The sequence below is a fragment of the Camarhynchus parvulus genome, chromosome 23, assembly GCF_901933205.1.
Source record: "Camarhynchus parvulus chromosome 23, STF_HiC, whole genome shotgun sequence".
NCBI lineage: Eukaryota > Metazoa > Chordata > Aves > Passeriformes > Thraupidae > Camarhynchus > Camarhynchus parvulus.
Genome location: NC_044593.1, coordinates 3316561 through 3571663, shown reverse-complemented (window position 1 = coordinate 3571663; position 255103 = coordinate 3316561). Strand labels below are relative to the sequence as shown.

General features: G+C 47.6%; 1 protein-coding gene across 2 annotated transcripts; it reads left to right on the top strand.

Annotated features, from left to right (window-relative positions):
• The first annotated feature begins 110018 nt into the window (after window positions 1-110018).
• GRIK3 (glutamate ionotropic receptor kainate type subunit 3) lies at window positions 110019-234598 on the top strand. 2 transcript variants are annotated; one of them, XM_030964669.1, is made up of 16 exons: window positions 110019-110184; window positions 179725-179901; window positions 180650-180907; window positions 182344-182525; window positions 187351-187404; window positions 192532-192705; window positions 195079-195222; window positions 197525-197632; window positions 201246-201359; window positions 203878-204081; window positions 213677-213900; window positions 219761-219879; window positions 222289-222506; window positions 229560-229782; window positions 230769-231019; window positions 232781-234598. In XM_030964669.1, exons 1-16 carry the CDS (start codon window positions 110070-110072, stop codon window positions 233264-233266), a joined length of 3051 nt encoding a protein of 1016 aa, XP_030820529.1. In that variant the 5' UTR covers window positions 110019-110069; the 3' UTR covers window positions 233267-234598. The 2 variants fall into 2 exon arrangements, with proteins under 2 accessions (XP_030820529.1, XP_030820530.1); XM_030964670.1 differs by lacking the exon at window positions 232781-234598 and adding an exon at window positions 232299-232751.
• The last annotated feature ends 20505 nt before the right edge of the window (window positions 234599-255103 follow it).

Genomic DNA, 255103 nt, shown 5'->3' with positions numbered 1-255103 from the left:
GCCTTGTGCCAGTTCCTTGGGAGGTGATGCCAGCTCTTTGCAACTCCTGCTAACCTGCCACAACCAGGAGCCCTGTCAGGAAAGTGGCCCTGGACCTGGCTGCTTCCCTATGGAAGCTCAAGGCAGCTAACTCACTTCTAAAAAAGGGCTAATTAAATCTCATTTATAAAAGCCTATGTGGGACCGTTATGTTAATTAAAGACAACTTAAATGGCCTTATTTAGCAGCATTTGGGAGTAAATTAAACTGAATTAAGGCCACTTTAATTCTGAATGAGAATTTTATGCAGAATTTTAATGTTCTACTTTAGAATTAGTTAATTCAATTTAATTTTCTTAAGAATCCTGTATAGACAAACCCTGAGAAATGAGTGATCTACTAAGGCACCTGCTCCAAGCTGAGCTCATTCCTCAGCTTCTCAGGGAGCTGACAGGGCTGGGACTGGCTGCCTTGGGATCTGTGTGTTTCCAACAGCTTTGGTGTCCTCAATGCATTGCTCATCTGTGGAGTGGCCTGATGGCTGATCTCACTGCACTCACCGACGGGTTCTTCTAGTGATGAACTGAATTCTCCCATCACCTGCAACTGAAGAGGCTCACAGAGCTGCCTCTGGGTTTGTTTTACAGCAAGCAGTATAATTTATTACAGAGGACTCAGCACATTCTGGAAAGAAAGGGAAAACAAATGATGATTTAATCCCTTTCTTTGGAAGAGGGTTATCATGCCTCACGAGGACAGCTGAGCAGTAATGCTGGAAGCAAAGCTGAGCAACATCCCTTTATGGTTGTTTTTACAGTGCAGCCACTCAGGTTCATGGAGATGCCACTTGAGAGATCTGCTGCTCTGACTGGCCTTGATGAACAAGGGTCTGGTGGCAGAACCATCACAGGTTGCTGCAGGGAAAGCTGCCAGCTGAGCAAAGCCAGGCTGGACACATGCCCAGTGCCATGAGGCACTGAGGGAAGATTCCTCCCATTCTTGTGTTGGGCAAGAGCTCCTGGCCTCCAGACCCTGGTGCTGTGTGCTGTAGTGATTCCAGAGGAGAAACAAAGCTCAGCTCTTCTCAGAAAAAAGGAAAATGTAGGAAGGGAGGAGTAGAGGAGGAGCTTATCAAGAGTGTGCAGAACTCACATTTGGAGCCTGTATACCTGCAGTCTTTGTCACATTGCTTGTGGTCCTCCCAGTGCTGCCTTCACCCACAAGTATGGGATTCCTATGCAGCTGCAGATAAGCAGATGGATTTTTCTCTGAAACATTCTATTTTGAACTTATTCCATGGGCTTTAAGGAGATCCTTGTAAGCACTCTGCAGAGTAACTACTCCCCGAGTAGCTCGAGGGCTCCTTGCAGAGCAGGCATGTTTCTGAGCTCTGGAAGAGAGTACAAGCTCCCCAGGGACCATACCAAGGAAATTTATTTGGCTGTCACTGTGTGCCTGACTAGACACAGCCTTAGGTACTCCTCTGAGTAAGCAGCCTTGATCTCTACCTTTGGTCTTAGTGATTGATGGCATTAAGTTATAGGATGAGCCTATCTCCTCAATGACAGATGGATTGGGCACACCCTGACAATTTTTTCTCATGCACTTTTGTCAAGGAAAAGAGCTGTCCTTTGACAGCCTTTTGGGCTATAAATCTGTCATTAATGAGGGCTGGAGTGACAGAGGCAGAAAAGCCTTACCATCACCTGGGCTTTCAGCTGAAAGCAGTTCCTTGACACCCCTGTGCCAAAGCCAGGGGGAACAGTCCCACTGTCCCTGCCCAGGCTGCATCAGGGGTTCAATATCTGGTGATATTTTCCCTTTGTGATCACCTCATCCCACAGCATCGTGCCCAGCAGCAGCACCCAGAGCATCCACACTCCAGCAGCACCCTCTCCATTCTGAAGCAGCACTCCTGGCTCACCAGGCAACCTCAGCTTTCCAGCAGCTAGATCAAGAGCAGAGAGAAGCAACAAATTCAAGTAAAAAATAATTGGGGAAAACCGAGCGATTGCGCAAGGGGCTGTGACAGCAGCATTTACTGTTTTGCTCAGCTCTTCCCAGCTGCGGCCTCTCTGCCAGAAAATGTCAGTGGTCCCCTTGTCCAGAAATATCCCTGCCTGCTCAGCCCCAGGTTAGTTTGCATGCAGTGTCTGCAGCTCTGGATTTGCTGTACTCTGACATGCCTGGGAGCATTCGCGACTTCAGAACTAAAAGAATAATAAAAGTTGAACAAACACTTCATGGTATTAACATAAGATGTTTAAATAGACAGTCACAGAATATTTTATCTCACCCAGACCGATGTGAAGAGCAGAAGATTTATGCCTATTGCTAAGCAAATACCTCCTAAGAAGTCACATCCATCTGGGAAGCGGTTTTTTTCCTAAGGAATGGAAAAGCAGAGCAGCAGTGGGCTGTGGGGTCATGGGGGCCGTGGGGTCATGGGGGCTGTGGGGTCATGGGGGCTATGTGGTCATGGGGGCCGTGTGGCTATGAGGTCTGTGTACTTATTGGGGCCATGTGGTCATGGGGACCATGGGGTTATGAGGTCTGTGTACTTATGGGGGCCATGTGGTCATGGGGACCATGGGGTCATGAGGTCTGTGTGGTTATGAGGTCCGTGGGGTCATGGGGTCCGTGTGCCCGTGGGAGCCGTGCCGCTGCCCGCCGGCCTGCGCAATGTGGGGCAGCGTCCCGCGGGACGAGACGGATGTGTGTCAGCGGGACACACAGACACATAGACTAACAGCCGCAGCCCCGCCCGCCGCTGCCGTGATGTCAGCGCCAGCGGCCGGTGCGCTGTGACTCGGGGGTGACAGGCAGGGGCCAGGAGGTGCTTCCCACCTGCTCCGGCTCCACCTGTGAAGGTGCTAGCCTGTCCACGGAGCAGGGCAAAGGTTCGCAGCCGGGCAGCGGGGCTGAGCCGTGCGGGCAGCGGGCTGAGCCGTGCCAGGCTGAGCCGTGCCGGGCTGAGCCGTGCCGGGCAGCGGGGCTGAGCCGTGCCGGGCTGAGCCGTGCCGGGCAGAGCCGTGCCGGGCAGCGGGGCTGAGCCGTGCGGATCGGACGGAGCAGCCCTCGCTGCAGTTGTGTCCCCGCGCAGCCCAGCGAGCAGCCCCGGCCTCCCCTCCTGCTCCGGGAACACCCAGCGGAGTGAGGCAACACCGTGCTTTCGCTCCCTTGGCTGGGGATTTCCCCGCTGCGAGGCGTGTGGAGCTCCTGTGGGGCTGCAGCAGAGCCGGAGCTGTGGGTTTGTTTTTTGTTTGTGCGCCGGCCGGGCCGCAGGAGCTGCCCTGGCACAGCGCGGAACTCAGGATGCTGCGGCTGGAGCCTGGAGCCACTGCCACCCCCAGCCAAAATCCCGGTCCCCCTGCTGTGCCACGGGAGAGCCCAGCCCGGCCCCAGCCTGTCTTTCCACTTTTACACAACCGTGTGCAGGAGTGATGCATTTATTGCAAAACAGCTTCTGGAGCGGAGGCTCGAGAGACACAATATTCAGTGTGTGGGATCTGAGGTCTGTTTGTCAGACAGTTTCAGTTAAGACCTTGCCAGTCTTAACATCCTCCCAAGCCCACACACCTGATTCACAGCTGACATCAAGAAAAGGGGCAAAGAAGGGATTGCAAGTTTGTTTTCCTCTTTGGGACAACTACCCCTTTTCCCAAGAATCAGATTTGCTTTCTCAGCCTTCCACCTAGAGGCCTAAGCGAGGCTTTACAGCTTAGTCTAAATGTTCAGATTTATTGTCTCAGCTTTGTGGAAAGAGCATTTGGGATGAGAATGATGATGAGATGCAGAAAGCAGTTGAAAGCAGCAATTAATGATTGGCCAAGGCTGGTTAATGCCTCTTCCAGTTCTGCTGACAAACCCAAGTTCTTTGCTGGGCTTGTCTGTCCAATCTGATGTGCAGAAATGAAAACTTGTCCTTAGGTTTATAATCTTAAATTCTCTCTACAGTAACTACACCAAATTCTGATTGCTCAGAGCAGGAGGTGGACCTGGTGTGCCTCACCCCTGTCCCTGTTTGCAATCCTGCAATCTTTACAAACCAAGAAGAGCAGCACCTCCTTCTCTTCCTCCCTGCTCCATGCAGTGTTTCTGTGAGGGTGGAAAGTTGCCCATTTTGGTAGAAAACAATTGCATTTTGGTAGAAAATATGTTTTCATGAAAACAGGAGGCTGGCTTTTGCTTTAACAGACACATTAATGTACTGATGTAATTAAGGGAAAAACCTGTACATGCAGTAGCTCCCTAGGAACCATGAACAGCACTGGCCCTCTTCTGACTCCTCAGGAGGTGCTGTGCCTCACCAGCAGCCTCAGTTTCTGGGTTTTGATGTTATCACATGTTTCAGGCTGCTGCAGAATCTCCACAGTCCTGCAAGAGGGTCTGCAGAGCTGCCCAGAGAGGAATGCTGTGGGGATGGGGAGTCTGAAATTTCCAAAGAAATGTCTTTGACTCTTCCTGAAGGGAGAGGTTGAGCACATTGCAGTGCTGGTGGGCTGGCTCACTGCTCTGAGCATCACCAGCCCAATGAAAGACTCCTGAGCAATAAATACTGATCCATTTAACATGACTATAAAAAATCCATGCCAATAACCTGTTGTACCTTAAGGTATTTAAACAATTCTCTATCTTTTTGTAGTTCTCTGTAATAATAATTAAATGACCTTTAAAATGGCAGCGGGTGGAAAAATTGTGCAAAGCTGAATAGCAATTCAGCAACTGCTGAAGACGATTGAAAATCAAGTAGAAAAAACTCACTTTGATGTAAAGGGAAGTGAAGCAATCAAGTCTGAAGCTGGAAGTTTGTTCTTCATTTGTGCTGATTTACAAATCCCATTGGGCAGAATAAATACGGGAACACTGAGCACCCAAGGGATCAGTGAACACCTCCCTGGGCACAGGAGCTTCCAGTGGCCTCAGCTCCCCTCGTGCTCAGTGGTCACATCCGCCCCAGAGCAGGGGACAGCAGAGTGGTGGCAACAAATTTGCTGTGCCACGACCAGCAGCTGTTGAAGCTGCCGAGGGTGATGCCTGGTGAAGGCTGAGAGGCTAGAAAGAGTTAAAGAATAAAGCAGAGATTTATTAAAAGGTCTCAATGGATGCACCTTGGGCAGCAAAAGAGCCCAGCCAGGGCTGCACCCAAGATGAACCAAAATGGTCCCAAAATGGACACCTGGTCACGGGGTCTCTCACGTTTATGAGTTCTCCTCCATTTGCATCTTGGAGTTAATTGTCCAATTACAGCTTTAGCCCATGCAGTCCCATCCTGCTTGTTTTTCTCTCTTCAGCCCACGTTGTTTGTGCTCTTGGGCCTGAGATTTGGATCATTTGGCCTTGATCCCCAGCTGGAGAAGGAATTGTTTTGTCTCCCTACTCTGTGAAGAAATCTTACCATCCTTTAATATGAAGCTCAGAAGTACACACTAAAGCAGCACAGAATCTGAAAAATATAAAGCTAAAACTTAAGCATTAAGGGCTTTGGTCCTTCTGACGATCCCTCACCAGGAGCTGGTTATATCCCCTGTGTGTGCACACACAGAAGGCCTGAAACATGAGGCTGGAGAGGAAGGAGCTGCTCCCTCTTCCCCATACCCACTTGCCAGGCATCAGAAGGCCCCTCTGCCCTTGGTGCTTTGATGGTTTCAGTTTGCCAGCCATCAACAGGGCTGGGGACACACAGGTTAGGGACACACAGGTTGGGGCCACCCAGCTGGGAGGCTCCTGCGTGCCTCATTGCAGATACCAGGGGGCAAACAGAGGGATCAGAAGCACTGGTGGGTGACAGAGGGGACAGAAACACTCGCAGGTGACAGAGGCCAGGCCAGGCAGAGCCTGCAGCATCCTGGGAGAGGAGCTATTGCTGCACTGCTGCTGGCACAGCCTCCTTCGTGGTATCGCCACTTCGCAGCCTTGCGCTGCATTTGATCCCTACAATACATGGGATTTATCTCTCTCACTTTCATGTGCCTTTAAGGAAACACCACTCTTTATCTAATTTCGGCTGCTTTTTTATCATCACAAAGAGTTTTTAATGAAATGAGAAAGCGTCTGTTTCTGTGGGCCGACGTGGCGTGGGTAATTTCAATATAAAACAAACAAGGCGGCTTTCAAAATTAAAATTTTATGTGTGGCATTTTCTCATTTAACGGAATGCACAAAGACGGGCAAAACCAATTAACGGGAGGTTGAGACTCAGCAACTGGCAAAATTAAACAACAGGACTCTGCAAATGGAATGATTTGTTCAAAGAAAGCTGGAGAAGGGGATGGAGAGGAGGGTGGAAGCAAGGCTGTGATCAAAAATCCACCACCTCTTAAAAATAAATGCAGACAAACCTGCTTGTTAACTCCAGAGCCCCACAGGCCAGGTGGGAATATTGGGGAATGACATAGTCTGGGAATGCCAGCTTTTGGGGAGAGCTGGGGATGTCCCAGGCCAGGGCTTGGATGCTGTGAGTGGCAGGAGAAGTTGGCTCCCAAAATGTACCTGCCCCAAAGCAGCAGCTTGTGTCGGGTGCAGGGCTGCTCTAACACCCTTCAGGAGGGGACTGCTTCCATCCCCAGATTGGCCTCTGCTTCCAAATCCCCTCCCACCAAGGAAAACATCTGTTCCAGGAGAAGTTAAGCTGGAGACAAGAAGGAAAGCAGGAAGGAGAGGCTGGAGGTGTCTGAGCAGGAGCAGAGGCAGGCTCTGCCCCCTGTGCTGCTCCTGCACAGGGCTGTGATCACAGGAACACCGTGGGGGCTCCAGATGAACCATCTTAGAGGAAGAGTGGAATTAGGGCTAATCACTTGCTATCAACCATCAACCAGGGCTGTGCCTGCAGAGTTCAGGATTTACAGTCCCTGGGAACCAACCTGAGCTGGGCTCTGATTGCTGCAATCACTGCAAAATGGGGCTGGGGCTTATTTGCCTGTTTAGCTCATAATTTGTGGTGTTGAAGTGCTGAATTCTTTAAGGTGAGAAGGTGTCAGGACCATATTTAAGAGGGAATTTAGGCCTGCTGCACCAGAGCAAGGCTGAGTCCTGCCTCATCATGCAAGTGAGTCAAGATTTCTCTCAGGTGTGCTGCCCTTTGCTGGAGCCCCAGAGATCACAGTGGGAGAGTCTGTCTGCCTGGTGAATGAAATGTGGAGCAGCATTATTCCCTTTGCTTCCCGCTCTGCTTTCCACAGAGATGGAGAAGGCAAAAGTCACTTGCCAAGGAGGGGCAGCAGCCATCCAGCCCTTGCACGTGGCTGCTCAGCTACAAGTCTTAAAAGATGTTCTGGTTTGGAAAGACAGGTGTCAGCTAAGGAAGGCAGGAGCTTCTCTTGAAATGGAAAATGTAACCCCCCTCCCTCCCAACTGCTATACATTTTAAATTAAGGGGCTCTCAGGCAAAAAATATGGGAGCAGGAATAACAGTTCCTTATTAGGGAAGAAAATAAAAAGATAAAATAAACAATGCAGTGAACTAAACCAACACTGGCAGAGTCAGAACCCAAGCTGACACCCTGTGGGTCAGGGTGCTGGCAGCAGTCCCATTGGAATTGTGGCTCAGCCCTCCTGCAGTGCCAGGGGTGGTTCTGCTGGAGCAGGGATCCTGGAGAAAGGTGCAGTCTCTGCCTCTGGAGATCCAGGGGAAGAGGCAGCTGCTGTTCCTCTGGGCAATCCAGTGCAGAAGCCGTGCTGGTGTTCCAGAATCTCCAGATTCTATCCGGGTAGGAATGCTTGGCTCCTCCCTCTGGGCTCCCATCTCCCAATGGCATGCTGTAGTTCTTATCAGCCATGCAGGGACATTCAATGGCTGTTATCAGCAGGTGTCTCCCCAGTTGTCGAAGAGATAAGGCAAACTGCCCACTGAACAGAAGACACCTGCCATACAGATGGCAAATAGAACACATCTTGCCTTGCAATCTGGGACAAAAGAAGATGCAATTCTTGGGGGGAAGAGGTTGGGAAGGGATGTGCTGAACACCCGTAGCAGCCCGGGCAGAAAGAGATGGTGCACTTTGCACCCGCTGACATAGCAGACAGAGCTAATGTGGCACTATTTCAGCCCAGTGCTGTTTGTGGCTGACAGTCTGGAGGTGCCAGATGGAAGGAGGGGGCCCTAAGCCCAGATCTGGAGAGGGACACCAACTTGGAACCAGCAGGACTCACCCAGTGCCTCTGGCAGCCACAGGTCCAGCCTGCCCGTGGGAGCACTGGAGATTGACACAGGGCTCCCTGGGGCATGGGCATGGAGCAGGAAGCTTCTGTGTCTGGGAAATGAAACTTCACTGAGAGGAAAAAAGCAGGGCTGTGGAAAGAGAGGAGCAAGCTGCCAAAGCAGGTAATCCATCTCCGGAGCGGCTGTGTCAGGATGATTCATGCCTTCCAATTTACTCCCAGCTCAAATCTGGAGTAAATCAGCCCAGGCTGCTCCCGTCCCGTGCCAGGACACGGTGTCAGTGTGGGGAACATCCCACCCTGCCCATCCATCCCCCTGGGCTCACAGTGTCAGTGTGGGGAACATCCCACCCTGTTGGGGAAGATGAAACAGGAAAGCCTTATCAATATGATTGCCTGGCAAAAGATTTTGAGAATATGGAAACTATAAGTGAGATTGAACTGAAAGCAAGCTTGGAGATCCCTCAGTTACTGAACAACTGGAAAACAATGGCATGGCCAGCTGAACGTGATCTCCTTTTGATGGAACAACACCCTCTGCTTGCAGACAGGCCCAAGGCTCAGAGCAGACCCTGCTGGCTTGGCAGAAGGGGCCCAAAGAGGAGTTTTTAGGGTTTAAAATGTAACCCAGTGTGGGAATGTAATGATTCTTATAGGCTGTATGTAAATGCTGTTGGATTTGTATCTTGTACTAGATTGGTTAGTGAGAATTAGAATATTCAGCACAGAAGATGATTTATGGTATTGTAATAGGAAACTCACTCTCTTATTCTCTCTCCCCCTCTCCTCTCTCAGCCTGCTCTGAGCTGTGGCTGGCAGCTCCCAGCAGGGCCCTGCACCCAGACCCTTTGCAATAAACCACAAGTTCCCAGCCCTGGCTTCAGAGATCTCTGGTCTCCATCTGTCCTGACCATGCTACCCCCCGATGCTCCTACACCATCCCACCCTGCCCATCCATCCCTCTGGGCTCACTGCTCCCAGCTCTACAAAGTGTCCTTTGCAATTAGAGCCAAACTGTTTGCTTCTTGATAGGTGGCAGGAGGAGAGGAGGCACTCTGGGAAGCAGGATGGGATGTGAAAAGGGATGATGAGAATGGATTTTTTTTTTAATATGTTGCTCAGTTACTTTCCTGCAGCAAGTCCTTCCACAGGAGAATAGCTCAGGAAGAAGGTTATCAATATTAGTTCCCACCTGTAATAAGAAAGTTGTCCAAAGTCTTAATTACCTTTTAAAACCTTAATTACCAGGGCCCCAGCACAGCCCCTGGACAGACAGGAGTATTGTAAAAGCAGGGAGCCCCCAGCGTCTGGGAAATGACTGGCGTCTGACTCCACAGCTTTGGAATGCTCAACACTCACTTTATTAAAACTGTATTATATTGCATTATACTATATTAAAGACAAATACATTATATACTACATAGTACTCACTTCTAGCTTCTAACACTACTGAAAAACTCGTGACTGACTGCCCGAGAGTCCTGACCCACACACGTGGATCCAGTTGGTCACCTGGGGTAAACAATCTCTATTAATTAATTAAATTAATACATTCCACACGGGCACAAACACAGGAGCAGCAAATGGGATAAGAATTGTTTTGATCTCTGTGCTTGTCCAGGACAAAACCTGAGAGAGAGAGAGAATTGTGTCTCTCTCTGTTCAGAGAATGTGAATGCCACACAGGAGGAGCTGTGGGAACACGGATCCTGGCTCTTCCTTGCATGGCACTCCACACTTCATTACAGCTGATTTGGGGCACTGAGGGAAGGCAGGATTGGAGGTGTCTCAGCAGGCTGTGTCCCCACAAGCTGCTCCTGCCACCCGTGGATCCTCTGGAGGCACTGGACAAAGCAGGTTGTGTGGTGGGCTGACTGCTGGCCAAAGGCCAGTGTCCTCACAAAAATGATTTACTCATCTTCCTCTGCTACAGCTGGAGCAGAGGAGGGGAAAAACTAGTTAAAATGAAGCTCATGGGGTTGAGATAAGGATTAGGAGAAAATGCTTTAGGGACAGAGCAGGCTCAAAACTTTAAAGGGTATAAAGAAAACTTTATTAACAGAATGAAAAGAAGAATGATGAGAACTAAATAAACTTTTAGAACACCTTTCTCTCCCCAGCCTTTCTTTCCTTTCCACCAACAACATAAAGAGACAAAACCTGGGATTATCAGTTTACCCTTCTAAAAAAGAATCTTTCTCCAGTTCATTTCATGTCCTGCAGCCTGGGGGGCTCAGCCATGGGGCTGGGGGGGATGTGGGTCATGAACAGCTCTGGCTGCAGCCCTGGGAGCAGTGACACAGCTCTGAGCCTGCTAATGAGCCAGAGACATTTTGGGCACTAATTCACTTTATGATGAGAGTGCTGCTGCTACTCAGATTAAGTATTTATCTACTTGTTTAATGCAAATCAATAACTGAATAACTGTTTGATGGGGCGGTGGCATTTGTGGAACTCCACAGTCATTAGAAATCGTGTTTTAATGCCTTTCTAATGAGCAACACCAGCTCCTCAGCACTCAGGCTGTGCCCTGAGAGCAGTGAACCCAAACACACTATCCTCAGGAGTTTTCCTTGGTGTTCAATACACTCCTGCCTTCCAGTCCTCTCCTTTCCCTGTGTCAGAGCAGCCAAAGGGCTGGAAGAGCTGGCAGCAAAGCCAAGCCCTGGTGGGGTCTCAGCCCAGTATTGACATGGGCTGGGAGCTGCTTTGACTTGTCCTCTACCAGTTCTGCTCTTTGCAGGAGCTGTAAAATTTATCCCTTAGAATCTTTCATTTTGCTTCAATTGTTTTGGGCCAACGAGTTTGAAAATTCTTGGACAATGGGACCTGGCTGTCTGGGTGAGGCAGGACTCTGCAGAGCTCAGCTCTGTGTTGTAGGCAAGGCCAGCATCCGGGTAGGAAAAGAGCCTGGGAGTTTAATATCCAGCCAGGGGAAGGACCTCAGAGTGCCATCTCAGCCCTCTCCCTGCTCCAGGCCCTGCCCAGTTGGCTCTGAAGGACATTTTTGGGTAGTTCCTGAAAGGATCAGTGAAGGAGATGTTTTAGCAGCTCTCAGGCAGCTCATCCTGCAGACATGGCTCTGGAGCTGTGCCTCCAAAGTGTCCTAGAAAGGCTCCCCAGAAGAACCAACTTCCAGTTGGGCTGGACTTTATGTATTCCAGCCATGTTTAATTTGCTGAATATTTCATGTTGCTGTTTTTGGTAGCTCTTCAAACTCCTCAAAAGTGAGAAGACAAAGTTTTCCATCTATTATCGTGGGCCATTTTGCATCTGTTACCCCATGGCTGCAGTCCCAGTGCTGGAGGCACCATATGGCTCACATTGTTATTAGACACAACACACACAAGGAGCAGCAGGACTGAAAAAATGGTCTGGAATTAAAATTCACCTTATTGCTAACTGCAGAGTAATGACTAAGCCAGAGGGACCAGGTATGAGTGCAGCGGGCAGAGGGTGTTTGTTTCTCTGCTGAAGGAGCCCTCAAGTATTTTGATCTTGTGTCTGATTTAAAAACACAGGAGTTGTGCCACTCGTGGTGCAGCACAGTGCTGCCTCATGCAGCTAATGAGAGTGGCACAAATACCAGAGTGCTGAAACAGGCCCTAAATACTACTTGCATTTTCCATGATACAGGAAATAAGAGTGTCCCTGAAGTGAGCTCCTTCTGGGAAGCACTGACACAGTGGAAATAATCTGCTCGTGCAGCAAACCTGCAATTAGAGAGGTACCTGGGTGAGTTGCCTGTCATCCCCAGCAGAATATGCCAGGTTGAGCTGCTCCTCATCCTCAGCAGAACATGCCAGGTTGAGCAGCTCTTCATCCTCAGCAGGATGTGCTGGGGTGAGCTGCTCCTCATCCTCAGCAGAACATGTTGGGGTGAGCTGCTCCTCATCCCCAGCAGAACATGCCAGGTTGAGCAGCTCTTCATCCTCAGCAGGATGTGCTGGGGTGAGCTGCTCCTTATCCTCAGCAGAATGTATCAGGGTGAGAAGTTCTTCATCCCCAACAGGATGTGTTGGGGTGAGCTGCTCCTCATCCCCAGTAGAACAGTTTGGGGTGAGCTGCTCCTCATCCTCAGCAGAACATTTTGGGGTGAGCTCTCCTCATCCCCAGTAGAACATTTTGGGGTGAGCTGCTCCTCATCCCCAGCAGAACAAGCCTCAGACTGGTGTAATGGAACAGAAACAGAACCTCCCATGTTCCACCTCTGATTCCACCAGCAGCTGCTCTGCACCGGGGATGGATGGGTGCTCCTCCACCTCTGCACGGGGATGGATGGGTGCTCCTCCACCTCTGCACTGGGGAGGGATGGGTGTTCCTCCACCTCTGCACTGGGGAGGGACGGGTGTTCCTCCATCTCTGCACTGGGGATGGATGGGTGCTCCTCCATCTCTGCAGTGAGGAGATGGGCAGTGGCACGGCTCAGGAACACCCTGCAGCCCAGAGCTCTCTGCTCAGAGGTAACCCAGCCCCGCCCAGCCTGTCCCTGCTCGCTTCTGTGCCCAGGACATGGTTCTGGGGGCTGTGCTGGAGCCCTGAGCAGGCTGGGCTTTCACAGCCATACAGCAGCAGTTGGAGGATGCTTCCCACTAATGAGATCTCTGAGGGTTCTGCCTTCACCCTTGTCTCTCCTCCTATTTGCAGTGGCAGCAGGGCTGGCACTGCCATCAGCATCTCCTGCTACCATGCAGCTCCCAGCTGCTTGTGGGGGGAATGTGCTATGGAATTTGCTCTGAAAACCAAAATTCAGCATTAAAGGGTCTGTCTCCTTTGAAGCTGAAGCTAAGAGAAGGTTAAAATCATGGCAGTTTGGATGGGAGCACATGAGAGCAAACTCCTGAGGTGTGCTCCCACCCACAGTGGGCCAAGTGGATCCCAGGGTCTCGTGGATCTTGTGATGGTCCCCAAGTCCCAGCAGCTCTCTATGGCACTGAGGGACCTCCGGGTGTCCTTGTCTGTCAGGTTCCAGCAGGGCAGGACAGGGCTTGACTTGGATTTCAGCTGTGGTTTCCTGCACTCCATTTCATCCCTCTGCATGGAGCTTTTCTTGAAGACTCACAGCCTTCTTTGATCTCACACTATTGGTGTAAATATTGCATGATCCTGCCTCAGCCTCCAGGAAACCCAGATGTTCAATTGATCCGATCTTAACATCGTGTTCAGGAACCCTGAAAAGCACATGAAATAATAAACTTGTTCCAGCATGACGTTTCTCTGTTCAGGATCTAATTCGGGCTTTATTCATTCCTCCTGACAGCTATTGCAGGAGGCAGAGCAGGTAAATAAAGTAGCTGTGGGCTGGATCTGCATGAGCTGAATGCAACAGGTCACACACAATTAATATTCAAATCAGCCTGGTACAGAGGAGTAAAACCCCCAGCTGGCCGCTCGCTGGGTGGAAAGCTGAGTAAGGCTGAGCCCAAGTTTTCCTAGAGTTCCTCATGCTGTTGTTTAGATAAGTTTAAATGAGCTGTGATTAAGCTAATTTCAAGCTAATTAACTCAGAAAGATATTCTCCACTTTTTAAGATTCTAAGTGGTTGTTCATTAGGAGCGAGGGAACGGGGGGAAGCTGCGTCACTGCAGCCGAGGAGCTGAATGCAGCACGAGCAGAGTCATTACTGAAATATGAATATTTGTCATCTCATTAAACGGCATAATTAACGATCTCGGGTTTCTGTGGTTGAGATGACCCCGAGGTATTAGAAAGTCTCTTTTTCCCCAGCCCTGTGACCAAAGAAGAAGTCGAGATTTGTTGGTTCTGCTTTTCAAGGTTGTTTATTTTTCCTTATTTATAACATTCTTTCTCTGACCTGCTGAGGTGTAAGAGCCTGAATGAGAGATGTGGGATTCCAGGCAGCTCTCCAAAATGCAGTTTATTGTATCCAAGATATTACAGCAGTCCAGGGTCGTGGGTGACAGAGCTGTGCCCACAGCTGTCAGCTCCAGCTGCAGGCAGGCCTGGAGACCCTTTGGTTTAGGTTACAAATGCATTCTATACTTTTCTTCTGGTTACATTGCATTCTATACTTTTCTTTACTTAGCATCTTAATACAGTAGAACCAATCTATACCTTAACTTTTATCTATAGCCTATCATAACTACTATAATTACCATATTCATGTTGCTGTTCTCCAATCACTAAAAGTTAGTACATTACAGTTTAAGCTAGAAGTTGGTTTTCAGTTTTCTTGGAGTGGAAAATTCTGAGATCTTTTTTCTGCTTGCAACTTTGCTGACTTGTTTGCCTGTGCTCTATTTCTGCTTGGTAAAAACATCTCTTGTTTGGGCTGGGTTTATCCTTTGCTCTGTCATAAACCCCCCTTCTAACTAACACCCCCTTTGCCTCCTTGGTTATCCAGTAAGACTGGCTCAGCAATTCTTTTCTTCTATATCAAAACTTAATTCCATCTCTATTCCTTCATCAGACTCTACATTTAAAAATCTTTCTGCTAAGCACACATATCTGTGAGACTTTCTTGTCAAACTTTCATCCTTCCCAACACTGAGATCTGTCCAGCAGGTCAGTCCCTGCCCTTGGGGTGGTGTCAGCTTTTTACACTAAGAACCATGTGTACTTTATTTACAATAATTTTTCAATACCTATCATTTATGTTAGACAGTCTGTCTCTAAACCAATCCAGAAGTGCCACCATCACAGCAGAAGATGGAGGACAAGAAGAAAGACAAGACACACCCAGATTCCTCCATCTTGCCTCTTGAACCCCCATTCTAAATCCCCAAAATTCTACTTTTTCACCCTGTGACAAATTCACTGTCATTCTACTCAAACTCTTGTGGCTTCACACAAAGTTGGTAATTGTTTCCAAGGGCTAAAATCAAAGGCACAGGTGTTTGTGACTCTGTGCCAAGGTCTCTGAACCCCTTGCCAGGGTCTGGAGTCACCCAGGGCAGCCAGAGGAGTAGCATGGGTCCTGACAAATGGGCTGTAAGGGTACTGCTGCTGCGGGGATGTGTGCCCATGTGCAGGGAGGTGTGGGGCATGGGGCATTCCTGCCCTGCCCTCCTGGCACGGGGCTGGTGCTGCCACACACACCTGGGCTCAGCCCTGCTGCTCTCTGGGGACCAGGTGGCACTTGGGTGTGACCGTGCTCACGGGGGTCTGAGGATGAGGGAAGAGACGAGGATCTGACTCCATGTTTCAGAAGGCTTGATTTATTATTTTATTATATATATTATATTAAAACTATACTAAAAGAATAGAAGAAAGGATTTCATCAGAAGGCTGGCTAAGAATAGAACAGGAAGGAATGATAACAAAGGTTTGTGGCTTGGACTCTCTGTCTGAGCCAGCTGGACTGTGATTGGCCATTAATTAGAAACAATTAACATGGGCTAATCAAAGATCTACCTGTTGCATTCCACAGCAGCAGATAATCCATGTTTACATTTTGTTCCTGAGGCTTCTCAGCTTCTCAGGAGGAAAAATCCTGAGGAAAGGATTTTTCGTAAAAGATGTCTGCGACACCTGGGGACCCCTTGGTCCCCCCAGAACACAGCCTGGAACCTGTTGCTGCTGGTTTGTGCTCAGTGTTCCGGGTCATGCACTCCCCTCACCAGTCTGCTCCAAAACCACAATGGAAAACCCACCCCAGCCCTGCTCCTGGAACACCCCAATGCAGCTGCAGCCCAGGGTGATGAAAAATGGATGAAAACAAGACTGGGAGGAGAAGTGCTGGGTCAGCCTGGGGAGACAGCTCTGTGTGCCTGTGAGCATGAGCCTGGCTGTGCTGCTGCTGGATCTAATGGCTTTTGCAGTTCAGTTTCTGGCTCACTGGAGCATCACCTGATTGAAGGCCCAGAGGAAGGGCTGGGCCATGCCCACACTGCCACAGCCCTTGGTTCAGGCTGAGTGAGCACTCAGCAGTGCTGTGGCTGCCTCCAGGTCTGCAGCAGTGTCAGAACCCAGGAAATTCCTCTGGCTGCCCTGGAGGACTGGAACCCCTGCCCAGGGGGCTCAGAGACCTCGGCACAGAGCCCAAGACCCCTGTGCCTTTGATTTAGCCCTTGGAAAAAACAATTACCAACCTGGTATGAAGAATTACAAGCCATGAAAGTTTAAGTAGAATGACAGTGAATTTATCACAGGGTGAAAAATAGATTTTTGGGGTTTTTAGAATGGGTGTTCAGGGGGCAAAATGGAGGAATCTGGGTGTGTCCAGCCTTTCTCCTTCTTCTTCTTGGCCTCCATCTTCTGCTGTGGTGGTGGCACTTTTGGATTGGTTTAGAGTAGAAGCTCACTGTCTAACATAGGTGATAGGTATTGGGAAGTTATTGTAAACATTGTACATGTAGTTTTTTGTATAAAAAGATAACACTGCCCCAGGGCAGGCAGAGTGCCTCTGTCTGTCCTGCTGAGCGGACCTTGGCAGGACAGAAGAAAGAATTTCATAGAAAAGAAACAATAAACAACCTTGAGAATGAGAACTGAAGAGTTCTGCCTCCTTCTTCGACTGCCAGGCTGGGAAAAGACACTTTCTAACACATCTTGGGGTCACTCTGAGCAGCTAGAGAAGCCCCGAGACAGCAGCTGCCTGCTTGGAAAAGCCTTTCAGGGAATGTGGGCTGCAGGGACCCCCTGAACCCTCCTGGTGCCCCTCTGGCATTGCCAAATCCCCCTTGGGCTGGCAGAGGAGCTCTGGCTGTGCCAGGCCCGCCCTGCTCCCCTGCACAGAGGCTGAGGCACAGCCACGTGCTGGCAGGAGCATTTCATGAGTGGCAGAAGATGCTCAAGTAGGTGGTGAGCCCTGCTTGAAAAGCCCACAAAGCCACAACACAGAGCAGCACGACATGAGCAGCGTATCATCACAGCTCCTGAGTTTTCCTTTCCTGCCCAGGTCATTCTGCATTGAACGGAAAGCAGAGAGCTCTTTATCCTCACGTCCTTCTCTCCACAGCTCTTGTTCTGTCAAGTGAAAAACCTGAAAAATCCTCGAGCAGGTCACGAAATGCAGTTACAAAGGAGTGAGAGGAGTTAGATTGAAGGATTGATCCCAGCAGCAAAGCCATTTCCCTCCATTGTGCACATATAAATGAGCCTGGATTGGCTGTTGAGCATTGAGCTGCACCACAGATGGCTCTAGGCACAGGGAGGGGCACTCTGTGCAGTGTTCCCAGGATGCTCCCAGGAGCCAGACCTGTCCTCTGCATGCTCCTCTCCTGTTGGGATCTCTGCTGCTCACAGTGACCCTGAGATGTGTTAGAAAGTCTCTTTTCCCAGCCTGGAGGTTGAAGAAGGAGTCAGGGCTCTTCAGTTCTCAGTCTCAAGGTTGTTTATTGTTCCTTATCTATAAAAAATTTTCTCCTGTCCTGCCAAGGTCCATCCAGCAGGACAGTTCCAGGCACTCTGCCTGCCCCCAGGGCAGTGTTATGTCTTTATACTAAAATCTACGTGTACAATATTTACAATAACTTCCCAATACCTATCACCTATGTTAGACAGTGAGCTTCTACTCTAAACCAATCTAAAAGTGCCACCATCACAGCAGAAGATGGAGGCCAAGAAGAAGAAGGAGAAGAATGACAGGACATGCCCAGATTCCTCCACCTTGCCCCCTGAACCCCCATGCTAAAAACCCCAAAATTCTACATTTTCACCCTGTGATAGTGATTAATTCACTATCATTCTATTCAAACTCTTGTGGCTTGTAACTCCTCACACAAAGCTGGTAATTGTTTCCAGCCCTTGGGGTGGTGTTAGTTTTTTATGCTATGAACTACGTGTACAATATTTACAATAATTTTCCAACACCTATCACCTATGTTAGACAGTGAGCTTCTACTCTAAACCAGTTCAAAAGTGCCACCATCACAGCAGAAGATGGAGGCCAAGAAGAAGAAGGAGAAAGGCTGGACACACCCAGATTCCTCCATTTTGCCTTCTGAACTCCCATACCAAAACCCCCAAAATCTACTTTTCCACCCCGTGATAACTTCACTATTATCCTACTAAACTGTTGTGGCTGCTGATCTTCATACAAGGTTGGTAATCTGCTCCATGGGTCGTAATCAAACCCACAGGTGTTCTGGGCTCTGTGCCAGGGTCTCTGAGCTCCCTGGCAGGGGTTTTGGCAGCTCAGGACAGCCAGAGGGATGTGCTGGGTCCTGACACTCTCCCACCCCCTGAGAAGGGCCAGAAGGACCAAGCTGCTCCTGGCAGGACCAGGGTGGCTCAGTTTTGGTTTTCCCACTGCCCAGGTCCTTCCAGCACCCCTCAGGGATTTACTGGAATTTCACACTCATCAGTTTCAAAAATAATTTCTGAAATTTCCACTGCTCTTGGAGCTGTAATAATTCATCCCCCAGGAGCAGGGGAGCAGATCCACCATCCCCAGCAGCAGCTCCCTCATCTCCTGTCTTCAGACTGTTTCTTTTTAATAGATAGAAATATAACTAACACCCCCCAGAGCCTGCTGCCCCTTTTCTGTCCCTGCCAGGGAGATGGGAGCTCATCCAATGAGAACTCTGAGCAGGATTCCTCCTCCCTCACCTCTGGCACTCACTGCTGCAGGGATACAGCTCCCATGCCCAGGCTGTTAAGCTCAGCTTAAACACACCAGTGTAGCAAAAGGTGTCTTGAAAGGGATGAGAAATCAATGCTAAAATCTATTTTGCCTAATAACCAATGATCTTTCCTAGCAAGAGAAGACCCTGTTTGGAGCACACAGCAACATGAGCTGCTCCTCTCCAGCCTGGCTCTCAAATCTGGAGCTGCTGCGTTTGTGCAGCACAGCCCAGGGCAGGGGCTGTGCCATCAGCTCTGCTCGCAGGGCTCTGGAGCTTGATGCTAATTTGAGGTAATGAATTTAACTTTAAAAAGTCATAATCTGCAGTTCTGCAGCCTCTCGTCTGTGGCTTCGAAGATTTGCAGAAGGTTCAGTGCAAACTAATTCCTTGTGAGAGCTTGTTCTTGTGATTAGTAGCGATGAAGGGAAATGCCACCTGATTATTTCATAACCCTCAGAAATGCAAAGAGATTTTTCTTCCCCCATTTGTAACCCTGCCTGCTTTAAAGGGAAGCTGCAGCAAAATTGTGGGAATTTTGCTGGAGACTGAATTTCCAGCAAAAGAAGAATTGTGGGGGAAAAAACTCCTTTTTTTTCCCAGAAAAAAAAATGTGGGGGAAGAGCAGGAAATCCATCCCAGTTTTGTGTCTGGCATTGAGCTCCAGCATCCCTTGCCCGAGTAGTGTTGCCCTGCACCTCTGCCTTGGGCTGAGGCAATGGCTCTGCTGGGATTATCTGGAAATAATGGCATTATCTGGGAATAATGGCATTATTTGGGATCCTGGTGCCACTAGAATGTCCCTGCTGAGCCCTACCATGGCCCTTGCAAGTCCAAGGTAAAAAAGTCAAGCTCAAAACCCAGTAACTCAAAAGCTTAAAATGAAATAAGTGCCTGGTTGGGCAGAGATGAGGTTTGTTTGTTTATTAGTGGCATTTCCTGAGGGGCTCTTTGGCACCCTGTGAAGTGCAAAGGTCTGGCACTCCAGACCTGGGAGAAGCTGCTCTTCATCTGAATGTAATTCATAATCATCGTGGCAACATATGGCAAGTGACATTTCAAAGCATCTAAATCTCACCAAGGCACAGGTAAGGCTTCCTAATGTAAGATATCCAGCCTGGTGCCATAGAAAATGTGAGAAAGACAGAAAACCCAGCACTGACTGTGCTGGGAGTTAGAAGAGAGTCCCTGGAAAATGACTCAGTTGATGATATCAAAGTTCACAAATTTAAGTGTCTGAGAGTGCACTTTCCTGACAGCCGAACATTTCCTCCAACTCTCATCATCTTGTAACAAATTAAAGGCAAACAGGAATTCATCAAAGGGAACAGTCTCAATTGTTATAGCAAATTGACTTTAGATTATTGCTGGAGATGGAGTGAGAACAGGGCAGCAGCTCCCTGGGCAGGGTGTGAGCAAGGGGACATTGACCCCAGGGGAGGGGTGGCTTCAGACACCCATGGCTGGGTCAGAGCCACTGCTTGGACATCTCTGGGTGAATTTCCAGCTCCCCTCATCCCCCCTGAGACAGCTGTGACCCTCTTCTGGTTTCTGAGACAGCTGTGACCCTTTTCTGGTCCCTGAGGCAGGGAGCAGGGACAGAGCCATGCCAGCAGATTCCTCCCCACCACACTCATCCTCACTGAGGAGCACCAGCACCTGCGTGGGCAGGACATCACCAGCATGTCCCAGGGTGGCAGAGTTGCTGTGAGCTCCTGCTCCAGGACCCCCTGTGAGAAGAACAGCAGATTTGTCTTTCCAAACCAGCTGTGGGTCTGCTGGTAGATAAAACCAGCACTGGGAGATAAAAGAAACAATGGGAAGGATTCCACTGATTGGTGAATGGAAAAAGATATTTGATTTTACGAATAAACTTTAGGTTTGGTGATAAATGAAATTAGACATCGAGAGATGAAAGAAACAATGGGGAAGAAAAACCCCTAAATTCCGTAAGAATTAAAAATTCAAATGGAAGGTTGTACATTAGAGGGGAATCTTTGGGATCAGGTGTTCTGGGAAGTCTGAACCTCTCAAGTACCTCAGAAATGGGGAAAGAGAGAAGGGAAATGCAGCTGGGAAATTGGGATAAAAAGGAGGCTGTGTCCTCCAAAAATCTGAGAGATCCCAGGGGAATGCCCCATGGCCTCTCCCTTTATTAGGATAAAGTTCCCGGACTCCTCTGTCTCCTTTTTGGACATAAACCTCTGCTGTTTGTGGAGTAATTTTCCTAACACCTGTGAGGTGTCTGTCTGTCTGCCTGCCTGCCTGTGCAGCTCTGGGGAGTTCTCCTCATCTCCACTCCAGCTTCAGTTTGTTAATGTGGCTCAGCAAATAAATAGTGACTTGTGGGTTTTCACCATTATAAACCAGCCAAGATAAGAGTGGGTGAAAAATGACAGATGAGCGGAAACAAATCATCCAGAATCATGAAAAGATACCAGAGGGGGGGGAAAAAAAAAGGTTTTTACTGTGATTGTGCAGAAAAATCAATAAAGCCCCACTACAAGGCAGTGCTGCAGATAACAAGCAGATGATATCAGTTTTCATGGAACATATTGTTCAGCAGGCAGAAAGCTCTCGGAGGCTGTAATGGTGCATCATAAAGTTTAAGTTAGTGTTGTTGGTGAGGAGATTTAAATAAAACCTAAATGCTGACATTTTGATGGTTATTATTTATTCAATAGCCTGAGATGTCAAACCTTGTTGTCTTCAGTTTTCTAAGGAAGAGAAGCTCCAGAGAGAGCGGGGCTGGAGTGACGGATAGCCATCACATCCCACACCTCAGCACAATCCCAGGTGGATATTCTGCCAGAAACAGGCTTGAGGGCAGCCACAGACGCACTCTGCCTTTGGCAGAGAAAATTCCTAGAGCAGGAATACCTGTGTGTGCCCTCAGACATGCAACCTGCCTGGCCAGGAGCTCCCCAGGAGCATCCCTGGGGCGGGCAGGGCGCCAGCAGTGGGTGCTCCCTGCCTGCACCAGAGCAGCCCAGGCTTCCCCAGAAATCCATCCTGTACTGTTGGAATGCTGGGGGACACAAGATAGATGATGGACTTAGGGCCTGGTTAATAGAAGAGATTTGATAGCAGGATGCTTTGGCAAAAGCAAACAGAGCTTTGAAAATTAGACCTGGATTGCAAGGCGATGAAATCAAACAGGTTTACTGGAAAAAGAAAATCCCAATAAACTCTGCAAGCAAGAGATGTTGTTATATGCATAAGTTTGTGTATGTGATTTTAACATAATCATCATAGTACACATTAGTAATCTCCCTAAAATAGTGTATATTATATATATATTATATAAGTGTTTGTATCCCACAATAAAATAGAATATAATATAACCTATAACATATAACATATAACATATAATATATAATATATAATATATTATATATTATATATTATATATTATATAATATATAATATATAACATGTAATATATAACAGATAATATATAACATATAACATATAACATATAATATATAATGTATATTATATATTATATAATATATAGTATATAGTATATAGTATATAATATATAAATTATTATATATTATATTATATAAGCATTTGTATCCCACAATCAAATGGAATTCTGATCACCAAGTCAGTCTCCCTATCTCTTTCCATCACCAACACTGTGCCCACCTGGGGAGCCCATGGGCACCAACAGAACATTCTGATGAGTGCAGGGTCACCCTGCAAAGCAAGGGATCAATGCCATGCCAGTGACAGGGGAGGAATGAGACAACCCTGAGCAGCCAACCTGCACCCACACCTTGGTCACTGTCACATTTTCTGAAAAATCCTCTTTGCCAGGATTTCTTCTCCTGGGAAGCTGAGAAGCCTCAGAGAAAAATAAAAATAATAATTATCTGATTGCTTCTCCTGTGTTTTGCTGCTTTGGAATGTGGTTTGGAGATTGTTTATCCAACATGTGAATTGTTTTTACTTAATGGCCAATCACCATCATCTGTGTTGGACTCTGGCAAGAGTCATGAGTTTTTCATTATTATCTTTGTTAAGCCTTCTGTCTGTATCCTTCCTCTATTCTTTAGTATAGTTTTAGTATAATTAATATAACATAATATAACATATCATAAAATAATAAATTAGCCTTCTAAGAACACGGAGTCAGATTCTCAATTCCTCCTTCATCCTGGGGACCCCAAAAATACCCCACACCTTGGTCACTGGGTCAACAGGGGAAATGTTATTGGGGTTTAAAGTGAATAAAGCCTTGCTCTGCCGTGGAAATGCTGTTGTTCACTCTCCACGGGGTGTTCCTGCAGCCGTTGCAGAGTGCTCACTCTTCTGCTAATTGCAAAGCTAATTGTTCTTACTGCAGAAGCCATTACAGCGTGTCGTTATACTGCAGTTAACGAGATGTTTGGATTAAATGGCTCACTAAAAGTCAATAAAAAGAAATTTGCTTGACTATTCCTTTAATTTTTCAGATGCAGTGTTAATTCACTGTTAATTCTCCCCAAAGGCTTGGATTCATTAAACTGCTTAACACAGGACTAATAAATGCATATATATTGTGCAAAGGCATTAAGGCAGAACCTCAGAGCAGGGAGCAGGGGTTCAGAACCCCTCAACAGGAGACCAGAACCCCAAAACAGGGAGCACAGGGGATCAGAAGCCCAGAACAAGGAGCAGAACCCCAAAACAAGGAGCACAAGGGATCAGAACCCCCAAACAGAGATCAGAACCCCAGAACAAGGATGAGAACCCCAAAGCAGGGATCAGAACCCCAGAACGGGGATCAGAACCTCAGAGTACGGATCACAATCCCAGAAAAAGGATCAAAACCCCAAAGCAGGGATCAGAACCCCAGAACAAGGGATAAGATCCCCAGAACAAGGATCAGAACCACAGACTAGGGAGCACAGGGGATCAGAACTCCAGAACAAGGATCAGAACCCCAGAGCAGGGATCAGAACCCCAGAGAGGGAGCACAAGGCATCAGGAGGACGTTGCACAGTGCAGATGTCAGATGGACACACAGCCACCCCCAGAATGACCCCAGTGACAGCATCAGGCAGCTCCTGTCCCCTGGCAGGGCAGGGCAGGGCAGTGTCACACTCTGCACTGCAGCTGGGGAAAGGATGGCCTGGATGAAAACATCCCTAAATGATGGAGGAGGGATTGCAGGGGGAGAGGGAGCACCAGCCCCACCAGGAGTCACTGTGAAGGGCACCTGGGGACAAGAGGAGGTCACAGTGCAGTGGGAATCTCCATCCCTGCACACCTTGGAGCCACATGGCAGCTCAGTGGCTGCTCACCTGGCCTGGGTCTGTGGCAGGCACTGTCATCACCATTTATCTGGCTTTACTTGAGTTTTCCTGCAATTCCTGCCAGCAGGTTTGTCAGCCTTTTGGGACACAACAAAGTGCATCAGGAGCAACGTGAATATATCTCTCCAAAATGAGATAAAAGAGCTCACAGCACTTTTAGAAAGGATCCCAAGCATCTGAATTCTGAGCAGAGAGATCTCATTTCAGCTGCAATGAACTATAAAGGAGGAATAAATGCCTTTTATAATGGCTTGGCTTGCAGAAACCCATCCTCCTTCGTTTGTCTCATGGCTGTGTGTGTTCCATGGGGTGCTGCCCTTCGGTTTCCTGCTGCTGGAACAGAGCTGGAGCCATTCAGAGAACAGCCAGACACTGCTCTAGCCTCGAGGAGGTTCAGGCCAGGTGGACAGGGCTGGGTGAGAGTTTTCTGCACAAGAAGTATTTTCAAGGGCAAATGCAAAACAATCTGGTGAACACTGAGAAAATTTTACATTGAGTGAATGTCTAAAGGAAATCCTTTAGTCTCACTTCTTGCTTTGCCTGGCACAGGCTCCTGACACGCTGCCAAGCAAGATATGACAGAGAATTATGCCTTTAACTAGGAAACAGAGGAGGGAGAAGCTGAAAAGCAGAATAAAGGGGCAGCCACACTCCTATTGCCTGACACTGGGCTGTTCCCAATGGCTCGATCAGCTACCCCAAAGTTGAAGATTGCAATGCAAGATGTTTTCTATTACCATCTGTATGGCAGATGACCTTTGTCAAGTGGGCAGTTTGCCTTATCTCTTTCTTTGAGTCACCACATTCACACCTCCCTCCAGGGAGACACCTGCTGATAACAGCCATTGAATGTCCCTGCATGGCTGATAAGAACTACAGCATCCCATTGGGAGATGGGAGCCCAGAGGGAGGAGCCAAGCATTCCTACCCGGATAGAATCTGGAGATTCTGCAACACCAGCACGGCTTCTGCACTGGATTGCCCAGAGGAACAGCAGCTGCCTCTTCCCCTGGATCTCCAGAGGCAGAGACTGCACCTTTCTCCAGGATCCCTGCTCCAGCAGAACCACCCCTGGCACTGCAGGAGGGCTGAGCCACAATTCCAATGGGACTGCTGCCAGCACCCTGACCCACAGGGTGTCAGCTTGGGTTCTGACTCTGCCAGTGTTGGTTTAGTTCACTGCATTGTGTATTTTATCCTTTTATTTTCTTCCCTAATAAAGAACTGTTATTCCTGCTCCATATTTTTTGCCTGAGAGCCCCTTAATTTAAAATGTATAGCAATTCAGAGGGGTGGGGAGGGTTTACATTCTCCATTTCAGGGGAGGCTCCTGCCTTCCTTAGTAGACACCTGTCTTTCCAAACCAAGACACCCAAGCACACAGAGAGATGGGAGGACCTCTGGTGTCACTGATTCTGTTTCCAAAAAGGTGTTAGTGCTGTTTTTAAGTCACTTAAAAACACACCAGCCACATGCCAGCCTTCCCACAGCTCAGTCACCAGGGCTGCACAGGCTGTGAGTGTCCCATGTGCGGGCACTGTCACTGTCACTGTCACTGTGACTTTCACTGTCACTGTGGGGTGCCCCCAGCTCCCACCACTGCCCTGACCCTCCTTGGGGTGTTCTGGCCCCCTTATTTCCTGCTGTCCTTGTGCAGATGTGCTCCTCAGAAATAATGACCCATAGCTCAGTGCCAGCCAGGGCCACTGCAAAGCTTCAAAGGGAGCAGGGGAATGGAGAAGATGACAGGAATGATGAAAGGCACAGCCCAAAATGGGGTTTAACAAGAGTTCAGAGTCATTATCCAGATCACAGCATCTCCTCAGAGCTGGGTGCCAGGTCAGGAATTCCCTTATGGAGAGACCCAAACAAGGCTGGCAGGTGAGGGAGCTACAAAGCCCCAAAGCCCCCCGCCAGAGGGTCTCTGCCATGCCATTCACACTCCCCACATCATCCATCCTTATCACACTGCCAAGAAAGAGGTTCCTGTTCCCTGGGACTCATCCTCAGTCTCATTAAGAGCAGGGCTGGATTACTAAATTTTTAACCAGGGGAAGCTCCCATGTCCATTACTGCTTTCCTCCCATGTTTATTAAAGCAATAACTTTGTTTTTAAAAGAGACATGGTTCCCCTGAGCTCTCTCACGCTTTGGTGTCCTAATTAAAAATATAAATTAGAGATTGAGCAGGTCTCGTGCTTCAAAGGAACGTAAATTGGGTGGCTTGAAGTGCTGGGGAAAGTCTGGGTACAAAACACTGAGGTGGCTCTGCAGATGTCTCGGGGCTTTAGCTGCTCAGAGTGACCCCAAGATGTGTTAGAAATTCTCTTTTCCCAGCCTGGTGCTTGAAGAAGGAGCAGAACTCTTCAGTTCTCGGTCTCAAGGTTGTTTATTGTTTCTTTTCTATAAAATTCTTTCTCCTGTCCAGCTGAGGTCTGTCCAGCAGGTCAGATAGAGGCACTCTGGTGTTATCTTTTTATACTAAAAACTACATGTACAATATTTACAATAACTTCCCAATACCTATCACCTATGTTAGACAGTGAGCTTCTACTCTAAACCAATCCAAAAGTGCCACCATCACAGCAGAACATGGAGGCCAAGAAGAAGAAGAAGGAGAAAGGCTGGACATGCCCAGATTCCTCCATCTTGCTCCCTGAACCCCCCTTCTAAAGACCCAAAAAATCTATTTTCCACCCCGTGACAAACTAATTATTATTCTTCTTATACCTTTGTGGCTTGCCGATCCTCATATAAAGTTGGTAATCTGCTCCACGGGTCATAATCAAAGTCACAGGGGTCTTGGGCTCTGTGCCAGGGTCTCTGAGCCCCCTGGCAGGGGTCCTGGCAATTCAGGACAGCCAGAGGGATGTCCTGAATTCCAACACAGATGATGGTGCCTGAGCTGAGAGGAGGAGGAAGATGGAGGTGAGGGCCGCATTCACAGCCCTGGGCACTTTGGGGAAGTTCTGATTAAAATTTCATCACCTCTTCCTTCTGCGGAGCAGAGGGGCCCTGCAGGCTCTGTCAGCTGGAGCTGGCCCTGCCCCAGAGCCCTGGAGGAGCAGCTGCTCCTGTGGCACCAGCCCCACGTCCTTCCATGCTCCACAGCCCTGCCTTGGAGTTTTTCATCCCAAACCTGAGGGACAAGGAGGAATCTGGGGTGCAGATGGGGCAGGGGTTAACAAGGTGTTAACCCCTGCTTGGGGTTTTGCCTGAATCAATCTTACACCTTCTACAAGTCCAGAAAAACAAAATTCAGTTTGGCCACAAGCACTGAATTCTGGAGGTTTGACACAGAGCTGGATTTTTTCTTAGGTTCCCAGGTACATTTTTATCTGCGCACTCACACATATCCACACACACACACATGTGCACAAGGACCCCTCCACATCTACAGCTGCATTGTGAGTGCCCCAACGAAGGAGGACTCCATTGATATCAGAAGGCTAATTAATTATTATTTATTATTTATGGCATATTTTTATATTTATAATATAGAATACATTTATATTCCATATTTATATATTAATATATATTATATTAACATCTATATCAATAAATTATTTTAATTTTCCTATTACAATATTTATATTTATATCTATAACTATATTTATAGTTGTTATAATTATAGTTATATTTACATTTATATTTATATTCATGTTATTATATTATTTAATAATATAATTAATATATAATACAATGATATCTTATATAATCTATAGAATATATTTATAATAATTCAATTTTATTATCTATATTATTATATTTATATATTTATATAATAGAATGATATATTATACAACACTGTATTATATTTATATTTTATATTTATCATTTATAATTATATATTTATATTTTACATTTATAGTATATTATATAGTTATAGTTTAATTATTTAAGCATAATTATTTATTATACTCTATTATTCGATACATCTAAAACTGAACCTGCCACCACTCAACCCTGCACACAACTGCTCACACTGCCCAGAATCTCGTGACTGTCCTGACACTCACACACTCTTGGCCCTGATAGACCAAGGAACCAAAACTCCATCACTCTGGGTAAACAACCTCCACAGTGCATTCTACTTTGGCACAAACACGGGCACAGCAAATGATAAGAATTGTGTTTTCTTTCTCTGAGAGGTTCAGAGAATGTGAATCCCAGAAATATTCCTGGGAAGATTTGTGCCTTGCTTTTCTCTGTGGAGAGAAATGTGGTGCTACAGGCTGGCAGAGTCCCTGCACACATCCATGTGCACATGAACCCTGCACATCCCTGCCCTGGCAGCCCCCCCAGCCCCCCCAGGCCAGCAGCTCATCCATAACCATCACACACATCCCCCTTCAGCCGAGAGATGTGGCCGGACTTTGCTCTGTTATCTTTCCGTTTCCATGGCAATAAAAGTAGCTCCTGATAATGGCTATTTCCTAAGAACTCTCAGGGTTTGGTAATTTTAGCAGCATTACAGCACAGACTTCAAATGGTCAGAGTCACTCAGGGTCGCTCTGCCTTGGGCTTTGAATGGTGAGGGGATGTGAGCAGGTCCTGGAATCCAGGGGAGGTTTTTCTGGTTATCCTTAACTTATTCCTTGTATGCCTGTTCCCAAAAGATCCACAGGACTCTGTCCAGCCCCAGGCAGGTTTTGGGACTGGTGCTGTTTGTGGTGTTGGTGTGACTGCAGGAAGCTGTCAGCTCACCCATCACCTGAACCTGCCTCACAAACAGCAGCTGAATTAACGATTGCCATAAAAAAGAAACGGTGCCCCATATTCCCCAAACGCTGTGGTGCAGGTGGGTACAAGTAATGCCCAGTTAATGGACCAGAGGATGAATTCCAGCTCTGCCTGGATCACCCAAATGACCATTGATTCCATGGCCGCTCCTTGCTCCTCTGAGCCACACCTTTCTCCCCATCAGCCGCTGCCTGGGTGCCTGTGCAGACACCTGACCTGATTTTTGGCTGTGCTGCTGCAGGAGCTCTTTGGCAGCCCTGGGATTCTCAGGGGAAAACACAGGACCAGCATCCTGCTCCTTCCCTGGGCTGTGCCTCACCCACCCTCTCCTGAGGCTTCACTGCAGAGACCCCCAGACCCCAAGGAAATGTTGCTAGCAGGAAGAAACATTCAATTTTCCCCACATTTCCAGTGCCTAGTTATAAGATTTAGAGGCAGTTCTGTTCCTGGAGTGTGCTGTGGCACTGATGCCTCAGGATTTTACCTTTTCTATTTTTCATCTATTTGTAATCCTTCAGTTCTTTAGTGTAGAACTCCGAACTCCACACACAGTGTGAACTGCTGCTTTCCCATTTTGGGCAGACACAACAATTCCTCTCCAGGCCTGGCAATCAAGGACACCTCACTGCCTCAGGCCCTGAGAGATGGAAACAAAAGTGAGTTGGGGGGCAGCAAACTTGGGGTCAGTGACTTCATTAGCTGAAGCTGTAATTGGAAGATGAACCCCCAAAATGCAAATGGCCCAAACTTATAAAAGTGTGAAAACCTGTGACCCATTGTCCATTTTGGGGTGTAACCCCTGGGGGGCTTTGTCTGCCCAAAATGTACCTGAAGGCCTTCAATAAATATAACTGCTTTTTATTCTCTTAATTTTGTCTGGTCTTTATTTTTAGGCAGCCCAGAAAAGGCATCAGCACAGCCTCACTCTTCCCTGGGGACGGCCTGGGGACCTCACCCAGGTGGCACTTCCTGACCCACCTGGCAGTGATTTAATCTCCAGATCTGCTGAGCATCCTCCTGACCTGCAGAATCACCTGAGCATCCACCTGACCTGCAGAATCACATCCCTCCTGCTCTCGAGAAGCCAAGCTTTAATATGAAGTGCGAAACTTCTAATTTAGTGTCACATCAAATAATAACTGGCGTGTTCAAACTGTTGCTTGTATTAGTCAAACAATCACAGATCAGAGCCAAAGGCTGCTCCTCTCTCTCCTTTACCACTGACTTGCAATTAATATTTATAAAGCAGGAGGGATTTTTCTTTAAAAGGGAATTTGCAGCTGTCCTTTGGATTCTCAGACACAGGCTGCAGAATTTATAGGCTTTCCTTCACCTTCAATCTAAGAGAACAAAGCTTTTCATATTTATAATTTTAGTCTGTAGGGACAGAAGGGAAGCCAAGCATGGTGAGGGATGGCAGAGAGAGCTGGGATGGGGAGGGGGAAGGCACTGGCAGCAATGGGCAGCTGGTGAATACCAGCAATCATGGGCTCAGCTTCACACAGCACACTGGAAATGCCCCTGGATTTGAGGAGTGGAAAATGAACTTTTGGAGTTATTTATTAAAAAAAACCAACCAAAAATATCCCCCTTTGGTGAAAATGTTCGTAATTTCCCATTGTGAAATCATTCCAATTTATTCACAATATTCCTGAATATCTCATTGTGAAACTGAAATTAAAATATCCCAATAGACTCTGGCAGAAAACTTTGCATAAGCGTGATAGGATTTTCCCACAGTAATAAGTCCCCAAGGAAAAATACATCAGAGAAGAAAATGTTTCAAAATAACTGTTCCCAATTAAAACTTCACCAGGATTTACACTCCCCAAGTTTTCTTTTTTCCCAGCATGATAAGCATAAAAATGACACACACCCAGTCCAACATCAATTTCTCCCAAAAATGACAGAGCAGGAGCCACACACCACATTCTGTGTGAGACACAGAGCTGGAATGACCAAACTCCCTCCTGCCATTCCCCACTTCATTATTCCCTTGCATTTTGGAGTTAATATCAATAAAACATACATTAGAATTGCAGAAATCATGGAAATGTCAAACATCTCTCACTCGCTTTGGTGAGAACTTTGCTAAGTACCAAATGCAAATGTGCAGCTGGTGCCTCTGACATTTTGGTTCCTTTGCTGGCACAGGCTAATCAATTCAGTTTCTAATTTTAATTTTATCAGCAGCAAATCTGTTGGATTTTTCAGGCTCTGATGTAGGCCAAGTCACTTCTAATCAAATTACCTGGGCTCTGATAGGCTTTGCCTGCACTCTGGGCAGCACCGGGATCACAGTCCCAGGTCCTGATTCCACTCCTGGTCCTGCTCCTCTTGATGAGGAGGCACAAATTGACCCTTTCATCACAAAATTACACAGTTTTTATATCCCAGATCAAGCCCAGCTTTGCAGGACTGTGCTGGAGGTGAAGGACCTGATCCCCACCTGCAGATAACCATGGAGAGCAGGGAGGGAGGAGGGAGGGGTGGCAGAATCACCAGGTTGGAAAAGACCTCCAAGATCATCAAGTCCAACCTTCAACAAACAGCCCAGTGTCACTAAACCAAGTGCCACATCTGGTCACCTTTTGAATGCTTCACAGAATCACAGAATTCCCAGAATCACAGAATCACTGGGTTGGAAGAGACCTTCAAGATCATCAAGTCCAACCCAGCCCCAACCCCTCAACTCAACCCTGGCACCCAGTGCCACATCCAGGCTTTGTTAAACACACCCAGGGATGGTGATTCCACCACCTCCCCAGGCAGAACATTCCAGAACTTTATCACTCTTTCTGTAAAAAACTTTTTCCTGATATTGAACCCAGATTTCTCTTGGGGCAGCTTGAAGCTGTGTGCTCTGGTTCTGTCAGTGCCTGGAGAAAGAGCCCAGCGCCAGCTGAGCTCAGTCACCTTTCAGGAGCTGTGGAGAGTGATGAGGGCAGCCCTGAGTCTTCTCCAGGCTGAGCATCCCCAGCTTTAGGGGTGGAGAGGGAGCAGAGGAGTTCCCTCCTCACACACCCAGCCCCTACCCCAGCCCCAGCCCTTGCTGTCACCCATGCTGTGACCTCAGCCCTTTCTGAGGTGTCCCCACCTTGGGGACAGCCCCCCACACCCCACTGTCCCAGGAAAGGGCCCTGGCCATGTCCTCTCCCTGGTCCCTTCCCACCATGACCCACAGCATGGAAAATGAAGCTCCATTTTCTGCTGGAAAGGGGAAAGTGGCTCCCACCCTGTGCCGCTGAGCAGTGTCAGGCACTTGCTGATGGGGAAAGTTTCTTTCCGACACAAAATGAATGAGCTCTCAGACCTGCTCAAATGGAGAACAGAACTGGAAACAAGGTTCCTTTTGGTGTCTCCTCATCTGTAATTCAGCTGCTGGTTTTAAAAACCATCCTGTGATATCCAGGCTGAATTTGTGTTTAATGCCATTTTAATTTGTTAAGATTTTTAAAATTTTCTCCTGCCTTCTTCTGACACAGGGTGTCATTAGTGCAGCAATTAACCAACCTGGTGACCAAACATAAATGATGAGCAGTCACTACATCCCAGTTTTCCAGTTCCACCAGCCACAGCCATGGCACACACACACAACTCTGTGCCTGACTGGCAAGCTGGGGTGAATCACAGCTAAGGCTCCATTTTGCTTAAAGAGCCCTTAAACACACACTTAAATATCAATATGAGCACTTAAAAGAGGTGTTTCCTTGAAAAATAATACTGTATTTTCAGAGCAGGGATGGCAGCCAGGACAGACAGACAGGGTCAGAGCTCTGGCATAAGAGAAGCAGCCCAGAGCACATCCTCCCACTGCTCCAAGGTTGTAGCTGCTCCACCATTATCTGCAGCCTGTAGTGATCTCCAATCTTTATACTTTAATCTGTAAAACAGACAAAGAGCTTTTCCAGCCTTTCATGTGCTGAATGACAGGCCTCGCTCTCTCCCCAGCATTTCCTCTGACTCACTCATTACAGGCTATTTTAGAATGTGCTAATGACAAAAAAATACATTTTGATCTTTACTCTTGTGAGTAAATAGAAACACTCTCCTTTGGGGTATTTGAAAAGGATTTCTTCTCTTCCCACCCCATGTCCAAGGGGTCCCTATGTTCTAATTTGCAAAAGGCCTTTAAGTTTTTACACAGAAATAAGCAGGACTCACCCAAGTCCTTTAACAAAACTTTATTGTTCATGCAATAAGTTTTCACTCCAACTAGGATCAGGGACACAAGCCAAGCAAGAGAACCAAATCACTGATTCTATCACCATGCAAGGAATTTTTTGCCCTGAAGACTTGGTCAGGATTCAGAGGAAGAAGCTGACACTGACCAGCCAGAATCCTGTGTTTGAATGGAATTTATGCATCATGTATGAGGTGCATGAATGTGCAACAGGTTATTGTTTTTAAGGGTTAATCCTCTGTTAACATGGGTCCTTTTTCAGGTTTATTTTGCCCAGAAAAGGAACCCAGACTGTCCATAACTCTTTGTTTTTATTGTTTCATATCATCCTAAATCCTAATTGTCCAAATTTTTATTACTCTAATTATATTGTTGGAATGTTGGGGGACATAAAACAGATGATGGACTTAGGGCCTGGTTAACATAAGAGATTTGATAGCAGGATGCCTTGGCAAAGGCAAACAGAACTTTGAAAATTAGACCTGGATTGCAAGAAGATGAAATCAAACAGGTTTACTGGAAAAAGAAAATCCCATTAAACTCTGCAAGTAAGAGATGTTGTTATTTGCATAGGTTTGTGTATGTGATTTTAACCTAATCATTGTAGTACACATTACTAGTCTCCCTAAAATAGTGTATAAGTGTTTGTATCCCACAAGAAAATCAGATTCTGATCACCAAGTCAGTCTCCCTGGCTCTCTCCATCGCCGACATTACATTGCTATTTTCATAACCATTTTATTACTATCAAACTTTTAACATTTTAAAAACAACTGATTGGCGTTTTTCACACTGTGCAAGCAGAGCAGAGCAGGAGCTGCTGCAGGGGCAGCTCCAGGGAGCAGAACCTGCCCAGCACAAGTTTCTCTCTCCAGGCTGGTTCCTGCTCCCCACTCTGCTCCCTCCAGGACAGCAGCTGCTGCTGGTTTTGCTTCATCCACAGATCCTGCTGGGCCTCCCACACATTCCTTATTATTCTGCCCAACATCTGTTCACAATTTGTTTCTAATTCCTCGCTCTGCTCCTCCTTGCCTGACTCTGGATGTGGAGTTAAATTCTTGTGCAGAGCTGGGGCCTGAGGAACTGGAGAGCACACCCACTCCATCCCCTGTGCCCAGCAGGTGGGGTTTTTAGAAGGTGAATCCTGCAGCATGTGGTGTTTGTGAGGTGAGAGATGAGAATCTGACTCCATGCTCTCAGAAGGCATGTAATATAATATAATGTAATGTAATGTAATGTAATGTAATGTAATGTAATATAATATATAACATAACATAATATATATAAAACTATACTAAAGAAAGAGAAGGATACATCAGAAGGCTTAACAAGAATGATGATGAAAACTCCTGACTCCTCAGAGCCTCAACACAGCTGGCTGTGATTGGCCATTAATGAAAAACAATTGACATGCTGGATAAACGATCTCCAGACCACATTCCAAAGCAGCAAAACATGGAGAAGCTGAGACTTTGCATCTTCCCAGAAGAAGAAATCCTGGTGAAGGGATTTTTCAGAAAATATGACAGTGGGTGGCAGCAGTACTGGTGCCCTGTGAGCCACCAGGGCACCTGGATGGGATGGCAGATTGTCACTATAGGACACGAAACAACACGACATGCACACACAGCTCTTCCAATTTGAAAACAGAATTTTTAATTTCTGACTCCAACATTTATAGATTTCCAAAAGTGACAGTGGATTGGAGGGTGAAAGTGCCACCTCTCCAATGACACTGGACAAACCGACAGTCCATCAAAGTTCTCCTCCTCCATGAAAGAATGCAAACCAACAAGTTATTTACATAAAGTGTGTGAGAAAGTTCGTTACAAGAATGTAAACATCAGAAGGCTTAGAAAAACTTAAAAAATCAGGGTGACAGCAGCTCCCTCAGCAGCCCAGCATTAAATGCCTATCCCAGGCCAGCTGCTGTGTGGCTGGCCCATATCAGTGGGCATTAAACAACCTTAAAATCAACTTCTCAAAGGACAAAGCCAGCGCTGAGCTGTTCTGCACATGCACAGGTGCAAGTGAGAGCCAAGCACTGCCCCGGGTTTGCAGAATGCTTTGGATCCTCTGGAGCAAAAGGAGATACAAACTCCTGGGTGGGTGCCAGGTGGTAATGGTGAGCAGATGGCAGCAAGGCTGCTGAGAGAGGATGGGTTTATTTACTTGCTTATTCATTTCTAGACCATATTTTGGGGAAAGAAAATGAACGTGACTTTGTACATCTGCGCCCAGAGAGGAGAGGCAGGGGCATAGGCCAGGCCTGACAGGCCTCTCCCTCCCTGCTCTCCATGGTATCTGCAGGTGTAGGAGGGACAGGGATGGGGTCCTTCACCTCCTGCAAAGCTGGGCCTGATCTGAGTGCAGAGCTGGGATATGAAAACTAACAATGAGCACATCAGAATTACAGCAACACCCACTGACAGGGGCTGCTTGCCCGCAGCTCTGTGCCACCAGTCCCAGAGATGTTCCTGGCCCCTGTGAGGAATCAGGAATCCCTCTCCAGCAGCCTGTTCACCCCTCACTGTCCCTGGCTGACAATCTTTCCATACAAGTGCTCAGAATGAGGATCCTGCTCTCTGCCAGCTTCACATCCCTCATGAGATCCTTCCCTCTCACTCCATAACTCCTGTCTGCCTCTAAAGTGTCCCCATGACAGGACATCCTGTCCCACCCCCAAGTGCTTTAAATGTCACCTCCAATGCTGGAGTATTGCTAAAAGAGCAGAGAGGCCTGGTGAAGGAGCCCCTGAACTGGGGTGGGGAAGAAGCATGGTGTAGGAACATTGAGGGGAAGGATGGTCAGGATGGACAGAGACGAGAGATTTTTGAAGCCAGGGCTTGGAACTTGTGGTTTATTGCACAGGGCCTGGGTGCAGGGCCCTGCTGGGAGCTGCCAGCCACAGCTCAGAGCAGGCTGAGAGAGGAGAGGGGGAGAGAGAGTAAAAGAGGATGAGAGAGCGAGGTTCCCATTATAATACAATAAATCATCTTCTGTGTTGAATATTCTGATTCTCACTAACCAATCTAGTCCAAGATACAAATCCTACAGCATTTCCATACAGCCTATAAGAATCATTACATTCCCACACTGGGTTACATTTTAAACCCTAAAAACTCCTCTTTGGGCCCCTTCTGCCAAGCCAGCAGGGTCTGCTCTGAGCCTTGGGCCTGTCTGCAAGCAGAGGGTGTTGTTTGATCCAAAGGGGATCACCTTCAGCTGGCCATGCCATTGTTTTCCAGTTGTTCAGTAACTGAGGGATCTCAAAGCTTGCTTTCATTTCAATCTCGCTTAGAGTTTCCATATTCTCAAAATCTTTTGCCAGGCAATCATATTTATAAGGCTTTCCTGTTTCATCTTCCCCAACAGCACAGAGCCTGGCACATCCTCAACACCCCTGGCTGGGGATCCAACCCCACCACGCTGGGCCAGGCACTGTGCACTGGCTGAGCCACCCTCTCCTCCCAGAGCCATACCTGGCTCCCACCCTGCTCCCACTGTACATTTTCCCCCTTCTTGATGAAAAGAAGATCTTTTCTGATTGAACTAATTATGCTGATTGAATTTCCTCCCTCTCTGTGTCTCTGAGTGTGAAAGGTTTCCTTAATTTGATGGGGGTAATTGTTATGCACACACTGTCAGATGTTAATGCAATTCTGTGATTGACAGGTAATCAGTGCATCAGCTGTACAAAAAGAGTGAATAAGTCTGTAATTTTATTTCCCCTGACTCCACTGTGTGGGATGGCAGGAAAATCTAAATTAGCAATCAGGGAAGGCAATCCTGCTGCAGCACGGGCTGCTGCAGCCCGGGGGATGGCTGGGGCTGGCATTGCAAGGGCTCCCCTGGCTCTGAGGGACTCAGCTGCAAACACCTGTGGCTGCTGAGCCTCCTGTGGCTGCTGAACATCCCATCCTGTGGCTGCTGAGCCTCCCTCCTGTGGCTGCTTCACATGGGCTCGTTGTGCTCCTTTGAGAGCAACAAGGCTGGCGAGGGGCTTGGAACACAAGCCCTATTAGGAACGTTTGAGGGAACTGGGGTTGTTTAGCCTGGAGAAGAAGAGGTTTGGAGGTGCCCTTATTGCTCTCTGTAACTTCCTGAAGGGAGGCTGTAGACAGGTGGAGTCGTTCTCTGACAGAACCAGAGGACACAGTCTCAAGCTACATCAGGAAAGGTACAGGTTGGATATTAGGAAAAAGTTTTTCACTGGAAGGATAATAAAGTACTGGAATGCTCTTCCCAGGGAGGTCGTGGAATCACCATCTCTGGATGTGTTTAAAAAAGACTGGCCGTGGCACTTGGTGCTATGGTCTAGTTGAGGTGTTAGGGCATAGGTTGGACTCAGCGATCTCAGAGGTCTCTTCCAACCTCATTATTCTGGGATTCAGTGATTCTGGGATTCAGTGATTCTGGGATTTGGGCTCTGGAGCTGCTCCCAGGCAGTGTCTGCACAGAATGCGCTTCTGACAGAGAGAGGCAGAATTTCCTCAGAAACCTCAGTGCTCGAGTTCCTCCGAGGAACCCTGAGCCCTGCAGAGTCCCTGGGCTTTGCTGGGGGAGAATCTCTGGGGCAAGAGCTCTCAGTGCCACAGCTACCTGCAGAGAGAGCCAGGCAGAGGGGAGAATTCTGTCCAGGTGTCCCCTGTGCGGAAGGGAAGGGAAGGGAAGGGAAGGCAGCAGCTCGGAGATTGTCACTTTGCAGCTTCCATGGGGCTGGCAGAGCTGAGTGACAGCGGGAGAAGGAGCCCAGCGCTCCTGACAGCACTGCCCGATCCATTTACTACTCACTGTCAGCTGCTGATGAGCCCCAGACAGGCAGGAGGGAGCAACGCCAAGAAATTCCTCCAGAACATTTCCAGAAGCCTTCTTACATCCCTTCTTTCCTTTCTTTAGTGAGACCCTGATGTAATTTGTTGCTCATTTAATGTGGCAGGGTATCACTGCACAGCAGCTCTGAGGACACACGTGTGCACACAGTGATTTGCTCTCTCTCAGCTCTGTCAGTGTCTGCACACTCTGGGCTCAGCCAGCACAGCACCAGGACCTGGCACAGCTGGGGGACAGAAATGCCAACTGAGAAAACCATTCCCAAAGGGGATGCCTCTGTTGCGGTGTTGTGAGGGTCCCCAGGACGAGGTGAGAGATGAGAATTTGGCTCCAAGTTCTCAGAAGGCTCATATATTCTATTCTATTCTATTCTATTCTATTCTATTCTATTCTATTCTATTCTATTCTATTCTATTCTATTCTATTCTATTCTATTCTATTCTATTCTGAAACTATACTAAAGAAAGAGAAAGACTACATCAGAAGCCTGGACAAGAATGAGTAATAAAAACCCATGACAGGCTCAGAGTCTGACACAGCTGGCTGTGATTGGCCATGAATTAAAAACAATTCACATGCTGGGTAAACAATTCTTCAAATCACATTCCAAAGCAGCAAAAAATGGAGAAGTTGAAGCTTCTCATCTTGCCAGGAGAAGAAATCCTGGTGATGGGATTTTTCAGAAAATTCCACAGTGACATGCCCCCTCCCTGCTGTCCCCGAGAGCTGGCATTGGTTCCCAGGAGGGGACACAGTCTGGGATAAACCATTTGGGGAAAATAAGGGGATACAAAAGACAAAACTATCATAAAGCTTAAAAATTACAACGCTGGTGGGTGACACAAAGCCTGTGCCCCTGCTGCTGGGCTGGCCATCCCCCCTGGCACTCACCACCTCCAGAGAAAAAGGAGAAGGGGCTGTCCCTGCTCAGTATAAAACAGGGCTGGGGGCTTGGGGACCCCCAGCTCAGGAGGGGATGGATGGATGGATGGATGGATGGTGGCAGACAGCAGGAAAAGGGAGAGGCAGCAGGACCCTGAGCAGCAGCAGCATTAACATAAAAAAGGGTCAAATCCCTCGTATGAAGAGCTGGGAGTGAATAGCTACATTTACCATTAGTAAGATTTATCTGAAATACTTAAAATCCCTTTTGGAAGGATTTTAGTCTTTAGGAGGCTGGTTGTCTCCCTCAGAGCGTGCATAAACCAGGCTATTCATGGGGAAAAAAAAAAATCCGTGCTGATTGGGATGCTGAGCGCTGCCCTGCACTTCAATGGGATTGAGCAGGGGATGAGCAGCGAGGAGCTCTGCCCATCACACAGATGATACGGGAGACTCAAGGAGCTTAGTGGTTCTTAGGGAAAGAAACAGGGTGTGAGAGGAGAAGATTAGAGCAGGACCTCTCTGTAGTCAATAAACCCCAAGGAAAAGCAGAGAGAGAGAGCTGGCAGAGCTCCGTGTGTGCTGTGGAACATATAAAGCACCATCTCCAGCTAAAAGGATGTCTGACATCAGAGAAAATTAGGCAGATTTTTTTTTTACCCAGCGTAAGTCACATGCAAAATAAATTGCAAAGGGCGGCAGCAGGAGCAGCTGGTAAAGACAGATTAAAAATCAGATTCAGACAAGCATCTCCAGGCAAAAGAGATATTTAGGATTAGGCTGCTAATTTGTAATCACAGATGGGGACGGGGCTGTGCTGTCAGGCTGGAGGAGGAGCACAGGCACCGTGGATGGAGCCAGGAGTGGGGATTGTGCCGGGAGGAAAATGCCCAATGCATCCAGTGGGAGAATTCCCATGCCTGGGAGAGGGAAAATTCCCATGCCTGGGAGAAGGAAAATTCCCATGCCCAGGAGAAGGAGAATTCCCACGTTTGGGTGAAGGAAAATTCCCATGCCCAGGAGAAGGAGAATTCCCACGTCCAGGCAAAGGAGAATTCCCATGCCCTGGGGAAGGAGAATTCCCACGTTTGGGTGAAGGGGGTTGTTTTGGGAGGAGCAGAAGCAGTGCCCGGAGTGCAGCCCTGGAGCAGGAGCCTGTGGCACTGTCTGTGCTGCCTGTGCCAGCAGAACTGTAGGTGGCAATCGCATCTTGCCACGGGAGGAGGAGAAAGCTCCGTCCGCAGGCTCTGCCCGAGGACTGGGGATGGGGCTGCACAGAGCCCCCTTTCCCTTGCTCACATCTGTTAGGAAAATTAATCCATAAACAGCAGAGGTTTATGGCCAAAAAGAAGACAGAGGAGTCCTGGAACTTTATCCCAATAAAGGGAGAGGCCATGGGGCATTCCCCTGGGATCTCTCCACTTTTTGGAGGACACAGCCTCCTTTTTATCCCAATTTCCCAGCTGCATTTCCCTTCTCTCTTTCCCCATTCCTGAGGTACTTGAGAGGTTCAGACTTCCCAGAACAACTGATCCCAAAGACTTCCCTCTAATGTACAACCCTCCCTTTGAATTTTTAATTCTTACAGAATTTAGGGGTTTTTATTCCCCATTGTTTCTTTCACCTTTCAAGGTCCAGTTTAATTTATCACCCAACCTACAGTTTACTTGTAAAAGCAAATATATTTTTCCATTCATCAATCAGTGGAATCCTTCCCATTATTTCTTTTATCTCCCAGTGCTGATTTTCTCTACCAGCAGACCCAGAGCTGGTTAGGAAATGTGCTGAGGCAGCCCCAGGGACGGCTGCAGCACCGTTAGGGGCTGTGTGACACCCACACCCCATCCATGGGGACAGTGTGACACCCCCAGCCCTCCTGGCGCTCTCTGTGCTGGAAGTGGAGACCCCACACCCGCTGTTCAGCCCTGTGTGAGCAGCCAAGGCAGGTGAGAGCTGCCAGATGAATCCTTTTGTGGATTTAAACAGCCTCACAGCTCTCCAGGACATGGACAAGAGCCTCGGGTGAGAGTCAAGAGTCATCCAGATGGTTTTCTCTGCCCTGCAGCACCTCCTGTCCTTTCCCTACCTCTCTCCCAGCCTTCTCCGAGCTGACTGCCTGGGGCTGATGGTTTCACTGCAGGCTGCTGCTCTCTGCTTTCCATTCCCACAGCAGGATTTTCACAGAACTTCCAGAATCACTGAGTTGGGAGAGATCTTCAAGATCATCGAGTCCAGCCCAGCCCCAACACCTCAACTCAACCCTGGCACCCAGTGCCACATCCAGGCTTTGTTAAACACCCCCAGGGATGGGCACTCCACCACCTCCCTGGGCAGAACATTCCAGAACTTTATCACTCTTTCCATAAAAATCCTTTTCCTGATATCCAACTTGTATTTCCCTTGGTGCAGCTCGAGGCTGTGTGCTCTGGGTCTGTCAGTGCCTGGAGACAGAGCCCAGCCCCAGCTGAGCACAGGCACCTTTCAGGGGCTGCAGAGAGTGATGGGGGCAGCTCTGAGTCTCCTTTTCTCCAGGCTGAGCACCCCCAGCTCCCTCAGGGGTTCCTCACAGGGTTTGTGTTCCCAGCCCCTCTCCTGCCTCGTTGTCTCTGGATGCTCTCAAGCATCTCAACATCCTTCCCAAACTGAGGGGGCAGAACTGGACACAGGAATTTTGTCTCCTTTGCCTTCCCCAGACGTCTCCATCCTGCCCAGGAGCAAGGGGCTGGCGTGGCTGATGCTGGGGACAGCTCTGAGCCTGGGTATAGTTCTGAGCATCCTTCCCAGGCAGGGCATTGCTATGCCAATAAAAATCCAGCAAAAGAAGCAGGACTGAAGGCACTCTCTCTTCTCCAATCCCCACCTGACCTCTCCCTTCCAGGGCAGGGTCTGGGGGCAGCAAGGAACCACCATCATTGAATTCATGATCTTCTCCCCATGGTTTCTGTGGGTCAGTGCTGTAGCAGCACCGCTGTGGCTCCCATTGGGGAATTCTGGGTCAGAACCTACAGAATGTGGAGCTGCTGAAAACAGAAATTCCTGGAAGCTGCCCCTTTCTTCAAAATATTTAGAATTTTTGTCAAAAAAAGGCTGACAACACCCAAACTGACTCTCTTGGACTGGCTTCTCATGCTCTGCAGTTTTCAGCCAACATTTTTCAGTGGGTTTTGGCAGAAAATCTTTGGGTTTTGACAGTTGTTCTTTTCTCAATGACAAGCTGACATCTTCCACTACATTTTTTTTAGAATATCTGAGTTTTGGTTGTTGGAATTTGACTCAAAAAGAAAAGAAACTGATTTTCACAAACTCTCCAGTAATAAAAGTGAAATTATCAGTGCTCAGGACGATCTGATGTGATGGGAGCTGCTGGGAGAGCTCAGGAAGGAGAATGGGGGACAGAGTGTGACCTTCCCATTCTTCACAGCCAGGAGCACCAGATTTACTTGTGGCATTTCAAACACTTGTGCCACCATTGCCTTCTGCCTCCAGGGCTGCAAATTCATTCACTCCTGCCAAGGCCTGGAAAGAAGTGAGCAGCTCACTCAGAGCTCTCAGTTCATGCCCCAGCATTGGGGTCTCCTCTAGTCCAGAGCATCACTGAGCTTCTCCTCACACTGACCATAAATTGAGGAGGTGTCAGACATCACCTGATAAAAACAGACTTATTCCCCCAGAGCACTCCTGGGAAAAGCCCTAAATGCCTGTGGGAACACAGGCCACACAGGGAATATTTCTCTGTCTGCTCTGGGGTGCCCTGACCCCCAGGGCAGCACTGACTGTGACCCTCATTCATGGAGAAAGTTTCCTAAACTCCAGAATAGACTGGAATCCACTAGGGTGTGAAATAGATTATAGAGAGTGGTGTAGGTCTATCACTTGGTGGGAAATTTAGGTTTTGGGATTTTTAGTAGGTTGTGGATGGCGGCAAGATGGAGGGCACAGGGTGTCATCCTGGGTTTCCTCTTCATGCTTCTTCTTCCTTCTTCTCCATGGGTTTGGGTGGCATTTTGTAATTGGGCAGAAAAGTCCTCATTGGGGGCTCTTTGGCATCAGTTATTGGGTTAAAAGGGAAAATAGTCCAGGTGTCAGTTCTTAATTGGACAGTTTAGTCTTAAAAGACCTTGTAACCAGAGATTGTTGGCCATTTTGTGCCTTCTAATGAAAAGCTGCCAAACTCACAGTAGTAAGACTGTTTTACTGATAAGAAATAACAAACACCTGAGTCCCAACATGAACTACTGTAGATACAGAGAAACCCACAACTGGCACCCCCACAATGCCCCTTCTCTGGACACATTAAAGCATCCAGCTTGTCCCTGTCACCTGCCAGGACTCCACATTCCCTGAGCTCCAACTCCTGCCTGACCTGCCATCCTCAGCAGAGGGAGGAGGATGAGCCCAGCTGGGAGGGCCTTGACTGTCACCCTGTGAATCATCAGCATTAATGTGGCCCTGACATGGCTCTTTACAATTTACTGCATGTGATGGACTCGGGGAACGTCGTTGTTTTAATTACAGCCAGGCAAGATTGGTTATGCAAGGCAATAAATCACTTGGCTGCACTGATTAAACAGGAGTAATATTTTGAATAAGTGACTGTCTCAGGAATGATCATCACAGTATTACATTATCATTCTCCCCTGCATGTATATTGCAAACAAAATTAAATGGAGATGTCAAGTTGCACAGAGACTAGACACTAATTAATGTAAATGCTGTGAGGCCTTTTCCCCTTTCTCCAGAGGTGAGACTCTGGAGCAATGACCACTACAAGTGGCTTTTTCCACCTGTTCTTTGGATTTAACACTCACCTGCCAGTGAGGCCAGCAGCTCCTGGGCAGCACTGCAAAACAAGTGGGCAGATGGAAGGAGGATTGGAGAAAATGCTCACATCAGGCAGAAGAGAGAGATGTCCTTAGAGCAGATGAATGTTCTGCCAGGGAAGGTGTTGAAGATTGCAATGCAAGATGTTTTCTATTACCATCTGTATGGCCGATGACCTTTGTCAGGTGGGCAGTTTGCCTTATCTCTGTCTTTGAGTGACTGCGTTCACACCTCCCTGGGTCGGGGAGGGGGACATTGCTGATAACAGCTATTGAATGTCACTGCATGGCTGATAAGAGCTACAGCATCCCATTGGGAGATGCGAGCCCAGAGGGAGGAGCCAAGCATTCCTACCCGGATATAATCCAGAAGACTTTGAGACACCAGCACGGCTTCTCCACTGGATTCCCCAGAGGAACAGCAGCTGCCTCTTCTTCCACTGGATCTTCAGAGGAAGAATACATCCTTTTCTACAGGATCCCCTTGCTCCAACAGAACCACCCCTGATACTTCAGAGGACTGCAGCCACATTTCCAACTGGACTGCCACCACCACCCTGACCCACAGGGTGTCAGCTTGGGTTCTGACTCTGGCACTGTTGGTTTAGTTCACTGCATTGTTTATTTTATCCTTTTTTTTTTATTTTCCCTATTAAAGAACTGTTATTTCCTGCTCCCATATTTTTGCCTGAGAGCCCCTTAATTTAAAATTTATAGCAATTCAGAGGGGTGGGGAGGGTTTACATTCTCCATTTCAGGGGAGGCTCCTGCCTTCCTTAACAGACTCCTGTCTTTCCAAACCAAGACAGAAGGGAAGTGCTCTTCATGGCTGGGAGAGGAACCCAGCCCAGCCCAACCTCAAATCTTGGCTTCAGTCCCCCAGACAAGGGCCACATCCTCACAGACACTGTGTGTGATGAACCACATTCTAAACGAGGTGAGAGACACGATCCAGTGATCCTCCCCTGTCCTGAGCTCTGAAATGATGAATTGTGCCAGACATTCCAGGCGAGCGTTATTTATTTGATCTGATTTTTACGGAGAATTAATTTTTCTGAAAGTACCTACTGGTACCTTGAAGAAACATTGGCATGTTCATTAGATTTATAGCTTCTTCCTGGGTAATGACTAATACATGAAGAGCCTGAGCCTGGTCCCTGCAAGGCAGGCAGAGTCTCGTGGGAGGGATACACCAAGTGAGAGAAAAGCCTGTGTTAGACTGACTTCTCTCAAAATAACCATAATGGTGTGTCTTAGCTGGTTGCCAGAAGAGAGACAAGCGACTATCATCAAGGTGAAATACTTTCTGATGAGCATCTTTCATGCTGCACAGCCTCAGCCAGGTGCAGGAAAGCTTCCAGCTGACCCGAGGTTAAATCTCACATCAAACAGCGAGCTCATCAGCCTGCTCCTGCTCCTCCAAAGGAGCTGGAACAAGCTGTGGGGCTGGCCTGACTCCAGCAGCTTGGCAGCTCTGACCTGCCCCCTTGGCAGCCCTGCTGTGCCCCCAGAGCTGGCAGTGTCCTGCCCTCCTGGACCATGGTGTGTCCTGGCAGGGCTGAGCCACCAGTGGCGCCCCCTCCAGACTCACATCCCGTCACCACCTGCACTAAATTGATTTTTTAGCACCAGGCAGATGGGTGTTAAAAGTCAGGAGTGCAATTTAGGGGGTTTGCAGCAGCCTGGTTCCTTTATCTATTTTTTATTGCTCCAGCTTTTTGAGTCCCAGCTGACACATGCAGTAGTCGGGGCTGTTATCAGTTCCTGCTGCCTGCTGATGATTCCCATACCCCAAACCTTCATGGGGGATTTAGGAACACATGAGTGGGTCTGCTCTGCCTTGCTTCACCTCTGTTATCCTCAGCGTCATCAACATCCACAGGCACAAATCTCCCAGGATCTCCCTGCTGTCCCCATCTCTCCTGCCAGAGCCAGACCCCAGACACTGCACATTCCTCATGCTGCAAGAATGGGGTTTGGTTTGCCCTGAGGGAGCCCTGGCTGAGCTGGGGCAGACCTCTTCTGCTTGGCATCAAATGGCATCATCAATGAAAGGAGAATTTTGACTTCTAATTTGCCCAGAAATTGCTCTTTGCAATGACTGATGCCCCACGGACTAGCAGCAACAGGGCTGAGCTGCTCCTGCAGAGCAGGGCAGCAGTGCCAAACTGCAGGTGAAAAACACTTCTCCTGCATCACAGTGATTAAAATATGGTGAATTTTTAAGGTAATTCCAGTGTCATTCATGCTGACTTCAGACCATGTCTCATTTTCCTTGCAGCAGTATTCAGACAGATCTCCAGTGTGCTACACACTGAGATTTTAGCATTCATTTCCATCAATTTCTCTCTCTTTTCTTTTGCCTTGTGGGGCTCAGAAAGGGTCAGGAATGTCTGTTCTGTGTCACAGGCTGCATTGCACACCACCATAGCCGCTCCACCAGCACAAACTCCTGGATTCCATTTCCCTGGGAAATGTGTCCATGGGTCAGGCTGGGGCTGCTGCAGCACTGGGGGGGTCACTGGGGGACTCTTGCACCATAATCTGTGCCCAAATTTAGTCCCTGCCTGCCACAGGGTCACCCAGGGAGGGACATCCTCAGTGAGGAGCCTGACATGCTGTGCTGACCTGGGGAGCAGGCAGGTTAAACAGCTGGTGTTGGTCAGATCCATTGGGATGCTGGAGGACACAGGGGGGCAGAGGGGAGGGTTAAACCAGCCTGACAGCCAGCCCTGGCTCTGCATTTCCTCCTGGCAGAAGATGCAGCAGCTTTAAAACCCAAAGTGGGACATTAAATAATTCCCAGAGCACGCAGCAGTGCAGGGAGACCTCTTGGAAGGACAGAGGAAAGGAGGCCATTCATAAAATGAGCACTCACAGCCCTCATCAGGCAGGCAGGGGGATACAGGGACAGTGTCCCCACATTGCTGGAGCCAGACATGGCGCTGAACCTGATGCCTTAGCATTTTAACTTTTATATTTTTCATATATTTGTAATCCTGCAGTTCTTTAGTGTATAACTCCAAACTCCACACGCAGTGTGAGCTGCTGCTTTCCCATTTTGGGCAGACACAACAATTCCTCTCCAGGCCTGGCAATCATGGACACCTCACTGCCTCAGGCCCTGAGAGACAGAAATAAAAATGTGAGTTGGGGGGAGCAAATTTGGGGTCAATGGCTTCATTAGCTGAAGTTGTAATTGGAAGATGAACCCCCAAAATGCAAATGGCCCAAACTTATAAAAGTGTGAAAACCTGTGACCCATTGTCCATTTTGGGTGCAGCCCCTGGAGGGCTTTGTCTACCCAAAATGTATCTGAATGCCTTCAATAAATAGAACTGCTTTTTATTCTCTTAATTTTGTCTGGCCTCTGTTTTTAGCTAGTCCCAAAAAAGCATCAAACCTGCTGAAGGTCTGCCCTGCAGGGACCACCCCAGCAGCCCTTCCCAGGAATTGCTGCCTCCATTCCTTTGGTCCTGCCTCCTCTCTGGCAGGGCTTGCCCTACAGACCCTCATTCTCACCTTAATTGGCTTTTGGGGCTTATTCCCAATTATGGGAGGGAGATCAGACTGTGTACCCCCCTTCCTCCTCCCCCCTTTCTCTCCATCTCCAGCCTCAGCTCTGCAGGGGTTAAAATACAGATATTGCCTTTCTGCTCAGTGAACCAAGTGATAGGATTGCAGTTAATGGTAATTTGAACATGTTTGGTCAACTAGAAATACATAACTAGATTGAAACATGAAAATGCCCTACGAATTTATACAACTGATGCATTTGAATGCGCTCAGCTGTTAACTTCATTGCAAGAAGGATGGGAGAAATAATTTGCAACAACCCACACGTTTTTTATTGAACCTTTGCAAATAGGAATAATGTATCAAACATATCTCTGTGTCTGCCTCACACCTACAGACAGCAGCACTGCTCAGGTATGAGTCAGCTGCAGTGCCTGGGATCTGATGGCAGGGGTTTGCAGATACAAAAGATTTCTCTCTCATCTGACCTTGTTCCTTTGATAGCCAGAGCTCTCCCAGCAGTTGTGGGCACACAGACAGCCTCTGCTTCCCCTCCCTCCCGCCTAAGCCAGGCATCTCACTCTCAAGTTTAACTTTGAGCTGCTCAGTGACCACCAGGCCACCCTGCTCTGCCATTCTGTCACTCAGAGAAGGCTCCGCCGGTGTCACGACCACCTGAAGAACAAAGGATCTCAAACCTCCTCCCCACTTGTACCTGCCAGCAATCCCAGCTGGATACACTCCCCTTTTTTACTAAGAAATGCATCAAAGAAATGTGAGCCATGGCTGCCTATTCCTCAGCCTCCAAGGAAGGAGGTGGGAGTAGCTCTAGCTGGAATCCCACATGGAAATTCATCCCTGTGCACAGCTGGAGGCACTGGCTGGGATGTTTCTGCCAGGAGCTGCTCCTGGAATGGTTTTTCAGACCTCCCATCCCATCCCCCATCCCATCCCATCCCATCCCATCCCATCCCATCCCATCCCATCCCATCCCATCCCATCCCATCCCATCCCATCCCATCCCATCCTCTTGTTCCCTGCTGGGTCTTTTCCCTGCCTGTTGTCACATGTCCTGGGAGGGAGATGGAGCTTTGGATTGTCCATCAGAGCAGCCCTCACCAGTGGGTCCAAGAAAGAAAAAGAGGATGGAGCTGGGGCATTTGGTGGGGCTGGGGCTCAGCATCCCCCTTGCTCATCAGCTTCAGAGGCTGCAGCTCAAAGAGTTGACAATAAATCCTCCAGCTTTCCTTATTTCAACTTCACCATTTTCTCCTCTCATCTCGTTAGAGGGTGTAATTTCTGTTGTGTGTGTCCATTTACCAGCCATTATATCCTAAATGAAAGAAGAGATGAAACATATTCTCTATTTAAAGCTTCCAAAATAGGCCTGATTAATATGTCCAATTGATTGTTCAGCTGTTCTACTTGTTAATCTGCAAAAACTAATTAGACAAGTGGGAAACCAAAATACTGGGTCGTTTCCATTGTGTGCTAATGAATGTTCTTCGGTTTAGCAAATGTTTTGTTTCTACCATGGAAAAAGAATAACACTGGAGATGGATCTGACTGCCATAGTGGGAAAGCTGCACCACCAGTCAGATCCATAATTGATATGTCTGACTAGGCTGGCCTACAAAAAAATAGATATTGCCTCTCTAGGAAGCCTGTGTTTGGGGCCAGACTGCAGACAAGCTTTCTGGGTTAAATCTATTAAAAAAATATGGCTCTTTAATCAGATTGCCAGGCTCACAGCCCTTCCTGCCCTCTCACATCCTCACCCCAGCTAACAAACCCTTTTTGCCCTAAAGATGCCCTTCTGAAGGAGTCCTAGAGGGACTTCAGGTATTCTGGAAAGATCCTCTCCTTTCCTCTAGAATTCTCTCAAAGATTGCTGCTTTCAATTCCCCATGTGCAATTTGCTGCTGAATAAGTGAATTTGCTCTTGGTGTTGCAATTTGGAGTGTCTGCACATTGCATCCTTAATTGTTCCAATTACTAACGAGGCTGCTGGGAGCCATGTGAGCTCAGGTTCTTTGCTACCTTAAAATGGGCACCTAAAAAGCAGGGACACTAAAAATGGATAATTCAGGTCAGAATGAGAAGCAGGGAAAGGATGTGGGGAGGAATCTGTCTGCAACCCAGCAGCCAGGAGAAGCCAGGAGCTCATCTCCAAGTTTCAGCAAGCCGAGGAGAGGTAGTTGAGATGCAAATGTATGCACTTTGTAAATAACCCTTTTACTGCAGGTTAAAAGGCAGTTTCTGGGATTACATACGGAGGAGAGACAATTAGAGCAACTCCCAGCCTGTAGCTTGCCTCAGATCAGCGCTTGTGGCTCAGCTGAGCAGAGTAAAGAGCCCTGATCAGCTTGATCCTCTCCTGTTTGATCTGGAACTTACACAATGAATATCTAATGCCTGCCTGCTCAGTACCCAGCACTCCTTAAACTGAATAACTGATTCCATTAAGAGGGCATTAGCTCTGTACGCTCATAATTAATCTCCTCGAGAGAACTAATAGTTCAAAAGACTCGCATGGAGTAAGGACATTTTACATGGCACAGCTCGTTTTTCCCTAATTGATTAATTTAAAGCCATCTCTAGAGCCACGTTCTGTGGCACAGAACCTCTTGTTCTTTGCCCACTGCCCGGCCAGGGAAGGCCCTGGCACAGCTGGCAGCCTGCAGGTCCCATCTCCCTGGGGCTGGGTGTGGTGGTGTTCACAGGGGTCCCAGGACCAGGGAAGAGAGGAGGATCTGACTCCGTGTTTCAGAAGGCTTGATTTATTATTTTATGAGATATATATATTATATAAAAACTATACTAAAAGAATGGAAGAAAGGATTTCATCTGAAGGCTAACGTCGTAGACATCTTTTATGGAAAATCCTTTCCTTAGGATTTTTCCTTCTGAGAAGCTGAGAGGCCTCAGGAACAAAATGTAAACAATGATTATCTGCTGCTGTGGAATGCAACAGATGGATCTGTGATTGGCCCATGTTGGATGTTTCTAATTAATGGCCAATCACAGCCCAGCTGGCTCAGACTCTGTCCGAGACACAAGCCTTTGTTATCATTCTTTCCTATTCTATTCTTAGCCAGCCTTCTGATGAAATCCTTTCTTCTATTCTTTTAGTATAGTTTTAATGTAATATATATCATGAAATAATAAATCAAGCCTTCTGAAACACGGAGTCAAATCCTCGTCTCTTCCCTCATCCTAAGACCCCTGTGAACGCCATCACAGGCTAGCAAGCAAGAAGAAGAATGGGATGAATAACAAATTCTGTGTCTGACCAGAGAAAGACACATTTGGACTGTGATTGGCCATTAATTAGAAACAACCACACGAGACCAATCACAGATGCACCTGTTGCATTCCACAGCAGCAGATAACCATTGTTTACATTTTGTTCCTGAGGCCTCTCAGCTTCTCAGGAGAAAAAATCCTGAGGAAAGGATTTTTCAGAAAATTTCATGGCTACAGCTGGGGATTGCCAGGGACACTGCAGGGGTGCTGCTGGGATGCTGCAGGGATTCAGGCTGCCCAGGCAGGTGCTGCTCTCGTGTTCTGCTCTGTTTTGGGTCAGGGAACCCAGCCCTGCCTCAGTTTGGTCATTTGCCAGCTGTGTGAGGAGTGAAGCACATCAGGCAGGGGCTTTTCCAGGTGTTGATCCCAACATGCTTCGCTGGATCAGTAAATAGAAAGTGTGCTCAGGGAAAAATGGCCTTTTAGAACTGGCAAAACGCTGTGGCTGCTGCTGAGAAACTGCCCAGTGCATGTGGGGCAGCAGGCATGACACACAACCAACCACAAGAACCATCAGCTATACTGAAAACCAGGGTGTTTGCAGCTGGAACCAAACATTCCTGCGGCCTTCAGGAGGGCTCACGGCACTGGGTGTTGCTATCAGGTTATTTAATTAACTTATAATCTGAATTAAGCAAGGAGTTGTTTTTCCCAATAGTGCAGCCACAGAACAGTTGAAAACAACAAACCCAGGCCTTGAGACAGGACTTTGATGATTAGGAGATGATGACAAGGTGTTGTAGCAGGATCTGCTGGATCCTGAGGGGATCAGACACTGCAAAACAGCTCCAAAACAGGCTGGCTAAAAGCATCAGCTGCACTGGCTCTTGGATCCAGTGGGAATAGTGATGGAGTGCCCTTCACAAGACCCTGTGGACTTGCAGAGTGCCAAAACTCCTGCTGCACCTGCCCAACCTACCCCGCGCCTGCTCCAATTCCTGCCACCTCTCCCAAGGTTTTACATACAGGTTTACCAAGATTTTACACATAGGGCACTTGAAGAAAAGTTTGAGCCTGATGGAAAAGTAAGATTTGCCTTTGGAGGCACAGGGGCTGCCCGGCTGCAGTGCTGGTGCTGTTTATGCCTCGTTGGTTGTTGCATCTCTGGCAGAGCTCCATGTGCTGGTGTCAGAGCTGGGGTTTAGTTCCAAGCTGAGCTGTTTTCACTGTGTGCCCTGCTCTGAGGCCCATGCACTCCCCAATTGGGCTGTTCCCACCCCAGGCAGGATTGGCATTGTTGTTGCCATCAGCCCAGTCTGTGTGCCAAGCCCTGTAGGAAAATCTCCATCACACCTGAAATGGTGCCACAGGAACAGGAGCACCAACATCACAGAAAGGCAGAGGTACAGGAAAACTCCCTTCTCATAAATAAGAAGTGTTTAGTTTGAAACCAAATCATTAATTTTTCTCAAAACCAGGTACCAGCTGACCACCCCAAATTTCCAGTAGTACCCAAAGAAAAGACACTCTCCAAAAGCTGCTGCAAATGCTACATAATGATCTCCTGTTATTTAATTCCCTGAGAGCTTTGATAGCTTTCCATAAGTCAAGGTTTATTTGCCTCCCCTTGAATGTCACGCATAATTCTTGTGGAAATGTTTATTTGCCTAATGCAACTTTTAGTGTCCAGGTTATTTATTCCTTCCATTTGTCAGCTAAAAGAAAGCCCCCCTTAGCCTCCAGCCTGATTACTTACAGTAATGCCGTGGCTCAGGCTCTTTCATCTTCTCACTGTGACTGAAATGCATTTACAGCTGAATGGATTATCACCAAAAAAATCTAATTTTAAAAAGTATACTACATTTTAATACACTTTGCATTGCACATAAGTAATCTGGGAGTTAAAAGCTAATCAGAAACGTCTATTTTGTTAACTGCGAGGATTAACCAATAAAGGGGCCGTGTGTGGGGAATTTCAGAATGAGGAAACTGCTGGGTTTTCTTTTTGTTATTTATGAGACAAGTCCCCACGAGGCCTCGCTCATCACACCTCCCTGTGGATGTGCAGGTGCACAGACAGTGTGGCCCCACGTTCATCCAGGAGCCAAAAGCTGCTTCACAACCTGACATCTTTCCCAATATCCCAACATCCCAACATCATTCCCAACATCCCAACATTCCAACATCCCAATGTCTTTCCCAACATCTTCCCCAACATCTCAACATCTCAGCATCCCAATATCACAACATCCCAATATCCTAACATTCCAACATCCCAACATCCCTAAATACCAACATCCCAACATCCTGACCTGCCATTCCCAGGGCTGCTCCTGCCACCTCCTGGGGCTTTCCACCAAAAGTGCAAAGGCCATTTCCAAGTGGGAGCAGCTTGTCCCTCTCTCCTTGTCCTTCCCACAGCCCCAGACTGGTGGGTCCATCCCAGCCCGTGTTCTGCAGTGTTTTCCCATTCACAGAATCTCTGAGGCTGGAAGAGCTCTCCAAGACCATTGAGTCCAAGCTTTGACCAAACCCCACCTTGTCAACCAGCCCAGAGCACTGGGTGCCATGTCCAGCTGTTCCTTGGACACCTCCAAGGACAGGGACTCCAAACCTCCCTGAGCAGCCCCTTCCAGTGCCTCACCACCATTTCCATGAAAAAATTCCTCCTGATGTCCAACCTGAACATCCCCTGGAGCAGCTTGAGGCTGTTTCCTCACATCCTCTTGCTGGTTGCCTGGGAGGAGACTCAACCCCACCTGGCTACAATCTCTTGTCTAAATCTGGAGGGTTAAACCCCTCACCAGAGGTGCCCTTGGGGCTCCACAGGCACTCCCTGTCCCTTGGGAACACACAACCCACCCTGCCCAGGAGCCCACTCACTCATTGGCCTCCAGAACACAGAGCTGGAAAGAAAAAAAATGAAAAATAATCCTGCTAGAAGAAATTACTGTATGTCAAAAATAATACTTTGCCCCCGGACTTTCTGCTCCCACTGAAAATGAATCATCTTCTGGCATTAAGCAGCCACAGCTTTGTTATTAACAATCAATACCATTACAATACACCTAAAACTTGACTAAATGCAATTATGGCACATCAAAGAATGTTACAGCTTAAGGGGCTTCAAAGACTTCTCAGCAAGGATCCTGAATTCCTGGCTTTGGCTCCCTGCGCCCAGATGGAGGGAGAAGTCACCTTCACCAGTGGGCAGTAATGCTTGGTGATGCTCAGTGACAGCATCCAGGGGCACCAGGGGGATGGAGGGGGTCACAGGAGCCAAAGAACCATCTCATGGTGTCTCATGGCCTGGGGAGATTCATTTAGAGTCCAACGCTGTGAAATTAACTCAGTGCAAAACAACAATCAGCATAACAAGACCTCCTGGGATTCATTAAAAAGGAGCCTGGCACAAGAAATTATGAAGTCTCACAGGCTGGGTTGGTTGTGGCCTCACTGGACACAGAGAGGGTGATTTGGGATTGGGAATGATCTGTCTGTGGGATTGTTTTGATGTGCTGTTTGTGGTGCATTAAAAACTGCAACTTAGTGCTCAGTGTGAGGATGAATTGGGCTCTGCTCACAAGCTGTCACCTGTGCTGGGAGGTGTGAAAAAATTATGAGCTGCATTGTGTGGGAACTACAAGTAGTGCTTACTGCCAGGAATAAACACAGACATTTGAGCTGGGGAGTTGAAATTAAGTTGTACACAAAACGCAGATTTATTTGGTGGGTTTGCAGGAATTGGCAGCTTGTACAGTTTCACCCATGGAAATCAAGGCTCCTGCCCATCATTCATAAAAATAATCACATCTATTACCTGCCTTGCCTGCAGCTCCAGGTATTTGTACATCCAAACCTGTCTGCCCCTTCCTGAGCTGGATTTAAAAGCCCAGAGGGCAGAGCCAGCACAGTGGTTCAGTGGCCACTGTGCCCTTCATTCCTTTTCTCTCCCAAGTAAGTGAACTCTGAACTCAGTTTGACCATCCATTTATATTTACAAAAATTTAGATGTTATTTTAGAAAACAGAAGGATGTTGCTATTACACTTAGCATTTCTTAAATTAAACTTTATATGAAAATGTATGCTACTATAGAAGTATCATGATGGCTCCATTTTTGAGGGCTGAACATAAGAAAAGATGAAGTATTTGAAATGCATTTCATAACCATTGCCAGATCTCTGGTAGCTTCCTCAGGTGAATGGTTCATGCCACTGTTTCTATAGTCTCTCATATCAGCATTGGGTTGGATTTTCTGGAATGGTTAGAATTCACCATGTTGTGCACTTTGCTCTGCAGCTTTGGTGTTTTGTTACAGCCCAAGTTCCTGGACACCCTCAATAAGAATGCCAGTGCAAAGGAGGAGTGAACCCAAACTGTGTGGGTTTAACATCCCTGAGCACTGTGAGCAGTGGGAGGTGTTGTGTGTCTGTGTGTCTGCTGGATCCCTGCATGGACAGACTCAGGGCTGCTGCCTCCAGGTGATGTCCTTGGAACAATTTCAGGCTGGCAGGTCCACCCTGCTCAGCACCCTCAGCCCCTCCAGCCCAACCCAAGGAGCAGCTGGGCTCCTTCCTCCTCCTCCTCCTCCTCCTGCTGCTGCTGCCCCATCACCTGCAGCTGCAAGCAGAGCAGTTCATGTTCTGTTTGTTGCCTGTGCTCTTAATGCAACAGCACAGAGGGAGAGATGTTTCCTATTTTTAGCCTTGTGGGGAGTGTTTTCTTCTAGATGAGCTGTCACAGCACCTCCTGCTCACACCAGGCACACCTGGGCACACACAGAGCGAGAGGAGGGCTCAGCTGGCCCAATGAACCCTCTGGCAGAGAGGGGCCAGCTCACACCAGCTGCAGCTCGTGGCTGTGATGCCATTCCCACTGCTGGGAAGAGCTGTTTCTGCAGGGAAAGAAAAGACAGAAGCAACATCTGAAACCTCTGAAGACTGGCTAGTCTTTCTGCAGAAGCCTGCAATTCTCCCTTCCAGCTGCCTGCTTTTCCCCAGGAAGAACAGGAACAATTTTCACCTGAGCACTGTTTTTGCCACGTCCAGGCTGACCCTGAGAGTCTGTCATCCTCAGCAGAGCTGTGCCTGCAGCACCAGGACACCTCTGTGCCTGCCCTGGGTCCTCCTACCACGATGACATCCTGGGGAGACCAAGCAGAGCCTTTGGTGGTGTCATCTTATTGCAGGGGGTCCATGCTGTTGCCTCCTTATCACAAAAGTTTCACACCTTCTTGGTGTTTCTTGTGGGCAGCTCCTCAGAGCACTGACTCCTTCTTCTTCACAAAATAACCCACTGACTCCAGTTCCCTTCTCAACCTGCCAGCAATCCCTGCCCCACATCCATCCATCCATCCATCCATCCATCCATCCATCCATCCATCCATCCATCCATCCATCCATCCATCCATCCATCCATCCATCCATCCCAGCTGTGGTCTGTTCAAGTCAGGCCTGTTCCTAAGCTTTGCTAATTGGCCCAGCTGCAACTCCTCAGGGGTAAGATTACTTTCTACACCATCTTCATTTTCTTCTATTCTATCCCCCTACACTTTGGTACCACACCCCAGTGTCACTGCTCCTGTCACCCTGGGGTGGTTACAGCACAACCCCCAGCAGCCTGGGGAAATGCAGAGGGGGGCCATGGGCACCTCGAGGCTCTGATCACAGAATCACAAGGTTGGAAGAGACCTTCAGGATCATCGAGTCTAACCCAGCTCCAACCCCTCAACTAAACCCTGGCACCCAGTGCCACATCCAGGCTTTGTTAAACACACCCCGGGATGGGGACTCCACCACCACCCCGGGCAGAGCATTCCAGAACTTTTCCTGGCAGTGCTGTGTTCCCCACTCACACTGGGGTGGCCAGCAGGCTCCTTGGGTGATGGCCATGGCAGCTTCTGGGAGCCTTAGCTTATGGACCTGATCCCTGGCAGAAAATTCAGATTTTTCCAGTCAGCTTTAGACCTGAGAGCAGTTATCTGGTGTGACTCAGCAGCACCAGCAGGGCTCTCCTTGCCTGCCTTGCCAAAGTCTGTGATTATGAGCAGTCAAATGGTCCTTTGGAAGGACCTGCCCCTTCTAACTGACATTTAATTGATGTTGCAGCTGGAGGAGGAAGGTCACAGCGCCGAGGGTTTCCAGGATCTCTTCCTTCTATTAATTCATTACTGTAGGTAGTGTCAGGAAAATTAATCCATAAACATCAGAGGTTTATGGCCAAAAAGGAGACAGAGGAGTCCTGGAACTCTATTCCAATAAAAGGAGAGGCCATGGGGCATTTCCCAAGGGATCTCTCAAATTTTTTCAGGACACAGCCTCCTTTTTATCCCAGTTTCCCATCCACGTTTCCCGTCTCTCTTTCCCCATTGCTGAGGTACTTGAGAGGTTCAGACTTCCCAGAATGCCCGATCCCAAAGATTTCCCTCTATATATATATATATATATAACCCTCCCTTTTAATTTTTAATTCCTATGGAATTTAGGGTTTTCCCCATTGTTTCTTTCATCTTTCAATGTCCAATTTCATTTATCAGCAAACCTACAGTTTATTTGTAAAAGCAAATATCTTTTTCCATTTATCAATCAGTGGAATCCTTCCCATTGTTTCTTTTCTCTCTCAGTGCTGGTTTTATCCACCAGCAGACCCACAGCTGGTTTGGAAAGACAAATCCCTCATTCCTTTCAGTAGCAGGAATCTCAGTGTGCTCCAGAAAATCCCACTCAGGTCCCTGCACCAGAGCTGCCCATGCCTGAGGAGAATCTGCTGGTAACTCACTTCACATTTGCATTCCCTGAAATTCTGGGAGTGAATCCAGCAAGGATGGGTCCAGAGCAGCACGGATGTCTCTGCTGCTTCTCATTGAAAGCACAGGGAGGAGAACCCACTTGTAAAAATCTCATTATTTTGATTTAAAATATTCCATTGCAGCTGGTCGGTCATAAAGGAATGTGTAGAATCATTTTGAAAATCAGAGTTGCTTTTTTTTCATGCCACAAACATGCAGGGAACACAATGTGAACGTCCTGGGTTTACTGTAATAGGGAAATTGCTGAAATCAATCAACCAGTGGGATGTACAAGATCCAGGAGGGACCTGCAGGTTGCCTAATGGGAAGCATTAGTATTTTAAAAATAACTGTTAAAAAATGCACTAACTCCAGCATTAAAATTGCTCCTATTAACACACATCGTGCTGGCACATTTTAACATGGATTGTTTGCCTTGTGAAACCCTCTTGAGCCCAGAGCTTGCACTGCTGGGGGGTTTGCTGTGATTGGGATCCGGGAAGAGCCAGGGAGGGAAGTTTCTGGCATCCAGACACTTTGAAAACTGTTGTCTTTTTTGGGCTTACCTAAAAACAGAGGTCAGACAGAATTAAAAGAATAAAAGAGAATATATTTATTGAAGGGCTTTCAGGTAAATTAAGGGCAGATGAAGCCTCCCCAAGGGCCTACACCCAAGATGGACAATGGTCATGAATTTTTCAGACAGATATAAATTTGGTTTATTTACATATCAGGGGTTAATTCTCCAATTACAGCTTCAGGTAATGAAGTCACATACCATCAGTTTGCTCCCTCCAATTCATTTTTGTTTGTACTTTTAGAGTCCTGAGGCTCTAGGGCATCCTTGGATCTCAGACCTGGAGGAATTGTTTTGTCTGACTAAAATGTGAAGAGAGTAGCTAACACTCTATATTGGGTTTAGAGCCGTACTCTAAAGCAGTAGAGTATATCTATATTTATATTAAAAATATATATTTTATATAATTTTATATTATATATATAATAATCTAAAATATTATAAGAGTATTATATATATGTTATATATAATATATATTTATATATAATATATATTTAATATTGAAAAACAAAAAATAAATAAAATAGAGTCTTTTATATATATATATATATATATGTATATATATATATATATATAAAAATTTTTTTAATATTGAAAAATAGAAAAGCTAAAATCCTAAGGCATCAAAATCACAAGATAGAGCAGGGCTCTGGGAGCCAGCTGCCCAAAGAAGAACCTGGCCAGAACCATTGTCCCCTGCTGTCCCCAGGTCCCCCAGGTGGGACGAGCCAGCTCACCCCCGCCTCAGCTATTTTAAAGCACAGACCTGCAAACAAGGGGAAGAAGGATTTGCAGAGGGGCTAGTGTGTAATTAAACTTTAAACATTCAAAACTAAAATTATATCTTCCTTTATTGAAAACAGGCATTTAAGAGCTCACAGTCCTGGAAGCATTGCAAGGCTAATGGCAGCCACTCATTAGAGCAGACAAAGGAAGCGCGGGCTCTAATTTGTCTTTAGGCAACTGTCTTGGGCTTGAAGGCCGTGGGGATGGGGAGGAATGCTTCTGAAGTAATGAAAAAATTAAGGGGCTTCTAAAATTAAGCAAAATTATTTTACTTCTGATGCAGGAGGTTGATCTAAATATAAACAGAAAGAAAGAAAACTCTCTGCTACTTATATAAAGTGTTAGGGAAAAAAACCTTATGAACTGGTCTTTCCACTGTTTTCTGATTTTTATTAAATAATTCTATCAAATAACTAAATTGATCAAAATTGTCTCTCTCGGTTTTTATTAATTTGCCATTAGTATTTTATTTCAAACCTATATTTTTGACCATTTACCTGTTATCTAAACATCCCAGTGAAATGACATCACTTGGCAGTACATTTAAATAACCTTCCTAAGAATATTCAGGCTGTAGTTTTCCATTGATTCTAAAGGTAAAACAGAAGCCCATATCCTCATCTCACCCTACCCTATCCCATCCCATCCCATCCCATCCCATCCCATCCCATCCCATCCCATCCCATCCCATCCCATCCCATCCCATCCCATCCCAATTATCATCTCAAAGCATTCACCTTTTAAGACTTAATGTTGGGCCTCAAGAGAGGCCATTGAAATCTAAGGATCATTTAATAGGATTTTGGATTACTGACACCCAACACGTTCAGAGTCTGCAAAATGCTTTGTGGGAGGAGACCCCATCAGATGCTCCAGGAGCATCTCACAGCCCAGAGGAAGAGCAGAACTTTTCAACACTTTCCCTGCTTGTTCCTGCCACTGCCAGCACGGAGTGGTGTGGGAATGTTCCTCACTCAGGGTCACCAATGTGGGATTTTTCTTCACTTGGGGTCACCGAATGTGGTGGTGGTGTTCACAGGGGTCCCAGGACGACAGAAGAGATGAGAATCTTGACTCCATGTTTCAGGAGGCTGATTTATTATTTTATGATATATATTATATTAAAATAAAATGATATATTAAAACCATACTAAAATAATAGAAGAAAGGATTTCATCAGAAGGTTTGCAAGGAATAGAAAGGAATGAATGATAATAAAATCTTGTGACTGCTCACAGCCTCGACACAGGTGGCTGCCATTGGTCGTCAAGTAAAAACAATTTCACATGCTGGGTAAACAATTCTCCAAATCACATTCCAAAGCAGCAAAACATGGAGAAGCTGAAACTTCCCAGCTTCTCAGGACAAAAGATCCTAATGAAAGGATTTTTCATAAAATATGTCTGTGACAGAGTGGCAGTGAGCTTCCTCCTCCCCTCCCTGAGCATCCCCTCCCTGAGCATCCCCCTCCTTGGGCTGTGGGACCCCTGTCTGTGCCCTGTCTGTCACCAGGAGACAGAATTTACTCTTCACCCCCTGAGGAATGAAGCAATCTTCAGGGCTGGAATGGTCTTTATGGATTTTCCTTTTCCTTTGGCGAAGATTACCCGCTCGGTGTTCAGGAGCTGCACACAAAAGCCTTAACAACGCCTATTGTTGGGGAGAAAAGCATCCCCCATCCAGCTCCCATGGCTTCATCGAGCCCTTTGAAACCCTGATTGTGCTCCAGCACAATGAGAGAACATGATGATGAGAGACTCCGGGGAGGAATCCAGGTGAGCTTTGCATCAGGACGGGAATAAAGGATTATTTGCCTGACAAAGCAGCAAGCTGCTCTCTCTCTGCGGGCACTTTCCAGGGTGCAAATACCCAGGTCCAGAAGCAATTTCTCCTCCAGCCAGTTCCCTTTCACTTGAGGTATGGACAAAGAGAGCCTATACAGATATGTGTCTGAAATCACCAAACCTTGGCTTTTGGGGCTCTGGGAAACACCTTGGCTGGAATTTCTGTCAATTGCTGTGAAGGATTTCCCTGTTTCAAATGCATCAATATCCAGCTGCCTCCTTTCAGTGCAGCCTTTACACCCATCTCATTCTTTATTTAGTGACTTACTTCTCTATAATAGCACATTGCATTCCCATTAATGCCGAGTTAATTCCTCACCATTGGTATCCAGAGATTTAATGATCACTTACTTGCTTTAAAATAGTTATTTTTATTGTCAGTCAGGCAAATGGATAACGAGAGACTCAGTGAATTGATTTCTGTAGCTCACAGGCTGGCTGTGAGATGATCACCTCCCCAGCACCTCCCTGTGAACTCAGCTGATCAGAAAATTTTCTTTTTCGAAAATTTTCTTTGTTTTCTTTTTTCGAGGCATTGGAGCTGGGCAAAACCCATGCCTGCCTCCTCTGCCTCAAAAACTTTGTGGTTTCTTTGAAAAATATCTGTGGTCTTGGTAAATGTGCCCACACAAAGTGTGACAGATGAGCAATGCCGTGGTTGACTCTCACAATTAAAAGGCAAATATCATGTATATGTGTTAGGAGAAGTTGTATAGATTTATAGTTGTGTTTTACCCCCTTGTGCTGATATCAGGGCTGCCCTGCGTTTGGGACATTGGGAGGGTTGGCTCATTACCATGGCAACAGCTGAGCCCAATCAAGATTTTAAAAATTGATCTCCACCACTGGGCAGGGAGGAGTGGATGGACAGAACTTTGGGAGGGCCTAAAGGGTTAAAAGATAAAACCACCATGGTGTGGGTGAGCACATGGTGGGGAAAATTGTCTGCTCCTAGTAATATTTTCTCTATTCAGTCTTCTGCTGTATATTTTTGAAAAGGTTTTAAAAAACCTTTTACATTTTTTTGGAAGTGAGGATCATTTCTCACAAACCAAATCAGTCTTCAGGCCCATGTGCTCCCAAATAGCCACTCCAGTCCCTCTGGGTGCTGGGCCCCTGTGAAAAATGCATATTTTATGATTGGCTTTTGACAAATATTAAAATGAATATTATATGTGTTATGTTAGAAAGTTAAGCTGTATTCATTTTTTTAGTATTGTGTTAAATATAGTTTTAGGTTATAACATAATGTTAAAATAGAAACTATGCTATGTAAGATACTTTTTAAAAGAAGCATTTGCACTGAGATAGCAGCTACGGGACACCTGAATCTTTCAGAGGAAGAGAATTTATTGCTCCATTATCAGAAGAAACGAACTTCTTCCCTCACTCAGCCCTGAAGATGCTCTCAGGATTCAGAGGAAGAAGTTGACACTGACCAGCCAGAATCCTGTGTTTGAATGGAATTTATGCATCATGTATGAGATGTATGAATATACAACAGGTTATTGCTTTTAAGGGTTAATCCTCTGTTAACGTGGGTCCTTTTTCGGGCTTATTTTGGTCAGAAAAGGAACCCAGACTGTCCATAACTCTTTGTTTCTATTGTCTCATATTGTCCTAAATCCAAAATGTCCAAATTATTACTACTCTAATTATATTGCTATTTTTATAACCATTTTATTATCATTAAACTTCTAGCATTTTAAAAACAAATGACTGGCGTTTTTCACAGCCTCCAAGGCCAAAGTTTTCTGCAGTCAGACCACGGCAGGAACAAAGCAGCTGAAGCTGGAGCTTAATGAACACCCGGGCTCTGCGTGAGGATCATTCACTGAGTGCTCAGCTCAACCTGCGCTCTGGGAAATTAGCCACAGATTTCATTTTCTCAGGGAATGTCGATTCAAATCTTGTGCCTGTTTCTGAGAAACAGTTTCATCTCCCACAATGCCACTTAGAAGAAGCAGGAGAACATTATTCCTTGAAAGCAGATGACAGGTCTCTCCGTGTGGCTCATGTTAACAGCACGGGAGAGCGCTGCCCTGGGGATCCATCCCAACCCTGTGGGGAGCTGCTAAACAGCTGCTGCCTGGGATTTGCATGCCTCATCCTGCCTTTCTTGCACCCCTCAGCATAGCCAGGCACCCCACCGTGTCCTTCACCCTCTGTGTCCTTCACCCTCTGTGCCCTTCACCCTTTTGTGCCCTTCATCTCTCTGTGCCCTTCACCCTCCCTGCCCTTCACCCATCTGTGTCCTTCATCTTTCCATGCCCTTCATCCCTCCCTGCCCTTCACCCCACTGTGCCCTTCACCCTTTGTGCCCTTCACCCTTCATGCCCTTGAGAGGAACAGCAGATTTGTCTCTACAAACCAGCTCTGCGTCTGCTGGTAGATAAAACCAGCCCTGGGAGATAAAAGAGACCATGGGAGGGATTCCACTGATTGATGAATGGAAGAAGGTATTTGCTTTTACAAATAAAATTCAGGTTCGCTGGTAAATGAAACTGGAAGTTGAAAGATGAAAGAAACAATGGGAAAGAAAAAAAAACATAGGAATTAAAAATAAAAGGGAGGGGTTGTACATTAGAGGGAATTTTGGGATCAGGTGTTCTGGGAAGTCTGAACCTCTCCCTCAGCCAATGGGGAAAGAGAGAAGGGAAATGCAGCTGGGAAATTGGGATAAAAGGAGGCTGCATCCTCCAAAAACTGGAGAGACCCCAGGGGAATGCCCCATGGCCTCTCCCTTTATTGGAATAAAGTTCCAGGACTCCTCTGTCTCATTTTTGGACATAAACCTCTGGTGCTTGTGGAGTAATTTTCCTAACACCCTTCACCCTCCATGCCCTTCACCCTGAAAGGAATGAGGGTATTATCTTTACAAACAAACCGTGGGTAGATAAAACCAGCACTGTGAGATAAAAGAAACAATGGGAAGGATTCCACTGATTGATGAACAGAATGAGAGGGATTTGTCTCTACACATCTACTGTAGGTCTGCTGATAAATAAAACTGGATACTGAAAGATGAAAAAAAACAACGAGAAGAACCATAAATACCATAGGAATTCCACTGATTGACACAAGGAACAGAAAAAGGGGGGTATACATTAGAAGAGGGTCTGTATTAGGGGAAGTTTGTCTCTTTGGGGAAGTTTGTACCTCTGAAGTACCTCAGCCTGTGGGGAAAGAGACAGGGAAATGCAGCTGGGAAATTGGGATAAAAAGGAGGCTGCATCCTCTAACAACTTGAGAGACCCCAGGGAAATGCCTCATGGCCTCTGCCTTGATTGGAATAAAGTTCCAGGACTCCTCTGTCTCGTTTTTAGACACAAACCTCTGGTGTTTGTGGATTAATTTTCCTGAACAACCCCTCCATGCCCAGCAGCACCATCCCACACATCCCCAGCTCCTCTGCTAAACACTTCCAACCTGTTCCAACCCCAACACCCTTCAACCCCAACACCCTTCAACCCCCCCTCTTTAACAAGAGAGATTTCTCTGCAGAAAGCCTGGCAGCCCCTTTATCCCAGCCCAAAAGGGTGAGGAATCACTGACCCTGAGAGCAAAATGTTTAGAATCATTCATGACTGCTCTGGTGGCAGCCAATTACACGCAAATTTCTGCTCGGTGATTAATTTAATCTCAGAAAATGCCTCCACTACTCACTTTGGGGGAGCTGATGAAATAAGAGAATTAGGTTCTTTTCTGAGTTACGTTCTTGAAAAGCAAAATTTGGCTCAAAATGAAAGTTTAATTTAATTACAAGATTAAACTCTCTTGTACTGGAAGATGCAGGGCTTCCTTTAAAGTGTCAGGAGAGCAGCCATGGCAGAGAAACAGCCCCGTGGATCCTGAGCTGCCAGTCCCAGAACCTAACCCACAATGGCAACTGCTAAATAAAATGAAAACCTTGCTCCTGCTCTTTACTCATCAGCTCAATGTGACTGAACAAAGGAGTCAATTACCTGCTCCTTCAGAGAAGTCTCTGTGGAGGAAAACTTTAATTTGCTGGATAAACTACACCTTGCATATTGCTGATCTTTTAAATACTGGTTTGGAGGTTCCTTTGGTATTTCTGAGGATGGAGAGCACACCTCAACACAGAGCCCTGCCAGAAATTGGGTGAGGACACCAGAATCAGGTCATGGGTTCCTGTCACTCGTGTCCTCTGTGGCCGCTTAGAGATTTGAATTTCTTTAAGGCACTCAGGCTCCTCCTTTTCACATCAACCAGCCAGATAATGTGATGGATTTCACTGCTCCACAGGCCAAGCAAGCTCTGCTTCTTCCCAAAATGCCTCAGAGCTACATAAAACCATCATCAAAAAAAGGTAAAAAACAGTCACAAACAGTTATTTATCGACTTATAGTTTAAGAAAATGTTGTTTCCTCTCACTACCAGAATAGTATGAGATGCAGGCTCTAATGCTATTGCTCCCACTCTTCAATCAATAACTTCCACAATAACTCAGCCTCACTCACCCCAGCCCACGTTTCCAGCCTCATTTCTCAGTGCTTTTGACGAGCCCTGGAGAATAAAAGGATGTGGAATTACAGCGACCGTATTACACACAAGTGATGTGAAAAATGCCTCAGCCCCTGGCACCCAGCTGCTCCCACGGTCGATAAATTCAGCACTTCTGAATTTGAGGGTGAATTTCTGAATCTGAATTTCTGAATCTGGTTTCTGCTTCTTGCCAGGGCCACATCACACCTGGAAGGCACCATTTCCTTCCTCAGAGCAGGTGTGTGGTGGGAGGGGATGGTTAAGGGTGCCAGGAGAGCCCACAGGGCTGGGCTGGTGATGAGGGTCATCATCTCTGAATGCCAGCCATGCTCCTGATTTCCTTCTCTGTTCTGTTTTCGACCTCTTCACCATCATATTTTCTGAAAAATCCCCTTGTTCGGGATTCTTCTCCTGGGAAGCTGAGAAGCCTCAGAGAAAAAGGAAAACAATATGATCTCATTTGCTTCTCCTGTATTTTGCTGCTTTGGAATGTGTTTGGACATTGTTTACCAACAGGTGGTTGTTTCATTGGCTTCATGTGAATTGTTTTGACTTAATGACCAATCATGGTCAGGCTGTGTTGGGACTCTGGAAGGAGTCACGATTTTTCATTATTATCTTTTAGCCTTCTGTCTGAATCCTTTCTCTATTCTATAGTATAGCATTCTTTTCTACAATATAAATCATAAAATAATAAATTAACTTTCCAAGAACATGGAGTCAGATTCATCATTTCCTCCCTTCGATGGGGGTCTCAGAAAATACCACACTTCACATTACATCAGGTCCTTGGCTCACATTTACAGTTCTGCAGTGTCCCATCCCATCACACCCTCATTTAATTTGATATTCTGAGGTGATAAGAGTTGGGATTCACTAATTCCTCAGATAACCAAGAGGCTGGCAAGGAGAAATTCCCCTCCTGCTGCATTGCTCATTTTTGGAGTTCTGTCAGGAAAATGCGAAAGCCTGTAATTATTAAGTTATTCCAATAATTTAGATTTTCTAAAACACTTAACACTGATTCTGGAAGATCTCAACCATCTCTCAGGCTCAGACCTCATTGTATCCTCTGACCAAAATCCATCATGACCTGAGCATCACTGCCCTGGATTTGGCTTAACAAAAGCTACATCCTCTCCTCTATGAATGTCATTAATTATGGGAAAAAAAGCACCTCAGCTTGGGATAAAATAAATATGTGAATAAAAGACAGATCTAATAAACCTGGACAGAATTTATGATTTTTTCAGCCATCGCTTTGCCAGAGATAATGTTGCACAGTAAAGCTGATTTGCTGGATGAGAACCATATAATTTATCCTGTCAGGGAACATAAGAAATCTTGTCTATGAAGGGGATGACTGATGGGCTCATGGAAACTGGCAGGGAAGCAAATAAAATAATTTTGTCTGCTAAAAATATCTAATTATCATGTCCTTGTTTATGACAACGCACGCGGGTGAGGACTGTGTCAATACCTATAACAGAGATTTCTGCTTTATGCTGAAACTTTCTTTTCATTTCAAACTTTGAGCATTTCTAAAGCTAATAATTACAGCTGTTAGCTCTTTGCACTGATGTAAGAGCTTATCCCCAAGAAAAAGCTCTGATACCTGAGCTGACACCACTTCCCTCTGCCAGGTCTGCTGGGAATTTTCTGTGTGAAAAAGCACAAGTTCAGGTCATCTGAAACCAATCAAACCCCCATGAAACAGCCTGGGGCTGGGCTGGGTGGTTCTGTCACAGACAGACACGGCTGTTTGGGGGTGTTTGGCCATTCCCATCCCACATCTCAGCAGCTCCCAAAGGCTTTGCCATTTTGGCTGCTGGTTCTGCTCCCCTGGTGGGAGCCACAGCACTGCCAGGAATCCAAGGTCCCTTGGGAGGGTGAGGATGTGACCTCTGCCAAGGCCACAGTGTCCCTGAGCTCCAGGGTGTCCCTGCTCCCTCTCCAGGCTGTGCCAGGAGAGTTGTGAGCCAGAGGGAGAGGAGAAGGAAACTGAAACAGAGAGGTGGAAAAGAGGATGACTTGATGAGAAGAGCTGTAAAAATAATTTTTTTTGGAATTCTGTGAAGAGAAATAGAAAATATGTCTTAAAAGCCACTGGAGCTGAGAGCTGAAAAGGTCAGAGGTTTGCCTTTGCTTTGATGGAAGCTCTGATAATTGCTGTTTAACAGGGTTCACTGGTGAGGAATGGTTTCAGTGGCAGGGCTCATTCCTCCCTGGGAAGTGCAGGCCTGGCTTAATCACACCTTATTCTGCAAAAAATTCCACTTCACTGGAGCATGTGTGGAAAGGGCTTTGGTTTGAATGAGGATTGATGTCAGTCCTGCAGAGCAGGGCACCTAACCAGCCACAAACCAAGGCCTTTGTACGCAAACTGTCCCCAGCTGTGCTAAACAGCAGTGCTTGACCAGGCTGATGATTCTGCAATAATCTCAGGGAAAGGGCTGAGCTCCTCTGCCCAGCAGAGATTCACTGCCAGGTGGTGAAGCTTGCCTGAAGCTGGAGCCTGATGTGGGGGCTAATTGCCATAATAATGTCTGACAATAATAAATAATAAATAATAAATAATAAATAATAAATAATAAATAATAAATAATAAACAGGGACAACAGAAACTGAAATAACATAACCTATAAATAATAAAAAATAATAAACGGGGACAACAGAACCTGTACAAGTCCTTCAATAGATGCGTATTTATTCAACAGTGGGTATTTATTAAAGGCCTTTTGACACCTTGGGCAGTCAGAAGCTCTGAGAGGGGCTACACCCGAGTTGGACAATGGTCATGAGTTTTTCAGACAATTATAAGCTTTGTTCATTTACATATCAGGGGTTAATTACAGCTTCAGGTAATAAAGTCAATTACTTCCAGTTTGCTCCCCTCAATTCACTTTTGTTTATACTTTTGTTTTATATATTTTTATATATATATATAAAATATAATTATATATAATAATATATATAATATTATATAATATAATAATTATGTATAAAAATATATTTTTGTTTATACTTTTTATATACTGAGGCAGAGAGTGTCCTTGGTTCTCAGGCCTGGAAGGATTGTTCTGGCTGACCAAAATGTGAAGAGAGCTTACTGACACTCTACATGGAGTTCAGTTATACACTGATGCAGTACAGGATCTGAGAAATATAAAATCTAAAATCCTAAGGCATCACAGCCCTGGGCTGGGACCATGGGAACACACAGGCAGGGAGAGGGAGCCCACGCTGGCACTGGCCCAGAGCAGGTGCTCTGCTGGGCAGGGCAGGGCTGGTGGCTGTCCCCAGAGTCCTCCCTGCCAGCACTGTGAGGAGCTGTGGCACTGTTTTCGGAAGGTACAGTTATTTTGGCATCTATTTTCTCTGCATTCCCTCTGTTACTCTCACATCCAGGCAGGGAATGACGCGGAGGAGCTGTGCTGCCCTCACCCAGATGTCCTGATGCAGGGTGAAACACCACAGGTGCTGTGAGGTAAAATGCCAGAAGAGAAACTGAAAATAATAAACAGGTACAACAGAACCTGTGCAGAAATAGGTACAACAGAACAGTACAATATAATAAACGGGTGCAATAAATAAAGAGGATTAAATCCAAGCAAAATCAGGTGGCATTTATGTCGAGCATCTTCTTTGCAGATTACTCATGTAGAAAATGTGCCCACATCAGCACAGACCTCAGTTTGGCTCCAAGATTAGATAATACTCAGGCAAACAACTCTCATAATTCTGTGTTATGTGCTATCCTGTTGGCTTCCAGAGACACTTCTGCACACAGCTGCATGCAAGGACACAGAAATAACTGTGTCCCCCCAGGTGGAGTCTGGGGTGGGCAGGAGCAGAGCAGGCACACCACAGGTGTGGACATGACCCAGCCCCAGGAGGGAAGGAGATCTCAATAAAATAATAACCAGAGGTTATTTTATTCTGGAGAACACTCATTAGGGTTCAGCTTGTGCTAATTAGTGGAGCATCACTTTCTAGTTTGGTAATGTCACCTCCCATGGCAGCACCACCCATCCTGTCAGTGCTGCCCACTGGGCTCAGAGCCACCCTGCTCAGCTCAGGGGATGGACATTCCCAGGAGAGCAGCCTTTCCTCACATGGCTGCAGAGTTTAGCAAGGCCAGGGCCTCATCAATGTCCTCAAGCACCACCAAGATGCTGAAAATCTGGACCCTGTATGAGCAGAAACATCCTCACATCATCACTGTCTGGCTTGCAGCAAGACAGTCTAGGCTATTCTTCTTGGGAACCTCTTTGGAAAGTCTACTTTGTGGTGATAAGGCTAAAACTGCTTTATTTCTCCCTCTCCCTGCTGGTTTTGGCTCACACCCTGTGTGGTTCTTTGTGTCATTTTTATAGTGATTTCTAACAGCCTCAGTGGAGGGAGTGTGATTTACTGCCAGAGGCAGGCTGGCTTTTGTCAGAGCTGAAGTGGAAATGTTCCCGTTGTTGAGACTTGATGGCACTTAGCTAAATAAAATCATGTGGGAAACGAGGAAAACACAGATATTGTCTTTGTATTAAACAATTATTTCTTCCTCAGAACACCGTTGGTAGTCAGCATTTCCATCCTCCTGCAGTGGCTGCTGTGTGTTCAGAGCCTCTGCTGAGGACGCACCACCCCTGCTAAACCACAGACATGCCCTGGCTGGACATCCCTGGGTGATTCCAGACAAGTTCTGATGCCCAGCCCCTGCCTGCTGTGGGGGTCCCACCCTGCCTGGCCCCCCAGGAGCTCAGCAGGGCAGCAGGACCATGGCCAGGCCCCAACCTGGCCTTTGCTTCCACAGGCCCAGAGCAGGAGGGGCTCTGGGGGTGATTGTGTTGATGCCTTAAGATTTTATCTCTTATATTTTTCATCTGTTTGTAATCCTGCAGTTCTTTAGTGTAGAACTCCAAACTCCACACACAGTGTGAGCAGCTGCTTTCCCATTTTGGGCAGACACAACAATTCCTCTCCAGGCCTGGCAATCAAAGACACCTCACTGCCTTAGGCAGGCCCTGAGAGATGGAAACAAAAGTGAGTTGGGGGGCATCAAACTTGGGGTAAACGACTTCATTACCTGAAGCTGTAATTGGAATTAATTAACCCCAAATATGCAAATGGCCCAAACTTATAAATGTGTGAAAACCTGTGACCCATTGTCCATTTTGGGTGTAGCCACTTTGGGGGGGCTTTGTCTGCCCTAAATGTACCTGAAGGCCCTTCAATAAATATATACTTTTTTATACCTTTTTTTCTCTTAATTTTTTCTGGTCTCTGTTTTTAGGCAGAGACACAGGCACCGGTGCCCCCCTTTTTGCACAGCCTGGGATGCTCCAGCTGACCCAGGCACTCACCCAGGACCCACCAGCCCATCCGCTCTGGAACACAGCACTGGCTGGAGCCAGATACCCAGGACAAGAAGAAAGAAAATCCAATTAAAGCTCCACTTTTAGATGGACACTGACTCAGAGTTTCATAAATAAAAGCTCCATTTCTTCCTCCTGACCTGGCCACGGGCCCCAGCTTAGCCATGACCCCCCAAGGCAGAGGCAAAGACTCTTCTTCCTTTTACCTGTGCTGGGCTGTCAATCTCCCCCTCATTAAAGCTGGAGCTCTATGTCAAAGGTGGCAGCTCCCTGCTACTAAATTCCACCCCTCAGAGCACATCTTCCCCACTCTGGTGCTCCGTGTTCGTTAAGGTTCATTTTCAAAGTGGCTGCAGCCCGTGCTCTCAGAGAGTGCAAATGCCAAACTTTGCAAGAGATGAGGGGAAGATGGGGGAGATACCACCATCATACCCTCTTTAAAAATTGATAAAAATAAGATTAACAGATGCCTCTGGCTGTGAGGCTCCATCGCTGGAGCATCGTGCCTGTGCTCAGCACATCTCCATGGCAACTCGCATATGTGGCCTGAATAGGAGTGTCAGGAAATTCGGGGTTCTCCTGGACTTTCAGGGGGGTTTGGTTTGCTCAGAGCTTGCCTCCACAGCTGTGGGGGTAGGGAAGGTGGGCAGGGGAGCGGTGTGGGGCCTGTGGGTTTCCAACACCACTGTTTCTGTTGGAATTGCCCAAGTAAATCAGATTTGCAGGTTGGGAAGCAGGGAGGTGTGTTAGGGACCAGACTGGCTTAGTGGGTGGGATGGGGCAGGCACGAGCAGCATCGTGTCAAATCCCAGACAGAGACTCCAATTCAGGGCTGGGTAAATGGGAAGATGGTCTGAAGGAGCCAGGGAGTCCCATCCCTCCAGGCTCTGCTGCAGTGCCAGGAGTCATGGAAGGAATAGGTTGAATATTAAGAAGAAATTTTCACAGAAAGAATAATAAAGTACTGGGATGCTCTTCCCGGGGAGAATCACCATCTCTGGATGTGTTTAAAAAAAGACTGGGCATGGCACTTGGTGCTATAGTCTAGTTGAGGTGTTAGGGCATGGGTTGGACTCGATGATCTTAGAGGTCTCTTCCAACCTCATCATTCTGTGATTCTGTGAGTTTGCAGGGGTGCGGGTGCACCAAGGGCCCTCCTCCCTCCCACCTTCATCCCCCAACACACCCCACCACAGCCTGGCTGAGTGCTGCTCTCCACCTGCACGCAGCACAGCATGGGCCCAGATGGGTGGAAATATTCCATTTGATGCTCCACATCCCCTTTTCAACGTTTCATCTCCCTCCCTCCCTCCTGCTGCTCCCTGCAATTGGACCAGTCCCCCACTATTGTATTTGTGGGGGGGCCCAATGAAGGGAGGAATGATGAATCTGACTCCATGTTCTCAGAAGGCTAATTTATTATTTTATGATACTATACTATATTAAAGAATACTAAACTATGCTATACTAAAGAATGCTGAAAAGATAATAATGAAAATTCCTGACTCTGGCCAGAGTCTGACACAGCTTGGCCCTGATTGGCCAAAGAACCAAAACAACTCACAGCACAATCCAACGGAACAATCACCTGTGGGTAAACAATCTCCAAACACATTCCACATGAGCACAACACAGGAGAAGCAAGTGAGCTAAGAATTGTTTTCCTTTTTCTGAGGCTTCTCAGCTTCCCAGAAGAAAATGCCTGGGTGAAGGGATTTTTCAGACAATGTGAATGCCACATTTACCTTCCTCCTGAGGATGACTCTGGTTCAGCTCAGCAGGCGCTAAGGAGCTCAGAGCCCTCCAATCACCCCTGAGAGCTCAGACACTGACAGGGACCAAAGCGGAGCGAGTCAAGCTAATTCTGTTACAGAGAACAGCATTGATTTGTTGTCTCAAAACATTTGTTACCTGAACAGCATTTCCAGCTGAAAGGGGAGGAGGGAAAAGCCCTGCTGAAGTGAAGAGTTTTTGCAAATTAGCCAAACTTTGGTTTACAGCTGAGAACATGCTCTCCAGCAGGGAGAGACAGAATCTGCTGATGTTGGTGCATATTCCCCTGATAATAAGACAGCTTTTGGGGAGGATGAGCACAGCAAACCCAGAGTTCTCACACCAGGGGGTGTTTTCTCTTCTCTCTTTACACAGCCTGTCCCTCCAGGCTTTGCTGATGCCCCTGTGCTGGCACTGGCCATCCCAGCAGCACTGGAAGGATTCCCTGGATGCCCTCTCCCCTTCCTACAGCATCCACAGGCACTGACAGCACAGCAAACTCCTTTTTTTCAAGCTCAGGAGGCTGTCCCAGGGGCTGGGGAGGGTGCAGAGCCCACTGCAGGGCATGGGCTGTGAGAGCCTCCCTGGGAGAATGGGGAAGTGCTTCCCCCTCCCAGCCCCGTGGTCCCCTCTGCGCTGCAGAGAAGTTACTTTTGATTTTAAGTTACATTTATTTGAATGGAAAATCCTCAGCTTAAATTGCAGCAGGTTTTGTGATATTTAATATCCAAAGCTGGGAAAGGTCATGTCTGTCTGAAAATAAAATGAGGTTTAATCTGGAGATTGTGTGTGGCAGGTTTTTTATGAAAATTTGGTTTAGAAATAGATCTTAAATCCATAAGGTCACTGAGAGGAAGGTTTTTCTTTCTCAAAGACTTATCACTCCCATATCTCAGAGGAGCAAAGGATAATTCAAAGAGGAAAACAAAATCCTGTGACTTCCCTTCTCTTTATTTCTGCACCTGCACCCGGAACGCTTCCTTCTACATCCATTTGTCATACTCCTCCTCTTCTGTTTATTTGAATACTTATGTTTAGGGTGTGCAAAATATGGTATTTTGGATTTGTCAGTACCTTCACATTGAGTTCACAACAGCACATACACAAAGCAACCTTAAGAGGACCCAAAGAGGTTTTTTCCAAAACCCCAAATGCTAAACTACATTTTTTATCCTCACTACTACCCTCAACACTCCTGTCCCTCTCCAGAGGATCCATGTCCATAAATCCCATGCTCTGGACATGGCCATGGCATGGACATCCCTGCACAGCTCTGCTGCCAGCTCCAGGCCCCTCTGCCTGCACTTGAGCTGAATTCTCCTCAAACTCTCCTTCCCTCACAGACTAATGGAGAGTTCTCTGTATTTAACCACTGATGTTCTCAGCAGCAGAACCAGGATCACACATAACATGAGGTTACATCACAGGACAGCGTGAGGGCTCCCTGATGCCTTAGAATTTTAGCTTTTATATTTTTCAAATCCTGTTCTGCATTAGTGCATAAGTCTAAACTCTATATAAAAGTGTTAGTTATTGTCTATTTATTTTGGTCAGTTATTTTGGTCAGACAAAAGAATCCTTCCAGACCTGAGATCCAAGGACACCTCACAGCCTCGGGCCCCAAAAATTACAGACAAAAATTAATTGGGGGGAGCAAACTGGGGATATTTGACTTCATGACCTGAAGCTGTAATTGGAGGATTAACCCCTAATATGTAAATGGACCAAACTTTTATCTGTATGAAAAACTCATGACCATCTTCCATTTTGGGTGTAGCTCCTTGAGAAGCTTAACATACCTGAAGGCCCTTCAATAAATACATCTGCTTTTATTCTTTTACCTTTGTCTGGCTTCTGTTTCTAGGTAAGCCCCAAAAAGGCACCGCAGCACCCAGAGCAGCAGACAGAGCACAGCTGGATGGTGGGACCACCACTGTGGCCAGCATCCCCCAAAAGACAGGGGCTGTCCCCAGGCCACTCCTGGAGATCACCTCCCTGGGCTCTGCTGAGCCTTTGGTTGTCTCAGTTTTTCTGTGCTCGTGCAGTCCCAACCAATCAAAAGCATTGGGAGGGAAGCTTTGTGTCACTGTCACATTTTCTGGAAAAATCACTTTGCCCAGGATTCTTCTCCTGGGAAGGTAAGAAACCTCAGAGAAAAGGAAAACAATATTATCTCATTTGCTTCTCCTGTGTTTTGCTGCCTTGGAATGTGGTTGGAGATTTTTTATCCACAGGTGGGTGTTTGATTGGTTTCAAGTGAATTGTTTTGTCTCTTTGACCAATCAGTGCCAAGCTGTGTCAGGGCTCTGGAAGGAGTCCCAAGTTTTCATTATTATGGTTTTAGTCTTCTGTAAGTGTCCTTTCTGCATCTTTGAGTATAGTTTAGCATAGTATTCTTTAATATAATATCATAAAATAATAAATTAACCTTCTGAGAACATGGAGTCAGATTCATCTTTCCTGGGAACCCCACAAATACAATAGCCCTGCTCTGCCGAAACTGGTGTTTGGGCAGCACAAATTTGGGGCTGCAGCCTCTCCTTTCCAGCAGAGCATCCCCCGAGATGCCCCAGCCCTTCAGCTGCTCCCAAAGCTGAGCAGTTTACCAAACCTTTTACTGGTGTTCCTGTCGCTCTGTTTGATCTCGTTAAGAATCAAAGCAGGCAATTACATCCCTAATCTTGTTCTGTGAAACTGTAGCTACAGATAAAAACCACCATGAGTAACACACAGCAGAGCACGAACACAAACAAGAGAGTAAAAAATGACAACTGATCTTTGATGCTTGACTTAAGGCTCCTAGAAAGGAGCTTCAGAACTCCCAGGAACTTCAGATCCCTCTAAGACAGCTCGAGTGCAAGCTGCAAACTCGGGCTTTTTTCTGGCACTTGTGTACCAAGAACAGAAAGTATCAGCAAGGCCTGAAGATAAGGTTTTCTTCTAATTCTGGATACACTTACTAAGGCAAGTAGAGATCTGTGAGATTTCAGGGCCCAAAGGGAAAGGAAAACAGAAGAAAAGCAAAAGCTAGGAAAGGAATTCCAGCTTCATCAGTACAGGGAAGGGATGAAGCTCAAGGAGTTATGTCATTTGCTTTGCTGAAAAAACGTTGTTCTCACCTTGGGAGAAATCCTGCACACTGAAAGCTTTGTCTGGGATTTAAAAATCTCACTTTAGAATTACAAGGTCTATCCCAATCCCACAGCAGAACTTGTTTGGCATGAGTGTTGCTCTTTGGGGCTTGTGTGCAGTCCCTCCTGACGCAGCCCTGTGGGAACCCAGGTGAGCAGCCCCAGTGAAATTTACTTTTCACTAAGCACCTGAATCCTTGCAAAAATATCTGCTGTAAAACAAGAATTACTGCAAAACAGGAATTGATGTTCCAGGTGATTGCAGTGTCTTGGAGCTCTGATGGGCAGGGCAGCACTGCATGGGGGGATTTTGTAAATGCAGGTCCACCAGTGAGGGGAGAGGATGATGCATCTGACTCCATCTCATCAGGAGGCTAATTTATTACTTTATTATACTGTATTATATTAAAGAATACTATTCTATACTTAAGAATACAGAAATGATACTTACTGAATGCTAAAATGATAATAATGAAAACTCATGACTCTTTCCAGGATTTTAGCTTTTCTTTTTTTCATGTGTTTGTAATCCTGTAATTCTTTAGTGTGTAACTCCAAACTCCATACACAGTGTGAGCTGCTGCTTTCCCATTTTGGTCAGACCCAACAGCTTGGCCCTAATTGGCCACTGAGTCAAAACAACTCACAGCAGAATCCAATGAAACAATCACCTGTGGGTAAACAATCTCCAAACGCATTCCAAAGGAGCAAAACACAGGAGAAGCAAATGAGATAAGAATTGTTTTCCTTTTAAAACACATTCCACATGAGCACAACACAGGAGAAGTAAATGAGATAAGAATTGTTTTCCTTTTCTCTGTGGCTTCTCAGCTTCCCAGGAGAAAACCCTGGGCAAAGGAATTTTTTCAGAGAATGTGAATGCCACAGGGGGACACCAAACCAACCCTGTGCACCCTTCTGGGTGGCCTCAGCTGTCCCTGTCCCTGCTGGGCTGACAGAGCAGGAAGAAAGCCACAGTTTGACTCTTACAGTGGGGAAAGGTGGGAACACGTGTCCCCTTGAAAACAACAAATGCAGATAGCTTAAACTGCATTCCTGTTCTCAAGGGATCATGCATAATTCAGTGATAAGGGAGGCTGCACAGACACTTCAAACCAAATGTGCTCAGCCCTCAGATACTAGAAATCACCCAGGGGATGCTCCCTTGCAAGGAAGCCTTTGCCATGGGGAGCTGAGGCCATCAGCACGTGGACCAGGACCAGGGAAAGCCTTGTACACCTGAAAGGCTTCAGAACCTCCTCCGTCAGCTCCCTGTGGCTGTCGGGACTCAGGTCTGGCAGCATCACATGCAGCTCAGCTACTGCAACCCCATCCCCAGCTCTGGAGCACCCATCCAAGGACCCTCTTGACCCACCCAGCCCTTTGCCACCCCCAGGACCCCTCTCCTCCTGCCACTGCTGGATCCTGGGGCAGAAGAAGGACAGGGGGAGGACCCCGTCACAGGGCTGAGCCCAGCAGGCCAGGGAAGCATTAAAATCGGCATTTGGAGAGGAAATGTGACACCTGGTTATTACACGACCTAATGGAATCAGCCAAGTGGTAAATGTAGCTTTTAAATAGGTTTTGTGCTCCCCATTAGCTGCTGTGATGCTGATTAGTTCTGACGGGGAAAGGGCTGGGCTGCAGCTTTCCCACTGAGGCTGCTCCCCTGCCTGGGGCTGGGGAGGCTGCGGGACCACCAAGGAGGTGAGCAGGACCCACCTGCAGCATCCCGCACCCACCCACGTGTGAGAAATGATACCCACTGTCAAAAATGTAAAAGGTTTATTAAAACCTTATCAAAAATACAGCAGAAGACTGAATGGAGAAAATATTACAGCAACAGGAGCAGAGGATTTTCCCCACCATGTGCTCACCCACACAATGGAGGTTTCACCTTTTAACCCTACAGCCCCTCCCAAAGTTCTGTCCATCCACTCCTTCTCTGTCCAGTGGTGGAGATCACTATTTAAAATCTTGATTGGAGGCCAACTGTTGTAATGAGTGACCCTCCCAAATGTCCCAAACCCAGGGCACCCCTGATAACAACATAAGGGGGTAAAACATAACTATAAATCTATAGAACTTCTCTTAACTTGATATTCGTTATATATATATATATATATATATATATATATATATATATATATATATATATATACACAGGATATTTGCCTTTTAATTGTGACAGTCAGCCATGGCATTGCTCATCTGTCACAGATGGAACCCCAGCAGCTCCAGCACCTGCCTGCCCAGCTGCTGACCATGGGGGCTGGCACCAGCACCCCACATTTAGCCAGAGGTTTTGGTGCCCTCAGGAATCCCTTTTAGTGCCCTCAGCCACTAAAAGGGAGCAGTAGCAAACAGCAGGCACAATTCAGGGGGAATTTCTGGGCTGGTGTCATTTCAGTTAAGGGAAGGCACCTGCCAGGGAACAGCAAACACCCAGCACCAGCTCTGGAGGCTCCAGCCACCCACTACAAGTGATTAGTCTCAAATCAGGAGTCTGTTTCATGTAAAGAGCTAAATATTATTTCTTAGTGTTTACAAAACACAAACAGGTGGGAAGGAACACAGGGCAGCAAGTGCTGGGCAGCCTGAGAGAGCCTGTCTGTCCCCACAGCCCTCCTGGGCAGTCCTGCTCCTCACTCCTATCCTGGGAATGATCCCTCAGGATTTCAACTTTTATATTTTTCATATATTTGTGATCGTGTAATTCTTTAGTGTGTAACTCCAAACTCCACACACAGTGTGAGCTGCTGCTTCCCCATTTTGGGCAGACACATCAATTCCTCTCCAGGCCTGGCAATCAAGGACACCTCACTGCCTCAGGCCCCAGAGATGGAAACGAAAGTGAGTTGGGGGAGCAAACTTGGGGTCAATGACTTCATTACCTGAAGCTGTAATTGGAAGATGAACCCTCAATATGCAAATGGCCCAAACTCATAAAAGTGTGAAAACCTGTGACCCATTGTCCATTTTGGGTGTAGCCCTTATGGAGAAAAAAGGCAAAAAAATAATCATGTTAATTGGAATTTGGAAAGGGTTTTACTATCATGCATTTAAAATCCAAACTACCAGATTTCCAATCCCAAACTGGTTCCATTTGCTTTGGCCCAAACCTTGTTTTTAAGAAAAGTGTTTAACGAAAGTGTTAAAGGAAACATCACATTGGAGTATTTTAAAATTCTGCAGTGAAGATGTTCAAAATGAAAAAAACATTTTGATTCAACTTGTCTGACTTCCAGGCTCAGGATAAATCTTTACTTTCCATTTCCAGTGCAGGGGCAGGTTTGTCCCTTCCCTGGAAAGGAGAATCCTCAAATGACAACAACAGCAAGATTGTTATTTCCTTTACTCCATAAACAATCCTTTGCTTCCCAGTAAGATTACACCAACCCCAGTATTTTAATTGTGATATAAGATCGTTCAAAATAACAATAAAAATTCATGGATTTATTTCCTTTTAAAATGAGAACATTTATTCAGAGTGAGTAAAAGCCCCCTTTGCCTAGCAGGGGGCTGAGCACAGAAATTGCTTTTTTAGGAGAGTAACTCCCGCTCTTTATGCAAACACTGATGTATGGCTGAGGCTCTGGGTATTTCCATTGCCTGTTTATGAACTTAAAAGCCTAAAATCTTCCTGTTCAATCCAGTCCAAGGCATTGCCCTAGAGGTAGGAACAGGGTTCTTAACTGGTTACTAAACCAGAGAAGCAATTCCAGCAATGGCATGAGAGAGCCCAGCCTGCAGTGCCAGATGTGCACACAAACCCCTCAGTTCCAGCTGTGCACACACCCCTCAGTTCCAGCTGTGCACATACCCTCAATGCCAGATGTGCACATACCCTCAATGCCAGATGTGCACACATCAGCCTTCAGATATGCCCAGCTGTGAACACACTGCCCTCAGCGCCAGCTGTGCACACACCAGTTCTCAGTGCCAGATGTGCCCAAACACCCTCACCCACCCCATGCCAGATGTGCACACCCCAGGTGCCCCAAGTTCCCTGGGAACCTCTGGCTGGACTGCAGGAAATATCAAACAGCCTGTGGGTTTTAGTCCCACTGTCTCTCTAAACCACCTCTAGCAAAGCTCTGCAAGCAATAACCCCCAAATCCAACAGATGTGCTGCACATTTTAACCCCTATTACACAGAACAGAAAATAACACATGGTATTTCTTCAACATGCATTTATTCCAAATTCATTTTTTTTATCTCAAAATTTATTTATTTCTTTTCAGATTTATTCCTGAGCATCTAGACTCTCTGTGCTGACACAGGACCCTCTTCACTTCTACTTTAAATGTCACTTAGCTGCTGTGCTGGAGTTTCAAGTGTTCCCTCTAATTTATGGTGTTTGTGCACAATAATTGTTATTCCTACTGCACTTAGCAACACCCTTTGAGAATGAAGGAACACAGGTCACTGTGTACTCACCAGAATAAGTTTTTACACAGGAATATTTGAGTGCCAGTTGCTAAAACCCAGCCTAAATGTGCCAACACAGCAAACTCTGAGCAGAGCTTAAAGAATCTGGAAATGCAACATTGCTGAAGGAAGCCTGGCTTTAGCTGAACAGCTCTGTTCCTTCTAGCTGCTTCTAGAAAAGTGAATTTTAAAGTGATTATTCCAGCAGCTTGTAGCACAAAAGAAATCAGAAGGACTATTCCAGGCAGTGTGGCAGCCAGGAAACAACAGCATCCTGGGGAACAAACCCAAATCTCCTTCGCAGGTGCGAGCAGGATTGCCTGAAGGGTTTCACACAATCAATAAAATTTCACTGCAGATGGGTCCAAGCTGGAGCCTCCTTTTCTCCACTCTGAGTGAGTTCAGGTGATATTTCCTGTGGAGGTTCTCACCAGGGCCCTGTTACTGGGGATCCCAGCTGCTGCCCAGCCTCCCCTGCTCCATCCTCCTGCTCTCACTCTGCCTTGGTGAGGTTTTCAAACTGTCCCTTGAAAATCAAACACTGCCAGGGCAGTGACACTGGAGGCAGAGGTGTATTTGTGATGGTTTGTTGGAGTCTGAAGTGCAGGGAACTCTCAGAACTTTGGGGCTGGAAGCCAAAGCTTAGAATTAAACCCAGGATTTGATCTGAGACCTTGGAAAAGGCTCCCAAACTTACGTGCTAGAAACGAGAATGTGGATTTATAGTTTAAAGCAAAGACAGGTGAAGTTAAGAAGAAGGAGGTTTAGCGTTTTGGAATTTGGGATATGGAAAAAATAAAAGTAGTTACGGAGGTAAACAAGAAAATTAGAATGTAGTACTGTAGGTTTGTGTGTCATAACATGATTGGCTAAGAAAGCTCACACTGTAGCATGGGTCCATAAGATGAAATATTTAAGGATTGGGTCAAAACCATAAATATCCTTGTTGGCAGTGTTTTACTGGTCAATAAATCCTTAGAAGGTCTTGTAACTAAGGGTGTTGTGACCTTCTGAAGCATGCATGCCACAGGCTGGTTCTGCTCTTCTGGAGGGATCTGCTCCTCCACTGTGTTGCCCCTGGCTCCTCTCCTTCTAGGACAAAACAGACAATTTGGGGTCAAAGAGCTCTGCCTTAGAACCAAGCCTGTGGCTCCATCCAGCTGCCAAACCCCAAGGTTTTCTCCAGATAAAACCACCAGCCAACACTACTCTGACAAATCCTCTTTTTCCCAATATGTTTATGTTTACCACAAACTGCCCAATTTTCTTTAATGTGGCAGCAGTCACCCTGATTTTGGCTGAGACTTCATGCTCTTAAAATCTGGAATCAGAAAGTTCTGGTTCCCAGAGCAACCACAGATAGCAATTATCCTGGTTCTGGAAATTTCTAGAATAGAAAGAATATTTGCTTTCTGCAGTCCTCTGTTAAGTGCACAGCAAAGGATATGTCCGTGTGCATCAAAATGAATTTATTTTTCTTTTGCTCTGTTTGTAGCTCTGTTTACACCTTAGAAATCTTTTCTATATCAACATTTTTGGACAGTTTTTTATACTTGCTACAGAGCACAGAACCTCCTAATTCACGCTTAATTTATTTCCACTTAGCTCTAGTCATTGCAACAAACACAATTCTTTGCACTTTCTGCAGCACGTTTTCCCTCTGTACATCACATATAATGAATATCACCACAATAAAATTCATAGTTTGTGACACTCCTGATTAATACCAGCTTTTCACGAGGAAGAAAGATTACTGCAGCCATTATGAATTTATACAGATCTTGCTTTTTCTATTAGAAGACACACAGTGATGCAGGCTGCTTCCAGAAAGGGAAAACCCTTTCCTGCCTCTGATGGAACAAAGACAGAAACCCAGAGCACAAGTGTGGTGTTGTGAGGTCCCCAGGATGAGGTGAGAGATGAGAATTTGACTCCATGTTCTCAGAAGGCTGATATTATATTTAATCATATCATATCATATCATATTATATTCTAAAGAATAGAGAAAAGATACATCAGAAGGCTAGAAAAGAATGAATAACAAAAACCCATGACGGACTCAGAGAGTCCAACACAGCTGGCTGTGATTGGTTATTAATTAAAAACAATTCACATGTTTGGATAAACAATTTCCAGACCACATTCTAGAGGAGCAAAACATAGAGAAGTTGAGGCTTCTCATCTTGCCAGGAGAAGAAATCCTGGTGAAGGGATTTTTCAGAAAATATCACAGTGACACACAAGGCCACATTTGCCCCTACCCATGCAGCTGGACAAGTGGCCATGGGTATTTTCAGCAGATTAACACAATTTAAATACCATGATCTCAACAAAGAAAGAAAAGAAGAGCAGTGTAGTGTTTCTGTCAGGATTTTTAAGGACTTGCACATCTCCCTGAATTCCCCCCAGAACATTACTATGATTAACAGGCCACTGGCTTGCTAGGGGTTTAGTGGTTTATTTTTTCTTTAATTAGCCAACCAATCCTAATGAATCAGTCGTTCTTTATCTGCAGCGCCTGATCTCCTGAGTGCAGAGCAGGAAGTGCTGAGCAGACACCAAACTGCTCCCTGGCTCCTTTGGGGAGATGCTCTTGCCCCTGGAGCACTTCAGCGATGCCCAGAGACCTCCCTGTCACCTCCATTCCTGCAGTTACACACTCCTCTGGGCTGCAAATTGCTTTTGGTTCCTCCCTCCCTGGCCTGCAGCACTGTTCAAATTCCAAGGAAAATGACAAAGATTGAAGCCTGATTTCCAATCTACTTTTGCTTTACGTTTGCTGCCAGCCCTGTGCCAGCAGCCCCTGCTACAGCTGCTGCGTCCATTGGGGTCTGAACATCCCTGGTTGCGCCTTCCCAACCCCAGAGCTGCTCCTCCCTGAAGCCTGGTGGGAGAAAAGGGATAATTTCTGCCTCCCACACAGCAGGCAGCCTACATCTAGTGAGTATCAGTGTTGCAAACTGTCCTGATCTCTTCAGTGCCTTCATGATGTACTCGGCCCTCTCAGAGACAAGATGCAGCACTTGATTTAAATTTTTGCTGTCAGATCTGATTAAAAATTAAGTTGAACACAGTTGTAGGGAAACAAAATTAGCATTCTTTTTGAGTAGCACCGTGTAATTTAATGCAACAACTCATACAATTGAGTCATGCAACTACTAATATATGTCTAGACGATCCAAAGGTTGGGAGCAGGCAGGGACATGGTGCTGGTTGAAGGAGCTCAGGCAGAGGTACAGGCAGGAGCAAAGGAGCATTTCACCACTCCAAACAGAGGAAAATAAACAGAATATTGAAATTCTACAGGGTGGAGTTTCAAGAAGGGAACTCTAACTGGGCACTCCCTCCTTGCAAGACAGATGGAAATTTCTATCCTTACTTTCGGTTTAGGATTTTTTGGAGAATGGTCTCAGAATCTGTGTTGGAAAGGAGATTTGGATTTTACTGTTTGTTTTCAGCACAGCTCAGCCCTGTGGTGCCAGCCAGCCCCCAACCCTGCCACCCCTGCCAGAGTCAGGAGAACCTGCTGCACACCTCATTTAACAACTCATTCCTGAGCTCCTGCTGGAATCTCAGCTCCCATAGCCAAGAAACGGCCAAGAGGAGCCATGATCCAGGTGAAGAGAGGGGAGGAACAGCCCATTTTCTGCCCAAGGCCATCTAGCTGCAGGGGCTGCACTGACCTACCTAAGGGCTGGTCCCCACTCTGCACCCAGGACCCTGCAGGGGTGACCCTACACTGATCCCACAGCTGTTAGAGGTTACACAGACAGTGCCCAAAGCCACACAGGGCAGTGATGGAGCCAGAGGATGAGCTCAATACCCTTTGTCCCAACACCATAAACATAAAATCTCTGCAGTTTCACAGGAAGACATAGTTACAGACATCCATTGAGAAGCACATCCCCTCTCCAGAGGCTGAGCAGCTCGGGACAGTTTTCATTTCTTTGCAGCTTTCCCACTGAATGGAGACAGCTCTGACACTGGGATTTCAATTCAAGGGCCATTTAGGATTGAAAAATAGAGACAGGTTTATATACAAAATGGGAGCATTTCACAAAAACTCTGTCTCCTGCTCACTCTCTGAGAATTATTGTCCCTTATTATCCAGCAACAAAGGGAGGATTCGCTGCCTTGCCAAGGTGAGCACAATCAGTCCTCCTGTCATTCTGCAAAATGGAAAAGGAAAATAACATTGACCTGAAACCTGAGCAGCAGGGCTGAGCATGCCATGAAGCTCTGGAACCCTTTGGTGTGCTGCTCCCTGTGCCTCCTTGGGCAGAATTGAGCAGGGAGTGCACAGTGAGCTCGGGGTGTGAGGCTCACACAGGCAGGACAGGATGAGTCACTCTGTGACAGGGACTCTGCTCTATGCGGCAGCAATTTTTTGCCATTAGCAGAGTTCTGTGAGTGCCATTCAAGCTGCCCATCATTCCTGCAGGTATTTTTGGCTCTGAGAGTGCTGAGGTTCATTGTGTAACCCACTCATCCCCCCAGCTCCATGGCTATTTATACCCCTGTCCTCACAGGGCTGGCTCTGCAGCCAGCTGAGGGCTCAGCAGCTGCTGGTCAGCAGGATGCCCCTTCTTGCTGCCTTCTGCTCACCTTCACACACTTCTTATAAAGCAGCTTAACATCAGAAATTCAGAGCCAAGCTCTGGGGCAGGCAGCCTTGCTTTGATCCAGCTGGAGGAGAGAGACAGAGGTGCAGGAATGGATTTGGGAGTGATTGATCTCCCTGTCCTGTTCCCTCCTGGCAGGAGCTGTCAGTCCAGCCTGCCTCCTTTCCCCTGCCAGATGCAGAAGGGAAGGAAATTCTTCCCTTGGGGAAGTTTCAGGTTGTGCCCTGCTGCCCCATCCATTTCTGCCCCACCAGAAGGAGCCAGGTCCTGCCCCAGCAGCCTCGTGGGGCTGGGACAGTGAGTCCAAAATGCTCCTGGGTGAAACATTCACATTTTCTGGAAAAATCCCCTTGCCCAGGATTTGTCTCCTGGGAAGCTGAGAAGCCTCAGAGAAAAGGAAAACAATATTATCTGATTTGCTTCTGCTGTGTTTTGCTCCTTTGGAATGTGGTTGGAGATTGTTTACCAACAAATGATTGTTTCATTGGGTTCTGCTCTGAGTTGTTTTCACTCATTGGACAATCAGTGCCAAGCTGTGTCAGGACTCTGGAGAGAGTCACAAGTTTTCATTATTTTTAGCCTTCTGTAAGTATCCTTTCTGTATTCTTTACTATAGCTTAGTATAGCATTCTTTAATATAATATGGTATCATAAAATAATAAATTAGCCTTCTGAGAACATGGAGTCAGATTCATCATTCCTTCCTTCTTGTGGGGGAAACATAAATACAGTACCTGGGCATGGACACACCTTAGGGAGATGAACACAGGGGTTACACCTGCACAGCTGGAGACTCTGCTCTGAGCAATGGGGATGTCACTGATGGATGCCTTAGGGTTTTAGCCTTTATATTTTTCAAATCCTTTATATTTTTCAAATTTATATTTTCCAAATTTATATTTTCAATACTGCATTAGTGTGTAAATCTAAACTCCATATAGAAGTGTTAGCTACTGTCTTCACATTGAGGTCAGACAATACAATCCTTCCAGACCTGAGATCCAAGGACATCTCACAGCCTCAGGCCCCAAAAGTACAAACAAAAGAGAATTGTGGGGAGAGGAGCATGCTTGGGAATATGACTTCATTACCTGAAGCTGTAATTAAGGATTAACCCCTGAAATGTAAATGGACCAAACTTATATCTGTCTGAAAAACTCTTTGACCGTTGTCCATCTCTGGAATGCTTTGACAGCCCAGGGTGTATCTATTGAAGGCCTTTAATAAATCCCCACTTTATTCTCCTCACTCTGGCTAGCCCCTGCTCTAGGGAGCCACTCCAAGGCATCATCCCCAGTTTCTCTGCAGCCACAGGGCTGAACGAGGATCACTCTGATGGGACTGAGGGCTGAGCACAGCCCCTCTCCCTCCCTGTGCACAGAGCTCCAGGGAGGAAACAGCCACAGGCAGCACCAGGGAGCAGCTGTTTGGTGCTCAAGCACCCATCTCACACAGTAGAGATGGTGATTTCTGTGCAGGTGTGTTTTTATGTGCGTCACAAACATCCTCCTGCCTCTACTGAAGGGCACTGTGAGTTCCTGTGCACTAATGCACCAAGCAGAAATGAACCAGATCTGGAATCATGACCCAAAGCTCAGCACAACATCCTGCACTGTCTCAGGACCACTCCACAGCAGAACAGGCACAGAGATGGTAAAACTGCAAATTCCTCCCCATGCAGCAGCCACACAGGGCTTTTAGGTCTGTTTTCCATCCAAGTGGATCTAACAAACACACCTGGAGCTCCCTGGCAAACCCTGCTGTGGGCCACCCCTGCAGCGGCTGCTCCCAGAGCAGCTCCACAAGTGCCATGGCCAGAGGAGCAGCTCAGGGAGGCACCAGCAGCCCTGGGAGGAGCAGACACTCGATATCCTGCTGCAAACAGGCAGCCAGCAGAGCTGCAAGACTCTCTAAGTGCCTTATTAGGCTTTATTAATTCTTCTCTAGGAAGTGCTGCCAAGAGAGGTGTTGGGCAATTATCTGCAGACAGAGCTGCCACCAGGAATCAGCACCTGCAGAGAGCCCTGTGGAAGGAGCCCTGGTCCCTGTGGAAACGTTCAGTCAGGAGAATTTACAGTGAGTGAAGGGAAACTGGGGAGGATTGCAGCACAAAGCAGCCAGGGCTCTGTGCCCCCAGGGGGGGATTACCTGACCCCCACTCCACCAACAGCCCCCAGCCCCAGAGACTGCACCCCTGTGTGCTGGAGCTGAGCACAAAATGGGAATTATGATGCTTCACCCCTAAGCCTGTAAAAACAAAGAAATTTTGTCTCTTCATGCCCTACAGCTGAGGTTTCAATGGGCATTTCTGCCAAACGAGGCTGAGGTGGGACACAGACCTGCTAGCTGGTCACCTGCTAAAGAAAACACCTCCCTCTGCATGCCTTCTACCTGTCAGCTCCAATTCTGACCCAGCTGCTCCCCTAATGCACAGGCTGCAGGGTTTTGGGATGAGAGGTGGCAGGTTCTGTCTCCTGAAGCCTGGAGGATAATTTGGCTAGACTGGCCCCTCGAGACCCATCTCTGTCTGGACCCAAAAAGCAGCACCTGAGCAGGACTGGCCCCTTCAATGCTGCAGGCACAGCCAGCAGCTCCCTGCCAGCCTTTCCAACACTGGAAATTGCCTCCAATGGCCCCCACAGGCTGTGAGGAGCAGGGATGCTCAGGGGCCATGAGCGGCAGAACCTCATGCCAGGGGCCGCAGCCCATCCCAGCCCCAGCAGCAGCCTCACCTCAACCTGAGAATTCCCTTTGTGCGAACCTGAGGAGCAGAACAGCTCATCCCACTGTGACAGGCATTATTCATTCATTGCTTAGCAGAGATATTCAAATTCCTCATCCCTAAAATTAAAGCCTGGCTCTTTGAATCCTGCTCAAGGTGTCTCACCCCGTCTCCCTTCCCTCCCTGTGGTTCTCAGCTCCAGGATTCACACACTCTGCACAGTTTTGCCTTAGGTCTTTAACAAGAGGAGTTTTGCCACTGCTTATTATCACTAAAATTATGTGTCACCTTGGGTTTTCCTCGCTCCCTTTAGCGCATTCCGCTGCTGTCTCCTCCATCTATAAAAGGAAACTTTATGGCTCTTTGCTCTCTGCTTCTTAAAAATTGCATGCAAAAAAGAAAAATCTCTCTCTCTTTTTATTTTTTTGTTGTTGTTAATATGCAGAAATAGTTTGTGTTGCACATTCACTGCACAGTGACCTTCTGGCAGAGCTGCACAACTGATGTGAACAAGGTTTTACAGTGGCAAGAGAAATATTGGGGAAAATGTAGATTCTGCGCTGACTTCTCTCACCTCTGGGGTTTTTCTCCACTGCCTCATAAACAAAGGTTTTGTTGACCTGTAACACTCTCCATCCTGACCTCCTTTTAATGCCTCAACCCCAAAATTAGACATGTTTGTCTGCAGCTGGTGTGGGAGAGGGATCCCAGAGGTACCTGCTGAGCTCTATGAGGATACAGGAATGTTACCAGATAAGGAAATTTAAGCCCAAATTCCTTAACAGTTTTTCAGCGAAGAGTCTCATCCCACAGGACTGTTGAATTAACCTGTCTGACATTCCTTTTCTCTACTGGGACAAGAAAAGCCACTAAATCACAGCCCTGCTATTCCTTAAATCCAAGGCACAATCCAGGAAGAAAACCTGGATAAATCATAAATTTATAAAGCATAAATCCCAAACCAAGGAGGGAATGCAGAGAATCCCAGCCTCCATAACCAATACAAAATTAATTTTTTTGTTCTACTTGTTGGCTGCTCTGTCAAACCCTGAGGCACACAGCTTTGAATGATGCAACAAGGACTCTCCAAAGACTCCTCCAGCATTTCCTTGTCTCTCATCATTAGTACCATTTTCACAACTTTAACAAAAAAAAATTAAAGATTGAGGTAAACTGAGTCCTATCATTCCTGCTTGCAACAACAGCAGAAGTGGATGTATGGAGAAAAACTAAAAGGATGTATGTGCAGAGGGACATTTCCCACTCTCTGTACTTCCAGCTCTGGTAAAATCTTCCTGATTTTCTGCCACCCCAGGACATCCCCCATGCCCTCCCTTCCCATTCCTGGTTCTCCACAGCATCCAGTACCAAAGCCCTCCATGCTCTGAAAACAAACATTTCCCTCTGTTTAACAGCTCCACGTGGGAGAACACCAAATGCAAATCCTCTGCACAGAATATTGCTGCTCCCCCTCTCCTTCCCAGAGGCAACATTCAGGTCTGTGTGACCTCAGGGGGTACCCCCAGCCCTTACAGGCTCTCCAAAATCCACCCTCAGATTCCCAGGCTGGTTCCAGGCAGGATCCCTTTAAACTATTCTCCTGTGGATCCTTTCATCCTGAGAGAACACAGTTGCCTTCCCCTGGAGTAACTGGGATACTTTTGAAGTTGTTTTGCCAGCATCCAGCTCGAGCTGGGCTGGGTTTTAATGACATCGCCACACTCCTCTTCCACAGCTACAAAGATTGTTTTGATACTTCAAGAATATTTGACTTGCTAGTCAAAATAAAGTACTAGAAATTGAATAAAAACTACCCTTGAATACAGAAATCACTTATTAACATGAACTTGTTCTGTAGGATAGGATCTGGCCTGACTTCCCAATTAGCTCTGACACCGGAGTCTGCTGTTGGAGCCAACTGTGCGAGACACGGGGCTATTAATTAACTGCTGCACTTTCCCTCAGCTTTTGTCAGCTCCTAAATTGATTTTTCCCTAAGTGACAGGGTGCGTGTCTAGAGCAAGGGCACAAGGAGCTCTTCCTCACTCTGGAGCTGAGCACATCCCCAGGGAGCAGAGTTATCCCAGGGCAGGGCTGGCACCCCCTGCCCAAGCTCAGCTCCCACTCAGGGCTCTTGGGAGTTACCTGAATACAAAGCCCACAGAGCTGGTATCAAACACATTTTCCAAATAAAAAGAGGCACAAGGGTGCAGCACCTTGATCCCACAGACTTCCAGCTGTTTCAACAGGCACCAAAAAACTGGAGAACAGAGAACACCCCATCCCTACTGCAGCTCCACACTGCCAAGCCAGCCTGTCTCATGCTATTTTTTATTATTACTATTATTGCTGAGATGCAGATGAATTAGTTCTCTCGGGGCTTTGCACAATTTTTTATTTTGCTAAGCTGCATTTTCTTTTCCAGAAACCTTATTTTGATGTAAATCTTGTAAACAGGGGACTGGTTCGTTCAAATGCTGAGCACAAAAGCTCTTCCAAAGGAGTAGATCAAAAGTCTGCAGTTGGCTTAATGAAAGACAGACTGACAATTAGGCTGGGCAGAACTGCATGGATGGGGGGAAAAGGCAGATTTAAGGGTTTAGTAATTGCCTGAGAGCACATGGAAGGAGAGATGCAGAGCAGTGAGAAGGGGTGGGGAGGATGAACCTTTCTGCATTTTTGCTGCTCTGAATGCCCTCATTGTAAAACGTCCATTGTTAAGGCTCATACAAAACAGTTGTGCACATGCTAAGTGCTGAGGCAGATAGAAAATTGAACAAAACTGGAAATATTGAACCATTTAGAAAAAATTGTTCAATATTTAAAGTGTTTTCTTTCAATCAGGGGTACCCATTGTGCTTTCTTTTCAAGCTGTTGCCATTCCTGAAATGACTACCAGGGGATAATTGTGGTACTTTTCACAAATGAAGCAGAGACAACACAAGAAAAGCAGCAGAGCTGTCAATATCATGGCCAGAACACACAGCTATTGTCATGCCCTGACACCAAAGGCATCGATCCTCCCTCTACTGCCACTAACAGCAGGAAAGAGAAAGTGTGGAAAGATGAGGAGGGCTCATTCTGGGAGAGGCTGGGCTGCCTGCGTGGCTGAGGGGCAAGAGAATGCTCTTGGCTGGGCTTGGATTGGTCCTGAAAGTTCCTTTTGCTTTGTTTTGAAGAATTCTGCCATACAGATGGGATAAAACAAAATTGGTGGATAAAACCAGAGTGCAGGTGGAGCCCAGTTCATCGTCACTGGAGCCCATCCTGGAGAAACTTGGAAATGAATTAGTGCTGTCCCAATGTTGCACAGCTACTGTGGCCTGGAGGAGGTTTCTGAGGTGGAACCAGACTCAGCAGCACCACGACTGTGTTCCAGGAGCTCCTGAAACAAGAAAGATGGCCATGATATTAGAACCAAAAGTAGATTAAGTGCAGGAAAAGAGACGCCAGATCACGTCAGTTTTACAGAAGCGTTCACTCCCTTTTGAGCCTGAGTAATTTGCAAAGAATTAAAGGCCTGATGAGACAAAATGGACTTTTAAAGATGCCTGGCACACTGCAAATGAGCTTTGCTGGTGGTTGTGTGGAAGGCTCATTTGCACCCAGTGTGAGTAAATAAAAAGTTTTGGATGAAAACAGGCAGGGAGGGTGAAGCTGGATGGCCCCTGGGCAGCAGGGATGTGACCACACACCCCACTTGCCACAGACATGGCTGGGGCCTCTTGATGCCTTAGCCTTTATATCTTTTAAATCCTTACTGCATTAGTGCATAACTCTAAACTCCATATAAAGTGTTAGCTACTGTCTTCACATTCTGTCAGACAGAACAATTCCCCCAGGCCTGAGATCCAAGGACACCCTACAGCCTCATGCCCCAAAAAGGATAAAGAAAAGTGAATTGGGGGGTGAGGGGGAACTGAGGATATGTGACTTCATTACCTGAGGCTGTAATTGGAGGATTGTATTTGGAACTGGAGGATTAACCCCTGATATGTAACCAAACTTATTTCTGTCTGAAAAACTCATGACCCATTGGTTGTAGCATCCACATTCTCTGAAAAAATCCCTTTGCCCAGGAGTTTTCTCCTGGGAAGCTGAGAAGCCACAGAGAAAAGGAAAACAGATTCTTATCTCGTTTGCTTCTCCTGTGTTGTGCTCACGTGGAATGTGTTTGGAGATTGTTTACCCACAGGTGGTTGTTTCATTGGATTCTGCTGTGAGTTGTTTTCACTCTTTTGCCAATCAGGGCCAAGCTGTGTCAGGACTCTGGAAAGAGTCACGAGTTTTCATTATTCTCTTTTTAGCCTTCTGTAAGTATCCTTTCTGTATTTTTTAGTATAGTATAGTTTAGTATTATTTAATATAATATAGTATAATGAAATAATAAATTAGCCTTCTGAGAACATGGAGTCAGATTCATCATTCCTGCCTTCGTCTGGGGGCAACCCAAATACAACAGTTGGTCATTTTGGGTGCAGCCTCTGGGAGGCTTTGGTTGCCCAAGGTGTATCTATTGAAGGCCTTTAATAAATCCCCACTTTATCCTCTTAACTCTGTCTAACTCTGTTCTAGGGAGCCCCTCCAAGGCATCCTCACTGTGACTGGATGATCCCTCCAGTCCCTTCCAACCCAAACCATCCCGTGCCTCTTCAACCCCCAGAGCTCACACAGGGACAGCCACGAGCAGCACAGGCTGGAAAAAACCAAACAACAAAAAACTAAAAACCAAAATCCCCCAAAAGTTTTATCTGCAAGCAGGGCCCAGCACATCCTGCACGTAAAGCTCTGCAAGCTCATCTCTGGATAAAGTCAAAGAGTTAATGTGGAAGGGAAAAAAGATCCTGCGTTGACTTTTATCTAATCTTAGCTGGACACAGCAGATTATGCAGAACACTACAGAAAGCAGCATAAGCATTTCCTTTGGTACTTGAAATTATTCATATTATCTTAAAAATAAATCATGCCTATTGCCCCTTTGAAGTTCTGTCACTATTTTTAATCGTGGAGCTGGGGCTTGGCTTTTGAGGTGAATTTGTCAGTAATTTATGCTAATAGATTTCTGTGCTGATGCTGTGTGCATCTCTGGATCTGTGGAGATGCCAGAGCCACGATAACCATGGGAACATCAGCACATCTGCACCAGCCTGAGATGGTGAGCAGAGCCTTGCTGCTGCCATGCTCTGAGTCCTGTCCCCCACACAAGCTGCTCCAGCTCACACACGCCCTTCCTAGAGCCACTAACATTGCACAAATGCACAAAAATCTGAGATTTGTAGTTTTTCTGGACATGTCTTTTCTTCCTGGGCTCTTGATAAGAGTCTCACATCTTTAATTTTTTGGTTTTTAGCTGTAAATGCAACAGCTTTCATTGTCAATTGAATGTCACTGGCAGCAAACACGGATTTTTCACCTCTCATAATGCCCTGGCACGAGGCTGTGGCACATTCAGGGATCATTTCATCAGATGCATAACACACTAATCTGCTCAACTCCAATTATTTAGCCATATGATCTGTGTAAATCCGACCAGCTTGCAGCAGCTTCAGGCCTTGATGTGTTTGTGAGTAATGTTGATCCTGTGATTAATTTTGGCAGTTTTAAACCTTCACCATTAACATGAGGGTGTGAATAACCAGCCCCTACAAAGCAGTGCTCTTGCAGAAGCTGATGCTCCAAGGGCTGAGCTGAAGCACATCTGGTATTCCAGGAAATCAGAAACACACAGATGTTATTTTAGATCTGGAATTTGACACCCCCAGCCAGACTCTGCCAAGGACAGGCTGTGGACATGGCACCAGGTAATGATCATCCTGGCCCAAAAATATGTTTTTGATAGCCAGCACAATGGCAGATGCAAGTGACTCCCCTCAAGCAGAGCCACATCACCCTCCAGGTGATGCCAGGAGAGGAAAACAATATCTGTTTTCACATCATATTGCCATTGGCAGCAGGGAAGTATTTTAAAGGATAAACATAAACACTTCCAGTGTGACTCTGAGCTAACTGGTTGCTTTGGTTTATCTCAAACACCAGTGCTGTGCATGGCTCTCCAGCCTCATTGCAGGAAGCTCAAAAAGGGAAAATGCTCAGCCACAGGTACCTGGGCAGACCCCACTCGGCCTCCCCCTCCTCACAGCCAGCACAAAACATCCTCACTGAGCCGCCTTAATGTAGAATTATGTGGAATGAATCCCCTCAGAATACCTCACCTGTGAAGGGTGATTACAGCTCATTTTCATGTAAGGAGGACCTTAAATAACACCAGGTCTTCCAGGCTTTGCCTGTGCCTCCGAGGAGGAGGGATGGATGTGTAACCTTCATGGATGAGGGGCCGTGTATTTATTGTGGGGGAATGGAAGAGCAAATGGATCTGTTTGGAAGGAAGCAGGGGACCTGAATCCCACACACACTGTGGATGCAGTGACACAATATTTTGGTACTGGAGAGGGAATGCCTCTGTCTGCCTTGGGAAGGGGCCCTGGTCTGCTGAGGACTCACAAACCCCCATGGAACCAACACCTAAGAGTCACAGAAAGGGCACTTTCACCTTAAAGCCTGACAGTCATTTAGAAACTAGACATCTGAACTCTCTGTTTGCAAATACAGGCCTAATATTTCATAAATAAATGGTTTAATGGCAGCACCTTTACAGCAGGGGAAGGGCAATGAGGAGGAACTGGTGATAATCCCAATATTTGGCAGAGGAGCAGAAATGAACTGCAGAGCTGGCAGCAGCACATCCTCCCTATCTGCCAGGAATCAGTAGTCTCTGGACTGGAAGCTTTCTGTTGGACTCTGAATTTAATTTTTTACCCTTCTCTACAAGATCAGTGAAATATCCACTTTCAAGGCACCTTGTGTCCTATGGCACCAATTTTCCCCAAGTTCTAGTTCAGGTCGTGTTCCTTCAAATCTCTCCTACAGCAACAGAGATGTGAAAGAGAGAGGAAAAGCATTCATAAATCCTCCATTAATAACCAATACCAAATTCTACTAGAATTTGCTCAAAAGGAAAGAGAATCAATTGCTGTCTGTTCTCGCTTCTTTAAGGCAGCCTTATATTGTTTCTAACGAAACAAAAATCAATATGAAATTCTTCTTATGGTTCATTTTTTAAAGCTCAATACCAGCTGGGTAATTTGGCTGACAATTATGAATGATCTGTTGTGTCACCAGCCCGGGCTCTGCAGCCCAGCCTGCAATCATGTGTTATTGCTTGCAGGTACATCTCTCACTATTGGTTTGCTCTCCACTCTTCTGCAATGATCATTCAGAAATAAAGGGAATTTGCTAATCAATCCCATTGACTTGAAAGCAACAGTTATTAATGCCTTCAGTTTGTTGCTGGCTTCTAAACTTTTCGAATCCATTAGCTACCAGCCCCCATTGATTACAAACACACCCCCACACTGCATTGGCTTTCCAAGAAAAAAACAAAAAAGCAAACCAGAGCTTTTTGTGTCCCTTTCCACTGGAGGCACAGCGTGGTGGGAAGCCAGCACGAGATGAGCAGGTAATTTCACCACAATGACTTCCCTTTGTGAGTAAAAGTGACAAAGCTATTTTTGAAGTGCCTCATTAAAGATGACTTCATTTCATTTCCAAACAATGCATTGTTCTCTCTCTCCCCTCGTGCCTGCGCTTCCCCAGACCCACACGCTCGGATCCTCACACAGCTCCTTTCTCCTCAAGGTTTCCAGAACCACCTGTTGGGCTCCTGTTGCTGATTCCCCAACTTCTGGGACTTTGGGACTCTGGCCGGGCCCTCCCCTGTTGGGGGAGACCCTCCTGGAGCAGTTTTGTGTCAGGAAAGAGAGACACACTGCATCTTTTCTGTCTTTAGGTTCTGGTTTGTCAGAAGCCAGGACATGTCTCTGGCTGTCTTGGATGGCGCAAGCGCCTGCCCAGGGCGCTCAGAGACCTTGGCACAGAGCCCAAGACTCACCTGTGGCTTTGATTTTGACCCATGGAGCAAATTACCACCTCTATATGAAGAATTACATGTGTGGAACAGGGGTTTGATGCCTGCCACTCTTAAAAGATGCTTTTGCTGTGATTTTGCGCATTTTTTTACCCTGATTATTTTCCTGTGATTTTGCCCTATTTTTCCCTGATTATTTTTTTCCCCCTAACAGGAAAATTACATTTAAGTGTAATGCTTTTCCTGTGATTTTGCCCCATTTACACCCTGATTTTTTTCCCCCTTAACAGGAAAATTACATTTAAATGGCCAGGTCTGAATTTAGAGAGAACACTGTCAGCACAGAGCTATGGGATAGACTTACCAGCCTCTGCTCTGAAGTAGGTCACAGCAACTGTCACAGAATCCCTTCAAACCCATTTAAAATCCAATAAGTCTAAGGAAAAAGACCCGTGGAAATGTATCTAATTTGCAAATCACATTGGCTGGGCTCAATTCTGCAAATCATTTAAACATGTTCTTAACTCGACACTAATGAATCAGCTTAGAGAAGTCAAAGATACTTGAAGATCAGATCTGAAGTGCTCAGCATTTTGCACCATCGCATCCCACAAGAGGCAATGTTACTGCAGCAGACATTGGTGGCAGTCACACCAGTCACACTGTGCAGGGGAGCCCCACACTCCCCCAGACGTTTCAACCTTGAGCCATTTCAAGTTTTACCAGGAGATAATTAAAAAATAAAAAATTTAAGTCTCCGAACAGGAAACTTTGCCATTTTTCAAGTGCAATTTACAAGATGCTGAAAGGGATCACTGTGTTTCATTTTGTGAGGAAGGAAAAAACACCAAAACCACTTTATAATTCTCTGGCATTCAGATGCCCTAAATATATCCAGCCCTGCCAGGGAAATCTCATGCTTAGAGCAAGTCTAACATTAGCTGCTCCTCCTTTCAACTGAAAATATTCCTAAAAACATCTGATGGATCCTAAGAGGATCATTCATTGTGCCCCAAAGGCTGCACTGAAGCAGCCCAGAGAGGGGGTGGGATGGGATCAGCACTGAGGAAAGGTGAACCTGCATCCAGCTCCCACAGCACCATGCCCAAAGGCAGGAGAATGCATCCCTTCCATTCCCTCTGATTTGCAGCACAGCACCCCAGGGATGTGCCTCCCATGGGCTGGGTTTCCTCCTTTTTTTGGGGCGTACAAAAAGAGATGAGATTTGGAGAACAAGAGGTGGTGGCTTGGACAAGACAGAGGGGAACTTTGATAGAGGGGACTTTGCTTAAGTGCTTTGTAATTTCCAATAATTGCCAAAAAGTGGGAGGTGGTGCCTTGGCCTCTGTGCTTTGCCAGGTGGAAAAAATAAATTCTTGATGTGGATAAGGGAGGATGAGCAGAGCCCTGGGGGCTGCCTGCAGGCACCTGTGCACTGAGAGGAGCCTCAGCCAGCAGCAGCATGAACAAGGAGATTTCTGCAAGTTCCAGGAAGCCTGAAGGATTCCTCACTGAGACAGGACATGGAAAACCATGGCCCTAAGGAGAAGAAGAGCATGGATGGTGGGGGAGAAAGCTCCTGCAGAACCCAACCAATGCACTTTTTGTCACCCTGGCACCCACAGAAGACCCAAGGGTGTGCAGTGAGTCCTGCCCTGAGCCTGCTCCAACAGCAGAGAGGATGAACTGCTTAGAAAAGTAACTCAGCCCTTCTTGGGAGAGGGGAAACGAGCATCAGTGCTTTTCCTTATTAATGGCTTGTGATCTGGAGCATGTGATGTGTGCATGCAATGGTGGGCTGGAGAAGGGATGAGAGAGAGGAATTCCCTGAAGCCATTTCTGCTTATCCTCATTCTTGCTTTTGGAGCATCCTCAGGGATTGCCCTTCTCACAGAGGAGTAACTTTGGAGGAGAAAGAAGGTGACACAGTCTCAAGGAGCTTATTTACAAGTGTTCTTTCCTAAAGATCAATGTGTTGAGCCTGGTGAAGAACGATTTCAATTTTGCCTTGAAAACTTGGATCAAACCCTGCTGACGGTGCAAACTTCCCTGCCATCCAGAGATTAAACTTGTTCTGCTTGTTTTTAATGGGGGCCTGAGTGCTTTGCTTGCCAGAGGCTCTCAGCACCGTGCTCCCTCTTGGAGCAGAGTCTGAGAGCACCCTGCAGAAATAATCCAGTTGTGGCTGCTCAGGAGGCGCCTGATGCATCAGCACCGAGCTGGACCCGGGAGCTCCCCACAGGACACAACTGCAAAGCCTTCAGAAAGCTGGGAAAACTCCAATTCCTATAAATTTAAAGGGCTCTCTCTCTCCTTTTTGGACATAAACCTCTGATGTTTGTGGATTAACTTTCCTGACAGGGGTAAGATGTGCTTCCCAAGCCTGTCCCCAGTGCAGACCAGTCTGTTTGGCATTGCACGGGGCTCTTACCTGGGAACAGGAATATGTGCAAACTGTGTGCAAAGACAAGACAAAAAAAATACAGCAGTCAAACAAATTTGATTTAATTCTGGATCACTACAGGCTCTTATGACCTTGAATAACAGGCAGTGATTGAGAGTGTGATGGCAGAGCGAGGACACAAGTGTCCTGTGCAGAGCCTGGGTTTACAAGAGGTCTATATTCAAACATCCAAAGCAATTTATAGCCAGAGGTACCCTTGGCACACAGCATCTCCTGGGAGCTGACTGTCTGGCTGAGGCTGATCACCCTTGACTTCACCTAGAGCTGCTCACTCCCTGAGCCAGCAATCAATCCTGCAGGCTGCTGGCCCCTGAGGCTGCTGGTTGGGACTGAGCACTCAGGAAAAGCAAGGGGCTGCTGCTGGAGTGAATTCCTGCCTCACCTCAGGCCATTGAACCTGCCTTGTAAGGAATGTGCACTCAGGAAGAGCAAGGGGCTGCTACTGGGGTGAATTCCTGCCTCACCTGGTGCCACTGCACCCGCCCTGTGAGGTCCATCTCCCACCAGGGTGAGAGGAATGAGGGATTTGTCTTTACAAACCAGCTGTGGGTCTGCTGGTAGATAAAAGCAGCACTGAGAGATAAAAGAAACCATGGGAAAGGCTGGTCCTACATGATGGTGATGCCTTTTTGGGACAACCTATAAACAGAGGCCAGACAAAATTAAGAGAATAAAAAGCAGTTCTATTTATTGGAGAGCCTTCAGGCACATTTTGGGCAAAACCCCCCAGGGGCTGCATCCAAAATATCCAAAATGGACAATGGGTCACAGGTTTTCACACTTTTATAAGTTTGGGCCATTTGCGTACTGGGGGTTCATCTTCCAATTACAGTTTCAGCTAATGAAGTCATTGACCCCAAGTTTGCTGCCCTCAACTCACTTTTGTTTCCACCTCTCAGGGCCTGAGGCAGAGAGGTCTGCACCTCACTGAGACAGTGAGATCTGCTGTACCAGAGTGCAGCACGTTTTTAAAAAAATGGTTTCTTTTCCATCTCTTGGAATTAATTTTCTCTGTTTTCCTACCACCATTAAAATGCCAAATAAACATCAGATTAAAAAAAATTAAAAGCAGCATTTCTTTCTTCCTCTGAATAGTAATACACACTCTCTAGGCCTTGCTTGCCAGGCCTGGAGAGGAATCGTTGTGTCTGCCCAAAATGGGACAGCAGCAGCTCACACTGTGTGTGGAGTTTGGAGTTATACACTAAAGAATTACAGGATTACAACTATATGAAAAATATAAAAGCTAAAATAAAAATATAAAAAATATAAATTATATAAAATATAAAAATATAAAAGCTGAAATCCTGAGGCATCACGGGGAGCCCTGGAGCCCCCCCAAGCCAAGGCTCCTGCCCCTTCTGAGTCCCTCCCCACCACCCTGAGCATGGGGTGTGCTGCTCTCTCTGTGCCTGCTCTTCATTTAGCCTCTGAAGTGCAAAGCCTTATTAAACTCATCCTCAGTCACTTCAGAGTGGCAGCTGAGGCTGCCACGCTCCGCCAACCGCTGATTTATTAGTCAGTTCTGCAAGACTTTAATCTACTCGCAGGGTTTTTCCTTCTCTTTTCCCAATTCATAAATGGGTATCTTTATATTTAATCTCTAGTCAAACTACTCTGTACTTGACCTTTAAACTGCTACATGAGGGTGTGTAATTGCCTCTCTCCAGGCCACATCTGCCCGCTGGAAGTGGCTGAGCCCCAGGAGGGCAGAGCTGGGATATTTTGCTCGCCCCCACTTTCAGGCTGTGGCTCACTGAAATATTATATGATGATTGTGATGGCTTTCCTGGAAAGAGATGTATTTGCTTCCAGTCAGTGAAGAAAAGCATCTGACTCCCCTGGTGGGATGTAGAAATAAGTGTTAACGGATCTATTACATGTGATTTTGCCTTTCATTTATTAAAAAACAGCCACTCAGCCCAGTCCAGCATCAGCCTCCCCCCATCCTGGGCAGAGTGGGCATCACACCCCCAGCTGAGTCTTGGATACGATTAAATGCTTTGGGGGATAAAAAATATAAAATTAAAATGGTGCAGAACACATAATTTTGGCAAGACCTTACTCTCCCATTCCCCCAGGGAATGTTTATAAACCAAAAATAGTTATGCAAAATTATGCAATTTTTGTTTTGTTTTATACTATAAAAAGCCAACACAAAGTGCTTCTCTGTGTACAAATACTTTAAATATCAGATGCTTACTGGACACAGTTCTGGCTTTCCCTTTACATTTGGAAAAAGCAAACGCTTCCCATGGAAAAATTATGGAAATAAACCAGGAAGGGAGGCTCGTTATTTTTCCAAGGGATTTTCACACCAAGTTTCAATATGCAAGTCACGCTCCCACCATGGAGGACTGTGCACAGATACAATCTAGTGAAGATTTTGTGTACACTGTGTAAAATAAAGCCACTTCAGCTTCATTTTGCTTGTGCTAAGAGCTGCTTAAATGTATTATTCTCCTGCCTCATCACCAAGCAGAAACAACGCACAGAAACAGCAGCAAAATTAAATTAAGGGATTTAGCTCCAATTTAGAGCCACGAGAAGAAAATGTCCTGTATGAGGCACCTCCAGAGCCTCTGCTGGGGGATCTTGGAGCCCTGCATCTGCTGCACTGCCATAAGGAACCGTCTGGAAATGGTTTCCAAAAAAAGCCACCCACAGCTTGGCCTGAGGCACATCATCTTCCATCCTCCTCCACGGGGATGTCAGCAGCTGCCCAAGGTGCTCAGTGGCACCAGCTGGAGGGAAAGGTGTCTCCCAGCAGCAGCAGCAGCAGCCATGCCCAGCATCACTGCTGGGATTTGGGAGAAGCAGAAAAAAACCCCAGAAAACCAGAGTGCAGCACGTTTTTAAAAACCCGGTTTGTTTTCCGTCTCTTGAAATTAATTTTCTCTGTTTTCTTACCACCATTAAAATGCCAAATAAACATCAGATTTAAAAAAAAAAATTATATAAAAAGCAGTATTTCTTTCTTCCTGTGAATAGTAATACACACTGGAAGCCTCCCACACTCCCCTTTCAATCTACAAATCCCCACGTGCTGTACAATCTCCTTCCCAAGGGAAAGAACCTGGACCCATTCATTGCTTGCAAAGCTGAAAAGTGCCAAAATTAACCCAGACACTGGCAACTGGGAATAAAAGGGATTGAACTGGTACAATGGTCTGGTTTAGGGTGTCTCACAGCAGCTTAAAACAAGGCCACTGGAAATCCTGCTCCAGAGGGTCTTGTCTTGGTTTGGAAAGAGTGGAGTCTGCTAAGGAAGGCAGGAGCCTCCCCTGAAATGGAAAATGTAAACTCCCTCCCTCCAAATTGTTATAGATTTTAAGTTAAGGAGCTCTCAGGCAAAAATATGGGAGCAGGAAATAACAGTTCTTTATTAAGGAAGAAAATAAAAGGATAAAATAAAACTAAACCAACACTGGCAGAGTCAGAACCCAAGCTGACACCCTGTGGGTCAGGGTGCTGGCAGCAGTCCCATTGGAATTGTGGCTCAGCCCTCCTGCAGTGCCAGGGGTGGTTCTGCTGGAGCAGGGATCCTGGAGAAAGGTGCAGTCTCTGCCTCTGGAGATCCAGGGCAAGAGGCAGCTGCTGTTCCTCTGGGCAATCCAGTGCAGGAGCCGTGCTGGTGTTCCAGAATCTCCAGATTCTATCCGGGTAGGAATGCTTGGCTCCTCCCTCTGGGCTCCCATCTCCCAATGGGATGCTGTAGTTCTTATCAGCCATGCAGGGACATTCAATGGCTGTTATCAGCAGGTGTCCCCTCCCGAGGGAGGAGTGGGTGTGATCACTCAGAGAGAGAGATAAGGAAAACTGCCCACTTGACAAAAGACAACTGCCATACAGATGGGAATGGAATACAATGTGCTTGGCAATCCAGGACAGCTCCTAAGATCCCCATGATCTGAGCTGGGAGGCAGGAGCTGGTGGTGGTGGCTGATGGAGTGGTTCTCCCTCCATTGCTTTCACTGGACACAAACAGGCCTTGAGAAACCAAACATTTGTATTTGAGGGGGGTTTTCTGCACTACCCCCAGCCCTGCTGCCTGTCAGATCTGTGGGTGCTGGGCTTGGCACTGCCCACTGCAGCAGGACACAGCCAGGAGCAGGCAGGACACTGGGAATTCTTATTTCATTATCCAGGCAGGACATGGGGAAAAGTGGGCTCTGCAATTCTTACAAAGACTGGGGTTTGAGGCTGAAACTGTGGGAGATGCTCGGGGTGCTTGCAGGTAACCACAAGGAGTTTGGCTGAGAGGTGAACACAAGGATCATCCCAGCCCCTGAGCCACCTCAGGGCAGGATCTGGCACCCCCTGTGCCCTCTCAGAGCCCTGCCCAAAGGTGGGATCCCTCCACAGCTCAGGGTCAGCTCGTTTTCCTCTGTCAGGCATGTAATTTGTGCCTCCACACACTAAACACTCCTCATTTAACATTTCACAGCATCTCCTGTGGGCAGCACCCCCTGCCATGGGAGAACTGCTCCCTCCAGCCCCCCTCTCCCTTCCCAGGGCAGGGATCCCCTTGTGCCCACACATCAGGCCAGATTCTGTTCCCAGTGGGTACAGCCAGATCCACCCACAGCTTCTCACCCAACATTTACACTTCCTCTGGACGTGCTGGAACAACCAAGAAATTTGCTGTGAATTGGAAATGGGCCGGAATTTGCAGGGATTGGGCAAAACAACTGGCTGCAGCTGGCCAAATTAATTCCCAGCCTAATTCCACTGAAGTGGAATTTATCAGGCATTTGAAATAACGTGATCTTTTCTTGCCCTTTGCATGTGTAGAAGGAAAAGGAAAATAAAAAAATAAAGGTATTAACAACTCATTTCCAATCTTTGCATGGGTAATTAGCCATGTGGGGAGCAAAGAGCCCTGTGCACTCCCCAGGCTGGCAGGTGCCCAACCGTCTGCTGTGCCAGTTGGTACCTTTGTTCAGGAGAAAAAGGAGCTGCCCTGGCTGGGTCTGTACAATGGGCACGTGCTGGGGCTGGCAGGTCACAAACAGGTCACGTGAGAGTGGAGCAGAATGCCATGGAGCATACCAAGTTTCTTTGTAAACCGGTTCCATGCAAAGATAATAGCGAGCAGAGGCTAATGCTGCAGTCTCTAATTTTCTTGTCTGACTAAGCAGGCATAATTTACACCCATCAGTTGCAAATGGCTTCTCCCACCAATCCTAAAGATAGAGGACTTTTTTTTTTTAAGGGTAAAAAAAAAAAAGAAAAAAAAGATGATTTCCTACCTCTGCAGAAAGAGGATGAAAAACACATGCAAGGGCTGTCTGACACAAATATGTATTTTCACTCAGCTAGTTCAAAGAGATCATCTCGCAGCCCAGAAACAGGAGACCTTGATGGAACCAACTGGCCAAAACAGCTTCTTCTGTCAGATATGAGCACAGGGGGTGATAAAGACAATAATTTGAACTGGTCTTACTTAGTCATTTGCTCCCTGTTGCCCTTTTCAGCCCGTTTGACACGCTGCAATTGTACACATTCAGCTGCTGCTGCACGGGGCTGACAATCAGCCGGGATGCACGTGGCTCCATTCCACAAGCCCCGGGGGATCTGTCACCTCTCAGGTGCCAGGACAGCTCTGTCCCTGCTCACAGCCTCCACATCACATCCAGAAAGGCCAGGCAGGTCTCTGCACCCTCCCTTGTTCGCCTTCCTGGGGTGGCTCTGTCCATTGGGAAGTGTCTGGTCCTGACTCCCAGGGCACCAAGATGCCCTCAAAGGCAGGGGCTGAGCAAAGGGGCCCTGCCAAGGGTGCCCAGGGAGTGTTGGGCTGCACAGGGTCCATGCAAGAGCATGGGTGGAGCTGCCCCAGCACCAGAGCCAGGGTGGCTGAACCATCTCCAAAACTCCCACCTCCTCATGCCACCCATGGGTGCCACAGTCCCACTGTGCCCTGATAGGTGCGGCATCCCTGGTGCAGAGACCCTGCAGGGCACCCTCAGACAGGGCAAACTGCAGCAAAACTGATTAAAAATAATTAGATTCACACCCTTTTTATGGTGCCACAGCCCCACTGTGCCCTGCCAGGTGGGAGCAGCCAGATCCTCAGGGTCTGGCATCCCTGGTGCAGAGACTCTGCTGGGTCTGTGCCAGGTGTGTGACACTCTGAGCCTGCAGGGCACCCTGGCACAGGGCAAACTGCAGCAAAACTGATTAAAAATAATAACAAGAATCACACTCTTTGTTATTGTCTCATTCAAAGAGGCTCCATTAGCCTCAGCTACACCAGCTTGAGGCAGGAAAGTCTGGGAAATCTCTGTGGCCGTTGTTTGAAGGGTCATTGTGCACTCCCAGCACAGGAGGGAGGAGGGGAGGAGGGAAGGAAGGAAGGAAGGAAGGAAGGAAGGAAGAAGGAAGGAAGGAAGGAAGGAAGGAAGGAAGGAAGGAAGGAAGGAAGGAAGGAAGGAAGGAAGGAAGGAAGGAAGGAAGGAAGGAAGGAAGCTGCTGACGCTGGGAGCTGGCCGGTCCCTCTCCCGCTGCTGCGGGGTGGGTTGGCACGGCGGGGGTGATGCCAATCGCATCAGAGAGCACCGAGAACCTTTTGATCTGCTCAGGCACCACGCGGGGCTCTGATCCGAGCTCAGCAGCCAGCCCAGCCAAGGAGGGAGCGCAGCCCTTGCTCCCAGCCCCTTCCCACCCTCCCGGCTCCTGCGGGGCGTCACTGCTCTGGGTTTGACAGGAGCTCGCGTTCTCCCAGCGCGTTCTCCTGACTTTCACAATAATGTATTCAGCAGAACTGGATACATTTCAAACCAGCTATTATACCGCGGTATGTTCCAACACAAATATATGCAGCGTAGCGAAGCAACAATTCTGTGAGCACCGCACAGGCTGCAGGAACCCCACACTGCCTGCCCCGGACAGAGCAGCCACACCTTCACCGCGGGAATTGATTGGAGAATAAACCTCGGAAAAACCTAAACGGGAAACTGTAGCATTTGCAGGGAATCCCAACGAGGGGAGAGAATGATGAGGAGGACCCCATTGATATTGATATTGATATATATAGAAAGATATAGATATATAGAAGGTGAATTAATTATTTTATTTTATTATATTACATTACATCTAAACTGAATCTGCTGAGCACTCAACTCCACACGCAACTGCACAGAACTGCACCCCAACTCGTGACTTTGGGTAAACAATCTCCATATTGCATTCTACTTTTGCACAAACACAGGCACAGCAAATGATAAGAATTGTGTTTTTGTTCTCTGAGGTTCAGAGAACGCGAAACCCAGAAATGTTCTTGGGAAGAATTGTGCCTTGCTTTTCTCTGTGGAGAGAAATGTGGGGCTACAGGAGAGCAGGCCTCTTTGGGATCAGCTGCCCAGCAGCACAGCACAGGATTTGGCAGCACTTCCCTCTGCCCTGGCCCCACCTGCCTCCATCCCAAGCACATAAACCATGCTCACAAAACAAACACAATGCCTCTCCCTTCCAGATGCATCGCCGAGTAGAGAGTGGGAATTTTCCCTCTTCCCTCCGCCCCACAACAAGCCAAATGTAACACAAATCGCAGTGAGTTTGTGGGGGGGGAAGGCGGATGGCTGGGGTTTGCTTTTGCTGGAGCTGCTGGAGCGTGGGTGGAAGCATCACCTCATCCTGGCTGCTGGCATGGAGTTAAACCTCTCCTAAAAGAGGCACCAAGGCACAGAGTTAAAGCCTGGACCAGAAGAGGCACAGAGGCACCGAGGCACAGAGTTAAAGCCTCTCCTAAAAGAGTCACCGAGGCACGGAGTTGAAGCCTGTCCCAGAAGAGGCACTGAGGCATGGAGTTAAACCTCTCCCAAAAGAGGCACAGAGTTAAAGCCTCTCCCAAAAGAGGCACCAAGGAATGGATTGAAGCCTCTCCTAAAAGAGGCACCGAGACACGGAGTTAAAACCTCTCCCAAAAGAGGCAGAGGTATGGAGTTAAAGCCTCTCCCAGAAGAGGCACAGAGTTAAAGCCTCTTCTAAAAGAGGCACCAAGGAAGGGAGTTAAACCTCTCCTAAAAGAGGCACAGAAGCACAGAGTTCAACCTCTCCCAGAAGAGGCACAGAGTTAAAACCTCTCCCAGAAGAGGCACAGAGTTAAAGCCTCTCCCAAAAGAGGCACCAAGGCATGGAGTTAAACCTCTTCCAAAAGAGACACCGACGTACAGAGTTAAAGCCTGGACCAGAAGAGGCACAGAGTTAAAACCTCTCCTAAAAGAGGCACTGAGGCACAGAGTTAAATCTCTCCCAGAAGAGGCACCGAGCAGACCCAAACTCCTCTGGCAAAGACAGCCTCAGCATTCCTCAGTGCCAGCACAGCTCCTGATGGTTACACCTGAGAGGAATAGTGGATTTGTCTTTCCAAACCAGCTGTGGGTCTGCTGGTAGGTAAAACCAGCACTGGGAGATAAAAGAAACCATGGGAAGGATTCCACTGATTGCTGAATGGAAAAAGATATTTGATTTTACAAATAAACTGTAGGTTTGGTGAGAAATGAAATTGGACATTGAAAGATGAAAGAAACAATGGGGAAGAAAAACCTCTAAATTCTTTAAGAATTAAAAATTAAAAAGGAGGGTTGTACATTAGAGGGGAATCTCTGGGATCAGGTGTTCTGGGAAGTCTGAACCTCTCAAGTACCTCAGAAATGGGGAAAGAGAGAAGAGAAATGCAGCTGGGAAATTGGGATAAAAAGGAGGCTGCATTCTCCAAAAACTGGAGAGGTCCCAGGGGAATGCCCCATGGCCTCTGCCTTGATTGGAATAAAGTTCCAGGACTCCTCTGTCTCCTGTTTGGACATAAACCTCTGGTGCTTGTGGGTTAATTTTCCTAACACACCCAAAGGAATCCTCCTTTCGGTATCTAAACTTGCCATTAAAACCTCCAAATCTGCTGTGGCACAGCTGCAGGAGCCAGGATTAACCAGAGTGTTGGAGTGCGGGGTGAGAGCGGGGAGGAAGGACGGAAAGGAGGGATGCTTCATAATGGATCTGCGAACCGCAGGCTTCAATTCAATTTAGCAAGGCATCAATCAAGCTGCGGGTGTCACAGCGAAGGGCCGGAGCCGGGACGGTTTCAGTAGAGGGCACTCAAGTCCCAGAAATCCGCATTTCCCAGGTACATTCCCTCTCGGATGTTTTAGGAGCCGACTTCGGCACATGAATCTCGGTAATGCGAGCACTGAGCCTCATAACTCAGATTGATTGTGGTTCTATTAGAGCTGATGCATATAAATCTAAACAAAACACATGTGGATGGAGCTAATTCCAACGAACCAGTTTAGATACCATTACAGAAATAAAGAGAAGCCTCTTTTTCTTCATTAGTATTGAAAAATGCTATAGCTATAGAAATGCTTATGTCTCTTTCTGCCAGGTTCATAGTTCTGCCGCTGCTCTAAAGCATTAGTCTGATTTGAAAATGACTTTCTTCAATCAGCATTTTCCTCTAGATATTAATAACCTCAACACTATTTCCCACTTTTGCAAGTGGTTCCCTTTCATACTCAAAAATAAGAAGTCTTAAATCAGTGTCTTGAGAACACCCATAAACCAACAGCTTTATTTGTAGGTGAGAGGGCTGAATTTTTGTGTATATAAAACCCCCATAAGATGTACACAAATTTGTGGAAATCTGACCTGTGTAATACCTGGATCTCTAAATACCACACATATTCATAATAAAAACAGCAGCAGGAAAAAAATAACATCTAAATATCTTCTCAACAAACTCAAAATAACCAATCGACCTCTCCTCAGTGGTACACTATGTTCACAAGTTATAAATACACCAGAGTTTGCATTAATTGATACACTCTTAAATGATGAATTACCACATTAAAGCTATTTTCACAGCACTTATGAACTGGGCAAATATCTTGTATTTTTAGCATTGCTGTAACAAGTCAGCCAAAGCCAAAGCCCTTCTGCTACCTTTGATCGTCCTCAAGGCACGGCCAAAGATTCCTGAGGAAAATCCTGACTCAGCTGGGTGTAAATCCTGTTCCCCAGGCCAGCATCCCACTGGGCAGCACTCACCTGTGCAGCAGCGCCCAGCCAGAGCTCTGGGCCCAGGAGGAGCTCTATCAACATTCCAGATTCTTCCTTCTTCTGTTCAGCCATCCTGCCTGGGCTGTAATTGTCCTTCACAGCCTGGCTCTGGCTCCAGGGGAAATCTGGCCTGGCAGTTGAAGGTCACTGCTCACTGGTTGGAGCTCAGGCAGCCCCTCCATGGGCACCAGAGAAATTGTGTCTTTGTATGGGGAAAAAAAAAAAAACCCAAGCAGTGATTGTGCAACACCTGAGAGAAGTTTCCCAAGTGCCCTCTTTGTAATCCTGTCACAGAGCAGCCCTGGGTGCTGCCCAGAGAGAGAATTGCCAAGGCACACAAGAGGGACGGGCTGGGGACAGCGTGGGAGTAAAAAGGGAGGGACACACAGCCATGGTGGGATGGGGACAGTGTGGGAATAAAAAGGCGGGGAAACACAGCCATGGTGGGATGGGGACAGGGTGGGGATATGGGAATACAAAGGGAAGGTGACACAGCCATGGTGGGATGGGGACAGTGTGGGGACACAAAGGAAAGGTGACACAGCCATGTGGGCTGCTCTGCTGAACACCTCAGGTTGCTTTGGGAAGGAGAAGCCATGAAAGCCCACGAGCAGCCCTGGAGTGCTCCTCTGCCTGTGCCCAAGCTCGATGATGTGGCAATTTCTGGTACAGGATTATTTCAGTCCTGCCCTTTCTGACCTACACACAGGAGATGAGGACTGTCCGTGACCTCTACACACCCATCTGTCACTAATCAAATAATTTAATACAAAATAAACTATTTGTGCTGGCTCTGCAGTAGGATCCAGAGGCTGAAGCTGAGGCTGGAGTATTATCAGTGCCTGGTACTGACAGAAAGGCAGGAAGCAGCATCCCAAACTAACAGAATATTTCCTCCCAGCTACAGTTTAATTTAAACACTCCACAAAATCAAACCTCTGCTCCGTGTGCTGGAGTCTGCAAAGAGCAAAGAACAGCCACAGCCGAAACAGCCCTTTTTACCTGCTCCCTCCCAACAGCTTTGTGGGGCTTTTTTATCTGCAGGTGCAAAGAGTCACCAGGTTGTGACATTTAATTTTATAACAAGTTCACAGAAACAGCTGTCCTTCACTTAAGCAGTATTTAAAGAAATTTTCTTCTATGCCCTTTTGCTAAATCTTATCCATGCTGGATGTCAGGAGGGATAAAAATATCCTTAACACGAGCCACTCTTTTCTGTAACCAATTTGGCACAGGCAGGAAGGTTCGGGCTGGGAGCTGGAGCCTCGGCCCTGCCCACAATCAACACCAACAACCCCTCCTCCGAGCCTGGAGGGGCTGAGCAGCCCCTCTGCCTCTCTGCCTCGGGGCTCAGGAAGGAGTGAGACGTTCCCTCCTCCACGACACGGGGCTGAGACCCCAGCTGCACCTTCCCATCGCACCGGGGCGGCACCGCAGCATCTCTGCGAGGGGCTGGTCCTGCCCTGGCCGTGTAGCCCGAGATTTTTCCAGTTTTTCCGTATGATTCCGTGCTGATGACTGCTGTCACACTCCCTGGCCGATCCCCCACTGCTGCTGTCCCATCAGCCAGAGCCCAGACACCGCTGCAATGGGGAATCCCCCGCGTGTCCACCTCCCCGCAGCGGTCCCGCAGAGGTGACAGCCAGCAACTTCTCTTTGAGTTGTAGATCAATAATGGCTTGCATTATTGCAGTGGTCCTCCTCCAGTCCACACAGCCCGGCTCCCGAAGCCTCCTCCGGGATGGGGTTCTGGAGATCAGCGTTTCAGCATGCCGACCCTGCTGCTGGGGAAAGCGATGGGCAAGGAAAATTAAAAAGATGAGCAGATACAGAGTAATAGTATGTTTGTAAGAAAATTAAAGATTTGCTCTTCAGCTGTTCCAGGCTGGAGTGAGCAGACAGCTGGCAAATGGGAACGATTGGAAATGATGGAATAGATCAAATTATTTAAATGAAAAAAAAAAAAAAAAAAAAAAGAAATTCACCCTAGCCTGGCCCAGCACGTTGACAAAGCAGCTCCCGGTCCGCGGCACGGGCAGCCCTTTGTCTCTGTCACCGAGGTCATTAAACTCCGGGCGCTCCGACCGCTGCTGCAGCGACCCCGGCCCCGGCCAACCCCGGGATGCCGCCCCCAGCCCCAAACCCCCCTGCCCGGCCTTTCCCGGCTCCCACCGGCGGGGACACCGCGACCCCGGGGGCATAAGGGACACCCGAGGGCTTGGGGGACACCGCGACCCCGCGATCTGCGGGACAGGGCTCTGCCGGGGCCAGAGGGAACAGAGGCGCTGCCGGGACCCCCGCGACCCCTTCGCCATCGCCCCCCGCCCCGCGGTGCCCTCCGAGGGTCCCCTTGGCATCCCGACCCGGGGGAGCGGGCGGGTGCCGGGTGTCAGCGGCGTGTCAGTGTCGGGGTGTGTGTCTGTCGGGGTGTGTGTCGGGGGGTGTGTCGGGGGGTGTGTGTCGGGGGTGTGAGTGTGTCGGGGGTGTGAGTGTGTCGGGGGGTGTGAGTGTGTCGGTGTGTGCACGCTCCACTCCGGGGCTTTGCGCGAGCCGCGCATCAGCGGTAGGAGGGGACAGAGCCGCTCCTGGGGCGCACCGGCAGCCCCGGCTCCGCAGGTGCCGCCCGACCGGCACCGGCACCGGCACCGCACGGCTCGGTCCGGAACAGCCCGGCTCGGCTCGGCTCGGCTCGGCAGGGCGCGGAAGGGAGCGGCCGGAGCTGTGGCTGCCGCGGGACGGGCCGGCGCGGCCGCTCTAAGATGTGCCATGAGCCGCCCGGCCCCGGCGCCGAGCGGCCGCTCCTGAGCCCCGGGCAGCAGCCGCCGCCCCCGTCCCCGCTGCCCCTGGGGCCGTAGGGCCGAGCCGGCCCGCGCCCTCCCCAACGATGCCCCATCTCTGGCCGGCGCTTCGCCGCGTCCTCTGGGAATACTGGGCAGCGCTCCTGGTCGGCGGCTTCTGGGGACAGAGCTCGCACGGGATGCCGCATGTCATCCGGATCGGTAAGGGCTGGCGGCGGCCGCGGGAGAACTTCGGGGCCGGGCGGAGAGCGCGCTGCCCGGGGGATGCGGTACCCGGGGCTGCGGGATGCGCTGTCCGGTGCCGGGGCGGAGGTTCCCCGGGTGAAGGATGCGCTGTCCGGTGCCGGGGCGGAGGTTCCCCGGGTGAAGGATGCGCTGTCTGGGGCTGGGGACGCGCTGCCGGGTGCCGGGGCGGAAGGTGCCGGCGGCGCGGCGAGGCGGGGGCTGTGTCCCGGAACGGAGCGGGCAGCGCTCCCGGTGCGAGCAGCCGCCCCGGGCGAGGTGCGATGGGGGTGCCGGGCACCTTGCGAAGAGGAGGGGAGAGTGCTGTCCCTCTGCCCCTTTCCCCGGGGAAAGGGAACGCTTTGCTCCGGAGAGGAGGAATGCTTTGCCTCTGGAGAGGGAGGCTGCTGAGCCCGCAAAGACAGGGGATGCCGAGCACCCAGAGAGGGGGGATGCTGATTCCCTGGAGAAGGAGGATTTTTGCTCACACAGATGGGGGATGCCGAGCCCCCGGAGAGGGGGATGCGGAGCTTGTGACGAGGAGGGCTGCGGTACCCGGAGCGAGGAAAGCTGTTGAGCCTGCGGCAATAGGGTGCTGTGCAGGGGTGCTTTGACCCAGGGCTGGATGTGCCCAGAACGAGGGACAGACAGCCCGGAGGGGCCCGCGGCAGCGAGTCCCGCTGCCTGGAGGATGCCAGTGGGCTGGCTCCGCTGCAGCTGCTGCTGAGGACCAGGCGTGTTTCATTAAATTGCTGAGGTTCTGGGGAAAATTAATTTTTAATAATGTTACATAAAGTAATTGCAAGGATAACATCCTGGGAATGAGTCTGCGATCTTTCTTTTTCTAATTAAACGAGATACTTGTTTTAATCATGTCATGTAAAGAACGGTGCTGATTTCTGTTACATCCCATGCACTTTGCCATTAGTACATATTCCCGGGGATTTGCTGTCTGCCCACTAAAAATTACAAGGACAGGTTTACCTGCCTTTTGACAGTTCAAATTCTAACTCAGAGAAACCAGTGAAAACTGAATAGATTTGTGAATAATTTTAACTGGGAAAAAAAAAAAGGGTCTTACTTAAGCCAGTGCAACTGCACAGCAGCAATGTGAAAGCCAGAAAGAGAAAAATACTGCTCCTGAGGGACAGGTGCTTTTTGAAGTGAAACACTGTCACCTCCAGCACGGCTTGAAGTGGTTGCATGGCCCAGATCGTCTCATGGACAAGGACTTGATTCCTGCAGGGTGAGCATCTGGTCTCCCCCAGACTTCCATGAGTGGGGTGCTCCAGGCAGATGTTATCCCGTGCACATTGTAGTGCCAGGAATATCGGTGGAAAAGGTTAATGGATCTGCCTCCGGGCCTGGGGCCCTGGCGGCTGCTGAACTTTCACCAGAGCCAAGCTGTTTAGTATGCTCAGCCTCCTCCTGGAACAGCTGGAAATGTTTTGTGCCACACAAACCCCCTCCCAGGAACGCTCCGTAGCTGCTGACAGGGCTCTGCCAGTCCCACTGCAGGAGCGGGGAGGAGGCGTCCTGCTGTGAGACCCCCCCTCCTGTGTCACCAGCCTGTCCCCACCGCCAGCCCCGCAGTGCTGGGGTGTTGGAGTTTCCCTCCCCGGCAGGTCCCAGGGCTCTGATCGCCTTTGGGACCGACAGCCGTGTGCGGGGGGGCTGTGGCAGCTGGGCTGCCGGGCTGGCAGCTCCTCCTGCTTCGGGCTTGGCAGCAGCGGGGCTGATTCTTGGTGGCCAGAGCCGGCTGCTGCCAGGCTGGAGCTCCGAGGAGGAGGCCAGGGGCGGTTGCAGATGTGGCAGATGCTCGTGGGGAAACGGGCTGGGGCCGCTGGGGCTGGCGGCTGCTGAGACTCCGGGGAACACTCGCCTGGCTCATGGGGGATATTCAGGATACTCAGGAGTATCCCTGGGGGCTCTGTGGAGATGTTTAGTCTCGACTCTCAGTGCCTCAGTTGTCCTGAAAATGGGTTTTCCAGCCTCAAAGCAATTGCACAAAAGGACAGAGGAGATTTCAATGCAGAGACTGCCTGCCAGCCCTCCACGAAAGCACTTGGGTCTGCTGCAGCTCTGCTCCCCTTCACCGGGCAGGCAGGGAGGGATGGAGGAGGTAGGGAGGGATGGAGGAGGCAGGGAGGGATGGATAGAGGTAGGGAGGGAGAGATGGAGGAGGCAGGGAGGGATGGAGGAGGCAGGGAGGGAGGGATGGAGGCAGGGAGGGAGGGATGGAGCAGGCGGGCAGGAACGGAGGAAGCGTTGCCCACTGCAGGAGCACAGCTGTGCCACTGCCAGCACTGCCGTGCCTTCCACAGGAGCGGTCTGGCTTTACCTGCTGAGAAATCCCACTACAGTCAGCCCCTCATCGAGCCACCTTCTTGATCACTAAAGTAAGAAACTTAAAAGATCGGGAAAAAGCTTTAATCGGGGCTGCAGGGAGATCTGTGTTTACCCTCTCTCTCAGCTAAAACTGGCATCATTCTGTGACCTCTTTTTCAGCCCACTGGAAAACTGCAGCTTCTTGCCCTGCATCACTTTGTGCAAAGATGCCCTGGCTTTCAAGTAATTATTTTAATTATTAGGTTATGCCAAGAAGCGCAGAGCACTTAAGTAACTATTGGTTTAGCACTGAAAATCAAACCAGAGAAAAAGCAGGTAACTTCTCAAAGCTCTCTCTTTTTTCCTTGTGAAGCTGACTATTAAAATAAATACAGGGAGAGATATCTAAGAAAGGGAAGAAAAAGCCAAAAGCACTCTTTCTCTCACGAGTAAAATATAAATATTTAATCTACACATCTAAACATAATCTATACATGCACATGTACAAAGAAAATCCGTGCCTTGTTACGATGGGTTTTTAAAGCAGGAGTTTGTATCTGAAGCTTCTTCAACAGCTGCTCGGTTATTACGCAATCTGTTAAATATTTGAAAATGCCGTATCAGAAAACACCACCCGAGCGCTCAATTCAGCTCCGAGGTGCCCTGGAGCAGAGGCAGAGGAGGGTGCTGGTGAGAGGAGCTGCCCGTGCTCGCCCCGCTGGGGGATCCTGCGCTCTGCCCGCCCTCACTGCGGCTGAGCCGGGCACTCCACACCTGGCACCAGGAGCCGCTGAGCGTTTGCACTGTCGCAGCTAAGGGAGTGCCAGGCGGTGCTTATGGGACCGTGCAGAGCCCGTTTGTCTAACCCAGCACTCGGATTAAAAAGCAGTTGTAGCACCCTTCAGCGCACAGACAGAGGCTGATGCCATTTTGCAGAGCTGATGGCACCGTCCCTAACAAAGCAGGGCGGGATGGCTGGGATGGGTGGAGCAGGACTGGCGGCTCCAGCAGACCCATTTTGTTGCTGAAACATCATGAGGGGTTCCTCTGAGTGATGCTTTTGAGTGATGATGTGTTTGTGAGACACAGTGCGGATCGGATGCCAATGGGTTGAGATCAGTAAATTGTAAAGAACAGACCCCTGGCACTGGGCAAGTAGCAGGAGCTGGATCTGGGGGGTTCCTGAGTGGGTTTGCACTCAGGATTTGGATTTGGAGGGGTCCTGAGTGGGTTTGCATTCAGGAGCTGGGTTTGGGGGGTATCCTGAGTGGGTTTGCACTCAGGAACTGGGTTTGGGGTGTCCTGAGTGGGTTTGCACTCAGGATTTGGATTTGGGGGGTCCTGAGTGGGTTTGCACTCAGGATTTGGATTTGGGGTGTCCTGAGCAGGTTTGCACTCAGGAACTGGGTTTGGGGGGTGTCCTGAGTGGGTTTGCAGTCAGGAACTGGGTTTGGGGGGTATCCTGAGTGGGTTTGCACTCAGGTGCTGCTGAGGAGGTGACACCACTCTGTCCTGCTGCCATCATTGCCCCTGGCCGCCCCACTCCTGCCAGGAGTGCCCCTGATGTGCCCCATGTGTGGGCAAGGGGAAGGATCCCACTCTTCCCTTGGGTCACTCCAGCCCCAGCTGTGTGCCCCTCTGCAGGAGGAGTGTGCCAGGCCAGGAAATGGGTTCATTTTCCTTGCTGTATTTTAAAAGGCATCACCTCCACGTCTGGATCCTCACTTTTCTACCAGGATTTTACTGAGGTTCTGTTCCTGCTGATATTTGTGGCAATAATCCCACCTCAAGCATGTCTGACAGTCCCACTCCTGTATCTCTGAGCAGGATCAGTCTCCAGCAAAGCTTTTAAACAAACAACCCTGCGTGAGGAATTTATCGGATTTTATTTCTTGTAGTGTCTTTCGAAGCCGTGTTTGTATAGAGAAGGGGTCAGAGCATTGATTGTTTGTATGATTTGCAAGTAACACAGAAAATACAATCAAATTGGAATCCGTGTGAGAAAAATATCATTGATTATTTTACACAAATACACAGAAAACAAATTCTGTGGATAATTATGCTGCTCTGTGTGATTGGCTTTTCTGAGGCTTATTATGCCTGTCAGGAATTTTATTTTGAAACCACCTTCCCACACTCTGCAAATGAAGTTGTATTTTTAAAAATAAAGCAGAAACAGGCTTTTCCAGGCTGAAAAGGCAGCACCCAAGGGCTGGGAGCTGCACATCCACAGGGGACATGAATGCTGGAGTGGGAATCCTCAGCAAGGCAGCTCCAGGGTTTTTCTACCTAGTGACCAGAGTAGCCAGAATTCTTTGGGGAGGCTGGCAGGGGATGGCAGCAGGGTGGTTTTAAATCACTTATTGCCTTTGTAGCTTCTGCTGCATTCCCTTGGGCATTTCTGTGACCGTGCACCCACTGCTCAAGCATTTCATGGTTGATAAAGTTATTTCAGGTCATGAGACGCTTTGTGTGTCAGATAACACATTCTGGTAATTTCAGCAGGATAGGAGGGCGGCAGTGTAAATTGTTTGGTGGTAAATGAATTCTGAATACATTTGAATAACAATGTTAACTCTTTATCGCAGAATAGTCTAATTATTTGATCTTGGCATTCTCTCGAGAACTTCATACAGGAAATTAAGATCAAACCACACAGCAGAAAAGAATAGACCCTCATTTATCACGAGGCAGGAGAGACACCAGAGCAGACAGCTCCGTGCTGGGCTGCTGCCCCCAGGGCACTTGGGCACCCTCGGGATGGGGGCAGCAGGGGCTGGGCACGGCTTGAGGGGTGAGGGAGCCTTGGGGGGCTGGGTGTGTGTGGAGAGAGGTGGCTGCACATCTCCTGACACCGGGACACTGTGAGACACACCGGCACACCCTGACACATACCAGGACACACTGACACTCACCAGGACACACTGACACACACTGGGACACACAGACACACTCACCAGGACACCCTGACACACTCTGGGACACACAGACACAGTGATGCACACTGGGACACACAGACACTCACCAGGACACCCTGACACACACTGGGACACACAGACACTCACCAGGACACACTGACACTCACCAGGACACACTGACACACACTGGGACACACTGACACTCACCAGGACACCCTGACACACACTGGGACACACACACTGGACACCCAGGACACACTGGGACACCCTGACACACCAGGACACACTGACACACACTGGGACACCCTGACACACACCTAGGACACCCTGACACACACCAGGACACACTGACACACCCTGGGACACACTGACACACTGGGACATGCTGACATACGCTGGGACACTGTGTCACACGTGCCTGCGGCACCTCCTCTCGTGCTGCAGTGTCACGCCTGGTTTTACCCCCAGCAGGTGCAAATCCCCCTCTCTGACCCGAATCTCTGCATCTGGTGTGTTTTTATTCATGAAGCCAAGCAGAGGCTGATGTTGTGAGGAGGTTCCTGTAAACCCTGCCCGGAGCGACACTGAACTCATTCTGTCCCCGGCAGAGCTGGCTCCCTTTTCCCCGGGCAACGAGGCTCTCCTTGGGTACAGAGCAGCACTTGCAGGGAATCAGCGCTCCCGACTGACCCCCAGCCTCCCCGCCTGTCGCGATATGCGCTGGCGCCCAGCCGGGCCCCGCATCGGCAGAGGGCAGTGCCCCGCCGCGGCTCCCGCACCTTCCTGCGGAGCAGCGCGGATCCACAGCGCTCACACCGAGCTGTGCCGGCTGAGATACGGTGCTGGAGATGCTGAGGTCTCCTGCCGGGCAGAGCGGATCTCCAGCGCTCACACCGAGCTGTGCCGATGGAGATGCTGGAGATGCTGGAGATGCTGGAGATGCTGGAGATGCTGGAATCTCCTCTCGGAGCAGTGGGGATCTCCAGCGCTCGCACAGAGCTGTGACAGAAGAGATGCTGGAGATGCTGGAGTCTCTCCTCCCAAAACAACACAGATCTCCAGCTCTCACACGGAGTTTTGGCAGCAGAGATGCTGGAGTCTCTCCTCCCGGGGCAGAGCAGATCTCCAGCGCTGGCACCGAGCTGCTGGAGATGTTGGAGCCTCTCCTCCCGGGGCAGAGCGAATCTCCAGCGCTCGAACCGAGTTGTGCCAGCTGAGATTATGGAGATGCTGGAGTCTCTCCTCCCAAAACAGCCCGAATCTCCAGCTCTCACACGGAGCTGTGCCAGTAGAGCTGCTGGCGACGCTGGAGTCTCTCGTGGAGGAGACCCGCCCGGCGCGGTGTTTGTAGCCAGCATTAAGCCTCCTAATCCGGTGTAATGTTTGTCTCCACCAGTTTCGCAATCTCCTTCGCCTCCTCTCGGCTGCAGCTTCACCGCGATGCTGTCTGGGCTGTTCCCTGTGCACAGCAGAGTCTCTGGGAAAGGCAGATAGCGAGTTGAAAGCACCGGAGCCACGGAGGGGGGATAGAGGCAAATGTTGAGAGGAGCTGAGGGCTGAAGGAGAGGATAAGAACTGCTCTACGGCAGGAACAGGAGTGCTGTGCCCCTTGGAGAATCCAGCTCGGTTTGCCAGGCAGGGATTGTCGCAGTGTGGGCCGGTGCAGAGGGGATTTCAATGGGATGGGGGTTCATGCATTGATACATCGATTCGTGTTATTGACAGTGAAACCAGGGATGATGTGCTGCTATTTACCACTTGTGATAAAGACTAAAACAGATGCAGGTCCTTAGCACAAGCGAGAGCTCTTAAAGCAGGTGGAGGGCTCAGCTCATTGCTTTGTCATTGCTCCTGCACCAGCTTTTCTTTGTGCTTGCATTTGTTAACCCTTTCTGCCTCCTCTCACCCCCCTTTGCTGTGCTGCCCCCAGGGAAGCCACTGCTCAGGTTTGCACTGTGAGACTCTCACCTCGCCAGCATTACCTGGCTCCTTGTGCTTTAAACCTGCAGCGAGACTCTGAGCATGAACACACAAATACGGATGTGACTGCTCTGTTATTTCTGGCAGGGAAGATCATCAGCACAACGTGGTTCAGCTGCAAACGGCTGAGGAGAGCGTGGGGTACCCCTGCGTCAGAGGCAACCCCAGAGCTGCTCTGAGCTTCCCCCACGCTGCTCAGCTCTGCAGCACTGGCAGGAGGAGAGGAGAGCAGACACCAGCCTTGGGCACCACACAGTATCTCTATTATTTAATACTTCAGTCTAGGGACCTTGTTAGACTTCGGCTTTTTTGCTGTGTCCCAGCCAACAAGCTGCACTCCCCCGTGTGGGGTCAGATTCAGAGAATAAAAATCAGTATTGGGAAGTAATAAGGGAACAACTGGCACATTCTGTATCAGCTTGTTGTGCCTGGGACATTCAGCACAGCAGTGTGACCTGGAAAGCAGCAGGAAGGACTGGGCTTCCAAAGGCATGGACCCTGTGGGGGACGTTTGGAGAAGTTTTTAGGCACAGATAAACCAGCTAATACCAAAGGCACAAAACAGAGACTTAAAATTACATAAGTGTTCAGAAAAATTCGTGAATTTGGGCCTCGCACTTTGCTCATTGCTCTGGAATTGGGCACTGGGGATCCCCTCTAAGGGGTACCCAGCTCCCCTGGGACTGGAGCGCTCAGTGTTACTCAGGCTTCTGAGACAAAGTCCAGTTTCTCCTTGGCACCTGCAAGCAGCAGCTTGGGTGGAAATGGTGGTTCCTGCCTCTAGTAAGGACTGGGATGAGGCCACTGCCTGCCCTGACAGGGGCCACTGGGCACTCATTATCTGGTAATGGCATCTGATGGCATGTCCCTTGTTCCCTCTGGGGACTTGGGGGTGAACAGACCAGATCTCTGAACTCACCAGCTCCCAGGTGAGTAAGAAGGTGCGTCATTCCTGAAATAACAGAGCTGGTTCTGCAGAGCCCAAACTCGATTAGAGCCGTGGATGTGTATGGGGAGAGAGCCGGCGGCGCCGTGGGCGGCTCCCCCTACTCTAATGAATAGACGGCTGTCAGCTCGCACTCTTCTCCCAGGATGAAGCAGTAAATAAAATCTGGTATAACCCACAAATTTAGCTGAGTTACGGCTGTCTGTGGGGACTGAGGTGTTAGACTTGTTGGTTAGTTTTGCAGTGAATTCAAAGCGCTCTGAGGGAAGTCACCGCAGTGATTTGAAATTCCACCCCCTGTGAGACACCGTGCCTGCCTGGGCTGACGGGGATTTTTCCTGCCTGCAGCAGAAGTTTTGTGCTGGAAACAGGGTGGATTCTGTTCTGAATGGAACAAAATGCCACAACACCTGCTCTGCAGAGGAGACAAGGCTGGATGTCAGAATCTCAGAATGCTTTGGGTTGGAAGGGACGTGAAAACTCAGCTCATTCCACCCCCCTTGCCATGGCAGGACACCTTCCACCGTCCCAGGTTGCTCCAAGTCCTGTCCAACCTGGCCCTGGACAATTCCAGGGATGGGGCTGATGTACCCCTGGGGCTCTGTCACTATAGGACACGAAATAACACAACGTGCACACACTGTTGTTCTTAAGGTAAAAAGGGGAAGTTTATTTTCTGACTCCAACATTTATAGATTTCCAAAAGTGACAGGATTGAGGGTGACAGTGCCACGTCTCCAATGACACTGGACAAACCAACAGTCCATCAAATTTCTCTTCCTCCATAAAAAAATGCAAAACAATAAGTTATTTACAGAAAGCGTGTGAGAAAGTTCATTACAAGAATGTAAACATCAGAAGGCTTGGAAAATCTTAAAAAATCAGGGCAACAGGGCTCTGTCAGATCACCCTGCCCGCTGCTGGCACCAAGAACAGCCCCTCAGCCATGCCAGGGAGGTTCCCTCCCTGCAGAGCCTTGGGACAGACACCAGTCCTTTAGCACTGCAGAACTCTGAGATGATATTCTTCTATCAGATGTGCAGCAAAAAGTACATCATGATTAGCCTTAAAAGCTTAAGCTTTTTCTTTGCCCATGCGAGACAGATTTATAATATTTCCCCTTTCTTCTTTAACACAGGATTCTTAGTGCAGACAGTGATTTATTGAACAATCAATTTCCTTATCTACGTAACACATTCAGGTGATCCATCAACGCCAGATAATCAATCCAGCTCGGGATTTTAAGTGTATATATGTATACTTGTATATATATTTTCCTCCTGTACTGTTGTCAGGCCGAATAATGTCTCCCTTTCTTTGCTCCTTTCCTTTCCCAGTGACTTCTGTTTATGGTGTGTAAAAGAAACCCCCCGACGTTATATTACACCTTGTAAGTTTTACAGTACTTGAGAGGTTTATGTGCTATGAATGTAAAGGGCAATGCAATAACGCAAAGGGCAGCGAGACATTTTTAAGCACAGAAGGATATACACAGAGCTGAGGAGATAAATCTGGGTGGATAATCGTCCCACTGTGTCTCTCCTATTTATGAGAGGAAAAGACATTCGCTGCAAATCATGCTTCAGGTCACTCGTGCTCTGGTCTCTGCTCTGCATTATTGGCTGCTTTAACTGCTCTTAATCTGCTTTGGGGTCTCTGTGCTGGTTTGGAGCAGTGTCCTGGCCCAGCAGAGGGGGCTCAGCCCAGGTGGGGTGTGATTCCCCCGTGGCTGGGGGGGGTACATTGGTGCTGTGCAGCTCAAGGACTGGAGTGAAAAACGCCAATCACTTGTTTTAAAATTAAAAAAAAAATTAATAGTAGTAAAATGGTTATAAAAATAGTAGTACACACACACACATATATTAAAAATATAAAAATAAATTTATATCGAAAATATATTATATAAATATATAATATATATTATATAAATAAATATATATATTATGTATATAAAAGTTAGAGCAATAAGAATTTGGACAATCAGAGTTAGGACAATAAAGGACAATAAAAAAGCAAATAATTTCGAACCTTTGGATGCTTTCCTCAAAAAAGCATGTCTGCTAACAAAGGATTAACCCTTAAAAGCAACAGCCTGTTGCATATTCATATATCTCATCCATGATGCAAACATTCCTTTCAAACTAGGGATTTTTCTGTTTATTGTCAGCTTCTCCCCCTTCATCTTGTAAATCATGGTTTGCCTCCATGGGGGCTGAAAGGAGGCAGGAGGAGCCTGGTTCTTCTCACAATATTTCTTCTCTTTGGGATTTTAATGTCTTGTCACTGTTATCTCTGTGCAAAGAATTTCTTGATAATCTTATCCATTCCTTGAGCTAGTTAGAAAAGTATCTTACATCACATAGTTTCTATTTTAATATTATTTTGTAGCCTAAAACTATATTTAACACACTGCTTAAAAGGATTAATACAGCATAACTTTCTAACATAACACATATAATATTAATTTTAATATTTGTGAAAAGCCAATAATAAAATAGGCATTTTTCACAACTGGGGTCCGTGGAATTTGATGTGTCTGCCCTCTGTGAGTTGGGAAAGGGAAGGAACTGTAGGAGGGAATAAGAGGAGTCACAGCTGCCAAATCTGGAGCTTATGGGTGGTTGAGCTGGGAAAGAGGAGCTTGGGTTCAGCCTCCCACAGTCTGGGTGTTCGCTGCTGGGGTTTGGGCTGGCAGAAAACTGTTCTGAGAACAGGTCTGGGAACTTCAGCTGACTCTGTTCCTGCAGGAGAGGAACTTCTCCTCGGGGGAATTCAGATTTCTGAAACAATCAAGCCATGAATCCCTCTCAAATGTGAATATTCAGAATTCAGCATTTGCAATTAGCAGCAGAATTGGACACAAAACGCCATTACTTTCAGAGGTCAAGATAAGCTGTACACAAAGGTCACTGTTCCGTGTGCTTCATTCAAAATCCAATTTGGTTTTTGGGTTTAGGATGGCAGAAATGCTGATGATTTTGCTATTGCCACATGTTAGGTACTTTCTGTGCAGGAAAAGATTTTGCCTTTATTACTTTCAGTTTTAACTGTCTGGCGCAGAGATGGGATTTTCCTGATTTGAACCATCTCATCAAAAATTGAGAACTTAACTGAGACTGAAAACCTTGTGGTGTGGCAGGGCCCCATGGAGCTCCCAGGAGCAAAGCTGGTGGCTGCTGTCCTGCTTCCCATGCTGACAGCAGCTCTCCAGAATGTCCCTGGGATGGGAGGAAAGGAGAAGGAGCTGCAGGAGAATCCTCTGAATCCGCGTCCCTCCCATCCAAGCAGTTCTGCAGAGCCCAGCACCTCCTGCAGCTCCAGGTGCTGTTTCTTTCAGCAGCAATGCCATTACCATTTTAAGCTGAACCAGGGACCTGTAAAAAGGGTGTTCTTGGTTTAAATCTCTGGTCTATAAAATCTTAAGGACCTGCTCTTTCTTTATAGGGAAAGAAAACCATTTTCTTCCTCATTTTATGCACTTTTCTTCCTGCGAATTTTTATTTCTGCAGAAGCAGTTTTTGTCATCTTTGCTTAGACAAAATTCAAAGCAAGACCCTGGATGTTTTGCTTCAGGGTGGCATCTCAGCTTGGCTCATAATATTTGAATGGAAATAGGATCTGCAGTTTTCTTTCCTATTCATCTACATCACAGCAAAAGGCTTGTCCAGAACGGGTGCTGCAAAATCTTAGATGAAGCAGATAATACTTTTTAAAATGGAGGGCTTGTCCCTGCAGAGTTTATCAAATTTCCTTTAGGTTAAAGTTACAAATGAGGTGTTGAATACAAGAAATGCTCAGTTCTTTGAGCAGCTACCTTCTACCCTGTGGTGTATTCCAACAGCCAGAACTGACTTTAGATGTGTGCCCATCTATTTATAAAGGATCAGTAAATAAAATAGTGAGAACCATTTTTACTTAATTTTCTTAGACATTAATGCAGTGGTTTCTATTTGGTTTTTCTGTAGATGAAGTATCATCTACGAAATGTGGCAATTTCAGTTGCTGCTTCCATTTCCTCCTGCTGAAGGGAGAGCAATGGCACAGAGCACCCAAAATCCAGCCTGAGCTGCAGATCCCTCTCTTTACACTTTGGATTTGCATTTACTTTAGATTTTTTCTGAGGCAATTCCCACTTAATTGACTGTCACTCCCTTTCCTTCTCTCTCCTACTCCAAGGATCACGCACAGGCTTGGTGCCCCTGGCACAGCCACTCCCTCTGTGACTTTTCATCTCAGCTGCTGAACTCCCCTCCTCATCCCCAGGCCTCAAAAGTGGAGGGAAGAGATGAGCACAGCTGAAATCCTGAACAAGCTGTACTTCCTGGTATTTTAAGAAAATGCTGAATTTTAAGAAAATTCCGAGTTTCCTCAGCAGCTGGATGAGATTTTTCACTTGGGAACAGGACCCCCAGAATGTTCCTGGCTTCCTAAAGATGCTGTGAGGTGCCAGCAGCCTGGGTGACAGCACTGGTGACACTCTGAGCACCCACACTGACCCCACCACTATGTGCACATGATTTAAAGGGAAGCTTCCCCCCAGCCTGGTGACCACGGATATTTAATGCTGGCCCAGGCATCTCTATATTTTGTGTTATAGGTCTCTATATTCTGTGTTATTAAGGTCATTCTATGTGGTTACACGACTCTTTGTGCTCTGTGAGGGTTTGTGGGGAAACCAATTTCCATATGAATTATGGAAGTTGATACCAACAGGGCTGTAATTCGTAAATTGTTCTGACAGCAACATTTTGTAACAGAACACAGAGAAACCAGGGTAATAAAACTTGCCATTAAGGGAGTGGACTTGTGAGTCCTAGAAAGAAATCTTGTCCGAGGATTATTTATGATCATCGCACACCAAAATGTGTTTTTGCATTTTTATTGCTGGCAAATTACTTGTAAACCCACCAGGGAGCTAATGATTTTTCCTCTGAGGCCATGCAACTTCGTTTTGGTTTATATATATATCCATTTCTGCCACCAGTTAAGCTGTCACTTTTGATTTAGATTAACAATAATTATTTCAAAATAGCTCAGGTGTTAAAGGGTTAACTGTCCTTTGACTCCAGCTGACAAAATCCACAGGACAGTGATTCCAAAGGAGAAGGGAGGTGCCTGGGCAGGTTTTCCCTGGATCACTGGAAAGGTGCTAACCACCTCTAATGGGGAGCACGGATTATTTATGTTCTTCTGCTGCTTCTCATTAATTTTTCAGAGCACTTGCTTGAAGAGTTCCGACTTCTCTGCTCCTTCATTAGTGTTACCTGTTCAGCAGCGTGCAGCAGGGGAGGTTACACTTCTGAAAGGAGATTTCTGCTTTACAGGGGGAGAACAGCAGCAGGAAGCTCTGGACAAGGAGCTGGGAGCAGGGACAAGGTTTTAGAGAGGTTTTAGAGAGGTTTTAGAGAGGTTTTAACCTCCGCAGCAGAGCTGGCTGGTGCAGGGACTCAGTGGCCTGAGCCTGCCCAGTGGCCCATGTGAAAAATGCCAGTCACTTGTTTTTAGAATTTTAAAAGTTTAATAAAATGGTTTATAAAATGCTTATAAAAATTCTAATATAATTAGAGTAATAAAAATTTTGAACAATTTGGATTAGGACAGTATGAAACAATAGCAACAAAGAGTTATGGACAGTCCAGGTACCTTTTCTGGGCAAAATAAGCCTGAAAAATGACCCACGTTAACAGAGGATTAACCCTTAAAAACAATAACCTGTTGCATATTCATACACCTCATACATGATGCATAAATTCCATTCAAACACAGGATTCTGTCTGGTCAGCGTCAACTTCTTCCTCTGAATCCTGATGCCTCTTCAGGGTTGAGCAAGGCAGGAAGAACCCGATAAGAGGGTAATAAATTCTCTTTCTCTGAAAGATTCAGGTGTCCTGTGGCTGCTGTCTCGCTGTGAGTCCTTTCTTCTAAAAAAGTGTCCTACATAGCATAGATTCTATCATAACATTTTGTTATAACCTAAAACTGTATTTAACACACTATGTAAGAAAATTAATACAGCATGCTTCCTAACACAACACTTATAATATTCATTTGAATATTTGTGAAAAGTCAGTCATAAAATACTCATTTTTCACACTCCCATCACCCAGGGCTGGTTGCCTCTGCTGAGCCACCCTGGAGCCCTCCAGGGCAGTGCAGCTGTCCCAGCCCCAGCACACGGTGGCTTTTCAGCATCACTGATGTTGGAATTCAGGACATCCCTCTGGCTGTCCTGGAGTGCCAGGACCCTGCCAGGGGGCTCAGAGACCCTGGCACAGAGCCCAGAATGCCCCTGTGACTTTGATTATGACCCGTGGAGCAAATTACCAACCTTATATGAGGATCTGTAAGCCACAACAAATTAAGTAGAATGATAGTGAATTTATCACAGGGTGAAAAATAGATTTTTGGGGTTTTTAGAATGGGGGTTCAGGGAGCAAGATGGAGGAATCTGGGCATGTCCAGCCTTTCTCCTTCTTCTTCTTGGCCTCCATCTTCTGCTGTGATGGTGGCACTTTTGGATTGGTTTAGAGTAGAAGCTCACTGTCTAACATAGGTGATAGGTATTGGGAAGTTATTGTAAATATTGTACATGTAGTTTTTAGTATAAAAAGATAACACTGCCCTGAGTGTGGCCAGAGTGCCTCTGTCTGTCCTGCTGAGCAGACCTTGGCCGGACAGGAGAAAGAATTTTATAGATAAGAAACAATAAACGACCTTGAGACTGAGAACTGAAGAGCTCTGACTCCTTCTTTGAGTGCCAGGCTGGGAAAAGAGAATTTCTAACCCATCTCGGGGTCACTGTGAGCAGCAGAGACACTGAGGGGTCCCTGTGCAGCCATCGCTGCTCCTGCTCCCTCCCTGACAGCCAGGCTGAGTTCAGCTGTGCCCCCCCATTGTGTCCTGTCCCCCAAATGCCACCAGGGCCTCTGTGTCACTTCACAGGACAGCAGCTTTTACCCTTTTCCTCCTAGGGATGCTCCAGTCACTCACAACAGGAACACCCCAGCTACAGGGAGCAGCAGGGAGCTCAAGATCAGCCTTACAAAGGTTAAGGGAGCACTAAATAATTCCTGGCTGTGGCTCCCGGGGTGATGACACCTCCTTTTTTGTGATGTGCAACCTTGGGCAGACTTTCCTGGAGCTGCCCCCAGGGATCACTCAGTGCTGCCCACCCACTGCTGTCAGTCCAGCTGGCATCCCCTGGGCACAAGTAGCAAATGGATGGAGATGTTTGTTAGATTTTTGAGGGTCATGGGACATTTGTGCATTCATTACCAAAGTCACTAATGACTAATTGCATTTTTGATCGTAACAGAGAGTTTTGTTAGAGCCACGTTTCCTTTATGGATTTTCAAAGCCTTATTTTTAGAGGAATCGTTTTTGATCTGTTGTTGGCTCCTCTTCTGCTCCATTACAGACTCCCTGCATGGCTTTGAACAAATGGCTTTGCTCTTCTTTTCCTTAATTCTGTACTTGTAAAATAGGGCTGAGCACACTAGCAGCTCCTCTGGGTGGTGGGGATGGGAAGGGTTTAGAGCCTGCAGATGTCAGTAGCTGAGCTTGCCACACCCAGCAGGATCTTTGAGGCAGAACAAACAGATATGAGCGGGCACAGCCCTATTACCAGTGAAATGCTGAGATTATAACCCAGGACTCTCTGACTGCAGCGATTCTGGGGGAAAAAAAAAAGAGAGTATCCTAAATACACTTAACTGCTTATTTAATGTAGATTTTAAAAGTTATTTATCGAAATTTAGCAACTGTTTACTCAATCCAGTACTGGAAAGCCTTTAAAACATACTCTTAATAATCCCTTTGTATTTAACTAATGTACAATAGCGTGTGCTATTACATTGCAATTACATCCTATTTGAGACACTTAATTAAAAGGGAGGCTGTAATGAGCTCCCAATTGTTTGGCTCCTCAGCCAGACCCACACGATGGAGGATTCTGCCTGTCAGTGGCGCCAGGCTCATCCTGGAATGACACAGTGGCAGCGTGGAGCTGCTGCATGTGAGCCTGGGGCTGTGTGGGGCTGGTCCATTTGAGGTTGGGTTTGTGTGGGCCTGGTCCATTTGGGGCTGGTCTATTTGGGGCTGGTTCTGTGTGGGGCTGTGTCTGTGTAGGGCTGGGTCCATTTGGGCCTGGTCCATTTGGGCCTGGTCCATTTGGGGCTGGTCTGTTTGAGGCTGGTTCTGTGTGGGGCTGGATCCATTTGAGGTTGGTCCATTTGGGGCTGGTCCATTTGGGGCTGGGTTTGTGTGGGCCTGGTCCATTTGGGCCTGGTCTATTGGGGCTGGTCCATTTGGGGCTGGGTCTGTGTAGGGCTGGGTCCATTTGGGACCTGTGTGGAGCTGGTTCCATGTGGAGCTGTGTCCATATGGGGCTGCTCCATGTGGGGCTGGGTTTTTGTGGGGCTGGATCAGCAGGGTCATGACCCCACAGGGCTCTCAGGCTGTTGGGGATCTCTCCCACTCCATATGGGATGGCTTCATTCTCCTCCTCCTCTCTGGGAGAGAGGCTGGACCATGGACACTTCATGATTCTGGACTCCAGAGCTCCCCAGGGCTGGAATGTCCCAGCACAAGGGTGCTCTTCAGAGGCAGCTGCCCATCCCAGCAGCTCTGGCTTCATCACTGCCAAGGGAACCAGCAGCAGGCCCTGCCCTGCAGGAGCCACCTCCAGCTTTGGCCACGAGTTCTGATGTGGAAGGGCAGCAAATTCTGATGTGGAATGGCAACCTTGGAAGGTGCACCAAGGCCAGAAAGCTGCGTGGTGTTCATGGGAACCTTGGGAACCCTGCTGGGTGCCTGAGCATCGCACGGTCTGCCCTGCTCTGCCCTGGCCTCTCCACAGCTGGGAATCATAAACTGGCACACAGTGCCATGCTGGGACACAAATCAAGTGCCATGCTGGGAATCACAAATCTGGCATACAGTGCCATGCTGGGAATCACAAATCACAGTGCCATGCTGGGAATCACAAATCTGGCACACAGTGCCAGGCACACAGTGCTGGAATCATAAATGTGGCACACAGTGCCATGCTGGTGTGGTCACCCTGCCCCGTGCCAGGCTGGCTCTGTGCAAGAGCTCTCAGACGTCTGTCTGCAGCCAGCTGCTTGCCATCCCACCAAGTGCCTGCTCTGCTTCTCTCAAATAAAAAAAATATAATAATCCAAGCCCCCTTTAATTCAAGGCTGTTTGAAATCAGAAGTGACAGCAGCTTTGCGCTCGCTCCATGGCGGGATGTGAAGATAATTTGTATAAGTGATTCTTTTGCTTTTAATTTATCAGCCTGAGATTCCAAACTGAGGAACACAGGGACCCCACGAGGCATGCCTGAATCTTTCAGGAGTGGAGCTTGTTTATTCAAGTGCTTAAATATAGCTCTTAATAGTGTGGCTGATCCTGCAGTGCAGTGCAAGGAAGGCAGGACAGGAGATCCTTCTGCTCCCTGGGTCACTGTCCAGGCCCCAGGGGGAACCAAACCCTTCTCCTGCAGAGAATTGATATAGAACAAGGAGAGAGGGATCTGTGTGCAGCAGCTCTTTGGGTTTTGTAGGGGATTTTTAGGCCAGCCCAGGTTTATGAGCTGCCCATGAACCCAGTGCACAGCATCCCATAAAAGTCCTGCTTCCCCCTCTTGTTGGATTAAGGTTTTTGTTTTTTTTTAATTTAGAGATGGGGTAATTGAGAGGTGTTTTTCACCTCTCTACATTCTCCACAAATCCATTTCCCACACCCCCTCAGCTCTGCAGTTTTATTTTGTTTGCAGTCTAAATCTAATCAGAGGATGAAGGGGAAGGTTTTGGCAGGGAATGGTCCCAGTCCTAGGCGTGGTGACTGATGCAGCCACAAGTCAGAAATCCGGGATAGCAGCCCTTCCCTCCCAGGCATGGGCCAGAGAAGGCTGGTCCTGGCATTTCGGTTAGGAAAGGAAGGATGCTTCAAAGTGAAAGGGAAACAGAAACCTCCAGGTGTTTTTTGTTGTTCCAACTGTTCTAAAATGATGTTTAGATTTCACGTATCAGTAATTACATACACTTGGGTGGTATTTAATGCCAGCCACTGATGGATGCTCTATAATCCTATAGAGAGAGAACACGTTTGTTTTCTGAGGCTAACTGCACACAATCTGTTATTGTGTGATGTTGAATACTTTGAGGGTTGGTGCCTTTCAGTGTTGAGCATAAAAGCCAGGCCTCCCTGACAATAACCCCCATTAATCAGGCCTCCCCAGTCCACAAGCCTTGGAGACTGCCACGTCCTCTTTGTACACCAAAGCTTGCCAGGATTCCAGAGTGAAAAACCTCCCACCGATCTCCCGCTCTTTCATTTCTTCTCTTTTTTTTTTTGTGGTTTAAACAGGAAAATAGCCTCCCAGTACAGCTCCTACTGCTTTAGCTGCATCTCCACACGTTTCTTTTAAAATAACTGACAGCTTATGGTGGGAAGGAGAAGCAGCTGCAACTTGTTGGGAGCGGGGGAACTTCACTTCCAGAGGATTCAGCTCCTTTTGTTTTCCACAAGAGCTGTTGAGTGCTCAGAGCTTTAAAAAATAAGGCCACTCATTCAGGCTCCTGCAATGTGGATTCAGGGCAGAGGTGTTTGCAGGCTCTCTAAAGAGCTGGAAGCAGGAATGAAGATCCCCCAGAGCCCCACAGGCTGCTGTGCTTGGCTATGCTTCCACGAACTCCCATGGGAAATGAAATTTTGGTGCTCCAGCTCAAGTTTTCATCCCTGTTGGAGTCCTCAGCCGTGCTGTTTGATATGTCCCAAACTCCCCAGCTGCTCTGAGTGGATGGGAATGACAGAAGGAGAGGACACAGCCTTGAGCTGCACCATGGGAAGTTTAGGTGAGATGTTAGAAAGAAATTCTTCACTGAAAGAGTGGTTGGGAAATGGAATTGTCTGCCCAGGGAGGGGTGGAATCACCATCCCTGGAGGTGTTTAAAAACAGATGGAGGTGGCACTCAGTGCCAGGGTTTAGCTGATGGGGAGGTCTTAGGGCATGGGTTGGGTTGGGTGATACTAAAGATATTTTCCAACCTAGTTTATTCTGTGATTCTGTGATTCAGGACCACCCCAAAGTGAGCCTGCTTTTCCTGAGGTGCTGAAGCATGCCAGGGCTTCCAGAGAGGAATCACTTCAGGGCAGGGCTGGGCTGGGGCAGCACTGCAGGGAATGGGAATTATGGGCAAGAAAAGCATGGCCATGGGGCTGGGGAAGGAGGTGTGTGTCACCTGGCTCAGGAAGGGGATTGAAGGAGAGCAGAGGGTGCTCCAAACACCATCTTCTTCCTCTTGGGCAGCTCTAGTGGTGATGTGCAGGGTTCCAGCTTGGCCAGTCCAGCACGGCTGAGCCACTGTGGCCAAATTCCCTCAGGGCAGGGAGGCCAAGGGTTTGTGGTGGTCCTTGGGGAAAAGGACCCTCCACAATGGCCAAGGGTTTGTGGTGGTGGATCACAACCAGTTTTGAAAAGACCCTCCACAATGGCCAAGAGTTTGTGGTGCTTACTGGGGAGAACGACCCTCCACAATGGCCATGGGTTTGTGGTGCTCCTTGAGGAGAAGGACCCTCCACAATGGCCATGGGTTTGTGGTGCTCCTTGGGGAGAAGGACCCTCCACAATGGCCATGGGTTTGTGGTGCTCCTTGGGAAGAAGGAACCTCCACAATGGTTTAAAACACGTTGGAAAAAGCCAGAACATGCAAGAAAAGCCATCCAAACCTAGACTGCAGCTGGACACTGGTGCTGAGCAGTTTGTAACCTTGACCTCACCCAAGCTGTATTTTCCTCCTGAAGTCAGTCCCTGCCTGTCCTTGAGGGGCAGTTTCTCAATGGAGAAAAGACTCCTCGGAGCAGCCAGCCAAAATAAACCTAATTGTTGCATTGTGTCTGAGCAACTCTGAAAGTTGCCAGTAACAGCTATCTCAGACCATCACAATCAACATAATTTTGGTCTTAATTGCTAAGTATTGCTGTAGAAAGACTGGTTGTCTTTCTGCTCCAAGTCCTCACAGTTGCTCTCCCAGGTTTCAAGATGCAGTGAAAGTTTTTGGGTTGGTTTTTCTTTCTTTTTTTTTTTTTTTCACACTACGTTTCAAATGCTTCATTGTCAAACTGGTTAAAAGGCCTTATTTATAAAACGTGTGCGTCTCTTTCAGCTTAACTGAAAAGGCATTAAAATAACTGCAGCTGTGGAAAGAATAATTACAGCGAGATTTTGTCAAGGACTCTCTTGTCTGATGTTGCCATCTGTGACATGGTGAATGCAAAGATCATTTGAAACATAGGCAGTTAATGTAGAGAATAATTTCAGAGCTTTCGATATTTATGGTAAATTATTTAAGTTTATTGTTTGGTTTTATGGCCTCATTATTCTGTGTGGTAAGGATCTCTGCTTTTCGTGTTGTTCTGCACTTCGATTTCCACTTTGTGAAGGAAAAGAACCCTGCAGTAAAAGTGACACTTCGCACATTTCAGAAATGTTTCAAGGAGACATCATACTAATCAGATTATTTTCATGCACCTCAATATCATCCCTGATGCCTTTTAAAAAAAATCTGCAGAGAAAGATCTTCTTCTTGACCAGGTGTTAATAGTCAGTCCTTCAGGCATGGGCAGTGACAGGGGCTGGTAAACATTACAGACTTGCATTAATTTGCTCTTGTCTCTTAGAATATTGTTTCTGAGACTCCCTCTGAGAGGACATTGCTGCATTATTTCCTTCAACAACCCCTGACTGGCCAAATTAGGAACAGACTGTCGCACTGGAAATGAGTAATTGGCTGCCAGAGACACAGAAAAGGGGACTTGGCTTCCCCCAGCCTGGCTGCTCTGTACAGGGGCTGGTGCTGGAGCCAAATTCGTGTGCTAATTAATCAAATGAGGGCATGGCCAGGCTGTGGGCAGCTCCTGTGTGGGCACTGCCAGGCTCCCCATGCTCCTCCTGTGTTTGAGGATCCCCAGGACAAGGGAAGAGATGAGAATCTTGACTCCATGTTTCAGAAGGCTGAGTTATTATTTTATGATGTATATTATATTAAAAGAAAATGCTATACTAAAATTACACTAAAGAAAGAGAAAAGACTCTTCAGGAAGCTAGAAAGGAATGATAATAAAATCTTTTGTCTGACCAGAGAGTCCGACACAGCTGGAATGGGATTGGTCATCAAGTAAAAACAACCACATGAGACCAATCAAAGATGCACCTGCCACATTCCACAGCAGCAGATAATTATTGTTTACATTTCATTTCTGAGGCTTCTCAGGAGAAAAATCCTAGTAAAGGTATTTTTCAGAAAATATGTCAGTGACACTCCTGCTCAAGCTGGGGCGTGTCCCATGTCACCTGTGTGTCCCATGTCACCTGTGTGTCCCATGTCACCTGCACGTCCTGCCCCACAGCAAATGGGGACAGCACCCATGAGAGTGTTCCCCTCATGTGCCCAGAGTGCAGCTCCTGCACTCTGAGCAAGGTGTGAGCAGGGAGGGTGACCCCAGGAGGAGACTGATGGGGTGAGGGTTGAGGCCTTGTAGAGCTACCTAAAAACAGAGGCCAGACAAAATTAAGGCAATAAAAAGCAGTTATATTTATTGAAGGGCATTCAGGGACATTTAGGGCAGACAAAACCCCCCCAGGGGCTACACCCAAAATGGACAATGGATCACAGATTTTCACACTTTTATAAGTTTGGTCCATTCGCATATTGGGGGTTCATCTTCCAATTTCAGCTTCAGGTAATTTACCCTCATTTACCCCAAGTTTGCTGCCCCCAACTCACTTTTGCTTCCATCTCTCAGGGCCTGAGGCAGTGAGGTGTCCTTGATGGCCAGGCCTGGAGAGGAACTGTTGTGTCTGCCCAAAATGGGAAAGCAGCAGCTCACACTGTGTGTGGAGTTTGGAGTTCTACACTAAAGAATTACAGGATTACAAATGTATGAAAAATACAAAAGTTAAAAATAAAAAGTTTTTTACTGAAATCCTAAGGTATTAGGGTCACCCTGGGTACAGCACCCAGTTCCTTGCTGTGGCTTCTTACTGCAAACCTTCCCCCAGCCTTTCTGTGTAGTGCAGGGGATGGTGCTGCTCACAGAAAATGAGGTTTGCTCCTTCTGGGGAATTTCATGTGGCTCCATCTGAAAAGCATCCATCAGCACTTTTCCTGGAGGTGCTGCACAGCACATCCTCAGCAGCACTGTGAAGCACAGCAAGTGCCTCCTCCAGCAGCTTTCCCTGCTCCTGCAGCACTTCCACAAGCCCAGGGATAGCTGAGACAGCCCAGCAGAAGTATTTTGTCTGATGTGAACTGTGACCGTGCTCACAGGGGTCCGAGGATGACGGAAGAGACAAGGATCTGACTCCATGTTTCAGAAGACTTGATTTATTATTTTATTATATATATTACATTAAAACTATAGTAAAAGAAAAGAAGAAAGGATTTCATCAGAAGGTGGGCTAAGAATAGAAAAAGAAGGAATGAATAACAAAGGCTTGTGGCTCGGACTCTCTGTCCAAGCCAGCTGATTGTGATTGGCCATTAATTAGAAACAGCCACATGAGACCAATCACAGATCCACCTGTTCCATTCCACAGCAGCAGATAATCAATGTTTATATTTTGTTCCTAGGCCTCTCAGCTTCTCAGGAGGAAAAATCCTAAGGAAAGGATTTTTCATAAAAGATGTCTGTGACAATGAACTTTTCAGTGGAATTGGGATTGTCTTTCCAACAGCTGAGGGCTGCAGGTCTGCTGTGTGCTGGCAGTTCTGGGCAGCTGCTTTGGAGAACTTGGGAGGGATCAGGAGCCACCTGTGTGCCCCTGCACAAGAGTCTCTTCCCACCAGCCAGCCTTCTGTGCGTGCCCTCTGCAGCTGCTCAGCATCTGGATCTCTGTCTGGCTCTGTCCATGCTAGGGAGGTGGTGGCAGCACAGCCTGAGCCCCCAGAACTGCTCCAGCTTCTCCTCCATGGGTCACTGGGCAGGGCACAGCTGCTCCAGCCAGGAGCTCTGCCCTGCAGACACGTGTTTGTCTCCAGGAGAGGGTTGTGGGCAGCTCTGGAAACGTGAAATGCTGCAGGAGGTGGGAGGGGAGGGTCAGGAGCCTGCAGTGAGCAGATGTGCAGCAAGCTGGGCATGGTGCAGCCAGCAGGGCAGCAGCACATGGTCACAAGGGCCAAGCTGGCTCTGTCCAGCTCCTGCACGTAGGAGACAAGGTCAGAACCTTTCCCACGTCCTCCTTTTGCACCCTGAGCTGTGTTTACAGCCACTGTCTCAGCCCACGAGGTAGCACTGGCTGGTTTTGGCACCATGCTGTTGGAAAGAGGCAAAGCCTCTCCCAGGATCCTGGAGCCCCGTGGGTCTGTGCCAGCAGCACCCACTCCCTTTGGCCATACATTTCTTTTCTCTGTGCATAAAGGCACAGAGGGCAGAGGTGGCAAATCCAGTTTGCCACAGCCCCAAATGCTGTGGGGTTACAAGGGGAACTAAACTGGGAACAAATGTGAGGGTCAGGGATAAGTAGAGAAGAAACCAGGTAACATTTATTTTCCTATCTATAATCCAGCCCTGGGGCAATTCCCTGTTTGCCCTCAGCCATCCAGGGGCACAGGAATCCCTCAGGAGCTTCTCCTGAGCCTCACTTCCCACCTCAGGCTGTACAGGAGGCTTTGCCACATTTAGCTCAGTCTTTCACATTTCTGTACCTAAAATTAGACCCTGTGCTCCATCCCTGCACTCCCGGAGTTCCCAGCTCCAGGGAGGTCGATGTGCAAACGTCTGCAAGCACATGAAGAAATATTTAAAGAACAACATTTGCAGACCCCTGGAAGCCAGACAGTGCCAGGTGTTCCTTTATTTAGAGGAAAAGTAAGTTTGTGTACGCAGGTGGTTTATGCTAGTTAGTAAATTTTGGTAATTTGTCTGTCCCTGGTAAACTTGCTTTGCAAAACAATGCAGCTCATTTTGGGAACAAATGAAGCAAATGGATTCAGAGCTGTGCAGCTGATGAAACACAGGCAGGACAAAGCAGTTCCCCACTAGGGACTTTCCCTCTGAGCAGTGATGGTTTCTAAGCAGTAGCATGTCAGAGAGTGAGAGCTCCCTGTCCCCAGGTGGAGCAGGAACCTGGTCCTGCAGGGCTCTCACCAGGCTGGGGGCTGCCAAAAAACACCAGTGGGAGCCAAAAAACACCCGTGGGGACAGGAAAACACTGGAGCTCCAAGACAGCCTCAGGCACTGACAGCAGGAGCATCATCTTTGGTGTAGGAGCACTGGGGGGTAGGACGGTCAGGACGAATAGAGATGAGAGATCTCTGCAGCCAGGGCTGGGAATTTGTGGTTCATTGCAAAGGGCCTGGGTGCAGGGCCCTGCTGGGAGCTGCCAGCCACAGCTCAGAGCAGGCTGAGAGAAGAGAGGGGGAGAGAGGGTGAGAGGGTAAGAGCGTAAGAGAGCGAGGTTCCCCTTACAATACCATAAATCTTCTTCTGTGCTGAATATTCTGATTCTCACTAACCAATCTAGTACAAGATACAAATCCTACAGCATTTACATACAGCCTATAAGAATCATTACATTACCACACTGGGTTACATTTTAAACCCTAAAAACTCCTCTTTGGGCCCTTCTGCCAAGCCAGCAGGGTCTGCTCTGAGCCTTGGGCCTGTCTGCAAGCAGAGGGTGTTGTTTGATCAAAAGGGGATCACCTTCAGCTGGCCATGCCATTGTTTTCCAGTTGTTCAGTAACTGAGGGATCTCAAAGCTTGCTTTCATTTCAATCTCACTTAGAGTTTCTATATTCTCAAACTCTTTTGCCAGACAATCATATTTATAAGGCTTTCCTGTTTCATCTTCCCCAACACTTTGGGATTCCTGATTCCTCAGAGACTGACTGTTTCAGTGGTAGGAATGTAAAGGCCCCAGAAATCTGGGGCTGCTGGCCCAGTAACCACCAAAATCAGGCAGGAGAAACCCTGCACTTGCTTGTAAGCAAAGAGTCCTCGTGCTCTTTGGTTTCTTTTCCTCTGGCTCTCATACTTGTTAACTCAAATTAACATTCATAATGCAGAAGCCATTGGAACATGCCTTCCAGACTCACAGATATCCCTGTTACGGTCAGGATTAATTGCAAGGGATAATTAGAGTATTAAATGAAATAATTATAACATTATGACTCTAATAACCAAATTCATGGATATTAGCTCCCGAGAAAAGACAAATAGAGGAACCCGAGAAGTTTTGATGGATGCCTCTAGCTGCATTTTTTTACTTTGCATTTTTGATTTATTTAAAACTCCCAAACATCTTCCACACTGAGGCAACTTCCCATAATCTGAAAGGGGGAGGTAGAGTTGGAGCCATGGGGCTGGTGGCAAGAGGGGCTCCTGCAGAATATCCACAATATACTCCTGCAGAATATCCACAATATATCCTCCTGCAGAATATCCACAATATCCTCCTGCAGAATATCCACAATATATTCCTGCAGAATATCCACAATATATTCCTGCAGAATATCCACAATATACGCCTGCAGAATACCCACAATATCCTCCTGCAGAATATCCAAAATATACGCCTGCAGAATATCCACAATATCCTCCTGCAGAATACCCACAATATCCTCCTGCAGAATACCCACAATATCCTCCTGCAGAATATCCTCCTTTGCAGCTGCAGAAGGTTGAGCACCCCAGGACTGGGGAGTGGGGAGCACCCTGACTGCCCCTGCACCAAAAAGCCCAAAATTCTACTTTTTCACCCTGTGACAAATTCGCTATCATTCTACTCAAACTCTTGTGGCTTGTAACTCTTCACACAAAGTTGGTAATTGTTTTCCATGGGTTAAAATTGAAGGCACAGGTGTTTTTGACTCCATGCCAAGGTCTCTGAGCCCCTTGCCAGGGCTGGGCATCCTGCAGGGGAGATAGAGCTGCTGTAATGGTGGAGCTGATACCTACAGAGTGATTTGTTGGTGTGGCAGTGCCAGTGCTCCTGCTCTGCCTTCTGGGGCCACCACCTCCTGCCAGCTAGGAGATGCCTGGCAGGTCTGGCTGCAGCCAGGTCTGAGCCCAGCCAGCTCAGCTCTGTGGGACACCAGGCTCTGGCAGCACCTCCCAGCCCCAGGCAGCACCTCCTCTGAGAAAATGGAGATTTCCTCTGCCTCAAGGATGTGATTATTGTATCTGACAGAGCCCTGAGTGCAGCCAGGCTTAGCTTGTCCTGCAGGACAGCTGCTGCTCTCCAGGGATGCAAACCCTGGTGGTCAGGGCTCCTTGGAGCCCAGGAGCTTTCTGTGGCACTAATGTATGCTCAGTCTCTCTCCTATATTCTGTGTCGTGCTACGGAGGAATAAATGAATTCATTAAAGAATTATGCAATTGCAAATGTTTAAAAATACCAAGTACGTACATTTCTGGGAGCCTACACAGCCCTGTGAGGGGCTGGATGGGGATTGGCACATGTTCCCAAGGAAGGGAACAGGGAAAGTGCTGCTGGGAATGCAGGCTCTGCTGCTCAGTGCTCTGCACACACTCAGCACAGGCAGGGCACTAAAAATGCAATGAAATCTAAAATACACAGACTAAGCAATTTCATCTTTCCAACAAGCAATATTAATTCTAGATAATAAATTGGGATTTTTTCATATGATCCCTGGATGATTTAGAGTACAGCCAGATTTATATTAATATTGAATATTTCCTCTCTCAGGCAACAAAAGAGAGAGTTCTCTTTGGTACCTGGGAGCACTTCCCACGATCTGGGGAAGAAATCTCAGTGTGAACTACTAATATGCCACACTCCATATATAACCTGGTATCTGCACTTGCAGTCTAGATATTCTAGTCAAAGTTTTAGTGTCAAAACTCAGTTCCAAAAAGAGACAAGAGTTGGGGAGCAGTTCCACATCTGAGCATGCTGTAAATGCCATGGGCCACACACCCCATGTCCTGCACACTGTGGCTCAGTGCACACCCCTGCAACAGCCTCAGCTTTGGAGTGAGTCCCTGCCTGAAGAATACATTACACCACTTTAATTCCAGAATTTCTTCATAATATTAAATGATAAGAATTTAATTTTTTTTTTGCAGAGTTCTGACAAAGCAGTCAAAATCCAGTTGCAAATGCTCTGCTGTTTATTGATAGCTCCATAATACAGGCGAGGTAGGATGCCAGACAGCTGCATTTCCTGGCATTTAAAAAGAATTCACTGTAATGTATTGTAATGCATTAGCATAATAATTGGTAAGCATTCGCAGATGAATAGTTTACTGACTGATAGATTTTGTACAGAAACTGTGAAGGTTACATGGAGGGTGAAAACATTTCACTGTGTCAATGAACATACTTAATTTTTCTGGAAGTGCTATTTAAATTGGGCGGCGCCGGGACATTAGCATAACAAAGACACAAGGCGAGTTTGTGCCGTGATAGGGAACATTGCCCTGCCGGGCTCCGGCAGGTGACCCGTGAAAGGTGGGGCTGGGAGCGCTCCCAGACCGGCCACGGGACGGGCACAGCCCCCGGCTGGAGCTGCGGCTCCTGCCGGCCCTGCTCTTCTGCCTCCCGACCCTGAGCGGCTCCTCTCCTGTCCCTGCCCTTGTCCTCCCTTCCCTGCCCCTGTCCCTCCTGTCCCTGCCCTTGTCCCTCTTTCCTGCCCTTCTTCCTCCTATCCCTGCCCCTCTGCCTCCTGTCGCAGCCCTTCCCTCTCCCTTCCCTGCCATTCTCCCTCCTGTACTTGACTTGTTCCTCCTGTCCTTGCTCTTCTCCCTCCCTTCCCTGCCCTTGTCCCTCCCCTGCCCTTGTCCCTCCTGAACCAGCCCTTTCCCTACCTTTCCTGTCCTTGTCCCTCCTGTCCTTGCTCTTCTCTCTCCTGTTCCAGCCCTTCTCCCTCCCTTCCCTGCCCTTTTCCCTCCTGTCCCAGCCCTTGTCCCTCCTGCCCCATCCCTTGTCCCTCCTGCCCCATCCCTTGTCCCTCCTGTCCCTGCCCTTGTCCCTCTCTTCCCTGCACTTCTCTCCTGTCCCAGCCCTTCTCCCTCCTGTCCCAGCTCCCCCTGCCTGCTCTGCCCTCCCAGGTGACAGAGTTTGGATCCTCTGGTTCACTCCAAATCTGATGAGCAGCAACTGAAGGAGCTGGGGGGGCTCAGCCTGGAGAAAAGGAGGCTCAGGGGGGACCTTGTGGCTCTCTAAAACTCCCTGGCAAGAGAGTGGGGACCGGTGGGATCAGCCTCCTCTCCAGGGATCAAGGGACAAGACAAGTGGAAAGGGCCTCAAGCTGCTCCAGGGCAGAGTCAGGTTGGGCATCAGGAAGAATTTCTTCATGGAAAGAGGGATCAAGCATTGGAAGGGGCTGCCCAGGGAGGTTTGGAGTCCCCATCCCTGGAGGTGTCCAAGGAATGGCTGGAGGTGGCACTGAGTGCTCTGGGCTCGGTGACACGGTGGGGAGTGGTCACAGGTTGGACTCAAAGTTCTTGGAGAGCTTTTCCAGGCTCAGTGTCTCTGGGATTCTGTACTGGTACCTGTCAGGGGGCTGGGCAGTGTTCTGGGCTTGGTGACAACCCACGGTCCTGACCTTGGGGCTGACCACAGCTCCTGTCCCGTGTCCCCAGAGCCACCAGCACTGTGTCCTCCAGAGCTGAGCTGTGGAGCTCCAGAGCAGCTGCAGCACCAAGCTGAGCAGGGGAAAGGGGCAGCACCAGCAGGGTTTGGGCTCAGGGCAACAGGGAAGATGCAGAGAAGCAGCTTTTAAATACACATGAAGTGCCAGGGGTGTGTGTCTGGGATGTTCCTGTCAGGGCACAGGGACAGGGACCTGCTAATGGACAAAACCTCATCTCTGACTGGGACATCTTGAAAACCTTGCACCAACTCCCAAGCTTCCTCTGGGTCTTCTGAGGTCTTGGGCATGAACAGACATCACCTAGGTCCCCTGGAGAAATGCACATTTCTGAATAATTCACAGGCTTTGGCTGCCGCCTCAGTCTCCTCCCTGTTGTACCACGGGCTATCACAGTGACAACTCTGCAATTACCTCAGAGAAAACCAAAAAGCCACTTGGAAGGGACACAGCTGAGGGGGTTTTGGACAGAAAGTTTATAGAAAGCATTTAAAATCAGATTTTCACTTGCCATTATATATGTTAATCTTACTGTCATCTAGAATAAACTGGGGAAAACAGATGTGAGGAGGAATGAGATATTCCAGCATGGGAGAAGACGAAGATTTCATCTCCACTGGCACCAGGTGGTAGGAAATCAGACACACAGACAGATCTTACCTGCTGGAGATCCCAAACTGTTTTATCCCACAGTTAATGCTCATCTCCAGAGCAGGAATATGGGATTTTCTTAAAAAGGAGCTTTTTGTCCAGGCGATAAACCCACAAAATCTTCTTCATCATATCCATCTGACCTGTAGTTTCTACGAGAAACAAACAGATTTTAAGTGTTTTGGGATTTCATCTGAAAGCCTTGTGGACAGATACAGTTGCACAGGTACATCATGAACTGTGGTACAGTTAAATTAAATTCTTCCAGAAATGATGGAAGGATGAATCAAACCTTATTTATAGGGATCTTTTATCTTAACATTTGTGGCTTTCATTTTTCCTGCCTGGGAAGTTCCTGTGGCATAAGGGGGGAAGATGCAAACAGGATTTGTACTTCAACATTTGTCATCAACAAGACGCCCTTCTGTAGATTTTTAAAACCACCCTAAAACATGAAACACATGGGATATAAATAATGGATTAAGAAAATCTTGCTAGAGGTAAGAATATGTAATTGCTGGAAGAGGTTCCTCATTTAAGAGCAGGAATATTTAGGATTTTGGGGAAAGAAAATCCCTGATGAGGAGTCCACAAATAGCTGCATCCCAACCAGACCCTTCAATGCCTTCCCTCAAAAATGTCACATTAAACAATTAAACAACTCTTCCTCCTGGTATTTTAACTGTGAATCTTCTTCTTGATGAGCTGTACACAAACATGACCCGCTTGACTCCCTGAGTCTGACTGGAAACAAGGAAATGGAAATGCAGTTTATAGTAACAGATTTCTTCTGACTTTACAGCTGCAATGTGTTTCATTAACACTTCGGCAGCAATTTGCACTATTAGGGACACATTTGCTTCCAGTAAGAGGAGAGAAAATGTACCAGTGTGGAGTGTAAGGATGGTGTCAGCATCCAGTGCCTCCCAGCAGGCCTGGGGATGGAGATCTCTTGGTCCCTCTGATGCCTTTACCTTTAATATTTTCCATATATTTGTAGTTCTTTAGTGTATAACTCCAAACTCCACACACAATGTGAGCTGCTGCTTTCCCAGTTTGGGCAGACACAACAATTCCTCTCCAGGCCTGACAATCAAAGACACCTCACTGCCTCAGGCCTTGAAAAAATGTAAAACAAAATTGAGTTGGGGGGAGCAAACTTGGGGTAAATGACTTCATTAGCTGAAGCTGTAATTGGAATTAATTAACCCTCAATATGCAAACGGACCAAAGTTATAAAAGTGTGAAAACCTGTGGCCCATTGTCCATTTTGGGTGTAGCCCCTGTCCTAAACGTACATGAAGGCCCTTCAATAAATAGAACTTCTTTTTATTGCCTTAATTTTGCCTGGCCTGTGTTTTTAGGTAGCCCAATAAATTATCACCAAACAGGGCAAGAACCCCACAAAACAGGCTGGACACATCCAGGCCTGGTGTGGGATGGAGGTGGCAGTGGCTCCCTCAGCACAGAGTTATTCTCAGGCAGCATTTCTAGAGGCACGTCAGTAATTACTCTGAGGGGAAATAAAATTGTTCTCATTCTTTCTCCCCACATTTCCTGTGTGTGGAGTATAACACATTCCTTCGTGTTTCTTAGTAATTCCACTACATTTTTGATGTGAGGGAAGAAAATACCTTCCCCAGAGCACTCCAGAGGAGCCTTGCTCTGAATCACATCTCTCACAAGAACCAACACTCTTGTGCTCCACCAAGGCAGAACCAGAGGAACTTCAGGTTCCTTGTGCTCAGTAAAGATTTCCCAGGAGCTCAAAAATCAGTGGAAACAGGGTCAGGAATTTTGGACTGTTTGGGTTTTTTGGGCTTTTGGTGTTGCTGCCTCAGCCCTGGCCCTGCCTGCAGCGTTAAGTGATGCAAAATAAATCATTATACCTAATGCTGCACATCACATTTTAAAAGAAAGGGCATAATATTGTGAGATGATTTGTAACAGAAACAATCCCTTATTCCTGGATAAAACATCCAGTGAAGGGATGAAATTCACTCACCAGGAAGGGAAATGATGGAGGCAACTGGAGCTCTTCCAGTCTGGGTTTGCCGGGGACAACTGGGGCAGGAGGTCTTGCAGCTTGAGAACATAAAATGGCATTTTTTAGCTGAGGACTGGCTTTGGAAAAGGGCTGGATGGCAAATGGAAAAGGAACAAAAGCATGTGGCCAAAGGGATCTCAGGGTGGCTCAGGATTTGTTAAGGGACTGCAACTTCAGAGGGAAAAACACATCCTGACACCAAAACGCTCATTAAATTTTACTTCTGGTTCTTTAAAGGAAATCTATTATTTATTTCTGTTCAGATATATTTAATAATTAGCTGAAGAGAAAGCTAGCAGCAGATGGAGACATTCCTGGGGACAATTTGAGTGCTGAATGTTTCATGATGTACAAATGGAACTCGCAGCCCTTTGCTTCAGACAGAAGGGGATTTGCAGAAAATGTGGGAGGTGGCAATATTTTTTTTAAATGCTGTTTGTTTAGCAAATAAATTTTTACTTTATTAAAAACACAAATTTTGAAGTCATCCTGGGGAGTGTGTTAAAATCCATGTTAACATCTTCATGTTTTGCACCAGATGAAAGCAGATCATTCCCATGAATGGAAATGATGCTAATCCCTGGGTAATGCAGACAAAATCCTGAGTGCAGCTGTGAGTGGGTTTGCCTATGACAGCAGCACTTCCTCCTCGCAGGAAATCCCTGCAATTTCAGGAGAGTTGGCACTTCTGCTAATTTTAAACATGAATATTTTGCATTCAGATGAAGACCCCTGGTGGGGTGGCCTTTGCTCCAGGCTGGACTCATCATTCCTGCACAGAAAATATGATTCCAAGGATTTTTTATTACAGGGTAGACCTTGCACAATCAAGTCTCAATAATGATGTATGAAGGGTCCCCAAACATGGAAAAAAACCCACTATTTTCAGTCCATTGCTTCAGTTACTGGGGAATGATGTGAAGAGGGAGCTCAGCCTCCTGCAAACTCCCCTCTGTATTTTTCATGAAAAGGTGCTTTCTCCCTTGAAATTTAACAGACTTTTCAACCTCCCCTGTAGCATTAAAAATCCCCTCAAATGTGAATTTTTAAAGTTTGAATTTCAAACATACTTTGCCAAACCCACTGATGGTCTGTAGGTGCAGAGGGCACAAACACTCCTTGGGCTCTGAGCCCTCCCAGAGGTGCCACAGCTGGGAGAGGAGAGCAGGTCTGGGAGTCCTGGGGTTCCAGTAGGAACTTCTGGTGCTGGGAGCACCAATGCCTTAAGATTTTAGACTTTCTATTTTTCAAATCCTGTTCTGCATCAGTGCATTAACTCTAAACTCCATATAAAGTGTAGTTAATTGTCTTCACATTTTGGTCAGACAAAACAATCCCTCCAGGCCTGAGATCCAAGGACGCCCTACAGCCTCAGGCCCCGAAAATTATAAACAAAAGTGAATTGGGGGGAGCAAATTGGGGATATTTGACTTCATTACCTTAAGCTGTAATTGGAGAATTAACCCCTTATATGTAAATGGACCAAACTTATAACTATCTGAAAAACTCATGACCATTGTCCAGCTTGGGTGTAGCCCCTTGGGGAGGCTTTGTCTGCCCTTAATGTACCTGAAAGCCCTTCAATAAATATATAAATATAGAAATATATAGAAATATATATTTATATATAAATATAGAAATATATAAATAATAAATTATAAGTATATAAGTATATATATAAAATTATATATAAAAATATATATACACAAATATGCAATTATACAAATATACGCATTTACAATTACACGAATATACAAACATAAATATATAAATTATAAAATATAAATACACAAAGACACAAACATAAAAATATAGAGTGTAAAAATGTAAAATTTTATAAATATATAAAATATAAATAAATAAACAAATAATTTTATTTATATATATATATATATATAAATATATATATATAATTAATACATAAATATATCTGCTTTCACTCTTTTTACTTTGTCTGGCCTCTGATTCCAAGTAAGCCCCAAAAAGGCATCAGCACCATCCTTTCCCCAGCATGTGGCAGTGCTGGCAGCCCTGCCCAGGGCACAGCAGTGCCACATCCCCTGGCTGGGAATGAGTTAGTGCCCTCAGCCCTGAGAACATCCCAGAATGTGCACTCTGGGCAGTGGTACGGATGCTGGATGCTCTGCACAGCACACTTGGCTGCCCCCATATATACTGGGTAATAAATGCCCCCTTGGTAGGAGAAGATGGTATTTCATTGCAAAAGTAAAAAATAATAACGAGGGAAAGTGCTATCTCAGCTCGCTGCATAAACAGCTCAAATAAGCAATATGCAGGCATATCATTTGGAACCCAGATTAATAATTTCTGTTCTGAGTGGTGGTAGCTGCCCTGATTTATTGTGGTGATGGTGTTACGGCCTCAGACTTTATTGTCCTTTAAATTATACTGCAGTCTATACAGGAGGCAGACAGGGATCTAAATCAAGTGTTATTGCCTGTAAATTTGGAAACAAATAGTAGTTTTCCCCCCTTTAAATCACTGAGTTTGTGTGTTTTATAAGGTGAACGTTACGACTTTTTATGGGACTGAAGTTTTGGTTTCCTCACCTCTCTCTCCCAGGGCACAGAGCCCATCCCAGCCCTGGGGGATTCACAGCCTTGTGGCTCTGCCTCCTGTCCATTTCCCTGCACAGCTCTGAGAGGGGCTGAGATCTGCACTGTCAGGGCACCAGTTATTGATATTTGTTTTCTGAGGGGCTTCCTGGATGGAGGAAACCCTCCTGTAGCAGTTCTGTGCCAGGAAAAAAGAGAAACATGGGATTTTTTCAGTCTTCAGGTTCTTGTTTATTATCTTATCTAAAGTCTTGCACGTTGTCCACACCAGGCTCAGAGCGCTGGAAAAGCACCATAAAATGGCCAACAATCTCTTGTTATAAGGTGTTTTAAGACTAAACTATCCAATTAAGAACTGACACCCATGGCAGAGCCACCACAGAGATGTCCTCTCAGGTTTCTGTGGTTGAGATGACCCCGAGGTATCAGAAAGTCTCTTTTTTCCCAGCCCCATGACCGAAGATGTCAAGATTCGTTGGTTCTGCTTTTCAAGGTTGTTTATTTTCCCTTATCTATAACATTCTGTCTCTGACCTGCTGAGATCTGTCCAGCAGGTCAGTTTGTGGCACAGTCCCTGCCCTTGGGGTGATGTCAGCTTTTTATACTAAAAACTACCTGTACTTTTTTTACAATAATTTTCCAATACCTATCACCTATGTTAGACAGTCTGTCTCTACTCTAAACCAATCCAGAAGTGCCACCATCAGAGCAGAAGATGGAGGCCAAGAAGAAGAAGGACAGGACACACCCAGATTCCTCCATCTTGCCTCTTGAACCCCCATTCTAAATCCCCAAAATTCTACTTTTTCGCCCTGTGACAAATTCACTGTCATTCTACTCAAACTCTTGTGGCTTGTAAATCTTCACACAAAGTTGGTAATTGTTTCCATGGGTTAAAATTGAAGGCACAGGTGTTTGTGACTCTGTGCCAAGGTGTCTGAGCCCCCTGCCAGGGTCTGGAATCACCCAGGGCAGCCAGAGGAATGTCCTGGGTCCTGACAATGTCCCTGCCTTCAGCACCAGGGACAGTGAGAGGCTCTGACAACAAAAGGACCCTGTCCCGGGGGGCCTCTACAAACCCACGGATGTGAGGAGCTTCTGGGGCTGTAAATAGCTGACAGAGAGAAAGGAGAGACAGGGAAGGAGAGGGAGGGTGGGAGCCTTGTGATGCAGATGGAGGGAAGAGTGGCTGGAGCGTGGTTACCAAGGGACAGCATATGGCACGTTACAAACCCCTCCTTCTCTCCCAAAGCACAGCATTCCAGCTCTCAGCTGAGCACTGAGGGAGCTGGGCAGATCCCTCCTTACTCACACAGGGACTGAGGGCCCTCTGCTCTGTCCTGTGTGGCAGGAACCTTGGACAGTGACAGGGACAGGCAGGGCAGGGACACTCAGAGTCCCCAGCCTGTGGTTGGAGCCATGGGCAGAGGATTCAGAGCATTTTCATACATCAGTTCTGGCTGTGATGCTGCTTGCAGACCTGGTGATGATGTATTTGCCTGCCCTCCTCTCAGGCAAGAAGAAAAATGGGGTAGGCAAAATGTTTCTGTATCTGTAGGCTTGGAACAAATCACTTTTATGTTAGCAGAGGAGCTGTAACCATTAGGGAATCCTGGTGGAATCCTGAAAGAGCTAAAGAAAACCTTCCTGAGCTCCTGTGATACCTCAGTGGAGATGCTGGGAGTGACCATGGGCTGGCCCCAGTGCTGGGGACCCTGTGGGGTCCTGTAAGGTCCCTGCTGGGCAGGAGATGAGAGGAGGATCCTCCCTTTCCCCTTTCCCAGTGCTCTGGTTTCATTAACAAACAGATTTGTGGTAATGCCTCTCCTCTTCAGCATAGCACAAGCAAAAGCTCTGCATGTAAATAAACATGAGGAAAGCCTTTGCCATCACATCTGCATATTTTAGTCGAGCAAAGGTCTGAGTTACACAGGGAATGAAATGGCCTTAAACTGCAAAATCCCACTCAGTGACCATTCCTAATCTCTTCGGTGCTCAGTGCCCTCATGGAGGAGAAACTGTACCTTAACATGTAAAGTTCCTGAGATTTCTGGTATTCATTCCTCCAGCCATGCTTTTAGCCTATTCAGCAGCTTCTCACCCATGCTGTGCTTCAGCTGAGAGGCAGCTCCAGAGAGCTGAGCAGCTCCCATGAGCTGAGCCACATGCAGAGGCAGCACAGGCAGCTGGCCTACAGTTCTCTGTGCTCTGAAGTGGAAATCTGCACTCAAGAGCTGCAAAAAAGGTGCAAGATGCCACCTTTCCAAGGTGTCAGTGTCCTAAAAACAATGCTAAGAGGCCCCAGCCTCGGATGTGGCAGCCTGTGCCTCACCTCCCCTGTCTGCCTCTTTGTTCAGGCTCTCAGAACGATGACACAGACACTATCAAGGCTCAACTTGAGATGGCAGCCAAGTTTGGAGCCCCTGCTTTTTGAGTGGGTTCATAAATTCAGCGTCACATGGTTTACTTTTTCCTTTAGAGATCTATAAAAAGCAGAGTGCATCGTGCCCCAGCGGGGCTTTGGCACCAGAATGGTGCCATTGTGAGAGCAATCTCCCCTGGCTCCTGCTTTAAACACCCTCCTGGAGTCCCTCTGCCCACGTTCTGCTGAAAGCACTCCACAGCTTAACAGGTTTGACATTTTCATTTCTGTTTTCCTTGAAACCCTTAACATCATCTGATTGAGCATTACAGCCTGTTTGCATCCTGTTGCCTGCGAATTTCTATCACAAGCCCTCACACTGGAAGCACGAGGCGTGAGGCTGTGACAGAGATGTCCTGATGAAGTGAAGGATGGCAGATGAGCTGCTGCAGCCCCTCTCCGAGCTCTGCTCTCCTCACAGACCATTCTGTAGATCATCTGCTGTCTGGCTAATGGCTCCTGGCAGGTAGCACAAGAGCCTGTTTTTATTTCATGAGCGCTCAGAGGCTGCTGCCAGGGCTCCTGGGCTCTGCTCTGCCAGGAACACAACTTTGCACTTTTCTCCCCATCAGCTGCTGCTGCTGCAAGGGCATCACAGACCCTGTGTTGCTCTGTGCTACCCCTCAGCATCTCATTTGGGGGTGCAAGCAGTTGGGGAGTGTTGTATTTGCAGGGTACCCCCATGGCAGGAATGATGCATCTGACTCCATGTTCTCAGAAGGATAATTTATTATTTAATAATACTGTATTATATTAAAGATACTTTATAATACTATATTATATTAAAGAATATATACTATATTATATTATATACTATAATTATATTATAGCATATATTACTATACTATACTATATTATATTAAAAATAGTATATTATACTATGATACTATATTATATTAAAGAATACTATATTAAAATAAAGAATATGTTATATAATAATATTATATTATATTCCTATGTTATATTAGATAATGCTACACTATATTATACTAAAGAATACAGAAAGGATACTTACAGAATGCTAAAATATAATAATAAAATCTGGTGACTCTTTCCAGAGTCTTGACACAGCTTGGCACCAATTAGCCAAAAAGTCAAAACTCACAGCAGAATCCAATGAAACAATCACCTGTGGGTAAACAATCTCCAAACACATTCCAGATGAGCACAACACAGGAGAAGCAAATGAAATAAGAATTGTTTTCCTTTTCTCGGATGTTTCTCAGCTTCCCAGGAGAAAAATCGTGGGTAAAGGGATTTTTTCAGAGAATGTGAATGCCACAGGGGAGCGAAATGCAGCCTCACCAGGAGTTGTCAGGAGATGGAGCCCATGCCAGGCAGCCTCTCTGCTGGGAGCTCCTGACTAAAGAGCTGCTGTTCTGTTATTAATACTCCACACATTTACATATTCAGGCATTAGCAAGCTGCTCCTCACAGCTCTTCCCAGGTCTTGTCCCAGAGCTCTGGAACACGCTGTTCCACAGGAGGCTGCGGCTGTGACAGACCCAGCTGTGGGCTGAGGGCAGCTCGGTGCCTCGTGCCACTGGAGGTGGCAGCCCCAGCACTGCTCCTGCACCTCCCCAGCCCAAATCCTGCCCAGGGACTGCCAGGGTGGGGGCCAAAACAGCACCCAGGTGGGTGCCCTCAGAGCTGCACCTCTGTTGCATTCTGATTTCAGGGTTTACCCCAGAACCTCGGGTTCCTCCCCTGATAATTCCCTCCCAGGTGTGTCAGTCACCTCTCCTTTCCCCTCCCAGCACTGTCTGTCAGTCCTGGCATTCCAGAAGGGCACTGAGTGATTGGCAGATCCAAAGGATGCCCTCTACCCCTGGGGGGCATTGGGCCATCCAGGTGTCCTTTGTCCCTTTGTCCCTCCCCTCCTGTCCCTGCTTGGTGGCTCCCTGCCCCTTCCCTGCCCCTCTCCCCGGGGTTCAAAGGGGCAGCAGCCACGGGCTCAGGGAGTTCTGTTGGAGCTGGTGCTGCATTCAGAGGCCTGTGGGCCAGAATAAAGCTCTGGATCAAACCCTCCATCAGAACCGACTCCTTTCCTTCACCATGGCCTGAAAGCTTCTCTGCCAGAGGGAAACCTGAGGAGCAGCCCCTGGTATGGGGGGAAGCTCCATCCCAGCACCACCAGAGCTCCTGCAGGCCTGGACTTGTGTGCAGTGCCCAGCTGCAGCACCCAGCCAGCCCAAAGTGTCTGTGGGGTGAAACACCACACACCAGCCAGCCCAAAGTGTCTGTGGGGTGAAACACCACACACCCAGCCAGCCCAAAGTGTCTCTGGGGTGAAACACCACACACCCAGCCAGCCCAAAGTGTCTGTGGGGTGAAACACCACACACCCAGCCAGCCCAAAGTGTCTGTGGGGTGAAACACCACACACCCAGCCAGCCCAAAGTGTCTGTGGGGTGAAACACCACACACCCAGCCAGCCCAAAGTGTCTGTGGGTGAAACACCACAGTGCTGCTATTTGATGAAGCAGCAAGGGCCAGACAAGCTCAGGCACGTCCCATCCAGCTATATTGGTAAATATTCCCCTACACCTTGTACCCCAGCCCTCGTTCCCCCCATAAATCCTGTTCTGCTCCCCCTCTGCCCTCAGCTTCAGCAACCCCATCCCAGACAAAGCCAAGGCTACAGAGTGCCTGGCAAGCAAGAAGCTTTTCCAAGCCCTATTATGTGTTCAAAGGTGCTGGACATCAGAAGGACTGCATGTCCCTTTCACTGCATAGCAACTAATCCTGCCAAAATGATGATGATGATGATGATTGCCACAATTTCAGAGCTCTGGGTGTTCTCCCTGGAACAACAGACCACACCAGGGACAGGTCAGTGCGCCCTTCATGGGATGTCAGGTCTGTGTGCCAACACATTTGAGGGGTCCATTCACCTTTGAGCTATTTTAACTTCTCACCCTGTGAGCAGAGAGCCAGACCTGGGTGTTGTGCCAGCCTTTGCCCTGGTGGCACACTGTGCTGGTTTGTACACAGCCAGCCCCAGCAGGGATGGCACCTCAGTGGCTGCACTCCCTTTTTCTTCCATTTACTTGGGGGTCCAAAGCATGGCAGGGTTCAAAGGACCCCCTGTGTCACAGCAGCACGCTATCATCTCTGGGAGCATGATTATAGCCAGGACTGAAAATTGCACAAAATACCTCCCCAATGATGAAGATTGCAGGGAGGCTGGAAAATTACCTTTTTCATTATGTCTTAAAAACACTGCAATCTCAGGCTGTGTCTGAGATTCCAGGAACTGGTGTGTTGTTCAGAACAGCACTGCTGGAGTGGGCTTGCAGAGAGCAAAGCAAATGGAGCCTTCTCTCAGCCAGGTACATCAGGATCCCTGTGACTGCTGGTTTTAAATCCCAATACTCTGAATTTCCCATGGTTGTTGAAAGCTTTCTGCAGCTCCCACTAAACGGCAGGAAATGCTGGAGGAGGTTTAAAAGAGAAATTGGAGCCCAGCAGATGCTTTTGCAGGCTCTCAAAGGTGTTCCACTGCCCTGGGCTAACCCAGGACTGGGGCTGGAGAGGGCCCAGGAGAAAGGAGTCCATTGGAAAAGCACAGGGCAGAGTGTCACAGCTGGGGCTGTGTCCCCTCCAGGCGGCACTGGGGATCCTGCAGAGTGGTGGGGTTGTACAGCAGCTCCTGCAGCAGTGCAGGTGAAAGAACCCCTAATTCCCATCAGCAAAAACCATCCTGTGCCAGGTGGCAGAGGACACACACTGGGCTGGGAGCACTGAGCTGCCAGCCCATGGGTGCTCCGTGCACCGTCCCTGTCCCCTGAGTCAGGTCTGGCAGCAGCTCTGCCAGCTGCCTCCTCCCCATCCACAGGGTGATGCCTCAGGATTTCAGCTTTTCTCTTTTCCATCTATTTGTAATCCTGCAGCTCTTCAGTGTATAACTCCAAATTCCATGTACAGTGTGAGCTGCTGCTCTCCCATTTTGGGCAGACACAATTCCTCTCCAGGCGCAAATGGACCAAACTCAAAAAGTGTGAAAACCCGTGACCCATTGTCCATTTTGGGTACAGCCCCTTGGGGTTTTCATCTGCCCTAAATGTACCTGAAGGCCCTTCAAGAAATATAACTTTATTTTATTGCCCTAATTTTGCCTGGCCTCTGCTTTTAGGTAGCCCCAAAAAGGCATCAAGGGCTGCCTGCTCCATGGGCATGGGGCAAATGTGCTCTGTGGGCTCCATCCAGGCACAGGCAGAGCACACAGGTGGGTTGAGCAGACACCCATGAGCATGGACAGGGCTCAATCCCTGTCTGGCTAAAGGAAGAACCTGCTCCAAACTGTCTGGATAAGGTGCTGCAGAGCCACAGAGACAACTGTGCCAGCCAAGGGGCATCTCTCTACTGCCTTGAGCTGAGTTTGGGCTCTGGGGACAGGGATGGGCACACCAGGAAAAGACTTTGCCCTCAAGGAATTGGAAACCCTTTTCCTCACATGAATAGAATAAATAGAATAGAATAGAATAGAATAGAATAGAATAGAATAATAAATCAGCATTCTGAGAACTTGGAGTGCAGCACTCAGATTCTCTCATTTAAACATCACAGAGGCTCTGTGATGTACATTCCCTGAGGTTGAGGTGCAGCTCCTCAAGCTGGGGAATCTTTCTAAGTAACTTTCTGGTCCTGCACAGCTGCTCACAGGGCACTGGCACCACAGCCCTGGCCAGCAGCTCCCAGACAATGCACCCCCAGCCTCAGGGAATGTACCAGAATATGGAGATAAATTTTATTCAGCAAATCAGAGAGGAAGAGAGCTTTGGCTGGGAGCCCACCCTGAATGGGAGCCAGCAATGAAATTAAAAGGCAGAAATAAACCACAAAAAGCATTGTTGAGGAAAAGGAAAAGTGGCAAATTGGTAACCATAAAGATAAATGTGAAGCAAAAAATTGATAAGAAAATTTAAGGGCATCCTGATAGAATATCCATGGTCAGCAAGGCAGAGGAGAATAGGTGAAACCCTATGAGATTATTGAACTGATTGTTAGAGGAATATGATGTAATTGTTGTTACTAGTGCAGAAGCAACCAGGAGAATATTCAAACAGATTTCCTGATCTTTACATGGAAAGAAAAGTGGCATCTAGTGCCACTGAGGGAGGCTGAAGTGCTTTTCTCCCCATGGGTATCAGAGAGAGAGCCCAGACTGAAGTTTTAAGGAGAGACTAAAAACCCAATAGCTGCCCCAAGGCCTGGGAGATGGCCTGGAGCAGCTCTGGCTGCAAGGGGTGATTCCAACAAAATGTGTGAGATCTGGGGAGCTCAAGGAGCTGGGAGAGGGTGGTTGGTGTCAGGGAGGGGAGAGCAGGCTGAACCCGTTAAAGCAGGCTTGGCAGAGCTGACAGGAAAGTCAATTACTGCAGCATTTAGCAGTGGTGTAATGCTGCTGCACGCATTTCCATGGAAAACAGTTGCCAAATAAATCCGACTCTGCTCTCTGAGGAGGTTTGGGATTTGGGTGATACAGCCTCTCTTATCCAGTGCTGGAGCTCAGTGTTGAATGAGCCTGGTGGCATAAATTGGTGTGAGAAGCTGTTTGGGAGGATGGGGAAAGGCACAGAAATTGGTGAGGTGCCTCTGGAGGGCCTGCATGGCCAGGCCAGGGGTCTGAAGGGGCAGATTGGCATTTCTTGTTTTCCTGTCTAATTTTAAGGGGAAAAAAAAAAAAAAAATCACTGTACCACTGTCTCTGAACCTTCCTTAAAAACAACATCACCTTGGAGCAGCCCACGTGGAGACCTCACAATTCTGGGAGCAAGGGATGATGTCTCTGGTTTTTAGCACCACCCTAGACCAAGAAATTGTATTCTGTCACCATGATATTTTCTGAAAAATCCCCTTACCAGGATTTCTTCTCCTGGCAAGATGAGAAGCCTCAGCTTCTCCATTTTTTTGCTCCTCTGGAATGTGGTCTGGAGATTGCTTATCCAAACATGTGAATTGTTTTTAATTAATGGCAAATCACAGCCAGCTGTGTCAGACTCTGAGTCAGTCACGGGTTTTTATTATTCATTCTTGTCAAACCTTCTGATGTATCCTTTCTATTTCTTTAGTATAGTTTTAGAATATGATATGATATGATATGATATGATATGTATGATATGATATGATATGATGATATGATATGATATGATGATATGATATGATATGATGATATGATATGATATGATGTAATGTAATGTAATATAATATAATATAATATAATATAATATAATATAATATAATATAATATAATATAATATAATATAATATAATATAATATAATATAATATAATATAGTATAAATCAGCCTTCTGAGAACTTGTAGTCAAATTCTCATCTCTCACTTCATCCTGGGGACCTCACAACACCACAGTATTCTGGCAGAAAAGGCACTCAAGGGCTATTTCTTCTCCACTTTATGTGGTTTAATCCTTCTTCCCCCCACCCCAACAGTTCCCACTGCTGGGAAGTGACACATCCCATGTGTCCCTGCACCAAGAACTCCAAACAATGCGCTGTGTTTGGAGGGCTGTGAACAAAACACAGCCCATTTGTGAGGCACTTGCTGGTGGTGCTATAAAAAGCACTTCCCATGAAGTGTGCTAGTGTGGCACAGCTGCTCGGGTCACCACTGGTGCTCCAGACACACTTCCTCTGCCTGAATCAATTTTTGGTGTCATTTTTAGCATGCAGTGAATCTTATTTCTTGCAACAGTATAACAGTAGGGCACTAAATAATCGCATTAGGGGTGGTGAGAACAGATGCATCTTGTTTTTGAAAACATTATTTCCAATTGAATCAGCCCGGTGAATTCATGCTCAGATATTCTGTGCTGTAGGGACACTTAATAATAAAAGTTCCTTTCACTTGCTTTTCCAGGGCACAAATCTAATACATGACTGTTAAACTCTGGTCACTATTGAATTTACACTGGCTTTTTTTCTGGCTATCAAAAGCAACCAAGTGGCCCAACTTGAGCAATTTGTGGCTGTTTGGAGGAGCTGGAGTTCCCCACTCAGCCAACACAGCCATGCACATCTGCACATTCAGTCTGGTTTATAGAAGTCAAACTCTTTCAGGCCAAGGGCAGGAACCCAGGAGATGCTGCCAAACCTCCCAAGGGATGATGATGACCAGGGGTGGCTCTGGGCTGGGCAGCACCAAGCAGGACCTGGCACTGCTCACCACTGGGCTGCTGCTGGCTGGGACCAGTCTGGTCACTATTAAATTTACACTGGCTTTTTCCCTGGCTATCAAAAGCAACCAAGTGGCCCAACTTGAGCAATTTGTGGCTGTTTGGAGGAGCTGGAGTTCCCCACTCAGCCAACACAGCCATGCACATCTGCACATCATTTAGAAGGCTTCAGCTTGGTTTATGGAAGTCAAACTCTTTCAGGCCAAGGGGAAGAACGCAGGTTCAAGGTTTCAATTTGGTTTATAGAAGTCAAACTCTTTCAGACCAAAGGTAGGAACCCAGGAGATGCTGCCAGACCTCCCAAGGGATGATGATGACCAGGGGTGGCTCTGGGCTGGGCAGCACCAAGCAGGACCTGGCACTGCTCACCACTGGGCTGCTGCTGGCTGGGACCAGTGTGAGCCCCTGCAGGGCAAAGTGGTTTTTCCTTCTGTCAGAATGAAGTAAATACCAGCCCCCTGGCTGAAGGCACAAGTCTCAGACTAACAGGCATAAAAAGCCTTTTTTAGCAGAGTTTCTGAAGACAAGGCATTTGAAGTTGGCGTCTCCAATGAGTCCCGTGGCAGCTGAGCACCTGTGATTACGTGCTTTCATTAGATTTTTGTGTTAATTGAAAATGCTTTTGAAAGCCATGGAGTGCTGTTGTGCTGCAGCCTCAGTGACCTCAGCCAGGGCTGAAAAAAGGAGCTCTTTCCTTTGAAGCACTCAGGGAAGAGAAGTCTGGCGCCAAGATGCTCAGAAAATTTGTTCTATTATTATTTTAGAAGCAGAACAAACAGATTTGGCACCAGCAGCACAGAGCCTGGCCCAGGTCAGTGTTTCTTGCCTGGGCTTTTTCCATTCCCACAGGAATCCATCCCAGCACTGCCAAATGCTGAGGGGCTCCAGGTACCCAGAGAGGAGCTCAGTTCAGGACAAGTTCTCAGGACTGGAGCTGAAAGGACTTTAGAAAGGAGATTTTCTCCCTCATTTTCCCTGGCTGGAGAGCTGCAGTGAGTCAAGCTTGCTGGGAGTGATTCGAGCCTGGGTTTTACCCTTTCAAACACCTGCATTTCTTTCTTATTTAGCTGGATCCATCCAAAAAGAGCTCAACAAAGACACGGGGTTTCATGCAGAAATCGAGTAAAAGCTATCATACAATTTTGCTCGGATGGGAGGCAAATACAGGGTAATTTGGGCTGAATTTTCCTTTAAGTTTCTTTGGAAATGAAACCTGAAATGGCAAGGAAGATGAGGGAAATTGCTCCTCTGTATCCCTGGGAGCTGAAATTGCTGAGAACTGCAGAGCTCCACCAAATCCCCTTATTCAGGACACACTCTTGCAGCATAGGTAGATGGGACAGGGCTGAGATTTGAGAATGTCACAAGCAGCACCATGAGCAGGCAGGGGCTCTTTTCTATCCACCATGTGCATAACAACCCTAGTAGGCACAATATTTTCAAATATCCTCAATGCAAAACTCCTTTTTTTTTAATGAATCTGCTTGCCATGTATATGCCATGCAGACAGATAAGGGATAATGTGCTCAACACAAGGTAATAATTCTTCATCATGCGAGCTCCTACATTCACAGACAACCTGCAGCTGAGCAAATCAAGTGTAGACAGGCCCCAGAAATACCTATTTGGTCATCCAGTAGAGGAGAGAACATGCACTAAAGAGTTCAGCCTTCTGTGTGTCATGGGATGAGAGGATCAGGGGCTGGTGATCACTCCTTCAGCACATTCCCACACTGTCCAGCAGAAAACTGACTCAGAGTCAGCACAACAAAGTTTCTTCTTCCTTCAGATGAGCCTTGTCTTGGTTTGGAAAGACAGGTGTCTGCTAAGGAAGGCAGGAGCCTCCCCTGAAATGGAGAATGTAGACCCTCCCCACCCCTCCAAATTGCTATAAATTTTAAATTAAGGGGCTCTCAGGCCAAAATATGGGAGCAGGAAATAACAGTTCTTTAATAGGGAAGAAAAATAAAAGGACAAAATAAACAATGCAGTGAACGAAACCAACACTGGCAGAGTCAGAACCCAAGCTGACACCCTGTGGGTCAGGGTGCTGGCAGCAGTCCCATTGGAATTGTGGCTCAGCCCTCCTGCAGTGCCAGGGGTGGTTCTGCTGGAGCAGGGATCCTGGAGAAAGGTGCAGTCTCTGCCTCTGGAGATCCAGGGAAGAGGCAGCTGCTGTTCCTCTGGGCAATCCAGTGCAGGAGCCGTGCTGGTGTTCCAGAATCTCCAGATTCTATCCGGGTAGGAATGCTTGGCTCCTCCCTCTGGGCTCCCATCTCCCAATGGGATGCTGTAGTTCTTATCAGCCATGCAGGGACATTCAATGGCTGTTATCAGCAGATGTCTCCTCGCGAGGGAGGAGTGGGTGTGATCACTCAGAGAGAGATAAGGAAAACTGCCCACTTGACAAAAGATAATCTGCCATACAGATGGTAATAGAAAACATCTTGCCTTGCAGTCTGGAACAGCCTGTGGTAGATACCCACATGCTTTCTCCAGGTCAAGCCTGTGGTGGGATCTACATCTCTGATAGGGCTGGGAAGCAAAGCTCCTGTGGCCTTTGGTCACTGCTGACTGCACAGTCCTGGGGCACAAGGTCACTCAAACACACCACACAAAATGTGCATCTGCAGGGCATTTTAAAGAACGCACTTTAAAAATGAAGACATGAAAGTGCCTGCAAATCTAAGACACCCCACACCACGAACGTGTGGTGGAGTTTGAGAACAGGCTCGACAAATAATGGAGCATCTGTCTGCAAAAAGCAGACAAAGGGAATAATCAGGCCTGGGCTTATTTTTATATCATAATTCACTGCTGGACTGTGAGTGTCTGTGGCTGGACTCCTGATAAGCAGCAGGCAGGCAGGACGTGGTGACCAGCTGGTGCTGCTGGCACGGCTGCCTGCACTGCAGCAGGGCTGGAGCAGGACAGGAGGGAAACCACAGCAATTCTGGGAGAGGAGGGGAAGGGCAGGCACTGAGCCCCAGAGCACAACCAGTGTCACTGTGGCACTCCATGGGGTGGTGGTGGACCCCACACTGCTGTACCACATGATGCCATGATGATTTTTTGCCTTTTCTTTTATGTAGTGTGGATGAATTCTCAGTAACTTGACCTTAACATGCATATTTGTGATTCCTTAAGTCTAATAATTTAACATAGTCCTAATATTCTGTTAGGCTAGAAGATCAAACATCCTAAAGGCCTTGCAGTTGGAGGCTGGAAAGTCCTGAAACGAAGGTCCCCTCTAAAATACATCCCATAAACCAGGATTGGGCTCATCCAGGGAGGAATACTTTGAAATAGGAGGATGTCACACTACTCATTCAAGCCTCTCATTGAGGGATCTTTGTTAGATATGCTAATTTGCAAGGTTAATTAAATTACATACGTGATCTCTCATGTGTGTGCATTTCAGCACGCTCCACCTTGGCAAAGTGGTGCACTGTTGCAGGCATCTTTTATGAAAAATCCTTTCCTTAGGATTTTTCCTCCTGAGAAGCTGAGAGGCCTCAGGAACAAAATGTAAACAATGATTGTCTGCTGCTGTGGAATGCAACAGGTGCATCTGTGATTGGCCCATGTTGGATGTTTCTAATTAATGGCCAATCACAGCCCAGCTGGCTCAGACAGAGAGCCTGAGCCACAAACCTTTGTTATCATTCTTTCCTATTCTAGTCTTAGCCAGCCTTCTGATGAGATCCTTTCTTCTATTCTTTTAGTATAGTTTTAATGTAATATATATGATAAAATAATAAATCAAGCCTTCTGAAACATGGAATCAAATCCTTGTCTCTTCCCTCAACCTAAGACCCCTGTGAACACGGTCACAGTGCACCATAAGGATCCTTATTAAATACCAAGATAAAAACCCTTTATCCCTTCACTGTGCCTGGCTGGTAATTTTAGGGCCGAGGGAAAGGCACCACCCACACTGCTGTACCCCACACTGGGGCTGCTGTGCCCTGCCCTGAGCCCTGCCAAGGCTCACAGCCCCTCCACACTGAGGGCACGCACGGAACTAAAGAGCCAGAAAAGCAAAGAACTGCCAGAGAGAAGAAAAACGACCCAAATGTAAGTGACAAGTGTTGTTTGAATAGGAAACAGTGTCTCGCTGAACTCTGCACATAAAATGAGTGGAGAGAGTGGGAAATGTCTGAAGCAATTTGCAGGAGTTTATTGAATCCCCACAGGGAGCTCCAGATGGTTTGTGTGGCCAGTTTGGCTTTTGTTGCTCAAGCAAAAGCTGCCCTGAGTTTTCAGGAGTGTTTGTGATGGCAGCAGGGCTTGTTTTCCTCTCTCCCTCCCTGCACTGACGGGGGGATTCTCTCCCTGCTGAAACCCCACAGGGACCCCTCTGTCCTCCCCAGTGCCACCACCAGCCCTGGACAAGAGGGATCTGCTGTCCCTGTGCAGCACATTGGTGTTCCTTCCCCTGTTCTGTGTCATTTGGGAGTCACAGGCTTGTCCTCAAACCTGCACTTCTGTTTTTTATGATGCTTAAAGATGTTTTTGTGGGCTCTGTAATGAGACAATCTGTTGTCATCAGGCTGTTCCAAGGAGTTTGTAGGCAGGATAATGCTCTGGCACGGCATTTCCCTGAGGGATGAGATTCATGGGCTGCTCCTGGCTCCTGTTACACCTTCCTGTGACAGCACCAGGTACAAACCTCCACCCTTTAAACTCCCACGAGTTTAAAGACATCAGGTTTAAACCTACAAGATCCCCACACAGTTGTGGAAACCCAGGGCATTGGGAATATTTCTCTGTCTGCTCTGGGGTGCCCTGACCCCCAGGGGAGCACTGACTGTGACCCTCATTCATGGAGAAAGTTTCCTAAATTCCAGAACAGACTGGAATCCACAAAAGTGTGAAATGCATTATAGAGAGCAGTGTAGGTGTATCACTTGGTGAGAAATTGAGGTTTTGGGATTTTTAGTAGGTTGCGGATGGAAGCAAGATGGAGGGCACAGGGTGTCATCCTGGGTTTCTTCTTCATGCTTCTTCTTCCTTCTTCTCCATGGGTTTGGGTGGCATTTTGTAATTGGGTGGAAAAGTCTGCATTGTGGGCTCTTTGGGATCAGTTATTGGGTTAAAAGGGAAAATAATCCAGGTGTCAGTTCTTAATTGGACAGTTTATTCTTCAAAGACCTTGTACCAAGAGATCGTTGGCCATTTTGTGCCTTCTAATGAAAAGCTGCAGAACTCACAGCAGTGAGACTGTTTTACTGATAAGAAATAATAAACACCTGAGTGTGAACATGAACTGCTGTCTGAAGTGCCTTCAATCCAGACCCAGAGAAACCCACAGCTGGGACCCCCACCCACAGTCCTGTCATAAACAGCACAGCCATCCCCTGCAAGCCCTTCCCAAACTTCTCTTGGAGCACCAGAGCCAGACTTTCAGCTGGTGGAGAGCAAATGACTCCCAGGACTGGGGGAGGCAGCAGCTCTGGGGCAGCCTGTGACTTTGCAAACCACCTCCAAGGCTGAGAGAAGCCCTGAGTCAATTTTACATCCAAGCTATTCTTTCCTTGCAGTTTCTGATCAGCCCCCACCATATGCTGTGTTCTCACTGCGTTCTACCTAAAGTAGGAAGAAAAGTACTTGAGGTTTGGGTTTTTTTCAGTCGTGCATTTTTAATTGGACTATAAATTCCACTTTGTTGTGTTCTAGAATGTTATTTTTATTTTCCAATAGAACTGTCTCTTCTTTGATGAGGGCAGAGATTTATTACCCAATTTCCAGCTTTATGCCTCCCTTTTGGTCTGTTGTTTTAGCTGTTTCCTGGTTATACAGACAATCCCTTTCCCCCATCTTTTTATAGCTGAATTTCCTCAAGTCCTTGTGTCTGCACTACTCATTAATACCCACTTCTTTTACTCAGTCTCCTCAGGATTCATCCTGGATCCATCCACATACCTACATTTCCATTTTATATCTTCTTGAGGATGTCTCTGAGCTTTCCATAATTAGACAAGATATTGTCATTGAGCAGTGTGATGTTGCAGTGATTTTATGGCCGTGTTTATGCTCTGTCCCCATGCCCAAACCCTGCACAGAATTACTGAAAGGCCATTGCATGTGTTTATTTTTATACACCCATGGAGAATGTCACATCACAGCCTTCAGTCCAGCCTCTGGTTGTTGGTAGGTGAAGCCACAGCCTCTTGCTCAGGACCCTGAACCAGTAACTTCTGTTTTAACTGAGTCTGTGCAATGGAAGGGAAATGGAGCCAAAGTTAATTTAAGCACAAATACCCTGTAACCTGCTAATTAAACCAACTCCCCGGTGCTCTGCCCTAAAATACCTGCTCATTAATAGGCAGGGCAGCAGGGACACAAGTAGGACACAGCTGTGCCCTGGCAGAGGGCTCTCCTGGCTTGGGCACTGCCAGCCCAGCGTGGGGTGGGCATGGAGACCTTGAGTACCTGCTCTGGGCACCTGAGAGTTGAGCTGCCCTGGGCACCTGGAGACCTTGAGTATCTGCCCTGCACACCTGGAGAGGTGAGCTGTCCTGCACACCTGGGCACCTGGAGGTCTGACCTTCCCTGGACACTGCCCTGCACACCTGAGAGCTGAACTGCCCTGCGCACCTGGAGACCTTGAGTACCTGCCCTGCACACCTGGACAGCTGAACTGCTCTGGGCACTGCCCTACACACCTGAGAGCTGAACTGCCCTGGGCACTGCCCTGCCTGGTCTCCAAGAGCCACAGCAAACCCCAACCAGGCTATTCCAATGGGTTTGCAGGCAGGATAATGCTCTGGCACAGCCTTTCCCTGGGGGATGAGATCCATGGGCTGCTCTGGCTCCTGTTTCAGCTTCCAGTGACAGCACCAGGTACAAACCTCCATCCCGTCCCCCACGAGTTTAAAGGCACCAGGTTTAAACCTACAAGATGTTGGGTGCTGGCCCTGCTGCAGCCAAAATGCAGCCCAGGGCTGCTTTGGTGTGGGGAGGTGACTCCAAGGGACAATTCAGGTTTTTATTGCAAGCCCTGCACTGCCCACAGGGCTCAGTTTCTGACCTTTCTGCACAGGATTGCCGTGTTTATCTAAGCAAAGCCTTTTTTGCTTCTAAACTAAAGAACCAACCCACACCCTTCACTATTATTTCAGTCTATTTATACAAAGTGTAGCTCTGTGCAGACTTGAAAGGTCACAGGAAAACCCAGGGAGGGAATTGGCCCCATTGGTTCTAATACTGCTGTGACTTTGGGAAGATTCCTTGTATTAATGCAGGAAAAGGCCCAGTTATTACTATCTGATTCCACTTTAAAAAATGAAAATTTGCAGAAAGATTCAGAAAAGAGAAAAGTCTCCCCCTTTCCTTTGGAAAAGTGTTTCCAGTGGGGGCGAGTGAGCAGCAGGAGGAGGAGGAAAGTTCAGAAAGGCATTTGTATTTATCCCTTTAGCTCCTCAGACAACCCCCATGTTCCTCTGTGACCTTTCGCTTGCACTCACCCTGCAGAGCCAGACCTTTGTGTGTCTTTGTTTCAGCATTTCAAAGCAGGGATTATTTGAAGAACACCCAAGGAAAAAATAAGTTTCTAATATTCATGCAATAGACCCTGTAAGAGTGTGTTTCAAAATACACTTGAGCAAGATGAACAACCCCTGCTTGGATGAGTTCTGGGAGGGAAAGCTAAAAATAACATTATTAACAGTAAAATCTGTGAAGGACAAAGCAACACACAACGCTGCACTAATGACCATGGCCCATGGCTCGTCAGTGTGACTGAGCAGAGCCACCAGCCCATGGGGACAGGTCCTGGTGTCCCCAGGAGAGCCACAACATCCTCAGCAGCCAAAGCCAGGTGTGTGACACCTTGGCAGCCAAAGCCACCTGTCCCCAAACCCCTGTGCTGCCAGGATGGGCTGGGAGTGCTGCCATCCCTCCCTGAGAGACAAGGGAATGAGGGTGAGGTTCTCTCTGACCAACTGCAATATTCACACTGCCAGGGGATTCTATTGACCAGAGATTAACTTGGGACACCCTTGTGTCTGGATTACTCTAGTGGAAGAAATGAGGAGTTGGGGGTTTCCGTAGGTAAGGGGAGAAAGGAAAGAAATGTCATGAAAGTCATGTCTGGAACCCATTCAGTTGTTTTCACAGCACGTTAATGAATGAAGTTCAGAGCAGCTCTTGCAAGCAAAAGAAACCCAGTTGGAATAAGGAGTTCCACATGCTAATCCAGTCAGGGTTTCTCTCTTCATCTCCAAGGGGACTGCAGGATCATTACTGCATTAAGGCTCAGCTAAACAAAGCAGGAGGAACAGGAGTTGTAGCTGTAGGATTTTTGGTTTCATCAAGCCTGACATCTCTGAGATAACACATAATTTTCATCTCCATTTGAAAGCATTAATAAAAATTTGTTAGTTCAGCATGAATGCTTTGGGAAGAACCTCCCAAATCCACAAAACTGAACAAAGAGCTCGAATGCACTGAAATGAACTCCTGTTTATTGGCGTAGAAGCATTTTATTGCTGCAGGATGGGAAAGGATCACACTTGGAGCTCCAGGCAGCACTGGCTCCCTCATACCTGCCAGGAGAGAGAGGATCCACACTGAGCCAGGGTCACTGCTGATCCTGAGCAGAGAATCACCTTCCTGGGCCTTAATCCTACCACCTGCAAGCTCCAAAAGTCACATCCCTCTTCCCCTTGCCTTCTAGCTGGTGTCTGTTTTTCCTCTTTGCACTGTAAAGCTGGAGGATTCTCTTTCTCCTACAAAGCTGAGCGAAGCACTAAGCTGGGTTATCCCACTCATTGTCTGCTGAGACCTGACTTAGGTAAGGCCTGGCAGCATTTCCATAAACACTGCTTAGGAAGTGAAATAATTCACGCCACTGTGAGTATTTTCCCAAGAGGGACCTGAGCAGAGCCTGGAGATGCACAGAGCTCCAAGGAAGGCAAGGTCACCTCCATGGGGCACCCCTAGGGCAGCAGGGAGGTGGGCAAGGACAGACCCCACCTCACTTCATGGTTTAGTTTCAGATCTTTTCTGCAATGTTGCTGCATTTCAAGCAGCAAGGCCCACCACAGGAGCTGGAGCACCACCACTGATTCCCAGAGCTGCCTCATATAGCCTCATCATTACTGCTGCCTTTTCTGGGCCTACCTAGAAACAGAGGCCAGACAGAATGAAGAGAGTAAAAGCAGATATATTTAATGAAAGGCCTTCAGGTATATTTAGGGCAGACAAAGCCCCCTCCAGGGGCTACACCCAAAATGGAAGATGGTCACAAGTTTTTCAGACAGATATAAATTTGGTCCATTTACATATCAGGGGTTAATCCTCCAATTACAGTGGGAATGAAGTCAGATACCCCTAAATTTCTCCCCCCACAATTCACTTTTGTTTCTGCTTTTCGGGGCCTGAGGCAGAGGGCATCCCTGGATCTCAGGCCTAGAAGGATTATATTGCCTGGCCACAATCTGAAGACAGTAACTATGATTCTATATGGAGTTTAGAGTGTGTTTAGTTACACACTAGTGCAGTACAGGATTTGAAAAATATAAAAGCTAAAATCCTGAGGCATCATTACAGCCCCAAGATGTTACTGGTGGATTTTAGCTACGGGAATCCCACAAAGCAGGGGAACTGCACACACTCACCCTGGCAGAGCAGCCAAGGTCAACAGCAGCTGTAGGAGAGCACAGATCAGGGCAAGAGGATGCACCTGAAAGCCCTGTGCCCCCTGTCCAGCCCCCTTGTTGGGATTTTACTGGGACTCACATGTTTGCAGTCTCAGAGTCTCTGTGCTCCTGGCTGACCCCGAGATGTGTCAGAGAGTCTCTTTTCCCAGCCTGGCAGCTGAAGAAGGAGTCAGGATTCTTCTGTTCTGCTTTTCAAGGTTGTTCATTTCTTCTTATCTATAACGTTTTTTCTCTGACCTGCTGAGGTCTGTCTGGCAGGTCGGGTTATGGCACAGTCCCTGCCCTTGGGGTGGTGTCAGCTTTTTATACTTAGAGCTACCTGTACTTTATTTACAATAATTTTCCAATACCTATCACCTATGTTAGACAGTGTGTCTCTACTCTTAACCAATCCAAAAGTGCCACCATCACAGCAGAAGATGGAGGCCAAGAAGAAGAAGGAGAAAGGCTGGACACGCCCAGATTCCTCCATCTTGCTTCCTGAACCCCCATTCTAAAAACCCCTAAAATTCTACATTTTCACCCTGTGATAAATTCACTACCATTCTACTTAAACTTTCATGGCTTTTAATTCTTCATATAAGGTTGGTAATTTTTTCCATGGGTCAAAGTCAAAGGCACAGGGGTCTTAGGCTCTGTGCCAAGGTCTCTGAGCCCCCTGGCAGGGGCTGGAGCCCTCCAGGACAGCCAGAGACATGTCCTGCGTTCTGACATGCAGCAGCTTAATTCTGAGTATTGCAGAGGACAAGTGGCAGTGACCCGACACTTCATCTAATCAGATTCACGTGCTGTTGCTCAGCACAGTCCCACTTACTGCTGGGCCAGAAGATGCTAGAAGCATCTTTTCCAAATAGCTTTTAAATATATTACATGCCTCAAGAAGAAAGTGCTGCAGGAACTGGCTGGGTGCTGCAGTGGGGGGTGTCTGCTGCATCCTCTCTGCATTTGCTTTCACATGGGCAGCTCTACTGATTAATCTTGCTTTATGTCACTTAACTCTGAAACTGAAGATATCACTCAAGTTCTGCAGCAGTTATCTGTAAAGGAGAGGAAATTCAGGGATTCTGTCCCCAGTTCATTCCATGGTCCAGGCACGGAGCAGTGACCCCCATGGGGCTGCTCCCTGCTGCTCATCCCACACACAGGAGGAAGAGGAGGAGGATTGTTTTGCCCAACTTGATGTGGTTTCCCCTCAGACAATCTGCTTACTGTACAGCCCCTGTGAGAGGAGGATGCCAGCTCGTGTTCACTGATTTATAAATAGGGTGGGAAATAGGAACCCTTCACTCCTCAGCTTTCCTGTCAGAAATCTTTTCCTTCAATATGCTTTTTAATTAAAGTCAAATTCAGCTCAACTGCATGCTCAGCTCCTTTTGCAGCTCCCACTCACCAATATCCCTTTATCTCAAACTTCTTCAAACCACTTTTCCATTGAATTCATGCTACTCCCAGTTTACAGCTCCCAGTTTACACCATTACAAAGGAGACACACCTTAAAATGTAAAAAATGGCAGAAAAAAACCTATTCCAGAAAAAAAAAGAAAAAGAAGTTTCACTTCAATCAGTAGATCCATTAACCCTTCCAGAGACCTGCCTGCTCCCTGGAGCAGTTTGCTCATTGGTGCTAACGAGGCATGAGTTATTGCTCATGTTTATGATAGGTTGATGTATCCCATTAATTAGCTCTGCATGAATCAATGGAAGCCACTGAACACATAATCCTTGGTAATTCATAACTCTGGAGCAGAGGAAACAGTGTTCTCAGCATTAAACAAACAGTGATCATGATGATGAATCTCAGAATTCCACAAAACATCAGGGCACCAGGGTTGGTGTGAGCAGTTCCAGGGTCAGGTCAGTGCTGAGCTGCCAGTGGCACAGTGACATCCTCTGTCTCAAGTGACAAAGGGCTGTGTGAAGCCCTGCACAGTGACTAACACTCAGTTTTAACTGGATTTGGATCTCTTAATAAAGCTTTCCTCTTCCACCTCCTCTAGAATTGGAATGCTTTTCTAATTCCCCCTTTTCTGATCCACCAGCTAATAATTTACCCATTTTAATTTGTGATTCACTGTGTTTAGTCATAATAATGAATATTCAGCTTCATTAGCAGACACTTGGTTCAGTTCCTACTGAGACGCTCAGCTCTGCCAGGGTGGCAGCTGGATCATTGGCAGCAGATCCCTCTGGCAGCAGGGTCACTGAAAGTGATTCTTTTGGCAGTGAGGTCACTGAAAGTGAATCCTTTTGACAGTGGGGTCATTGGCAGTGATCCTTCTTGGAGTGGGATCACTGGCAGTGGATACTTTTGGCAGGAGATCCATCTGTCAGTGGATCCCTCTGACAGTGGGGTCATTGGCAGCAGATCCCTCTGGCAGTGGGGCCACTTACAGTAAATCCCTCTGGCAGTGGGGTCACTGACATTGGATCCTTCTCGGAGTGGGATCACTGGCAGTGGATCCCTGTGGCAGTGGGGTCACTGGCAGTAAATCCCTCCTGTAATGGGGCCACTGACGCTGAATTCCTCTGGCAGTGGGACCATTGGCAGTGGATCCTTTTGGCAGTGGATCCTTTTGGCAGTGGATCCCTGTGACAGTGGATCTATCTGCAGTGGGATCATTGGCAGTGGATCCTGTGACAGCAGGATCTCCCTTTGGAGCAATAGTCCCCAGTCCTGTAGGGACATGGTGCTGATGGCACTGACATGGTGTCCATGGCACTGACACAGTGATGATGGCATTGATGTGGTGCCCATGGCACTGATGCTGTGCCCATGGCAGAGACACAGTGCCCATGGCAGTGATGCTGTGCCCTTGGCACTGACGCTGTACCATAGCACTGACACTGTGCTGATGGCACTGACGCTGTGCCCATGTCAGTGACACAGTGCCCATGGCAGTGATGTTGTGCCCATGGCACTCAGACGGTGCTGATGGCAGTGACACTGTGCCCATGGCAGTGACACTGTGCCTATGGCAGTGACATGCTGCCCATGGCACTGATGTGGTGATCATGGCAGTGACACTGTGCTGATGGCATTGACGTGGCGCTGATGGCACTCGGTGCCCTTCACCTCCCTGAGCGGGGTGCCCACAGCAGGTGCTGCCCTCCCCAGAGCTCAGCCCCAGGCTGTGTTTGGGTGCAGTTCCCTCCCATGGCACAATCAGAGCCCTTTTCCCAGGGGAAAAGCTCAGCCCAGACAGGACCAGGACCCTGTTCTGCTGTGAGCACCCAGCTCTGCATGGGTACATGCCAAGCCCTGACCCTGGGCAGAGGGGCAGGAGCAGGATAAACCCAATGCCAGGGCAGGCTGGGAGCTGGCAGGGCACCCACCATAGTGACAGGGACACCCAGCCACCCTCCCTGAGCCAGGGCAGTGATGTGTCCAGAGCACAGCACCAGCTCAGACCCATGCCAGCTGCTCCTCCATGAGATTTTTAAAAGCTGGGTTTGTGTAGGAGTGATGGGGTTAGGAGTTCAGGATAGACAGAGAGCAGAGATCTCTGCAGCCAGGGCTGGGAACTTGTGGGTTATTGCAAAGGGCCTGGGTGCAGGGCCCTGCTGGGAGCTGCCAGCCACAGCTCAGAGCAGGCTGAGAGAGGAGAGAGAAGGCAAGAGTGTGGTAAAGAGGATGAGAGAGAGTAAAAGAGGATGAGAGAGTGAAGTTCCCGTTACAATACCATAAATAATCTTCTGTGCTGAATATTCTAATTCTCACTAACCAACCTAGTACAAGATACAAATCCTACAGCATTTACATACAGCCTATAAGAATCATTACATTCCCACACTGGGTTACATGTTAAACCCTAAAAACTCCTCTTTGGGCCCCTTCTGCCAAGCCAGCAGGGTCTGCTCTGAGCCTTGGGCCTGTCTGCAAGCAGAGGGTGTTGTTTGATCCAAAGGGGATCACCTTCAGCTGGCCATGCCATTGTTTTCCAGTTGTTCAGTAACTGAGGGATCTCAAAGCTTGCTTTCACTTCAATCTCACTTAGAGTTTCCATATTCTCAAAATCTTTTGGCAGGCAATCATATTGATAAGGCTTTCCTGTTTCATCTTCCCCAACAGTTTTGATCATTTAGGGGATGTGGAATCCCTTTGGAGCCCTGCTGCCAGGCAGGTCCAGCACGTCCCCTCACATCCCCTGGTCTGTGTGTGGCTGTTTGCAAACCAAGAGTAGAGATGACAGGAAAATAATGAAAGCATTTTTCACAGCAGATCCTTTTTGTCATTCCCTTTTTTTTTCTTTCATTCCCTGGAATAAAGTGCTTCTTTTAAGCCAGCAAATCTTTCAGCTGTAATTAGCCTGGGCATTCAGAATTGAAAATTAAGAAATGGGAGGAGAGGGTTAAAACAAAGAGAGGGAAAATAGCCATTCATAAAATATATTGAAGATTGTAGGTTTCAAAAATGCCCTCCTCAGGCAGACCTTTCCCACCATAAAATATTTCAGTCAAGACAGATTGGGAAGGAATTTGTATAAAATTGTGAGCTTTTATTCTCACGGGTCCCAGTGTGGGCCCCTGTGCTGCCCCCACCTCCTGTGCCCAGCAAGTGCCACATCCTGGAAAAATCTGTTTTTTCCACTGCTTAACAACACTGAAACATTTAAAATAGGAAGAGGAAAAGGCAAAATCAGTCTCTGAATCTCCCAATTACACCTTTGGCTGCCCCAAGCACCAGCAGCAGGGGCAGGTCACTCCCTCTGCATCCCACACTTCCTGGAGACCTGTTGAAATCTGTTACAGACCTTTGATCTCTTCCTACAAAAAGGATTTTCTGAGGAGAGGAGATGGGATTAAGCAGGAACAATTTTCCCAGGGCATTCTGTGGGGTTTTTTTCTCCCCTTCTCTGCTTTCTTTTAAACAGAGGATGCCAACAGCAAAGATCCTCACAAGGTTTTGGGGCTGTCAGCTCCTGAATGGAATCCATTCCCTCAGTCAAATTTAGCATCTATCAGGAGCAAAATACTCAGCATGTGGCAAAAAAATCTTGCAAAATGGAACTGTTAAATATTTAGGGCAGATGACAAACAATGTGTCATAATATTTGCAGAACTGCATTTGCCATTCAATGCCTTGTCTCAGTCAAGGCCCCAAGTTTTGGAAGCAGCAATGCAAGAGTGAGAAACAAGTTGACTGTTGGTGTTTGGCTACACTGTGAATGGAAAGCAGGATTTAATGCAGGTTTCTTATGTCTAATATATGCTACATACCAGTTGGGTATTAACATTTATTAGCTGCGTCTTAGCAATGAATATTGGAGAAAAATTTAATTAACATGCAATAATTGGCATTTTAATTTAGCTTGGCAGGTCTGTGTGCAGCCAATGGGGTCTCCCAGTGCAGAGCTCAAAGATTTGCAAAATCCAGTTTACCTGGGAAGACAACTTTTTTCCCCCAAAAGAAGAGGGTTGATTTCCAACACCCTGTATTCAGTTTAGAGTGAATTTTCACAAATGAACCACTTGGACCCTGTTTGCACTGGGATAAATGGGAAGAACAGTCACCTGCTTGGGAGAAGCTCTGCTCTCCACACTGGGCAGGGGGTGTGCAGGGGACATAGGGCCAGCCCTCAGCTCTCCAGCCCATAGAAAAGAGAAATCCAGAATATTTTATCACCCTGCAGCTTTGTTAGAAGCCTGGCACGAGGTGGGATTTGTGTTTCAGTGTGGCCTCACTCCCTGCTCTGTACCTCACCCCGATGGACACCCCAGACCCCTCCACAGGGCAATAAAACCCCACAGAAAACACACTCCCAGCCATGCCACCTCAACCCTGGATTACACATCTACAGTAATTTGAAGCTTTCAACCCCATTTCCCCCCCATATATTGCAGTGTAACACGTGCTCTCAGCTCAGAGCACGGCCATAAAAGTGACACTTGAGTGTGCCTGATTTATCCAGCCTCAGTGATTGCCAGGACACCTCTGCTGAGTTTAGGCTGCTCCAGTGAGGTTTTGGGGAGGGCAGCAGGGATGGGAATGGGGGGACTGGTGGCACAGTCCAGTCCAGCTGCCCCTCCCTGGCAGTGGGGTGGCAGAGAGTGGAGGCTGGAATTGACTCCATGGTTAAATTCTGGGCAGCTCACACACAAATCTGAGCAGGTAAATAATGCCAGGGAGCCCAGATACCTGGTCAGGTGTCCCATAATGAGAACAAAACAAGCATAACTAGCCCAAAGCTGCCAGAGAAATAATTTTGCAGAGAAATAAACCGCTCAGAGCCTGTGGGAGCCTTTCCCAGCCAGGAGGGCAGTGGTGGGATGTGGTGTCAGCCCCTAGGGGAGTTCTGAGGCTGCAACCCCATGGCCGCTTTGGGAGATTTGCATTTCCTGTGATCTGAATATTGTGTAAATTAAAAGATTCATGACATTTTCCTTGCCTTTATCTTGATGGGAATCTGTTCCTCTCAGATTATGACGCCGCTTTTTTTTTTTTTTTTCAATTAATTGAGCCGCTTTAAAAAAAAAAGCAAGCAAGCCCATTTCATTTTAATCATGTGTTATGCAAATTAGAAATTTAAATATCATTAAGAAATCTGTTGCTAACTTAATTTATTTCTGCTGTAGCAGCACGGAAGGCTTTTGATCTGAGATTAGCGCTTTGATCCGCTCCCTTGGCCGGGGTTACGCCGCAGCGAACGCTCTCGCTCAGATGTCAAACGTGCAACACCAGAACAGCTTGTTCAGAGCATGGCACAGGAAACGCTGCCAATTAGGCCAAACGAGGAGGGTTTGCAAGGAGAATTTGTTTCTAGGAGCCACAGTGTGGTGTTTGTCACAGGGACCCCCAGGAACATCACCCACCACCCACAGTGTGGGGTTTGTGAGGGTGAGGGAAGGGATGAATCTGGCTCTGTATTCGTAGAAGGATGATTTATTATATAATGATTGATATGATATTATATTACATTACATTATATCATACAATATTGTATCATATCATATCATATCATATCATATCATCTTGTATTATATAATACATATTATATTGTATTATATTATATGATATTATATTACATTACATTACATAATATCATATTGTATTATATTATATGATATTATATTACATTACATTACATAATATCATATTCTATTATATAACACCATATCATATTATATTACATTATATTGTATTCTATTACATTCTAATATATTATATTACATCATATCATATCATATGATATCATATCATATGATATCATATCATATCATATCATATCACATCATATCATATCATATTGTATTATATAATACATATAGTATTATATATATTATATTATATTATATTATATTATATTATATTATATTATATTATATTATATTATATTATATTATATTATATTACTAATCGCAGATCAAAAGCTAATCTCAGATCAAAAGCCTTCCATGCTGTTACAGCAGAAATAAATTAAGTTAGCAACAGATTTCTTAATGATTACATTACATTACATTACATAATATCATATTGTATTATATAATACCATATCATATTATATTACATTATATTGTATTCTATTACATTCTAATATATTATATTACATCATATCATATCATCATATCATATCATATCATATCATATCATATCATATCATTATTATATCATATCATACCATAATATATTAAAATAAATTATGTACTAAAACTCTACTAAAGAAACAGAAAGGATATATCCAAAGGTTAGAAAAGAATGAATAATAAAAACTCATTACTCCTCAGAGAGTCACTTACAGCTGGGTTTGATTGGTAGGTCATTAAGTAAAAATAATTAATATAGAACCAATCAAAGATGCACCTGTTGGTAAACCACTTTTAGACCATGTTCTAAAGCAGCAAACACAGGAGAAGAGGATCAGATAATTATTATTTATATTTTTCTCTGAGGCTTCCCAACTTCCCAGGAAAAGAAATCCTGGTGAAGGGATTTTTTCAGAAAATATCAGGGTGACACCACAGCCTGTTCTGTTCTGTGCTGGCCATGCCCTGGTGTCACTATGGGACAAAATCAGCACGATGTGCACACACTGCTGCTCTCAAGGTGAAAAAAGGGCAGTTTAATTTCTGACTCCAACATTTATAGATTTCCAAAAGTGACAGTGGATTGGAGGGTGACAGCGCCACCTCTCCAATGACACTGGACAAACCGACAGTCTATCAAATTTCTCCTCCTCCAGAAAACAATGCAAAACAATGAGTTATTTACATAAAGTGTGTGAGGAAGTTCATTACAAGAATGTAAACATCAGAAGGCTTGGAAAATCTTAAAAAATCAGGGTGACACCCCAGCCTGTGGGGACAAGCAGTGCCAGCATCCAGCTGAGAATGCAACAGGTCACCCCCAGGAGCAGTGACAAACCTTTCCAGACCTTCCCTATCTACTGTTCATTAAAAACACAACCTGCCATGTTCCATTAATTCCTCATTTAGTGCGAGTAAAGTGCTGATACATACATTTTAGCTCCAGTGGTTTTAATCAGTTAATTTAACCAGAAGCATTAATAATGTATTGCTTTGCCACTTGACTGCTCATCTGTTAAGCAGCTTATACATAGAAGAATGTCACCCCCTGTGACATGAAGTGCCTAATTCAGAGCAAATGAAACAGGATTTTGCATATTCAATACAAAAATGAGAAAAGAAGGAGACACCGTCTCCTGGGAATGGCTCAGCGTGCTGTGATGGGATTTCTGTCCTGGCAGGTGGGAAATCCCTCCTCGTGGGACACACTCACACTTTGTGTATCTGATTTTCTGGTTGAACTCATTTCCTTGGCATTACTCAGCAAGTACCTGGCTGTGCCTCCTGCTGCACCAGGTGGTGGAATCAGAGGCACTGGGAATGCATCTCTGTCCATCAGCTCCTCCACCAGCCACCGTGGGGTCCCAGGGACACCCCCAGAGTGACCAGAGTGGGGGGCTGGGGCAAGCAGGTGACAGCAGGACTGCTCCCACTCAGGTTTGGCTGCATGATGCAGGGTCACAGCAGCTGAAATAAAAACATTCCTGGTCACATTTGGGGACAGCAAGCTCCTGGACACTGGGGGAGTGTGCCTGTCTCTCCTCTGAGCTCACAGGGGATTCAAGCTCCATGTCCTGCCTCTTCCCAAGGATATCCAGCAGCAAATCCAGCCAGATGTGCTGGGGAGCTCAGGAACACCCAGACCCAAGCCCAGGGGCCTGTGCTCAGCCCCTGCTTGACCCTATTGGTCTGTAGGGCATCGTGGGCACAGGGAAAGCTCCTGGGTGGGCAAGTACATCATGGGCTCGATCAGCCCCATGAAACTCGGCAAAAGCAGGTGGAAATGCCTTGGACCTGAGAGCCAGGGAAGCTGCCCGGGTGGGAGCAGCTCAGGGACAGGCTGGTGCCTTTTAAATTCACACAAAAGAGATGCAGAGCGCAGGCAGGCAGCGTGTGAGCGCCAGCGATGCAGACACGCCGGCTCTGAGGTTAATCCCTCCCCACGTTCCAGGCAGATCCTGCTCCTGGGTTTTTAGCAATCAGCATCCAGAGCGAGGAGCTCCCGTGGGCAGGGCCAGCTCAGCCCCGAGCCGGGGCTCTCTTGCGTGATGCGCGTTGATGAAGCCTGAAATTGCTTTGGATCCGTGGCTGTGCTGCATCACATTAAGCAGTGCCACGCTGAAGTGACAGGGCCAGTGCATGATCAGCAGCAGTTGAAGGGGACAGGGACTCAGATCCTGCCGCTCTGTCAAAACCCAGAACCCACTGACAGACCACGGGAATTATTTTCAGCTCCTTCCCAGAAGGTTTGTCTCAATCAGTTCACAAGTTGTGCTCGCTGCCTTGGCATGGAGCAGCTCCGTGGTCCTGCTGCAGGGCACATCCCAGCATGCTGCCTCTGCCACACAGGGCTGGATGGGAGCCTCTGGAGGGCTGGGGCAGGGATCCACTGCACCTCTCTGCCAGCAAGGGCTGCCCAGGAGTAATAAGGGTTCTGGAAGGATGGGAGCCCCCAGTGCTCCTGGCGCTGCTTTCCTCCCTCAGCAGTTTATAGGGTGGGGTTGTTTCTGTTTGGGGACCAGCTGGCATCAACACCAGACCCGGGGGCTCTGCTCTGTGCTGGGCTGAGCACAGGACCAGCTCTTTGAGGCACACTCTTGGAGCATCTCACTGCAGCAGCTCCTCGGGGGAAGGTGCAAGGAGAGATTTCTTGTGAATAAATCTGTCGTTGCTTTGTGTAGGAGTGTCGGGGGGTAGGACGGTCGCAACGGATGGAGACCAGAGATCTCTGAAGCCAGGGCTGGGAACTTGTGGTTTATTGCAAAGGGGCCCTGCTGGGAGCTGCCAGCCACAGCTCAGAGCAGGGCTGAGAGAAGAGAGAGGTAGAGAGGATGAGAGGGTAAGAGAGTAAGAGGGTAAGAGCGTAAGGGAGTAAAAAAGGTAAGAGAGCGAGGTTCCCATTACAATACAATAAATCTTCTGTGCTGAATATTCTAATTCTCACTAACCAATCTAGTCCAAGATACAAATCCTACAGCATTTCCATACAGCCTATAAGAATCATTACATTCCCACACTGGGTTACATTTTAAACCCTAAAAACTCCTCTTTGGGCCCCTTCTGCCAAGCCAGCAGGGTCTGCTCTGAGCCTTGGGCCTGTCTGCAAGCAGAGGGTGTTGTTTGATCAAAAGGGGATCACCTTCAGCTGGCCATGCCATTGTTTTCCAGTTGTTCAGCAACTGAGGGATCTCAAAGCTTGCTTTCATTTCAGTCTCACTTAGAGTTTCCATATTCTCAAAATCTTTTGCCAGGCAATCATATTTATAAGGCTTTCCTGTTTCATCTTCCCCAACAGCTTTCCCTTTTTGTTTTGCTGGTGTTTATTGCCCTCTGGATTTCCCGGCTCTCTCTGCATCCTTATTATTGCACCTGAGACTGCCACAATCCCCCAGCACGGACAGGCTCTGGGAGTTGAAGCTCCATTCCCAGGCACAATCTCGTGCTCCAGGGAACTTTCTTTCACTTCCCAGCAGTGTTATCTCATTTTCTATATAATGCTGCTGTATAAACAGCAGCTCTCAGGGGACCTGGGCCATGACAGTGAGATTCTCCCCACTGGATTTCTCAGCCAAGCAGCAGTGTCAGGTTCTCCAAGCCTTCCCCGGGAGGCAGTTGTGTGAGGAAGACTCTCCATAGATTCTCCGCTCTCTGCCTCAGGGAAATTTAGTACACACTAAATTCTGTGTACCTGCCCGCATTGGCCCATTTGCTAATACTGTCCCCAAAATAGAGTGATTTGTCCTCAGAAGAGGGCAAATCCCATGCCTCAGAAGGCAACAGCAAAAACATTTTATAACCTCAGAGGAAAAAAAAACCAAAAAACCAAAAACCACAAAAGCCACAGCTCTGGGCGTGGAAAGGCTGTGAGAGGGAAGAGGAGCTCCCGTGTCCCTGAGGAGCTCTGCCAGCTCCATCCTGGGTAAGAGCTCTCTCAAACCAGGTATTTCTTCCTGGATGTCACATGGAAAGAGGCTGTCAGAGCTGTCTAAATGTGTGAACAACACTGTCAGCGGGGGAGAGAAAAGTGTTATCAGAAATAGTTGTTCTTCAAAGCTAAATAACTCCGTGATTTATAAGGAGTAGAAGATAAGAGATCACACCGTGCGCTGAGGGCTGCTGGAATTTTCTTTCTGAGAATGAAAGCTGTTTGTTTTGGTAAAAAGCAAAAGAGGGGAGAAATAAAAACCTAAAATACTTTGGCTTTCTTGATTTAGCTCCTGACAAAGCTAAAAATAACTGCACTGGCACTGAGCCCATGCAGCCTTGTCCTGGGATCACTGGAGCAGTGGAGGAGAGTTCCCAGCACAATGTCCAGGTCTCTTTCTGGCTCATTCCTGGAACCATTCCCAAGGTTTTCCAGCATCCCTGGGGACAGAAGGATGCAGTGCAGTTTTGTGGATGCAGACAGACCTGGGCCTGTTATTATTGCCATCAGTGGGATTTTAGGTGTTCTGTGGGATCCAGGTTTTACCCTGAACAGAGGCTCAGGTTCTGCTGCTCTGAGTGAGAGCCTCTGTGGTTTTCAGCCAAACTCCCCCTTATGCCAGGCCAGGCTCCTTCTGCCTGCCCAGCCCCACTGCTGCTCTAGACCCAAAGGGAGTTTCAGGCACTTGCTCTGGGATCTCATTTCAGATTTTGAAAACTCCTCACCTTAGCAGTGATGTCGAGGTCATCAAATAAAATAACATAAAACAGTCAGACACGAAGCTGATTGTAATTAGTGTGTTTTCCCATACGCTGGCTGACATTCTCCAGGGAGCAATTAGTCTGCTTTAAGAGTAAAAGACAACTGAATAATTATTTAACCTGCCTGGGATTGATTTTAAAATCCAAGAAGTCAGATAAAATAATGGATTACTTCATCAAAAAATATGTCAAATAAGTGATAAGGGTTGAAAGCCTTCATCAACAGCTTGTGTGAGGCATCTCCTACAAGGCTGGCTCCCAGTCCCAGATCCCACTGCACCAAAGGCCCTCAAACATGGCATAAAAAGGTTTCCAGAGAAAAACCAGCTATGCAAACAAAGTCAACCTGAATTGATAAACTTCAATGTGCGTTGAACAGCACCTGGTGCTGCAGTGGGGAGACCTCGGGCTCTATTGACCGGTCAAGGAACAGCACACACAAAATCAGGCAGCAAATCCTCTCACAAACCTCAGGAGGGTGTCACAAAGCATGACAGACCTTGTCACAGCCATCTTTTATCTCTCTGCCAAGCCACAGGATGGGAAGAAAGAAGGAATGAGGAGCTGAGACCTGCACAGACAGGAAAGAGTGGGAAAGGCCACGAGCACCACAGAGCATCCAGTGATCTGCAAGACATGGGAACTAGCTGCCAAAATAGGTTTAGAGAGGGACAGCAGCACTAAAAGAGCTCAAGTTTAACTCTCTTGGGTGGGATTTGTGGGTGTGACGTGTGTAAAAGTGGAGACTTTTGTTGTGAGCTTTTCACACCCATTGACTCTCATCTCTGAGAGTGAAGCCGGGTGAGGTTTCTGCCCAAGGGCCCTGTGGGATCAGCTTGAGCTGCCCACAACTGTCCAGCCCTGCTCCTTCATCTCTCCTGCTGAGGATTTCAGGGGTCCCCTGGGGTCCCCCAGCCTGGCCATCAGCCAGCTGATGTCACACCCCTCGTGCTCTCAACGCCACGAGCTGAGCGTCTCCATTTTGCTCAAATGGAAGAACTGCAACAATTATTTTCACAATTAGCTGGCTTTGCAAATTAATGCTAGTTATGCTGTGTAATCATGATGAAGATTATGCATTAATCAGCTGTTTCAAGCCAGTTATTAGGCTCTTTAAATAATGATGGGAGTGAACGTCTCTGAAGGAGCGGCGTGCAGCCAAGAGGGATGGGAGGATCCAGAGGGGTGTGCCAGGCACAGATCTGACATCAGGGGCTCCCAGTCCCCCCAGTTTCTGAGCAAACACCACACTGGGCATGCCATGGCTGCCCTCAGCACCTCAGGGAGATTCCCAATGTGACAGAGTACTCCCAGTATTCCCAGAGTGTGATTTTTGTGAGGTTTCTAGGATGAGGGAAGAGATGAATTTGACTCTTATGTTCTCAGAAGGTTGATTCATTATTTTATGATATATATTAGATTAAAAGAATGCTATACTAAAACTATACTAAATAATAGAGACAAGGATACATCAGAAGGTTTAACAAGAATGAGCAATAAAAACCTGTGACTCTTTCTAGAGTCCTGACACAGCTGGCTGTGATTGGTCATTAAGTAAAAACAATTCACATTTTGGATAAACAATCTCCAAATCACATTCCAAAGCAACAAAACAGGGAGAAGCTGAGGCTTCTCAGCTTCCCAAGAGAAAAATCCTGGTGAAAGGATTTTTCAGAAAATATTACAGTGACACCAGGGTATTCCCAGTGTTCCCAGAGTACTCCCAGCACCATCAGGTGCTCCCAGTCCCCCCAGTTTCTGAGCAAACACCAGGCTGGGCATGCCCTGGCTGCCCTCAGCACCTCAAGGAGATTCCCAATGTCCCAGAGTATTCCTGGTGTGCTCCCAGCAGTGGGAAATGCACAGAAACACATCCCTGCTGCCTGTTAGCTCTCTCATCATCTGGGCCTGAGCTCAAGGTGCTGGGTGGCTGCACAGAAAATTCTTTCCTGCCAAAAAGCCTATTATATCCAGCTGGATGTCTGGAACAGGAATTTATTTAGGCTCAAACACCAATAATCCACATTCCCAGCCCTTCTGTATTATCTCATAATAAGACATGCTCCAAAGCAACTTTGGAAGTGCTGGGCTGGGAGAAAGGCTAATGCCAGCTAGTGGATAATCAATGTAACATTTACCAGTTATCACTTCAGGACAATGATAGAAAAAAAACCAACCTGGCTAAACAGTCTGGACAGTGAAGCTTTGAACAGAGAGATGGGGTAAATCTCACATTCACTTTAGTTTTGTTTATTGTGCATGATTTAATGTTGTAGATGAACTTTCTTCTGCCCTTAGAAACTTGAGCTGCCAGCATCTGCAAACTCTGATGTGGATGAATAATTTTTTTTGCACCAGTCAAAACCCAAATGTTTTGGCACAATCCAGTGAGAATGAGGCACATGGACAATTCTGCTACACTCCTGCCTACGCTGCTCACCAGTCTGGATTGAAAACCTGCCCATGAGTGACTGGCTGAAAATCACGTGAGACTGAAATGACACTCCAGAATGAGCATTCAGCCTCTTTTTTCTCTATTCTTCTGCCTATTACCAAAATTAGCACTGAGTTCAGTGTTTTTTTTCTAGCAGAGACATGCAGGAAACAGCTCAAACTTATTTTCTGTCTATGAATGCAAATTAATTCCCACACTCACTTCACAACTGGGGACAAGATGCACAAAGACTGCAGAGGAAGAGGAGGAAAGGGACTTGTCACAATCAAGGGGAGCAGAAAGTTAGAGACTTTTTGCAAATCCTTCTGTTTCCTTGCTGAGAACATCTCCAACCATCACTCCTGTGCTTCACCCAGTCCATGGCTCTGGTCACATTTCCAGGAGGACACCCAGAGCATGGCCATCAGTGAAGTTGTCAGCTTGGCTCTGGCCAAACTGGAACTCCTGGCCAGCACCAAACTGCCACAAAACTATAGAAAATGTTCCCAGGCTGCTGGAGGAGGATTCATGGCATTGCCTGAAAGCCAGCAGGGCTGAGCAGACATCTGTTGTCTACAAAAAAACATTTGAGGACTATCTTAAATTGAAGAGGAAGGTTTTTCCTTCTGCTAATGAACCCTGAGACCATCTGTTACCAATTGTACTTGCTTATTTCGTTCATCCATTAATTATTTTTATTTACTTTTGAATAAAACACGAGCAAGGTTTGTGTCTTTCGGCGGTTCTGTGAGGGGCTCAGGGTGGCTCCTGCGTCTCAGAGACAAGGACACTTCATTACATAACCCATGCCTGCACCAAGTCACTCCAATTAAAGTGGCTGTCAGTGGGAACTGAGGACAAGACTCACAGACACAGAGCCAAGAAACCCAGCCATGTTGTGACATGAGCTTGTTGCCCTTGGGGAGGTGTAATGGCATTAACAACTTTTGAACATGGGAAAACTGCATCTGAGATGTGCATTACTGAGCAGAGGAGCTGTGTGCAGGCAAATCCAGAAGTCTCTGCTGGTCTGAATTAAAAACTTGGGGAACTAAACATGAGGAACAATAAAAAAGGAGAAGGGGACTGAAAATGGCACTGAAAATAGCCAGCAGCAGCACTGCCCTGCCTGTCTCTCGTGCAAGGACCAGATGGGGGATGAGGCAGGAGGATTTCAAGAGGAGAGCAGTGCCAGTTTTGTACCCAGTAACTCCTCAGACAACAGACCATGGGCAATAAGCCTGTCCACTTCCCATGGTCTGGTCCTAAAGTTTTATGGGAAACCACTTATCTAGCTCGTAAAAATATTCCAAGACTTTAAACCACCTGTTACTGCCACCCTGAATATTCTCATAGACCAGACTATAAGAAAAACCCGAGTTTTCATATCTTCATTTCAGTACAGGACAGGTCCTCAAGCAAGCCCTGCTCCACCTGCAAACATTCCAAGAGTTTTCTTGTCCTTGCTGCATAAGTTTGTGAAACAAATTGTGGCTCAATGGTGGATTTTTTTTTTGTCTTGCAGGAGGAATCTTTGAGTACGCAGATGGCCCCAACACGCAGGTGATGAGTGCTGAGGAACAAGCCTTCAGATTCTCCGCCAACATCATTAACAGGAACAGAACTTTGCTGCCCAACACAACCCTCACCTATGACATCCAGAGGATACACTTCCACGACAGCTTTGAAGCAACCAAGAAAGGTAAGAGCAGAGCAAACTTCTGAGCAGCTTTGTGGCCATTTATTCAGCAGAAGAAAGGTCTGGTTTCCAGACCAGCAGCTTGTTCTGTCCTGCTCTCACCAGTGATCTGGATGAGAGCTCCTGCTGGAGCTGACCTTCCAGAGGCATTTTAATACAAGGGGAACAACTACCTTTCTTTGCCTCTGAAACCTCAGAAAACTCCTTTCAAGTTTGCTCTAATCCTGAGCTGAGGTCTGGAGGCCATGCCTGTGTTTGTGTCGCTGCATCCCTGGCAGTGCTCACATCCATCGCGTGGATGTTCTGTTCTCTTCACAACAGTCACTTTTGATTACTGGATAACAGCAGCACACTTGAATTGCTGAAGGGGACGGACTGCACAGCAAAGGCTGCGAGCTGGTGACCTGAGGGCTCGTGGAGCTTGATTCTGGCTGGGGAGAAAGGAAACCTGCTGCCTGAGCTGGCAGCTATTGGAGGGACATCAGCAGGAGGGAGCTATCAGCTCCCAGCCAGCCCAGTGACCCCCAGTCCCTTTTCAGATGGTTTTGTGGAGGGGGCTCCCTTGGAGGAGCCTGGCACTCCTCTGTGTCTCTACCCACCTGGCATAAATCATTCTCTCTGTGCCCAATCACTGCTGTAATTGCCCAATATCAGGGCTGGGTCATTGCCCACAAGTGTCAGGGCTGTGCCCATGGCTGCCCCATGCTTAGCCTCCCCAGGCTTAGCTGACATCCCTGCCTTCCCCCTGCAGCCTGTGACCAGCTCGCTCTGGGGGTCGTTGCAATATTTGGACCTTCCCAAGGCTCCTGCACCAACGCTGTCCAGTCTATCTGCAACGCCCTGGAAGTGCCCCACATCCAGCTCCGATGGAAGCATCACCCTTTGGATAACAAGGACACTTTCTATGTCAACCTGTATCCTGACTATGCTTCCCTGAGCCACGCCATCCTGGACCTGGTGCAGTACCTGAAGTGGAGGTCGGCCACCGTGGTGTACGATGACAGCACAGGTGGGTAAAAGAGGGGCTCAGGGAAGGAATCCTGGAGATTTTATGTCCTGGGACTCTTTGGGAGCTTTTCCAATGCACCCTCTCAAGTGCCAAATGATGCCCCGTGCAGTGAGGGGTTCCCAGGAGTTCTAGACAGTGCTGTGGGAGGCCCTGGGAGTTTTCTAAGTATTTCATTCATAAAGCTCTCAGCAAGCGGGGCTGTGAGCTGGCATGGAGGGGTTCATTAGCATGGGGTGACCATCTCAGCCTGGCTCTTTTGGCACTGTGGTGCCGCTCTGCAACAGAAAAGCTGCCATGGAGGGAGCAGTTCCCAGCTAAAACCAAAAGCAGTTCTGGAAAGGTTTTTTGTTTTCTGGATAATTCTGTAACACAGAGCTGGCAAAGTTCTTCATGTAAGGAAAAGCTGTTGACGGTTAAACAAAGCAAAGTGCTGCACAGCTCTAGATATAGACCCCCCAAAAAAACAAAAGCCACATTGGATAGCCTGTCCAACCTAATTTCACTAAAACAAATGGTTTCTTAAGGGGAGGGCTGATGAGAACACAGTTTGACATTCCTGTTTTGCAAATGTGGGTCACAGTATGTTCCCTTCGTGGCATATTCTAATGTGTTTTTTCTGTGCAGAGGGACACACTTCTCTCTTCCCCCTTGCAATAGGCATCTGCTGAAATTCTCCTTGCAACCTCAGATTCCAATAATTCCTGCTCAGCTGAGTTCACCATGGCTCTTTGCCTTGTGCAGGAAACAGAAATGAATTCTGAGGGTAGTAGGAAGTTACGAGTTGTGATTAAGTGACCGTTACGATCTACGCAACTCATAAATCCAAGCGCATATTCATTTTTGCCTTTTGCTACTGTGCATGGTAAATATGCAGATTTTAATTTGTTGTGCAGCTGATTACCACATCCTGTCCTTTCTCAAGGGCACATCTCCTTAAGAAAGTCTTTTGTGATCTCAGAGGTTGTGAGGTTAGGACCAACCTACTGTTCTCCCCTTCCTACCCAGTGCAGGGACCCCATCCAGCTCTACTGGCTGCAGTGGTGGCAGGGAACCACCAGGAAAAGCCATTCTGTCCTATAACAGCTCCTCTGGGGTCAATGGTTGATGTCTGGCACCTTGGCTTTGATTTGGCAATGGCCATTTGAAGGAGGAATGGATGGATGGATGGATGGATGGATGGATGGATGGATGGATGGATGGATGGATGGATGGATGGATGGATGGATGGATAGATGGATGGATGGATGGATGGATGGATGGATGGATGGATGGATGGATGGATGGATGGATGGATGGATGGATGGATGGATGGATGGATGGATACTGGTCCTGATCCCATTCCGTGGAGAACAGGGGAAGCACTGAGCCGCTGTGGCCCAGCAGTGTGGAAGGCAGCCCTGTAACGCTGTGGGTTTGTCTCTGTGTGACACCTGAAGGCCTGATACGGCTGCAGGAGCTCATCATGGCCCCGTCCCGCTACAACATCCGCCTGAAGATCCGCCAGCTCCCGCTGGACACCGACGACGCCCGGCCGCTGCTCAAGGAGATGAAGCGGGGCCGGGAATTCCGCATCATCTTCGACTGCAGCCACCTGATGGCAGCTCAGATCCTCAAGCAGGTGAGCAGGGGGCCAGCAGGACAGCAGAGTGGCTGCCCAGGAGCCCATGGGTGTGGGGTGGCTGTAATGAAGAGTGGCATCTCCCTGGGTGCAGCTTTCCCTTGGGCTGCAATCCACAGCCACACTAAAAGCTAGAGCATGTCCATCCTTCAAGGATACTGCTGGATTTCTACAGAAAATGGTGTTTTCACTGAAAAATTGGAAGTACCATAAAGTGGCTGTGGGTGAGAACAAACAAATGTTGCAGGAGGAGAAGGGGCTGTGCTGAATGCAGCACCCAGCCCAGGCTGGTGCTGGACAATTCTGTGGCTCTCTCTGCAGCTGCACAGCCCCAGCCTTCTTCCCTCTTCCCCCTTCTCCCTTCATTCAAGCTGGCTCTCCCAGCCAGGAGGGACTGCATCCTCTGTCCCTTTCCCAGCAGCGTCTGCAATTCTTGGACTTTAAGCCAGATGTCAGTGATTTTCCATTCATTTGGGCTCCCTCCTTTCTTCCTCCACAAGTTCCTCCACTAGAATTCTTACTGCTCACCCCAGCTCCTCCTCATTCCCGAGTGCTTTTGGGTTTCAGGGTCAATATGAGGCAGAGGAAAAAGCTCTCACAGAGATGCTAAAAACCAGCTGGTGGAAGTGTTGCTCCTATCAGCCCAGCACAACACCACCACTCAGATTAAATAAACCCCTGAAGGGATGAGAAAGCAAGCACAAGGCAAGAGCCTTCTCCTGCAGCCTGCTTGATGCAAAATGAAGGGAAGTGCTCAGAGAACTTGGAAAGCCTGGGAGGGATTATTATGGGAAGCAATAGAAGGGGCTCATTGTCTCCTGCCAGTTATTTTCCCGTGCTGGTTGTGTTTGGTGCTGCTCACTTATTATGCAGTTTATTATAGTTTATTGTGCCATCTGCTCAGCTCATCACCGCTGGTGCAGAGTGAGGAAGATGGAGGAGAGGGGGGACTAGGGGAGACAAGTCTCTCTGAGTCCTTCTGGCTGGGTTTGTGTGTGTGTTGGGGTTTTGTCAGGACCTGAAGCCATGGATTTCAGCTTAGCAATAAAAGACAGTGTATTTTTACTCAGGAAATGCTGGTGTATTTTCAGTACTGGGAAATTGCACAAACCCAAACCACAGCCTGACTGCTCTCTGCATGCCTGGCCACTCTGGTGTGTGACATCAGGCAGGTTCAGAGCAGTGCACCACGACCTGCAGGTCACCCACATCTGCTGGAGACTAGGAGGTGTAAAAACCTCATATTTTCCTCACTTTTCTACCGGTAGCAAGAAATGTATGCCTAGAGGTGCCACTTTCATTTCTTTTCCACTGAAAGTACGAGCTAGGCAAAGCCATCTCCTGGAGGAGGGGAGTCTGCTTCCCTTCACAGCAAGAAGAACAACGCACAGAACAAATAATAGAATGCAAAAAAAAAAAAAAAACCAACCCAGGGAGGAAGGCCCAGCATTCTGTTTGTGCCAGAATCAGTAATATTAATATTTTATTGCTATTGTGTGCCTTTTGTAACATTTTGGTCACTACACCAGTCAGCTCTGCAGACATTTGGCTGGATGGAGTCCCTGGGGTCTCTTGGCCCTGCTGCCACCCTCATGGATGGCAACAAGGTTCTCACAAGACTTATGCTAAAATTTCCACTACTTGACACTCACTTTCATTGCACGTCTTCAGAAAACACAGAAGGTTTGAGCACCTACAGCCTGTGCTGGCTGAGCAGCTCTGGCTGAGCAGTGCGCACACAATCGTGCCAGTCAGGATCTTGCTCCCCAGGGATTCAAGGTTCCATGATCAGCACAGCACTGATCATCTGGGCAGGTTTTTAAACTGGAGTAGCAAAAAATGCATGGATTAGTAATCCATGAGTGACACCACATGAGCCAGCACCACTGTACAGATGAGACTGTCACCTACTGCTCCAGCCTGGGTCCCTTGGAGTGACCAGACATCAAACCATCCATTATTTTGCCCTCTTGGAAAACAAATAATTGTAGAAACCTATCAGAGAGTGAGTCCTGCTAGTGAAGTTTTCCTGTTCTACCTCAGATTCTCCATTCTCCCTCAGTTTTGGTCCCTTGCTGTCACTCCAGGTCTGCTCCCAGGCTGTCCTGAGCAGCCTCTGTGCTCCGCAGGGCACAGCTGTGCCTGTCAGCTCTGACAGAGCTCCTGCTCTCATCCCGGCCACTGCCTGTGACTTATCCACCAGGATGATCATTTATTCATTTCCCCACAAACCCAGACGCATCCTGCCCCAGGCTGCCAGGGCTGGGAAGCTGGAGCTTCCTTCTGACAGCAGGTTTGGACTCCTCAGCTATGGCCAGAGTGATCCAGCTGTAAATCATGAACTGGGATCTCATTATTTGCTCCAGATTGGCTCCCCATCACTAACGGGTGCTTCTCACACTGAGGTGCCATTCCCTGCTTCAGCTCTTTGAACCAGGGTGTGCAGGAGGGAGAGAGCTTCACTGCAGTCCCCTGGATGCACTGACCAAACTGGGGGACGGGATGGTGAATGGCCACAGGGACAGCCCCAAGACTCTCTAAAAGCTACTTGCAGAGCAGGAAACCTGGGGTGAAATCACACTTTGGAGTCACAATATCTAGGCTTGCAATCCAGATCCTTTCCTTTTCCCTTTTTTTGACATCTCACTTCTTTTCAGACTGTCACTTCCTTCCTCGGAGGTAAATTCCGCCCTAGTAATTTTAGCAAAAAAACCAAGGGAAGCAAACATTTCCTGGGGGGACTTGAAGTCACTTTCCCATCAGTGGGGATTTTAAAGTGCTCTTGCATGTGTTTTCTCCAGAAAACATGCTCACACAGTCAGCATCCCAGCCAAACCCACAGGAATCTTCCTGTCGCCAGCCACCAGCTTCAAGGTGACCTTTCTCACAGACTGAAATGTGCTCCCCCCCTGTTGTGAAGGGTCTGGACATGGTCACCCAGCCAAGACCCCTTCAGCCCATGGTTGTCCTCTGAAAGAGCTTCCAGGACACGCTGTTGTCTCCAGTGCTCACTTATGCAAATCCCAGCAATCTGCAGGATCCATCCTGCGTGTAGGGCTGGCAGGGAATCTCAAGATGTGCTGGCCAAGGGCCCTCAGGATCCTGATCCCCAAAAGCTGAGGGATTGGGGATATTCCCACTCCCCATCATTGTGCCTGCACCTTCACTGACCCATATTGTATTTGTGGGGTGCCCCAATGAAGGAAGGAATGATGAATCTGACTCCATGTTCTCAGAAGGCTAATTTATTATTTATTGAAGGCTAATTTATTATTTTATGATACTATATTATAGTAAAGAATACTATACTGAAGAATACTAAACTAAACTATACTAAAGAGCACAGAAAAGATACTTACAGAAGGCTAAAAAGATAATAATGAAAAACTCATGACTCTTTCCAGAGCCCTGACATAGCCTGACCATTATTGGTCATTAAGTCAAAACAATTCACATGAATCCAATGAAACAATCACCTGTTGGATGAACAATCTCCAACCACATTCCAAAGCAGCAAAACACAGCAGAAGCAAATCAGATATTTATTGTTTTCTTTTTCTCTGAGGCCTCTCAGCCCAAGAGAAAAATCCTGGGTGAAGGGATTTTTCAGAAAATATGACTGTGACAGACCCACTTCTAAACCAGGCCCAAAGTCAGGATCTGACTGCTGTGCTCAGGAAGGAGGGACAGAGGCAGGATCTCCATGAACTCACTGCAAAGATGGGACTGAAGGTGGGGATGCAGAGCCCCAGAATTTCTCCTATCAAAAATCAAAACCCTTTCAGATGGCTTCTTAGCCACTACATGGATGTGTGACTACAGAACAGGCTATTTATTTATGGTCAATCTGCACAGGTTTCTGGGAGATTGCTCATGTTTGGTGTTGGAGAAGGAAAGGTGACCCCCTTTCCCAGCTGTGCCAACAGAGCCTGTGGCCCTGGAGGATCCTGCACCCATGAGTGAAGTGCCACCGTGCCCTGGTGAAATATGGGTCTCCTCGAGCCAGGTCTCATAAGCTCTTGGAGATCTATATCACACCCCAGATAGCTCAGCTACCTTAGGAGGCATAAAATCAGCAGGATGGCTTCTGTGGTAGTGTTGGAAACAAAAAGGTTTTAATAAAACAAAACTCTTTACAGAGAAAAACTGAGCCAGGTGCAAGAGGTTCTTGCTCCTGGTAAAACACCTCACAAAAGCAATTAGTTTCTTTGTTCTCTTCTTTTTTAGTAAATTGCTCAGGTGGGACTTTCAGGCTCCTGTCCAATTAACTATCCTTAAGTTTGAGGTGAAGTCCTCTAGGTCCTATGAGATGTCTTTTCACTTAATTGAGGAGAGAAACTTCTGGGTTTTTTCCTTTTTAAGGGGATGAAGCATAGTTTTGTCACTCCATCAACAGAGGGCATGTTCCTACACCCTGGCACAGCCAGGGACATCCAGTGTCACCCAGAAATGCCACCAGCCCTCATGGCAGCTGCACACTGAGGCTTTGCCACGGTTTCACAATGGTTTGAGGACCACAGCTCTGCTCAGCTCAGCTCTTGAGCATGTGCCTGTTGCTGATGAGTCTGGCTTAACTGCTCCATGGCCTCAGTCCTGAATCCAAACTTGATGTTCCAGTTTCTTCACTGCTCCACGGCCTCAATCCTGAACCCAAACCTGCTGTTTCCAGTTTCTTCACTGCTCCACGGCCTCAATCCTGAACCCAAACCTGCTGTTTCTGGGTCTCTCCTGCCACATTTACCTACAAGCTCTGAGTTTTATGTTGCATGGTTGCTGTTATGTTCTTGTACCCCTTTACTAATCCCTTTTCCCTCCTCTCCTTAAGGCTATGGCAATGGGGATGATGACAGAATATTACCACTTCATCTTCACCACTCTGGTAAAGTATCTGGCTGTGCACACACCTTGTACACACTGATGGGGGGTGGGATGTGAGCACAGAAAACACACTGTGCACACTGATGGGGGAATGGGATGTGAGGAAACACAGAAAACAACCTGTGCACACTGATGGGGGTGAGGAAACACACTGTGCACACTGATGGGGGAATGGGATGTGAGGAAACACAGAAAACAACCTGTGCACACTGATGGGGGTGGGATGTGAGCACAGAAAACAACCTGTGCACACTGATGGGGGAATGGGATGTGAAGAAACACAGAAAACAACCTGTGCACACTGATGGGGGTGGAATGTGGGGGGCAGCTGGAGAGGGAGGGTGGGATGGGTGTTTGATCCTGTGTCCCCTGCACTGCCATAGGGAGGGAAATGCAAGGAAAGGAGAGACCTGGGACCCTGCCAGGAGGAGAGGGCAGGGCTGGAGCTGGAGCTGGCTGCAGGTCAGGGTCAGACCCCCAGGCTCTAACTCTGCTCTGCAGCATTGCCTGAGAGCTGTCAGTGCCCCCTTTTCCTGCAGGATGGCTCCCCTCTCTTGGATGAGGAATTTGGGGAATTTTGGGGTATTAATTTCAGGAATTTTGGGACTGTATTTCAGGAATGCTGGGAATTTTTGGGAATTAATTCTGGGTATTCCAGGAATTTTGGGAATTCCCACCTGCAAGGCTGCAGGTCCCACCCAGGATTTGGTGGGACCCTGATTGAGCAGGAGCTGGGGATGAGCACCCAGGACCCCTCTGGAGCCAGGAGCAGCCCTGCTGTGGCCCAAGCTTCAGCCCTGCAGGTTTATTTTGCAGGAGGGGAGCTCAGCCTGACTTTAACTCCCCTCTGTTAAACATGGGCCAGTCCTCTCTGACTCTGGGAGGCATTTGGCTTTCCTGGCAGGGTCACTTTTGTCTCCATTTAAGATGCTATTGTCTAGTCTACTGTTGAATTTTGTGTGATTTTGAAAATCCAATTTATCTTTTTGCCTTTAGGAAAGAAACAGACGAAACTAACCCTTAAAAACTACAAAATTTATTTTTCAAATGCAAAAGACATTTTAATTACCCCTGCTGCCATTATCTATTCCAGGCAGCTTTAAGCATTTCCCAGATAACCTCCTATTAATCAGCCCCAGCTGAGCCTGGAGTACATTTCATGTGTAGGTACAGCCTGGAGGTGGGAAAAGAGGAATTATAATAAATTAATAGATAAGCAATCACAATTAATGCCACTTTCCTGAAATAACAGTTATATCATGGGAAAGATATTTTAATCTGTCATTCCTTAAGGCAATGTTTTCCTAGCTTGCAATGCCTGTGCTTCAGCTTCCCCAGTACGAGACCCATGGGGTGCTAATGAATTAGTCTATTATGTTATACTGAATGTTTCTAAAAGGTCCCCAGTCAATACTGAGCACAGTGTATCAACACTTGGCATGAAATGCTTCAACATTTTGCTAGGCAGCACGACTACAGTTCACTGACTCCAGCAAGAAGAGCCCCATCAGCCTTTTCCACCCCAGGAGGAGGAGGAGGAGGATCTCTGATGAGCACTGGTCCCTGTCACATGCAGATTTTACATCCAAAGCCCTGCAGGGAACACATCTCCACCGTTGTGGGGACTTTGGATGAGCTATGCAGATACAAAAGCTGCATTACAGGTTTAGTCTCAGAACACATGGAAAATGCTGGTCCAAATGTGACATTTTGGGGAAGTAGAAAGGTCTTTCCTTTTGCATTCAACACATGGGAAACCAGGTATTAAAATCTTAATGGGAAGCAAAAAGTAAGCTTTTTTTAAAAACAAATTGTGTTTGGTATCATCAGTCACCTTGCAGTTCTCTGTCCCTCTTCTTTCAGGAAGAATTCTTTTAATACTCCATGTTTTAAGCCAGTATTACAGAAAGTATTTTTGAAATTTCGTTTTTTCTCATTTTTTGGGTAGAAAATAAAGCCTTTTTCTGGAGATGGAACTATCCCTTTATCAACACTTTTCAAAGCCCTGGTGAAACTCTTGTACTCTGACATTCCTACACATAGACTCAGTTATACCTTAACACTTTTTCCTGTTTTGTTCAATATTTGAGTCTGCTAATCCTTTGACATTTATGAAGTGAGATAATGCAAAATTGCAGTGAGAAAAATAAACAAAGGCTCAGCAGTGTGTAAAATGGGGCTCTGCAGCCACAGCCAAGCCCTGCCAGGTCCCAGGGCAGAGCTGTGGGGACACCTCACCCATGGGATGCCCTTTCTGGACCACTTTTCCAGCCTCCCTCTGAGAACGTGGCATCACTGAGGATCAGTCCCCAGCACTGCTGCCACCACCAAAGAGCCCAAACTGGGCAAACTGGGGAAGGGGGAGAGAGCATCACAGGAGCGCTGAGAGCAAAATTGTGTAAGGGAGAATTAATCTTCAGTACAGAAAATAATGAGTGAAAGGGAATGCAGATGAGGTGGAAAATAGAACCAGATGTTTCAATTTGTGGCTGTGCAGGAGCAGAAAATCCAGAAGAAACTGATCTGATGATTCCCATCCATACCTCCCCACGTCCTGACACTCAGCTGGTATTCTGAATAATCCTTGGATTTCAGGAGGTGATAGATCAGGCTGCAGCTGAGATTTAAACTGGAACCAAAGAGGGATCTGATGGGAGGTTGGTTTCTATAGGAACTTGGTGAAAGAAAGGGTCAGTGGGGAGCAGCAGGGCAGGGACAGCACCCAAAATAGCAGTGGGATCTGAGAGGTGGCCAGGGGTGATGGTTTGAGGGGGAAATCATCAGACTTTGCAACCAAAAATTATTTCCTCACAACAATTTCTGGAATACAAACTGAAGTGTGTGATTAAAAATGAATCTTGAAAAAACAGACCCATTCCAGCAGGTCAGGCACAGAACTGCTGTCCCCCTCCCAGCCAGAGACACGAGCACTTGTCTGAGGTCAAACCACTGTATTTGCCCTTAGCTCCCTTAAGTCATTTAAAAGTCAACATTGTGGCCTGTTCTTCACAGTGCCCTTTAACAGAACGTGCAGGTTTGCACTTGCAATTTTTCAGGGTTAAAAAACAGCCCAAAAACCCAAGTCCCTACTGCCATTGTAGGGTGATTAATGATTTGGTCCCTGCTGCACCTGCAGGTTTGAGCACTGCATCCATCAGCAGTGAGCCCTGGGGCTGCAGAGGCTGGGGCCAGGCTTACAGAAAAGATCAAACCCCCAAAGCTTATTAAAGCAAAACAGCCATAAGAACCCTCACTCCCCCACAGAGAATGATGTCTGAGTTGCTGGCAAGTGCTGCTGCTGTCCTGCTTTGCTTGGGGCAGCACATGAGGGATTTTGCCAGCCCCCTGTGGGCAGATGGGTGCTGCAGATGGGTGGCCTCACAGGGTGGCTGTGTGCCACCAGCACAGCCCCAGCACAGAGCAGAAAAGCCCCAGCAGAGAGCACAGAGCACAGAATAGCCTCATCACACAGCACAGAATAGCCCCAGCACAGAGCACAGAGCAGCCCCAGCACACAGCACAGAGCAGCCCCAGCACAGAGCACACAGCACAGAGCAGCCCCAGCACAGAACAGCCCTAGCACAGCCCCAGGACAGAGCACAAAACGGCACAGAACAGCCCCAGCACACAGTACATCACAGCCCCAGCACACAGCACAGAACAGCCCCAGCACACAGTACATCACAGCCCCAGCACACAGCACAGCACAGCCCCAGCATCTCCTCCCATACTGAAGCTCATTTTTGAGAAGCCCTTGTGAGAGCAGGGAATGTCACATATTCACCCCCACGCTCCGTTGCAGACTGGTGGTGTTGCCTTTCCGCCTCCCCACATTTAAACTGCCAGGAAACCCTTGCAGAGGTTGTTCAGGATAAACGCTGGTGAAATATATCCCATCCAACAAACGGTTCACCCCTGACTGCCATCTCACCACACTCCCATCACTCCCCTCTTGGGTGAGCTGGCTTTGGGGAGCAGATCAGCTGCCACATGCTCCTGACCTGCTGTCTAACCCCAAACTCCTTCCTGAGCACTGAAGCTGATATTCAGTGATATTCAGAGCCAAGAGCTGCCCCACAGCAGTGCACCCCCAGTGCCTCCCAGTAGCCCCAGTGCCCCTTGCCAAGCCATGCTGGCAGCCAGCAGAGCTGAGCACTGCCTGGCTCTGCTTTTCACATCCTATAAAGGGCACCCTCATTCATCTGCAGACTGTGTAGGCTGGCCAGAATGTCAAGAAATGCGTCTTAGTTCCTCTTTGATAGTCTGCAAATTGGTGTTTTGCATTCAGAGTGACTCTGTCATCCACAGCACCCTGTGGGCCTCGGCACTGCCAGCAGATCCTCTGTGGAGAGGCCCATGGGAGCTCCAGACACAGAAACTCTGGGTCACAAGTCTCTTTTTTCAGGGTCACAGGCAGTTTTTCTCCCCTCAATCCACTCTCTTTCATGCTGAGAGCAGGTTCTTTGGCTGTTTGGTAGGAGTTCCCTTCTGCTGCGTGTGGGGGAACCTGCACACACGGCACCCAAATTGCACCAACACCCCCAGGGCTCTGCAAGCGGCCACTGACAGCAGCAGGCAGCACAATCCTCTGAGAATCCTCTGAATTCCTGAGGGATCTGTGCTGTGACCGTGTTCACAGGATGAGGGAAGAGACGAGGATCTGACTCCATGTTTCAGAAGTCTTCATTTATTATTTTATCATATATATTATATTAAAACCATACTAAAAGAATAGAAGAAAGGATTTCATCAGAAGGCTGGCTAAGAAAAGAAAAAGAAAGAATAAAAACAAAGGCTCTGTCTCGGACTCTCTGTCCAAGCCAGCTGGACTGTGATTGGCCATTAATTAGAAACATCCCACATTGGCCAATCACAGATGCACCTGTTGCATTCCACAGCAGCAGATAATCATTGTTTACATTTTGTTCCTAAGGCCTCTCAGCTTCTCAGGAGGAAAAATCCTAAGGAAAGGATTTTTCATAAAAGATGTCTGCGACACTGTGCTCCGTCCCACCTCCTGTGGGCTCTGCTGTCTCGCTCCAAACACAGACGCACCAACCGACCGACGCAGAAAACTCAAACAAAGCAAAGCTAAGCAAAATGTTTAACCCGGTTTCTCTCTTTTAAGGATCTTTATGCATTAGACCTAGAACCATATCGCTACTCTGGGGTGAACCTGACCGGCTTCCGGATCCTCAACGTGGAGAACCCCCACGTGTCCTCCATCATTGAGAAGTGGTCCATGGAGAGGCTGCAGTCGGCGCCCAAGGCCGAGCTGGGGCTCCTGGATGGTGTGATGATGGTACGGGCAGTTCAAACAGGGCACAGCGGTCTGGGGAGCAGGGCAGGGAAGGCAGGAACAGTCATTGAGGCCTAAATGTTACTTTTATTGGTTCTTGTACAAGTAACAACTCATCCCAGGTATCTGCCCTGACGTGTTTTCTTGCATTCTTTAACAACAGTTCCTCAAAGTCTGGGGTGAAGCCCACACCCCATTGCTGTGGGGCCAGCTGCCAACAGATTGTCACCAGACAAGGCAGGTGGCCAGGACGTGTCCCAGAGGGCTCCAGCTTTGAGCCCTCAAACCCCCTTTGGCTTTTCTCTCAGCCCCGAGAGCAGAGGGATGCCAGCTCCCAGGGCTGGGAGCACAGCACATGGCCGGGCTAGGCCGGGCACTTTGCAGAGATTGAGATGGGGGAAAGAGCCAAAGCAATGGGCAGAGATGGGCTGAGCTGCAGCTTTGATGACTCCTTTTAGGGCCTGATGGCAGCTCTGCTCTGCTGAGTTACTGCTGGGAAGGTACAGCACCTGCTCGCCCATCTGTCTTCCCTGCCAGGCTGTCTCTGACCCCCAGAACTGCTGACTGCCTCCCTCCTTCCCTTCCCTTTAGATCTGCCAGAGCCAAAGTGGCAAAGAAGCCTCCCAGACTTTCACCTTGAAGTGGCTCCTCAGATCCCTGCTGCTGTGTTTGTTGTTAGGGGAGAGACCCCCACTCTCCTGCAGGCTCCTGCCTCTCCCCAGGCTGAGCCCCCCTGTGCCTGCAGCACAACTCGGTCCCCATCCCCTCTTTGCTCTCTCAGAGGGATCCTGCATTTGATTCCTCTTTGCCAGGCGTCTATCCACTGGGGCCCTGGACTCAGCTGGGCATTACAGTCTGTAATTCACCATGAAATTGCATGGACATATCCTTGCCCCCCTTTCCTCCAGCCCCAAATTCCCAAACCTGTCCCTGCTGTGGTCCATACCCGCCCACAGATGCAGGTGGGGCTCCTGCTCTTCATGCTTGGTTGCTGAGGGAAGGGAAGGTCACAGGGATGGCTGCCAAGGCTGGAGGATTTTCTCCATGGCTACGTCCTGTGAGATGTTTGCTCAGTTATTTGCTGTATTATTTTGTTTTATTGTGGTTTATTACGCTGCTGCTACACTCACATCTGTTTCGTGGCTCCGTGAAGCCAGCAAATAATGTATTTTCACTAGGAGGTCTTACCACATCAGAGTGAAAAATAAATCCAATTCTCTTGATCAGTGTTTGGATGTAAGATGGGGCATCTCAAATTGAATCTAAAATCATCGCATTATACGGGGGGAAAAAGTTCTCCCTAGTTCAGATCACAGAAATGCTAGAATATGTTACAAAGCCATGAGGTCCTGATTTTGGTGACAGCTTTTTGGAAAACTGTGTTCCCACAAACATCTCTGTTTCTTATTTTCCCATGTATAAAATAGTGTAGAAAATATGTTCTCATATATATTTTTTTTTACACTCAGACAAAACAGACTCAATAAGAAAACTCTGTTACTACCTTCCACATTTAGAAGCCGTTGCCTCCCTCTTTGACACCACAGCAGGAAATGTGCAAGAAACAACCCGAACAGACAAACGGCACTTCCAGAATCCCTGATTTTAGACAAAACCCCAAGCTTTTGATCTAAACAACCAAGGAACCACCAGGGAACACAGGCAGAGAAACCCTGGGGCTGGCGGGGGTAACTCAGAGCGTGTTCCACCTTTTCCTACTGTGAAAAACACCAGTCACTTGTTTTTAGAATTTTAAAAGTTTAATAGTAATAAAATGGTTATAAAAATAGTAATATAATTGGAGTAATAATAAATTGGACAATTTGGATTAGGACAATATGAGACAATAGAAACAAAGAGTTACGGACAGTCCAGGTACCTTTTTCTGGGCAGCATAAGCCCGAAAAAGGACCCACATTAAGAGACATTAACCCTTAAAAACAACAGCCTGTTGCACATTCATACATCTCATACATGATGCATAAATTCCATTCAAACACAGGATTCTGTCTGGTCATCATCAGCTTCTTCCTCTGAATCCTGACAGCGTTGTCCTGCCCGAGCGAGTCGGGAAGTTAATTTCTTCTGATAATGGGGCAATAAATTCTTTTTCTCTGAAAGATTTAGGTGTCCTGTGGCTGCTATCTTGCTACCAGTCCTTTCTTTAGAAAAAGAAGTATCTTACATAGCACAGTTTCTATTTTAACATTTTGTTATAACCTAATACTACATTTAACATGCTACTTACGAGAATTAATACAGCCTCACTTTCCAACACAACGCATACAATATTCATTTGAATATTTGCAAAAAGCCAATCCTAAAATAGGCATTTTTCACGCTGCGAGCCACCGACGCTGTCCCCCTTCCCTTTAGACAGACGCTGCCCTGCTGTACGACGCGGTGCACGTGGTGTCCGTGTGCTACCAGCGCGCGCCGCAGATGACCGTCAACTCCCTGCAGTGCCACCGCCACAAGGCCTGGAGGTTCGGCGGCCGCTTCATGAACTTCATAAAAGAGGTAAAAACGTGGTTTTTGTTCGGCTAGAAACATTATTCCCCCTGAGGAGCAGGTTCCCAGGGGTAGGTAGTAAAGGGTGGTAGGTCCAGCGTTAGAAAACTCCCTGGACCGGGAGCTGTGCAGCCCCTCGGTGCTCCCACTGATGCCTTAGCATTTTAGCTTTTTTATCTATTTTATATCTTTTTTTCATCTATTTGTAATCCTGCTGTTCTCTAGTGTAGAGCTCCAAACTCCATATGCAGTGTGAGCTGCTGTGGTGGTCCCAGGACCAGGGAAGAGATGAGAATCTTGACTCCATGTTTCAGAAGGCTGATTTATTATTTTATTACATATATTATATTAAAAGGAAATGTTATATTAAAACCTACTAAAAGAATAGAAGAAAGGATTTCATCAGAAGGCTAGCAAGGAAAGGAAAGGAATGATAATATTGTGACTGCTCACAGCCTCGACACAGGTGGCTGGTATTGGTCATCAAGTAAAAACAATTTCACATGCTGGGTAAACGATTATCCAAATCATATTCCAAAGCAGCAAAACAGGGAGAAGCTGAAGCTTCTGAGCTTCTCAGGAGAAAAGATCCTAATGAAAGGATTTTTCATAAGGTTATGTCTGTGACATATTTCCCATTTTGGGCAGACACAACAATTCTTCTCCAGGCCTGGCAATCAGGAACACCTCACTGCCTCAGGCCCTGAGAAACAGAAACAAAAGTGAGTTGGGGGGGAGCAAACTTGGGGTAAAGGACTTCATTACCTGAAGCTGTAACTGGAAGATGAAACCCCAATATGCAAATGGCCCAAATGTATAAAAGTGTGAAAATCTATCATCATCCATTTTTTGGGTGTAGCCCTTTCCTCTGCCCAAAATGTACCTGAAGGCCCTTCCACAAATAGAACTGCTTTTTATTGCCTTAATGTTGTCTGGCCTTTGTTTTTAGGTAGCCCAAAAAGGCACCAGCCCTGTGGGAGCTGCAGGGCTCAGCACACAGCTGTGTCTGCTCCAGCTGGGCTCGTCAAACATTCCGTGTTTTCCCCGGCTCCCGGGGGGCTCCGAGGGCTGCACATCCCACAGGCAAACCACCTGCACGCCCAAATGAGCAAACACCAGCCCCCCCCAGGACTCCAGGGTGGCAAGGCTGGGAGCAGGCTGTCACTGCTCCTCAGGAATTAATGAGGGAGAGCCAGAGGAGCGTGTTTACTGGGAGAAACGCCAGTTACTCCCCCTGAGAATACATTATGCCACCTTGATCACACTGGAATATCTCAAGCTCCCCCACCCATAAAATAAACACATTTCTCAGTGAGCAGCCTGCACAGGGCTGCTCAGGGGAGAGATCCCCAGGCTCAGCTCCCCACTGCTGGGATGTGATGCTGAGCAGCAGCCTGGCATTCCTGCAGGAGCATCCTCCTCAGGACAATGCCACAGCACATCCAGCACTGTCCCCAGGCATTGGACGCCTTCACTGTCCCCCAGCTCCTGCTCTGCTGGCACACAGCACCTGGCACTGGGGGTTCTATCACCTCCTAAATCAGAGAGACTCATTCCAGGGGTGCTGCAAAGTGAACAGTGGGAATGAAATCGAATTACAGGGTTTTTTTGTGGAATTGAATTGAGGCATCTTTGCCTCAAGCTCCTTCTCCTGGTCCCAGTCAGACCAGGCTGTTCAGGACCTCAGTCAGCCAAGAACTGAAAAATCTCTGGGAATGGGATGTCCCCAGTCCCACTGAGCATCTTCCCATCCTTATGCTGCCAAAAACTGAAGCAGGGCACGAGCAGCACATGCCCCCAGACTCCTGTGCCTGTTTCCAAACCTCAGACCTCGCTTACATGAACACATTCTTGGCCTCTTGTGCTCCCCTCTCCCTCTGGAAGGACAGAGGGAAGCATCCCCATCATTTAAGCTTCCACACACCTTGGAAGCAGCAGCAATTTGGTGCACAAAGGGATTTCTCGTGGCTGGAGCTGCCCCAGAGCCGGTGTTTATCAGCACTACAAGGATGAACGCAGCTCACAAGGATGCTGTGATAAATGCAAGTCGTTTTCTACTGAGTCATCACGTCCTGCAACAGCTGGTGAGCACAAAAGGTGCAAACAGAAATTGTAGCAAGGACTGCAAGAGAGGGAAGGAAATCTCCAGCTCCGTCTGCAGTCTGAGCAGCAGCAGAGGGATTATTAATTAATCAGGCTCTTTAGGGAGAAAGAACCAGCATAAGGACTAATTAAAAGAACATACAGTGGAGGGCAAAAGATTATTTATGATACTGAGTAACAGCCCTGCTACTTTTTCTCCCTTCCACAGGCCCAATGGGAAGGATTAACGGGACGCATTGTCTTTAATAAAACCAGTGGTTTACGGACAGATTTTGATTTGGATATCATCAGTCTCAAAGAAGACGGCCTTGAAAAGGTAGGCAGGGTTTGTTTTATCTGCATGTGGCTGAGGATAACGCTGGTGCTCAGCAACAGAGAGATGGTTGGTGCTGTATTGATTCCAGGTTTCTGGGGTTTATATAAAAGGATATTCACTTTGTGGGATTTCTCAGATCCTTTTCCACGCTCAACCATGACTCACTCGCCCTGAAGCCAGTGCGTGGGATTACAGATTGCAGAAGTGCTTGTGGCACTTTTCCTGGGATAGTGGAGGCAAAAGAAACTTTCTGAGCATCCGTTAACCCCTCCCTGCCCTAAGCAGGCAGGAATGATGCCTGTCCCACTCCCTCTTGCTGGCCTGGCTCACAAACCCTCAGTTCTTCTCTGAGGAGACCTCAGCACTGGAGATCATCATCTGGAGTAATTTTCCACTATGAAATTGCCCAAGGCTGGGAACAGCCCCAGTTTATTACAGCCTGGAATTTGCAGGACGATGCACTGGGTATTTGGTTTATTATTTAAGGGACAATAAGGAAAAAAGATAAGGTGGCCTTGCCTGCCTGGTTGGGGGTGTCATGAGGGTCAAGAGCATGAAGACTGCAGCCTTGGGTCCTCCAAATTAGTGCAGATCTCCTCTGGGCACAGTAAAACCATGCTAATGTGCAAATCTGATCCCAGGTGTGCTTGGGGACTTGATTTCCTTCTCTTCAAGTACGTAAAAAAAGCAAACTTAAAATAAAAAGGCAACACACAGAGCCTTAAAGCCCTTAGAATGCAGGTTTCAAGGTGAGATCAGCTGATGACAAACAGGGCAGCGAGCAGCCGGAGCACAGGGAGCTGTGATTTCCAGGAAATTCCATGATTCTGACTACTCTGTGAGCAGCTCTGTGTCCCTGTCCTGCTACAGGTGTCTATCACCTGTACAGGAGGAATTTGGCAGGGCAGCAAGGCCCTTTCTAGAGCAGAGTCTGCTTTGAGACAGGTACCAGGTGCCCATGGCAGCCGGGCACGGCGCTGGCTCTGTCCCTCTGGGCAGGGGGACAGGTTCTGAGCCTGTTGGTTCTGTCCCTCTGGGCAGGGGGACAGGTTCTGAACCCACAGGACACCTGGCTGGCAGCAGGGAGGGATTTCAATTACCTGTGCATGGCCTGAGAGCACAGGGGACTTGTGCAGGGAATTAATCACTCAGCACAGGGAGGCAGCCCCAGGGCTGGAGGCAGCCGTGGATCCATCCTCTGTTTGGAGGGAAGGCTCCCGTGCCACATCACCCTTCCTCACTGTTTGGTTTTCCTGGGATTTGAAATGAATGGCAGCCACACTTCCCCACCACAGCAGCAGCTCGGTGCCTCAGGTAACACAGCTCAAGGTCGCCACAGCTCTCTCCTGCTGGGGCGATTTTGGGGTCAAATAAGGAATAAAGGAAACGTTTCAAATCAACCCAGTGACCTTCAGTCTGGCTGGCTGAGAAAGGAGGCAGGACAGAGCTGGGGAAGGTGCTGGTGCTTGCAAGAACTGAGCAGCAGCTGACCTTTGTAGCCTTATTTCCTTACAAAGTATTTTGTTTATAGAGCCTAACCCAAAAATAACAACACATCTTTTTGAAGTCCAGCAGCACCGAGGCGCTGCTGGAGAGCTGTGTTGAGCAGATAATAGAAAACATTCCAGCCTTTTGTACCACATGAATCCAAATGTTTAAGCACAGCCGCAGAATCACCTGTCAAACCAACACCTCTCAGGTGGGCTGAGCAGAGCTGGCACCAGCTGGAGTTATTGCAGTTCTCTGTCACGTCAAGCCCACTGGAAGCTGCCAAGCCTCGACGTGTCCCCTGCACACCCCATCAACTTTTGTCTCCAATAATTCAGAGATTTCACAGTTCCCACCATTATTCTTCTGAAAGCTTCGTGTCAGCTCCAGAGGGGTTTTAAAGTATCGATGTCAAATCTCTGTTGAAGCCAGAATTCTGTCAATAGTTAATCTGAACTAACAAAACACCAAACTACAAACAAATCCCAGCTGGATTGTGCTTTATGTATCACAGCTTATGTTTGTTGAGCTTTAGGATTGAACCCCCTGATCCTCATACCTCCTGGATGTTCCAGGGATTACAGGAGTATTACCAAATCCTAATTACATATCGTTTGACTATCTGACTCACACAGTTCTCTTAAAGCACTTTTTCCTTTTTCTTCCTTTTTTAATATTTTAAACTGATTAATTCAGTCTTAAGTGCCGTGCATTTAATTTTCTTACAGAAAAAGTAGCAAGGCAGAAGTGATTGGGGCTGCAGTGCAGCAAACTGGGGCCTCTCAGGCTTGCTTTTTTCCCATCCACAATAATAATAATTTTTGACATTGCAGCTGTTGTGTGATCCAAGGCAGAGATGGGGGATCGCTTCGGTTTTACCTGAAATATTTAAAACCTTTCACAAAGTTCACGGAAACTCTTCCAGAATTTATGACAATTTTTTTTTGCCAGGCAGCATTGCTCATTACAAAGTCTCTTTTTGGGGATGCAGTAAAACCAAGTTCTCCCCTTGGACTGCTGAAGAGGCTGAAGAATCTTAAAAACAGCCATAAATAAAAGATGGGAAGCTGCTGGCTCCCGGGTGGATTGAGCAGCCTGCCTTTGGCTTCTCTCCGAGTCCCACCTTGCAGTTTGACCCTACAGATGGATCGTTCTGTTCCCATTTCCAGGTGGGGTTTGTTTTTCTCTCACTGCCAGGCTGGCTCTGTGGCCACCCTGCTCCATTTGCTGGCAGCACTCCCACATTCCTGCAGCTTTCCTGACATTTTATCTCTCTGTCACAGTCCTTTAGCCACTCCTGCCTTCAAAGTTTGTCCCAAAGCCTCCCCTGCACCGTGGAGATCAGGTTAACAGGCTTAGCCTCGCCCAGATGACTTCCTTAAACACAGACATGCTTTGCCATTTCTGGATCAATAGACTTCATTGAAGTCTAATAATTTATTACATTTGACAGCTTGAGAAAACAGAGCACCTGAAATAGAGCTGATGTGCCTGTGGCACCCGCTCCTCCAGGTTTGCAGCCAGGATTGAGACCCCCCTATTGCAGGGATTTCCCAAAGGGGGGCCAGGGCCCTGCCTAGAGATGTGTTAGAAACCTCCAGCTGATTTGCCATGGCACAGAGAGCAGGAATGGGCCCTATCAGGCATCTGCAGAGCTGGTCGAGCCCTTTTTAATCCTCCCCACCAAAGCATATTGCTGGGGAAATGGAAAAGAAAGAAAATGGACTCCGATTTGTGGTTATTTTTCTTTTGTTGTGCTTTATCCTTGCCCAGATTTGACTCTTTAGTGTAGTTTCATTGTTGCTCTGCGCGGCGCCTTTGCAAATTGTTCATTCATTCAGCCCCTAAATTCCAGCCCTCACAGTCTTCATCCACTGCAGCAGCACAGGGACTGTGGAACATGTGCCACTGGAATGACCTGCAGCTGAAGGGTTAATTCGTGGTAATTCCAGTTTTGCTGTTGTTTGCTGCAGAAGGAAGTAAACAACAAAAAAAAGAAGTTCCCTTTTCCAGGCCACTGGGATGCTGGGAGCAAGTGAGGAATTCAAGGTAGGGATTAAGGAATGCAGGAAGGGATTGAGGAATTGGAGATGGGGGCTCACTCTGTTGCTTTGCTTCCTCTCAGGTTGGAGCATGGAGCCCTTCAGATGGTCTGAACATCACAGAAATCTCCAAAGGACGAGGGCCCAACGTCACGGACTCGCTGAGCAACAGATCTCTGATTGTCACCACGGTGCTGGTAGGGGACTGCCAGCCTGTCACTGTCCTTCCCCACAACCCCAGGGAGATCCCAGGGATCCCCGATGGCTCTGAAAGCTCACAGCACCCCAGTGCCTTTTAAAAGGATGGGACTCGATATAGCATGGATTTGTATCATAAAAGGAATGGGGCCAAGGTGCCCAGAGGGGAACAGAGACAGGGCACACTTGGTCTAGGGCAGAAGGGCTGGAACCAAAGGTCTTGTATCCCTCAGCAAGGGGTTAGCAGGGTGGAAGCTGAACATAAGCCAAAGACAGATGCTGCAGCAGCTTTCCTTGCAAATCAGCCACTCCTCCTAACGAACTTCCCATCCACCACATGACATTTTTTTCCCATTAAACGTTTCCATGGCTGTGGAATTGTCTGGGTCCAGGCCATGGTACCCACCATACCTCAAAGGCCATGGCATAATGCAAAATGATGGAGCCAGGAGGGGACTGTCAGCCATCTGCCTTTGACAGGCTTTTTTCAGGCAACATTTCCATCTTGAGCTCTGCGAGCACATAGGAATTACATAAGGCACGGGGTGATATCAGTTCCCATTAATTGTGCCGCTCCATGGGCCTGCACGCGTGCCACGGGGTTTCCACCTTGGAACCAGGGCTGTCCTGGATCCCTGTGCCCAGGGGAGGAGGGAATGTGCTCAGACCTGAGTTCTGCAGTGATTGCACGGCGTATGCTGGAGTCTGAAACATAAAATAGAGCCCTGGATGTTATTTGCATTTGCAACACCACTTTGTAGTTCTGCACTGCTGTAAATGACGAGAGAAGAGCCATAGGAGGAGCCTTTAAAAGAAAAAGCATGAAAGGCTATTTTTTCCCCTTTTGCTCATATTGCAGTGACTTGTTGGAAGAGAAATATTACCCCAGCAGCCAGTGCCGCTCTCCCCAAGCAATATGGGAACTGTGAAGTTATGAAATTGAGGGCACCTTCACTGAGAAATCGATTAGCAAACTGAGAGAGCTTGTGAATTGGATGTCTGGCTATTTTCAGTAATAAATTGTGAAATAGTCCGTGAATAAGTGGTTCACAGAGTTCAGAATTACCCCCTAGGAAATGTTTGAGACCTGGAGATACATTACTGAAGCGAGCAGCGTCCTAATGTTCAGTGCTTTGGCTGTTAAATATGTATGTAATCCCTACAGCGCTTCCCAAAATTAATAGTGCTTTATGGCTGCTCTGGAGCCATGGATTTATATCGAGATCCATAGATTCAGCTGATTCACAAACAAAGCACTAATTCCAGAGCAGAAAGCCGAGGAGGCGGCAGGGGAGTGCAGGATTGAGCCGAGCTGCGCGTGCCAAGCTAAACTCCATGGGCGTGATGTGATCAGCTGGGCTTTAGAACTCTGCAAATGGGGCTCCGTGTGCTGCCACGTCCCCTCCTGACCCTGCTGCTGGGCCAAAGGAGCACCCCCTGCCCCACTGTGGGAGCACAGAGCCTCAGGGCAGAGCTGGGGGCTGGCAGGTGGGCAGAGACAAGCACCACCTGAGCCCCCTCCTCAGAGCACCCCACCCCAAACCAGGCACTGTGACAGGGCTCTAATGAGGGCTCCAGACCTCCCATCTCTTCAAGCCCCCCCGTGCCTGGGCAAAATCACAGAGGGTGTTTTCTAGCACAAAGCATAGTCCTACCTCATCCTCCCTCTCTGGCCACCCCACAGCAAGGACAGGAGCCCTGCAGACACCCCCAGTTTGAGCCAGGGACTCGCTGGAGGTACCTCACCCTCCTCTTGCCTTTCAGTTCTTGCCTGCTGCCCACCACCTTTTCCATTTCCATCTGTCCTCCACACGTTTTTCCCTCAGGCTCCCCAGTGTTGCTCGTCCTCGGTGGCTGCCCAAGCCTGAGAGGCACCAAAGGATGCTGGACTTCTCTTTGTGTCCATTTCAACTCCACCTGCCAGCCTCTGCTCAAGGGGAGGGATCCACAGGTGCTTTAGCTCCTGTCCCCTGTGCTGGAGCTCTGCTATGGGTCACACAGCCCCAGCTCTCCCAGGCAGCCATAAGAGCAGCACACAGCACAAAGTTTCCCTGGGCAGCAGCAGGGCAGTGTCCATCAGGCAGTGCCAGCACAGAGTGAGCTCAGCGGGGAGGTTTTGGGGTGGCCCCAGCCATGCACAGCTCCCAAACCCTGAATTTCCCCCAGCAGCCTGTGGTGAATGGCAGGTACCGTGTGCAGGGCGCGGGGGTGAGTTTGTCCTCCCCCTCTTTTGCTGTTTCTAACACTTCATTTTCAGAGCATGAAATGGTTATTTTTCTCCCTGAAATCCTACCAAATGGAAAACAGTTGCCTGCTCAGAAGAGACAAAATTAAATTTTGTGGGGTAAACAAGGTTGCTAATTAGCTGATGCGCCGTGCAAAGTTAATTTATTCCCAACATGTCACAGTGCCAGCCCTGCCTGGAGAGAGCCAGTGCCTGGCAGCTCGGGCTGACCTGCAGAGGTGGCCTTGCCTCCAGCTGACCCTGAACTGGGACTTTTTGCTTTCCCTGTGCAGGAGGAGCCCTTTGTGATGTTCCGTAAATCTGACACGGCACTGTTCGGGAATGACCGCTCCGAGGGCTACTGCATCGACCTCCTGAAGGAGCTGGCCATCATCCTGGGCTTCTCCTACGAGATCCGCCTGGTGGAGGACGGCAAATACGGGGCACAGGATGAGAAGGGCCAGTGGAATGGCATGATCAAGGAGCTCATTGACCACGTGAGTGAGCCCCAAGGGTTGGCTGTGCCAGGCTGTGCCCACCACTGTAAGAGCCTGAATGAGAGATGGAGGACTGCTCTTCAAAATGCAGTTTATTACATCCAAGATGTTACAGCAGTCCAGGGTCGTGGGTGACAGAGCTGTGCCTACAGCTGTCAGCTCCAGCTGCAGGCAGGCCTGGAGATCCACATCCCTCAATCAGGCTCTTACTAATGGTGCCTCACATTGGGCACCACTGTAAGAGCCGAAATGAGAGATGTGGGACTCCAGGCTGCTCTCCAAAATGCAGTTTAGTACATCCAAGCGGTTACAAAAGTCTGGGTGACAGAGCCTGTGCCTACAGCTGTCAGCTCCAGCTGCAGGCAGGCCTGGAGACCCTGAGTTTAGGTTACACTGCATTCTATACTTTTCTTTGCTGAGCATCTTAATACAGTAGAACCAATCTATACCTTAACTTTTATCTACAGCCTATCATAACTACTATAATTACCATATTCATGTTACTGTTCTCCAATCACTAAAAGTTAGTACATTACAGTTTAAGCTAGAAGATATTTTTCAGTTTTCTTGCAGTGGCAAATTCTGAGACCTTTTTTACTTGCAACATCTGCTGACTTGTTTGCCTGTGCTATCTTTCTGCTTGGTAAAAACATCTTCGTGTCTGAGGTGGCTTTATCCTTTGCTCTAAGTCATAAAAACCTCTTCTAACTAACACACCCTTTGCCTCCTTGGTTATCCAGTAAGACTGGCTCAGCAGTTCTATTCTTCTATATCAAAACTTGCTTTCATTTCTATTCCTTCTTCAGATTCTACATTCAAAAATCTTTCTGCCAAGCACACATATCTGTGAGACTTTCTTGTCAAACTTTCATCCTTCCCAACGTCCCTGGGCTGCCTCTCTGGGGTGGGACCAGTGGATTTCTCACTGGCCCAGAATACCCACAGCAAGCTCCTGACCCTGCTTGGCTCCTTGTCACACTGCTTGCCAGAATATCCCTGTGTCTGGCTCTTCCAAGTATTAATTTGAAATTCCTGAAAAGCGCCGTTCTCCCAGCACAGAAATGTGCTCAGTGGCTCCAGGCACAGCCTGTCCCACAGTGGGACACAGGCTGGGTGTGGGGAGAGGGCAGAGGCTTCCCCTGGGCTGGGGGCACACTGGCTGTCCTGGGCTGACATCATGAGCTGCTCTGACCCCTGAGGACAAACACAGCCAAGGGCACAGCACCAATGCAGCACAGGGGAGCCTGGGCATGTCCCAGACACAGCCCAGCCCAGAGGAGACATCCAGAATGCGGGAGCAGGTGTGCCCTGGACAGTTTCATTTTTTATTTTCTATAAGAGCAACTTATTTACTAAAATCTCCTGGGACACAGAGCTCCCTCTGCTACACAGCAGCTGTGCTTCTCCTTCCATGGCCACTTCCAGGAGCCCTTTAAGCCCCAGGGAACCTGTTGGAGCAGCAGCTTTGCTCCCACAGCCGCCAAAGCGTCGCCACCTCTGAAACCGCCACTCATGGCCAGAACTTGCTCAGTTTGCTAATTAGATATCTTGCCTCCAGTACGTCCTGTGATCCCGAGGGCCCAGTTATGGAGGTGAGGAAAGCTGGTGTTTTTATGAATATCTGATTCCCAGAGAAGGCCTCTGGAAGAAAAGCTAAGGACAAAAAGAACGCTGCTCTCTGCAGCACAGGCAGCAGTGCAGGCAGTGCAGAGCACTCTCCTCCTGAGCATCCTGCTCAAGTGGGGCAGCCCCTGACCACCTCCAGGTCCTGGCTACATTCTGAATCCACAGCCTAAGCAGCAAAGACACAAAAATAATCCCCTGTAGAGCTGTAATGCTCTTACCATTCATAGGAGAAGAATGAGTTTGCTGGGTGAGTCACTGTGGTGTGTGGAGAGTCAAACACTGGCTGGGACTGATGAGTGGCTCAGGAGCTGGGCTGGGCTTCCAGATCTGCTCTCTCTGCCCTAAATGACATTGGACAAGTTGCTTCTGTGCACTGCTTCCTCCATCTGTAAAATGCAGATGATAATGATTATGTCCCTTTATAGGGACAAAGTGATGCTTAATCGGTTTGTGGCAAGCGCTGCAGCTGTGGGCTGGCCTGGCCCAGGGAGCAGGAGAGCAGCAAGGGCAGGCAATGTCAGTCCTGGGGAGCAGGACTCCATCTCATGGGGGAGCTCTGCAAACCTGCCTTGGTGCTTTTCCTTCTGGAAAACTCCGTGCAGCTCAAACCACAGATTTTAGAGCCTCTTACACAACAGCCCTGCCGAGTTAGACGAGTGGCAGTGTCCCAGCGGAAGCTCTGCTGCTCCGAGTGATGTGAGTGACACAGATCAGAGCTGACACCGAGTGGCAGCTGTGCCCCTCGGCAGAGCCCCTTGGGACACGGCTCCTCTGCCTGGCCCCACTGCTGGGAGCAGCCTCTGGAGCTCTCTCAGTGCTGGGAGCAGCCTCTGGATCTCTGTCAGTGCTGGGAATGGGCTCTGGATCTCTCTCAGTGCTGGCAGCAGCCTCTGGAGCTCTCTCAGTGCTGGGACCAGCCTCTGGAGCTCTCCCACTGATGGGAGCAGCCTCTGGAGCTCTCTCAGGGCTGGGATTGGCCTCTGGAGCTGTCACTGCACTGCAGAACTCACAAGGAACAAACCCCTCCCAAGAGAATAGAACCCAGACAGTCATTCAGCCCAAACCATGTCACTTCCAGTGTCCTGCAAGACGCCACAAGGCTCATAGGAGGTTTCAGCCATTCCCAAAGCTGTGGTCAGCTACCTGAGATAGACAAGAAGGAGGTTTGAGGAGCAATCTCATTAAACAGCACAAAATTCCTGGTCAAACCAGCATTGTAGCCTTTCTAGGGTAACTATCTAAAAAGCAAATCAACACACAGCAGCAGGAAAGGGCCAAACCTCCTCTTCTTGCAAGTTGTGTTCTTAACTCTGAGATGCAGCTCTGTGCTCTGTCCTGCATGGCTGAGCTTGTGCCTGCAGGGACACTGCCCAGGCCCCACATGAAGCCATTAGCTCCTTTATCTGCATGCCACTGCTTTTTATAGCAGTGTTTATGTAAAGCCTTCAGAAGTGAAATTGCAGCCAGATGGGCCCTTCCTCAGCAGCATCTTCCCCTGGTGTGGGGAAAGGCACAACCCATGGACACTGCAACAGGCCAGAGCGAGCCTATTTCACACCCAGGAGGAAAAGTGTTAGAGACGGCGTTCAAATCGAGTGGTGGTGATGAAAACAGGGCTGCCCACATCCAGAGTTTGATATCTGAGCTGGCTTTCCTCTGTGTCTCCTTCTCATAAACCAATTGGAATCATTCAGGTGGGAGCATAAAGCAGGCAGGATTTTGTGAGTTCCAAATACCCAGGTCAGGATTAATTCAGTGCAGAAAGCCATTGCCTTGTCCCTGGGCTGCTGTGACACAGGTGGGCTGAGCTGGTGTGGGCTCCCTGAATGACCTGGGCAGAGCAGGGGGTTCTCCTGGCGTGAGGTGAGAGGCTAAAATGGTGATTATTGTTGCTCAGAGGGCCTGGGAGCTGTGGAAACAGCAGATTCTGCATACCAGGGATCAGCCAACTCAGCTGAGGCTGAAATTTGGAGAGGAGGAGATGGGCAAAGCCAGGGGCACCTGTTCCCTGGGCTGGAGATGGCATCAGAGGAGCAGGGTGAGGGTGGCCTGGGTAGGTGCATGACAGCAGTGTCTGGGGGACAAAGGTGCTGTCACCAAAGGGGGTGAATCCCCAGAAGGTGGCACCCCAAAGGTGAATCACGTGCTGGGAGAGGTGTTTACACAGTGAGCACTCTGGGCTTGCTGCAGTCACGAATCCTCCCCCTCCTCTCCCTCTGATCCAGACGTGCCTGGCCACGGGCAGGGATGCCTCAGGCTATGATCCTTTGTAAAATCCCTGTGTTTCTAGTCTGGCCTTAAGCATAAACAGGAAAAGCAACAGCAATCAGAGCAGCCACAGCACGACCCTGTCTCTGACAGGTCCCCAGTAGCAGATGCAGAGACAACAGCCCTGTCCTGCTGCCTTTCATCTGCTGCTCATCCTCAGCACAAAAAGTCCCTGTTTTGAGGAGTTCAGTTCATTCCCTGGAGAAGTAACCTCAGCCCACTGCTTATTGTCACCCCTCTGGCCATTCCCGCAGAGGAGCCTTGATCAGAAGGGCCACGAGAGCTGAACTCGGGTATTCAGGGAGGTCTGGGGAACCCAGGCGATGCAGAGAAGCTCCTGAGCCCTTTATTCATAACAAACAGGGAGCCTGACAACTGCCAAACCTCCTCCTTTCAGCAACAGTGAACTGCTATTGATGTTTATTCATAGAAATTATTACTGATACAAGCAAAGCTCCACTGCGCACCGTGGCCCATCCGTTCTGATTTATAAATTCCAGTTGTCTGGCAAAGCAATGTCTGCAAATCTTCCCTATTGTTTGTGGGCAGAATCCCATAAAACCAGCAGAATGAGTTGTTCTGGACATTTTGCACAAACTTGTTCACAAATAAAACTTGTCTTCTGCTGCGACAGTGCACATCACATTGCCATTCAATCTGAAACTTCAGGTGGGAATAAAAGAGATGTGGCAAATACTGGGGTTGCTGATGGAAATCCCTGCCAATGGCAGCTGTGGAGGACTTGTAATATCCATCCTTAGGGACTATTCCTGACAGCTGATTTAACAATTCCAAAATAAGTGGGCATTTTCTGACAGTAAATTCTGGGAGAAATACATATGGCACCACACTGCCAGCTCCCCATTAACGCTCCTGCACTGGTGGATGTTTTATCTCACTTGTCATGAACTGGGGCTTCATGTGGATGTCACTGGGACAAAGATAGGGAACAAACAATTTAATTGGATGAAGTGTCCTCCACCTTTTGTTTAGACACTGCAGGACCTCAGTGCTAGGGACAGGATGGAAATAAACCAGAAGAGCTTTTCATTTTGAGCTCAGATCACTATTGGGTGGATTCATGACTGGGTCGTACTCAGGGATCCAGGTGAAGGATCTGTGTATGGGGAGCCCCAGGCTCTCTGTGTGCTCAGCAGGTGTCCCTGCCCCTTGCTGGCTGGTTCACCTGCCAGGAATCCAGAGGACAGGGCTTGTTTCTCACAGCAGGGCCATTCTCACCTGAATCCTCCAGCCTTCACATCCCTCAGGTACAATTAATGGCAATTCCAGCTCTGGAGCTCTTCCTTGAAGTGAAGACTACAAAAGCCCCAACAAGACCTCATGGCCCTCATTCCTCCCCTTCAGCTCAGGGTTTTCCTGCCAACATCTGATCTTAACTCACCCCGATATTGAATAAATCCATTGACAAAAATGATGTCTAGGTTAGGACTGAGATTGCAAGAACAGCCGTTAAGAGCTGGAGTCACTTAGCACTGACTCTGCCCTCCTTGAGCATCCCTGCCCCCTGTGAGTGCTTCCCTGCCCCTGGGCAGGCACAGGGCTCCCACAGAGACCCCACACCTGCCCCAGCAGCAGCAGCCCCTCCTCTCTGAGCCATGAGCTGCAGCAGAGCCCAGCTGCCTCAGGTGTGCCTCATCCCCCACGCCCCAGGACAGCCCAATGGGGCTGCTCTGCTGCAGGGAAAGGTGCAGGGAGCTGCAGGTGTGAGCCCAGCACATCCTGGGGACAGGGAGTGTCAGCACCCAGGACATTCCTCTGGCTGCCCTGGGTGATTCAAGACTCTGGCAAGGGGTTCAGAGACCTTGGCACAGAGTCACAAACACCTGTGCATTCGATTTTAGCCCATGGAAAACAATTACCAACTTTGTGTGAAGCCACAAGAGTTTGAGTAGAATGATACTGAATTTGTCACAGGGTGAAAAAGTAGAATTTTGGGGATTTAGAATGGGGGTTCAAGAAGCAAGATGGAGGAATCTGGGTGTGTCTTGTCTTTCTTCTTCTTGGCCTCCATCTTCTGCTGTGATGGTGACAATTCTGGGTTGGTTTAGAGTAGAGACAGACTGTCTAACATAGGTGATAGGTATTGGAAAATTATTGTAAATAAAATACACGTAGTTCTTAGTATAAAAAGCTGACATCACCCCAAGGGCAGGGACTGGGCCACAAACTGACCTGCTGGACAGATCTTAGCAGGTCAGAGAAAGAATATCATAGACAAGGAAAAATAAACAACCTTGAACAGCAGAACCGAGGAATCTCAACTTTTTCTTTGGTCGTGGGGCTGGGAGAAAAAGAGACTTTTAAATGCCTTGGGAGTCATCTCAACCACAGAAACCCAAGAATGGAGCAGGAGCAGGGCACAGCAGCCAAGCAAGGAGAGTAGGGAGCAGAGACAGGCCCAAGACAGAAGCCCCAGTGCTGGCAGTGGCAAGAGATGCCGAGGGATGACAGTGCCAGACCTGGGTAACAATTAAATCAGTAAAACACACACACACACACTATTTCTGTCTCTCAGGCAACACACACATGATTAGTTTATGTAAATACCTAACGCAGATTGGCAAAATAAGCACAGAGGCAGCTTCTTTTCCTGAATAAATATTTATCTTGGTGCTTATGCTGTTGGTGGGCTCTGCCATGACCAGCCACTGCCTGCAGGTTGGCTCTGGCTGAGGTCCGGCACTGCAGGATTCCCACAGTGACCATGGCTGCACAAGAGCTGTTCTGACCCACAGGCCACATCTCCCTGATAACTGAGAACTTGGAGATAAGAGTTGGCATTTTCTGATGAAAACCAAATATCTCTGCAGCAAATATGATCATCCCTGTGCAGAACACCCAGTGAACTCACAGCTGTTCCAGCCAAGTGGAATGCTGGAACTGGGTGAATGAGGAGATCCAAACCCTTGGAGGTGTGTAGGAGAAGTGTCTGTGTTTGATGTGCCTTGGCAGAATTCATCTTTTTGGCCTCAATTCAGCAGAACACTTAAGAACAGGCACAAGACTTGGAAGACGTGTGAGCTCCAGTAAAACAGAGGTGTAGGCTTAAGTGGTTTTGCTGGACAAGGATCTTTAAGCCACTGGCACTTGTTCTAATTCCTCATCTTTAATAAAACCCACCTGACTGTGCAACAGCACAAGAGCCAGGGCTGAGGAAAGGAAGCAGCCAGAGTCTGGTAATTGACTGCCCAGTTTGGAATGTCAGAGCACGACAAATCAAAGCTTCACCCTTGGTGGGTTTGATTTAGATCCTCTCTGTCAGCAAAGCCTTAATTAGAGGCCACCTTCAGAAAAATCTGCATTGATAAAAAGGATGTGGAAGTGCAGCCCTGTGCTGCCTCTAATTGCTCAGAACACACCCCAGCCCAGGCTCCAGAATCCCTGCTCTGTCCTGCCTGAATGTCACATTCCCTGCAAGGACACAGGGCTGCGAGCATATCACAGGAGCTGCTGGAGCCACACAGTAAAATTTTATTTCTGCACTAAAAGCAGTTGGATCCCTGGGCATCCATGCAGAGCTCTCTCTCTTCATTTTCTGTGGCAAAGCACAAACTCCAGGCTGTTCTTTAGCTCACTGTATTGTTCTGACAAATTTGGATGAGGCTCCCTCTGCCTGGCCATTGCCAGCGAGTTCTGACCACAGAACATTTGCTGCCTCCTTCGGAAAAACCCATAGCCAAATCCTTCAACATCTTCTTTGCCTTTCCCTGGTGAGTCAGGACACCCACACAGAAGTGATGGAGGAGGGAAAATGCTGCATTTCTTTTGCCATTTCTGCCTTGTGACTGTGCGGAGCACTAAGCCAAAATTTCCAGGTGTGCTGTGAGGTGGTGGGAGCAGCCAAGCTCCAAAGCTGCCAGGATGGTCCCCAGGGTGCAGAACATCCCCAGCTCAGGCTGAGCAGCCACCAATGCCACCTCCAACCCCCTTCAGCTTCTGTCCATGTCACCACAACCGCAGCTGGCACAATGGGCTCACTGGGAAAATGTTGGTCCCATTTTCCACAGGTTTTGACAAATGCCAGTGACTGAAATGAGCTCTGATGTAAAAATGAATTTCCATCTGGAAAGTGAGAAGGAAAGGAAACCAAGGAGCATCTGGAGAGCCATGTTAGAACAAAACCACATCGTTTTTACCCTTGTTACATAATTCCTGAAGGCCTCTGTTCAGGAGCTCTAAGGCTGCACTCATTGGATGGGGTCCCTTACACACACACACGTGTAAATGGACAAAAGCTCATGTAGAGACTCTTCCTACAGTAAGAGACCAAATTCCTTTATTTATAAATATTGCACTGACTTGATCACAGGTTGGAAAGGTCAAATGAAACCTTTAGTACAACCTTTACCCCCAGCACAGGCCAGGGATCTGCTCTGGTTCCTACAGATCCTGCTGAAGCAGAGTATGTTCCAGCCAGTATTGATTTAAAGTCCATGAATAATGACAAATCTACTGTATCTCAAGGTAATTATCACTCATGGGTAATTTAGAATTTTAATTTTCAGAACCAGATGTTAAATAAATCTTGCCTGGGCTCCTGGCATGGGGGGAGGTTCTGCTCAGCTTCAGAGCTGTAATTTATGTGTCTGTGTTTCCTTGGAAGTTCACAATCCCAAAGAATGATTTGCAAAGCTCAGGCAAGGAGGGTGATATTGAGGAAACCTTGGATGTGTTTACTTGTGGCTTTTAAGAACCTGGATGAATGTTTAGTGAGAGGAATGAACGCAGCTCTTAACCAACAGAAAAAGGGTGAATGTGGCTGGTCTCTGAATTAACACACAAATTAGTAAATAATTAGAAATAATAGAAACAAACACAATTCATACAAGCTGTCAGGGTAAAGAATATGATTGGCTGAAATTCTTCATGGAGCTCAGAGCACTCCAGCAGGATGGGCTGAGGAGTCCATCACTAAACAGAGTTTCCTCAGAGGGTCTCACCTGCACATCCCCTCCCTCCCACCTGCAGGCACTGAGCATTCCTGCCTGAGACTGAACCCCTCAGGCTGCACCATGAAATGACTGAGGGAAAAGAAATTGAACCTTTTAGCTCACGCTGCCACAGTATGGCTCCCTGCAGCTCCATGCACACCCTCCTCTCCTCTTGCATCAGCGTGAAAACAGGACAACAACAAATGAAAGGAAGGACAACAACAACAAACCACTGCTGCCAACAGCGGGCTCTGCACACAGCCTACTTGCTGTTGTAGTCTTGTGGTGAGGAGCAAGCAAGACAAGGGCCATGGACACTTTAGAACTCCACAAAATCTGATTTTCCTGACTGTTTCAGAAGAGTTCATCACATCGGGGCAGAAGCTGCAGAGGGTGTAATGCCTCCATTTGGTTGTGCTGAATTTTACAGTGAACATTCTACCCCAACATCTGCACTTCACAGCAAACACTGTGCCCCCAACATCTGTATTTCACTGCAAACAGTTACCCCCAACATCTGTATTTCACAGCAAACGCTGTACCACCAACATCTGTATTTCATACCAAATGTGTACCACATATATACCACATACATAATGTGTACCACAGCAGGGGGGAACCCCAGGGCTATGCTTGGGGGTTTTGGGCCTGTTTCTGCTGTGTGAGAGCTGTGGTGTCTCCAAGGGGATGGAATCTCCTCGGTTTGTGACTCCTCCTTTCTCCCTGCCTGTGTCCCTCCCTCTTTGCAGAAAGCTGACCTGGCCGTGGCTCCTCTGACCATCACTCACGTCCGGGAGAAAGCCATCGACTTCTCCAAGCCCTTCATGACCCTGGGGGTCAGCATCCTCTACAGGAAGCCCAACGGGACCAACCCCAGCGTGTTCTCCTTCCTCAACCCTCTCTCTCCTGACATCTGGATGTACATCCTGCTGGCCTACCTGGGGGTCAGCTGTGTGCTCTTTGTCATAGCCAGGTAAGGGCTCCCTGCTGGCAGCTGCAGCATCAAGAGCTGTCCTGACCCACAGGCCACATCTCCCTGATAAGTGAGAACTTGGAGATAAGAATTGGTATTTTCTCATGAAAACCGTTGTCACGCCTGAGATCCCCCCTGCTCCATCCCCATGGGCTGGCTGGTTTCACTTTCACACACACAGCATGGAAGAATTTTAAGATTTCAGAAGTTTTGCAGCTTTTCTGTCAGCATCTTCTGGTGTATGAAGAGATGTATTTCTGTATCATTGTCCATTCATGCTCTCTGCTCACACCCTTCCCAGCCTCTGCTGGGACCCGAGCTCCCATCTCCCCCACCATTTCCCACTTCTGTCTCTGTAAAGCTCACACAAACCCTTCCCTATACCAAAAGAATGAAGATGCCTTTGCTACGGATCAGACATTGTGTCTGTTTACAAAATTAATACGCATCTAATTAGCATGTTTAAATCCTCTATGTTTAAAGGCAGAATTTGCATACATTTGCATGTCTTGTTAATTCCACAGGGCCTTTGATGAGACACAGTCCAGGGTTGCTCTCAATCCATGATCCCACCTTTTCAAATCAAAACAAAGCACTTTCCCCCTCCTGCAGGCAGGTGCCCTCCATGACCACACACAGCCCTCGACGGAATATTTTGCATAAACACCTCACCCAGGAAAGAGTCCTCAGCCCACTCTGCAGTTTGATGCTCATTTCTCATTATTTCCAGTTGAATTTATACCAGTGGGGATTCCAGAACCCTCCCTGTTTTGGTCTGGGGGTCCATGCAGACCCTTTTCCCCAAGGCCTGCTGTGCTGCACCTCCCTGGGAGCATCCATCAGAAACATTCCCCCCTCATCCACTGGCATTAGAAAGTCAAAGGAAAAAATCAGACACAGAGCTGGAGCAAGCAGACTCCATTAACCCTGATGGTACAACACATCTACAATTTTCAGCATCCCTCAGTCCAGGGGGGCATTTAGAGCAGATTTCCTCCATTCGCTCTGTCATATCCTAATTACACAGAACAGCAGAGTGAGCTGGGCATGAGTGCTGTGTGCACCTGCAGTGCTCACATTAGGAGCTTGTTTTTTTCCAGCTCATAATGGCCAGATCCAGCCCACATTGTCCAGACCCCACTTCCAAAGCATGTTAAACACGCATGGTGAGGCAGGTTCATCCTCTGGTCCCTCCTCTGCACAGGGGCAGAGCTGGACATTTGTCTTTTGTCACTATTGTCTTAGGGACAGCTGAATGAAGCAACACAGAATCCAATGTCTTCTCAGAAGTGACGTTTATTAAATATCACATTCTTTTATAGACTGTTCTGAGAAAGCTGGATCTGATTGGTCCTCAATCAATACCCCTCACCTCACTGGCTAATTAGGAACACCCTTCTTGTACACATCTTACAAGTAAACAACAAGCTCAAAACACCAACTGCAAAGATTAAAGATTATTTTAATTCTTTCTCTGAGCTTTCTCAAAGCTCCCCCAGAGCAATGCCTGGGAAAGTTTATCTGACTTTCTCCCTGACCAGATTGTCAGCATCCACAGTTTTCCTCTCAGAGGACATGGAGGGCCCTCCCTGATCCGGATCCTGCAATCACCCTCCTGCCTTGTCTTTGCCTTCCCTCCCCACCCAACCTGTCAGGGATAACCAGGGGCTCTCAGCAGCACAGGGCTCTCCTCTGGGGATGTGCACCCAAGGTAACCATGAGAAGGAAAATCCTGTGGTGGCTGACAGACAGCCCTTGTCTGTCTGTCCCTGCCATCCAGGCAGGGCACAGCTGAGTGGGCTTTAGTGGCACAGCCTGCTCCTGTGGCCTGCAGGGACAATCCAAACATAATTTTACATTTTGGAGCTTATTTTTCCCAGCTCATAATGACCAAATCCAGCCCACATTGTCCAGATCCCACTTTCAAAGCATGTTAAATGTGCAAATTGTATCTGCATGTGAAATGCTGCAGAAAGGGTGAAGGAAATGCTGGGGCAGACCATGATGTGAAGCCCCCCAGTCACCACTTTGCACAAACAGGGATGTCTGTCCAAGCATGGCAGCATTGCCTGGCTTTTGGCTGATGTTGAGGGATGAAAACCTGAAGAACTGTGGCTTTGTCTCAGGTTTTATTCTGACATGAACCTCAGCATCTCACTCCATCACATCAATTACCATGTTGTAGAACAATTTTTCCCTATCAGGCTATTTTTTGGACTAAATTCAACACATAAAATATTGCAATTACAGTTCCTTTTTCACATTTTGCTCCTGACATTTCTTCTGTCATCCTATTTTTCAAATAACACCAAGTACGCAGGGTAATTAAAATTCTGCTGGAATGGTCTTTTAACACATAGAGATGGAAGGCAAGAGATTTCACAGGGAAAATATTTATTGCATTCAGAAGTAATGGAAACAATATCTGCTTTTGACCCCAGCAAGGCCTCTGAAATCCAATTCTCAGCAGAAAACCACAATCAAAATAGAAAAGCCTTAATTCAGAGACATGACTCTTCTGAACTAGGCACAAGAGCCCTCTGCTCATGCCATAACCATAGGTCAATGCCACTTAAAACAGACTCAGGAACTATTTAGAGGCAGGCAAAGGATGGATTTGGTTCATCTGTCATTTTAATCAGCCTTTCTTCACTATTGATGGAGCTCCCAGCCCCCAGAGAGCCACTAACACTGGCTGTCCCCATGGCTGTAGGCGATGCTGTGTCTGGAGGCTGTGGTGCCAGGCTGGCACCTGTCCTTGGGCTCAAACAGCCTCCAAATTACACCAAACCCCTTTGGATGCTTGGCAGGGTGGATTTAATCTTCATCCTAATTGCAGCGAGGTCTGGTGTGGCATTCACATTCTCTGGAAAAAAATCATTTCTCCCCGGATTTTTCTCCTGGGAAGCTGAGAGGCCTCAGAGAAAAAGGAAAACAAATCTGATCTCATTTGCTTCTCCTGCGTTTTGCTCATGTGGAATGTGTTTGGGGATTGTTTATCCACAGGTGATTGTTTCATTGGATTCTGCTGTGAGTTGTTTTCACTCTTTGGCCAATTAGGGCCAAGCTGTGTGGGGACTCTGGAAAGAGTCACAAGTTTTCATTGTTATCTTTTTAACCTGTAAGTATCCTTTCTGTGTTCTTTAGTATAGTATAGTATAGTATAGTATTCTTTAATATAATATAGTATTATAAAGTAATGAATTTGCCTTCTGGAGTCAAAAAATAAAATTAGCTCTTCATGGAGTCAGATTCATCATTCCTGCCTTCATCAGGGCATTCCCTGTACATACAGTAGTCTGGGTCGTCTATTGAAAATTTCTCTGGAGACACAGTTTAGACTCAAAAGTATTTTGTGTTAGATCTTTCAAATTTCTTCCAGATGCTTCAATTTCCTGCCCAAAAAGCTGAAAGAAGCAGGAGAATGATGCTAGGTTTTGATGAAATACTTCTCAGAGCCCACAGTGCATATGAGGATGAGGGAAGAGGATCTTGAATTCCCCAATTGATTTGAACTCTGGGGTCAATGAGCTCCTCTCCCTCCTTCCTTCGTTACCTCTTGCTTCCACTAATGGTTTTTTTGCTGTGGAGGCTGTGGCTGCTTTGCAGATTTCTGAATATTTCTCTGTCATTTGAGCTCCACCAGTAGGTTTTTGCTCAGGCCTTGAAGTTCTCCAGCGTGTCATCTTTCCAGGCTCATTGATCTTACCCATTCCCTTTCTTTTTCATAGTGTTTCATTGGCAGCCCAAGAAAGTTCTAATCTAATTCCTGAACTCTGGCTTTATCTGACAGAAAGGACCAAGACACCATCCTTTATCCACCTCTGGTGTGAATCTATGGCAAGTTCCAAGGAATAAGCAGCATGTAAAGCCAGGTCTGAGTTCAGCCTGGTTCTTGTTTCCTTGCTGATTTCCTCTGATTTAGAGAGCAGAGAAGGGAGAGCAGCAAGGAGACCCCAACCTGGATGAACAAGCAGCAATGCCAGGGTGCAGCCTGAGCAGGTTCCACACCCCAAACCCAGCCCAGGGAACAGTCCCTGCTGCAGGAAAGTGAGATAAACCAGGGAGGAAAGGAGAGCTCATTGCACTGTACCTTGAAGGTGGAAAACAGAAGCAAAAAGTGGCACAGCTGTGCCCAGGGTAACCTTTTCCAAAGCCACAGGAGCATGGGCTGTGTTTTGTCCATCCTCAGGGATGGTTTTCCCCCAGACCCCTCCCATGCTTGGCACTGCCAGGACCCCAGCTCTGCACTGCCACATGCCCAGGGCAGGTTTCAGTGCCAGGAGGTTTCTGGCAGGGATCTGGGACCCTTCTCCAAACAAATCCAGCTGTCTGAGTGAGGCCACCCTGGAATGGAGCCACGAACCCTCTCCTTGGGTGGTGGCACATCTGGTGGGGAATTACAGAGGGAAGCATCTCCTGATAGAGGCTGTGGGCTGGGCCTTGAGAAGGGGCTGTTGTGAATCTCCAGGGATTCCAGAAGGAAGCGGAGATGATAATTAATGCCTGGTTCAAAAGCAATTATACCAATTATGTTTTTAATTTAATCTCTGCAAAATTTGGGACTCTCAGAAAAATGTAAATAAACAGCTCTAAAAATATTAACATCTCTCCTGCTTAGCATCCTCCCCAGATCCTGGCTAAACGAGCTCATTCCCAGCAGTGCTTGCCTGCCAATCTTGGGCAGAATTTGCAGAGATATTCCTTGGAAATTCCCTCAGTCTTGCTCAAGAACTGCAGGGCTATCCATGGAAATTCATCCCCACAGGGAATTAGTTTGTCGACAGCAAAGTGCCACCACATTCCAGTGTTCTGCCAGTGCCCTGACTGGGCCAAACTCCTGCTTGTCGGGATGGTGGAAGGTTCTACTTCTCAGTGTCCTAAATCCCACCCTGATTCCCAAGTGCCTTGGTGGGAGAATCTCCTGAAATACCAGTTTGTCTCTGCTACTACTGCAGGATGACCAAGGCTTCTCCTTAGTCAACCAAAAATGCCATTTTTTTCCACATTTTCAAATTCTTACATACAAGAGGTTATGTGTCTGGACCCCATCCCATCCCATCCCATCCCATCCCATCCCATCCCATCCCATCCCATCCCATCCCATCCCATCCCACCATCACATGCTCTGGCTGCTGTTGTAGGACACAGTAGTGAAAAGATGATCCAAAGTGACCAAAGGTTCTGGGGAAGCCATCTGAGACACCTCAGGAGGACTTGGCTTCCCAGGTCCCTGCTCTCCAGAATACAGGACACAGACTTACAGCTGTGTGGGTGGCTTAGGCTGAATTTGCCTTTTTCTCTATAAAGCTGTGCACCAGAGGGTCAGCAGCCCCTGCACAGCAGCGCCAGAGGCATTGAGAGTCCTTTATTCCAGTTCCTTTAGGTTCTTGTCCTGACACATCCCAACTAACTGATGCCTTAAGATTTTAGCCTTTATATTTTTCAAATCCTGTGCTGCCTTAGTCCATAACTCCATAGAGAAGTGTTGGTTAACAATCTTCACCTTTTGGCCAGACAGAACAATTCCTCTAGACCTGAGATCCAAGGACACCCTACAGCCTCAGGCACTGGAAAATATAAGCTAAAGGGAAATGTGAGGAGCAAACTGGGAGTATTTGACTTCATTATCTGAAGCCGTAATTAAGGATTAACCCCTGATATGCAAATGGACCAAACTCATAACTGTATGAAAAACTCATGACCATTTTGGATGTAGTCTTGGAAGGCTTTGGCTGCCCAGGGTGTATCTATTGAAGGCCTTTAATAAATACCTACTCTTATTTTAATCCTGGCTAGTCTCTGTCCTAGGGAGCCCCTCAAGGCACCATCAGGAGCTCTGTTTCCCTGTGTGCTGCAGGTTCAGCCCATATGAGTGGTATGATGCCCACCCCTGCAACCCGGGCTCTGACATCGTGGAGAACAACTTCACCCTCCTGAACAGCTTCTGGTTTGGGATGGGAGCGCTGATGCAGCAAGGTAAGGGCCACCCACCTGCTCTTAGGGCTTTTTAAATTCAAAATTTGCTTTGGATGCAACCTCCCAGCACCTCCTGGCCCCTGCAGCTCCAAGGAGGAGCACTGCCTTCATCTCCCTCAGCTGCTTCATCCCCCCACATCCCACAGATTCTGCAAATTCCTCTTTCTGTTAATTCCAACAATTTCTTCCCAAACCAGTTGCGGGGAGGGGCTGTGTGGGTTTGCTTTCTGGAGGGGCCCCCCTTTGGAGATTCTCTCCCAAATTTGCCCTAAACCAGGACAAAATTTGGCGCCCAATGTGGAGCACTAGAAAAGGGTGAGGCTCCAGAGCACCTACAGTATATTGATGACATCGTTGTGTGGGGGAACACAGCTGTGGAAGTGTTGTTCGGTTTCAGGATGTCTGACCTGGCTCTCTCTCTGATCTAAATCAACTTTTCCAGCAGACAGGGTGCCTTGCCCTCTGCTCCCTCCCCATTTTTCCCCTCCCCGGTCACTCTGAGCAGTGTGAGATGCTCTGAAGCTCCCCCAGCCTGGAGGAGCTGCCCTGGAGCCTGTGCCCAGGAGCCCCTCAGGAGAGCTGGCAGTGGCACTGGTGTGAGCCACCAGGGTCACAGGGAGCCCAGAAATGGGGCAGGGATGGGATTACACCCCTGTGTGTGTGAATGGAATACAGAGATGCAATGAACAGAGTAAATCTGTTCAGAAGGCAGCAGGGAGCAGCTCTGAATAAGGAACGAAATTCAGCTGCGATCTAATTGCAGAAAATCCAGGAATAGAAATAAGTGGAAAATGTCAAACATTTGTCACACTTTAATTTACCGTGTATCAGTGGTTATATCCAGAGAGCAAAAGAAGCACAGCCTTGGCTCAGTGGCAGGCACAGAGCTGCTCTGAGCTCCACTGCTGCCTGTAATAGAGATTCCTCCTGGATCTCAGCTGCCCTCGTGGACAGTGACAGTTCCCAGCAAGGCAGTTTAGCAGCATGAATCATCCCTCTTATCAGATGCTGATAAATGAAAAGAGCTATATTCTTTTTAACTCAATTCTGCATCTGAGAAGAAAAATATTTCAAAGCCAGACTGATGTCACAGCATCCAATGCATCAAAGGGCCGGAGATGGAAGAGGGAAGAAGAAGGATCTTGAGGAGAACCAAAGCACCCTCAATACCCAGGACTCCTCCTCTTCCTGGTGTCTCCTTGCTGCACTCTGAAGGGAGGAAAACTACACCCCATGCTCTGCTTTGATGCCACACAGCCTAAAATTGCTTTGCAAAGCCCAATCTTTGTTGCACTTTCCTGGCTGATAAATCCTCTGAGCACAGCTGTTTCAAACCCAAAGCTCTTGCCTGGCTTTAAAAGGTGTTTTGGGTGATTACAAAAATAGCACAACCCATTTAGCCCTTCATGTCTGCTCAATAAAAGTCATTCCAGACCCACTACACCTTTTATGCTGTAACATCTCCTGCTTCCCCATTTCTGACTGGCATTCAAAGCCCTGGACCCTGATAGTGCCTTTCTCTTGGTGTTTGATTTTTTTTAAACCTTGTGTATTTGAACACACTCCCCAGAGTGAGTCTTTTGAAAATAATCTGTATAAAAGCAAAGCCCTTTTTAAATGGCAGAACAAAACACTCATAAAAGTTCATAAATAGCTTGCTATTTAAATCTCATAAAAGCAGCCCAGTTAATTACTTCAGTTTGGATGTATCCTGTAAATTGGGCACTGTACCCAAGGTCAGTAATCAAGGAAGAGGGTTTTTCTGCAAATGCTACAAAAACCCTACTGATTTCCTTGCATGCAAGATGTCTGGATAATTTGTCTTAAAACCAGTTGGCTTTACTTGCGTGGCTGTAGCAGTTTTGACAGTGAAATCTGATCATACATATATATATTTATGTGTATAAAATGTACGTATGGATAGAAAAAATGGGGGTTTTCCCTCTATTTCCTCTGCCCTCCTTCCCCTGTCCCAGGCTCGGAGCTGATGCCCAAAGCCCTGTCTACTGATGTCCTTGCATGCAAAATGCCTGGATAATTTGCCTCAAAACCAGTTGGCTTTAATTGCATGGCTGTAACAGTTCTGACAGTGAAACCTGATTTTATATGTATTTATGTATATAAAATGTACATATGGATACATAAGATGGGTTCTTTCCGTCTATTTCCTCTGCCCTCCTTCCCTGTCCCCCCAGGCTCAGAGCTGATGCCCAAAGCCCTGTCTACTGATGTCCTTACATGCAAGATGTCTGGATAATTTGCCTCAAAACCAGTTGTGTGGCTGTAACATTTTTGACAGTGAAACCTGATCACATATATATAAAAATACATACATAAAATGTACATATAGGTACATTAGATGGGTTTTTTCCCTCTATTTCCTCTGCCCTCCTTCCCCTGTCCCCCCAGGCTCGGAGCTGATGCCCAAAGCCCTGTCTACACGGATCATTGGTGGCATATGGTGGTTCTTCACCCTCATTATCATCTCGTCCTACACGGCCAACCTCGCAGCCTTCCTGACCGTGGAGAGGATGGAGTCCCCCATCGACTCGGCAGATGACTTGGCAAAGCAGACAAAAATAGAGTATGGAGCAGTGAAGGATGGAGCTACCATGACCTTCTTCAAGGTGAGACCAGGCAGAGGCTTTCTGCCTTCCAGGCAGAGATGCCAACGGGAGCCAGGACAAAGATCCAAAGACAGAAATCCTCCCAAGCCGCCCCTGCTGCTCCTTCTTGCAGCTTCTTTCAGTCTCACATCTTGCCCAGACTGAGACTGACACTCACCTGAGTCCCACCAAGGCTAAATCCCCCTCCCTGTTGTTAAATGAAGTCACAGCTACTAAATTAAACTGATCTTACACTTTTGCAGGCTCTCCCCAATATTGGCTCAAGCACCCAAAAACGTAGCATGTGCCAAAGTTCAGCTTGTATTAAAGCCCTGCAGAAACATCTTACATTCCCTAAAGCACCTTCCCAATTTCCACATCTGACCCATCCAGCTTCTTCCTTGCCCCATAGAGCCCCCAGGCTGACCCAGCCAGCCTTCAGGGACAGAGGAGAGCCCAAATAAAACCCACAGCTGGACAGATGTTGCCAAGTGTCCTCCCTGGCCTGTATTTTTTACTGCTGAAATATCTTTCTTGTCCTTCAGGTATTCATATCAATGTAATCCAGTTTTATTAACCTCTGAGATCCAGGGCAAGGTAACACTCACTACCAGTGCATCACAATCCAATTGCATTAATTTCGTCTATTTAAAGCATAATTAAATTCAGAAGTCAGTCAGATTCCACCACAGCTTCAAAAATAGAAAGAAACTGAGAGATGTAAAATGACCTTTAAAACCACTGCTGGCCTGTAAAAACCCAGTTTGAAAAGAGAGAGAATAAAGGGATAGAAATGAAGGGTGATTAAGGAATTATCACCCTGGCAAGGAAAGAGGCCCAAAGGAAGATCCCAGGCTTTGGCTCAGGAAGGGGAGCTGGCTCCCCCTTACCTCTGGCTCCTTCCCCCTCCACCACCCTAATGCAGAAGGAAATACATGTGTCTAGCACAGTTCAGCCTTTACCAAGCAGTTTGTGCCTGGTGCTGCAAGATCTGAGCAGGCACAGGGCGATGGCAGCTTGATGAGGGCTCAGCAGTTTAATTGGCAAGACTCATTAAAGGAAGGCAATATGCTGGATTTTAATAATAGAGGGAGCATTGTTCCCATGCAACTTCTCCTGGCTCTGATCTGGCTGAGAAGGCACTGTCCTCCCTGGATGTGTGTCCTGACTCTGACAGGCAGCAGCAGATAAAGAACCACAGAAAGGGTGGTTTGCAGTTGATAAAGAGCCACAGAGGAGGTGGTTTGATCTTTAGTGATTCTGGGAATGCCCAGTTTGCCTCCTGCCATGGAGCTGCTCCGTGCAGTTCTGTCCATGGCGCAGGCAGATGTGTGGTGGTGTTTTCCAAAGCCAAATAACCGTGGAAGAGCCAGCAGGGAAAGGCAGGCTGTAACTGTGTGCTTTAACTGTGCCTTCCAATACGAGTTTTATATGGGAATAAAAGGAAACTGTCTCTTTTAACAATCATCAGGACACAGTATATTTATTGCTTCATATCATTATCCATCAGAATCATACTTCAGGCTTCTAACTGCCTTGGCATGGTTTATTGATGCAGAGTATTTTCCTTTCCCTTTTTATTATCACTGTTGTATGGAGATGAATTCTCAGGAATGTCCCTTCTGACAAGCATTTCCATTACTGGAGCAGCAGGAGCTCTGCTCACTTGTCCTTCCTGTACAGAGGGATTTGGGACAGACAGGATTTGTCCCAGCTCCAACAAGGTCTTTGTTCTCACCTGGGTCATTCCTGTGGTGGGTTTGGTTCAGCTGCTCTGTCAGTGCCACCTCCATGGGGACACCTGTCACACACAGAGCTCCAGGTGCCAGCTGAACATCCACCCTCCCTCAGATGGAAGAACAGCATCAGGCTTCCCTGCCTTCCTCTGCCCTGCTCCAGGGGTTCCAGCAGAGACAGCCCACACCAGCCAGGGCTCCTGAATCATTCCTGCAGATCCAGAGCAACCCAGCAGCTCTGAACACACTGTCACTGCTGGGACAAAAGGCTGATGGCAGCACACCCATGAGGATCTCACCTGCTCCGTGGATTACCTATATATTTAGTACATTTTAGTATATTTAGTATATTATTTACCTATATATTTTAGTATATTTAGCTATACTTGGCCCAAATTGCTGCCTGGCTCTTTATGTGGCTGTTCCCCAGATTCATTCCCCTCACAGCAGGGTCTCACTCTTTCCTTCCTTTCTCCCTGTTGAATCAGCTGCAAGCTGCACACACCAGCCCTGAGCACCCCTGGGCCCTGCAGCCCCTCTGTCAGGGCCCATTCTGTCCATGCTGGGTCCCCCCAGGAGTGCAGGAGGAGAGCAGCACCCTGATCCTGGGGAGAATGGACAATGGAGGAAGAGGAAGAGGAAGAGGAAGGCAGACACCTTGCACGCTGTTCCATGAGATGGATCCCAAAGCACTGACCTGTGCTCAGGCCTGAGAGCTTGTGCAGAGCTCATCAGGGACACTGCAGAAGTTCAAATGGAGGTTCTAAATGGAAGTTCCAAATGGAAGTTCCAAATGGAACCAAAACCCCTCTGGGATAGCCTCTCTGGGATGCTGCTCCCACAAAATTTGGCCCCATGCAGCCAAACAAACCAAGAGAGGGAAGAAGAGAGAGCTTTATTGGCACATTCTGGCTTCATGGAAAGAACTTTTGAGAAGCTCTTTACTCCCTGGCAATGCAGATTGAGTTACAGGAATAAACATGGATCAATTAATTTAGGAACAGCATCTAGAGTTCATTATAACTCATAAATCCTTCCCACCCTGCAGAGGATGCTGCCTCTCTGAATGGAAGGCCAGATCTCATGTGCAGTCTGGAGTCTGGCTGTGAGTGTGTGTACACAGATACTCATACAGAAATGTTAAATCCTCAAGACTAAGTATCTTCAGTTGGTGGAAATCAATTTATTTTTTTCATACAGGCTGGAATTGAAAATCTTAAGCCTGAAAGTTCCTTTCTTGCCAATTTGGCTGATAAAAAAGCGTATATGTCTTGGCAAGATGCCTCGTAGGGGCTCCTCTAAACGATTCCATTAATTGATTTGGGTGGCTGGCCCTGCAGAACTGCTTATTAAAGGTGGCTCCTGAGCTGTGACTCTGAAGAATGAACTCGGAGGCGTTCTCGGCGTCGCTGCCTTCGCAGGGGCTGGCACTCTGCTTTCACACACACATCTCATTTAACTCTAACACGGGCTGATTAAGATGCAGAGCACAACAGAGCAGATTCTGGTGTTATTTATCCTGAATAAATCAAGGAGAAGCTCCACTCGTGTGAGCAGGAGTGAGACTCGAGCCCGCTGTGTGAGCCACTGTGGCGGTGTTCACAGGGGTTCTTGGATGGGGGAAAAGACGAGGATCTGACTCCGTGTTTCAGAAGGCTGATTTATTATTTTATGATATATATTACATTAAAACTATACTAAAAGAATAGAAGAAAGGATTTCATCAGAAGGTTATAGGAATAGGAAGGAATGATAACAAAGGTTTGTGGCTCAGGCTCTGTGTCCAAGCCAGCTGGGCTGTGATTGGCCATTAATTACAAACATCCAACATGGGCCAATCACAGATGCACCTATTGCATTCCACAGCAGCAGACAATCATGGTTTACACTTTGTTCCTGAGGCCTCTCAGCTTCTCAGGAGGAAAAATCCTAAGGAAAGGATTTTTCATAAAAGATGCCTGCGACAAGCCATGGCTGCAGCAGCAGCAGCCCTTGATAATTAGCAATGTCTCCATCATTCCCAACATCTCGGGGCTTCTGACACAGGAACCTCTCTGCCAGTGTCAGATCATTTATCTTAATGCTTCAGAGCACCCAAACAGCTCCTCCTCATCTACCTTTGGCAGCCCAGTTGTCACTGAGGGGGACCTGGGGACATTCCAGAGGATGTGGGGGCACAGGAGAGTCCCTTTACCCACAGCCAACTGAGATATGCTTCTTTTTGAGCCCATACAAGTAAATGGTGAATCTCTTGAGAATAAATTAGCACCCAGCCACAGCACAGCAAATCCCAGATCAGACCAGGAACTAACCCCAGTTTTTAAACTATGGTAAAATCAAGGGTGCAGCAACATAAAATGTACACACAAATGAAGAACACGGAAAAAAACATCAGCAAAATAAACACAATTTAAGGCATTCTTTATTACTAAATTAGTACTAAGATGGTTTTGCTTATTTCTGTGCTGCAATCCTGGCTGACAAAATCCAAATTCCCATCAATAAGCAACACCTTTGCAGTGTGGCTCAAGTATTTGAGAGGAGGAAGGGGAGAAATGAACTTTTCCTTCAACTACAAAGCATGTTCTGTGGCTTAATTGGGCGTGAGCTGGAGCAGGGCCACTCCTGCCCTCGCTGCTCCTGTGATTTGGGATTGATGACCAACATCACTCCCACAGCTGCTTCTGCGTTTGTAGCAAACCATCAGCCTGTGAGGGCTGGGCTGGGAATTACAGCTGGGGAATTTTCCCTTGGAAAAGCAGTTTTCTCAGCAGGTTTTATAGCCTGAAGCTGGGTGTGAGCTGCCTTGGCATCACCAATGGCCTGCCCTCCCTGCTGGAGTGACCCCCAGCTCCTCTGCCCTGCTGGGTCTCAGCCCTGAGCCCAGGTCTGTGTCCCAGCTCTCTTTAGGCACAAGTGAGCAGTGACAGCAGTGACAGCAGTGACAGCAGCTCCATCCTCTCTGCCAGCCCTTCCCAGTTGTGCCCCAGCTGCAGGAATGCTCCACCCCTGGCAGGGCTGAGCTGGGCTCAAAGCGGCACAGCCACAAGTGACAAATCTGGGCTTTTCCTGGCCTCCCAAACACAATTAAGTCCTTTCAAGCTGGTCAGGAGTAGTGATTTAAGAGAAGAAGAGAAAAGTGGTTTTTCTCTTCCAGGGAGTCCTGTCTCATGTAATTTCTGTTGCCTGAAGAGGTCCAGTGCCTCATGCAAGTCCCATTTGCTTCACTAAATGCAGCCTATTGATTTTTTGCCAGTTTATTTTGCTCTGCGCTCTAAACTGGGAGAACACTGATGCTAAAAGCTCTGTGTCAACACTCGAGGAGCATTAAATGCAGAAAGAGAAGAAGAGAGAGGGAGAGCCAAGGAACCCAGAGGCCTCTGATGTGAACTATATAAATGTTAAACAAGTCCTTATCAGCCAGCCGAGCACACGATTCATTTCAATTACCCATTGTAATGTACAGATATTTAATAATCCTTTTGGAGGCTACATTTCTTGCTGCTCTTTGAGGTTTGATAGATGCCACAAATCTACCTTATAGGCACTGGTCCAGATTTTCAGGCGAGGGAGATTATCCTGCCTCTTGAATGAAGTTTGCTCCAGCACATCCACTGCTGAGCATTCATCAAGTGGATTATAACGAGCACGAGCTTTAATGGAGAAGAAATGAATCCCTGGGTATTTCAGTCAGGAGAAGGGGCCCACAGGGTTAAAGGCAGAGGAACAGCCTTTGTTTGAACAGCACTGCACTACCCTGCTTTGGGGTGATGAGCTTTTGTTTAACTTTGGCTAAACATGCTGGAATAAAGGAGGTGGATGGGCAAAGCATTTGGAAAATGAAGCATTACAAGGGACTTTCAGCTACCTCACCATTATTTATTATGGTTTTATCAGAAGAACCCGTGCTGGCACATTTTGGGTGATACTGACAAAATGATGGGGAGCTGTGGCAGCAGCAGTTGGGCTGGGCTTGGGCTCCATCTCCTGCTTTCTCATGGAAGGACAGAGACCTGTGGAGAGATAAACGAGGCTGAAATCACAGCTCTGCAGCAGCCACTCCTCGTGCAGCAGCTGCTGAGAGGCCACCCTGATTCCAGACACAGCACAGACACTTATCTGCCCCCTGACTTATCAGCCAGCTCCAGGCTCACCAAGCAGCACAGGGGAGGAAGATGTTTGCCTGTCTAAGCTGCCTCATATGAAATAAGAAGGCAAAAACAGATCTAGGAAAAACAAGAAATGGGGCAGGAAAGAAGAACGGTGCATAAAGGAGCTGGCAGCAGTGAGAACACAAATCTGAATATCCAAGTGTTGTCCCAGGGCTGGTCTGAGGGAGAAGCACTGACCCACGGGAGCACTGGGACCAGCAAAGGGGCAAGAGGACACTGCTCTGCCTGTCTGGGAAATCTTCCTGAACTAAAGCCAGTTCTGACCAGCAGTCTGGTGTAGTGGAAGGTGTCCCTGCCCATGGCATGGTGGGGGGAACAGGATGAGCTTTAAGGATGAGCTTTTTTCCCAGCTCAAACCATTCTGGGATTCTGAGATTCTGTGCTTTTCAGGATGACTGACAGGGACAACTCAGAAAGTGCTCGTAGATAAATGGTACTTTTCAAATGTTATGGCAAGACATAAAATAACCATATTTCTTCTCACTCAACACATTTTCTGTAAGAAAAAAAAACATTCACATGAATAGCAAGCTAGAAAACATATTCCATCCTTTGCAACAGAATGTCTGCTGATAGTGAAAGAATATCCATGTTTATTTTTAGCCGTAAGACAATCTTCTTGAATATCTCTGTGCTTCTGTTTACGTGGGTACGTTAAATCTGTTTGGCAGTTGCACATATCTCAGAGGAGACTCGTTTCCTTGCCATGCTTGAGGAAAGACAAAAATATCAGAGTGTGTGTAGAGAAAACCACGTCCTCCAAAACTCTCTGTTCTTTCTGCATGCAGAAACATTACAGGGTAAACAAATCATGGGTAGGAAGTGAACACATTTAAGCAGATCTGGGAGTCAAGGGGGCTGCAGGGCTTTGGGCAGGTTCAGTTCCAACTCAGGACCTGAACCACATGCACAGTGGGGTGTTTGCTGCCACTCTTGTGTCTCTTTAAGGCAACATAAATCTAAACAATGCTGGGCAGTGAAGGCATTTAAGACAAAGTCAAATTCATGGCTGCTCCACTGTGTGATCTGCTTTCAACTCTTTATTATTATTATTATTATTATTACTATTATTATTATTATTATTATTTACTGAAAAGATACCAGCTTTCAGCAAATGGAGAATTCATTCTTATTTTGAGGCTGGGGGGGGGGTATTGTTTTTCCAGAAATCCAAAATCTCCACGTTTGAAAAAATGTGGGCATTCATGAGCAGCAAACCCACGGCACTGGTCAAGAACAATGAGGAGGGGATCCAGCGAACCCTGACAGCTGATTATGCTCTGCTGATGGAGTCCACCACCATCGAGTACATCACCCAGAGGAACTGCAACCTCACGCAGATCGGGGGGCTCATCGACACCAAAGGCTATGGCATTGGGACACCCATGGGTAAGTGACAGTTCTGCAGTGACCCCAAGGGGGGCTGGTCACCACAAACACAACACAAGTGATTGTTGCGTTGTGATTTCAGGGTTTACCTCAGAACCTCGGGTCCCTCCCATGATAATTCAATCCCAGGTGCATCAGCCACCTCTCCTTTCTCCTCCCAGCACTGTCTGTCACTCCTGGAATTCCAGAAGGGCATTGAGTGATTGGCAGATTCAAAGGATGCCCTCTACCCCTGGGGGGCATTGGGCCATCCAGGTGTCCTTTGTCCCTTTGTCCCTCCCCTCCTGTCCCTGCTTGGTGGCTCCCTGCCCCTTCCCTGCCCCTCTCCCCGGGGTTCAAAGGAGCAGCAGCCACGGGCTCAGGGAGTTCTGTTGGAGCTGGTGCTGCATTCAGAGGCCTGTGGGCCAGAATAAAGCTCTGGATCCAAACCCCCATCAGAACCGACTCCTTTCCTTCACCATCGCCTTAAAGCTTCTCTGCCAGAGGGAAACCTGAGGAGCAGCCCCTGGTATGGGGGGAAGCTCCATCCCAGCACCACCAGAGCTCCTGCAGGCCTGGACTTCTCTGCAGTGCCCAGAGCAGCACCCAGCCAGCCCAAAGTGTCTGTGGGGTGAAACACCACACACCAGCCAGCCAAAAGTGTCTGTGGGGTGAAACACCACACCCAGCCAGCCAAAAGTGTCTGTGGGGTGAAACACCACACACCCAGCCAGCCAAAAGTGTCTGTGGGGTGAAACACCACAGTGCTGCTGCTTGGTTCAGCACCAAGGGCCAGACAAGCTCAGGCAGGCTCCGTCCGGATATATTGGTAAATATTCCAATAGGTGATTAAGATAATCCACTACTCCCAGCAGCAAATTTCCAAATACCACTGTCTGCCCGTTGAAGAGAGGTCTGAACTGTGCTGCTTAACGCAGACACCTTCCCTGCTGGGTGGGATTTTTGTCTGCTTTTCCCTCTGTGTATAACACTGTCCCCACCCCCAGGGTCACCGTACAGGGACAAGATCACCATCGCCATCCTGCAGCTGCAGGAGGAGGACAAGCTCCACGTCATGAAGGAGAAGTGGTGGCGGGGGAATGGCTGCCCTGAGGATGAGAACAAGGAGGCCAGTGCTCTGGGTGTCCAGAACATCGGGGGCATCTTCATTGTCCTGGCAGCAGGCCTGGTGCTGTCTGTCTTCGTGGCCATGGTGGAGTTCATCTACAAGCTGCGCAAAACGGCGGAGCGCGAGCAGGTACTGACTGATTCCCCTGATTCTCTGCGTCCCCTTAGCCCAGCTCTGCATGCTGACCCCAGAGACAGGCAGGGAGAGGGCAGAGGGATCCAGCTTGGCACCCCTAAAATGCCATCCCCAGAGGCTCACTGGGCTGTCCCTCTGACAGCCTCCACTCGGGGGAAAGTCACGTCTGCTCTGATCAGAGTCTGCTGCTGCTGCAGCCAGACCAGGACACATTGGTAGGGTGGTTTAGAGCAAGCTGACAAATAAATCATTAAAATATAGGCAGAAGTCCCTAGGAGGGGCCTTTCTCAGCTGTTATACCCTCTTGAAATCACCTTGCACGTTCCAGGTGTGACTACCCATGCCTTCTCCCCAGTCCCATTCAAAGAGGAACAAGTCAGGGCTCACCAGGAAGCCTCTCACTGTCTCACAACTCAGCCACACTCACAGACACAGCCCATCATTGCTGATCAGTGTCCAGGAAACAACAGAACTGATTTTATGTCCTTCCCCTGCCCTGGGCGTCCCAGTGCAGTAAGTGGAACGTGCACTTGTGTGCATGACCAGAAATCAAAGTGAGCTGCCCTCCTAATGGATTGGACAGAGAAAGGAAAGCTGCCCGGTAGCAAGAGCTCCTCTAAAATCTCTAAATTCCTTAAAGTTTATGTCTCAGCATCATCCCCACTGTCCCAAATAAAGTCGGAGAACAGTGGCTGACAGGCTATGAGCTTTACAGTTACACACTAACAAATTGCAGGATTTAAAAAAAAAGAGCTAAAATGCTAAGGCATCACCTCCACTGTCCCAAATAAAATGGGAGAAGAGTGGCTGAGAGGTGCTTTACAGTTCCACACTAACAAACTGCAGGATTACAAATACCTAAAAATTATAAAAGCTGAAATGCTAAGGCATCACCTTCATTGTCCTAAATAAAGTGGGAGAACAGAGGATGACAGGCTATGGAGCTTTACAGTTCCACACTAACAAATTGCAGGATTACAAATACCTGAAAATTATAAAAGCTGAAATGCTAAGGCATCACCCCCACTGTCCCCAATAACATGGGAGAACAGTAGCTGATGAGCTTTACAGTTTCATGCTAACGAATTGCAGGATTACAAAAAAAAAGTTATAAGAGCTGAAATGCTAAGGCATCACCCCCACTGTCCCAAATAAAATGGGACAACAGTGGCTGACAGGCGCTTTACAGTTCCACACTAAGAAATTGCAGGATTACAAATATCTGAAAAATGTAAGAGCTGAAATGCTAAGGCATCACCCCCACTGTCCCCAGCGCTCCTTCTGCAGCGCCATGGCCGACGAGATCCGGCTGTCTCTCACCTGCCAGCGCCGGGTCAAGCACAAGCCCCAGCCCCCCGTGATGGTGAAGACGGACGCCGTGATCAACATGCACACCTTCAACGACCGCCGGCTGCCCGGCAAGGACAGCATGACCTGCAACACCGGACTGGCACCTGTGTTCCCCTAGGGAATGGCGCTGGGGGGGGTGGGAGGGAAGGAATGGCGGCAGACACGGCTGGATGCGCCCTGAACTAGGGAAGAATGGATTAAAAAACGAGAGAAAAAAAAAAAAAGAAAAAAAGCCTGGTTTGTTCATTTCGAGAACAAGGCCTTTGCAAGCCAGCTGCATCCATCACCGCAGAGGAGCCAGAACTTCCAAGCACGGACAGTAACGTGGGTCTTGGGGCTTTTTGCGTTTGTTTTGTTACTTTTCATTCCTTTTTTTTTTTTTTTTTTAATGCTTCGATCCTCCAGGCCTCGTGGAGCCCAACCACCACCCAGGAGTCTGATGTTTACACACTGCAAACAGGCGGAGGTGAAGCAGAATTGAGCCAACCCCGAGCGGGTGAGGAGGAGCCCCGAGCGTGGCTCCATCAGCACGGCAATAAACAGGAACACTCGGTCAGGTGTGAACACCTGACCCACACCGACACACAGAGCACATTTTTGGAATGGGAGAGGCATCTGGGAAGCCCCAGGATGGGGGAGGCTGTGCTTGCCCCAGAGCAGCTGGCGGTGGCCCTCACCTCGCGGCTGTGCTGGCCGCAGCCCCCCGGAGCGGGACAGCCACGTGGCAGCGTGGTGGCACAAGGTGACACAAGTTCCTCAGCAGATCCAGGGCAGCTGACTGGGAAGGGGAAGGTGAGCCTGAAATGTACCCAAGCTCTGGGCCAGGGAGGGCACAGCGTGGCATGCACAGGACCTCCTGCACCTCCGAGTGACAGCACCCACACTCTCTGAGCCAAGCTCCAGCCCAGGGTGACACCGTGATCTCCAGGTCCTCAGCTCTGTCTCTGCTCTTCCTGCAAAGCTCAGTTTCTCCTGCAGAGAAGCATGGGAAGCAACCATGTCCACAGGCTCCAGCAGCAGCAGGAGGAGAGCTGCTTCCAAGAGCCAAAAGTACCAATTTCCATGAAATTCAGCAGTGCTGAACTGCAGCTCAGCACTGGGAGGGACTGTGGGCCTGGTTTAGGACTAAGTGCTCTCCATGGCATCAAGGACCTGAAAGATGAATCTCAGCCAGAGCTGACCTGGGAGAAGCAGAGCCAAGCCTGGGATCCCTCCTGCTCTGACCACAAACTGCCACCCCTCAGGCAGCCTCTCCATGGGATTTAAGCAAACACACACTAAAATGTTTTTAGGAAATCTTCCGTGAATTGTCTTCTTATTTTCAGGTTGCTTAGCCCAGAAGGTTGGTCCTGCAGATGAATTTAGGCAGAATTACCAAAGACCTCTCTGCTGACCTAAGGTAACACTCAAGTTACTTCCCTCAGCTCCATCCCTGCCACGGGACCCGCAGGCAGCCAGTGGGATTCGTTCACAAAATTAAACAAATGGAAATTCCTCTGCTCACCATAACCCAGGATGTCACACATGTGATGCAAAGGTGCTTAAAAGCTCTGGTTTAACCACTGGTGGTGGAGGAAACAGCAACACCCTTCCCCTGCAGGGGTAAGAGGGACAGAGACCCTGCAGGACCCCACCTGTGTGGAGGGCAGGGATGGAGCAGTGCCCAAGCCCTGGGCCATGGGTCAGAGGGTGCTCAGGCCACCACAGCCCTCCTGAGCTGCACAGCCATTCTGGAAAGTTTATCCTTGCCCAAAGGAACAAACCTGACTGATTTTGGATTTTTCCCCCACCTCTTCCTCTCCATGCTCAGTTGAGAAGGTTGAGCAGAATTAGCAGATTAGCTCAAGGGGGAAGAGCTGCTCCCCCACCCCACCATGGAACACAGTTTGTCCTTATTTTGCTTTTTCCATGATGTAAAGAAACAACAGTGACCCCAAGCAAAACCAGGTGATTTGTCATAGTTTGACTGAAGTAAAGATATGCAAAGAATTTACATTCATTTTCACCTTTTCACAAAAACCATGAAAAATTAGGGATGAAAGTTGCCAATGCAATGGGCATCAGATTCTCACTAGTTTGCTGCACAAATACCTTGAGCAGAGGACAAACTGAAGTGTGGGGCAGCTTCCCAAAGCTAATGACATGCTTTCTGTATTCCTTTGCAAATCCTTAGGCTTGTCAGAGTAGTAGATTTTATGTTTTCCTTGCAGGTTTCTAAGCTCTGAAAAAAAAAAGCAGAGATGCAAACAAAGCCTGAAACTGGCTTTAAATATCCGGAGAGTAAAATACCACAGAAATCAGCATTCGTTTTGCTTGGCAGATTTAAAAAAAAAATAAATAAATATTGCTAATACCACAAACCCCATTTATTTATTGACACCAGCCTGATTTGATTTTACTCACAAATGTAACAGGTGAGCATCTGGAATTACTGGTGTACAAACACTTTTCCTTCCATCCCTACGCCCCTAAATCAGCCACGAACTGCAGCCAAATTCCCGCATCTACACCATGGCTTTGTGTTGATCACTTGGAACGCTGGACATCCAACAACGGAATGTTCTGAATGTTCTGAATGTTCTGCAGCACCCAAAAAACGCAGAGGAGCTGCTGGGACCCCAGCCTGGTGCAGAGCCTTGCCCCTGGCCCCGCTCACTGTGACCTGAGGGGACGTGCAGGATGTCAGCCCCAGCCTTTCTGCGGGACCGGGGGCAGCTCAGCCAGGAGAGCTCCCGGAGCCTCCCCGTGTGCTCCAAAGCCATCTGTGGTCATGCCAGAGGAGGAGCAGCCAGCCCAGGGCCTCACAGCCACGTCCTTGGAGGTTCGGGAAGGGACAGAGCCGATGACAAAGCCTCAAAGCCCTCTGTGAGCACGTCCATGACCTGGCTGGGACTGGCGACAGCTCAGTCTGAAATCATCTGACTTCCAATGCTGTTCCTTCCTTCACTTGGGCAGAGGGACTGGAAAACTGAGCAGGAAATACAGAAAAAGCAGGTTTGGGTTATTAAACTGTATCCAAACTGTTGTCACCTTGGCTCACCATCCCCTTAGCACTTGCTTTTTCCCTCCAGCTCTCCTGTGAGACAGAGCAGGGACAGCCAGCAGCTTCCCCGGGGTGGAATTTCTGTTTGGAGTCAACCAACAGCACGTGTCAGGTCTGGTGTGGAGGGGACAGACCCACAGAGAGATGGAATATGCAAAGGGGAGCCAGATCTGGGCGCCCACTGCTCCACCTGGGTGCCAGCACAGAGGCTCCCCAGGAAGGTGACAGCAAAGGGACATCGTGGGTCCTGGTGGCTTCACCCAGTGCTCACCCCAGTGACTGTGGGGTGCAACAGCCCCCAGAGTGCTTGGGGCTGGCAGGGCAGGGGCATTTCCAGGCATTGGCATCATGAGCCCTCTGCTCTGTACCTTACTTTGACATGTTTCTCAAAAAAAAAAAAAAAAGAAAATAAAAATTAAAAAAAAAAATAAACAGAAAAGAGTGGGAAAAAGGAAAAAATATTCTCCGTGACATTCAGGGGATTTTCCTTTGTGGACATGCAGAATTTCTATGAATATAGTTTTTTGTAAACATTTTGTAACAATTTTGGTTTCATAGTAACTGTGTTACTTGCTGATCATTCTAGGCTGATGTAAATACAATTTCCAAAAAAAAAAAAAAAAAAAAGAAAAAATTCTGATTATTTTCCTTTTTAAGACACTGTGATATATCAAAGTGCACAGTTTGCTGTATGAAGTAATATGGTTTTAAATTTTAAATAAATAATTTCTAGAAAATAATGAAGTTTATGCCTGTTTATACTCAACATCTCCCTTCCTTCTTGCTTAGATTCTGTCCCAGACTCCCACTGTTTAACAACATCCCAACTTTATCAGCCATAAAGCCAGTGATGATAAAACCAGTTCCCAGCTGGACCCAACACCTGGGAAATGCTTCTGGTGCTGCTCACCAAGGGGGTTGTGGCACCTTTGGTCTCAGGAGAAGAAGGGAAGGTCCCAGTTTTGGCCAGAGGGAGGGGAGAGACAATGAGGCTCAGTCTCCCTGCCCTCACAGCTTGATATCAGACAGGTAATTAAACCTGGATATTCCATTAAGAGCCATCCACAGGAGCTCTCTCTGCCGTGGTTTGCCTGGAGGCTGCCTCAGCTTTCCATCACAGAGAGGTGCAGGAGCCCCAACAAGGCCTCCAGGTTCATAAAGGCTCTGTTTGCCTCTTCCCTCCCGTGTAAGTCAAAAATCTTATTAGCCCCATAAAAGCTGAGAGCACCCTAAAGGCCAGTGTTTATTAGTCTAAATCTTTATGGCTCTGCTTTGTTATATCCAGGCAGGGAGGAAACATCTGTGGTTCCTGGGGTGGGAGCAGTGAGTGCAGTTGGAGCTGTGCCCTTTCTACAGAGATAAAACAAACCCCAAAAAGTGGAGGCACAGCCCCAGGGGTGGCTCTGGGCTTCAGTGGCGCAGCCCACTCTTCACACTGAGAAATAAAGACAGCTCCTTCCCATTTTTAAAGTATTTTTAAGGGTCACCCTCAAAAATCTTTCACATCTCTATTCGCTTGAGCCCCCAGAAAAGCAAAGCTTTGAGGTTGGTGCTGAGGGGGATCAGCAGAGCCAAGCCCAGCCTCACTTTTATGCTCTGAACTCTGATCAATATGCAAAGAACACAGCAAAAAAAAGAAGAAGGGAAAAAGGTAAAAGCAACGGATGCCTTTGCAAAGCTGCCTCTGCATCACTTAGCATGAGAGACCTTCTCAGGGAATGAAATCCCTTCCCTCGTCTAGAGGGAACGGGAGCTCCCAGCTGCGGGGACAGCAGGGCACAGCAGGGGCAGGAGGGGCTGACCCCGCATGAGAAACCCCCGGCTGCGCCAGGAACACCAGGAATTGTCAACATAAATCGTTATCAGCATTAACGGCAGGCAGCAATTAACCTTGTCAGTCAGCAGCTCACCCTTTAGTGCCTGTGACCCACCGCCTGCAAGCTGCCAATCACCTCCCAATGAATAATGAATGAGACAACAGATTTCACTCATAAAACAGCAGTTCCCTTTCCCTTTAAGCATCAATTAATCCCTCTGGGCAAAATATGGAGAAAATCAGGTAGTGGTGAGAGGTGTCTGCCCACCCTCCCACCACCCAGCCATGCACCTTCAGACATTTTAGATTGTCAGCTCAGTAGAGAATAATTTTTAACCTGGATTTCTTCCAGCAAAATCCCATTTCAAAGCAGTAATTGTACATCTGTGAGCAGGTGTTTTGCTGACCCTGGGTGTCAGTGCTCTGATACATCCCTGTGCCCTCTCACAGGCAGCTGACATGGGCCACCACGACCCCTCTGTGCCCTCTTGCTCTCTGTGAGCACCAACTCCTTCCTTCTCCCCAAACCAAGCCAGACAAAATCTCTGCCACTCAGGCAAGTTAGGATCTGAATGTTTTCAGAGGTAAATTGCACTTTATTTCCTTAATGGAAATTTGGGGATGGAGCAGAGGGGATGATGGCAGCAGGAAATCCATTGTCTCCTCTAGTGCCTGCCAGAGTGGGTTGGGCAGGACAGTCCCTGCTTGGTATAAAAACTGTGTTTGCATCACCATTACAAAGCCCAAACAACCATGGAAATGGGGAGCAGCACCTGCATATAATAACTTTCCATTTAATGACACTCTTGTCTGTCCAGCACCAGGATCTTCCTGGGATTTTCACCAGTGGCATTAGCTTATCCCAGCCCAGCGTACTGAGCATGACAGGTTGATCCCAGCTCATGCCACCTCCATCTCTGGCTCCCCAGATGAGAAATTGAAGTGACCTGCAGCACAACCACGTCAGGAAAATTACTCCACAAACAGCAGAGGTTTGTGTCCAAAAAGGAGACAGACGAGTCCTGGAACTCTATTCCAATAAAGGGAGAGGCCATGGGGCATTCCCCTGGGATCTCTCAAATTTTTGGAGGTCACAGCCTCCTTTTTATCCCAATTTCCTGGCCACATTTCCCTTCTCTCTTTCCCCATTTTTGAGGTACTTGAGAGGTTCAGACTCCCTGATATGTCTGATACCAAAGACTTCCCTCTTAATGTACAACTCTCCTTTTTAAGTTTTCATTCTTACAGAATTTAGGAGTTTTTCTTCCCCATTATTTCTTTCATCTCTCGATGTCTAATTTCATTTCTCAGCAAACCTAAAGTTTATTTGTAAAATCAAATATCTTTTTCCACTCATCAATCAGTGGAATCCTTGCCACTGTTTCTTTTATCTCCCAGTGCTGGTTTTATCTACCAGCAGACCCAGAGCTGGTTTGGAAAGACAAATCTGCTGTTCCTCTCAGGACTGTGCTGGGAACATCCCAGGGATGCAGCTGCACTGGGGGACAGGGATAAGGACAGGGACAGGGACAGGGACAGGCTCTCTGTGGGCTCTGCACACCCCAGGACTGCTCCTCTGCCAGAGCTGGACAGCACCAGCAGCTGCACACACATGGCCCTGGCTTTCCTTGGGAACCCCAGACATTAAAAACACTAAAAGTGAGTGATCCTGCCCCAAACCACGAGCTGCCTTCCTGTCCCAGCCCCAAGAGCTGCTGGTGGGGAGATGGGGCAGGGCAGAGCTGCAGGGATGGGGCAGGAGCAGAGCAGGAGCAGCTCAGCCTCAGGGACATTTCAGAGCTGAGAGCTCTGAGCAATCTGCAGGGGCAGACAAGGTGCTGACACCTTTTATTTTAAGTAGTATCGATGGTGCTATTTAGCACACTCTGAGCACGCTGAAAGCATCAGCTTAGTAAACAAGAACTCTTTTGGCAGCGCCGAGGTGACATATGGGCTCTGGATATAATGTGCCTTGAAATGGTTGTCGTAAATTAGCAAAGTGATGTGACACAGGTAACACCTCGGAGCCTGCTCGGGCTCAGGGGAGGAGCAGGGCTGAAGAGGTTTCTTTTCATGGGCTTGAAAGGGAGGCAGGAGGAAGCAGAGCACAGCCGCCAGCAGAAGGGAAAAGGGCACCATTAGAGGAGGGAAGGGGGCACACAGCAGAGAGCAGGGCTGGAGAATCACTGCAGAAAACACAAAAACCTGCTGCAGGAAGATTTCAGGCACAGACCATTCCTGTCTCTCAGGCTTTTTACCCTTCAGCACTAGTTGTCTGATTTTCATCACCCTCCCCTGCTGCCCAGAATCTCTCTCCCTGTTCTCCATGCACGCTGTGTGCTCCCATAATGGCTTTTTTTCCATTAATGTGTTTATCTTGCTCCCTGTGCTTTGTTGGATGCACCATTTGCTGCTTCTTTATGGCAAAGTGTCTGCAGCACCTCGGGAGCCAGTTTGGCTGGGGGAAGTTGAGGCTGGTGCTGACACTGTGTCACTGAAGGGTCGTGAACCATGGAATTTGGCACCATTTTTACAATTCCCAGTAAAAATGAGGAAAGCACAAGGAAATGTAATTCCCAGCCCCCCAGGGCCTACAGCCCACACCCTGGGGAGGGGGACCTGCCTGGCAGCACTCACCTGTCCCCTCTCAGGACCTGAAACAGGCAAGCCCTGAGCCAGGAAAAAGCCAAATGCTTTCATTTGAACAAAGGGGAAAAGTTTCCACTTGGAGGTGATGTGGAAAGGGAATGAGATTTACTCCAAGTATTTCAGGAATACTGCTCTCCCTTTCTGCGGCCTTGCTAAAACAATTCAGAGAGACATAATTGAAGTGTTTAAGAAGCATCTGTCATTATTAAAACAAAGTTGCTTTGCAATTTTACTATTTCACTGCAGTTTCATTATCTCATGCAAATGAGCTGCTCTTCCCCTCTGTGGCGGGGCTGGAGGGAGAGGAGCCCCAGTGAGGGAATTTATTACCAGTTCTCACTCTTGAGATTATCAATTGCAAATGAAGGAGCATAAATACATCTTCTTTAGCTGCTTATGCCACATTAAGGAATGTGCTCCAAGCTAATGGCTTTGCCACTCTTGTCTCCTCACAGGAGCAGAGCATGGGGACACACACAGCTCCTTTGGCTCACAGCGGCGTTAGAGAGGCTGGAGGAGCAGGGGCTGCTCAGCAGGTTGTGACTACAACACTAATCCCAATCCATCCTGCAGATCATGCAGCTACCATAGGCAATACAAGTGGGATAGTTTGTATTTTAGCAGGAATTCTGGACCCTGATGATCAGCAGCACAACCACCCCTCCAGCCCTGCTCACACTTCAGGCTGTGTCTGTCCATACACACCTGCCTAATTTCCAGTTTCCCTGGCTGAGCCAGTGCTTCCAGGGCACAGAACTCTACCCCCAAACCTCCCTGAAGTTGTCCCTGGATGGAGAGAGCCCCCCAAGCCATGGAGCAAGTCTGTGGGGAGCTCCTGGAGCAGAAAGAGGCCCTGCTTCCCTCCTGGCTGGGCATCCAGTGGCAAGGCTGGCAGAGTCCAGCAGCTTCTCAGACCCCCGAGCCCCAGGGATCATCACCCAGCCTGGGCTGAGCAGCCCTGGGGGAGCTGGAACAAAGAGGAATGGCTGCTGCAGGCTTTGCCCCATACAAGAGCACCATCACCCATGGATCCTTCACCAGGTGCAGCACAGCTCAGCCACCATCAACACTCACACCTACAAACCACGACCTGGCATTGCCCAGCCTCCCCCTGGAGAACCAGGTGGGGAACTGTGGGAATCCATAAAATCAGAGGGTTTTGGGAAAGCTGCAAAAGGCAGGCCTCAAAGACAGCAGAACTGTGATTGGAGCTGAGCAATCAGATTGGTCAGCAGAAAAATTATTTAGAAAGTAGAGAAGTAAGGACAAATAGAACAATGGTCTGTGTATTAACGCTTGTCTAGAATAACTCCCCAAGCTGCAGAAAAGTTTATCTAGTGAGATATTAGGAAGTTCTAAGCTTAATAATGGAGCTCTGTGCGTTGTGTTTTAAGGCTCACAAGCAGGTATTGTATTTGAAATAAGCAAGCATTGTTTAACCAAAGGTACCTGTGCTTATAGTGGTTGGATGGAACTACTGTCGATGTGATTTTGCTTTGTGTGATTGGTCAAAAAACTTTTAAAGTGAGTTGTGACATTGAATTCTTGGTCTGCTGTCTGGGATGTGAGCTGCTGGCATCTTCCCATTGTCATCACCATGTAGTGAGACTGATGCTGGAAAATAAAACAGCTCAAGGCGCCTTCCCCAACAGTCCCACCCTGCTTGTGATTTGCACAGAGCCCCTGGCCAGCGACAGGGAACAGCCTCTAGGTGCTCCACAAGCCATTGCAGGTGCTCCTGTCGCTGTCCCCACAGCTCTGGCAGGGGCTGACTCCAGCAATCCCCACAGAACACCAGCAAAGGGACAATTACTGAGTGCCCTGGCACAGAGTGCAGCAGAACTCTGTCACCAGTGTCACCAGTGTGGGTTTGGCCAGGCTGCCACTGCCCAGGGCCCGCTGGCACTAAGGGATGCCAGGCTGTCCTTGTATCAAATCAAGACAACCCCCATGGCAGGGAGGAAATTATGAGGAGGACTCCATTGATATCAGACGGCTAATTAATTACTTTATTATACTGTATTTTTCTATACTATATTATACTATATTACGATAATGTCACAGACATCTTTTATAGAAAATCCTTTCCTTAGGATATTTTCCTCCTGAGAAGCTGAGAGGCCTCAGGAACAAAATGTAAGCAATGGTTATCTGCTGCTGTGGAATGCAACAGGTGCATCTGTGATTGGTCTCATGTTGGTTGTTTCTAATTAATGGCCAATCACAGTGAGCTGGCTCGGACAGAGAGCCTGAGCCACAAACCTTTGTTATCATTCTTTCCTATTCTATTCTTAGCCAGCCTTCTGATGAAATCCTTTCTTCTATTCTTTTAGTATAGTTTTAATGTAATATATATCATAAAATAATAAATCAAGCCTTCTGAAACATGGAGTCAGATCCTCATCTCTTCCCCCATCCTAAGACCCCTGTGAATGCCGTCACACTATATTACACTATTATTATTATCTTATACTATATTACACAATATTACATTACCTCTAAACTGAATCTGGCAAGCACTCAACTCTGCTCACACTGCCCAGAATCTTGTGACTGTCACCCAACAGTCCTGACACACACACACACACCTGGCCCTGATAGGCCAAGGAACCAAAACACCATCACTGTGGGTAAAAAATCTCCATGTTGTATTCTACTTTGGCACGAACACAGGCACAGCAAATGAGATAAGAATATTCTTGGGAAGAATTGTGCCTTGCTTTTCTCTGTGAAGAGAAATGTGGGGCTACACACTTGGCCCTGACAGGCCAAGGAACCAAAACACAATCACTGTGGGTGAACAATCTCCATATTGCATTCTAGTTTGGCACAAACACAGGCACAGCAAATGATAAGAATTGTGTTTTCTTTCTCTGAGGTTCAGAGAATGTGAAACCCAGAAATGTTCTTGGGATGCATTGTGCCTTGCTTTGCTCTGTGAAGAGAAATGTGGTGACGGTCCTTGTCCCCAACATGGCTGTGGGGTCCCCCCATGTGGTCTCCACCAGTGCTGCAATTGCATTTTTTTCAGAGCGTTTCCATCAGAGAGAAATGTGGCTGATCCTGTGCAATCCAAAGCTGGCAGCCTGCACTCAGCCATCCATCAGGAGTGGGTAATTGATGCTATCAAGGGCCAGTTTATTCCAATCCAGCATTCACTACATCCCCCTCCCCTGCCAGAGGGGGAGAAAACCTTATTATCTGCACAAACCCCTAATTCCAACAAATTCGATTACCCAGGCAAATGGAAATAACACAAACAAAACCGTCTGAGGTTCTGAGGGCTCAATCACCACTTTGTGGGCTCAGTTATTTATTTCCAACAGGATTTACAGCACACGGTGGTCTGGGTTAGGGGCTGTTTGGACAGAGCAGCCTTTGGCACCTGCTCACCCAAACAAAAGCCCTAATTATCCTAAAGCCTGTGCTCCAAATGCTCCTCAGAGGACCTGTCCCTTCCAGACCGGCTGCTTGAGGCTTTTCCTCTCACTCTCATCTCCTCCAGCTCAGCTGCAAAGACAGGGCTGTTCTGCAGGTCTGAGTGCACCAGCTGGGACCTACAGAACAATTAAAATTATTATAAACCTTAAATACAAGATTTGGAAACCCTTTGGGTTTATTCTTATTCCTTTGAGGTTTTTTTCCCAGGAGGTGCTGATCACTAGAAAGGCCCTGTAAACAATCCTGAATGTTTCCTACCACGGCGTGATTGAGGTGGATGCTGCAGAACAGTCTCAGAAAATAAAGCTGGAATTTTATTCCCATAAAAATAAAATAAAATAAAGCTGGAATGTTTATTCTCCTGAAAGTTGAGGTCTGATGAGACAGTCTGGACCAGCTCACAGATGGACACAGGCCAGGTGACTTCTGTAGACAAGGACAAGAACCGAAATTTCAATTTTCACACCCAAGCAAGCAGTCAGGGCACTCCTATGAATTGAGCTCCCGAGCAAGGATGATGGATGAAGTAAACAACAGAGCTGTGTGGAAAGGGCAATGTTCTTGCTTGGGGAGGAATCACTTTCATTACGAACCCTCCAAAGAAAATTTAAAAACAATCTCAAATTGTTTAGATTTTCTCCAAATGTAGTAGTGAGAGAAGTGCCACTTTCCCTGGCAGGGCTGTGGGGACCCACAGCTCAGTCTCTCCATGCAATCTCCTACCCTAAAAAGACACAAATCCCACAGAAAACTGTGGAACAGCATCCTGCCAGCCAGCCAGGGCTCAGCACACTGCCTCTGCCCTCTGGCTGTCCCTGCACTCACAGTTCCACCTCCCCAGGCTCTCTGTCTGTGCTCCTGCAATCCCAGCCATCAATCCCAGCCCTCCCAGCCTTTAAGCAGGATCATCTGGAAATGCCCAGTTTATGTTCCACACTGGGATGTGCACAAAACCCCTCCTGGGCCAGTGGCTGTGCTCTAATGAGCCCATCAATAAACCAGAGCAGCTGCTCTGAAAGAATTCAGCTGTTCCAAGATGGAAAAGTTCATTAAGTTTATTGCATGAAATGCTGGACAGGGTTTAGACAGAGGATCACTGCCAGACTATATAAACTCCCAAAGACATGCCAAATGAAGGAAGTGGAGGCAGGACAGGGAGTTTCAAACCATCATTGCCCCCAGAGGGAAGGGAATATCCATTTACCTCCAGTTGTTACCAAGAAGCAACAAGTTTGATGAGATTTGTGGAGCCAGTGCTGCTGTTCTTTGGCTGGGTTAGAAGAATGGGGCTTTGAGGGGAGAAGGGCTGGAGTAAAGACTTCTTAAAAGGTCACCTGTGTGGGTAAAGGGACCTCAAGAGCAGCCTCACACAGACCACGGCTCTGAAAGTGTTCAGAGAAAAATTTAGAAGCTGGAGTTAATTTGCCATAGAAATGAAAATACACAAAGTAAAGCAGGAGTAGAAAACCAACATACAGTTACCTCATACCACGGGGATATCAATTAATTACTGACTGCTTTGGGAACTGGGAAGTTTGAAATGTGATGATTTAACAAGCCACACAAAAAGCTTAAATGTTCTCAAGGCGTCGATGAGGGAAGGTTCTACTTCATCTGCTCATAAACATGAGAAACCATACAGAGGATTAATTAGCAGCAATTAGGAATTAATGAGTTCCTCTGCTAATGCTTCAGGAAAGGAATATGTGCATTTAAAGGATCTCGGCCCATAGCTGGGCTGGAGTGGAACAGCCCAAACCACTGTCCCAGGGATAATTCCCATGATCTGCATCAATGCCTCAGTCCTTCAGGAGCCCAGTGAAGCAGGAGACACGCTGAGAGATGCTCAATTAAATAAAAAACAAGTGGAAAACTCAGTGGGGAAAGTTGATGCACATTCCAAGCTTGGAGACAGAGCCCAGCATGGGGCTGACCCAGCAGTGGGGAGCAGCCAGACACCCCAAAGTGGATCTGGGCTGGAGCAGGAGCCCAGCAAGCCCTGGACTGATTTATGGCCTTTTTGAGCCAGGTCTCATAAGCTTTTGGAGATCTATATCACACTTAAGATAGCTTAGCTACTTTAGAAGGCATAAAATAAGCAGGATGGTTTCTGTGGTAGTCTGAGTCTTTTGGAAACAAAAAAGTTTCAATAAAAGGCAAAATAACAAAACTCTTTGCAGAGAAAAACTGAGCTAGGTGCAAAAGGTTTTTGCTCCTGGTAAAACATCTCACAAAAGCAATTAGTTTTTTTGTTCTCTTCTTTTTCTAGTAAATTGCTTAGGCAAGACTTCTTAACTTCTGTCCAATTAGTGATCCTTAAGTTTGAGGTGAAATCCTCCACATCCTATGAGGTGTCTTTTCACCAAATTGAGGAGAGAAACTTCTGGGCTTTTTTCCTTTTTAAGGAGACAAAGAATAGTTCTGTCACTCCATCAACAGAGGACACATTCCTACAATGGACAGTGTTTGTGACACCTCCTGTCCCCCAAAATGGATCTGGGCTGGAGCAGGAGCCCAGCATGCACAGGACAGTGTCTGTCACATCTCCTGACCCTAAAATGGATCTGGGCTGGATCAGGAGCTCAGGATGAGCTGGACAGTGTCTGTGACACCTCCTGCCTCACTGAGGCACAGCTGGCAATTCCTAGACCCAACCTGCTCCCTGAAATTGGGCATCCCAGGGAATAGGGAGCAGGGGGGCAAGAGAGCACTTGGGATGAGGAAGAGGAGGAGCAAGAGGATAAAAAGGACGAGAATGAACAGGAGATTGCTCCACTGAGGCACTCATCCCTCTGCAGGAGCAGAGAAGCAGGAGGAGCTGCAGGGATCCAAGCAGCTGCAGGGAGGTACCTGAGCACACAACTCAGCTGCCCCAGCAGCTGCTCAGTGATGGCATAAAGGCAGGAAAAAAGGAAAAAAAAAACTTAAATCACCTCAAAGAAGTCCTATTTTTAGGAAAAGCTGAGAATTCACCCTTGGAGCTGCCTGCCTGGCAATGCTGGTGGCTGGGCAGACCACTGGGTGTTCCAGCTCCAGAACAGCCCTTCCTGCACTGGCAGCTCCAGCATCACTGCAGGAAGGATCTGGGCATTTTCAGCAACTACTTTTTATAACTAGCAAGATTCATCCATGGGGCAAAGATTCCCATCAAAAGTAATAAATAAAAATCAAGCCTACATCTTATCAAAAAAGCCTTTTCTTTCAGCTCTGGGCCTGTAAATTCCCACAAAGCCAAGAAAAGAGAGAGCAATTTTTAAATGCTGCTCTGGCAATAAAATCCTGATCTCTCACAAATGGAATTCGGAACACACAACATGGGGCTATACATTATCCTGCCCAAAAACTCCCTCAGGGGAAATGAGGTTATCAAAATTTGGAGAACCTAATGCAAAAGCTGATCCTTCTCCAGTGCAAATGAACACCAGGGCAGGTATTGGAATGGTATTTTCCTCTGCTGAAAGGAGGTTGGTTGGAATTTGAACTTGCTGAAATAGCCCCATCGCCTCTGATTTTTCATTCCTGCTGCAGGTGCTCCCCAGCACTCAGCATTTATTTATGGAAAGGTTCTTTCCATGCCGTGCTGCCCTTCCCATTACAATACAAATTACTGCAGAGTTCACGGGCAGGGTTCACAGAAACACTCGAGTTAAATTCGAAAATAATTTATAATACTGCAGGGGATTGGGAAGGATAATCCAAAACCTGGAGACTTGCAAATGAAATTCCTTCTCAAGGAGGATGTGATTTCAGGGAGGGCAAGTGGCAGCATGGGGATGCCCTGGGTCCATCCATGGAGGATCAGCTGGCACTGCATGGGCAGGATGCTCTGAGGAGCCACAGCCAGCCCAGACAACCCTGCAAAGTGACTGATGGCTGACCCAGGACAGAGACTAGGCAGAGCTAAAGAATAAAGTAGGGATTTATTAAAATCCTCAATGGATGCACCTTGGGCAGTAAAAGAGCCCAGGCAGGGCTACACCCAAGGTGAACCAAAATGGTCCCAAAAATGGACAACTGGTCACGGGGTCTCTCACTTTTATCATTTCTGGTCCATTGCATATTGGAGTTCATTGTCCAATTACAGCTTTAGTTATGAAGTTCCATCCCTCTTGTTTTTCTCTCTTCAGCCCACGTTGTTTGTGCTCTTGGGCCTGAGATTTGGATCATTTGTCCTTGGTACCCAGCTGGAGCAGGAATTGTTTTGTCTCCCTACGCTGCGAAGAAAGTTCACCATTCCCTAATATGAAGCTCAGACCCACACACTAAAGCAGCATAAAATCTGAAAAATATAAAAGGTAAAACTTAAGGCATCATGACAATTTAATAAATTTTAGAATTAGAATAGAGAGTTATGCTTCTTCTGCAGGTTTTTATCTGTTTTCCCACTGGAGGCTGACCTTGTTCTGACCAGAATCTCTCCAGAGGACGTCCAAGCCCTGTCATGTCCCATCACTCCTGCCTCTGCTCATGCAGGAGCTGACCCTCCTCATTTCCACATCTCCAGTGGCTGCCAGGAGCACATCAGGACTGTCCTTATCCAGCTGCAGTTTCAGTTAGGGTCTGTTTTGCTTCTCCCTGCTCAGATGCCTGCTGGAAATGCCATGTTCCTCTCGGGGTGCCACAGCAGACTGACACAGCGCTGGAGTGTTTATTCTCATCAGCTGAGACAAGATTTCACCACATTCAGCAGCAGGAAACTCGGAAAAATACAACTGAATGAGCACAACCCGAGCTGTAATTCGAGAAGGAGATTTCACCTCACTACCCAGCCGGGTGCACCCAGGGTTTCACTGTCAGGGCTGCTGGATTTGTGCTAAATCACTCAGAACCTCCCTGAGCTCTGCCTCGTGCAAAGGGAAAGACCCAGCCATCAATCAGAGGGGCTTATTCTCAGATAATTGTCATGGAAATCATCAGTTATAAGACGCTCAAAGGATTTTTCTTTTTCCACTAAAAAAACGCTGAGGAGAAAATTTGAGAATGCTGAAAACACTAGAAAAATGAGAAAGAATTGAAAATACTTATCAAAGGAAATTATTCAATCCTTCTGTTCTGCAGCAAAACGAGACCCAAGAATTGTCTGATATGACATTTCTAGACTGAAGCATTATCAGGATGTTTCCCAGGCTCAAAGACTGATTTCAGCATTAAGCCTGTCTGGATTTAATCAGAAAAAAACTGAGAGTCTCCCATAAACATGTTCCTATAAGCAAAGGGGTTCAGTAACTCCTCCACCCCCAGGAATGACTTATCTTGTAGATTGGCTTGTCAACAGTTTGTAACTCAAACAAAAACCTGCAGAGTATTTCCCTTCCCTTCCCCAGAAGCTCATGAAAGAGATTTTATAGACATACTAAATATCTGCTTTAAATTATTATGAAGTGCAGTAAAGCACCATAAAACCATCAGTCACCAGTGGGAAATGAATGAAATTAAAGCTGGTTACGATTTACAGTCCCAGTTCCTGTCCAGCTGTTTAGGGTTTGTTGTATCCCTAAATAAACTGTGGAGGAATGCCAAATTTCAGGTGGAAGAGAAGGAATACCAGTAGCAGCAACAGAAACAGCACAAGGGAGTTCCCGTGACAGGGCTAGGGGGGAAAATGTAGATGAAGGAGAATTTTAAGGATCCTGGTTAAAATCCAGTCCATTCCTAAACCTTTCTTGAATTCATTTTAGCCAGGAAACATACACAGAATTTTTTAGAAGCCCCATGAAAACACTCATTTCAGAGGAAATTAATAGCAAATTACATTTGTCAGGTTTTTACTTCTTCTTGTTCACAATTAGTGAGGCCTCATGTTAGCCCTAAAATGGAATGATTTCTTCTGAGCTCTCATGAGATATGTGAAACTTTTGGAATATCAATCCAATTCCTGCCTTCCTGAGACTTTAAATTAATCACACTGATTACAGCTTTATTTACTCACCAAGGCCTGCTTAGTCCCTCCTTTGTTGCTGTAAAAAGCTTGTTACTCTCTTTAATTGAGCTGCTTTAGTAAACCACAAGCATTCACACTAATTATTTTCCTTGATGAGAGTGGAGTTCCTAATTACTAAAGCTCCCCGAAATCTGTCATCTGACAAGGAACATTACAGTGGCACGTGGGACAGTTCTGGGGTAGGAGACACAGAGCAGATGGTGGAGAAGGGAATGAGGAGCCAGCCCAGAGCTACATGGAACCAGGAACAAGAACTCCACCAAACCCTGCATGTTCAGAATACACAAATGTGAATGTTAATGTATTTATAGTCTTCAAATGAAAGATTAATTTGATAAAATGTTTCATGTACATCAAAATTATTTAATCGTTCACGTTGCTTTGTTGGAGACATTTGCCTTTTAAATTTAAATGTAGAGTAAAAACTTTTTCAATTAACATTTTTTATTTCAATTTATTCATTTTTTATAGGTACTTTTGAGCTAATTTATCTCGATCCAATTCTAATGTAGCATTTAAAGAAAAATCAGAAACATTTGTTTTAACTAGCAGAAAGTAAAGTGACATTTGGTCAAAAAGTCTGGGTTGTCATTTGGGCTAGAAAGAAGTGGTTTCAGTGGAACATTCCAAGTGGATACACACAGTTTTTAAGTTCAACCAGTAAAACAGAAACACTTATTTGCATGGAAATAATTGCATTAAAAACAGATTTGACAGGAATCTCTTTCCTGTAGGACATTCTACAGCCCAAGAAGGAGATAGGGCAGACAGAAGGACATCAGGAAGAATCCTGGGCATGGAATCCTTCATCAGTCTGGAGGCACAAAAAGATTCCCCAGTTGCTTGCAAATCAAGACTGGTAACAACTAAATCCAGGGAGCAGAGGGAAGGTGCACTGGGGCCTGAAGTGACAGTGACATAGGCAGGGCAAGAGTCGGGAGCTCTGGGAGCTCCTGGATTTCTCATCCAGGTACAGACTCAGCCCAGCCTTGTTTAACTCAGAACAGGCAAGCTCGAGTTTGCAGCGACTCCGAGGTACTGTCAGGAGCTGTAAATACATTGTACTTGCTTGTTCACATTATTGGTGCGTTTATTCTTCTCCCTGGCAGTTACACGGGTTTTGGGTCAGTCAGAGTGCTGTAAGCGCTTGGTGAATGGGATAAAACAGCCTCTGTGCTAGTCACATGCATAAAATACCAATATCTCATCTTTAGCTGAACACATTAGCCGGGTCTCTAGCAGAATGGATCTGCTAACCAGATTAGATGCCATTTGAAATCTCTGGAGAGCACTCCTAAATACATTATGGGATTTGCATAACAACAGCCAGTTTAAGTAGCACACAGAAGGAACAGATGATGATCCACAAAACAAATCTGCATGTCTGAAAACTCCCTGCTCGCTGGCATTCATCCTGCACAGCATCACCCTCGGTGTGTGCTCCTCCTGCACGAAGCCATCTCACATGCCAGCAAGCCAACAGCATCCTCTGACTTCATGTCAGTGGTGCAACAATAATCTGAAATAATGTCTCTTCCGGATTAATCAGCAGGGCTGGGAGCCCACACCTCCTCTGCTCAACCCAGGCTGACACCACGAGAGTGTGCAGGGTTTGGTGGTGGACAAGGAGGTGGGACCCATCAGCATGGCACACTGCCCTGTGTTGATGGAGAGGGCAGGGGTGCGGGCAGCAGAACAGCACAGCTGATGGGTGACACTGAAGGGCTTTTGAAGGATCCTAGGGCAGTTGAGATGATCAGTGTTAAAAATGGGTTAGAAACTGTTGTTAAATAGTTAATAGATCGTTAAGCATGTACTGCTAGTTTGGTTATTATATTGTAAAAGGGGTTAAAAGGGGAGTTATAGGAAATAAGGCATCCACGTACCATAACACACCTCAGTAAAGTGCACCATGAGCCAGCCTGGACAGAACTGTAATGGCCAATCAAGACCTTAAACCTTCATGCAAATGGAGGATACAAACAGAAACCAATCCAGAGGGACAAAAACCAGCATAAAAAGGAGCATCTGACCCAGGGAAGCTGTGCTGCTCCCCTGGAACATCGGGGCCATCGCTGCTGAGCAGCCCCAGCGCCGGCGCTGCTCCATCCTCGACAGGAACGCTCCTGCTCGGCCCAGGCCCCTGCTTTGGGCCTTTCTTTTATTATAATAAATGCTGAAATCACTGTAGTACCAGGGGTGTGCTCTCATTTTTATCAATCAGACTCTGGAGGAACTCATCATGCCCCGTGCAAGAGATGCAGAGATGTGTCAGGTCCGTTCTGCATCTTTCAGTGTTGAATAAGAGACTTATGGAAGGTTCATTTTGTTGGTCCGGATAACACTGTGATTCCCACCAGTCACTTAAATAAACTCTATGTTGGTTCTGGAGGCCTGAGCATTGTGCCGTGGTGCAGAAGGTCCCGAGCCAGCAGCAGGTCCCAGCAGAGGTGGGACAGGCACAGCTGGAAAATGCATGGGGAAACAAGGCTCAGGCATGAGACAGTGCCAAGGGGCCCAAAGCAGCAGCACCAGTATGCCAGGCTGAGAATGAGCAAAATTTGAACAGAAAAGTGGCCCAGATTTTATGTGACTGTCACTCAGTTCCATAAACACTACAATTATCTCCTCATCCTAAGGTACAGCCTTCTTTTCGAGGATAATCCTACTAGAAAAGACAGTTTCACTGTGACAAATGACCATTTGCATGCAATTACACATCTGCCCCTTTCCAGATGTGGCTGGAAAATTATACATTCAGCTCAGGGACACAGCTGGGTGCCATCTCCAGCCCCACTTCCTCCGGAGCTGTGAAGAGTGAGGCTTTGATAACTCGGCACATCCCACAAAGAGGCTCAGGTCGTGCCTGCAGCCGGGAACATTTAAATGAGACGACTCCTGTTTCACACACGGCTGCCTAAGTGGAGCGTTGCTATTTTGGGTAGACCCAGAGGAGTCCCTGGTGTATTGAGAGCTTTAAGAGGACTGTGGTGACGGGCAGTTCTAACGAAGCCTCAGCTGCAGAGCTCTTTACACAGATGTTTCACCAGCACAGAGAGCTGCAGGCTCCACATCAGGACCTTCTGATGGATCCAGGCCCAATTATCTGCCAAATGTTCTTCAGCTTTCCTCTGACCAGCGCTAATGGACCCACTTACAGCTACACATAAAAATTGGTCAGCGTTAAATTGGAAAAAATACTTCTGGCTGCATTCATGGCTGGGGGCAGGGCTGGGCTGGAATAGCAGAGGGACAAAAGGAGCAGCAGGACTCGGATTGGCAGAGCATAAAGGAATGAGATGTGAGAACACTGCAAAAGCCACACTTGAAGTGACTATCAAACCGTGTTTACCAGGAAAACTGTGCAAGGGCTCCGGAACGCCCTTCCCCAACAAGCACCCACGCAGCGCTGCAGGCGAACAAAGCAGAGACACAAAACAGATGGAGAAATCAGCAATGAAAGGCAACGTTTCCATCTCCCCTCCCAGCCTGAGTGAGCACGTACAGGGACACGGTGCTTTGTGCCAAACAGCCCAAACTGAAGCTAGTGCTCTCTGTGGTTATTCTAACACTGCCTGGGGCTAGAACAGCGAGCAGAGGTGTGGGATGACGTGGGATGCATTCACAGCCCTCTGCATGAATGTTCCTGCTGGCAGCTCAGATCTCATGCTCACAGGTATCTGCACTCATGTCCAGGGCTGGCATGGAAAACACCACATCCACCCACACATCGGGGTTGAGAGGAATAGTGGATTTGTCTTTCCAAACCAGCTGTGGGTCTGCTGGTAGGTAAAACCAGCACTGGGAGATAAAAGAAACAATGGGAAGGATTCCACTGATTGGTGAATGGAAAAAGATATTTGATTTTACAAATAAACTTTAGGTTTGCTGAGAAATGAAATTAGACATTGAAAGATTAATGAAACAATGGAGAAGAAAAATCCCTAAATTCCATAAGAATTAAAAATTAAAAGGGAAGGTTGTACATTAGAGGGGAATCTCTGGGATCCAGTGTTCTGGGAAGTCTCAACCTCTCAAATACCTCAGAAATGGGAAAAGAGAGAAGGGAAATGCAGCTGGGAAATTGGGATAAAAAGGAGGCTACATCCTCCAAAAATTTGAGAGATCCCAGGGGAATGCCCCATTCCCCTTTATTGGAATAAAGCCAGAAAGGACTCCTCTGTCTCCTTTTTGGACATAAACCTCTGATGTTTGTGGATTAATTTTCCTAACACAGTCCAGAGTGCAGGCCCCTGGCTGAGGGTTTGTTTTCCTTTCTCGGAATTTTTTGCTTGGGATCTTCTTTGTGTGTTGAATTTTCTGGGTCCCCAGGACAAAGGAGGAATTGATGAATCTGACTCCATGTTCTTAGAAGGCTAATTTATTATTTTATGTTATTATATTATATTAAAGAATACTATACTAAAACTATACTAAAGAATAGAGAAAGGATACAGACAGAAGGCTTAACAAGAATGATAATAATGAAAACTCGTGGCTCTCTCTTCCAGAGTCATGACATAGCTGGCTGTGATTGGTCATTAAGTCAAAACAATTCACATGAAACCAATCAAACAATGACGAATTGGTAAACAATCTCCAGACCACATTCCAAAGCAGCAAAACACAGGAGAAGCAATCAGATAATTATTGTTTTCATTTTTCTGTGAGGCTTCTCAGCTTCCCAGGAGAAGAAATCCTGGCAAAGGGGTTTTTCAGAAAATATGACAGCGACATTTGTGAATATTTTGTTCAGTTCTGATTTTACTTGAACTGGTTCACTGTTTTCTGTTCCACCTCTGTTTCTCCCCTCACCTGTGCATGGGGGCTCTGCCCATTCCCTTTCTGGTGCTGCACTCCTTTGCATCCAACCCTTTGCTCTTGCACAGTGTTCTGAAGTTTCAGATTTCCCTGTTTGCCTCCTCATTCACATGACTGGAACAGTTCCACGACAGTATGTCAAACTCCACAAAATCATCAGGATTTTGTGCACGTTGTTCCTCTAGTGCCGGGCCCAAAGGGGCTGAGTCTGTAGCAGCCCCTGCAGGAGCTGTAGTGGTGAGGAAAGAGGCTGCTAAAGAGAAAGTGCTTGTTCTGACCAGTGCTTTAGACAACTGCCTCCTGCCAAATAATCCCACGTTGTTTTCCTGAAGTGCTTTTAAAACTGAAATAGCATTGAGTTAGAAAGCTCACAAATGGTATTTGAGACGTAAAGGGATGGAAATTAGCAGCTGATATGAATTTCCTGTGAGCAGTTCACAGAATCAGGTTTGACAGAAGTTTTAATTCATAAGTGTGTTCATGAACATTTCAGCTGCCAGGTCATGTCACAGCAGAGAAATAGGAATGCAGCAGGGTTTGAAACGAGCCAAATTCTGTTCAGGAGTCGGGGCAAGTGCAATAAGCAGCCAGAGCTGAGTGAATAATGAATCATTTACTCGGGAACTGTCAGTTCACTTTCTTCTCCAAATTGTCCTGCCTTCCTCCAGTTTGTTCCTTACCAGAATAATGTGTGTGATGAAGTATCAGCTGTAATTCACTGGAGAGCAGTCCCCTGACATCACAAACAGCTGCAGTTGGGTCCAGAGGCCATGAGATCCATCATGTCTCTGGCTGAATGAGCACAACCTCGTGGCCCTTTGTTTCAAGCCCAGGAGTTGTCTCTGCTCTGGGTGGGAGGAGGATCTCACTCACTGGACCCCTCATCACATCTCTGGAGCCCAAACCCCAGTGGGCAGGAGGAGCAGAGGAACCCAATGAGCCACCTCCTCAAAAAGCCAATTCACCACCAGTCTCCCCTTCAGGAATCACAGAATCCCAGAATCACCCAGGTCAGAA

What these genes read in the sequence shown, in the direction of transcription:
- GRIK3 (XM_030964669.1), top strand. Translation starts at nt 110,070, where the DNA reads ATGCCCCATCTCTGGCCGGCGCTTCGCCGCGTCCTCTGGGAATACTGG. An exon ending in CAGCTCAGATCCTCAAGCAG is followed by an intron (nt 182,526 to 187,350) that starts GTGAGCAGGGGG and finishes CCTCTCCTTAAG; the next exon opens with GCTATGGCAATGGGGATGAT. An exon ending in TCCTGGATGGTGTGATGATG is followed by an intron (nt 192,706 to 195,078) that starts GTACGGGCAGTT and finishes CCTTCCCTTTAG; the next exon opens with ACAGACGCTGCCCTGCTGTA.